Source organism: Nerophis lumbriciformis, linkage group LG02 (genome assembly GCF_033978685.3).
Source record: "Nerophis lumbriciformis linkage group LG02, RoL_Nlum_v2.1, whole genome shotgun sequence".
In the NCBI taxonomy this organism is placed as follows: Eukaryota; Metazoa; Chordata; class Actinopteri; order Syngnathiformes; family Syngnathidae; genus Nerophis; species Nerophis lumbriciformis.
Genome location: NC_084549.2, coordinates 35,626,489 through 35,914,846, shown reverse-complemented (window position 1 = coordinate 35,914,846; position 288,358 = coordinate 35,626,489). Strand labels below are relative to the sequence as shown.

The 288,358-nt window shown below is 40.3% G+C and overlaps 5 protein-coding genes across 16 annotated transcripts in view; 2 read left to right on the top strand and 3 right to left on the bottom strand.

The window, feature by feature from the left end:
- Positions 1-27,073, bottom strand: part of tm9sf3 (transmembrane 9 superfamily member 3) — a 36,413-nt gene extending 9,340 nt beyond the window's left edge. Inside the window, exons 1-10 of the mRNA XM_061961815.2 lie at positions 26,866-27,073; positions 23,255-23,450; positions 20,040-20,162; positions 13,889-14,049; positions 13,712-13,789; positions 7,230-7,361; positions 6,961-7,127; positions 5,467-5,561; positions 5,243-5,373; positions 1-49 (exon numbers count right to left, since the gene is read on the bottom strand). The exon at positions 1-49 is cut by the window's left edge and continues 91 nt beyond it. Coding sequence (XP_061817799.1) covers positions 1-49; positions 5,243-5,373; positions 5,467-5,561; positions 6,961-7,127; positions 7,230-7,361; positions 13,712-13,789; positions 13,889-14,049; positions 20,040-20,162; positions 23,255-23,450; positions 26,866-26,958 — 1,225 coding nt within the window. The 5' untranslated portion in view covers positions 26,959-27,073. The remainder of the gene's footprint in view (positions 50-5,242; positions 5,374-5,466; positions 5,562-6,960; positions 7,128-7,229; positions 7,362-13,711; positions 13,790-13,888; positions 14,050-20,039; positions 20,163-23,254; positions 23,451-26,865) is intronic.
- A 6,109-nt stretch (positions 27,074-33,182) lies between these two features.
- On the bottom strand, positions 33,183-52,955 carry LOC133607279 (lysophosphatidylserine lipase ABHD12). 6 transcript variants are annotated; one of them, XM_061961778.1, is made up of 13 exons: positions 51,245-51,481; positions 48,929-49,041; positions 48,745-48,850; positions 46,326-46,445; positions 46,171-46,201; positions 46,046-46,091; positions 45,707-45,836; positions 38,997-39,034; positions 38,847-38,926; positions 38,670-38,752; positions 33,570-33,648; positions 33,378-33,499; positions 33,183-33,306 (listed from the first exon to the last, which is right to left on the bottom strand). In XM_061961778.1, exons 1-13 carry the CDS (start codon positions 51,442-51,444, stop codon positions 33,285-33,287), a joined length of 1,170 nt encoding a protein of 389 aa, XP_061817762.1. In that variant the 5' UTR covers positions 51,445-51,481; the 3' UTR covers positions 33,183-33,284. The 6 variants fall into 6 exon arrangements, with proteins under 6 accessions (XP_061817762.1, XP_061817788.1, XP_061817780.1 ...); XM_061961804.1 differs by lacking the exons at positions 33,183-33,306; positions 33,378-33,499; positions 33,570-33,648; ... (2 more) ...; positions 38,997-39,034; positions 51,245-51,481 and adding exons at positions 39,655-40,676; positions 40,772-40,998; positions 49,153-49,254; positions 52,061-52,955; XM_061961796.2 differs by lacking the exons at positions 33,183-33,306; positions 33,378-33,499; positions 33,570-33,648; ... (1 more) ...; positions 38,847-38,926; positions 38,997-39,034 and adding exons at positions 39,655-40,676; positions 40,772-40,998; positions 49,153-49,254 and having other exon boundaries at positions 51,245-51,697.
- Positions 52,956-53,062: 107 nt separating this feature from the next.
- mocos (molybdenum cofactor sulfurase) lies at positions 53,063-66,138 on the bottom strand. Of its 4 annotated transcripts, XM_061961739.2 has the most exons (15): positions 65,735-66,138; positions 64,598-64,687; positions 63,190-63,256; positions 62,436-63,080; positions 62,286-62,362; positions 62,014-62,213; positions 60,872-60,988; positions 60,438-60,806; positions 58,952-59,114; positions 57,418-57,508; positions 56,965-57,089; positions 55,239-55,335; positions 54,986-55,115; positions 54,805-54,909; positions 53,063-54,673 (listed from the first exon to the last, which is right to left on the bottom strand). In XM_061961739.2, the coding sequence occupies exons 1-15, from the start codon at positions 65,898-65,900 to the stop codon at positions 54,530-54,532; spliced, it is 2,586 nt and encodes an 861-aa protein (XP_061817723.2). In that variant the 5' UTR covers positions 65,901-66,138; the 3' UTR covers positions 53,063-54,529. The 4 variants fall into 4 exon arrangements, with proteins under 4 accessions (XP_061817723.2, XP_061817731.2, XP_061817739.2 ...); XM_061961747.2 differs by lacking the exon at positions 53,063-54,673 and having other exon boundaries at positions 54,803-54,920; XM_061961755.2 differs by lacking the exon at positions 53,063-54,673 and having other exon boundaries at positions 54,839-54,937; positions 55,020-55,115.
- Positions 66,139-70,775: 4,637 nt separating this feature from the next.
- Positions 70,776-110,662, top strand: LOC133607230 (poly(rC)-binding protein 3). 4 transcript variants are annotated; one of them, XM_061961726.1, is made up of 14 exons: positions 70,776-71,229; positions 73,899-73,927; positions 81,622-81,732; positions 81,853-81,876; positions 81,978-82,010; positions 82,086-82,202; positions 82,288-82,419; positions 84,586-84,714; positions 91,214-91,303; positions 94,978-95,019; positions 95,453-95,528; positions 102,930-102,982; positions 109,052-109,221; positions 110,324-110,662. In XM_061961726.1, exons 3-14 carry the CDS (start codon positions 81,655-81,657, stop codon positions 110,358-110,360), a joined length of 981 nt encoding a protein of 326 aa, XP_061817710.1. In that variant the 5' UTR covers positions 70,776-71,229; positions 73,899-73,927; positions 81,622-81,654; the 3' UTR covers positions 110,361-110,662. The 4 variants fall into 4 exon arrangements, with proteins under 4 accessions (XP_061817710.1, XP_061817716.1, XP_061817702.1 ...); XM_061961711.1 differs by having other exon boundaries at positions 70,780-71,229; positions 109,504-110,662; XM_061961718.1 differs by lacking the exon at positions 73,899-73,927 and having other exon boundaries at positions 70,779-71,229; positions 109,504-110,662.
- A 26,462-nt stretch (positions 110,663-137,124) lies between these two features.
- On the top strand, positions 137,125-272,039 carry vwc2 (von Willebrand factor C domain containing 2). Its single transcript, XM_061961703.1, has 4 exons — positions 137,125-137,364; positions 175,736-176,429; positions 186,405-186,534; positions 271,160-272,039. Exons 2-4 carry the CDS (start codon positions 175,812-175,814, stop codon positions 271,309-271,311), a joined length of 900 nt encoding a protein of 299 aa, XP_061817687.1. The 5' UTR covers positions 137,125-137,364; positions 175,736-175,811; the 3' UTR covers positions 271,312-272,039.
- The last annotated feature ends 16,319 nt before the right edge of the window (positions 272,040-288,358 follow it).

Below are 288,358 nucleotides of genomic sequence, written 5' to 3'. Positions count from 1 at the left end.
CAAGGTTTAGTGGTAGAATGACAAAGAAGCAGATGCAGCAGACGGCCACCTGTAGACAGACACATATTGATGTCCTTGATCAAGGGACAGGGCTACAAAGAACCTGGGGATACAGAGATCTCCACATCTTTGTCGGTACTCCTAACAGCCAATTTCTTTAAGGCGCAAAAAGTTAGCATTGTATGGTTTGCTACAATTAACACTGATCTGACTTTGAATGTCATCTGTTAATCATCCCGGCATGATGGTAACAGCCGTGACAGTTATACATTAGGTGTTGCATGATATCAATGTGATTAGGGTTCTGACGCTACACTCTGTGCTTATGGATGGGCAATATGGCCTAAAATCTATATTACAATATATGTTGAAGCCTCCTGCCATTATCGATACATTTCGCAATATATTATTTGGTAAAAAAATGATATTAGAACCATTTCAACACGGGATACAAAGGCTCCTAATTTGGCTGCTGACATATACAGTAATATACTGCATCATTGTACCGTAGTCATATTATTTTGTCAAAACTATTATTAATTTAATTCTTAATTTACTATTAATAGCTGGTTACTTTCTATTGTAACATGGTTCTATCTACACTTCTGTTAAAATGTAATAAGCACTATATTCTTCTGTTGTATGAATACTTTACATTAGTTTCGGGGGATCCTACAAATTTGGGTATCCATCCAATACCAAGTAGGTACAGGAGCAGTATTGGCCATACCAATGCTCATACTGATACTCAAAATTTCCATGATCATTGATTAAATTTTCGATCAAAACACAGGATGGCGATGTAACAATATCAATACGATATCTAACTAATTTACTATTATTGACTGTGATTGCAATAATTTAGTTTTTGCCCTTGAAGTCATCCTTTGTTCAGATATTTATTTCTTAAGTTAATAAACAATAACAAAAACGACAAAAGACTTTTAATAAAAAATATTGATATACTGATACTATACTTGGCATCGTTACTGTCGATATTTGTATATATCCGCCCAACATTCAAGAGCTCTAGCTTAGCGGTTAGCATGGCTTCTTGTATCCACCTACGGTGTGTAGTGTAGCATGTTTAGCTATTCCTCATTCTCCAGGAATGATACTTGTAAGACAAGTACTGTATTTTTCGGACTATAAGTTGCAGTTTTTTTTCATAGTTTGGCCGGGGGTGCGACTTATACTTAGGAGCGACTTATGTGTGAAATTATTAACACATTACCGTAAAATATCAAATAATATTATTTAGCTCATTCACGTTAGAGACTAGACGTGTAAGATTTCATGGGATTTGGCAATTAGGAGTGACAGATTGTTTGGTAAACGTATAGCATGTTCTATATGTTATAGTTATTTGAATCACTCTTACCATAATATGTTACGTTAACATACCAGGCACGTTCTCAGTTGGTTATTTATGAGTCATATAATGTACACTTATTCAGCCTGTTGTTCACTATTCTTTATTTATTTAAAATTGCCTTTCAAATGCCTATTCTTGGTGTTGGGTTTTATCAAATAAATTTCCCCCAAAAATGCGACTTATATATGTTTTTTTTCCTTCTTTATTATGCATTTTCGGCAGGTGCGACTTATACTTCGGTGCGACTTATACTCCGAAAAATACGGTAGTTAATTTGTCGCCATGGAGGGGAGGATTACTGACTAAAAAGTGGCTTTGCACTCTCAAGGGACATTTTCACCTAGCGAGAATGTTACATTGCGTAGCAGTCAAATTTGCAGGACACCGTGAGAATGTGTCATCAACAATAAAACAAAAGTATTAAAAACACTACCATCAGCCAAATCTATATAATTTATGTCATAGATCGTCTATATCACGCAACTCTACTAGGCACCTCACAGTTCAGTACATACTTACAGTGCAGTAAGGAAACAAAATAAAGCATAATATTGCTTAGCTTTTGACTGTTAATTATTTTTTAAATAAAACAAAAAAATACAAATTGCTGGCAGCTAAATCTCTAATACAATTGTCAAAAAACTAATATATATCGAGCATATAAAAAATTAAGTGGTGCCGTTTTGATACATTTTGTTTATAGAATATTAGTTATAGTGACCTGGATTAAAATATATATTACCTGTTTTATAGGGGACAAATCAAATTATTGCATTCTAATAATATACTTCAATAATAATTATTTTAGGTGTAGATTATGCCTACTGCCAATAAAAACAATCTGCATGCCTAACAGTAGACGTTTGCACCATCGTGAGGAACATTTGTGACCTTTCTGTCCCTCACATTTAAGAGGTAGTACAACTCTGTATCAGACATTTTTGATGCAAATACATACACAGTTACACCTCTAACCTTGATACAATGTCACTTGCCAAGAAAGAAAAATAATGTAAACAAAGGACATCAAAAGAGGAATACATTATCACATTTACTGAACTATAACTCTTGGAACAAACAGACAAAGCAAAGCATTGACAATAGTGAATATGTTCTAACTATCAACCGGTCTGAAGTTCTTTCCTAATATGACAGCATCAATGAATCATAGACATAGCACTTTTAGTAGTTTTTTTTCTGGCCTTGGTGTCACTGGGGATGAATATGTGACGCATCAATTCAGTCGAGACAGAAATACTACCACAGTAAAACTGATCCACTAGTTAAAAATCCTCAATTACTGTATTAATGCAGTGCTAGCTAAATTGATGCTAAGGGTGTGTGTTTGACAAAACCTTGAAATGACAATGTGGAAAATTACCAATAAAATTATCAAGTACTATTTTTTTTTTTTATATATATATATTTTTATTTGGGATGGTAGTTTTGCCATAGCAAAAGTGGATGTAGCTTAACTTCCGACAGCTGACGTGACTTTCTTCTTTTTTACTGCAATCTTAAGTAAACTTTAATCAGCAGCTCATCTGCTGGTTGTGACCAAGTAGTGCACTCACTTGCTTGTCGGGTTAAGAAAGGTTCATTCAGAGCAACAGGTGTGACACAGTTACTCAAAGAAAGGGACATGGCATTTAGATCAGGCGATCCAAATGCCTACCGTTCAGCCAGGACTGCTTTAAAGAAGGGGATCAATGCTGCCAAATCGGACCATTATAATAAACTCCAGGATTGCTTAAATAACTCAAACCCTAGGCAGGTGTGGGAAGGTGTCAAAGCAATTACAAACTTTAAAAAAACAACTTCTTCCTCAGTGAAAGGCAGCGCCATCTTAGCTGAGGAATTGAATAATTTTTATGTCCGCTTTGACAAGGAAAACACAGACCCAGCACTGCTCCCCCCCTCTCCTCCAACGACACGGCCACAGTCCTCAGCTCGCACGAAGTAAGACTCACCTTGCGTAACATCAACCCAAGGAAAGCAGCTGGACCTGATGGCATTCTGGGCCGTGTGCTTAAGCACTGCGCGGACGAACTGATGGATGTATTTGTTTCCATTTTTAATCTATCACTGTCTACATCCTGGGTCCCTGCCTGTTTTAAAACCGCTACAATAATTCCCATCCCCAAACAGACCATCATCTCGTGCCTAAATGACTACAGACCTGTAGCACTCACCTCCATACCTGCCAAATGCATGGAGAGACTGATATTGAAACGGATTAAAAAGGCAATACCATCATCCCTTGACCCATATCAGTTCGCGTACCGGGAGAACTGATCAACCGAAGACACCATCGCTATTGTAATCCATAGACTCTTGGAACATCTTGAGCTTAAGGACACTTATACAAGACTGCTCTTTGTCGATTTCAGCTCAGCCTTTAACACAATAAGGACAAACAGACTCAGATCTAAGCTTCACAACATTGGTCTGAACACCTTCCTCTGCAACTGGATTTTGGACTTTTTAACGAATCGCACACAGTATGTGAAAATAGGCGAGCACATTTCTGCCACGCTCACCATCAACACCGGTGCCCCACAGGGTTGTGTGCTAAGCCCTGCGCTCTTCACCCTCTTCACACATGACTGCATAGCCTCTTCAACATCCAATCTCACTGTCAAATATGCCGACGACACCACGGTGCTTGGGCTCATCAGTAATAATGATGAGACAGCATACAATGCAGAGGTCCAACAGCTGGCTTCATGGTGTGCTAACAATAACTTGGTTCTTAACACTAACAAAACCAAAGAACTAATTGTAGACTTTCGCAGGAAAGGGCAGAACAAACACCCTCCACTTTTAATTAATAACAATCTCGTAGAAAGGGTCAAGCATTTCAAATTCTTAGGGGTGAACATAACAGAAGATCTATGCTGGGACATTAACACTGCTTCTACAGTCGGAAAGGCCAAACAACGTCTTTTTTTTTTGAGGAAACTAAAATGTGCAAACATTCCGCAGAAATCAATGGTCAACTTTTACAACTGTGCCATCAGCAGTGTCCTCACTTACGGATTTTTAGTGTGGTTTGCTAGCTGCACTAAAGCGAACCAACAGGCCCTCCAGCGAGTGGTTAAAGCGGCGGGGAAAATTACAAGGACGATACTCCCAGAGATGAGTGCCATGTACACAACTCGCTGCCTAAAGCGAGTACACAACATCCTGAAGGACAGATACCACCCAGCACATGGCCTCTTCAACCTGCTACCCTCCGGAAGGAGGTATAGATCGATTTGCGCCAGGACCACCAGAATGTCTCACAGTTTGTATCCCCAGGCTGTGAGACTGCTAAATGAACAGCCTACCCCTTTGCTGCCCCGGACCATCTTTTTACCTCACTCTTCACCGCCTCAATAATTGTGCTCTGGACATTGCATTGCTGCAACATCAACGTAACACCTATCAGACATCTGACTGTTCCCACCCCCACACCCCTCTTATCGTGATCTTCCTGACAATGCTAAAATGCTAAAATGTCAACTATTGTCAACCTGCACATCAATGCAGTTTCTATGCCGCTGGACAAAGCTCAAACAAAATCTCGTTGTTCGTGTATGACTTAAGTGTTATTATGACAATGACAATAAAGGAATTGATTGATTGATTGATTGATTGGTCCCAATGCACAGCACTAAATTACAGCCATAACTAATACATATCTGTCTTCTCAACGAACAATCACAATCATGTCATCTGCTGGGCAAGATGATTACAATGATTTACACTGCATTGCATACCAATTTAGCTGCCTCACACAAGGTTTGGTACAGTATCACAAATTGCTGATTGTTGATTTAAGGCCATAGATACTTTAGTGTGTGCATGTGTTTGGAGTAAACCCACCATGGTGCCAAAAGGGATAGCTCTGGAGGCATGATAGTAGATTGCAATGAAGTTGATGAAGAAGGCAGTCCCACACACCATCGCTGGGATCATGAAGGCTCCGATGAACATTTGCTTAATCCATCTCCTTCCTATATCAACATATCAAATACCAAACATGTGACAAACCAACCAACTATGGCAAGCAGATACATTATTTTCAATAATAATGTTATCATTATTACCCCCTTGTTTTGCATACAGGCTTCCCCCAAAGTAGCCATTGACAGGGGAAGTGGCAGCATACACAAAAATCGCTGTACTCAGCATTGATCCTCTCCTGCATAACAAAAATGATACAAATCCTCTTATGAAACTGGTATTCAACTCTAAGCCCGTTTAGCACACTCAAAGTGATCAAAGCTGATGTAGTTTGTGTTGACAATAATGACATTTGAATCAGAACGTTTACAACCAGGGAACAAATGACAACACATTACTAAGGTCTAGGGCAATGTGAGAAGACAATTATTAAAAACGTTATCTCCTAATAAAATGATAATGGATTGTTCCTGATATAAGTCATGGTAACGGCAAATGGTACGGTAATGGCAAACACGAACAGAAATGAATGCTCTCATTAGGGCTTTATTTTTTTTTTTACTAAACCATAAAGTGAATTAGTTTTTTTCAGAAATGTTAAAACACATAATGACTTAATGTTAACTTTAATAATGATTTTGAGTGAAAGTGGTAAGGAAAATGTATGAACTGCTAATTGATTGATTAGGATATGAGCAGTGCAACATTTCATATAGTAGTTTTTTAAATACCAGAAACAAATTGAATAAAAAAAAGACATTAAAAGGTTAAATACATATTTGTATTTAGAAATTATATCCTAACTTCTACCAAACAGCAATTCTTCTGACTCTCCTAGAATGGTTATGTCCCATGAAGAACACAAAGTATTTCTGATTTCTGTTATGTCGGTAAAATACATCTGTCACATGCCCAATCTGTCATTCAAACCTCTCCAAAACAACATGGGAAAAACAGTGATTGAGATTGTAGACATGCCCAAGACTGGAATGGACAATGGAATACAAAACGGTCAAAAAACTTGGTGAGAAAGAAACCAACTGTTGGCACAATAATTTTGAAATGGAAATAACACGAAATAAGCTCCATGCAATATTTGACATATTGGGGTAAGATTCTAAAACATATAAATCTAGCCAGTATCCAGGCCTTAATCCCATAGGAAATCAGTGGAGAGGTGAAATCTAGAGTTGCAAAGCTCCAGCCTCAAAAGTATCTGCAAAGAGGAGAGCACTAAAATCCCTCCTGAGATGTTTGCAACCCTTGTGACCTACAATAACCATCTAATCTATGTGTTCAATCATGCTTGGCATATGCATTAAATAAAGTTTTCCCTCAATTAAATACAATTTAATATACAATCTTTATTTACATTTGATTTCTTCTGGAAAAAATAAATAAATAAATAAACAGCAGGAGATTAAATACTTATTTGTCCAACTGTTATTGCACATATCAGCAGCAACAGAACTAATTTCAAACAATTTTGTTATACCACTAAAAGCAAACTACCGGCAATTATTCGAAACCCTGGCAATTATTTTCTTTTTTGGACAAAGCACACAGCGACAAAAGGAGACTTATTGGTTAATTAAATAATTGCGTTAATTGAAGCTTAACTCATGTCAATGACTTACTCTGTATACAGATCCTCAACCATCGCAACAATTATGACAATAAAAGAGACGGAGAAGATCTGGCAACCAGAACCAATGAGTGAGGAGAAGATCAGCGGATGACTTGAGGGTCGAAAGACATCCCCGTGCACCTGCTTCCAACCATATTCATCTCCCAGGTCTCTGTCCTGTAGGGAAAACCATGGCAAAGGAGCATGGGTTTGACAAAGGAAGTACAGGTGACTGGCATCCTAGAACACCCCAAAATACTGATATGATCATTTGCTTACCATGTCATCCATTTCCTCCTCTTTGCTGTATCTGGCATAATCCTTTCGCAGGGTTCTCATCAAAATCATGGACACCAGACCAACCAAGAAGATCACCATCATGAAGGAGTTGAAGATAGAGAACCAGTGAATCTAGGAGATTCAATTGAAAATCAACCATTACAAATTAGGTGTGAAACTATCTGCATTTATTCAGAATTAGGGTGTTGTAATTTTCCCATCTCCTTAAGTGACATGGTTGACATTGGAAATAATAAAATCCTGTGATATGGTCAAGTGAGGATGTAAACCATTTTACTCAAGGTGGCCAGCATCATGAATTATGTGACATTTTTATAACCTTGAATTTCTGCTAAGACAATATCTTGTACCCTAGGGCTACACTAGTATAGCTAAATGATAATCACAATTACTTTTTATGTAAAACACATTTATCACAATTTCTACTTCAAACAAAAAGTATGTGAACAAGGCTTTCCATTTTAAAAAGAAACTTAAAAAAATACTAATTTATAAGTAATAAAACCATTTACAAAAGACAAAAAGATAAAAAATAAATATGCCATTGCAGAGTACAATTGTAAAGTGCAAACAAGGGAAACAATAAGACATACTACAAGGAACACAGGATTTATAGGACAATGTGTCTTTGGCCAAATAAAACATTATTGCATCCATTATTTTGGCGTGTCTTCTGAGAGTTGAATGGATATGGGGTCACTCTGTGCATGGTGGCTGTTTTTGTGGCTTTTCGTCGGGGCTTGCCGCACGTGGTGGACGGCTCTGTACGCAATCACGACTATTCTAATTATTAGCTTCACATCGTAGGCAGGCGATGGCGGTTAACGGGAAAGGGGGATTTCGGTTTAACCTTTATTTATCCAGGCAAAGTCCCGTTGAGATTAAGAATCTCTTTTGCAAAGAAGTCCTCCCACACCTTTAATACGACACCAATGTAGGTGGCACTGGGAGCAAGGTGGGTGAAGTGTCTTACTCAAGAACACGACGGCAGTGACTAGGATGACAGAAGCTGGATTCGTACTAGGAACCCTCAAGTTTCTGGATGACCACTCTACTATCTTAGTCACCCCGTCCCAAATCTAACGGAAAACTATAAGCATCGGAGAAGTAGACAAAGACGACAATTGAGCTTTAACTATTAACTGTAAGGGATGTAATGATAATCAATATTAGTGATGAACCGTGGTAAAACGTATGATTGTTAGTTTTAAATTAAAAAATTATCGTAAAATCATGTTTCATAAGCGCACTTTGAAAAACTCACGGACCGACTAATGCTAGCTCGCGCGCTCAAATGCTGACATTAACACAAGAGATATTATATTGTCTTTCCTTGTTGAGAAACAACATACCCCAATCAAAAACTTGTAAAAACACATTGCTGTCTGAGCAACTAAGATTTCCGGTTGAGCACATCGCATCTACAACCTGTGCTTTCTTATCACAGAGTTATCGATCTATAATCGGACAAAAAATTACATGGAAATTAACTCATATGGCGTTACATAAACCGTAAGTGAAGCTCACAACACCCACTTTGCCTTTATCATTAAATAAATAGTAAAACCTTTAAAAGGAAGAAGATAGACATCTGGTAAACAGATAAACATATGCATGTAAACACTCAAATAAAAATGATATGGCTTATAAAAAGCCAGAACAAAAATTAAATAGGGCTATCTCGATACCAATACTTGGTACCGGTACCAAAATGTATTTCGATACCACAAACAAATTCATTATTGGCTTAATGTTAACAGAAAATCTTATGATACATTAAACACATGTTTCTTTTTGCAACCAAAGTACAATGATATACAGTCGTAGTCAAAAGTTTGCATACACTTGTGAAGGACATAATGTCATGGCTGTCTTGAGTTTCCAATAATTTATACAACTCTTATTTTTTTGTGATAGAGTGATTGGAGCACATACTTGTTTGTCACAAAAACATTCATGAAGTTTGGTTCTTTTATGAATTTATTATGGGTCACTTTATTTATTTTGTTCTTTCATGTTTTTGTTAGCTGAAATGTTTTTGTTAGCTGAATAACTGACCATAACTAAATGTTTTTAAATAAGATTGGAGATTGTATTTGACTTTTCTTACATTATTTTCTTCTTATTTTAGAACACCTCTTAGAACATCATATTTTACAAAACCTATTTTTCTTACTTGTTGATACCCGTTTTTGTGTATTTGGGAACCCCATCAGTACCAAAAATGTATAATCAAGGCATGGTGGAGATAATTAGTTAGTTTATGGGCCAAACTACATCTATATATATGAATTTTGATCCATATCGCCCTATACTCGTGTTAGCGACAGTGCTAGCACAGTTATGGGATGTTCTCTGTGTTTGAGCTTTGCAGTATGCCTTGTGTCTATATGTATGAGTGCACATGTGTACGTTGTTTGAGTGTTAATTTTGAAATTGTGATATTTGGGACAATTCATATTGCTACAAAATGTTTTTTGTGCTACAATTTTTTTCATTTAGTAACACCGGTGCTACTAGTGAAAAAGCTCAGCATACAGACCTGTTATTGTCGTATATATCGCTATTGGGATATAAAATAAAATTGTGTATATTTATGTTCATATTGCACAGCACTACTCCTATCCTATATTAGGGATGGTACAAGATTCCATGGTTGAAGAAATATTGCATTTAACATAAATGAACATGCTCAGCTCAGCCTTACAATTCTATGTCAGGGTCAGTCATGTAGATTCTAGACAGAGAAAATCAGATTCTAACGGCAAAATAAGTCAAAGTTGACTTGACAATGAGCTGAATGTTTCAGACAAAAGCCATGTTCACACGGCAGGGTCGGATGTCCAATTTTGATTTTTTTGTCAAATTCTATCTTTCTAGTGGCCGTCCACATTACAAAAAAAAAAGTGATTTCTAATTAAACTGCAATCTGGCCCGCATGCGGACATGACGTCACACGTACTGCAGTGTTTACGGAAGTAAACGTATAAGTATCCCTTTTAAATGATGTTCTGGTCGGATGAATGCGATCTTAGCGTAGGGCTGGGCGATTATATGATCATGATCGCGATTAATTTGAGTTCGATCACGGTGATCAGCTGGTAGCATATTTCCTCAATCAAGCATGGCGGATATGTCAGAAGTTACCGTAGTAGTTAACAGTAGGGAAGCAATGATGCTTGGTTTAATCCTGCACGGAACAATCGGCCTTTATTGACCGTGATCCTGTGTGTGTCTTTGAACGTGTAGGTTTGCGTGTGTTAATGTGAAAGTGTGTGCGTGTGCGCGACCTCCCGTTGAACCGTCGCAAGTCAGTCTCCTCACGACGTAATTAATGTTTTATCAGCGTTGTGCCTCTTCCCCTTAAACAGCTAGAAGTGCAGCCCAAAAGAACAAAATAAAGAAATATGACTAACACTAACATAGAAGTTGAAAAACAACATTTAGAAGGAGCAGACACTTTAGTTTTAGCTCACCAGTGATCCTGCCCTGAATGCGGACTTGCAGGCACTCAGAATGTCTACGTGACTGTATTGGTCCCGACTGGGCAAATCAACCCACCCACTAATTTAATCAAAAAAGGCTTTTTATATTTTATTTTTTAATCAGACTTGTTCTTCATGTGACTGCAAAGATTGCGCTCCTTTGATATAACGTTCTAAAAAAAACTTTGCAGAGAGACACTTTGTGATCTTTTTGTTTGTGGATTAAAAAATAAAATTTTGTTCCTGAAATAATCATTAAACTTGTTTTATGTGTTGGGATACATTATTTAACAGTACCTCAAATTCAAACTGCACTTTAATATATTTTCATTCAATATAAGATGCAGAATTTGGGTTTTAAAAACTCCACAATCTGGGTCACCGTTTGTTGTTTACCAAAGCACTGGTGAGAAGCACTGATGTAATTTACCATTTGGAAGTAGAGATGTCCTATAATGGCTTTTTTGCCGATATCCGATATTCCATTATTGTCCAACTCTTAATTACCGATTCCGATATCGATAGACAGTATACAGTCGTGGAATTAACACATTATTATGCCTAATTTTGTTGTGATGCCCCGCTGGATGCATTAAACAATGTAACAAGGTTATCCAAAATAAATCAACTCAAGTTATGGAAAAAAATGCCAACATGGCACTGCCATATTTATTATTGAAGTCACAAAATGCTTTTTTTTTTTTAATATGCCTCAAAACAGCAGCTTGGAATTTGGGACATGCTCTCTCAGAGAGCATGAGGAGGTTGAGGTGTGTGGGGTTAAGTGGGGGCAGGGTTGGGGGGGGTTGTATATTGTAGCGTCTCGGAAGAGTTAGTGCTGCAAGGGGTTCTGAGCATTTGTTCTGTTGTGTTTATGTTGTGTTATGGTGCGGATGTTCTCTCAAAATGTGTTTGTCATTCTTGTTTGGTGTGGGTTCACAGTGTGGCGCATATTTGTAACAGTGTTAAAGTTGTTTATACGGCCAACCTCAGTGTGACCTGTATGGTTGTTGACCAAGTATGCATTGCATTCACTTGTGTGTGTGAAAAGTCGTAGATATTATGTGACTGGGCCGGCACGCAAAGGCAGTGCCTTTAAGGTTTATTGGCGCTCTGTACTTCTCCCTACGTCCGTGTACATAGCGGCGTTTTAAAAAGTCATAAATTTTACTTTTTGAAACCGATAATTTTGAAACCGATACCGATAATTTCCGATATTACATTTTAAAGCATTTATCGGCCGATAATATCGGCAGTCCGATATTATCGGACATCTCTATTTGGAAGAGTTGTTTTGTAAATGTTAACTTGAAATAAAAGTCTTATAGTATTTACTACACCAATGATACTTTGTTTACTGCATGCATAATGTTTGTCTTGACAAGCAAAAAAACTAAATAGCTATGAGAGGCAAAAAAAAAATTCTCGTCACCCCCACAAAATGTTCTGAAAAAGAAGCAAAAACATGGCCCTAAATCAGGTATGGACTGTAGCACGAGTTACCTGTACTAATGCACCTCTAGTAAGCACAATCCTATACAGTACAGGCCAAAAGTTTGGACACACCTTCTTATTCAATGTGTTTTCTTTATTTTAATGACTATTTAATATGTAGATTGTCACTGAAGGCATTAAAACTATGAATGAACACATGTGGAGTTATGTACTTAACAAAAAAAATTCTTCAATCGAGACTGTTGGAAAACCATTTCAGGTGACCACCTCTTGAAGCTCATCGAGAGAATGCCAAGAGTGTGCAGAGCAGTAACCAGAGCAAAGGGTGGCTATTTTGAAGAAACTAGAATATAAAACATGTTTTCAGTTCTTTCACCTTTTTTTGTTAAGTACATAACTCCACATGCATTCATTCATGGTTTTGATTTTTCACCTTTTTTTGTTAAGTACATAACTCCACATGCATTCATTCATGGTTTTGATGGCTTCAGTGACAATCCACAATGTAAATAGTCATGAAAATAAAGAAAACGCATTGAATGAGAAGGTGTGTCCAAACTTTTGACCTGTACTGTATATGGACAAAATGAGAGTTGTCAGCTGTTATCATACATCATGGTGGAAATGTTTGTTACCAGATACTGCAGTAGTTAACACTAAGGATGCAGTCGTAGCTATAATCCTGCACCGGACAAGCCGCTTTAATAAAAAAAGAAAAATTCTGATATTAATCGGAATTCGGATGATATGAAAAAATTAAACGTGATCAATTATTTTGCCATATCATCCAGCCCTACCTGAGCGAGGGAACGTTCATATTGAGGACGCACCCCATATATCCATCCATCCATCCATCCTCTACCGCTTGTACCTTTTGGGGTCGCGGGTGGTGCTGGAGCCTATCTCAGCTGCATTCGAGCGGTAGGTGGGGTACACCCTGGACAAGTCGCCACCTCATCACAGGGCCTACACCCACTAGTGCCAATTTAGTGTTTCCAATATCCGATTTATTTCCACATACAAAAGAGGCTGAGGAATGAATGAAAAATTCAAAATTGCACTTTTCACACTGACTGGCTCAGTTGGTAGAGCAGCCGTGCCAGCAACTTTAGGGTTCCAGGTTCAATCCAGCAACTTGAGGGTTCCAGGTTCATTCCCCGCTTCCTCCATTCTAGTCACTGCCTTTGTGTCCTTGGGCAAGATACTTTACCCACCTGCTCCCAGTGCCACCTCACTGGTGTATGTATAACGTATATAATGGATTTCACAATGTAAAGTGCTTTGAGTCACTAGAGAAAAAGCGCTATATATATATATATACTACACTTCACCACACATGAAAATATCAGATATAGGTTGTATATGGGCAATAAAAAATGGAATTGACCTGCAGTGTGGACAAGACCTAAATCTATTCAGCGACGTAGTTCAACCTGTACCAAGACAGGTTTTCCCCCAACCCTCACATCAATGTAATGTGCTTAAAAGTAAGGTGTGACCTAAACTAAATATTTAACTCACCCTGTGCTGGAAGAATGATGGGTCAAGGTACTTGTCAAATCTGTCCTCGAACTTCACATCTGACTTCTTCCACTTAACCTGTGTTTGCATTTAGGGACATTTAGATGGACTGCTGTATGTGTTTACATGTTTCACATTACAGGCAAATAAATTGTAATAGAATCAATCAGTACTCACAGAGTAAGACATTGCAATCTTTGTGTTGGGCACTAGTCTGACTTTGCCTTCACTGGTAAGATTTACATCAACAATTCTGTTGCCGTTAAAGCCGATCTCTAGTTTTTTATATGTCCAGAGGTAGTGGTCTTCTCCATTTTCATCGGCCTCGCCAACAATACCTGGAAAAAACAATGTGGATGAAATATAAAATCGGAAACAAACAAACAAATATACCATAAAGTACTGAGATACCATGCTGTCAAGATGTGAAACATATTTTAACACTGGCTATTAAACTGACACAAATACGTATAATCCTACATTTATGGCTAATATGTTATCCTTATGTAATTCACAGACTCTCATAAGGACATAGTGGGTTATAATACGAGGCAGCAATTTTGCATATTTCTATACTGATGGTATTTGGACTTAGGTGTGAACATTCTACTTATAAATAGAATGCTGGATCATTCACACCAGTGTCTTCAACAATCATGGTCAGTCCTTAGAAATTAACACCAGTAGTGAGCTTTGTAATATACTTCAGTCTACAACCCAACGTCAACACATTTCAGAAGCTTTTATCTACTTTCAAGTACCGGTAAGTTGATTTCAGAAAGTGTCCAATACAAATAACCCCCTTTTACAGCTGATTTTGGCTATAAAGCATTAGCCTTAACATTTCTGTTTTACAAAAGATAAATACACTTGTCAGCTGAGGTCAAAATCTATATTATTGCAATATCACTTTGCTGCCGGTAAACACTGTACACACACGACACAAAAAACAGTAACTGCACCACACAACACAAAAAACAGTAACTGCACCACACCCGCAATGCAACATGAGAATTCTAATACACCTGTTTGAGCAGCTATGGGTGTGGCACCCTCACATCGAATTGTTAAAGAAAACAATTAAAATGTACTACTGAGGGATTAAATCATTCCAACTGACTGAACAGACTATATATAAAACAATGCATAAATACAGAGTTTAGCCAATGGCTAAATTGGGGCCCTAAGCAGAATTGTATTAGTTGCCCATATATATATATATAATATAATGTACTAACAGAAATGTTCATAACAATGTGTAATATGTTCATTATTTACCGTATTTTGATCATTTGAATAATTTCCGGGATTTATTTCGTCTGCGCATTGATTTCTCTTTCCAGAAATCACGTCTGACTTCTGGCAACAACTTGTGTTCCTACTTCCAGAATCAAACACGCATGTGTGCTCTACTCATGGCAGACTTGGCAACAGACAACGAAGACGACTATTTTTGGACAAATGTGGATTTATAATCTTATATTTTTGACAGCTAAATATATTGAGGATGAACTACTGCTTATAGAAGTGAGCACAAAAGAAGCTGAAACATTGGAGCAGACGGAAGCCGATAGAGTGAGGTGAAAAAGTCACTCGAAGCGGCAAATGTTGATTTTGGAGACAAGCTATTTCGCCATAAATGGCGTGCTTACACAAAATCAATTGGAAACATCCCGGGCAAGCTGGACCAGACGAACAAATGTCCATCCAGTGAGTCTCACTTTAATATCAATCACGATATACGCAGTACACCAAGCGTGTCATTACAACTACAGTACATACGCTCTCTGGCTACCTCAGCTGTGTACAAACAAAACATGAATTGTGGGCTAATACTTTACAGACACTAATATGTTTGTTCATGTTTTTCAGTTAGTACAGATTGGTGTTCTATCGCAGTTAGAATTACAAACTTAAACGCGTTTCGTGCTGATGTAGAAGCCAGTTTATCTCTTGCCATAGTGAGCTTTTACGGATAATACCGAAGCACACCAATGTGTTACTACGATAGAAACAGAGTTCCTCAGTGTTCGCTCTTACAATAACAATGTCGCTACAGTTTATTATACAGGTTACGGAATGTAAATTAAGTATTATCGACGATTTTTGAATGCATTTTTAAAGTGACTTAGAGGTAGAATTGATTGCTCCCATTAGCTGCATTGCTAGCCACCTAGAACAAGACATTTTTTACATGTGAGAATGCAAAAGAAAAAAAACCTTTGGTCTTTTTGTCTCTCATAATGATTGTGAACGATAGGAAAATTCCAAAAAAGTGCAGTTCCCCTTTACCATAATTAACACATACATTTGTTAATCTTCCTGGCAGATCCCATTTCAGGGATCAAACCCACTACGTCTGTCTTTTTAGATCAGTGGATTCATGCAACGCGCCACAGGGCACGGTGACAATTTCACGGAGTGGGAAGGGGCTAAGAATTAATGTTCGGTGAAACTTCATAAGAAGCATCCTGTCATTCAATAAATGACATTTTACATGCGCTTCTTCATGCAAAATGGGGCCCCCCACGTATCGCGTGACCCTATGCACAGCGCGTGATGATCTGTGTATAGCGTATTTGTCAACAGATTTTTCTGCTTTTACAAAAGGTGAATAATGTATTATTAGATACGGAGCGTTTTATTCTGACAAATAAACCAAACATATTTTGCTTATGTGACATCTGTCCCGCTTTACTGCATCTTTCTGAAATTGGTAAATTTTTTCTGCAGCATTCAAATAAAATAGAAGAATAGGAAATGGGACAGAGCTGCTGGAAGTTGACCAATGACTAAGCAACCTGCATATAGTGGCCGACGGTCTATAGGGTCTCTTTTACAGTTTCTTTTGAGTGGTCACTTTAGACAGGTTTGACTGACCACTAATTGTCTACCAGCTGCTGCAGTATTTGTATTGTATAGCTTGACTACAACAAAACTAATGTTTTGTATATGTACACATTTAAATAATATAAGAAAGAAATGTAAAAAAGAAAAAACAAATGTGTGTAGACAGCAGGGTATTACTTTCATGATTTTATTTTGAAGCTCATTGTGCACTCTGTCATTGTGGGCATGTTTTAATGTTGTATAACTAGACTAGACAGTAGTAACATTTCACCACACTGCTTAGTGAGAATGAGAAAGTTAATGATAATACAACCTGTTTGCATATTTACGGAACAATTTTAATGAAAATGATCCCTGTATGTATCAAATTTTATGTAGAGAAAAGCAGTTGACAATATATTTATATACGGTATGTTAAACTTAATCGTTAGTTTTAATTATAATAGTAATAATTAAGGCTGTCAATTAAAATATTTAACCGCAATAATCGTATTGTTCATAGTTAACTCAAAATTAATTACAATTAATCGCAGATAGATATAATTTTTCATCATTAATAAGTGTACCCTAGATGGATAATTTTCAAGTTTTAACACCATGACTGGACAATTAATTTGCTTTAATGAAATGTGTTTTAAACATTATGCTTTTTTTTAACCAGTTCAACACAAAAAGGACATGAACACGCTTTTAATGAAAATAAAAAAAATTACCTGCACTGTATTTTATATTTTGTATAAATACAGAATTTGTATTGATGCTTTAGAAACACTTGCATTCAGAGCAAGAGCTATGCCTTGTTTAGATGCCAGTTTCACGCATTAATAACACAAAATGTGGATTGTAACAATCATGGTTTGATTCCCTTCGGGTACTTCGGCTTCCTACCACCTCCAAAAACATGCACCTGAGGATAGGTTGATTGGCAACACTAAATTGGCCCTAGTGTGTGAATGTTGTCTGTCTATCTGTGTTGGGCCCAGTGATGAGGTGGCGACTTGTCCAGGGTGTACACCACCTTCCGCTCGAATGCAGCTGAGATAGGCTCCAGCACCCCCCGCGACCCCGAAAGGGACAAGCGGCAGAAAATGGATGGATGGACGGTTTGATTGTCAAAGATGTTTGCTAATGTAAAATGTGATATTTCTACCTGAATAAATGCATCAATATTTACAATACATGTTGTACAAGCTAACCTTCTCTATGTATTAATAGAATGTAATATTCAGCCTGTAAATCGTTCTGTAATTCAGGACTCGTCCAGAACATGTTATAAAATAATTTACACCCCACCCCCCATATTCATCAACTGATGTATTAGCATTTCTTATCACAGAATAACATTACAAAACATCTTTGACAAAGCATGATCGTAATGTAAGACATTTTTATTTTTAATGTAGTTAAACCAGATGTATAGTGTAGCGCTTTTTTTTAAGCCGGAAAAGTCGGGGCGGTATAGCTCGGTTGGTAGAGTGGCCGTGCCAGCAATTTGAGGGTTGCAGGTTCGATCCCCGCTTCCGCCATCCTAGTCACTGCCGTTGTGTCCTTGGGCAAGACACTTTACCCACCTGCTCCCAGTTCCACCCACACTGGTTTAAATGTAACTTAGATATTGGGTTTCACTATGTAAAGTGCTTTGAGTCACTAGAGAAAAAGCGCTATATAAATATAATTTACTTCACTTCACTTCAAAAGTGTATAATTGGTTTGACAAAGTGTCTTGACTTGTTGTGATGGCGGATCAACGGTTTGCAATAAAAAAAAGTCCCCTTTCAACTTCCTGCTTACTGTCTTTCATTTCTGTTGAGCTTTTATGACATCTTACTTACTAAAGCAGTCACAGTAACAATCAAAATTTTATGTAATCAATGCACCCTCGCTATAATCTAAACACGCAAGTTATGGTAAATGGTTTATACCGTATTTTTCGGACTATAAGTCGCTTCGGAGTACATGTCGCACCGGCCGAAAATGCACAAGAAGAAAAAAAACATATATACGTCGCACTGGAGTATAAGTCGCATTTTTGGGGGAAATTTATTTGATAAAATCCAACACCAAGAATAGACATTAGAAAGGCAATTTAAAATAAATAAAGTATAGTGAACAACAGGCTGAATAAGTGTACGTTATATGAGGCATAAATAACCAACTGAGAACGTGCCTGGTATGTTAACGCAACACATCATGGCAAGAGTCATTCAAATAACTATAACATATAGAACATGCTAAACGTTTACCAAACAATCTGTCACTCCCGATCGCTAAATCCCATGAAATCTTCCTCCTTGGTGTCGCTCCTGGTATGCGCCGCTAGCGTCCATTCTTTCTGCTGCTCGATTGCCGTTTTCTGGTGCATATTTCACTACGTCCAGCTTGTAATCTGCAGTATAGGATTTCCTTTTCGGTGCCATTTTAGTTCAGTCCTTCTCAGTTTTTATAAGTTACCGCCAATGTTGCTGTGATCTATTTTAATAGCTCCGGCAGTAGCGTATAGCATATAGCAGTTAGCATTCCAAAACCCACAACGCACTTACTTCTGCCATGACCCGCCCCCGCCGAATTCTTATTGGTTGACGTGTGAGTGACGATTGCTGACGTGTGTGTGACGATTGCGGACATTTTCTTCGTCGCTCACGCGAATGAGATAAATAATATTATTTGATATTTTACGGTAATATGTTAATAATTTCACACATAAGTCGCTCCGGAGTATACGTCGCACCCACGGCCAAACTATGAAAAAAACCTCGACTTATAGTCCGAAAAATACGGTACTTGTATAGCGCTTTTCTACCTTCAAGGTACTCAAAGCGCTTTGACACTATTTCCACATTCACCCATTCACACACACATTCACACACTGATGGCGGGAGCTGACATGCAAGGCCCTAACCACGAAACCATCAGGAGCAAGGGTGAAGTGTCTTGCTCAAGGACACAACGGACGTGACGAGGTTGGTAGAAGGTGGGGATCGAACCAGGAACCCTCAGGTTGCTGGCACAGCCACTCTCCTAACCGCGCCACGACGTCCCCAGCTAAGCACCACCTGAACATCTGAACGATGCACAGTAGTAATTTATTGCAGTGATGTTGTCTTGGCGGAAAATTGTCTTTTCTTGTCAGGAGAACAACTTGCCGTGGCTTGGAACCTGATATTTCCATAATGTACCTTTTTCTTTCTCCATTTATGCTCGCTATTACCCCCGCTTGGGTCTTATCACTAAGCAGTGAACTGCAGCCAAGTTTCCCACTTTACAGCACGGTCCGAGGGTCAAAAGGGACGTGTACGTTAATCGCCCGTTAAAAAAATGTGTGTCGTTATTGAAATGTATAGTTAACGCATTATTTGACACCCCTAGAAATATCACATGAGACCGTGGACTGGGAATTGAGTTGTCAAACAAGTTGGTGACCCAAGCGGTCCCACAGTAAACATTTTTCTGAACAGAGATGAGATAGATTGTTACTTACCCCAGATAGGCAGGTCGTCAATGTACATTTGGTACCAGTAGTGATTCTTTATGGCATACACAAAAGCATCCCGTTTGGCTTTGTCCAGGTCGATTTCACAATATGTCATCTGCAAGACTTCATCTGCGGGTGTGAAAAATGCATTATTTTGTGGGGCATTAAAAAATTGCGTAAAGAAATACATCCACTGTTGGAGAAGCAGCAATTTCTAGGATACCCCACTTTATTACTACAATTGTAAACAAGTACTAAGTAGTGGAATTCTCTGTAGTCGTGGTAATATAAATTGCTAAAAAGACTTTCTTTTTGTCCGTCTAGAGTCCTTTATGTCTACTTTACATCTTTCATCTGTCCTGAAAATATTACGGCTAGAAAAAAGATAAACCTGTCCTCTAGTTCTTTTGACTTACCGGTCACACCGGCTGCACAGTTTTTCCAAATTAAAAATCACAAATCCTCACAAGTTATTATCAGCGTTCCTCACTAGCTTTTTTGTACACACACCTTTTCATAGTATTTAGTTTTGGATGAAAATGTTTGCCTAAAGAATCCTTTGGTTTTCGTATACCGTCTTGGTTATCGTACGATCAAACATTGCTACTAACAAACCAGTTAGTTTGCACGAGGGAAATTGTTCATATCATATCGCATATCATATGATATGAACAATTTCCCTTGTTGATCATTAAAGTTTGTCTAAGTCTAAGTCTAAGAATCAAGTGCCCAGACAAAGAATCGCACGCGTTTATTATTCAGTCTTGTTGTGTTATTAATAACACAACCAATCCTATTGTGTCAAAAACAATGTCTTTATTCCAAATATGTAAGCCTGCTCTTAACTCAGCTTTGTCACCTATATGAAATCATCACCGGTTGACTTCAGTGGTTCTTGGCTAACTAATAACAGTTACAACCATGAGTCGCTATGCTTTTTTTTATTCAGTATGGCTGGAAAATACCCCATCGTTGAGCCAAAAATTTATAAGTGCCAGCACTTGATAAAGAAGGTGAGAAACACTACAACAAATTCAAGAGAGAACTGGGCAATAAATCCATTTTATTGATTAACACAAGTTTTTTTCCCCCGGGAGCTTCCGCCCTACCCCTCATTTTTTAAGCGGACATTCACACACATCGCAACAACATGGCCACTGCTCGTGCAAATGAGAGCGAAAAGCTAGTTCCCAATAAGAGAACTGTGTGGTCACAACACATCATCCATTTTCTACCGCTTGTCCCTTTCGGGGTCGCGGGGGTTGCTGGAGCTTATCTCAGCTGCATTCGGGCGGAAGGCGGGGTACACCCTGGACAAGTCGCCACCTCATCGCAAGGCCAACACAGATAGACAAACAACATTCACACACTAGGGCCAATTTAGTGGTTTGGATTTGATGCAACATACATGGAACAAGTAACTGCACAAAGCACAGTTTGTTTCAAAAAGTCTGAAACAGACGCATCAAGGCAAGTGGGAGAATTGCAATTCTTTATTAAACAAACAATAGCGCAGCAATAAATTAATAATAAATTCCTGCTAAAAGCATCTTACTCTTGTGGAATCATTTACACAAAGCACCATGTGTGATAAGGAGCATGATGGCGAAATATCACCAAAGTGCTTGCTCTGCATAGCTAAAGATGTGGTGCCTCTATTTACAGTCAAAAAAGCCTATGTTTATCCACTTACGAAAACAATAGCACCCTCTTAATGTCAGTATTATTCATTTTGTGTGGAGATTTTATTCAGAACAGTAATTATTTACTTAGTTAGCTTATTTGCTTAGCAGCTATTCACTTAGTTTCCCGAAAGTTATTCTATACAAATCTGTTCTAAAAAAAATAACTTCAAAACATTTTTTAATTTTTGCCAAGAATAAAATGCAGTTTATGTTCATGCTATGTATCCTGTAAATTGTGGCATTGTTTGTCTCTTTTCTATCCACTAGATTTTGATCAAATAAAAGCAAAACTTGTATTAAATTATTTCTGTTATTTTTGTTTGGCTTTTTTGAAAAGTTGGAAATGAACATGAAAAAAAAGATGTTGGCCATATTGCCCAGGCTTAAGTATAATTATCCATTTCATTCATCATTCATATGCATTTAACATTATTTTATACACGTAAAACTATACAGGTTCACTGAAAAAAGTGTTTCATATGTTTTTGTGTCTGGACTAAATTCAATGGATTTGCATTATTTCCTATGAAATACATTGGTTCAGGTTTTGTGCATGTCAGTCCTCTGACCTTTTTGGAACTGAAAACCAATGTACCACTGTAGTTTTATTTTAGTCAAAATCATGATTGGTCTTCAAGAAAATATTGACAGATAAAATACTGACGTTAAAACTGGTGAACAAGCCTCAAAAGGTCAGGACCTAAGATACACTGACACATTTCTTGTCTTGTCACTTCAGATCAGCCTAAGACTTTTACTTTTTAATGCACCAATATTATGACTTGAGTCTCCTTACTTCTTCTATGTAGTATCTATCTTGTATTTGCTCTGATCACACTCTTAAAAGTCCTTTGTAAATTTGACTTATTTCAGATTTCAACTATCCTAACCTTTATCAATTCCAATAATGTCTTTTATCAACATCACGATCCAAAGATCCTGTACTTATTACTATGCCCAAAAGCATATCCTTTTGGTTTGGAGTATTTACATTGGCATAGAAGACTAATATTAGCAACGAAATTTTAATTTCATATTTTGGAGAAAATTAAAGGATTTTAAGTGTGCCTTATAGTCTGAAAAATTCAGTAAAAGGAAACATACCAGCTAGAACTAAAGACAGATAATTAAGCCAGTTCTCTACCAGGAATCACAAAAAAACTTCAGCAGCAATTTGCATACTTATTCCCTCAGTCAACAACATAGTTTCTGATTGATTTATTCTTATTTGTCTAACTTGTTCGTGATTCATATTGCCATGTAGAGGCCAACTCACGCTTATCTCACATCTGACTGCTGATTGGTCAGCTGCTGTGTTCTGTCAATCATTGTAACATTGGCAAGAAGGCTGTCCCAGAAAGCCAATCAATGAGCTTGTGGGGTGTCTAAAAGGGACAAGCTTCAGCCTGAGAGGTTGTCTACTTGGCGCTAGCGTTTGACTTGTCTCCATTCAATAGCGCAACATTATTTTGGAACGTTAAAGAGTGTAGGGGACAAAAACTGCTTTCTCTAAAAATGCACAGTGGAGTAGAATACCTTTGAACATGATGTTAAGGCCGCTGAATTCCAGCTCCACTCCTTGCAGGGCTTCTCCGAGAGTTTCATGGTAATGACTGATGGTCTTCTTTGAGCCCACACAGAAGGGCAAAGAGAAATACTTGTACGTCTCCTGTCGGTTGTGGTAAGGCCCCACTGTGTTCATCCATAATACAACCTCCTCCTTATCTGTGTACTGTAAGAAAAGAAGCACTCTTATTATGAACGCAATGGCACCATACACTTTTCATTGATCTGTTCTTGACATTTTATCAAACACCAGTCTAGGGCTGCAACAACTAATCGATTAAATCTATTAAAATGGATTATAAAAATAGTTGCCGATTAATTTAGTCATCGATTCGTTGGAACTATGCTATGCGCATGTGCGGAGGCGTTTTTTAAATTTTTTATTTTTTTTTAATAAACCTTTATTTGTAAACTGCAACATTTACAAACAGCTGAGAAACAACAATCAAAATAAGTACAAAAACAGTACAAAACAGCGCCAGGGCGGCGCTGAGGCTCCGTCTCATGAGGTGGCGTAAGCTAACCAATGATGTGTCATGTGCAGCTCACGTGACGACGCAGTCTCCTTTGCTGGAAACTAGGGATGTCCCGATCCGATATTTGGATCGGATGCCGATATTTGCCAAAAATTGCGTATCGGCAAGGCATGGGAAAATGCCGATCCAGATCCAGTTTAAAAAAAAACTCCGGTCCGTGTTTTCCAACGCACCGATTTAAATAATACATTCCACTTTTCTGCTGCTCCGTAATTTCCGTTCCGCATTTTCCAGAACACCTTCAACACATCCACAGGTCTGTGGATTCTCACAGTTGCTTTTAGCTGCTGGCATTACACGACAGGCTCTTCTCACTCTTTCCTGTGTCTCCCTCCCACAGACAGCAAGCGCACCTTCTTACACACGTCACATACTGTCACGACATACGTCACATACGTATACGTCCTCCCCGAGCAGAGAGGTAGCAGCATGGCTAACGTTAGCTGTGATGCTAGCGCAGCCGTGCGAGCAACGCTCCCTCTAAGGTGCGCGCCTGTGCAATTGCGCACTGTTTAAGCATCCTCTGCGCATAGCAAATCTATGCCACGCACAAAATCAAATAAAAAAATAAGCGCATAACAATTTTCGACATACGGAGACGACAGAGAAAACAGTTTTCGTCATCATTGTTCAAATATTGTGACGTCTGTCGAGACGCTTACCTCCATTCGGTGCCACACGCCCACACCATCAAAATGCCAAGGCAAAAATTTCCACATCAACACCGTATGAAAAAATTAGTGATTTTTTTTGTTGTGATTTCCTTCTCTGCATGAAAGTTTAAAAGTAGCATATATTAATGCAGTATGAAGAAGAATGTTTTAATGTAGACATGCAAGCCTTGAAAGAAAAATTTGAAAATCAAGACTACATTTCCTGCAAATGGGTGCATTTCTACCCTATATTTTAACTTTAGATTTATTCTCATATCAAACTCTTTTGGCTGTCTTTTTGACACTTACCGTACATCCGGCGCCCCCCTCCACACCCCGGATTATAAATAATGTAAATAATTCAATGTGATTATCTTGTGTGATGACTGTATTATGATGATAGTATATATATGATAGTATATATCTGTATCATGAATCAATTTAAGTGGACCCTGACTTAAACAAGTTGAAAAACGTATTCGGGTGTTACCATTTAGTGGTCAATTGTACGGAATATGTACTTCACTGTGCAACCTACTAATAAAAGTCTCAATCAATCAATCAAAACACATAGAATCATCATACTGCTGTGATTATATGCATCAAGTGTTCATTCAAGCCTAAGGCAAAATATCCAGATATATATTGTGTATCGCAATATGGCCTTAAAATATCGCAATATTAAAAAAAAGGCCATATCGCCCAGCCCTAGTTCAATGATGCCATTTCTGTTTTGTCATGTATAATTTTGTCTATTTTGTGTTTATCCTTGAATAAACAGGTCAGTTTCTTGTTACCAACCATTGTGTATTATTCAAACTCCCCTAATTCAGCTGGCTAGTTGTTATCAAGAGTACTAAAACCCTTTTCAACATGATTCTGACAACTAAGTAGGCTAAATAACTTTAAACTTTAATACATGCTCGGATAGGATAGTATCGGTCAGTATCGGTATCGGATCGGAAATGCAAAAATAATATCGGTATCGGATCGGAAGTGCAAAAACCTGGATCGGGACATCCCTACTGGAAACATTCGAAACATGGCACAGGAAAACAGTACTGATAGTTCAGCGGAAAAACATCTTGAGGTTATTGCTTCAATGGAGAAAAGTGTGCGACCTAAGTCGTCAAAAGTGTGGAAACACTTTACTTTAAAGACTTCAAAGAAGACCGTTTCCTGCAAAATGGCACGGAAGTACAACATTGCTTCAGAAGCACCTGAAAAGGAAACATGTTGGAGCCATGGATGAAGGGAAGAACTCACGGTACGTAACTTTTTAAGTCCATAGTGGCAACAGGCATTCATGAGTTCAGCTTTTTTGTGAGTAACGTTAACGTTATGCCTTTGTTGCAACGCGGGGCTGATAATGCGTCTCCGGCACATTTGACTCCGTTTTGAGAGAGAAAACGCACGGTTACCAATTTCGAAATGAACCTAACGGACAGAAATATCTCAGGTTGGTTTCATAATGGATCAATGTAGCCGGGCCCGATAAAGCTATATAAACATATTTAGATTTGAGTGACGCTTTAGTATAACTAAACGTTATGAAGGTGCTGGAATATTCCATGCTATTATTCAGAGGCAGCCTAAAATTAATCCTTTATTATTCACAACAGAAACGTGTACAATATCTGATTCAGTTCTGATCTGATGAGTTACATTTCTGTGTTATTATAGGTGTATGCTGCACTCCCAATGTCCAGAACATGGTGCCAGTATGTTGGGTTTTTTCTATAAAATACTGGAAAGGATAGAAATGTGGTTTGTCTCGTTTATCCGATTATTAATCGATTAGTCGAAGTAATAATCGACAGATTAATCGATTATCAAATTAATCGTTAGATACACCAGTCATTTTTGTAAATGTGTAAAGAAACATTCTTCGATTTAGTTAGTCATTAGAAGTAAGAGTCAAAGACAGTGACGATGGTGAGGCCTGACGTTAAAAAAAACTAAGTGTTTACAGTACGTATAAAAAGCAGTCACTTGTTGGGTTTTTAATGGACTGGGTCATTTATTTGCTACGGTTTCTATTCAGACATTAGTTTACATTGCAAGATCTAATAACGCCTATGTGAGCCAGTCAAACTTGAGAGTTGTTTCCGCCGGCGAGTGCTTGGTTAGAAAAGGCTGGAGGAGCAAGGAAGCTAACATGCTAGCAGGCAATCGTTTGGCCACACGGGCAGTAAGTGCTGATGCTAGCTAGCTAGCAGCAGGTTCGCAATAATATATTCCATGTAACCTGACGTTAAACGCTAAACAACGCAACAACTGCCACTCGTATCGACGCTTCGACTTCGGCTCGCCGTCGCAGCTAATAGAACGTTAGCATGTTTCACAAAACGTCCGTTCTTTTGAAGAATCGGCCTTTCAAACGCAGCCTTACTGTGTGTTCGTGTTCATCAGCCTCGACAGGTAAAAGGGAGCCCACAAAAGTGAGGAACGCCACGGCTGCCACCTTCCACCTGGATGATCCCATTTCTTTTCAAAGAAAGTGTGCAGAAAGATCGGGGATGTTAGCAACGCGCGGCTATCCCACCTTCTTCCTGGTTGTATGACAGAGGCAATTTTTTTGGGACGCTCTCCGACTCGTACGCATATGGCGTAAGTGTTTTCGCCGAATGCTCATCGGACACGACCCGATTGGCCGAGGTGCGTCACGTGGCTTGGTTCGTCTAATTACACTGGAAAGCGGTGACTCAAGCGGTGAATTACGAAACGCTGTCGGCGCATCTTCCGCAACCTTCAGCCACGTCATCCGACTGCCAAAACCGGAGCTTCACGTTTGCACAATCTGGTACGACAACCGTGTCTCAGTTGGAATGAAGTGGCTCTGTTTACGGTCCGTGTCAACCTGAAGAATGACTGACAATTCCATGCGTTGAAGTGCGGCATGTCAAAGGACGCACATGCAGGATTCACTTTTAACGGGAAAAGTAAATAAAGTCAATACATCCGTTGACATGACGTGGAAACAGGATACGAGTGCATACACAATGAAGCTATTGTTAAAAAAAAAAAAAGTATATCATCTTAATTTACAAAATTGACTAAACTGGATTTGGACTACATTGGGATTTTGTTTCTTAATAATATGAATTTCACAATACATTTCAGCCCAAGTGAGCATTAAGAATATGTTTTATGCGTGAAAATAACATGTTTCAATTAAATTATAATACACTATTCAATACTTCTCATAAATGTTTGACACCTGAATTGACCTGTTTAAGATTTGTGATTTGGGCCCCAGTACTCTGGAATGCCCTCCCGGTAACAGTTAGAGATGCTACCTCAGTAGAAGCATTTAAGTCCCATCTTAAAACTCATTTGTATACTCTAGCCTTTAAATAGACCCCCTTTTTTAGACCAGTTGATCTGCCGTTTCTTTTCTGCTCTGCCCCCCTCTCCTTCGTGGGGGGGGGGGGGCACAGGTTCGGTGGCCACGGATGAAGTGCTGGCTGTCCAGAGTCGGGACCCGGGGTGGACCGCTCGCCTGTGCATCGGTTGGGGACATCTCTGTGCTGCTGACCTGTCTCCGCTCAGGATGGTTTCCTGCTGCCCCCACTATGGACTGGACTCTCACTATTATGTTAGATCCACTATGGACTGGACTTTCACAATATTATGCTAGATCCACTCGGCGTCCATTGCACCGGTCGCCCTAGAGGGGGGGTCACCCACATCTGCGGTCCTCTCCAAGGTTTCTCATTGTCATCCCACTGGGTTGAGTTTTTCCTTGCCCTGATGTGGGATCTGAACCGAGGATGTCGTTGTGGCTTGTAAAGCCCTTTGAGACACTTGTGATTTAGGGCTATATAAATAAACATTGATTGATTGATAAACATTGATTGTGAAAGGTGACATGGATGTGAATCATCCATCCATCCATTTTCTTCCGCTTATCCAAGGACGGGTCGCGGGGGCAGCAGCCTAAGCAGAGAAGCCCAGACTTCCCTCTCCCCAGCCACTTCGTCCAGATCCTCCCGGGGGATCCTGAGGCGTTCCCAGGCCAGCCGGGACACATAGTCTTCCCAACGTGTCCTGGGTCTTCCCTGTGGCCTCCTACCGGTTGGACGTGCCCTAAAGACCTCCATTGCGAAGCGTTCGGGCGGCATCCTGACTAGATGCCCAAACCACCTCATCTGGCTCCTCTCGATGTGGTGGGGCAGCGGTTTTACTTTAAGCTCCTCCCGGATGACGGAGCTTCTCACCCTATCTCTAAGGGAGAGCCCCGCCACCCGGCGGAGGAAACTCATTTCGGCCACTTGTACCCGTGATCTTGGATGTGAAACAATTAAATAAAATCAAAAAAGATAAGTAGTGGTGCACGAATCAACACATATCAATGAATTAAAGCAGTGGTTCTAAAAATGTGGCAAGAGGCTCTATCTAGCCAAAGAATCACTTGATTAAAGTACAGAGTTATATTTTCCTATGTTCAAACACAATATTACTGTTCAAACTGTGTGGAATGTAACAGTGGCCAACATACTCAATATACTTGTTAAAGGTGCCATATGTAATAATTTCATGTCAAGTCATCATTAAATTGCCCTGATGCGTCAAAAGGCATTAATAAATCATGTTCTTTTCGAATACCTTTATAACTGATAACGGTAGTTCAGCCGGGATATGCTCCTTTCAAAATTAGATTTACAACCCCGAAATCTTGTTATTGTTTTCATTTTGATGCCCCGCCCTCCACGGTTTGACCAATTAGAAAGTCTGTGAGTTTGTCACATCCAGGTTGCCAGTTATGCACCGCCCTCTTCGTCTGGCTACAGCCACTGGTAAAGTTACTAAACATGTCAGACCTTAGTAAATCTAAAATGCGTTGTTACGATTCTCAACTTATTCATGACAAAGCCAGGAACAAAACAAGGATTTGTATCGGGAATGCCTTTGAAAGATAGAGACGATTGAAGGCGGAGAAGATTTTTTCATCTGACGCCAAACTTGCTAATTTCCACCTTGATAGGTAAGTAAGGCATTTACGTTTTCTTATTACTTGTAATAAAAGGAAATTAACATTTCGTATGTAAACTATATTGTCAAATACAGGCTATGATCTTGTCTAACAAAGCTAGTATGTTAGTACACACGAATGCTTAGGAGTGAAGCACCATCACACTAGTGTAGCTTAGCATGCTAGCCCGGTCAATGACACATCGACATACAGGCTAATTGGGGAAGTATATGCCCGTTAGCTTGTATGTCCATGTGTCATCCAACTGACAGGGCAAAATATTTTTTCAACAAATAAAACCTATGTGGATATGGGTAGTGTCAGTGCATATTTCGTTCTCAATATGCTGTTACGCTGAGGAAATGTGTTCCAACATTAGCACAGCTAATTGCGGGTTCTGGTACTGTATGTGTATCAGGCACATATGGGGGGGTATTTGCTTGGCACAATATAATGCATTACATGCAATGATTTTCTACTTTGTGTATTGACATGGTAGTAGGCTATATGATTTATGTGTAACCTGTTTTTTTTGTAACATGGGTTGGCTCATAGAATTGCACTCTGCACTGAAAGATGGTGATGTGCGTACATGGAAGATAATGCAGTGTGTCAGGTTGGATGCAACATGGAGTTATGCTGAACCAAATGTGGCGGTAATTTTACTGTTGGCCTCGACATGCCATCAAATTACTATATATAATTATTACGATGATTGTCCGTGCGGTCAAACTAGACATTTTAGCAGGGTAATGCCAACAATCTCTCCCGACTAAAATATTGCTGCGTAACTTTACAAATACATTTGGCTAATCGACATTAGTAAAATGTGGCATAATTACTTAGTAAACCATCTTGCAAGAAGCATAAAGAGGAGAAACCTACAGCATAGGACTTGTCGTTTGCCATTTGAAGTTCCTTGAAGTAGGATTCGGATTCGGCTGCGTATCTGGCAACTTCAGTCATGGAGAGTGGGAGGGGAGTACATAATTTTGACCGTGATTGCAGTACCATTTCTGGCCACATTGCTACATATGGCACCTTTAAATAAAACCTCTGCCTTGTTTTTGGTTAATACGTAGGGCTACTACGCTACAGTATTTTAATGTTGGTTTATTATGGTGGTACTTGGAGAGCCAAGTGTATTTTGATGTGGTACTTGGTGAAAGCAGTTTGAAAACCACTGGGATAAAGCAATAATACAGTTGTTAAGTATGTTAAAATGCATTTGATAAAAGCACATTGGGGCAAAATTGTGTTGAATTTACAATACAATGACATTAGGCAGGATTATTTAAACCTGAGACCAGGCACATGCACAGAGATTTTGGAGGGCAGGGTCTCAAGGCAGAAAAAAGGACACCCATAGTGAAAATTATTCATGAACATTTTATTATAAGAATCACAGCATGTTTTCAGATAATATAGTAAGAAATACAAACTCAAATGATCAATTTGAATTTAAAAAAAAAGTATGAGTACACAAATGTATTTCTTCACTGTTTTATGGAGAGTTGAAGCATAAGCTGCATTACATACATATACAACTAAATATCTCATCAGACTGTTGTAGCTCAACTTAAGACCCACGTTTCATCTCAGTAATTAGGATTTTTACTGAAACCAAACCAGTGAACTTGTCCAATGGATAAAACAGCAAAACTGACTGGTTATGAGTTTACCATTGGTAATAAAGGAACGTAGGTTCAAGCCTAGAATGAGCATGTCATAGTGTTTTCTATTGTTACTGATTTAATTGCAATTTGTGATGAACCATTGTGAAAACCATTTATTGTTCCCATTTTACTGGGAAATGTTACATGTATTGAAATGCAAATGTTGACAGGTATGGCTTCTTTCCCTTCATTAAACATTACCAACATTAGTTAACAGTGGACAAGGCATTAAGTTGTTACTCTGTTTTATTGAGGAAACGTCGGATAGAAACTCATTGTTATTACCTGTCTGCCTGATACTGGGACTGTGAATGGTTGTTTATCTACAGCAGGGGTCACCAACCTTTTTGAAACCAAGAGCTACTTCTTGGGTACTGATTAATGCGAAGGGCTACCAGTTTGATACACACTTAAATAAATTGCCAGAAATAGCCAATTTGCTCAATTTACCTTTAACTCTATGTTATTATTAATAATTAATTATATTTATCTTTGTGGAAACACTGATCATCTTAATGATTTCTCACAATAAATATATGTAGAAACAGATAAATATCAATATGCAACACTTTATTTTTATATTTTCTCTTAAGTGCCCATTTTTCAAATTGAACATTTTCAAATGATCACTTCTAAGACAGTCTTGTGAAATCACAATATCCCATTTTAACTAGCTAGCCACTAACATTTTTTAACAAATCATGAATTACTTTGCACCATGGAAAATCTAGATTCTAGATTTTCCAGAACAAAATTTTTAAAAGAAATTCAAAAGACTTTGAAATAAGATTTACATTTGATTCTACAGATTTTCTAGATTTGCCAGAATAATTTTTTTGAATTTTAATCAAAAGTTTGAAGAAATATTTCACAAATATTCTTCGTCGAAAAAACAGAAACTAAAATGAAGAATTAAATTAAAATGTTTTTATTATTCTTTACAATAAAACAAATAAAATTACTTGAACATTGATTTAAATTGTCAGGAATGAAGAGGAAGGAATTTAAAAGGTAAAAAGGTATATGTGTTTAAAAATCCTAAAATAATTTTTAAGGTTGTATTTTTTTCTCTAAAATTGTCTTTCTGAAAGTTATAAGGAGCAAAGTAAAAAAATTAATGCATTAATTTAAACAAGTGAAGACCAAGTCTTTAAAATATTTTCTTGGATTTTCAAATTCTATTTGAGTTTTGTCTCTTTTAGAATTAAAAATGTCGAGCAAAGTGAGACCAGCTTGCTAGTAAATAAATGAAATTTAAAAAATAGAGGCAGCTCAGTGGTAAGTGCTGCTATTTGAGCTATTTTTAGAACAGGCCAGCGGGCTACTCATCTGGTCCTTACGGGCGACCTGGTGCCCGCGGGCACCGCGTTGGTGACCCCTGATCTACAGCAAACTTTACTATCAAAAGAGACATTTGGCCGCCTCTTCCTTTTTAAGAAAAATAGTGTAGAGCTGCAGAACTGAACACAGCTTATAAACTTTTAAAAGTTTTCATCTTTTTTATTCTTTACTTTACAGGAAAAAGCAATCTGTTCATGTAAAATTTAACTCTTTTTCCTTCTCATTTTTCTTTTTTGGCAAGTATTCATGGTTAGCTTACCCAAGTTGTTGCATACTCGAGAAGCTGAACTGAACACACAGGCTGCCAGTCTCTTTTACTCGCCTTCCCTGGGCCTCAGAACTCAGCCTGTGGGCATTGACAGCCTTGCAGATAGCCGGAAATTTTAGAACTATTTTTGAAAATGCAAACTTTTCTCTCTCCCTCTCCGGGGATAAAAAAAAAATCTGAGTGAGCCACAACAAGGAGGAAGAAGAGCCACACGTGGCCCCAAAGCCGCAGGTTGCAGACCCCTGGTCTACGGTATAAGTACCCTGACTAAAGAGCAACAAGGTGTATCTCACCTGTTGCCCAAAGTCAGCTGGGATAGGCTCCAGCACTCCCGTGACTCTAAAGAAGGATAAGCGGTCCAGAAAATGGATGGACAGACCAAAAAAAGTCTGAAGCAACAGTGCCTCTGCTGTGCGGAGGCACGTAATGCACTACATTCTACATACATCTCCGAAATACATGTTTAATCGACAATTGATATTACACATTACACGGAATCATTAATAATCAGATAAGTGTAATGGACATCTGCTGGACTCATAGCCCCCACTTTACAAAGATAACATGAACTTCCTGCGGAAGAGACATAATGCAACGTTAACCCATTTGCACTTAACATGTTTATCAGTTAAATTTCTTCTCACCCTATTATGTCAGGCAGACGAGGGTCTTTGTATAATCCGTTATGCAGGTACCCCAAAGAAGCTTCAAAAGGTACAAACTTGACTTGCTCAGTATTCTGGGCACTCACTGCTACCTTGAATAGCTAGAAGGAACATATTAAAAATATACTTGTTTTATATTAGTTAGTAATTAGCGTTCAGGGTCATCGATACCTGCTGAGCATCGTCAATGGGAACAACGGGATCATCCTCTGCATGAAGGAAGAGAAGTGGGTTTTGCATTCTTCTTAAACTAAAACAAGAACACATCAAGCCATGAATGACTCGTATTAAATTGTATTAATTATTGATGTCAATGAATACGTCAGAAAGCCTTCAAAGTCAAACAATTTGGATTTCAACCAAAGTATTCTGATGTATGAGTCAAACAAAACCATCAAAAGCAACTGTTGTAAGACGTCAGCGATAGTGAGCATATAAAGGATTAACTGTACAAGTGTGTTTTGCTTGTTCCTTGGTTTTTGTGACGCCACCACTAGAGGGCAAATGACATCAAAGAGGAAAATAACTGTAGAACTCAAAATAACTTTTTGCAACATAAGAACGTGCATAGGTCAGTACAATATGAGCAATATACAGTCGTGGTCAAAAGTTTACATACACTTGTTAAGAACATGATGTCATGGCTGTCTTGAGTTTCCAATCATTTCTACAACTCTTATTTTTTTTGTGATAGAGTGATTGGAGCACATACTTGCTGGTTACAAAAACATTCATGAAGTTTGGTTCTTTTATGAATTTATTATGGGTCTACTGAAAATGTGACCAAATCTGCTGGGTCAAAAGTATACATACAACAATGTTAATATTTGGTTACATGTCCCTTGGCAAGTTTCACAGACTGGTTGCATTTTTGACCACTCCTCTTGACAAAAATGGTGCAGTTCAGCTAAATTTTTTGGTTTTGTGACATGGACTTGTTTCTTCAGCATTCTCCTCACGTTTAAGTCAGGACTTTGGAAAAGCCATTCTATAACCTTAATTCTAGCCTGATTTAACCATACCTTTACCACTTTTGATGTGTGTTTAGGGTCATTGTCTTGTTGGAACACCCAACTGCGCCCAAGACCCAACCTCCGGGCTGATGATTTTAGGTTGTCCTGAAGAATTTGGAGGTAATCCTCCTTTTTCATTGTCCCATTTACTCTCTGTAGGGCACCAGTTCCATTGGTAGCAAAACAGGCCCAGAACATAATACTACCATGACAATGCTTGATGGTAGGAATGGTGTTCCTGGGATTAAAGGGTTCACATTTTCTCCTCCAAACATATTGCTGGGTATTGTGGCCAAACAGCTCAATTTTTGTTAAATCTGACATCACATGGACAAAGATAAGACCTTCTGGAGGAAAGTTCTGTGGTCAGATGAAACAAAAATGTTGCTGTTTGGCCACAATACCCAGCAATATGTTTGGAGAAGAAAAGGTGAGGCCTTTAATCCCAGGAGCACCATGCCAACCGTCAAGCATGGTGTTGGTAGTATTATGCTCTGGGCCTAATTTTGCTGCCAATGGAACTGGTGCTTTACAGAGAGTAAATGGGACGATTAAAAAGAAGGATTACCTCCAAATTCTTCAGGACAACCTAAAAGCATCAGCCCAGAGGTTGGGTCTTGGGTGCAGTTGGGTGTTCCAACAGGACAATGACCCCAAACACATGTCAAAAGTGGTAAAGGAATGGCTAAATCAGGCTACAATTAAGGTTATAGAATGTCCTTCCCAAAGTCCTGACTTAAATGTGTGGACAATGCTGAAGAAACAAGTCCATGTCAGAAAAACCAACAAATTTAGCTGAACTGCACCAATTTTGTCAAGAGGAGTGGTCAAAAATTCAACCAGAAGCTTGTGGATGGCTACCAAAAGCGCCTTATTGCAGTGAAATTTGCCAAGGGACATGTAACCAAATATTAACATTGCTGTATGTATACTTTTGACCCAGCAGATTTGGTCACATTTTCAGTAGACCTATAATAAATTCATAAAAGAACCAAACTTCATGAATGTTTTTTGTGACCAACAAGTATGTGCTCCAATCACTCTGTCACAAAGAGTTGTAGAAATTATTGGAAACTCAAGACAGCCATGACATTATGTTCTTTACAAGTGTATGTAAACTTTTGACCATGACTGTAAGTGAATAAATACATACAACTCTCAACTGGTGGGTCGGGACTGATCGCAGGGTCATTGTGTGTTAAAAGTTTGTTAGTTTTCTGTCAGTAGTCTACCATAGTTATTAACATGTTGAAAGTAACAGTCCTGTCTGTTTTTAGTTGTCTATGTGATTGTCATATTTGGAGGTGTTAAAAAAAACCCCGTTTGTGGTCATTTCTAGCGCGTAAATGGGATTTTCATCGAGCTAGCTACGTATTTGTTTAAATACATTTCATGTATGATGAATGTCAGAGAAATTATTTTGTATCTTATGGAGGTTATACTGGAAACAGTTCATTTATGTATGTTCAGTTTTACAGTGCAACCAAGTAGAGTGTGTCTGAATCGGAACTCAACTTTATTGAGAGCTTGTCATTTTTCTACTGAGCTCGTAAGTGGATACCAAACGTTAGCAGGAGAATAGAAAACCTTTCCAGAGACTTTTTGTTCAAACAATTTTGAGTTTGTGGATAAAAACTTTTTGTGCTGGCACACTGTTTTTTGCACTACCCCAATGTCACTATATTCTGACTTTATGCTATAGGAAGGTTTATTACATAATGGATCATTTTCTGTATACTTAGATGACAATTAGGAATGTTCATTTTGTTGATTAAACTATTGCCTGTACAGTAAATAAAGATTTTCTAATTTTAACACTTTGAGCCTGGAACAAGTCAATTGAAATGATCTATTGCTAATGATGGATTCTGATGCGTCATCTATATTGCTGCTTCTTGATCTTAGCGCTGCTTTCGATACCGTCGATAATAATATTTTATTAGAGCGTATCAAAACACGTATTGGTATGTCTAGGCTGACCATATTCTGAAATCCCAAAAAGAGGACACATATATGCGTGCCAAGGCGGGCAGCACGCCAAGGCCGAGACTAGGTGAAAATTTGCCAATGATACTCGAACTTGCTTTATAAATAATATATTTATTTAAATAAAGCATTTTTTCTCCTCTGTTGACAGCAGTGTTGGCGCTAGGAATTTTCAAAATGGGGTCCCAGGGACCCATCAAGTCATAAAAAAGGGGTCCCACAGTAAATATTTGGGGTCCCACTTTTTTGTAAGTGTTTTGAAAACAAATGACAAATGTATGCATTATCCTGTTATATCTCACATTCTATATTGTGTTTTGGAAAAAGGTTGTCATAAACGTTACTTAATTCATTTAAAAAAATAATACAAAAGAAAATAAATGTGTAAGCATATGTAAATGTATTCAGTTACAAACATTCATTCACTTTCTTCTTTCTTTCATGGATCCAAACTTTACCGCTGCCGCTATTTTTTTCTATGATTTTATTTAATACGTTGTAGGTGTATTTATTTCAGTATAAAAGTGTAAAAAGTGTTTTGCTTGGGTCATGAAATGATGATAATGGTGTGCCAGGGCAAACATACATTTTATATTTAACGCTTAAATCTCTGGAGTCTACATCAACTTCACATCCATCCCTCATTTCAAAATGTTTTAGTTTTTTTATGTTGTTTTTTTGTTTGTTTGTTTTCCGCCCTTTTTTGTCAAACAAAACTATGTTTTTTATGGCAAACACACAAAATATGCAAAATCTTCCACCAAAAATAGTTTTCAAAGTGGAATATTTGATGTGAAGTAATCCGAGCCTTTGATAGGTCAATAATTCATAATAACATTGATTTTGATTCAATATTATGTTTTGAGCAATGACCGTTTGAAAGAGAAAAAAAAAACCAGCTTTGTTTTATTAGTCAACATTGCAACTGTTTCTAAATTACATTTCACCTGTAAGCTTTTTTATTTCACTTTTGTTATGTTTTTGTTTATTTTAATAGTATTTTTAGAATGTGCCTTTAAAACATTAGCTGTGGGCCGCAAATGGTAAAAAAAAAAATCAAAATCTGCTTTCTTTCTGATTTCAATGCGTTAAAAAGACACAAAAAGTGCATTAACGCCAACACTGGTTGACAGTATAACAAAATAAGTCACACTTATATTCTGTAACATTCACAGTTTTGGAAAAAAGTGCAGAGGTGGAAATATTCAAAATAACCTCTTGTATATAATCTAAACATAAATAATGCCTCAAAACAAGTTAATTAAATTTAAACAAAAAACAGCAGACGAGCTGCAAAATGCGGCTGCTAGACTTTTGACAAGACCAAGAAAGTTTGATCATATTACGCCTATACTGGCTCACCTGCACTGGCTTCCTGTGCACTTAAGATGTGACTTTAAGGTTTTACTACTTACGTGTAAAATACTACACGGTCTAGCGCCATCCTATCTTGTTGATTGTATTGTACCATATGTCCCGGCAAGAAATCTGCGTTCAAAGAACTCCCGCTTATTAGTGATTCCCAGAGCCCCAAAAAAAGTGCGGGCTATAGAGCGTTTTCTATTCGGGCTCCAGTACTCTGGAATGCCCTCCCAGTAACAGTTAAAGATGCTACCTCAGTAGAAGCATTTAAGTTCCATCTTAAAACTCATTTGTATACTCTAGTCTTTAAATAGACCCCCTTTTTTTAGACCAGTTGATCTGCCGTTTCTTTTCTGCTCTGCCCCCTCTCCTTCGTGGAGGGGGGGGCACAGGTTCGGTGGCCACAGATGAAGCGCTGGCTGTCCAGGGTCGGGACCCAGGGTGGACCACTCGTCTGTGCATCGGTTGGGGACGTCTTTGCGCTGCTGACCTGTCTCCGCTCGAGATGGTCTCCTGTAGGCCCCACTATGGACTGGACTCTCACTATTATGTTAGATCCACTATGGACTGGACTCTCACTATTATGTTAGATCCACTATGGACTAGACTCTCACATCTGCGGTCCCCTCCAAGGTTTCTCATTGTTATCCCATTGGGTTGAGCTTTTCCTTGCCCTGATGTGGGATCTGAGCCGAGGATGTCGTTGTGGCTTGTACAGCCCTTTGAGACACTCGTGATTTAGGGCTATATAAGTAAACATTGATTGATTGATTGATTGATTGCTTGAATTCACTTCGCATTATTTACTAATTACATGACGTACTCAATGGAAAAATCGGTTTTGAAATTTGGAACACATTTGTTCAACTTTGGAGGCTCAGCTGTAAAATGTATGCGTTTAAAAACTTACTTTTGCTCACTGGGAAAGACAACCTTATTTTCAGCCCATGGCTCTGGGAAAAAATATCCCAAGCCAGGAAATGTCCAGTAATACTAGAAAAACAGAAATAAAAAAAATGTTGTGTTATGTTTTACAGTATTCAAAATAAATTAAATAGTGTAAATGACAAATGTTGATTAAGCCTACCCAAGAAAATACATGACTTGTTAGTTTTTTTGCAGCGATATTAAAGGCGCCTTCGAGGATCACGCCGTCCAAAACAATACCTGTTGATACAATCATAGTGAGAGGTGGTTGTATTTGATCATGAACATTTGCCTGTGAGGTTACATCTACCTTGCTCTAGCAGTTTGACAGCAGTGTTTGTGGCCACCCTGCAAAGACACACAACATTATTGTGAAGCACTCCTCTATCGAGTCTGTCCCTCGAGCCTGCACCAACAAAAATGACCATATCACGTGACTACACTCTTTTAAATATATACCACCAGTCATCATTGTTTTGCCTACACCACAAACCCTATTAACACTACATACAGTTTCCTCAAATGCGTTGTCACGTTACGTTACTGTTTAGTTATTTTTCCCACCGTATTTTGCATGTTATCTTGTCACTGGTTTCTCTCTAGTTAATCCCTATAGTTTCCCGAGGTAAAAACCCACATTTGTCGCCACCTGACAATTAGTCAAAATAAAACTTTGCTGGATTTTTGTTCTATGATCTGTTGTGTTGTCACCAGTGTTAGGAAAATTACTTTGAAATGGTAATTATTTATCGTTCATACAGGGATTGAATGTCTTTTGGTGGCTGCATCTCTCCTTGTCCACAGGATATTGTGGGATTACATGATTATCACTTCATTGAATAGTTCATTTCCCCCCCACTCGAGTAACGCCGTTATTATGTAACATTAACACTGGTTGTCACACATCTCCTTTTCTTCCATGTTTCTCCTTTATTAGGTATAGCCATGATTCTGTACTTTTGCTCTATTTTACCTACAACTTGTTTATGCTGCTGTGTTAAGGTGAGCTCTGTCTTCCCCTTCCAAATCATGTGGTGTAGCATGACGTACACCTCAAACAAGTCTAACCGTGCGTAACAGCGACGCGGCAAAGGCTGTAATTGCTTGGCTTTATGTACTTGCCCTGTGTAGATGCGTTCAATCATGTGGCATACTGCCCAGTTTGGCAAATAATTTGCCTTCTTTTTTTGCATTTAAAGTATAGTAGTACAGCACTAGTTCCCATGACACTCAATCCCACTTGTTACCATTGGTTTTTTTTTAGCAACAAAAGGATTTATCCAGGGTAAATCCCACCTAGCCTTATCCACACACAACAATGCCACCGTTTGAGACCCCCTCCGTCCACCGGCGCAACGCAGCCTAATACACATGCGCGAAAAAATGCGCGCGTCATAGTTACCTCTGACCTGGAAGTGTATCTTACCCTGTGTTTCAATGTAGACTATTGCCACATTCCTTTTAACAGTAAACCTTGCTTAATTGCCTCACCATCAGCAGCTGTTAGACTATCGTAGTGAATCACACCTGAGCCATCATACATGAATCATATCTTTAATGGACGTGTGAAAGTAAACAATGTGATAAAGAACATGTTATGTTTGCTGGGGGGAGTTGTGATGGCACAGAACCACAAGGGGGCAATATTGCTCTGTTTTATTATATATAAACAAACAATATAATATATATAATAATTAAACATTACTAATAAATTTACTAGAGAATGGTGTGTGACAAAATCCAAGAGTGTGTATGGTGTAAGACTATGTGTAGGAATTAATTGCTGAGTGTTTACCAGAAGTGTTGATTTGAGAGGAGGAATAAGGCATGAAGGCAGTCCGTGGGGCAGGCAGATGGTCAGGGCGAATGGTGAGGCGTAGGAGGTCCGTGTCCAAGCGGGGGTCGAGGATCGAGGAGGCAGTCCGGCAAGCAGAGAAAGCTATGACTGACGAGACGCATAGCTCGTCGACGCGGGGACAAAGGCAGACTGCTGGGGAGGAGGACAAGGAAGAACAATGAAACACGAAGGGGAAACGCAGAGAGAGAGTGAGAGAGCATAAAGCTGAGTTAGTCGGTTTACGGTACACGACAGAAGATTAAGTTCCGGCCAGGATCCTTGGGTCCACTGGTCTTTATTCAGCTCGCCCTCATCAGTCCCAGGTATGTTGATTGCCGGCGATCGATTGCAGCTGTTCGCTGCCGCCAATCTGGGGCTGGTGGAGCTGCGCTCGGTGCAGCGCACAGATGAATGCGCACTGACACGCGCCCGGACCGTGACAGTACCCCCCTCATATGGACAGCTTCCAGATGTCCTATGACCCGAAAGAGAAGAACAAAAGTCAAGGGAGGGTGGAGAGGTGAACTGGTGGTGAGTCGCCAGCCCACGTGTCCCTGAATCCACTGGGGACAAGTCTGGTGGCGGCGGCGAGAAGAATGTCGCTGCGGCCGGCGAGGCGGGCGACCAAGGAACGGCCACCTTCTTGGCCGTCAGGCAGGCGGATGAGAGTGCCGCAACAAGCGTCCATGCACTGGCCGCAGAGGGCCATGCGTGCGGGCGCCTGATGGCCGTCTGTGCGGCCGGCCAGCCGGAGGTCGCGATGGCGTCGAAGCCGGAGATGAGGAGGACGATGTCGTAGGAGCCGGAGATGAGGAGGACGATGTCGTCGGAGCCGTAGACGAGGAGGACGATGTCGTCGGAGCCAGAGACGTGGAGGACGATGTCGTCAGAGCCGGAGACGTGGCAACAAGCTGAGGAGCTGGCCAAGGTGCTGAAGCATGGGTCGGCCGCAAAGCAGAAGCAGGCGCTGGCCGTGGTGCTGAAGCTGGCGCTGGCAGTGGTGCTGAAGCTGGCGCTGGCCGTGGTGCTGAAGCAGGCGATGGCCGTGGTGCTGAAGCCGGCACTGGCCGTGGTGCTGAAGCCGGCGCTGGACGTGGTGCTGACTCGGGAACCAGCCTGGGTGCAGGTGCTGGTACGGGGGCCAGTCTTGGAGCTGGTACTGGTTCGAGGACCAGTCCGGGTGCTGGTACTGGTTCAAGGACCAGTCCGGGAGCTGGGACTGGTATGGGCACCAGTCTAGGAGCGGGAGCTGGTACTGGCATGGGAACCAGTGTAGGAGCGGGAGCTGGCATGGGAACCACCCTAGGAGCGGGTGATGGTCTTTATTCAGCTCACCCTCATCAGTCCCAGATGTGCTGATTGCCGGCGATTGATTGCAGCTGTTCGCTGTTGATGGTCTGCGGCGCGCTTTGCGCGCTCTCGGAGCTGCGCTCGGTGCAGCGCACTGACGCGCGCCCGGACAGTGACAGTACCCCCCTCCTATGGACAGCTTCCAGATGTCCTATGACCCGAAAGAGAAGAACAAAGGTCATGGGAGGGTGGAGGGGTGAACTGGTGGTGGGTCGCTAGCCCACGTGTCCCCGAATCCACCGGGGACGAGTCTGGTGGCGGCGGCAAGTAAAACGCCACTGCGGCCGGCGAGGAGGGCAACCAAGGAACGGCCACCTTCTTGGCCATCAGGCAGGCGGATGCGAGTGGCACAGCAAGCGTACATGCACTGGCCGCCGAGGGCCCCGCGTGCGGGCGCCTGATGTCCGCCTGTACGGCCGGCCAGCCGGAGGTCACAGGGGCGTCGAAGCCGGAGACGAGGAGGACGATGTCGTCAAAGCCGGAGACGAGGAGGACGATGTCGTCGAAGCCAGAGACGAGGAGGACGATGTCATCAAAGCCGGAGACGAGGAGGACGATGTCGTCAAAGCCGTAGACGAGGAATACGATGTCGTCGGAGCCAGAGACGAGGAGGACGATGTCGTCAGAACATTTTACAACAACCAACAACAGGACACTGTGCTTGTAGGCTGAAATTGGAGGTCGTACTTGACGGCCGCAACCACTTCATGGCTTCACAATAGTTACGGAGTACAAAACTAGATGTTGACTAATCGCTCGACATACATTGTGGAAAATAACTGATAGTCTGCTTTGCCAGTCCAAATGCTTTCGCTATTTTTCGTAGTCTTCCCTTGTCCACGGAAGTCCGCACTGTCGTCTGTCCTTCGACAAATGGACAAAGTTTTTCACTAAGTAGAATCACAGCTGACTTGGACATTCGAAAGTTCTCTTGCCGTTCCTCTGACACAACACACCTAGTGACAAAAATATCCCACCAGGCTGCCGTTCTTCCAGGGCTTATCCAAAACCGTCACTCAACACTGCTATGTTGCCGTCTGAGATGTGTTATATCCGAAATACAAACCCTGTTTCCATATGAGTTGGGAAATTGTGTTAGATGTAAATATAAACGGAATACAATGATTTGCAAATCCTTTTCAACCCATATTCAATTGAATGCACTACAAACACAAGATATTTGATGTTCAAACTCATAAACTTTATTTTTTTTTTGCAAATAATAATTAACTTAGAATTTCATGGCTGCAACACATGCCAAAGTAGTTGGGAAAGGGAATGTTCACCACTGTGTTACATCACCTTTTCTTTTAACAACACTCAATTAATGATTGGGAACTGAGGAAACTAATTGTTGAAGCTTTGAAAGTGGAATTCTTTCCCATTCTTGTTTTATGTAGAGCTTCAGTCGTTCAACAGTCCGGGGTCTCCGCTGTCGTATTTTACGCTTCATAATGCGCCACACATTTTCGATGGGAGACAGGTCTGGACTGCAGGCGGACCAGGAAAGTGCCCGCACTCTTCTTTTACGAAGCCACGCTGTTGTAACACGTGCTGAATGTGGCTTGGCATTGTCTTGCTGAAATAAGCAGGGGCGTCCATGAAAAAGACGGCGCTTAGATGGCAGCATATGTTGTTCCAAAACCTGTATGTGCCTTTCAGCATTAATGGTGCCTTCACAGATGTGTAAGTTACCCATGCCTTGGGCACTAATGCACCCCCATACCATCACAGATGCTGGCTTTTGAACTTTGCGTCGATAAGTCTGGATGGTTCGCTTCCCCTTTGGTCCGGATGACACGATGTCGAATATTTCCAAAAACAATTTGAAATGTGGACTCGTCAGACCACAGAACACTTTTCCACTTTGCATGAGTCCATCTTAGATGATCTCGGGCCCAGAGAAGCCGGCGGCGTTTCTGGATGTTGTTGATAAATGGCTTTCCCATTGCATAGTAGAGCTTTAACTTGCACTTACAGATGTAGCGACCAACTGTGTTTAGTGACAGTGGTTTTCTGAAGTGTTCCTGAGCCCATGTGGTGAAATCCTTTAGAGATTGATGTCGGTTTTTGATACAGTGCCGTCTGAGGGATCGAAGGTCACAGTCATTCAATATTGGTTTCCGGCCATGCCGCTTACATGCAGTGATTTCTCCAGATTCTCTGAACCTTTTGATGATATTATGGACCGTAGATGTTGAAATCCCTAAATTTCTTGCAATTGCACTTTGAGAAACGTTGTTCTTAAACTGTTTGACTATTTGCTCACGCAGTTGTGGACAAAGGGGTGTACCTCACCCCATCCTTTCTTGTGAAAGACTGAGCATTTTTTGGGAAGCTGTTTTTATACCCAATCATGGCACCCACCTGTTCCCAATTAGCCTGCACACCTGTGGGATGTTCCAAATAAGTGTTTGATGAGCATTCCTCAACTTTATCAGTATTTCTTGCCACCTTTCCCAACTTCTTTGTCATGTGTTGCTGGCATCAAATTCTAAAGTTAATGATTATTTGAAAAAAAAAATCAGTTTGAACATCAAATATGTTGTCTTTGTAGCATATTCAACTGAATGTGGGTTGAAAATGATTTGCAAATCAATGTATTCCATTTATATTTACATCCAACACAATTTCCCAACTCATATGGAAACAGGGTTTGTAGCTGCAATCGCCGTTTCCTTCTCTTAAGGTATTCATCTGTGATTTCCAAAAGCACCTGTACATGTAAAATAAGGAGAAACACTGGCATGTCTGGATGATTCACCTTCATCTTTCTAGTGGTTGCCGCCGAGTTACGGGTTGTTATGAAGCTGGCTGTGGCGCGTTCTTTCTGATGTTTTTTTGTTTGTTTTTGTTATATTTGGATGCAATTGTTGGTTTATATGATATCATTAAGTAAGACTACGTATTATGTTGAAGGGGGCAGGAAAATATAAGATTTTTCTTCATCCTGTTCCTTCTCAGGCATTGGTGTGTAAATGTATAATTGAATAATTGTGGTATAATTGTCTATCGATCAAAGTTGCACATCAATGAAGGAGATAAATAAAAATGAATTAATGAATGAATGAATGTCACTTCCTGTGCGGGGCGCGGTCTTTCTGGCGTCACTTCCTCTCCGAACTCAGTTTTTAAACGATCAATGAGTCCATACAAAGCTAAGAGCCGGAGATTCAAGAAATAGACGGCGCACTTACTCGTGTAAAAAATTGTCCGAGGAGGGTTACCTTAAACGGTGATTTAGTGTGGCTGAAACGAGGCTTAGGCTAAATAATTATTAGTTTAGGGGTTATCCGGCTTAGTGTAGACATAGCCTAAATCATCACAATTTAAGTGCCATAGTTTCTCACCAGAAAACACTGCCCCTAAAATTGATTGGCTGATGCGGAACTTTGAAAAACATGACGGTGCCTCAAAGGACAGCACTACACAGAAGCATAAACTCATTTCAGCCACAACAGAGGGATAAAAGATGTGACTCCAGAGCCGCAGGTTGCAGACCCCATTGGCATTGACTATTTGTAGTGAGTAAATAATTATATTCTAACCAACTGGGTAAAATCACTGCCCAAGATGGCTCATGGGTTCAGTTGTTTTTCCTTAATAAATGAGGATGAATTGGTGCTGTATATATACAATTACCCTTGAAATGTGGAGTGTGTTATGCAGTGTAATTAAAATCTGTGTTAACAAAATCATTAGGGGGATAAGCCTTTGCCTTTAAAACTGAACATCTACTCATATTAAATTAGTGTAGTGCTGTGTGGAGTGTGGTATAATACATTCGTACAACAAGTAGACATTAAGTCATTCTGACTTCATAAGCTACTTACCCAGTGCCAAGAGAATGTCCCCAGAGGACGACCGGGCTGCTTCCACTGTGTTTTTTGACCCACTTGTATACGTGGAGGGCATCTGTAGTGAGCCCAACTTCAGTCGGCTCACCGCTTGAGTCTCCAAATCCTGCAGATCAAGAAACTTTCACTGATGCACACTAAAATGTAGCTGATCCTTGCCACCACCAGATGGCAATCACAGAGAGGAAAAGTTTCACAGAAATTGCACTGCTGCTCTGTTACTATCTTATTTCTTTTTAGTGACTTTATAGATCAATGTGAGGACAATGAGTGATGCCATCCTTAAGGATGCAAAAAATATTTGTTGGCACCAACCTCTGTAGTCAGGCTGTGTCACATGGTAACCAAGTGCACTCAATACCTGTTGACAGATAAGGCTTATTTCAGAACAGCTATCCTGACTTTAATATAGTTGCTAAAGTGTGAATATGTTTGCTCACTTTCGCAACGCCCACCCGATGAGAAGCTCCCCTGTATACAGAAATAGTTAGTAAGGAATAATATTACCATTTAATCGGGGAAAATATCCATTTTATGATGATGTTCTATTTTCCTGTGCTTCCTGGTGAGTCAAAAACGTCATCGTGTAACCCACCTTGTGCCTGTGTTCCCATGTAGATAAATGATAACTGGACTCCCATCACTGATGGTGCTTTGGTACCATGCCATGCCTTTTCCCTGTGCCTGCCTCCATTGACTTGCAGGCACCGTATGCCTTTAAAAAGGACAAAACAATACAAAATGAAGAGCTCATTACTGGTGATGGGTAAATGAAGCCTCAGTGAGTGTATGGCACACCCAGTAGCTGTATTGATATTGCAGGGATACTCTGGTGCTGTTTTATAATGGTCATCCACCATCTACTGAATTAGGTCACTAGTTTTGACTTGCAAATAAAATCAATAGTTAGCAAATATATTGTTTTCAGTTTTTTGTTGTTGTTGTTGTTGTTTTAAGCATTACTACAACATTTTTGCTCTGAATTAAACATTTTAGGCCTAATAATGGCTAAATGATCAAAACATCAGTACTACAGTAGTAATATGATCATGTTGTTCAGTATCGTGGTCATTGATTGGCTCAGCCTCAGGAAGCATTGGATACATATTGGATTAAATGAGTGTAAAGGTGACTAAAGGGTGCTTTTTCATGTCTAAAGGGCTCTCATGATGTTGAAATTGGTATTAAGAAGTTAGTAACAATTTCTTAATGCTCCAGCTATGAAAATATTCCCATCTATAATTAATGATTCCTACTTTGCCGGAAATTAATTTAACACATTGGTGTCTAGAACCAATAAACAGCAATAAATTAAAAAAGGATTATGACTTGTGCAACTTTAGTCAATAAGCCAACGAGTATATAGGAAACATGGCGCCAAGAGATCAAAATGTACCCAGAATTCAGAAATGTTCCTTTTTCCATTTAGATCAAGGGTGTCAAACGTACAGCCCACGGGCTGGTACATGTTTTATCCGGCCCGCGGGATGAGTTTGCTAAGTATCAAAATGGGTCGAAATTTTTGAATGAAAGAAACTGCTGTTCTATATGTGTCCACTAGATATCACAATAGCAATTATTTGTATCTTTGTAGATGATGCTACATATGTAAAATAAATAAACCACATGTTGTAGTGCAGTGGTTCTCAAATGGGGGTACGCGTACCCCTGGGGGTACTTGAAGGTATGCCAAGGGGTACGTGAGATTGTTTTTTAAATATTCTAAAAATAGCAACAATTCAAAAATCCTTTATAAATATATTTATTGAATAATACTTCAACAAAATATGAATGTAAGTTCATAAACTGAACATCAAATCAAGTAGGCTATTCCATTCATTACCATAAACCCAGAGTTTCCCCCATGCCATGATGGTTTGACCCTCACTAAAATGTATGTCAAAAAGAACTGTGAAAAGAAATGCAACAATGCAATATTCAGTGTTGACAGCTAGATTTTTTGTGGACATGTTCCATAAATATTGATGTTAAAGATTTCTTCTTTTGTGAAGAAATGTTTAGAATTAAGTTCATGAATCCAGATGGATCTCTATTACAATCCCCAAAGAGGGCACTTTAAGTTGATGATTACTTCTATGTGTAGAAATATTTATTTATAATTGAATCACTTGATTTTTCAACAAGTTTTTAGTTATTTGTATATCATTTTTTCCAAATAGTTCAAGAAAGACCACTACAAATGAGCAATATTTTGCACTGTTATACAATTTAATAATTTAGAAACTGATGACATAGTGCTTTATTTTACTTCTTTATCTCTTTTTTTTCCAACCAAAAATGCTTTGCTCTGATTAGGGGGTACTTGAATTTAAAAAAAAATTCACAGGGGGTACATCACTGAAAAAAGGTTGAGAACCACTGTTGTAGTGCACCAGTCGAGGAAAATTATCAAATTACAGGATGTTATTTATAACATCCTGTAATTTGATTTTGATATTATTTTTTTTATCTTGATAGATTAAAAATTAACACCGATGAGTAGACTAATGAACATTATCACATAATTTATTCAGAGAGTAAAAATAACGACAAATAAAGATAGAATACTATAAACCACAACATGTAAGTGTAAAAAAAACAACACCATTATGATTTGTACATTTTCAGAAAGTACTTGTTCTATTTTCAAACAAAGAAAACAACCTGAAGTTGTCTTTATTTTTAAGTTATTGTGCCGTGATTTTTCTCCATGTGGCCCCCGATCTAAAATGAGTTTGACACCCCTGATTTAGATCGATGATGGAGACGCCATTCCTTCAACTTCTTTCATTTCGAGCTGTCACTTGTGAGTCAAAAGAAGTGCTCCCTGATAAACACAGGTTGGTACTTCAGTCAAATGATGCAGTAGCTGTCTCAGTCATTTTTTCCCTCAAAGTGACACACACATCGATTCTTCGAGGGACACACTATCACTTGTGATGCTTCAGTTTGACCCGTCAGTACTGATTAGACTTAGGTGAAGACCCACTTTGTGAGAACGTAAGAAGACTCACCAAACACCAAGAGAGATTCCTTCTTCTGATGTTAAGTACATGTTGATGGTGTGATTTAGGGAGAAGTCAGAAGGTTGGCCAAGGTCAACAAAGAAGGGAACCCTCACTGCACACAGAAGGTAAGTATGTGTTTTTTAAGTATGTGTAAACGAATCAAAGAACATGATAGTTCTTGTACGCTTACTTCTATGAGTGTAAACAAGATGCTGGAACAATTCCCGGGCCACGATCAGCGTGAAAGGCATTAAAAGGAGGAAGACAAAGAGAGCAAATAAACCCCTTTTTCTCCAGCAGGGCCTAAGCAAAGAGAAAAACAAAAAACACATATTTTGGTGTTTTTAAACACAACAAAGCAAAAATACAGTATGTTCATACAGCCTCTGTAAAGAAGAGTATTTATGTTCTCACTGTGCTGATGAAGGTTGTGTCCAGGGTCCCTGGGTGTCGTAATATTAAGGCGATAAGAGCTGAATGATGCCATCAAGATGTCAGACTCTCACACTGACCTTGCTAGAAGCAACATCACAAAGGAGGTTGCTCTTCAGACTGTTTCCAGTTTAATGGACAATACAGTCCTCCTCTGTTAACACTCCAATAAGACAGAAGAGTATTTTGAGTGGAAAGACTGATTTCTTCACACCTCTTCAGGGGAAAAATATAGGAGGTCCTTATTCCAGCAGTCTCCAAAAAGTCCACTCATTTGTCCGGATTTAGCACGTACTTCAACAGCTTCAACTGTATCATGTAATGTTCATCATAACCTAGTTATGCTGCATACCAGACTGCTAGGAAGTAATAATATCCATAACACAGTGGTACCTTGTTTGATTAGTGAGCCGTGCTAAAAGGTCTGAATCGTACAAAAATCAAAGCAATGTTTGCCATGAGAAATAATGTAAATTTAAGTCACCCAAAAGTTTAACGCAAAACATTTTAAAGAGAATAATTCAATTCACATACAGAAACAATGTGAAATGAAATACGGGAAAAAATAAACTGAATGCGAAATGATGATATAATAAATAAAATTAAATGGATGAATGAACAGGGGTCCCCAAACTTTTTGACTCCGGGGGCCGCATTGGGGTAAAACAATTTGGCTGGGGGCCGCGCTATATATATATATATATATATATATATATATATACATATATATATATATATATATATATATATATATATATATATATATATATATATATGTAAATGTGTGTGTGTGTGTTTATATATGTATACGTATATGTAGATGTATATATATGTGTGTGTATATATGTATATGTCTATGTATATGTCCATGTATATATATATCTATATGTGTATATATGTATATATATATGTATATATGTATATGTGTGTATGTATGTATATATATATATGTATATGTGTCTATATGTGTGTGTATATATATATATATATATATGTATGTATATATATATATAGATATATATATATATATATATATATATATATATATATATATATATATATATATATATATATATATATATATATATATATATATATTCCTCGCTCACTAATTGACTTAAAGAGCGCACTTGCTGCATGTCACGTTATCGATGGTAAAATGCATTTTTAGACAATATGATTTGCCTGAGTGGCTAGGAGATGGTAGAAAATGGACTAGTAAGGACAAATTAAAAAAATAATAATAATACAAAAAAAAAAAAATAATAATAATAATGAAAAAATGTTTAACTTGGGACTTCCCGCGGGCTGGATTTTGGACGCTGGGGGGGCCGTATCCGGCCCAGGGGCCGTAGTTTGGGGACCCCTGATTGAAGATTCTTTCCTCACTTTCTTTATCAAATCACCCTGGACAATTCATTTCTGTTTATTTTCATAAATAGCTGTTTTTTGTTGTGTTGTTCATATGTTAGCTTTTTGACATTTGTTATATTGCATCAGGAGAATATTGCTTTGCACTATTGACTTCATTTTGCGCCAACATTAGTATGTAATAAAGGGGATAAAATGATCCCTATGTAATTATAGTCTTATATTGTTATTCTTTTAAATTCAATTTGCCTATGTAACTACATATTGCATTATTGTTCACAAACAAGTATGTTGATAAACTATTTTTCTTTGTGTTTTATTCTGACTATAATCATGAGCAACAAATTAAAGGCAACATTCTTCAGTGAGCTTAAACATATTTAATAAATATTGGTATGGTAAAATGCTGCCCTGTATTTACTTGGTATCGCATTGATACCAACAACTGCTGTATCGCTCACCCTTACTTGGAACGTCCCAGTTTATAGCTTGACGTGACGTCACAGAGTAATCAGGAAGTAATTTTGTTAATTCTATCGTCCTTTATTTGTTATAAATACAAACAATATTGGTCATCCTGTGATAATTCACCAAGTACACAATTAATATGTCACAAGTACGTTACCCTCTACACCCCCCTCCCACCCCCAGTAAAGTGTGTAAGTTGTAGTTAACGTCAGCACATTAGCAAACGCTAACTCACTTATTCTCGGTCTTCCTCTGATCTTTGGCAGTTGTCTGAGCGAAAGATGACGGACCCGTGTTAACATTCCTTTTCCTCATTTTGAAACGCAGCAGGCTAAAGTTTACACACAAGTATGGGCGTCCAAAGTGCAGTGAAGGAGCAGGGCAGGCGGATCGATCCAAATGTCGAAGGTATGAATACCAGGGTCGTAGACACATCAGCTCAATACCAGCCACGACGTGATCGTTTTATTGTATTAATTTTGTTTTTTTTATAAATATATTTGTCGTATTGATATATTCGTATATTACATTGTTTACAAACTCAGGGAATACATAATTGGACGCGGGAAGGGGTGTCATAGGATTGAAATGAAAGGCACAAAATGTTTTTGTTTACTTATTTTGTACTATTAACTTAAGTTAACTCAAATAATTGTATGGAATATAAGGGATATTTTTCTAACCATGGTTTCATTATCTTTATATGTAGACCTTATATATATTGTATTGTTCAATTTTTCACACTTTTGTTACAAATAAACAAACTAACATATTAGCCATTATCAAAAAATTAAAGGCAATATCACAATCATTCAATGAACTGAGAATTTTCAAATAAAGAGTACCGGCGATACTGGTCCTTTTTGATTGATTGATTGACACTTTTATTAGTAGATTGCACAGTACAGTACATATTCCGTACAATTCACCACTAAATGGTAACACCCGAATAATTTTTTCAACTTGTTTAAGTCGGGGTCCACGTTAATCAATCCATGGTATTCCTGTATGAAACTATTGAATTGAAAATGTACAGTATTAGCCTACTCACCCGGAGATTAATGGGTTTTCTTGGAGGATTTGTAATTCAAGGCAGTACTTCTTGAACACAGCCTTACTTAAAAAGGGTCAGCGTCACATAATCAACAGTTTACGTAAAAGGTGTTTTTGAGGTAAAAGTGTGCTTTTTAAATTGGTAACATTGGCTTTAGCCTCGAGATTCTCTTACTTGTTTGACCAAGTAAAGTTAAGTTAAAGTTAAAGTACCAATGATTGTCACACACACACTAGGTGTGGTGAACTTTGTCCTCTGCATTTGACCCATCCCCTTGTTCACACCCTGGGAGGTGAGGGGAGCAGTGGGCAGCAGCGGTGCCGCGCCCGGCAATCATTTTTGGTGATTTAGTATCCATCCATTCATCCATCCATCTTTTTCCGCTTATCCGAGGTCAGGTCGCGGGGGCAGCAGCCTAAGCAGGGAAGCCCAGACTTTCCTCTCCCCAGCCACTTCGTCCAGCACTTCCCAGGGGATCCCGAGGCTTTCCCAGACCAGCCGGGAGAGATAGTCTTCCCAACGTGTACTGGGTCTTCCCCGTGGCCTCCTACCGGTCGGACGTGCCCTGAACACCTCCCTAGGGAGGCGTTCGGGTGGCATCCTAACCAGAAGCCCGAACCACCTCATCTGGCTCCTCTCGATGTGGAGGAGCAGCGGCTTTACTTTGAGCTCCCCCTGAATGGCAGAGCTTCTGACCCTATCTTTAAGGGAGAGCCCCGCCACCCGGCGAAGGAAACTCATTTCTGCCGCATGTACCCGTGATCTTGTTCTTTCGATCATAACCCAAAGCTCATGACCATAGGTGAGGATTGGAACGTAGATCGACCGGTAAATTGAGAGCTTTGCCTTCCGGCTCATCTCCTTCTTCACCACAACAGATCGATACAGTTTGACCAAGTACCACCTCAGAAAAAACTTTGCTCTCCAAGTACCACTATAATGACCTACATTAGAAAAACAGTGGTGTAGTAGGTCAAAAGGTTAAAAACAAGGCAGAGGTTTCATTTACCAATTACATTTAATACATAGTCAACTGTAACATTACACACAATTTGGACAGTTGGACTGTCTTCGAATATTTATTTAAGTGATTATTTGACATACCACTAGATAGAGTACATGTACCACAGTTTGAGAATTGCTGTTTAGTCTATGCAATGTGACATTGCACACATTGAGCAGCAATACCATACATAGAGGACGAGCCTGGTTTGAAAATAAAATATATCCTTGGGACAAAATTGCATAGTGTATTTGTAGTATTGTAAGACTAAATAAATAAACGATAAATGGGTTATACTTGTATAGCACTTTTCTACCTTCAAGGTTCTCAAAGCGCTTTGACAGTATTTCCACATTCACCTATTCATGGCGGGAGCTGCCATGCAAGGCGCTAACCAGCAGCCATCAGGAGCAAGGGGTGTAGTGTCTTGCCCAAGGACACAACGGACGTAACTAGGACGGTAGAAGGTGGGGATTGAACCCCAGTAACCAGCAACCCTCCGATTGCTGGCACGGCCACTCTACCAACTTCGCCACACCATCCCTAAGACAAATATTTTCATAAATGTATTTTTTACCAGGCCTGATACTGTGCTGCACTTCTTTTAATCCCCATTCACACATGTTTTGGCAATACATGTATGAGTAGGACATAGAGAAGTCTGGTAGTTTTCTTCATGATTAGGAAAACGCTGCCTTGGATTACCGGTACTGAAAGGTGTGGTTGGAATAAAAAGTGTGTTAATCTCCTCGGGAATAAGAGGAAGAATAAATGAAGAAAAATGAGCACCAATGATTGCATCAGGATCGACAGTGTTTGCCATGTGAATAAAATCCTACACCTGCTTTATTTCACAACACTTGAGTGAAAAAACAACTCACGTAAAATACTTTACAATATATTATATAGACTCGTGCTGACACAGAAAGTAATGTAATTTTCGGACTATATAAACCACAACTTTTTTTGTCACGTTTTGAACCCTGACGCTTAATGAATGCTGCACAACAGTAATTTTAGGATTTCTTTGGGACATGATCTTTGTGAATGAACACTTTTCATGTTTTTATATATACACCTGCATCATACAGATGTGTGCAGCCAATATTACATCAGCATCCATTTCACCGGTCACCAGGGAAATTGTTCCCACATTGGGTTGAGTTTTTTCTTGACCAGATGTGGGATCAAAGCCGAGGATGTCATTGTGGTTTGTGAAGCCCTTTGAGGCATTTGGGATTAAGGGCTATATGAATAAACTTTGATTGTTATGTACAACATTTTTTTCCCCAAAAATTAAGTGGGTGTGACTTATATTTAGGTGCGCTCTATAGTTAGGAAATGACAGTACACTCATTTATTTTGGCTGGTTTGCTTTAAGAACTGGCATCTCAAGGATTGTGGATATCGACAAAGTAAAACCTAGCAAATAAAAAAGAAGATTTCTGCACACTTGACAGGTATCATGTCAGAAATCCTCCCAATGTCACAGGCACGTCTTGCGTGTTTGTGGTGCAGTTTATGAAGCACATGGATCCAGTGCACAAGACACCGGCTTTAGTGGACCCTTCTGGCAAATGATGGACGAGGTACACGCCAAATGTCACCTAGAAATGGCGGCAGTAACAAGCAGCATGTTTTATTTGATGACATCTATAACCTTATAAAATGTGTAATCAAATATCAAAAAAGTACAAAAATGCAATGTAGGTTTTTTTTTTTTTTTTAAATGACTAACCTTTCCAGTGCGTTGGCTTGAAAGAGAAATAAGTGGCTCTTTGGTTTTGCTCCCAGTGTTCTGGTCTATTCCAACCATTTGGCAACGAACACATTGACCTCCGACCTTTAAATTCACTACACATGAAGCACATCTAACAACACAACACATGAACAGATTTGATATTAAAGTGTCAGCTCACCGTGAATTGAATGTTGCCAATAATCAAGCCTGACCAATTTTCCTCCTCAAATGCTTCAGCCCCTGCAATGACGAAATTGGCTCGGAACCGACTGATGATGTTTTGTGTGTCGAGCTCGGACTCGTCTTCCCTTAGAAAAGAATGGTAAAGATTGCATGTTATTTTATTGCGCTCTGTAAATTACCCATTGTTATATCAATGTGTCTTTTTGTGCACATTGAGTATTTTCAATAAAACGTCAAAGTGTTCAAACCTGCTGCTCATTACTTTGTGAATGAGCTCCACACTGGCACGATTGATCATGAGATACTGTGCTTCATTCACCAGTGAGAGCGACGATGAGCTGATGGCTGGAAGGGAAATACTTGATATTACCCATCAATTACAGCTGCTGAGTTCCGCTGCAAAATTGTCTGCAGCCTCGGTGTATCTGAAAATTGGAAGCCCTATTTCACGAGATGAAGCAATTACAGCGTACAATTTGTCAATATTGTTCAACCTGCCTACTTCCAATTCATTTGGGAATAATCTAACAAAATGTTCTTTTATGGAACATGTGGTTTACTCAGTAGAATAGAATATAAAGACATTTATAGCTGCCATTAAAAGAAAGTAACCAAAAAAATTTACATTTCTACTGCATGCTCTGGAGCAGGGGTCGGCAACCTTTTGCGTCAAAAGAGCCATTTGGGCCCGTTTCCACCAAATCAAAACCTACTTGCAGCCACCAAACCTATTTGATCCTTATATTAAAATGACTGCTACATACAGTTTCCTTTAACGTGTTGTCACTTTACGTTCCTGTCTTGTTCTTTTTTTCCTCCCTGTATTTTGCATCTTATTTTGTTACTGGTTTTGTTTTCTAGTTTTTCAGTATACTTTCCCTAGGTAACTGCCACGTGACAATTAGTCAAAATCCAATTTTGCTGGATTTTTGTTTTATGATCTGTTGTGTTGTCACCAGTGTTAGGCACATTGCTTTAAATATATATATATATATATATATATATATATATATATATATATATATATATATATATATATATATATATATATATATACACACAGTATATATACATACAGTATATATAAATATATATATATATATATATATATATATATATATATATATATATATATATATATATATAGATATAGTTAATACAGGGATTGAATGTGCTTAAGTGGCTGTATTTCTCCTTGTCAACAAACAGGGTATTGAGGGATAACATGAGTATCAATTCATTGAATGGTTGTAAATTATTCCCTCATCGTAGTTAAAGTTGTGTGTTAGTAACGCCGTTAATATGCAACAACATTATGCCCAGTACTGGTTGTCATACATCTCCTTTTCTTCCATGTTTTTTCCTTTATTAGGTATATCCATGCTAACATACTTTTGCACTATTCTAGCTACAACTTGTTTATGCAGCTGTATTAAGGCAAGCTCTGTCTTCCCCTTCCAAATCATTTTGTGTAGCATGACATACGCCTAAAAAGTCTAACATTGCATAGCAGCAACACGGAAAAGGCTGTAATTGGTTGGCTTTTAGTACTTGTCCTGTGTTGATGCGATTCAATCATGAGGCATACTGCCCACATTTGCAAAAATGTCTTCTTTGTTTGCACTTCAAGTATTGTAACACAGTATCAGTTCCTATGACACTCAATCTCTATTTAGATACCATTGTTTATTAGCAACTACGGAAGCTAACAAGCTAAATCATGACAAGTTAACTGTCACGAGTTCTTACCAGAAACACTGCCCCTAGAATTCAATGGCAGATGGGGTATTTTGAAAGACATGACGGTGCCTCAAGGGACAGCGTGGTGACTACAGTACACAGAAGCATAAACTAGCTGGAGCCACATCACAGGGATAAAAGAGTCGCAGGCGGCTCCATAGCCACAGGTTGCAGATCCCTGCTCCGGAGTCATGTGAAGTACTATGGAAAATAGTAAAATTACAGCACCATTACCTGTATCAAACTTCTTTTTCATGCCTCGAGTGAAATTGGGACTTTGTCTTATCAGACGGCATGGCTGTCCAAGAAAGTCTGAAAGCCACGACGCAGCCCCATCACCACAGTCCACAGTCTCTACTCTAGGGGAAGGTGGAGGATTGTGTTTAGGAGCACCCAGGGGAAATCTACAGAGTTTGATATCATTACTACTTTGTGCAACATCTAATCTAACAGTCCCTGGCAGAATAGTTTCTTTTTATTATTGTGACTCAACAAAAGCATTTAAAATCAGCTTGTATTCTTTGTTTCCTTTCCCATTAAAAAAAGGGTTTCCTTTAAAATGTTGCTGCCTAATATGTCATTTGTATTCAAGGAGTACTGTCTTAGGTGTTGGAAAAGGATGTATCGCTACTAACTAAAAGTGAAAATGTTAACAAATATGAGTTGTGTTTGCCATTCAGAGCTCACCTATCACCACAAACTTTACTCTGACACACCGGAGAGCTTGCGTCCATTCCAGTTCGGATTTCCAGTGGAACTGAAATGGTATCATCCATTCCTGCAGGACCATGAGAAAAAAAATATCACTCAATCTAGAGAACTGATGACTGAATTGCCTAATGCTAGTAATGGGCCATAGGAACTAGATAAATGTTAGCTTACGATAGAGATTTTAACTGTGTATGGGGCAACAATTTCGTCAAAGAGCGGTAATACAACCAGTGACGGAATGGTGTAGTTTGAATAATTGTCCAAAAATATGAAAAACGAAATAAATATTTTTAAAACGTACATAATGTATTTACCGTAAATTATTTCTGTTTTTAAATCTTGCAAAGATGGAGCCACCTGTAAATGCCTTTAGATGTGAGAAGGGGGGCGCAGCAGCACCGACTGCTTGTTGAAAAGAGTAAAACATATTTTCATGTCAGAGGCGCCAAAAGGGACTAGTCGCTTTTTTGAAAAATGGTATCTACATGGTTCTGATTACTTGCAACATTCGCAACAAACTCGCCAAGTTGGCAACAATGATCCCTCCTGCTCCGTCTTATTATCTGGCAGACAAAGTTCTCAAGAATGTGTTTATGAGTACGGCAATTAGGCAGCACCAAAATGTAAAAATTGCGCACACCATTAATGGGCGCATTGTCGATGATCTACTAAGACTGCATGCGCAATTAATAACGCGCAAACGTGGTGCAGAAAGTTCTATTAAAATATGCATTTAGCGTGTATTATACCAGCTGTAACCATGGAGATAGTTCCCTCCACATTTACTTATGCACCAACACGTGGCCTATGTTGTGAAATATGCAGCACACAACTATAATCAGCACCACCTTTTTTTTTTTTATCAATAGTGACATTTTTAATGTAACTAACTTTTTAGCATGCGAAGGTGCGCTCTGAGAGACGCTGGCACTAACTGATGTGCTGGACTGATCCAGACGAAAGAAAACATATCTTTGTAGCAGATACATAGATAATTTTTTGGTTTCTGCTCATTAATTATTCACCAGCTCAAAGATGGAATTGCTGGATAGATATGTCTAATATTTTCTTTTCTGACAAAGCACAGAGGATTCTCTCTTTCCATCACCTGTCATACAACACGGATCACCTCCTGAGCACGGCGCGGCCATTTATGTGTAACTGTGCCATTCTGCATGTACATATGCTAAATATAGAAGCAAAACAGTGGTCACAAAACTGTTTCAGGCTTGATAAATCCCACCGCAAGTGATAAATGATTATATAAGTTTTCTCCTCCCAGTATTGTGGCCGTTTTATTAATTAGCATATATTCTGCATATACATGAAGACAGACACCCTAAATGGATTGCGCTCTCTATTTTGTTAATTGAAGAGATGTAATCCTAGGGGCACAAACTTTGTAGACCATCTTTGAGTGCACTATCAGTTTTGCATGTGTTTTAGTAAACACACCTTCACATCAGGCCATAAATGTAAATGGATTTTAGGCTATGCCGCCAATGCCTACCTGTCGCCTGCAAAAGCAACTCATTTGAAGACAGACTGACTTGTGGGCGAATGAGGCATAGACGTGGTTCTCTTTTCTGACTCAGGCACACCCCATTTCCATTTACCACCATCCAGCCTCTGTCATACAGTAAACCCTGAGGTCCTACTGGCCAGTTGTGGACCTAATGCACAAGACAAAATGTATACTTTATAAAGTTATACATATAGTGGTACCTCAACTTAACAGTGCACCAATTTAAGATTGTTTTGAGATAAGAGCTGTCTCTCGGCTAGTCGTTACGCTTTAAGTTGTAAACAAAAATTTGAGGAACAAGCATCCTCATCATTAGTTGGCGTAGCAAATGTCACAGTGAACCCTGTAAGATTCTCCCAAATTGTTTGGTCTTACTCGCTTGCATTAGTTTATAGCTAGAGATTGACATAACTTTATTTTTAAACTATGTGAAGGACGTAAGTGAGTGTGAAGGACAGTGATGAGGAGAAGAGGATGATAGTCATTGAATTAAATCTATAAATAACCAAAAAACATGACAGAGCGTGTGGCTAACTAACTCATTGAAACAATTACTGCAAAGCGCTGCTAGTCTGCACCATACTGAAGCGCAGCGAGTCTAACATCACCCAAGCCCAAGGCTGCATTAATGCACGGGCTTACATGGGCTGAAGCCCAGGGGCCCTGATTTTGACAGCAGAAGAACACGATTGGTGTTCATAACTGTCAATCACAGACTGCTCCGTCTTGTCTAGTGGTTGTGTACTTTTTCCTGTCACTCGGCTGCCCTGTTTTTACCTACTGCTCCGAGCAGCGTACTATTACCACCACCAGGTGTGAATGAATGATGGGTTCCCACTTCTCTGTAAGCGCTTTGAGTATCTAATAATAGAAAAGCGTGATATAAAATCTAATCCATTATTACTACTATTGCTACTGCGCTAAAACACAGGCAGTCTCCCGGCTCGCCAGCAATTTACTTGAAACTGACAGGCTTCCATTACACTCACACAGACGTGCATGCACCCATCGCTAATGTATTCATGAAGTCGGCCTTGCCCTTAAAATAATATCAAAACGGCAGACATTTATGCATGAACATATGGAAAAGCTGCTGATGGTGTTTGACAAGAGAAGCAGCTAAAAGGACATACCATAGAAGTCCACTCTCCAAAGTAAATGCTGTACATTATTGTTACAATACTTCAGGAAGATACTGTAGTCAGTAGTGCATTATATTGTATTAATTGTATACAATATTTCTTATCTAAAATTAGTTTTTCTTTTTAAAATACATGTTAGGTGTTAAAAGTGTGCTATATTGGGGGTGGGGGGGCAATCACCAAACAGATTGATTTCAATGGGAAATATGTATTTGAGATACAAGTGTTTTGAGTTAAGAACTACGTCACAGAACCAATTAAGCTAATACGTTGAGGTACAACTGTACTGTCGATATAGCCAAAAGGATATGACAACATAATGCTCAAACCTCAAATGCGCCACAGGATTTGATGGGATATACGTAGATGTTGGTCAATGTATAAGCTCCGTGATGGCTGCCTGGACATACAAGTTTAAATCCCCTTCGTGAAGATTCTGTAATTTGCTCCTTTTCTTGGTCTTTCCGTGTTACTTCAGTGATATTGACTGTAGTCTCTTCCTTTGGTGCTTTTGCAGCTTTAAGGCTTTCTAGTCTGGCTTGGTCTACTGTCACTGGTTTCTCCACAAAGCACTCAGCAACAAAGCTCAGGAACTTTTGACAGTCGTCAAAGGTTGACATGTAGCCAAAGGACACGCGGACAGATCCGGTTGGCTGCCCATCCACCAAGTCAAGGCTGTCTCCGCAGACGTGGCCAGCCTGGGAATGAAAATTACAACATTTTATTAAATGAGCATTTGTTGTATTTCTCCTTGATCGCTTACTTGTAAGTTTCTCTTCATTTGCTGATTTGTAATGCCAAGGAAGCTCTGACAAGCTCCGGTGTTGCAGAAGCAACCAGTACGTACATGGATGTTGTACAAACTTGCCATTCTGTCCACCTGTAATAGAATATTATGGTAGTCTTAAGCACTGTCAATGCATATACTATACATTTAGGGCTTATTTGACTAAAGGGTTTTGTGTACTTAAACACATGCAGGCAAAGCTTTTCTACTAAGCGTATTGTATGTCTTAAATGAGCAAAATAGGTAGTGCAATCAATTTAGCATGTCTGTTTCATGTATATGGAGTATATATGCTGATTATAAGAATGCCCACAATACTGGGAGAAGATGTAAGTATAATCGTTAGCGCTCAAAATTGAATTTATCAATACTGAAACTGTTCTGCGGTCACTGTTTTGCATCTATAGTTAGCACGTCTGGAAAGTACGTGCAAACTGGCATAGTTATGCAAAAATGGCTGTGAGAAAGGATGAGGCCGCAAATATTTCAGACAGAATAGTTTGTCTGTCTGTGTGTCAACATATTTGGACCATCAGAAATAAATGCTTTAGATTATTGTCTATTCAGCAATACAAATGTATAATTGTATAGATGCTAGATGACTTAATGGGCTGATTGAAACAAATTTAACTGATTTGTTTTGGTGTATGCTTGTTTTTTATCATCAATGTATCCCCTATATGAAATATCTTATGTGCATATTTTTGCGTCTGGATCACAACACCAGCACCTTCCAAAGCGCACCCTAAAAAATAAGTTCTGTTGTCTCGATTGCACTTCTATATTGCCTAGAAAAGGTGGTCCATACTATATTTGTGTGCTGCATATTCCACAAGATATCAAAACAGCACAGGTTGGACGGTTGGAGCATAGGATGTCGTGCATGCGGAGGTAAATGACTGTGTCCATGGACACAGCTGGTATAGTACATGCAAAATCCTAATCATCAATCCTCTAAACCACTTTTGCACTTGTTATCAACTATACACATAGTCTTAGCAGATCACTTACAACACGCACAACATTGTATTGTTTCCACATGCTGTTTAGCACGTGTTATTGATATTTTAGTAGTATAAGTCATTTATTTGATTAGGCAGAAACAAATTTGCATGCACCTGAGAATATCCAATTATTTTTCCATGACAGTCCATTAGGTTGAAGTTTAAGATTGCGCCTTGTGTGCTTGGACTCTCAAACTGGCCATGAGTGTACATCTGGGCCACTGGTCGCCTGTTGCCATGGCAAAGACTTGACAGAAGCAAGTAAGTGTAGCGTGCCAAGCCAAATGTGTGCTGCTGTATGTTCAGCATGCACCCTGAAAGAAAGAAAAGGAACATTGCACTGTTGTTGAATTGTCACTTCTTTGTTATAAAAGTGGTTAATATACCAGTGATTCTGTAAAGAGTTTCAAAGCTGTGGTTGAGAGCAATGATGTCCAAAAAGGAGACTGTGCCATCTTCAAATCTTGCCCAGAAGAAAAAACACATTAAATTACAGTCATAATGGAATGCCCAACACGTTTTTAAGCGACTCTTACCTGTCAGGAATGTTTGCAGCCTGCACGTAATAATCTTCTCCAGAAAGGTAAGCTGCTGCTGTGCCTCCCCCAAAATAAGTCTTTTTTAGCATGCTTGCTGCGTGGTTGCGGACAAGAAGGGCCCCCAGACCTGTAGGGAAGCCAAATATCTTGTAGAAGGAAATGGGAATGAAATCGGCAGGGCAGTCTTGTAGGTTTAGCGGGGAACAGCTGACAAGCGAGGCAGCATCCAGCAACACAAACCATTGGCCTGGATGGTCACATGCTGGGTAAAGACGCTTGGCCTGGATGCCTTTTACATGGCTAAGGGGATATTTCCTCCCAGAGAAGTTGCTCTGCGCTGGGTAGCAGAAGAGATGTGGCGTCTGACAAACCGTATTTTCACCTTGAGTCTCATCTTTTGACCTATTTAGCACCTCTTGGGGGTAGACCGGGAGAATAACCACTCCCCAGTCAGATGTTAGTCCTCTTATGCCAACAACAGATGTGTGGTTGTCAGTAAGGTAGCAGAAGTGACTTCCTGCCTCGCCCTCTGTCTGCGGCCTCCAGGGGAAGCCCTCTGCCACTAATTTGAGAGCGGCTGTACAGCCCGAAGTAAAAATCACAGAGTACTCCTCCGGGGTGGTGTTGAAATGCTGCAATATCCTGAAAGAAAATGATCATTTAAAAAAAAAACTCATTTCATGCAATGTTGCTTTAAACGAGGGCACATGGGCCCATTCGGAATGTTTCTGAGGGCATGATTAGCGCTCACCTGTACCTGACCCTTTCCACGGTGTCATGTGTTAACCTGCTGCTGAGGTTGTGGCTGTGAGGGTTTCCTATTTAGGATGATAACACAATACTTCAAATTGTAATGCAATACAATAACATTCCCAACCTTTCTCTTAGGTTTTCTCCAGCACTTATTCCAAAAAATATTTGTTTATTTTCAGTACATCCCTAAAAACTATCTTCTTTGTGTCATCTTAGTTTAATGCACAATTCAGTTTACTTTACATGAGGGCATTTAAACAATTACATTTAAAAATCTAATCAAACACAGGACAGCTGTAGGTTGTTAATCATGATTAAATATAATGTATTTTTTAACCAGGTTTTATTCTGCATGAGCTAAGAGACTCAAGAAAGAAATGATTATAAATGCACTTTGGGCCCTATTCTCCTATGTGCTTCAGTGAAAAAAGGTGCACAACTGTGCAGATTTTGGTTGGGCAGCATTATCCTACTCGACTTAAGTCTGTTACTGCTCGCTTGCATCCAAGATGTGCACTTTTTTTACAGCTACCTTTAAATATGGGCGTTGCCAGTCAAATCTGGCCTTTTGCTTATTCTCCCATGAATTTAAGTACTTTTGTTCTTACGCGCTTCTGAGGCTGTAATGAATCTAGGGGGAGGGCACGCCCCACCGGCAGGAGGCCACGGGGAAGACCCAGGAAACGTTGGGAAGACTATGTCTCCCGGCTGGCCTGGGGACACCTCGGGATTCCCAGGGAGGAGCTAGACGAAGTGGCTGGGGAGAGGGAAGTCTGGGGTTCTCTGCTTAGGCTGCTGCCCCCGCGACCCAACCTCAGATAAGCGGAAGAAAATGGATGGATCTCTAATTTTTTTTTTTTTTTTACACTTCTTTTGTTTTTCTCGGCACTCAGCATCAAGGGTTGGAATTGGGAGTTAAATCACCAAAATGATTCCCGAGAGCGGCCACCGCTGCTGCTCACTGCTCCCCTCACCTCCCAGAGGCCGGAACAAGGGGATGGGTCAAATGCAGAGGGTAATTTCACCACACCTAGTATGTGTGTGACGATCAATCCTTTCTTCTCCAATTAGGAAATGCTACATTTTTGTACCAAATTATTAAAGACCATGGTTTATTCCGCATTTAAACGTTAACTTTGACATCCCTGGCACCCGCATTTCTATAACATAAAAAAAACTGCCAAAATACCCAAGCAAAACATAAAATTGTCAGAAATATTGCCCTGGAGATAAAATGACAACATGCATTCTCATGTTTTTAATCCGTGTGTAGTTGCTCACACAGCAGGGGGATGGATACATAATTTCCCAAGATAATTTAACTGATTAAGGTTTTTATAATTCTGTCATATTTTTCATAACTGCTCCGTGTTTTCCAGCACCTGTAAATGTTGTGGTTCACCTACCATAGACGTTCCTTGAAATGTCCAGGCAGTAATCCGTGACCAGAGATTGTGGGTAGAGAGTACTTGCTGCATGATCCAGATATACAGTACCTGTATGTGTACACATGTGTACAGTTCAGTTCAGTTTCAGTTTATTTCGAACATGCATACGGTACAATGTAATGCATCACACAATTCCAGTTGTTTAATTACAGCACATCCGAAAAGGAGTATGAAGAAGCAGAGTTTATTCAAATACCCCTTTTCATACCATAGCAATTTTATCCAATGTCCTTGTTCTCTGTAACAGAACTGTGAACAAATAAATAATAAATATACCATAGTAAGCATACAAATATTTTTCCATTTTCTACCGCTTATTCCTTTTGGGGTCGCGGGGGGCGCTGGAGCCTATCTCAGCTACAATCGGGCGGAAGGCGGGGTACACCCTGGACAAGTCGCCACCTCATCGCAGGGCCAACACAGATAGACAGACAACATTCACACTCACATCCACACACTAGGGCCAATTTAGTGTAGCCAATCACCTTATCCCCAGGTGCATGTCTTTGGAGGTGGGAGGAAGCCGGAGTACCCGGAGGGAACCCACGCAGTCACGGGGAGAACATGCAAACTCCACACAGAAAGATCCCGAGCCCGGGATTGAACCCAAATATATACATACAAATATTAAATACATAAATAATATTTGTCTCAATAAAAAAATAAAATTAAAAAAAAGGGTTCGTGATATTCATCATAATTACTGTTTTGTGTACTTTGTGAACATTTGTAGTTTGAACAGTCTCTTAAAGTGAATCATGTCGGTGCTTTGTTTATTTCTTTGGTAAATCCATTCCATAATTTAATTACACATACGGATATGCTAAAGGTTTTAAGTGTTGTACGAGCATACAAATGTTTTAAATTAGATTTTCCTCTAAGGTTATATATTTTGTTGAGAAGAATTGTTGCAGGTTATAGTTTGCTTTATACATACTTTTAGCTGTTTGCAAATGCACCAAATCGTTGAATTTCAATAATTGTGATTTAATAAATAAAGGGTTTGTACAGGTTCGGTCCAGTAAAGTCCTGCCACGTCGACACTTACTACAAAACGAAACAACAATACACAATGGCACACAAAAAAAGAGTTACCTTTAAGTCGAGCGAACTCCCGTTCAAGCAAGTCCTCCAAGTTTTCTCCATAGCCGTAATGACTCCACACCTCCGTGAAAGTTTCGAAAGAGTTAATTTTGGTGAAGTCCATCGAGCCTTTTTGGAGATATTTGTTCTTCAAATCTTGTCGTTCTTTAGCAAACATTTGACCGTCCGCTAAATGACAATTATTGACGTTTTCCACAGTCAAAGTTCGCTGACCATATCTTCCGCTTCCTCCTTCAGCGACATTTAAAGTTACAGTTTACTACACCAAAGTCGTGTCTTTGAGTTCAAACACGTTAAAGTGTATTTTTACATGGCAGTGACAGCAGGCTACGCCCTAAAGACAGCCAAAGGCAGCACATGCCTAAACATTGATAAGCAAGGCCAAGTAAACTACAGGCAATCGAAATGGGAGGGTTAATCCAAATATCGATAGTGTCGATACCAGGCGTCGTAACGTACTAGTATTGTGTCAATCATCATATGGTATCGCTCCAGTCGGAGTCGGGGAGGATTTTTTTTTTTTACACCATTCAAAGTGATATTTTGAAATTGTAAAGTACAGTGTCAACAGTATACGGTGTCAAAGTTTGTAGTCATGTGACAGAGGTCTTGCTACACAGGCCATGTAATCTGCTGTATGTGCTTAGCTCCCTTTCCATGAACACTTTAAACCAGTGTCCAAACCTTTTGACTGGGGGCCCACATTGGGCTTAAAAAAAGCACACTGCATGCAAGCTCATCACAGGGCCAACACAGATAGACGGACAACATTCACACTCACATTCACACACTAGGGCCAATTTAGTGTTGCCAATCAACCTATCCCCAGATGCATGTCTTTGGAGGTGGGAGGGAACCCACAGAGTCACGGGGAGAACATGCAAACTATATATATATATATATATATATATATATATATATATATATATATATATATATATATATATATCCATTTTCTACCGCTTGTCCCTTTTGGGGTCGCGGGGGGGTGCTGGAGCCTATCTCAGCTGCATTCGGGCGGAAGGCGGGGTACACCCTGGTATGGGTCGAATGTGGGGGGAAGTCTGGAGACAACGTATTCCTTTACCAGCCTCTCGAAGCACTTCATTATGATGGGGGTTACCTACTCAGTGGTTAGAGTGTCCGCCCTGAGATCGGTAGGTTAGTTCAAACCCCGGCCGAGTCATACCAAAGACTATAAAAATGGGACCCATTACCTCCCTGCTTGGCACACAGCATCAAGGGTTGGAATTGGGGGTTAAATCACCAAAAATGATTCCCGGGCGTGGCCACCGCTGCTGCTCACTGCTCCCCTCACCTCCCAAGGGGTGATCAAGGGTGATGGGTCAAATGCAGAGAATAATTTCGACACACCTAGTGTGTGTGTGACAATCATTGGCTATATATATATACAGAGCCGGCCCAAGGCATAAGCGTACTAAGAGCTTGTTTAGGGCCCCACGGCCACCAGGGGGCCCCCAAAAGCAATTAACAAAAAAAATGTCATTTTTATTTTTTGCATGTACGAGTCTGACTGATGATTTCTAAATGATCAAATATATATTATTGTACAAAAACACAATTTTAGGTCAACATTTTTGCACATTGCTGTTTCAGGTTTTTGTTACCAAAAATAATAAAGTGAATCAGAATCAGCTTTATTGTCCAGTTATGTTTAACACACATGGAATTTAACTTCAGTAGACTGCGCTCTCTTTGTACAAAGTAAACATTAAATATGAACAATTAACTAAAAATATAAACTAGTAATTAAAGACTAATATGTACAAGACTGATGAGACAAGATGACACTTTTACTGTAAATACAAAGCTTTATCACTTGGACTGTTCAACCCCAGTCCACTCTTGTAGCTGAATGTTTTCTACATTTTAAGATTAGGAACCATATGTGGCACTCTGGACATCATTCGTTCATTCATTGGTATTATTTATGTTCTTAACTGGGCCACCCCCATATCTTTATAAATGACATGTCATTTGTAAAGACATGCCAGGCTGACAATAGGATAATGTAAACAACACTGCCAGAGCCGCAATGAGTTTATATATTATTGGCAGAAATAGAGGGCCCCAAAATCAAATTTTGCTTAGGGCCCCATGGAGGCTTGGGCCGGCACTGTATATATATATATATATATATATATATATATATATATATATATATATATATATATATATATATATATATATATATATATATATGTATATATACTGTATATATATATATATATATATATATATATATATATATATATATATATATATATATATATATATATATATGTATATATATATATATATATATATACATACACAGTATATATATATATATATACAGTATATATATATATATATATATATATATATATATATATATATATATATACATACAGTATATATACATATATATATATATACACAGTATATATATATATATATATATATATATATATATATATACAGTATATATATATATATATATATACAGTATATATATATATATATATATATATATATATATATATATATATATATATATATATATATATATATATATATATATATATATATAAATGATAAATGGGTTATACTTGTATAGCGCTTTTCTACCTTCAAGGTACTCAAAGCGCTTTGACAGTATTTCCACATTCACCCATTCACACACACATTCACACACTGATGGCGGGAGCTGCCATGCAAGGCGCTAACCACCAGCCATCAGGAGCAAGGGGTGAAGTGTCTTGCCCAAGGACACAACGGACGTGACTAGGATGGTAGAAGGTGAGGATTGAACCCCAGTAACCAGCAACCCTCCGATTACTGGCACGGCCACTCTACCAACTTCGCCACGCCTATATCTATATATATATATATATATATATATATATATATATATATATATATATATATATATATATATATATATATATATATATATATATATATATATATATTAATGTGTGTGTGTGTGTGTGTGTGTGTGTAAGGGGGTCAAATATGTCTTGTAAATAATGTATTTTATAATGTTTTATTATTGTTATAATTACACAAAATGTGTAAGTTACATGTAAATACCTGAAGGTTGTTCGATGTTTTGTCAATGTACAACCATTGTCTCGTTCTCCCTCCTACTTTAATAATTGCTGTGACACCTGTCTCTATACCCCTGTGTTAAATTCACACATTTTGTTTTTGTTTTTGGCGGTGACTTCCTCATCTGGCAAGGAAAAGCATCTGATTCACAGTCCTACATAACTGACCCTCACCCCTTTTTTATTGTACGCCATTAAAGAGCTGCGATTGCTTAATCCGAACTTGTCTCACCCATCGACAAGATGAAATTAAACATGATTGGATTTTGTTTCTGTCAACATTTTCATCTCGTTTTTTATATGTTAACTAACATGTCACTTTATTGTTATTTATTTTATATATATATTATATATATTGTTTATATATATATATATGCACCTTATTGCTTTTTTATCCTGCACTACCGTGAGTTTATGTAACGAAATGTCGTTCTTATCTGTGCTGTAAAGTTCAAATTTGAATGACAATAAAAAGGAAGTCTAAGTCTAAGTCTAAGTCTTGTGTTATCTATTGTCTTAGTCAACGTGTCTGTGTTTTGTTTTGTGCTGGAGCCTATCCCAGCTGCATTCGGGCGGAAAGCAGGGTACACAAGTCACCACCTAAGGGCAGGGCCAACACAGACAGACAAACAGCCATTCACGCTCACATTCACACACAAGGGTCAATTTAGTGTTGCCAATCAGCCTGCAATCAAATGCATGTCTTTGGAAGTGGGAGGAAGCCAGAGTGACCGGAGAGAACCCACGCAGTCACGGGGAGAACATGCAAATTCCACACAGCAAGATCCAGACCCCGGGAATCAAACCCAGGACCTTCTCGCTGTGAGGCACAAACGCTAACCACTGCCCACTGTGCTGCCATGTATAAAAGTCATTTGACATAAATAAAAAATGTTCTAGATATGTCACATCCCCCATCACCTTGAAAGGGACAAGCGGTAGAAAATGGATGGATGGATGGATGGATATGTCAAACCCTTAAAAAGTCAAAAACTAAATTAAAGTTTGTACATGTGTTTTAAAAAGCTGTTTTTAATTGAATTCATGCAATAATTGTTTTTTTATTGCATATATTCAGACCAAGTCTGTGTGAATGGGGCGACAACATTGGTTTTAAGGCTTGGGGCCCTTCAGGTGTCTTGTGTAAAGGGGCCCAGAATTTGGTGCTATGCCTCTCCTGATGAGTGTCGATGTTATATATTTCTTTGAGTCAGCATTTATTTAGGGTGGTACTGTAGTTTCGAACTTGTTACACCAACAAGTTTAAAGTAATCCCTGCAGTAATCTCATTACATGTAATCCCAGCCTTTACAAAACCATCATCACAGGAGGTGGTGATGGGGGTGGGTGGATTAGTCGCATAAAGCGACGTGGAATTGAAATGTCTTCTCACCTCAAAGGATACAATAAAAATATACTTTTTATACAATCATAGGACGAACTTTAATCGACCTTATGTCTTTAACTGTTACTTAACATGGAAAAACACCCATGATAATATTTTTCGTCTCATGACAGACTTGAACTGTTTAATTCACAGAAGCACTGCTGGGACGTCCAACTGAGCAATGACTGCTCAGATGTCTAAAAGACGGCCATGAGGCGCACAGCAGCCATCATTGTTTCCGTGCAACACAGTGAATAGTAATTAAATATGCCACTTATGCTTCACTGATTCACTTCCCTCACAATTTTTCAAGCTCCAGCTGAATACATTTTTCTGTGCAGAAGGGCTGTATTGTATCCACTATGGCCTCATTTCCAGGGTTAGAGGGGCTTGGCATGGGGGAGGGCAAGACACAGTGGAGCAAGGGGTGGCGGGGGGCGGGGGGGCACCCCACAAGGACGTTGTGCTTAACATCACTAAATACCTCCAACGCCACATTGTCTTTGGCATCCCTCAATTAGTACAACAAACCGATTTCATGCAAGGATTTTTTTTGACCCCTGCAAATTTACTCCCACAGTAACACCTTCTGTACATCTCTGTTTTTGTTGTTGTTGTTTTTCTACAAAGGGTTCCACTTCTTTGGTGTGGCGGACATAATATTTTGGACAGTGTCCAGCAGAAGAGACTCTATTTGCCCTGCCCTCAGGCCTCTGCAGCTTGGGGATCTATGTGTGGAGGAACGCCTCTTTGGTGGCAGGGACAGGGAGAATTAGGCAAGGATGCGGGTTCTCTTTCCCTGCGTAGGGGCTTATCTTGGGGTAAGCTGAGGGACTAATAGCAAAGCCAGCCTCCGCTCCAGCCGGTCTAAGAGCACAGAGAGCCATCTGTCCAACTTTGTGGACAACTGACAACAAAGGAAGTAAACATTCTGATAGGAGCTAGCAGAGATCAAGCAGAGTCGAGTGAAGGGGTTTGCATTTAAGGTCAGTATATATTTCATATTCTTCTTTTTGCCTCTGGCCTCTACTGGACACAGTTACACGGGACGGGGTGTCCACTGTGTTCCAAACATGTAATGTAACATCTTTGCAACTGAGCATCTTTAACTCATGGCTTCTATTAGTGAGTTGATCCACATTTGTTTTTGATAAAGAAGAAAATGGACTGAATTCTACTGTAGAATCCTCCTGAAAGCCAGAGTCCTCTTCAGTGGACATTTATGTTTGGCACAACAACGCTATGTGCAACTCAATAGTCCAAAAACACTGTAGAAGATGCATGTTTTTCGTTATATAAATGATCCCTCATATAACTGCATGCATAACTGTTGTGAATGTTGCTTTAAGCAATTGCTTTGTGTGTCACGGAGCAATCAGCGTAATCTTTATGTTGCTGGACAAATCCATTTTGAACAATGCTTATATTTTCATTATGTTTTTTGTAAGAAAAAAAATACAAACACTGAGCTTAGTGTCTGTGTCAACAAGTTTGCTTTCAAAACACTTATATTTCAATAACCTAACTACACATTTTACATACAGTATTTTGTGAATGGAAAATGTAGACCTCCCCTAAAGGATTAATAGTCGGTTTTTAATTGAGTTTATTATGATGTGTGGTGCGTGGCCACCATTGTGCGCCAATGTTTTGTTCGGAAGTCTTGAGTAGGAGCTGACATGCTAGAGGTGACAGAAATAGGTCAAAAGGGTTTTAGCATTAACTAAACAAATCCTGGCCTATAGGATTAGTAAGAGATGTTGCTGTTTATTTGATGTAGTCACTGTAAACTTATAATGATACACAGAGGAGGAAATACAGTAGCTGTGTCAGTAAATTCATTGCGTTAGGTCTAATACATGGTAGGTCAATTAATGCTATGATCTGAACAAAGCATCCAGATCTAGGCCCTGTCTACATTCAACCGGATAACTCCTTAAACATATAACTATTTAGCCTAAACCCTGTGTCAGTCACACTAACCCATCGTTTAAGGTTCCCCTCCTAGGATATGTTTTTTACACGGGTAAGTGCCCCGTATATTTCTTAAATTTCCGGCTCTTAGCTCTGTATGGACTCATTGATCGTTTATAAACGGAGTTCGGAGAGGAAGTGACGTCAGAAAGAACGCGCCACAGCCAGCTTCATAACAATCATAACCACTAGAAATATGGAGGCGTATCATCCAGACATGCCTGTGTTACTCATTCTTCTACATGTACAAGCGCTTGTAGAAATCACACATGAATACCTTAAGAGAAGGAAACCGGCAATTGCAGCTATTTCGGATACAACACATCTCACACGGCAACATATCAATGTTGAGCGACGGTGTTGGATAAGGCCTGGAAGAACGGCAGCCTGGTGGGATATGTTTTTCAACCAGTGTGTTGTGCCAGAGGAATGGCAAGAGAACTTTCGAATGTCCAGGTCAGCTTTGATTCTACTTAGCGAAAAACTTTGTCCGTTTGTCGAAGGGGAGACAACGAGAATGCGGGCTCCTGTGGATGTGAAATAAAAAGGTAGCGTGTGCTTTGTATTACCTGGCCGACGAAGGAAGGTTACGGAAAACAACAAATGCATTTGGACTGGCAAAGCAGACTGTATCGGTTATTGTCCGCCATGTATGTCGAGCGATTGCTAAACGTTTAGTTTTGTACTCCATAACTATTGTGAAGCCATGAAGTGGTTGCGGCAGCAGGATTGCAAGAATGGACAATGAAGGTGAAGGTAAAAGAGTGAGTGTCCTGACCAGATATCTAGATCCCAAAATTGATTATTGTAAAATGTTCTTTATCACATTGTTTACTTTCACACGTCCATTAAAGATTTGATTCATGTATGATGGCTCAGGTGTGATTCACTACAATAGGGCGAGTCTAACAGCTGCTGATGGTTACTGTTAAGATAAATGTGGCAATAGGCTACATTGAAATACTTCACATACCAGACTGCAAGGATACACTTCCAGGTCAGAGGTGACTATGACGTAATATATGCGCGTCTGCCATTTTCCACGCATGCGTACTAGGTCGTGTTGCGCCGGCGGACGGAGGGGGGAGGGGGTTTTAAACGATGGCATTTTGTGTGTGTGGGCGGGGATAAGGTTAGGTGGGTTATATCATGTATAACCTTAGTGTAGAGGCAGCCTGAGCTCTGTATTGTAGATAAAAACATTTTTTGTGTAATATCTAATCCAAGCACTTTGAGCTATTAAAATGTATCTTATTCTTCACAAATATTATTATTCTGGCAACTAAAATCTTTTTGAGGGCTTCAACACACTCAAAAAACTCCCATATCTGACACGTTTGTCATTACAGGACAATAATCAACGACCATAAGACATACAGATCGTTTGGCCATTTTGGGCCAGTTTAGAATTTCTGTAGTTTTTTTGAGTATTGTTCTAATTCAGGTGTTTATTTTGTTTGTAGAATGTGTCGCGGGCCAATAAGAAACAAGCTTTGGGCTGCAAATGTTCCCCGGGCCACGTTTTGGGCATTCTAGGCTTGGTCTAATAAAACCTACTGTACATAAGAACATAATAGAAAAGTAGTAGTAGTGTGCAATGACTACTATGACACAATGACTTGTAATATTTAATTATGCTAATTATACCAAGCTTGAGCTCTCTTTCTTGTTTTTCTTTTAGGTTTGGAATGGCGGAATTGATTGCTTTATGTAAGTATCCAAACAGATCCGCAGGCGGGTCAATGGTCATGTATTACAAATGTAATTGTGCAAACAAAATCCCGTGCTGGGATCAAATTCAACTGGATTAAGAAGGAACAGCTCACAGGCATGCACCATAACACGTTACCTTGTTTCCTACCCTTTTTCTACTGTGCATTTGCTTAAGCCAGCAGGATGTAAAGTAGGTGAGGCTATACAGCAAAATTGTTGCCAATGAGAACGAAATAGTTTCATTAGATTGCTACCAAGGAAGATTTTCATCCTTGTTCCAAGTCATTCAGGTTTTAGATACTATAGCATGAACTCTGGGGATGTCTGCTCTCTCCAAGAACTACCTACAGAAACAGTCTTAGTATAAAAAATAATATAATCTCATCTGGCAAACAAAAGGAAAACTCTCCAGACTTAAATGTCTTCTTTCGACGAGAAACAAGCCTCTCTTCCTACATTGACTGCCTCCGCACATTCTTCATTTGTTCTGCAAAGACAACAAAGATTGGATTCACAGTGTCTACCAAGCTGAGATTGTGTGTCAGTACATTGGAGACCATCACTTGATTCTCTACTCTTCACAGTAGCATCCTTTGTGTCTTATCATATCCAAGGAAGTCACACGTCTTGTGTTAAGCCGGAACCAAACATCCAGTCCTATGTGAAGATTGCACCTCGTGATAGGTTTATCTCCGCCGCACTCGCAACCGCAGGATCAGGAGTAAAAACCACACTGGTCCACAAGTCTCGGTCCCCAGATAGGTCCTCTCTATATCATCTCTGCTGATATAAATCTGCTTTTTTTCGGTTTCACATTGATACAATGATGACGCAGCCTTATATTAAATTTTTAAGCATTATTGTCTGAACACCTTCCCTAGGCAGACACAGTGGCAAACAGGAAATTGTATATTACTGACATCTTACAGGCAGTGGTCCCTGGACTGCAATAAGTGGGCAATTAGAGGAAAATTAAAAATCATTGTAAACAAGGGTATGATGGTGGTTAGCAAGTCGGGTTTGAATCTTGATTAGGCATCCTTGCGTGGAGTTTAAATGTTCTCCCCATATTAAAGTTTTTTCCATTTACTTACACACAATTTTACTAACTGCGTGTCTTTTTTCAAAAGGATTTAGACACTTTTCCAAACACAACATTCAATTTTCTTAATTCCTAGAATGTTTGCAAAATGACACACTTCGGTCCAAACATATGCCCATTCATCAAAATAAAGCAAGCATTTGTAAAAATGCAGTTTTATTGTCATGTCACTCACACAGACTTCAAATGACAAGACACTAATGGAGTGAGATACGCAGAACAGTGATAAATACAAAATACATTTGTAAAAACCCCTATTTCACTATAAGAAATCACATGTTTGGGGCATTTTGCCCGACCTTTTTAGCATATGTGATGAATGATTACTGTAACTTGACAAAATATATTGGCAAATCCATAGCAATCGTCATTGTTTACTTTGAAGTGGGCCAATACGTAAGGACCTAAAGAGAAAGTAAAAATATCCTGTAATCTATTCAAGAACTGCTCAACAATGATGCTGCAAACTGAAAATATTTTTTTTTACCACAGTCAGGTAAAGTAATATATCACAACAATGATATACAGTACAAATTAAAATCTTAGACAAATAAAAAGGTTTTAAAAAAAATCTGGAGATAAAAATTACAAATGAAAAAAACTGTATAGCTTTTGCATCCACCTGAAAGCTGTGTTTTCAATGTATCACCTGTGTGTCTTTACATCCGGTGGATGTGATTATCCAATGTGTTCAATTGTGTGGTCGTTGTCAAGCCAGCCCTTTGGATTGATCAGGAAGTAACTTCACAATCCTTATCTTTATGTAAGGTGTAAAGATGTGTGTATCACAATCGTTATCTGTGTGCAAGATGGGAAGGTGTGTGTAAAGCATTGTGTGTAATATTTCGCAAAAAATGTGAAGCAGAGTCTATGCCTAATATTCGGCAAATCTGCAGTGATTTTGTTTACTGCGTGTAAACTTTTGTTAACTGTGTGAGAATGTAAAATTTAGTGTGTAAGCAATTGGAAATAACTGTAACTTGACTTTTCTCAGGGTGCTCATGCCCACATTCCAAAAGCTTGCGCTGTAAGATATTTGAAGACTCTAAATTGTCCATTCAGTAGGTGTGAATATGAGTGAACGGTTGTTTTTCTATAAGTGCCCTGCGATTGACTATTGACCAGTTCAGGGTGTATATTGTATCTTGCCTCTGGTCCGAAGTCAGCTGGTATAGGCTCCAGCTGACCTGTGACCCTATAATGAGGACAAAGAGTATAGGAAAATGATGCATATCCTGACCTGATGAACAATAGAGAGTTGACCACAAATTAATAAGAGTGCTGTCAAATGATACAGTTTTTTAATCAGATTAATCACACTTTTGCATTTTGATTAATCGCATTAAATCATTTGCGGGAATAATTTAAATTAACTTTAAAAAAGACCGCAATATTTTAACACAAACATTTAAAAAATGTTTTTCTTGAATGCACTACACTAGATTGACATTATATGTGTTCAAAACTTGTTAACGATTGTATCTAAAGTAACATCCGTGTGTATTTGGAATTTAAATTTGCTGGTGAGCACACCAAGCGGTGTCCGCTCACTAGAGATGCGCGGATAGGCAATTATATCATCCGCAACCGCATCAGAAAGTCGTCAACCATCCGCCATCCACCCGATCTAACATTTGATCAGAACCGCACCCGCCCGCACCCGCCCGTTGTTATATATCTAGTATAGACGATGCAAGGCATTAGTGAGGTTATAAAGCTTTTGCCTGTTAAAGAAAGAAGACTGATCCAATGCAGCACAGACATTCGCGTGCCACGCTGTCACGACCCAGACGCACACCAGTGCGCAATCATATGGGAGCCGCGCTGAGCGCACCTCCAAGCGCGTCTCACTGCCGGCGACGGCCGGGTATGGGCCCGACGCTCCAGCGCCATCCATTTTCAGGGCTAGTTGATTCGGCAGGTGGGTTGTTACACACTCCTTAGCGGGTTCCAACTTCCATGGCCACCGTCTTGCTGTCTATATCAACCAGGGTGAGCCCCACCCCTTTCGTGAGCGCACTGCGCGCGGAGTGACCCCTGTTACGCGCCCCCGGCAACAGGGGTGGCGGGCAGGTAAGCTGCGTGGGCGGAGCGCGCGGAGTGACCCCTGTTACGAGCCCCCGGCCACGGGGGTGGCGGGCAGGTAAGCTGCTTACCTGCTGCGCGTGACACCGGCCGCGGCGAAGGCGGACGAGGCGGGGTGTTGGTGCGGTGGGCGCGGTGGTGACCCTGGACGTGCGTCGGGCCCTTCTCGCGGATCGCCTCAGCTACGGCTCCCGGTGGGGCCCTCTCGGGGGAAGGGGCATTGGTCCCGGACCCCGGCGAGGCGTCCCTTCTCCGCTCCGTAAAGTGTCCATCTCTTTTTTTTTTTTTTTTCTGTTGTGGCATATGCAGCAGGTGCCTGCTCGTTTTTCGTATGTGGGTAACAACATTTAACTATGTATATATATTTCCGAATTGGTTTAACTGCCACCCGCCTGAATCTATTTAAAATCTAATTTTTTTTAATTTCAACCGCCCGACCCGACCCGCGGATAAAATCAAATTTTTTTTAATTTCATCCGCCCGATCCGCGGATAATCCGCGGACTCCGCGGTTGTGCCCGCAAACCGCGCATCTCTACCGCTCACTCATCTTTGCACTGCCGTGTATGCATTGACCTGATCACTGACGGTAAAGCAATCTGCTCCACCTTTCAGGCATCATCCGCTGTTAAGGTAAAGGAGCATGTGCACTTAAAACAAATTGTGTGATTAATCTGTGTACGTATATGATAAATGTGATAATGTGTGGAGATGAACATTTATTTATTACGAAAGTTTTTTTAGGATACTGAATTTATGTAACTGCATTTTTTGCATTTTAATTTTGCAAAATTAGTTTTTAGTGGGGGGGTGGAGGGTAGTGTCGCTGGAGCCTATCCCTTGCCTTGAAACTCAAGACTTACTTCTTGTAAATTAAGAGCGAAGCAAACGATATTGTCTAAGAACCCGCCAATGAGGTGTCAAGTTTGCAGTCATGTGATGTGACAGAAGTCCTGCTACACAGGCCATGTAATCTGCTGTATGTGCTTAGCTACCTTTTCATGAACACTTTAAACCAGGGTGTCCAAACCTTTTGACTGGCACACTGCATGCAAAATAACTATATATATATATGTATATATAGGGACAAGCGGTAGAAAATGGATGGATATATATATATATATGATTACATATCATTATAATCATATAATGGATATACCATAATTATAATTATTATAATTGGTTATTAGGAATATGTGAAAATTCGATGCCTGTCTTGTTTACTTCCGTGACGACCTCCTTAAAGTTTTTTAATCAATCAGAAATAACAAACAGATAAACATGCGCAGAACATGGATAAGTGTGGAGAGAGTGTTTTGCATTTTCCCCAACATCCTTTGTAATGGATTTAAATGGGTGAAGTTTTGATTTTGTTCCGTTGATTGGTCGCTTTTTATAATATCCACAAAGTTCAATGAGCAGGATATGTAACCATGTTTGTTGAATTTTTGTGCTGGTTGAATTTTTTTTCTGCACCATGACTAGGGAAGGTTGTTTGGATTGGGTTGTACAAGTAATTGCTGTACACAGTTTTACATGTATCTTTAATTAATGACCACTGACTTGAGTTACTTGGGTTGGCTGCCAGATGCTGACAAATAGGCAGCTGACAGCTGTATATTGTATAAATATGAAGACACTCAAATTGACAAATTGCTAATTGTTATTGGACTCGTGCCGTCTTGCGGGCCAATTTGAAGACACTAAAAGAAGATACTATGAACGTTACAACAGACCATCTCAAAAAATGGATTAAAAATTTAGTTTTTTTTTTTAATGAATAAGACACTTGGAATGTACATGAAAATACAGAATGTGAAACTTTCAATATTAAATATAAACAAAAAAAATACAGAATATTGAGAATATATGAACATTGCCCCTCTACTTCCCAGACCACCTCTTTTATAATTGAGAAAGAACAACAATGATCCAACAAACTCGGTGAAACATAAACGCAAAGGATAAAAAACATCTATATATTTGATAAAATATAAAATTTTTTGCGGAACTTTGTTGTAGAAATCGGCTTTACGCATGAAGCTGCTGCCTAGTAACCTGTATGTCACTCAAAGGTGTATATTTTTTTTTTTTTTTTTTTTTTTTTTTTTTTTTTTATGTCCTGTCCAGCTTCTCAGGCAAATCATATAGTTGATGTAGATGCCCATGTCGGCTGTTCAGATTTACTTTACAAAAGAGAAGTGTAGGATACTTCTCTTGTGACGGCGTGGCGAAGTTGGTAGAGTGGCCAGCAATCGGAGTGTTGCTGGTTACTGGGGTTCAATCCCCACCTTCTACCATCCTAGTCACGTCCGTTGTGTCTTTGGGCAAGACACTTCACCCCTTGCTCCTGATGGCTGCTGGTTAGCGCCTTGCATGGCAGCTCCCGCCATCAGTGTGTGAATGTGTGTGTGAATGGGTAAATGCGGAAATACTGTCAAAGCGCTTTGAGTACCTTGAAGGTAGAAAAGCGCTATACAAGTATAACCCATTTATCATTTATCATTTGTTGCCTTATTTGTATTTGACTTTATTAAATGTATTTATATTATCATTTAGTGCAGCCGGGCCGGAGCAGGAGGGGATAGAAAGAGAAAAAAAAAGAAGACAGAGGGGGAAATTGTGGGGACAAGAGGGGGATTAGACAGAGAGACAAAAACAACAACAGCAAACAACAACAACAACAACAATAGAGCAACATCAGCAAATATGACATGTACAAATATGATGGTAAAAGTAATAGCAAATAAGCAGTTAGCGAAAAATAAAAAATAATACAGAAATGACAATGAGCATTATTACACTACAAATGGATCAATACAAATACCAATAGAAATAGCGCTATTGATAATGAACAATACCAATAATTTACCTTTATTATCAACAATACAGTTGTTTAAATGCAACAATACATATACGTAATGATAACTTGAGATACGAAAGAATGCAGAAAAATGGAGGGGGAGAAAGAGAAGCAACGGTGTAGATTTTAACCATTGCAATCAGTTCTATAGTTTGGAAACAGCCAGTGCACCGTATCAAAATCTTAATTATGTTGTATTATGCCCAAATCTGTTATAGTGTGTAGTGCTGCATAAACTGCTTTTTTGCTGCTTTGCAAGACCTGTATCACATGACTTCAAACTTGACACCTCATTGGCTGGTTCTGAGACAAGATTGATTGCTTCAGTCTTGGTTTACCTGAAGTGAGTCTTGAGTTTTGAAGTAACAAATATTTCTCCACTGATTCTATCACTTAATTTTTTTCACACAAAATTATTTTACACTGGATTTTAGTGTGTGAATGTGAATGTGGAAGCTTGTCTGTCTATCTGTGTTGGCCCTGCAATGAAGTGGCGAATTGTCCAGGGTTTACCCTGCCTTTCACCCGAGTGCAGCTGGATAGGCTCCAGCCCCCCCACGATCCTGAAAGGGACAAGCGGTAAAAAATGGATGGATGGATGCATTTTCACACTCTGACTTTTAAACTCTGTATTTAAACTGGATTTTTAAACACACAGATTTTTCTCACAAATTGCATTTAATGAAATGGTCAGCATAATTTCATGTAAAAAAATTCAGTTACCAAAATTTAAACGCAACAAATTCAGTTACATAAATTCAGTGTCCAAAAAAGCTTTTGTAATAAAGACAAAAAATAACCTCAATTAATTGTTTTGTGATTACTCGCATGTGTAAACACGCTAGCTTTGACAGACCTTATATTAATTTTGGCTGTGAAAGTTAGCGTCAAATGATAATTTTTCTAAATCACATTAATCACACTTTTGAATTTGGATTAATCACGATTAATCACAGGTTATCACTCACTTTAATAATTTTAATTAATTTAAAAATTATTACAATTTTATTATCAGAATGTCCATCCATCCATCCATTTTCTACCGTTTGTCCCTTTTGTTGTCGCGGGGGGTTGCTGGAGCCTATCTCATCTGCATTTGGGCGGTAGGCGGGGTACACCCTGGACAAGTTGCCACCTCATCACAGTTATCAGAATGTCATTATTTTTTATGTTTTTAATGTTTTACTTAAATACACTAAATTTAAAGTATTCGCTCAAAACTTGTCAACAGTTTTATCTAAAGTCCCGTCTGGGTTTATTTTTAAGTCATAGTCTCCTCACTCATCATTGCACTGATGTAAGAACTGATCTGATCAGTGATCGTATTTCAGGTAACCACCCGCTAAAGGAGCATGTGCACTCAAAAGAAAATTGTGCGATTAATCTGCGCTTATACAATGTTTTGTGAATAATCAAATGAGTTAACGTGTTAAATTTGACAGCCCGAATAGTACATCTTTTCCCCCTCATTTTTGTGGTGCCCCCTCGAGAATGCTGCCCATATGGTCCATAGCTAAAACTGCCACTGGATGGTTATCACTGATCAAACGCCACTCACCTCTATTTATCTTTTTTTTAAAAGCTCATTTTGTAGCAAATGTCACTTAAGTGCTTAAAATAGATCTCTTCATTTCATTTGCAGAGTATTTGCATAAAAGTGGCAAAAACACAGACTATGTCAGAGAGGGAAGACATGGCCTTAGATGGGAGCCTGAATGTTACGCTGACGCTAAGGCTGTTGATGCACGGAAAGGTAATTGACCAATGTTGAATAGTTTAAATAATTGACTGTATTATTGCGGTTCATGTTTTCAAAATAGCTATTTTGTCTGTAGCTTGTTATTGCTGTTAATAGGATTTGTTTTCATTACAGGAAGTCGGCAGCATAATTGGAAAGGTAGGTTCATTTTAAAATTAATCATGGTACATTGAGTTGGTGGGTTTTCTCTTGAGATAAAAGCAATCAAAGACTTCATTTGAATTTCTGTTTGCTTCCAGAAAGGGGAAACAGTGAAGAAAATGAGAGAGGAGGTAAGAAAGTCTATACCCATGTAACTTGGTATGATCCTATAAGTGTGGAGGTAATTTCGGATATGTCGTCCTCAGAGTGGAGCTCGTATCAACATATCAGAAGGATCATCTCCCGAGAGGATAGTCACCATCACAGGACCAACAGAGGGCATCTTCAAAGCTTTCTCCATGATCGCACAAAAGTTTGAGGAGGTCAATAATGCTGACATCTTTACATTATCATCCTGCGGTTCGTGGTAATATTAACAATTTTTTCGGTGGGTATTTCTTCCCTCAGGATACCACAGCAGCGATGACAAACAGCAACGTGACAAGCAAGCCACCTGTGACACTCCGCCTAGTTTTCCCTGGGAGCCAGTGTGGATCGCTGATTGGAAAAGGAGGCTCAAAGATCAAAGAGATCCGAGAGGTAGGGGTTCTTGCATTTTTGCAGTTTTCTATCAGGAAGCTGTTTTTTCTGCATGCAAATGAAAACAGACAACCTCCTACCTGATGTTCTGGCATCATGTGTACTCAAATAGCAAACACTTGAGTCAAGCCTCTATGTTTTTTCCCTTTCCATAGATTTTGTAGAATTTCATCGGGAGCTGCACATGAAAATCCGCAATGACTAAGCTTGTACTGAGACTGAATACTTATTCTGACTGGAGATTATTTATATGCATCCATTCCAATATTGGTGGTCTCTTATGCTGGTCTCTCAATGAGGGGAAGCTCAATTTAGTCCGACACCATAAAATGTGTTGGTTTACTCATACGTACATTCTACCCTCCGTTCCTTTTTAAGAAAGTGATCTGTGACCCTGTCGTACCAAGAAGGCATCTTTTCCAGGGATTTGACAAGTGTCCTCTCCATGGCCAGCAGAGCTAGGCTGCTTGAACGGCCTTGGCCCATGGTGTTGCGGGTGTAAGACTTCCATCCATCAATTTTCTACCGTTTGTCCCTTTCGGGTTCGCGGGGGGTGCTGGAGCCTATCTCAGCTGCATTCAGGGTACACCCTGGACAAGTTGCCACCTCATCGCAGGGCCAACACAGATAGACAACATTCACACTCACATTCACACACTAGGGCCAATTTTAGTGTTCCCAAACAACCTGTCCCCAGGTGCATGTTTTTGGATTGAACCGCTATAAACGGGAGAAGCTCCTCTATACACCTGCAGATGTAGCTCCAACCGTTGCCACTAATGACAATAATTTGTACACCTGTGTGTATTATAAATGTATGTCTGTTGTTCAATAAAAAAAAATAAAAAAAAACATTCAAATGATCTGCCATTAAGTGCAGCTTGGCGCGAGGCTAGTGCGACGTGTGTCCGCCTGTGAGTGCTTTAAGACGGTGGAGGGGCTCAGCAGCACCCGCTGCTCGGTAAGGACAGAAACTGCAGAGTGAAAGAAGTCAGTCTCCAAACACAAAAAAACACCAGAAATAAAAGCTTTATTTGTCGCTAGTCGTTTTTAACAAAGAAAATGTCGCAACAACAGAATGAATATTGAATAATGCTCCCATAGAGGTTTACAACACAATATCGGTAATTCGCTCATTTCGCTGTCAACCAAAAAGGGAATCAGTCTTTGACAGATCATCCAATCATCATGCAGAAGTTGAGCGTCCGGGCCAGCCGAGGCCAGCCCACTGCCCCGTAAACCCCCAGAGACGCTCAGCGTCCGATGAGCGGGACAAAGCCCAGCATTTATCCAATGACTCGTTTCGCTTCTTTTGTGGACGGCCAGCGTCTACAGAGTTTAAAGCACCGTGAAACTGCGGGAATGAGAGAGAGGAAAGCCGCGTCGTTACCAGTGATAAGAAGCTGATTTTGAACAAAAGAGCGTGTTGTAGCACACATTTAGTCAATAATAATAAAATAACAATAATAATGTACACACACCACTATATATTTAATCACTTATTGTTTGACATTGTAGGGGAAGCTGAGCTCCCCTTGAAGTCTTAGAGCAGGGGTAGGGAACCTATGGCTCTAGAGTCAGATGTGGCTCTTTTGATGACTGCATCTGGCTCTCAGATAGATCTTAGCTGACATTGCTTAACACGATAAGTAATGAATAATTCAGCTGGTAATCACAGTGTTAAAATAACGTTCAAAATATAAAACATTTTCATGCATTTTAATCCATCCATCCGTTTTCTACCGCACCTGTTCAAGAAGTCGCATTAATGGTAAGAAGTATTTTATTTATTATTGGTTAGCTTCAGAATAACAATGTTATTAAAAAGAATAAGAGACTTATTATATTCAAAAAATGTTGGTCTTACTTAAAAATGCACGCATCTAGTTGTATTCAGTGTTAAACAATATTATATGGCTCTCACGGAAATACATTTTAAAATATTTGGCTTTCATGGCTCTCTCAGCCAAAAAGGTTCCCGACCCCTGTTTTAGAGCAATCGCCACTGGTGCACACATTTTATTTTGTCTGGCAGCTGCTCTTTGTATGTCCAAATCTGATCAGGATAAATCTGTAGGTGCTTGAAAATGCATTTCAATGTTGGATGTTGGAGTGCACTTTCTGGAAATAAATAGCCTTTTTGCTCTGTTGTCTGGTTATGTTAAGACGACAGGCGCGCAGGTTCAGGTGGCAGGAGACATGCTGCCGGACTCTACGGAGAGGGCTGTCACAATCTCTGGCACGCCGCAGGCCATCACTCAGTGTGTACGACACATCTGCTCCATCATGCTGGAGGTAAGCACGGTCAAACAGCTCTTTATGATCAACCATTTTCTTTTCGATTATTCAGTAGTGTAGCTGCACCGAAGGTTGACCTACAGCAACACTGGTGTGTGTTTTCTAAGTACAATCATTTTCTGTTGTTGATATTTCTATGGTACATATTGTTGACATGGCCGTAACCACCAATGAGGACACAGAGGTCATGTCCTCAGTATTTTTTCAAGTAACAAAAAGAAAATGATAACTTACTGCAAATGTAGGACATCATGTGCGCTGTAAATCACCATGTGGTAAATCATCTTCTCTCAATATACGATTTTTGGTCATGCACAGCCTGCTTCTACTCCAGACAACATAACACAATGAAGTACACTTTTACTTTAAACATCATCCGATCGGTAAAGTGCTGTCAACATAACGTTTACATTAAATGAATACTGACGTAACTCATGTTGGTTTCACCTGAATGAAAATGATGTGAAACGCTGTCGGTATAATACCATTACGGACAACCTTAATGTAACTCTGCGCTGACCAAATTATCACTTGTCATATCAGTTTAGGTCAGAGGTCGGCAACCCAAAACGTTGAAAGAGCCATATTGGACCAAAAATACCAACAAAAAAAAAATGTCTGGAGCTGCAAAAAATGAAAAGCCTTCTATCAGTGATTTAATGAAGTCAACACATGATGTAAGTGTCTATATTAGTTATATTAGCCTGCTATCAAAATGACTATGTGTCGCAGGCTGAAACAAATCTTCGTTGACCGAAATGTTGAAATGTAATATTTATTCTACACATTTTTACAACATTGGAAAACATTAGTAAATCACAGGTTACTCAGAAGGTGAGATAACTCCTGGAAATTACTGGCTTTTAATGGCCAAAGGTATAGATGTGCGTGTCCAAGTTAAAGGAAATGGCAGGCTTTCTTCTTTTAATAGATTTATTACAATGTTTGGCAAGCTAGGTAACGTTTGCTGTGGTCTGGAACAACATGGCACACAAACAACTATCTGAAATGCAGCCAATATTACATACAGATAATGTGTCATGAGGCATGTAAATATAGATTTAATACACAGAGGACATAAGTAAAGGATATTAAATGAGCTCAAATATAAATACAAATGAGGCATAATGATGCAATATGTACATACAGGGAGCCTTAATAGCATGTTAGCATTGATTAGCTTGCAGTCATGCACTGACCAAATATGCCTGATTAGCACTCCACACAAGTCAATAACATCAAAAAAGCTCACCTTTGTGCATTCACGCACAGCATAAAACTTTTGGGGGACAAAATGAGACAAAGAAGGAGTGGAAGATTTTCCATGTAAACAAACTGTTGTGTTTGTTTGTATTTTTCTCCCATCTTTTTCTATTTTCAATAATTTTTTAAAAATGCTCCAAGGAGCCACTAGGGCAACACTAAAGCGCCACATGCGGCTCGAGAGCCGCGGGTTGCTGAACCCCGGTTTAGGTAATTATTCTGTTCACAGATATCATTGCCGTCACACCCTAAATCCAAAACATGCGCTGTACAAAGGGCCTCGCAACCCCTTTTTTTGTGACGAATGCATGTCAAATGTAAATTATTATATGACAAGGCGCTTCATATACAATTATACCCCAAATGTAGTCACTCTGTCACTGATAAGAATATAAAAACAGATTTCCCCACTGGGTTAAAATCCCTGTCGTAGTTGAAATTGTAGAAACATTTTGGAATTTATGATTTAATGATGTAAAAATTGTTTAACACGCTAAACTTGAGCATATTAATAAAAAAAGTGGATTGTTACAAAATCATGATGATTGTCGAAGATGTTACATAATACTGTACAACATGTGATAGTTCCACCTCAATGAAAGCTTTTGTTATTCTGGAAATTGTGTTGCTCAAGGAAATCATACAGTATTTATTCAGTGCTGGGATACACATGATTTCAGCCTTTCAAATCTCCTCTTGACTTCCAAATTTTGGCCTTGGTACTTGTCAAATCATGGTTACGGCCGTGATTGGAACAGAGCCCCTGCATATCAATCATACATCAAATTAATTTAATACACAGTTATGTAGCGCCAGGATGAAAAAATCCTCAGGGAGTTAAAAGTGTGTAAAACTTTTTTTGATTCATATTGTTTTATACTTCTTTTTGCAAAAATCTCTCCATCAACTTCAGTCCTAAAAAAAAACTAACAAGTAATAATTTTTAACCCTTTAAAAGCCCATTTGATCTAATTTTCAGATTTTTTATTTTGGAATATTTCCATAAAATGAGTTACCCTAACCCAAAAATAAAACAATGCATTAAAATGTGTTCTGTTACTAATGTTATGTATATTCCGGTCCCCAGCCCTTTAACATTTACTGTATGGATGATTACTCATATTATAAAATGAATAAATAAACTGACAATTTGATCAAATGAGCATTCATAGGGTTAAAATAGAAAAAAAACAATGAATAAAACAAACAATACATGTTAGCTATTTTTATTTAAGACTGAAATTGATTGAGGGTTGACCAAAAAAAGTACAACAAATATGAATCTAAGAATGTTAATACACTTTTCTTAACTATTTTATGACTTTTTTGTCCTGGCATTACCTGGCTGTTTATGAAAGTTAGATTTTTTAAACCCAAAAATATAACAAGAACACCAATGGTTAGCTAATGTCACCATTAGTGGTTTAACAGAACACATTTGTTTCAAAACTGTCTATATTTGTCACAATTACTAAGTTTATGTATTAAAACAATTTTTTCGACCCCTACAAAAATAATTGGTGTTTAAAACTGTCACCTTCTTTGTCTTGTCAACACGTACGCGCATGGAGCGTGTGAACACAAACAAAAGCAGTCTGGGAGAAGCGACAAACAATTTGCAGTCATGTTGTTGTTATGATAGACTATCCATTCAATGACAGCTAACACTTACTATCCAAATCGCTATTATTGGCTAACAACACCCAAAGCTAAAGTGTGTGCATATGTTATGCAGGTATGTAGTTATGTCATTACGTCCTAGTAGTCATAAAAGTGCTATAACGCTTACAATACATTGGAAAGTTAGCACCCTCTAGGCATCTGTGTCCAGCAAATGTTGCAAACTGGGTTACAAATGTTCCGCAGTGAATTGTTGAGATATTACAGAATTTGAAATAAACATATTACAAATAAACATAATAAAACTTTCTTAGGAATAAATCAGTCTATTGAGAGTAACACAACCAAAGTTATGGCCAAAAAGTCGGCAAAAATTTACCTGAAAGACGAAATAGTCCCCTTTACAGTGCATCTGGGAAGTATTCACAGTGCTTCACTTTTTCTACATTTTGTTTTGTTACAACTATATTCCATAATGGAATACATTAATGTTTGTCCTTAAAATTCTACACAGAAGACCCATAATGATAAAAAAAATAAAAAAAATCATATGTAATAGAATTTTAAAACTAAAAAAATCACATGTACATAAGTATTCACAGCTTTTGCTAATACTTGGTTGATGCATCTTTGCAGCAATTACAGCTTCAAGTCTTTTTGAATACAATGGCATAAGCTTGACACACCTATCTTTGGGCAGTTTTGCCAATTCCTCTTTGCAGCACCTCTCAAGCTCCGTCAGGTTGGATGGGAAGCGTTGGTTTTGATGTACATTGCTGAAATCATCTTAGTCTAGTCAGGTAGGTGACCAAGAACCCGATGGTCACTCTGTCAGAGCTACAGCATTCCTGAGTAGGGAGAAGATCATTTTCTAGAAGGGCAACCACCTCTCCAGCAATCCACCAATCAAGCCTGTATGGTAGAGTGGCCGGACGGAAGCTATTTCGTTGTAAAAAGTTTACCAAAATGCACCTGAAAGACTCTCAGACCATGACAAACAAAATGATCTGGTCTGACGGGAGAAGGATTGAACTCTTTGTTGTGAATGCCAGGCATCAAACTTGGGGAAAACCAGGCACCGCTCATCACCAGGTCAATATCATCCCTACAGTGAAGCATGGTGGTGGCAGCATCATGCTGTGGGGATGTTTTTCAGCAGCTGGAACTGGGAGATTAGTCAGGATTGAGGGAAAGATTGATGCAACAATGTACAGAGACATCCTGGATGAAAAAAACAACGCTTCCCATCCAACCGAATGGAGCTTGAGAGATGCTGCATAGAGCAGTAGTTCTTAACCTTGTTGGAGGTACCGAACCCCACCAGTTTCATATGCGCATTCACCGAACCGTTCTTTAGTGAAAAATAAAATGTTATTATTTTTCAAATTCAAGACAAAGTTATATGTTTTTGGTAACACTTTAGTATGGGGAACATACTCTAAGTAATAAAGACTTAATTTAGAGTTTTTTGGACACTAGGGGAACATATTCTAAGTAACAAAGACTTCATTCAGAGTTATTTGGTTAGGGTTAGGGTTAGAGGGTTAGGGCCAGGGTTAGAGGGTAGGGTTATAATAAGGCCATGCCGCATAAGGCATTAATAAGTACTTAATAATGATTAGTTAAGAGCCAATATGTTACTAATTTGCATGTTAATAAGCAACTAATTAATGGTAAATATGTTCCCCATACTAAAGTCTTACCATATTTTTTTTACTGGTGCACAAAATGAACTGTGCATGAACATCACCTTGTTCAAAGAACAAATCCAACACAGTGCATAAACTCACAACAAATGACACACCTGCAAATCAGTCTGACTTCTGCTGTTTCCGTACCCGTAATACGCCTATAGGGAGAAGTTTTTATTTACACGATGAGTCGGGTGTGTTTTGACCTCTGCCGAACCCCTGAGCCCAACTCACCGAACCCCTAGGGTTCGATTGAACCCAGGTTAAGAACCACTGGTATAGAGAAATAGGCAAAGAGAAATGGGCAAAACTGCCCAAAAGTAGGTGTGCCAAGCTTGTGGCATTGTATTAAAAAAGACTTGACGCTGTAATTTCTGCCAAAGGTACTTTGAATACTGTTGTTCTGTAGACTATAAAGATTAAATCTGCTTGATTTAAGATTTCAAAGCATGTTATCCATCAAATTGTACACTGTAAAATTTGGTACCGTTTGTCCAATTACAGTAATTCACCGTAGAACAACAACTGTATATTTCATGGTAAAAAACTGGCAACTCAGTCGGCAGAATTTTATTGTAAAAATTTACCATACCGTATTACAGTACTGTACCACACTGCTATGGTTACCTGTCACTAGTTTATGCAATTTCTCCTGCCTCTGTTTATGACTTGTCACATATCAACTAAAGGTACTAGTTGCATTTTATTTTTTTTAATTTGGAGACTGTTTTTTGAAAATATATTTTTATAATATTCAATGTTTGTTTTTATTCAAAGCCTCAAAGACAAATTGGTTATGTTTGGATTATGACAATAAAGACTCTTGAGCTACCGATTTAATGAGCTAATATTAGCCTTCAAATTCACAGTACTAACGTAAATTTCATTTTTTTAAATCTATTTGATTTTAGGAGTTCAGTTACGACAAACAGGCCAATTAAATGTGTTTGCTCTGCACTTGTGTGTTGTGTTTTGTGAAGTTGCATGTGTCTTGGCGGTTTGAGGGTGTTTTGGACATTACTCTGCGTTGGTCCCTGTTGTACACAGTATCCAGCTGCTAATTCACTACTTCAATCAAACTATTTTTTCTATGGCACTCTTAATGCTCAGGCAAGTTGCAACACAAAGCATTTTACACCAATAAATAAAAAAAAGATTAAAACATATACACACACATGCACGCACACACAGCACTATTGACAACAACGATACATGGCATGGCACTGAGGGTTGAAGAAAAACTCCAACTTTGAGGCATCCACTCTGGAGATTAACTAAAATTAATGCCTTTTAAAAAGTGATATAAAACATAGTTTAAAATTTATGTAAAAATGCAATATAAATGATAAATTAATAAAAACATAAAATAAGAATGAAAATAATAGTAATAATCGCAATAAATAAAATTGAAAATAACAAAAAAAATTAGGAACCTAGAAATATTTTAAATGATCAGTAGAACAAATTTAAATTTTTAATATTTTACCTCTAAATTCACAACTGTAATTACTAAAACCTTAGCTCGATTATTTAAACTTTCTGCTGATGTATTGCTTTTCTGAGGTTTGATAGTCCTGTTTGCTAACTGAATGAAGGTGCCATACATTATCCTAATAACCGTTTCATTGTATGGCACACAATAATTTCTTTATTCTGAGTGAGCAATTTGGGGAAAACTAATATGTCTCTCTTCCATACCCAGCGGCAAAGGTAGTGATGCCCTCATGCAGGAAAAATGAAAAGGCGTGTATATTAACAGTTGATTTAATCTTTGACAGGCCGGGTCTATGTAACCTTCTCAACCGATTACTCCTATTAAAAGATTCAGCGAAGGATCCGAATGATGTAAAATGTATGAGCCTGAGTAAGAATTCTGTGAATATACGTGTCATTGTTTCTGGTTTTTATGACTTTATCTCTAGTCTCCTCCAAAAGGAGCAACTATTCCCTACCGTCCCAAGGCCATACCTGCTGGAGCCCATGCAGTATTAGCACAGCAGCACTCTGCACAAGTAAGTAGACATTTTTATGTCATTTCAGCTTCATTGCCAAAATAGAAGGCAAGGATACATTTCTTTCAAGGGCACCTTGGTCACAGGTGGTCCTTGTGTTGCGAACGAGATTTGTTCCTTGGCTGTGATGTAAGTCGAGTTTTTGTGTAGGAACTTGAACTCCTGAATCACTACCGGTAATACTGTACACAGAACATATGAAGGACATACAATACAATAATATACAAACACTAAATATAAATGGAGAGAGGAGAAAGTCTCATTAATGACATCACTTGGCATTTCATAGTAGTTCCAAAATATAACTTTATCCTTGATTATGGTCACGGCGCTTGAGCAGTGTGGACCAGTTATGCGGCCAATGTGCACTTTCTCCACTGAGCCTTTTACAATGTTTAATTTCACTGCACTTTTCGCTTTCTTTGTAATTTTCACACTGCCGCTAGAGAAGTCTATCTTTTGCTTAAAAGACATAATGATGTTTAAAGTCAAAAAGTTATTTGAAAAGAACAAAAGAGATTGTTGTTCTTCTTCAGTGTTGCAATGTACTATGAAAGAGGTCCCAAAACTACGACCCGCCGGCCGGATCCGGCCCACCAGCGTCCAAAATCTGGCCCGCCGGTAGTCCCAAGTTTAAAAAAAATAAAAACATTTTGTATTATTTATTTTTTTTAAATTATAATTATTTTTTAAATCTGTCCTTTCTAATCCATTGTCTACCGCTTGTTATTCTCGGTGTCTCCTAGCCGCTCAGGCAAATCATATTGTCTAAAAATGCATTTTCCCATCGCTAATGAGACATCATCGTGCTGAAAAAAAATAAAAAAAATAATAAAAAATAAATAAATATATATATATATATATATATATATATATATATATATATATATATATATATATATATATATATATATATATATATACATATATATATATATATATATATATATATATATATCCCTGCTAGGCACTCAGCATCAAGGGTTCGAATTGGGGGGTTAAATCACCAAATGATTCCCGAACGCGGCCCACACTGCTGCTCACTGCTCCGTTCACCTCCCAGGGGGTGAACAAGGGGATGGGTCAAATTTCACCACACCTAGTGTGTGTGTGACAAACATTGGAACTTTACCTCAATATATATATATATATATATATATATATATATATATATATATATATATATATATATATATATATATATATATATATATATATATATATATATATTTTTTGTTATCCAGTAAGCACATAAGTTGGTAGGCTATACTGTAGGCTACTAGGAGCTAGCAGCTATACAACAGCTAAGCACACAATAGCACACACGCTAGACATAAGTTTCCTTCATTGAACAGTATTGCAGTCTAAAACACAACTTTTGTCAATATAAGCACGTATCAACCAATTATTGTTATATAATACTTACAGATACAAAGTCTCCAAGCAATGATCAAGTAACAAAGGTGTACACATTATTTAATTTACGGTGTCATGAGCTTAATTTAATGAATTATTGTAAACCAGGTGTCGCCAAAAAGCAATTACAACTCCACTTCAATTTCAAGACAGCATAAGTCCATTGCAGGTGGTTCATAATACATAAATCAGTATTTATCATACCTACCATTGTTTTCTGGTTGAGTAATTTCACTTGATCAAGCTTTTTTTAACATTCCTCACTACAAAATAATAAATGTCTATTCTCAGGGCTCCAATATTAGTATTGATATTTATAGTGAACAAGTTGTATCGAGACTACTCCAGTTGCGGCTGATAATAACATGTTATGTTTCAACAAAAGATTGTTAAATTGACCACATCCTCATCATCATTACAAAGCACGGATAGACGCGACAGTGTCACTCCGCCTATAAATCATTCCCTGTGCATGGAGCTAGTTGTTTCTATGTGTACAGTATTATAATTTATCAAACTTATTGTATTATGAGTAGTTTAACTATTAGCCTGTGCTTAAGCTGCATCAATACATAGACTTGTGTCATAATCTAAGCATTTAGAAGTCCTTCCAAGAATTTGCAATGTCGCAATTGCGCTAGTTTACTCAAATACAGCCAATCCGCGCAAATTATGCAAGGCCACGCAACTTTGTCCAATGCCTGCAACTTTCCCGCAATCAAATTTGTTTCTGAGCAGCACTCATAAAAAGCACGTCAACTGTCTGATCAAAACTTACAGTGTGTTTTTTTCTTGTGTAGACAGAACAGGAACAACAACAATGAACAATGTATTAACTCTTTATTGCTCAAACAGCATAGCTCAGACCTACTTCCTGTTCCTGTCTACAGAGCTAAACCTGCTGGGTAATGTACTGTATAAACATTCAGCAACATGAAGTGCTCACTTCCTAGTTTACATGTATTTATATATGTATTTAGCTTTTATTTTATCTAGGGTAAAACAATTTAGAACAGATTTTCATTAGTGTTAACATCTCAGAATGTGAATGTGATGATATTATCTCATTTACCAACAAAAAAATAGAGCTACAGATTTCTCTCAACAGTTCACAAAATTACTTTCAAAATAGGGGTGTAAATGTGTTGGTAGATAATTGAATGTTTAAAATGGGCTGGGATAGGCTCCAGCACCCCCCGTAACCTCATAAGGGACAAGCGATAGAAAATGGATGGATGGATTGAAAATGGAATAACACTTTTCAAGCATACAAAAATCCACGGAGAATGTCTGCAACTTGCGGATGGCAGATTAGACAGCAGACAGTACTGTAAGTAAGTCTTTGTTGGTGTATTTCTTTTGCAATTATGAATAATTATTAGTGTTATTAGTTATATTTAATCAAAACTGTACAGTAATTTGTCAATGTGCCTTTGCAATCGAGTGGAAACTCTTATGTCTTTGTGGTATAAAGCGAGTAAAACATCAACCCACTATTTGTTTTCCAATTTTTGTTGCAACCATTTGCTTTTTTTACATTGATAACAAATTCATAAAATCACAAATTGATTACATTTTATTGAAAATAAATAGGCCTCAAAACATTGTAACCTTTTCTGCAAATTACTGGAAATGCTGCCACAAATTTGGGCATTTTAGGCCACGACAATCACAAAAAAAGCCTGCAAAATCCTGGAGGGACAAAGTGAGGAAATGTTGTGATTAAAACACACATATCCAGTATGAGAGCGATGAAGGACATCCACCTTCACGACAAATTATTTGCAGTGTGAAACATGAACAAGATTAGACTTAGACTGAGACAAACTTTAATGATTCACAAGGGAAATTGTTCCACACAGTAGCTCAGTTACAAAGGATGGAAAGTGTAAGGATGGAAAGGATAATGCAGGTATAAAGTAAACTAAAAATGTACCGTAGTAGCAATATAAAATATAACATATATGTAATATTTACATATTATATATACATGGTGACTAAAGCTGATGTTTTTCATGAGCTTGCATATAAAGCTCTAAATTTATCAGACATCTGTTATTGAATTCATGGCATGGTCAAAAAAAAAAGAAAAAAAAAAGAGATGACATTTAGCGCCCATTAGAGCTATTGAGCTATTGAAAAAAAAGCGAGGGAATGGATTTTCAATAAAGCACTCAATGCTGTTTACTCTCTTTGCAAAGAGATTAATTTACATGTTAAGTGACACATATTCACATCTTTTCCCTTATTCCATCCAGGCTTTTGCACTTCCTGGGCCGTATGCTTTTGCGCATCAAGATGTAAGTGTTAATTTGAATGAGAGATTCCCCCCGCCCCCCCAGCCCCTTCCTTTTCCACCAACTCTGCCCACTCCCAACCAAGTCCCAACTTTACACTTTTCTCCACCCCTCTCAGCAACAATGAAACTTGAACAACCCTGATCTGTGGACGTCACTAACACTAACACCAAGTAGCAGCATGCTCTGATTGCAATCAAAGTTTAAGAGTAGTCCCTTCATGACCAAGTTGTAGTTTTGTAGCAGAGATGTGACTGTATTTGCAGATGACTTCCATGAGAATCCAGCATGCTTTCTGAAGGAAATGAATCTCTTCACACTGACACCATCTGTGATGTTTGTGAACTTCAGATTGTCTCTGTATTGTAGCTGTCAACAACTCCTCTGAAATAATCCAGTTTGATTGGTTAGCTCTAACTTCCTTCCTACCCTGCAGTTGACCAAGCTTCACCAGTTGGCTATGCAGCATATCCCCCTCCCTTCCCTTGGGCAGAGCAACCCTACCTTCCCTGGTACGTACCCACGGCTCCCAGGGGAAGACCATCAATCCCTCTGTCATCACTCCTCTTCTAATCACAACATCAAACAGCCCCTCTTACTTAAGAGAGGACCATCCACACTCTCTGGTCAACCATAAGTAATCACATCTTATCACTTGCAAAACAAAATGTGGAAGCTCCAAACACATTTTCCAATCTTAAAACTTTGGAACAACAATAATGGGTGAATTGCATGTACACTTTATTGACAAAAGTGGGATATAGAGTATGTTCATCCCATCAATTGCTGGGTTGCATATGACGTCATGTCCTTTTTTCTTCTTCGCGGCTTAATTCACACGATGGTCAAGCAGCTTGAGCGTAGCATTAACACAAGTTCAGTTTAGTTTCAGTTTATTTCGAGCATGCATACGATACAATAATAATCAACGTGTGGGATTCTTTGTCTGGGCACTTGGGGCAGCAGAGCTCGGTTGGTAGAGTGGCCGTGCCAGCAACTTGAGGGTTCCAGGTTCGATCCCCGCTTCCGCCATCCTAGTCACTGCCGTTGTGTCCTTGGGTAAGGACACTTTACCCACCTGCTCCCAGTGCCACCCACACTGGTTTAAATGTAACTTAGATATTGGGTTTCATTATGTAAAGCACTTTGAGTCACTAGAGAAAAGCGCTATATAGATATAATTCACTTCACTTGATTCTACGGAATGATATGCGAGCAAACTGACAATGTTTGGCCGTACGATAACCGAGACGGTATACGAAAACCAAGGGATTCTTTAGGCAAAAATTTTCATCCAAAACTAAATACTATGAAAAGGTGTGTGTACAATAAAACTAGTGAGGAACGCTGATAATAACTTTTGAGGATTTGTTCAGTTCAGTTCAGTTTCAGTTTATTTCGAACATGCATACAATACAATGTAATGCATCACACATTTCCAGTTGTTTCATTACAGCACGTCCGAAAAGGAGTAGGAAGAAGCTGAGCTTATTTAATCCTACCCCTTTTCATACCATAGCAATTTTATCCAATTTCCTTGTTCTCTGTAACAGAACAGTGAACAAATAAATTATGAATAAATAATATACCATAGTAAGCAAACAAATATTAAATACATAAATAATCTTTGTCTCAATTAAAAAAAAGGGTTCAAGATGTTGATCATAGTTCTTGTTCTGTGTACTTTGTGAACATTTGTAGTTTGAAGAGTCTCTTAAAGTGAATCATATTGGTGCTTTGTTTGATTTCTTTGGTTAATCCATTCCATAATTTAATTCCACATACAGATATGCTAAAGGTTTTAAGTGTTGTACGGGTATACAAATGTTTTAAATTAGATTTTCCTCTAAGGTTATATTTCTCCTCCTTTGTTGAGAAGAATTGTTGTACATTCTTGGGTAGCAGGTTATAGTTTGCTTTATACATACTTTTAGCTGTTTGCAAATGCACCAAATCGTTGAATTTCAATAATTGTGATTTAATAAATAAAGGGTTTATATGTTCTCTATATCCAACATTATGTATTATTCTAATTGATCTTTTTTGTAACAGTTAGTGAATGAAGCGCACATTTGTAGTTGTTTCCCCCTATTTATACACAATAACTCAGATATGGTGACACTAGCGAGCAGTAAAGAATATGAAGTGATTTTTGGTCTAGAACATGTTTTACTTTATTCATTATTGACGCGTTTCTTACTACAAGTGAGAGTGAGTGTAGAGTTTGAGCAGAAAATTACGTATTGGGTGTTCCATTCGTTCAAATAGAGGGATAGGAAAGAGCTTTCATTAAGTCCCGAAAGAAGTGGTTCGCAAAGGTAATAAAGTCAGGAGAAAAACAAAAAGTGCGTCGAAGAAATGGCTCTTAAAAATATCACTTTCATCATCTTGTGGAATACAAACAGACAAGCGATCACTTTGTAAAATGTTTGTTTGAACATTTGATTTGTTTAAGAAACTTTCTGTGATGGAATCAAGTTTATTCTCTACTATATTTGTAGTGTTTGATAGCAGAATTAAACGTAAAGTAAGGGAAAGAGATCACATTAGTTTGTTTGTGTTCTTTTGTGGTTGCTAAGCCTAAATATAACCACCTGGTTGTGTAAATAAACTCACGTCATGTTAAGTCCTAGTAATAAATATTGTAATTGTTGGTCCAATTCAACCATTGTCATAACAGAAACTAAACACTTAGTGGTTGTTGTGCAGGAAAGCAAAGTACTGACCACATTTCAGCATATCTGGTGCGATTCGTTAGCCTCAAAAAAATAAATAGTATTAATAACATTGTATTAATAGTATTAGTAAACTAGATACATACATCTCTTGTAGGCTCAACAGCATATACTGAATCTTGATATTGCTAGCAAACATTGCTGAACAAAAGGGGCCTCTATAATTAAATAATGAGACAAAATAGGAACTTCACACCATAAAAAACAACTGCAGACATGAATTGTAGATGAGACTAATATGTGTAGCAGGAAATCAACTGCAAACAAACGTATCCTTTTTCTCATTAGCGTCACGATCACAGCAGCACGGCACTCGTTAATATCAATCAAATACGGTACTTAGCGATGCACGAATAAATCCAACACCGTCTTCCGCGGATTAATGCTTAATATGTGGACTCCTCAGGAGTAAATACATGATGTGCCTCCAATCTTTTCCTTGTAAGTATGAAGTGAGGTCTAGGTGAGCATTAACGTCTTGTAATTTTTCTTTGGAGTGTATAAATCCACTCCATCCCATTTCAATTATGTTTTGATGATCGCTTATATATTTGCCACTAAACCTTTCAAAATATGCCCAAATCTGCACTAATTCAGGTAACTAAACAGTATCTCAGTAGGACTCTAGACCAGTGGTTCTCAACCTTTTTTCAGTGATGTACCCCCTGTGAAAATGTTTTTAATTCATGTACCCCCTAATCAGAGCAAAGCATTTTTGGTTGAAAAAAAGAGATAAAGAAGTAAAATACAACACTATATCATCAGTTTCTGATTTATTAAATTGTATAACAGTGCAAAATATTGCTCATTTGTAGTGGTCTTTTTTGAACTATTTGGAAAAAAAGATAGTTTTTTATTTATATTTATAAAGGATTTTTGAATTTTTGCTATTTTTAGAATATTTAAAAAAAATCTCACGTACCCCTTGGCATACCTTCAAGTACCCCCAGGGGTACGTGTACCCCCATTTGAGAACCACTGCTCTAGACCATCACCTGAAACCCGAAAGTGCTTCTCGGTCACGTGATTGTAACCCAGCAATAGGATGAATAGAAATGGGTATCGTTTACATTTTAACCAATGCTAGTACTAAATTGGTACTTTAAAAAAACGGTGCCCAACTAAAGGGGCGTTCAAACATTGGCGGTTTAGATTGCTGTTCGGCAATTCGTATTGCTCCGCCAAAGACCATGTGCAAGTGGAACTGCACTTTTTTGGGAATTTTGCCTATATTTCACAATCCGTAAGAGAAACAAAAATAGACGTGTTTTTTTCAAGCATTGTAACTCTTAAATTTTTTTTTTTACTAAAGTCTGCTGACAATGGAGCTAGTGGGAGTCATGACGTTATTTTGTCTAACTCGACCATAAAACCCAATAAACAACCATCCAAAAAGCACCAACAGTACTCTATTTACATTTTGTGACCTGAATATTAACCTAGTATCAGCAATATTGTTATTATAAGCGCTAACGTTAAGGACCTACATTTAGCGGCACATTGATCAGAAAGAGGCAATTTCTTTATGCTGCTGTATTGACATAATCAACAGGTGAGCTGCTTTCTCACCTCAGAGCTCATGAACGTTTATTCTAGATTATAAATCATACTTCTCATCTTGATAGTAAAATGATGTGGTCATAAACTGAGAAGTTAATACACTCTGACAGCCAACTTAAACCCGGAAATGGCGAAAAAGACCCCACACCACGCTTTGATCCACCCCCCCTTTTTTCTTTGCGAGAATTATGAGTCATTTTTCATCTAAAGAGGAATATATGAACATCCCATCAGTCGGCATCCCAGTGAGAGCAGACATTGTTTAGTAAGTGATGTTTATGTTCGTCGACTCTTATGAAGTCTGCAGTGAGTAGTAATCAATCAGTGATGTTGTTGTAGGAAAAAGAAAACGTTGCGATGCGTTTGTGAATCTAATGCGCCACCATATGCCTAAATTGAGCAATATACATAAATATTACATGTTATTTTGAATGTGCCTGTAACTACACTACATGGACTGTAAACTTACAGCGTGTATATCAAATCTTGATGGAGGTGTTTGGATGTTTTTAAGACTTTTAAAAAACATCCAACACCTCCTATTTACCACCTATTTACTACTTTGACTGCATAAGAATTGTGAAGGACAGGCAAAATAAAAACTAAATGCAGTTTCCTTTTAAAGCCGTGCACAAACCCTGGTCATCCGTCACTCATCTGCCATGAATCCTGAGAACCATGGGGAGCCGCCAAAATAATTAAACATGTTAATTTTTTTGTGGCAGTCTTGGCGGTTTGAAATGGACTGTGTGTGTTGTCTGTCTATCTGTGTTGGCCCTGCGATGAGGTGGCGACTTGTCCAGGGTGTACCCCGCCTTCCGCCCGCTTGTAGCTGAGATAGGCTCCAGCGCCCCCCGCGACCCCAAAGGGAATAAGCGGTAGAAATGGATGGATGGATGGGATGTGTTCAAAACACCTTTCACAGTCTAATGAATGGCAGGCTCTTTGTTTGCACCCCAACACCTGTAATAATACCGTGTTATCACAGATGATGGTATCACTGTTTGACATGGTGGCAATGCAGTTGATGTGGAGGAAAAGACGGAGGACTCCGTCGCTTTTAAAGGAGATCCGCGGTAATACCGCGCCAATCTGTGTTGGCGCCGAGTTCAAAACGTGTTGAGAAAGGCTTTCCGCTATCGTTGGCACACATTTCACATTGGTTTGAGAACTGACTTGAACCGCCATCTGAACTGTGAGATGTGTGAACGCCCCATTACTGATAACTTCAAAAATAAAAAATACAATTTACAACAGATTGCCATAATTATTGTAGCAATACAGATCATAGAGAACCCGCAAGAGTTAAAATGTTTGATGCTCATAATTACTGCTATTCCTGAATACAACCTCGCTGGTCAATAATGAAGAAGTGCTGTGTTGTTGTTGCTGCTGCAGCCTGCAATCACTTCTTGACCATTACCGGAAGACATTGCCTCATTCACTGTGGACTTATTTTGTGGCAATTACCGTATACGGCAGTTACCTTCGTGCATGCTTTCACTGTTACCATGGTTTTATTTTTTCCTGCTGTTTATATTAAAACAATGTAATGTTAAGATTTACATACAAAACTAACATTACATATCAAGAATACAGTTTTTGAAAACGGTCACAGTCACTATGGTGACCATCGACCTGATCCGTCTCTACGTCCGCTCGGCAGCCTTTAATTCAACAATTGACAAAGTGATCGATATTTTCACTACTTTACTACTTTGTTTACATCAAATCCATCAATCACAATACTGCCAACTGCAAAGTCAATGTTTTGTGTTAGGCTGCCGATATAGATTTAAGTGAAGTGCCTCGGTTGAAAAATGAACGTTTAATAAAAATCTACTCGTTGAATTTCCGTTGGGATTTTTTTGTTATTTACAACTTTGTTCATCTTCATGTTATTTTTCTCTTTTTCTATTATTAAAATACATTACTTGTACAAGATCACTGCTTTGCACTTGGAGCAGGTGGCTGAGTTTGCATTTATTTAGCACTGAATTAAAGCATCGATAGCTTCTTCTTTTTTTGGTGTGGTTACTACCGCTTAATAGGGAACTGCGTTTTTTTTCACAATCATTATGAAAGACTTGATGGTAGAAGTTTTATTTTTGCATTCTAAATATTAAATAAATGCGATCAAATGTTTGCTTACAATGGAGCCAATGGGAGCCGTGCAATTCCACCAATATCCAAACACCTCCATTGAGGTTTTATATGCATGATGTAAGTATATATGTAATGTTGTAGCAAGCACATTTATAATAACATTTAATATTTACGTATTTTGATCATTTAAAGCATACATGGCACATTAAGGTGGGGAGGGGGGCAAGACCTTCTCAGCCCCAGGGCTACGCCTTAGGATAAGTCGGCCCTGCCTCTGTTGCGTAAAGACTTCTGTCAGTGGGAATTTGTTCAAATTCAGATTTGTGAGGTCAGAGGTCACTAATCCAAAAAAGAGGAACTGTGAACAGCCACACACATTGCGACATAAAATTCTTCCAAGTATATACCTAAATTCATTTCTATAGAATATGTTTGAAGTATTCCCTGTGGCATCTGGTAAAAATGGATGCATTTTTAATCCTCATTAGGGTTTGATAAAGAGGGTCGGAAATATTCCTATAAGCGGTCAAGGTCCCAAATAGTTAGAGGACCCCTGCACTAAGGCACAGTCATGCTGGAACAGTCCTCAAACTTTTCTCACCAAGTTTGAGGCGAAGCATTGTCCAAAATGTCTTGGATCAAGAATAAGCAGTAAAACACGGAGGGTATCCAAAACCTTGCATATGGCCTGTGTAATATTCCATATTTAAAATTAAACACAACCAGCTATATTCAAATAAAGAAAAAAGTTAGAAGAAAAATGTAATAAGACAGTACAAGTAGTATTTTTGCTTTCCAAAAATGTTATTTAATTGCTTACATACACTATGCTGAACTACATTGGATTGACTTGTTTAATAAACAGACACAAAATGTCTTGGCATGCAAACCCTAGGTGGAAAAAGTTTAACACCCCTGCTCCAAGGCAAACTGTGATGTCTAACAGTACAAATATAGATAAGTAAATGAGTAAACTGAACGAAACATATCTTAATACATTTGTTCATGTAGTGTAAACAAGTCCTCTGAGAGGGAAATGTGGAACACACAGTAATATTTACAATTTTGTAGATATTTTTTCAATTTTGCTATATCTCAAATCCATTCGCCTAATTTTGCTCAGGAAAAATAAATCCCAATCTCTTCATCCCCACTCCTCCCATTCCGTGACATCCCCCCACAAATTCTAATACTATCTGGGCCCACAGCATCCATGACATCATCAAACCACACTGTCACACTAACCCAAGAGCTCAACACCACATATAGAGGACTGATGTGAAAGAAGTCATAATTAGAGCCTTAGAACTATAGCCGTGTCAGATACAGTGTGTTCCTAGAATGTGTATGAAATATGTATTGTATAGATAGTACATGTGTGGACTTAGAACGATTGCCATTTTCAAGTTACCAAGAGTGATAAACTAGTAAAAGTAGGTCAACTTGTTATATCATAAAAGTGGAAGCCATTAGTGCCATGTGGTTGTTAGCGTTCTGTGTTCTACTTTACAGGATTGGAAGCTTCTGTCCCGACAAGTTCACAGGAGCTGGCAATACCTAATGATGTAAGTGTCTCATTGTTTGTGTTGTGGCAGTAGTAACCCCACCCCCCAAAAAAACTCATAATCTGGATGCCGCGTACTTCATTAACACTGTCAAGGAGAGTGGTTCTCAAACTCTTTTCTTCAAGTACCACCTCAGAAAACACGTGGCTTACCAAAAACCACCATAATGACCAACATTAAAATACAGTATCATAGTAGGCAGAAGTATTCACTAAAAACAAGGCAGAGGTTTTATTTATTAAGCATATTTAAAAATGTTTGGCCATTGTAACATTACACACAGTTTGAACAGTATAACAATGTGTTTGAATATAGAAAAATAAAACACTGTACTTTAATAAAGTGATTCTTTGGCGCACCACTAGACGGAGCCCGTGTACCGCATGATTCTCAAATGTACTACAATTTGGGAATCACTGGTCTACGAGTTCAGCTTTGATAGGCAGCGTTTAGACACTAGTAATTTGCTGCAAGAAATGTATCATCTGTCTCTTTAATTAATGTTTTTATAGCTCGTTACACAATATTACTGCAGTATGAATGTTGTGGTCCTTTTAAATGGTAAGTAAATGTTACTGACGTCAGGTGCGACTCATGTCCCGCCCATTAATATGCGTGGTGGTCAAGCTATCTCTGTTCTTAATGGGTACTAGGTGCCATTTAGCATTTCTTGAAGAAAAAATGCCCTATACTTGTGTCGTTTTCATCTGTATGAGTCGTTCAAATCGCAAAAAGGATAAACGTTCCTTCAGAGTTCCTCGAGAGGTAATTAAAAAGGGCGGAAGAGTGCAAAATTTTATGAAGCGACGAGAAAAGCATGCAGCTCACACTCCAGTCCAAGGGAGTCGAAGAATACATGAGTTTGCAGTGATCACTTCATTAAAGGTTCGTTTGATAGACTTTTCATGTTTATTATTTCCCATTTAAGTCTTATCTTCATATTATTTGTATTTCTTAAACGCGTTTGCTGCGATTGTTTGGAAAAGCACCAACTCAGCGAGTCTAAATAAGAGAAAGTAGATGTTAGCAAGACCTAAAAGAGTTACGCTTTTGTCAAAGGCAGCAACAACAAACATGGCGATAGACGCGAAGTTAAGTCATGAAATGCAACCTTACCCGAGCAAAAACGATGCATATTCATCCAGGAGAGTCTTGATACCAATGTCATTGACTTAGTCACACACAAAAAAGTTGTAGACCTCCATGCTTTTCTAGGTTTTCATCTGTTTTGTCGTGTAGAATGGCGTCTGGAGAATAATAGTTCGAAATGTTTGAGAACGCGACCAACGTATAATCCTTGATATGACTCGACAAATCTTTTTTTGATATTCGTCTATTCCACTGCATAGTTAGATTTGTTGCTCTTATCTGCTTCTTGCAAGAAGATTTCAACTTATTTTGTACTGAGGTAGTTAGCGCGCTGCTTGCTGGACAACAGTCATCTTAGCTTGGTTGACCCCAACTGGTTTTCACTTTGGGGACGAAGTCACGTTTCGGAATACAAGCAATACAGCAGTAAAAAAGCAAGTAGTATTACAGATACAGTTAGCAGTATTATTCTGAAAATACCCCCCCCAAAAAAAGGAATGTTTCACAAAACTTTATAAACGGGTGCTACATTTGAAGGAAGAACGAATTCTATTTTGGTGAGATGTCTATGGATGTTCTCATTCATCTAGGTCGTTGTCATCTCAGGGCAATCGATCGCAATTGGACTGTTTGGTTTGTCTTAGAAGACGTTCCGCCGCTCATCCGAGTGGGCTTCATCAGTTCGTGCTCATAGACTTAGATTGGTCAGGTTGGACTAGACTCGATTTAACCAATCTTAGTCCTATGAGCACGAACTGATGAAGCCTACTCGTATTTTGGTGAGAATCCGTAGAATCCACCATTCCCCACTTTTGTTAAAGGGTCTGTGATTTGACTCATAGTCTTTGATCGCTGCAGCATGACTAAAATGACCAATCCAGTGGCGGCCATAAAGTTTTGCACAGCACTGTGAAAGTAAACGCAGTTTTTGAGTAGCCCAAGCCTGAGGCACTCCAAGAAGCCTGTGTACCATGAACTGCTATTTGCTGTATAAGAATCACTCAAAGTCAAAACCTGTTCCCCGAACCAAAAACCAAAGCCCTAGGGAACTGTTAGTACCCTCAAACTTGCTTGCCACCTTTCTAGTGTAGAGCCACCTTTCTAGTGTAGAGCATTAGTTGTTTGGTTTTGAGCCCCAAACTAATTGAGGGGAGAGTGAGAATTTATCTTATCAGAGTCTTTGGGCTTCCTGCACAAGTTCAGGCTCGTTTCCTGCCAGAAAGGTGACGCTGCATGTTCCAATCAGCCCAGCTGGGTGCCTGTGCATTTCATTTAGTGTACTCAGTGGCAGTATAAACCAACAGGATGGGTTTTCAGCTGCCATCATCATAGCAGTGGATTTTATATGTTAACAATAAATACATAAGGTCCGATCCATTAAAGGTTAGCATATACTAAAACATGTTCAAACTTGATAGCACACGCAAATCTGATCTACGAAGATCTACTACTAAGACTAGGTCTGTTGAAGCTTGCTCGGATGAGAGGTGAAACGTTTTCTAAATCAAACATAGCAGTCCATTTGCGATCAATTGAATGCCCTGAGAATTCAATGACCTGTATGAATGAGAACATCCATAAATACTGATCTATTAAGCTTGTGCACAGAGGATTGCGTCTCCTAAATGGGCAAACTCGCGAGCACAATCCATTTAGCCTGTCTGTCTTCATGTATATGCAAAATATATGCTGATTATTAGAACGCCCACAAATGGGTTATACTTGTATAGCGCTTTTCTACCTTCAAGGTACTCAAAGCGCTTTGACAGTATTACCACATTCACCCATTCACACACACATTCACACACTGATGGCAACAGTAGGACAAGGTGATGCAAGTTTAATCATTTAGTACTCACCGAGTGATTTATCAAGCCTGACACGGTCATGCGACCACTTTTTTGCATCTTTATTTAGCACTTTTGGAAAGTACATGCAAATTGGCACAGTTAGGCAAAAATGGCTGTAAGAAGGAGACGATTATGCTGCACAGACATGGAGAGAGAATATACGCCTATCCTGTGTGTCTCAACATATATAGACTGTCAGAAATAAGAATATTAGACATATTGTCTATTCAGCAATATCATTTTATAATTTTATAGCTGCTGAATGACTCAAGGGACTGATTACAGCCAGCAGACTGCTCATATTTTTTATAGTGGTGTTAGTTTTTTCTGTGAAAGAACTTCTTGCAACATGCATTTTCTTGGAAAATAGGTCCTTTTGTCTAGATCGCGTATCTATATACTAGGGTTGTACGGTAAGTACCACTGTACTAATGAATCAAAAACTGTACTATACTCTCATTAAAAAATACCGGAACACTTTGTTTAGTTTTTTTAATGGGCATGACGGCGCCATTGTCACGTTTTGACATTGCTGGTTTTACAAGCAGAAGAGCATGTTCGGTAGTGCACAATCACGGAGTACTTACAAGCAGACACGGTGTACCGACAGAAAAAGGAGAATGAACGCATTTTGGCTTAAAAACGAACGATAAAGAGGTGCTTTAAAACATGGCTAGCTAGCGAGCGGCAACTTCCATTCGCAGTTGGCAGAGTTTTAGCTTCTTCTAAATCACTAATCCTCACCTCCATGGCAACAAATACACTACGTTTCTTGCAAGTATCATCCCTGCAGGACGAGGAATAGCTAAACATGCTTCACTACACACCGGCGTCACCGATAATAAAAGCTAGCACTCTTCAATGTAAACAAATGCCATGGTTGGATCTACACCTGACATCCACTGTACCGATACCAAGTACAAGAGCGTATCTACTTGATACTACATGATTATATCGATATTTTTTATCGTTACAAAATCTATATTTATATTATGTTTATAAACTCATGAAATACGTCCCTGGACACATGAGGACTTTGAATATGACCAACGTATGACCCAGTAACTACTTGGTATCAGATCGATACCTAAATTTGTGGTATCATCCAAAACTAATGTGAAGTATCAAACAACAGAAGAATAAGTGATTATTACATTTTAACAGAAGTGTAGATAGAACATGTTAAAACAGAAAGTAAGCAGATATTAACAATAGATGAACAAGTGAATTAATAATCAATTTTCTATTGCTTGTCCCTCATAATTTTGACAAATAATAGCATTGGAAATGACACAATATGTTACTGCATACATCAGCAGCCACATTAGGAGCCTTTGTTTGCTTACTTAATACTAAAGGACAAGTTGTGTAGTGTGTTCACTATTTTACTTACTACTTTACCAAAATAGTTTTTTGATTGCAAAAAGTAACATATGTTTAATGTACCGTAAGATTTTTTGTAAAAAAAAAAGCCAATGATGCCATTTTTTTGTGGTGCCCTTTATTTAGAAAAATATCGAAAAATATCGAAAAGTATGGAAATACATTTTGGTACCAGTACCAACATATTGGTATTGGGACAACCCTACTATACACAGTAAACCCTGGTTTACCACTGTTAATTGGTTCCATATCTGACAGTAGCAAAGGAATTTACACAATGTAGGAATTAATTATAAATATTTTCATAGCTAGACCCCAAAAACCTTTTTTATGACCTTTACGACACTCGTTTAATCCAATATGCTAATGCTGCCTAAATCTGAGCATATTATTGACCACAATACTGAATAGTGCGCTCCGATTTTAAGTTAATTTAGCCATTTTAATGCCTAAACAATGCTTAATTTAGGCCAAACATACGTGATTATGCTTTAAAAAATGGAGATGGAGAGAAGCTGCAAACTTCGAAGCGCAATTTGGCGAGGTATGTAGCCCCGAAAAGGAGGAACAGATTACAGTTGTGTGCTGCATGTTCCACAACATAATAAAATACCACAGGTTGGAACATGCACCAAATCACCCTATGATCTGGTGCAGATCATAGGGTGATCTGCACCACTTTTAAACTATTTATCATTAACTACGCCTGCAGTTTCAGTACACCAGCTGAAACATGCCTAATAGTACACAGAATGTGATAGTTTGCTTACACTTTTTAGCGCATGTTATTTGGGATCTTTGTAGACCAGTCCCGGATTGTTTTATGCCTTGTAACCCCCTGAAAACCAGTGTCCTCTGCAGGGGACATTTGTGTTTTGCATAACAGGGCTAATTTTTTCTCTGAAAATGTGTTACTGGCAATAAATAAGTACCGTATTTTTCGGAGTATAAGTCGCTCCGGAGTATAAGTCGCACCAGCCGAAAATGCATAATAAAGAAAGAAAAAAACATATATAAGTCGCACTGGAGTATAAGTCGCATTTTTGGGGGAAATTTATTTGATAAAACCCAACACCAAGAGTAGACATTTGAAAGGCAATTTTAAATAAATAAAGAATAGTGAACAACAGGCTTGATAAGTGTACGTTATATGACGCATAAATAACCAACTGAGAACGTGCCTGGTATGTTAACGTAACATATTAAGGTAAGAGTCATTCAAATAACTATAACATATAGAACATGCTATACGTTTACCAAACAATCTGTCACTCCTAATCGCTAAATCCCATGAAATCTTATACGTCTAGTCTCTTACGTGAATGAGCTAAATAATATTATTTGATATTTTACGGTAATATGTTAATAATTTCACACATAAGTCGCTCCTGAGTATAAGTCGCAAAATCTGCGACTTATAGTCCGAAAAATACGGTAAGTAAAAATGAGTCACTGACAAGAAATAAGTAAAAACAAATGCAGAGAACACTGCATTGTTCTCAGGCGAGTATGCCAGCGACAACAGTAAAGCTGTGTCAATAACAGTTATATTAACCATGTTGGTTTCACAAGAGATTTTGCAAGATCTCTTAAATGTTTATCCTTTTGAAGTGCATAAAAACGATCTAGCTGTATTGTATTTAAACCTGTGTATTGTGTGAATTTGCTGCTGTGACCTGCTTTCCTGTGATGTTCTTCCTGAAAAGGAGAGACGTTTTGCCATTTACCTGCTGCCACTCTCTTGTAGTTTATTGGCTGCATAATTGGAAGACAAGGCAGCAAGATCAATGAAATCCGCCAGGTCTCTGGAGCCCACATCAAAATTGCCAGTGCCACTGATGGCTCAGCCATGCGCCAAGTCACGATCACAGGCTCACCGGCAAGCATCAGCGTGGCCCAGTACCTCATCAGTGCCAGGTAAGACATGATGCAAAGCCAGCATGTCCGTCAGGCCTGCATAGTGCATTCTGATGTGACAGCCAACCAAGCAAGGCAGGAATAATTGTGGTCAAGGTGAGGTTGGATTTGTTCCATCTCACTGGCTCCTGCCTTTTGACCGCATCAACATCCTGATTGACTCTGCTTTTTAACACATTCCTACTCTGACATATGTTTTCTCCTCTCTCTCTCTCTCCCTCACCCACTTTCTCTCCCTTCACGTTCCACCGTCTTCCCCTAACCTCACGTCCTGGTGTGCAGCTTAGAGATGGCTAAATACACCATGCAGGCTGCGTCTTCTGGGACCCCAATTGACTTCAACATGAGCTACTCACAGTCCGCTCCCACCACATCCAACGCTGCTACCTCTATTGCCGTCCTGGCGGCCACCGCCCAGGCCCCCGCCGGCATTAATGTCCACGCTCCCTCCACTTTACCAACCATTCAAACCCCACACTACTCTGTCCCTGTTTCCAGTCTGCTTGGCATGAAAACATTCCCCGTACTGGCTGTCCACCCAGCAGCTGCTACTAGCCTAACACAGGGTCTAGCCTCTTACACTGCAAAAATACCCACCTCAGGTGTCAAAAAGTCTGAGCGGCAGAAGTTTGCTCCATATTGAATCCACCTTTCATGGCCAAGTCAGTCTACTTGTCTGATATCTGTAATGGATAACAAACCTTGCTTACACATGTACGCAAGCTTTACCAATGTACCAATGTTTCCATAAATCAGGAGTGTAGAGGTATCATTATTGAAGTAGGCAAAAGAGGTGGGTATTAACTCAGTATTTCATTGCATAATATGCAATGTGTTAACTCAGGCTTGCATTTGAACCCTAGAAATAAAACACTTTTCTAATGGTTTCATGTCGAAGAGCTTTATCTGAAGAGTTGTTTTCTTAATATGCAAATGTTTACATAGTTTTCTATCTGTGTACCTAGATCCTTTTTTGATAGAGAATTCCATTTTTGTAGGCTGCAGGCTGGTAAAGGATTTGTCTTGTTTAAAGTAGTGGGGCGTGTTTAGTCAAATTAATAAGGTTTGCTCCATTTTTCTGTCATATTTCCTTCCACTATAGGCTTTCATCAGGGCTAACAGGCTTGGGTGTTCTGTAGTAGCATTGGGCTGTTGGAGTTCTGATGGGATTATCCTAAAGCCACATTGGATTCTACTGGAATTCACTCTGCACAGTAATCCTGTAGAGCAGGACTGGTCCAAACAACTCATTTATTGTTTCTGCTTGGTTATTGTTCACTTCCCACACAAATCATTAACTATTTCTGTCACAAACTGACAGCAGCACAGTCATTGTAATACATGTGTGTACTTGGCGACGCCGACCTTGATACATTGCAAATTTGTAATGTTTGATGTTTATGCAATGGCTTTCAAATAAATGTGTTGTTTGTTAATAAAATGGGTGTTTTATTAGAGAAATAAAAAATAGTTTTGCTTTAAATCATACGAAGGACTAACACTTCTGCACATAATCTGCTTCAACATTTTATATACACACTGTATGTATATATGCAATGTAATAACAGGCAAAGTAAAAATAACATGTAGTATTTACGCATTTTGGGCAGTTTAAGCATACAGTGGCATATTCATTTCACAGACGCATCAAAACATTCACTATTTCCTTCAACAAAATAACAGCTATTACTAATCATGGTAGACTTCATGAGAACCAACAATGATTACTTGTGGACAAATGATGATCCAGAGTATAAGGAGGATGAGCAACAAGTTTTATAAGCTGAGTAATAAGCAGATCCAGCAAGTAGCACAATTGCTAAGTGCTAAAAAATAAATACAAACTACGAACTTAATAAAACAATTACTTATTGTGCAAACCCCGTTTCCATATGAGTTGGGAAATTGTGTTATATGTAAATATAAACGGAATACAATGATTTGTAAATCATTTTCAACCCATATTCAGTTGAATATGCTACAAAGACAACATATTTGATGTTCAAACTGATAAACATTTTTTTTTTTTTTTTTGCAAATAATCATTAACTTTAGAATTTGATGCCAGCAACACGTGACAAAGAAGTTGGAAAAGGTGGCAATAAATACTGATAAAGTTGAGGAATGCTCATCAAACACTTATTTGGAACATCCCACAGGTGAACAGGCAAATGGGGAACAGGTGGGTGCCATGATTGGGTATAAAAGTAGATTCCATGAAATGCTCAGTCATTCACAAACAAGGATGGGGCGAGGATCACCACTTTGTCAACAAATGTGTGAGCAAATTGTTGAACAGTTTAAGAAAAACCTTTCTCAACCAGCTATTGCAAGGAATTTAGAGATTTCACCATCTACGGTCCGTAATATCATCAAAGGGTTCAGAGAATCTGGAGAAATCACTGCACGTAAGCAGCTAAGCTCGTGACCTTCGATCCCTCAGGCTGTACTGCATCAACAAGCGACATCAGTGTGTAAAGGATATCACCACATGGGCTCAGGAACACTTCAGAAACCCACTGTCAGTAACTACAGTTGGTCACTACATCTGTAAGTGCAAGTTAAAACTCTCTTATGCAAGGCAAAAACCGTTTATCAACAACACCCAGAAACAGTGTCGGCTTCGCTGGGCCTGAGCTCATCTAAGATGGACTGATACAAAGTGGAAAAGTGTTCTGTGGTCTGACGAGTCCACATTTCAAATTGTTTTTGGAAACTGTGGACGTCGTGTCCTCCGGACCAAAGAGGAAAAGAACCATCCGGATTGTTATAGGCGCAAAGCTGAAAAGCCAACATCTGTGATGGTATGGGGGTGTATTAGTGCCCAAGACATGGGTAACTTACTGATCTGTGAAGGCGCAATTAATGCTGAAAGGTACATACAGGTTTTGGAGCAACATATGTTGCCATCTAAGCAACGTTACCATGGACGCCCCTGCTTATTTCAGCAAGACAATGCCAAGCCACGTGTTACATCAACGTGGCTTCATAGTAAAAGAGTGCGGGTACTAGACAGGCCTGCCTGTAGTCCAGACCTGTCTCCCATTGAAAATGTGTGGCGCATTATGAAGCCTAAAATACCACAACGGAGACCCCGGACTGTTGAACAACTTAAGCTGTACATCAAGCAAAAATGGGAAAGAATTCCACCTGAGAAGCTTAAAAAATGTGTCTCCTCAGTTCCCAAACGTTTACTGAGAGTTGTTAAAAGGAAAGGCCATGTAACACAGTGGTGAACATGCCCTTTCCCAACTACTCTGGCATGTGTTGCAACCGTGAAATTCTAAGTTAATTATCCATCCATCCATCCATTTTCTACCGCTTATTCCCTTTGGGGTCACGGGGGGCGCTGGAGTCTATCTCAGCTACAATCGGGCGGAAGGCGGGGTACACCCTGGACAAGTCGCCACGTCATCGCAGAAGTTAATTATTATTTGCAAAAAAAAATCAAGTTTATGAGTTTGAACATCAAATATCTTGTCTTTGTAGTGCATTCAATTGAATATGGGTTGAAAAAGATTTGCAAATCATTGTATTACGTTTATATTTACATCTAACACAATTTCCCAACTCATATGGAAACGGGGTTTGTACAATGTCTGCTCTGACTGGGATGTTGATGTGTATATCTTCCTGTTTAGATAACATCATTCATAATCCTCACACAGGTAAAACAAACAAACTAACAAAAAAAGTGGGCACATATGAACATCTTTTTTTGTCTTTCTTGCGATCTAAATTGAATGTCAAAGTTGACTAAGTTCTCGGTTTATAGCCACAACATTCTGCTATACAAGTGAGAGACATGATTTATAATCCAGCGCAAACTTTCCCCAACTCAGAGGCGATTAAGCATCTCACCGGCTCTGTATGTCAATAGCTGCATAAAATGGACTACTGTCGGCGGTTTTTGGATGTTTTTTAGAAGGCGCTATGGGCAAGATGGATTAATTCCATAAAATGCATTGTTAGCTGTGTAGTACAAGCCGAATATTACAATTGTGAATGCATAAAAACAGAAATACCTAAGTGTTCTTCCCTCACATAGGGATTGTGAATGATAGTCAAAAAAAGCAAAAAAAAAAAAATTATTCATACAACTGAAAACCATTGATACTCTAATCTATTTGTACAAGAAACCCATGCGTATATTCTTTTCAGAAGTTAACTTTTAAGTCTTCCTTTTTTTTGTTTTAAAAAGTGTCAGACGCTTTGTGTTATTGTTTTGCACTAAGTTCCTGTCCTCCGTAGATGTACCTCCTTGCAGAAAGATGGCAGCGACCAGTGTTAATTTTGTTGACTACAAATGTTTGTCTTAGTTATCGTCAATGACCTATTTTTCATGACTAAAATAGGACGATAATAAATCAAAACAAATGCGTGTTGATGAAAATAATGACAACATTATTAGACAATACAGTCGACGAATAAAAACGAGACAAAGATGTTGACAGACGAAATTCATTTATAATTTATTTAGTCTTTCAGCGGGTGTGACAAGTTGTCCAATGACAGTTGCATGAGGGAGAGGGGCGAAGGATCAATCACCAAGGGGTCCAATTAGAACTACTGTCTTTGCAAGGCAAAATAAAAAATAAAAAACTGGGAAAACAAGACTGTACTGTAGGGAATACCTACAAGGGATGTAACGATACATGGTATTAATGATGACCTCAGCAAATCTCCCGACAGTTAGTATTACCCTTTTAAATTAAAATGATTGAAAGACCAAAATTGATAACTGCACTTTGATAAATGCACAGACTAACTGGTGCCAGATATTAGCTTAAATGCTTATAGGAAAACATCAATGTATTTCCCCACTAAGAAGCAACATACCCAAATCTAAATGTATACAAACACATTACTCTCTGAGCAACTAAGATATTCAATTATGCACATTGATCCTACAAGCTTTGCTCTCTTAGAACAGAATTATGGTCATCGTTCTTTCCACAGAGGAAAAGGGAATTGTTTTTATTGTTTCGAGGACTGCTGAACAGAGTAGGACACAACACCCCTGCCAGAAATAATAAATAATAATAATAGATGTTCTTCGTTATGCACTTTTCATTTAAATACATCTTATAGTACTACAGTTCAAATCAATATTTAAGACAATAAAAGCTTAGCCATTAATACAGATACAATATTTAAACTAAAACCCTATCGGTGAAGCATAAGAAACACAAGACATGGGTTTTCTGACAGTGTGTCTATTTATTTCAGTTATGTTTAAAAAATATAACTTAGAAAAACATTTCAGTGTGTGTATGAGTACGTTTTGAACACATTCAACGATACAACAATAATTTTGATAACCGTGATCATTTTGGTCACAATAACCGTGATATGAAAATCTCATATTGTCACATCCCTATTATATTGTTAAACACCTCAATTAAATATGTCTTCTACACCGGGAAGAAAAAAGAAGACATATGGACGCACTGTCTGCATGCTGACCATTTGGATATATACGCAATAATAACACTAATATAATATATGATCAGTGTCAGAGCTTGGTTCGCATTGCCGGCAGTAAGTCGGACACGTTTCCGGTGAGGGTTGGACTCCGCCAAGGCTGCCCTTTGTCACCGATTCTGTTCATAACTTTTATGGACAGAATTTCTAGGCGCAGTCAAGGCGTTGAGGGGATCCGGTTTGGTGGCTGCAGGATTAGGTCTCTGCTTTTTGCAGATGATTTGGTCTTGATGGCTTCATCTGGCCAGGATCTTCAGCTCTCACTGGATCGGTTCGCAGCTGAGTGTGAAGCGACTGGGATGAGAATCAGCACCTCCAAGTCCGAGTCCATGGTTCTCGCCCGGAAAAGGGTGGAGTGCCATCTCCGGGTTGGGGAGGAGATCTTGCCCCAAGTGGAGGAGTTCAAGTACCTCGGAGTCTTGTTCACGAGTGAGGGAAGAGTGGATCGTGAGATCGACAGGCGGATCGGTGCGGCGTCTTCAGTAATGCGGACGCTGTATCGATCCGTTGTGGTGAAGAAGGAGCTGAGCCGGAAGGCAAAGCTCTCAATTTACCGGTCGATCTACGTTCCCATCCTCACCTATGGTCATGAGCTTTGGGTTATGACCGAAAGGACAAGATCACGGGTACAAGCGGCCGAAATGAGTTTCCTCCGCCGGGTGGCGGGGCTCTCCCTTAGAGATAGGGTGAGAAGCTCTGTCATCCGGGGGGAGCTTAAAGTAAAGCCGCTGCTCCTCCACATCGAGAGGAGCCAGATGAGGTGGTTCGGGCATCTGGTCAGGATGCCACCCGAGCGCCTCCCTAAGGAGGTGTTTAGGGCATGTCCGACCGGTAGGAGGCCACGGGGAAGACCCAGGACACGTTGGGAAGACTATGTCTCCCGGCTGGCCTGGGAACGCCTCGGGATCCCCCGGGAGGAGCTGGACGAAGTGGCTGGGGAGAGGGAAGTCTGGGCTTCCCTGCTTAGGCTGCTGCCCCCGCGACCCGACCTTGGATAAGCGGAAGAAGATGGATGGATGATGGATATCTAAATTACTCCTACTTTACTGAGTTACTGTTACTATTAAAGACGGTAAAACAGGAGCAAGACCGCTTACTCTACCACGACTTTCATGAGCGATCTTGTCTGCAAATTGAATAAACAAGATACCTGTACAGTGCACTTTAATAAATGTCCTCGGCACAATGTTCAGTACAACTTGAAAACCCAAAAGACCAGATTTGTCCTTTTTCAAGATACCACACAAAGAAAGACGGGTATGTGCCAAGACGCCAATTGTGTAGCCCCGATGTAGTTATACACAATATAGAATAAAACTATGGTAGTTTGTTTCTTTATATGACTATTGTAGTCATATACAGTATTATTGATTATTTGAAAAAAAAAAAAACTGCTTGATTTTAGCTAAAATAATATTGCACAGTAGGTATTATATACTGACTGTTAGTCGGTAACACTTACAGTCATGCTCATTGTTCCCCTTAGCAATGTGATCACGAGAGTTGAGTCGGGAGCTGGTGTATACTTTAGACAGCTTTATTTGCACACACAGAACGGAAGTCCAACCCAATATATATAAACCCACCTGGCACTCCCCCTGGTGGTCACTGGGTGTAACACAGTGCAGACAAAACATGAAGCTCAATACACAACATCCCTCCCCACTTATTCAGATTCACACGCACCAAAAACCACCCCTATTAAACCCGGCCTATAAAAACAGACTAGGCCATAAGCACTTAGAACATGTGTTATGTGCAAAATGATGCTTTGTGCGAATCAGCGGTGTAACAATAAAATACATTGAAATACCCACTTAGGGGGCTATTGTAAATAGGGAAGTCAAACTTAAAACACATACATGCTTACTGAGGCCGGGGGGTAGACTACCCCCGAACCTCGGAGTCATTCCACGGGGATTATTCTGCCCCAAAACGTGACATGACTCTTTAACAACCCACTCCCCCACAGTTCAGAGATTAAGGCGGTCTGGAGCTCTGGTAACGCGGAGTGGATACCTCCGGCCTGGCCCTCCAACATCTGCTGTCCGTCTGGGTGACCCTCCCGGCTCAGGGGCGACTGTCCCGGTTTCCAGAGCATCCCCTCTTGCCGGAGAAGGGGGAGGAGCAACCGACTGGGTCCCAATTGTCAGTTCACTCGGCACAGCTGGTTGCTCTGGACCAGTGGGAACCAACAGCGCATGGTCACCGGCTCTCATCTGCTCTATGTGACGTCTCCAGAGCGCGCCTGCCCCCACATCCACGGAGTAGGATACCGGTCCCTCTTGTGATGCCACCAGTCCAGGCATCCACTTCTCCTCCCCCCGTCGATAATCACGCACCAGCACGGCCTCCCCCACTGCAAACCGTCTATCCTTAGCCACCAGGGCTCTGCGTTCTCGTTGGCCCTCCTGCGCCAGCTCCACCGTAGCCGACACGTTCGGCTTCACAAGGTCCAAGCGTGAGCGGAGCCGACGGCGCAGGAAGAGCATAGCCGGAGACTCACTCGTCGTCATGTGAGGCGCATTCCTGTAGCTGAGTAAAAATGCCTCCACTCGATGTTGCAGCGTAAATGTTCCCCTAGATGCTTTCAATGAACGCTTCAGCGTCTGCACAAAACGCTCTGCTTGACCGTTCGTGGCGGGGTGAAACGGCACTGACCTTTTGTGCTTCACTCCGTTTGCCCGGAGAAATGCCCCGAACTCTGCCGCTGTGAATTGTGGCCCATTGTCACTAACCAGTGTCTCTGGTACTCCGTTGCGGGCAAACATACTCCTCAGGGCCAGTACAGTCTTCTCCGTCGTCGTCGTTTTCATCACCTGTACTTCCGGCCACTTAGAGTACGCATCTACCACCACCAAGAACATGTGTCCTTCGAACGGCCCTGCAAAGTCCACATGGATCCGTTGCCATGGGGATCCCGGCCATGGCCAGGTGTGCAGTGGGGAGAGCGCCGCGTTCTTTTGGTCCCGTTGACACGTAGAGCATGTCCTGGCCTGCTGTTCAATCTGGGCGTCTAACCCCGGCCACCAGACATGGCTCCGTGCAATGGCCTTCATCTTGACCATGCCCGGGTGCCCGGCATGTAGTTCTTTCAGAAGCTGCGGTCTCAACGCTGGAGGAACCACCACTCTACTGCCCCATAGCAAACACCCCTGGATCACCGTCAGTTCGTCTCGTCGCATGTAGAAGGGTGCCAACGCGTCATTCTGCCCAACTGTCCCAACGAACTGGCCTGACACTACCATCTCTACTACCCTAGAGAGCACTGGGTCATATTTAGTTCCCTTCCTAATATCTTCACTGTCCACTGGGAGTGCGTCAAGGTGATGTACTGTCACCCTATCTACTGCGTCTGGCTTTTCCCCATGCGCTACCTGCAGTGGCAACCGTGAGAGACCGTCAGCATTCCCATGATCCGCTGCTTTCCTGTATTGGATTGTGTAGTTGTGTGCTGATAACACTAACGCCCACCGCTGCAGTCGCGCGGCCGCCATAGGTGGCGTCGCCTTACTGGGACTCAATATACTTGTCAGCGGTCTGTGATCTGTGAGTAGTGTAAAATGGCACCCGTACAAATAGGCGAGGAATTTACGTACCCCAAAAATAATTCCCAACGCCTCCCTTTCAATCTGAGCATAATTTTGCTCCGCCTTGCTCAGTGTCCTAGAGGCAAAGGCTATGGGTCTCTCCTCACCACCGGGCATCACGTGCGAAAGTACTGCGCCCACCCCATACGGCGACGCGTCGCACGCTATCCGCAGGGGCAACCTGGGGTCACTGGGTGTAACACAGTGCAGACAAAACATGAAGCTCAATACACAACAGTAGGGTTAGTGTGAAATGTACTTATTGATATATTCATGGAGTGTGGGTCTTGTTGTGAATTTAGGTTTTGACATGCTCTGCAATAAACTTAATAAAAATGGTTTCAAGACAACTTCAAATATGCATTATAGTTTATACTTTATATTTTAGTCGACAAAAAATTTGTTTTTTTTGGGCAGCACGGTGGGAGAGGGGTTAGTGCATCTGCCTCACAATACGAAGGTGCTGAGTAGTCTGGGGTTCAATCCCAGGCTCGGGATCTTTCTGTGTGGAGTTTGCATGCTCTCCCCGTGACTGCGTGGGTTCCCTCCGGGTACTCCGGCTTCCTCCCACCTCCAAAGACATGCACCTGGGGATAAGTTGATTGGCAACACTAAAATTGGCCCTAGTGTGTGAATGTGAGTGTGAATGTTGTCTGTGTATCTGTGTTGGCCCTGCGATGAGGTGTACCCCGCCTTCTGCCCGATTGTAGCTGAGATAGGCTCCAGCGCCCCCCGCGACCCCGAAGGGAATAAGCGGTAGGAAATGGATGGATGGATGGAAAAAAATTTGTTTAAAAATAATGAGGAATTTAGTCGACTAAGGCCCCTTCTACACTAAGGCTAAGGTTATCCAGGGTAAATCCCACCTAACCTTATCCTTGTCCACACACGTACACAATGGTCGTTTAAGACCCCCTGGCCCCCCTCCGTCCGCCAGCGCAACGCGACCTAGTACGCATGCGCGGAAAATGCGCACGTCATAGTCACCTCCAGTGTTGCTTTGTGTGCAAGTTCTTAAATGTAACTTATCTGAACAATATCCAGTGTTGTGGTATTTCAATTAACTGGAAGCCAGTGTGCTGTGGGGCCTATATTGTAGTGAATCATACCTGAGACATCATAAATCAATCAAATCTTTAAAGGGGAACATTATCACAATTTCAGAAGGGTTAAAACCATTAAAAATCAGTTCCCAGTGGCTTATTTTATTTTTCGAAGTTTTTTTCAAAATTTTACCCATCACGCAATATCCCTAAAAAAAGCTTCAAAGTGCCTGATTTTAACCATCGTTATATACACCCGTCCATTTTCCTGTGACGTCACACAGTGATGCCAATACAAACAAACATGGCAGATAGAACAGCAAGATATGGCGACATTAGCTCGGATTCAGACTCGGATTTCAGCGGTTTAAGCGATTCAACAGATTACGCATGTATTGAAACGGATGGTTGTAGTGTGGAGGCAGGTAGCGAAAACGAAATTGAAGAAGAAACTGAAGCTATTGAGCCATATCGGTTTGAACCGTATGCAAGCGAAACGTCGAAAACGACGGGAGAAAGCGAGGACGAATTCGGCGATCGCTTTCTAACCAACGATTGGTATGTGTTTGTTTGGCATTAAAGGAAACTAACAACTATGAACTAGGTTTACAGCATATGAAATACATTTGGTAACAACATGCACTTTTAGAGTGCAGACGGCCCAGTTTTCATCAATTAATATATTCTGTAGACATACCCTCATCCGCTCTCTTTTCCTGAAAGCTGATCTGTCCAGTCCAGTTGGAAATGCATCTGCTTTGAGTGTCGCAGGATAGCCACACATTCTTGCCATCTCTGTCGTAGCATAGCTTTCGTCGGTAAAGTGTGCGGAACAAACGTCTAATTTCTTGCCACTTTCGCATCTTTGGGCCACTGGTGCAACTTGAATCCGTCCCTGTTCGTGTTGTTACACCCTCCGACAACACACCGACGAGGCATGATATCTCCAAGGTACGGAAAACAGTCGAAAAAACGGAAAATAACATAGCTGATTTGACTCGGTGTTTGTAATGTGTTTGAGAAAATGGCGGATTGCTTCCCGGTGTGACGTCACGTTGTGACGTCATCGCTCCGAGAGCGAATAATAGAAAGGCGTTTAATTCGCCAAAATTCACCCATTTAGAGTTCGGAAATCGGTTAAAAAAATATATGGTCTTTTTTCTGCAACATCAAGGTATATATTGACGCTTACATAGGTCTGGTGATAATGTTCCCCTTTAATGGACACGTAATGGACACGTAAAAATGGACAATGTAAAAAAGAACATTTTACATCAATCAATCTAGGGATTTAAATATCTGGTCAGGACACTCCTCACTCTTTTGCCTTCACCTTCATTGTCCATTTGTTTTTGGTGACTTTATATAATCTGGACCTAGACGTTGAGTCTGCGACATACATGGCAGACAATAACTGATACAGTCTGCTTTGCCAGTCCAAATGCATTTACCGTTTTCCGTAGTCTTCCCTCGACCGCCAGGTAATACAAAGCACACGCTCCCTTTTTTATCACATCCACAGGAGCTCGCATTCTCGTTGTCTCTCCTTCGACAAATGGACAACGTTTTTCGGTAAGTAGAATCACAGCTGACCTGGACATTGGAAAGTTCTCTTGCCGTCTGAGAAGTGTTGTATCCGAAATAGCTGCAATCGCTTTCTCTTCAAGTAGTCATGTGTGATTTCCACAAGCGTCTGTACAGACGGAAGGAGAAACACGGGCACGTCTGGATGACTCGCCTCCATATATCCAGTGGTTAGCTCCGAGTTACGAAACCGCTTTATTATGAAGCTGGCTGTGGCGCGTTCTTTCTGACGTCACTTCCTGTGTGGGGCGCGGTCTTTCTGACGTAATTTCCTCTCCGAACTCAGTTTGTAAACGATCAATGAGTCCATACAAAGCTAAGAGCCGGAGATTCAAGAAATACACAGCGCTCTTACCCATGTAAACAATTGTCTGAGGAGGGGGACCTTAAACGATAGTTTAGTGTGGCTGAAACGGGGCTTAGGCTAAATAATTATTCGTTTAAGGGGTTATACGGCTTAGTGTAGACATAACCTAAAACTAGACTAAAACTAAATAAACTTAGGTGACTAAAATATGACTGAAACTAAAATATGTTTTTGTCAATTGACTTTGACTAAAACTAAATAAAAAATTAAGAATTACCACAATGCAAATTTAGCGACTTTTACCGAAGAACATGTTAAAAACCAATCATACAGACAATACATTTTTAACACAGTTCAATGAACAAATTTTTTTTTTTTTTTTCCTCCCCTGGTCCAGACATACTATATAATGGCCGCACACATGCAAAAGTTGATCTACTGTTGTCAAGCAATTGGTGTGTTTCCCTTGTACAGAATAAGACACACACACTGAACATACAAGCCTTAAAGTAGATGCAGGTTGGAATATGCAGAGTTGATAGTTAATCGACTTGCAAATCATAGGTGAACAGGAGAAACAAGCAAAACATATTTGGTGTTATTCAGCACAAATTGCAACACAATTATGAATTAAAGTACAAAAAATAATATTTTGATGCCTGTTTTCTATCTATTTATGCACAGTACAGATTGTAAATAGGCTGCTCATGTCGTCAATTGTTGCATTGTGTCCCCAGTGTCATGGCCCAACCCTGAATTGACTTTTCTGACTGGAGAGCCATCAGAGCTATTATGGTGGCGTTAAAATGCTAAAGTGCAGATGATCAATAGGTAATGCGGGGGAAATATAATGACATTGAATAATACTATTCAACCCCAGGCAAGGTATGACAGCAGAGAGCACTGCCGTGTTTTGTTTTTGGGTCATAGCTAACCTCTGATGCCAAAATAATGATGTTCTTTTTTAACCACACAGACAAGACCAACAGACTAAATAAAAACCTTTAAATATTAACATGCTTGCAAATTTGCAAGATAGGTAAATACATAATAATGCTTGCAATGAAATAGACTTACTTGTGTGCATATTTTGGAATGTATGTCCTCTGTGGGCCAAAGGAGGTAATTAGTAAGGCATCAATTTCGTTTTAGCGAGGATTTTTAACCTGCTGTTACATTATTAATTCTGCACTGGTTTAATACATGAAGCTAACATTAATTGTGTTCAATTATTTCTTGCTGGTGTATGTTTTTTTTAATTAACCGTATAATTTATCTATCCTGCTTTAGCTGTCCTGTGTTTTGTGTTGAACCCACCAATTGTGTGCTGCTATCACATTAGTAACCAATATCAGTCACATAGCATAAATATTATAAACCCTAAAAGTAGGCTACTATTAAACTAAATATTTAATATAACCATATTTCTGGCTGAGTGTGTATTCTTTTTCACTTTTACTATTTGATGTGACTTTAACTGGGTAACTTCTAACATAATTTAGAACAGGGGGCTCTCAACTCTTCTTTCCCTAGCACCCACATTTGGTCATGGTCATTCATTTGTTACTTTTTTTTATTTGTTTTATTATTAAATAAAACATTTTTTTCAGGGAACATCACAATGGAGCAACATTATCTTTTTTCAAGTTTCCTAATTTCTTAAGCGATTTAAACCGTTTCAACGTCTAAATGTTCAGTACATTTATGCCATGCTAACTTGCTATGTGCTAGCATGCTAACTAATGCCATTTTATCATTTCAGCTATTTTACTCATATTAAAATACAAATACTGTATATACCAGACATGATGTAGGAACATTTTAGAACTGCCTTACCACTTTTGATATGAACTCTTATGTGGTCACATGCTAGCATGATATTGCTTTACTAGCATTGTATCTAATTTTGCCATCTTAGAAGTATGGTAAGTTCGCTTCTGTTAGCATGCTTAATTCGCACAAACCTATAAACCATGGCTTTCGATACTTGCCACCATCTCAGAAGTACAATAATGTTTCCTATGTCATCATGCTTGCTAGTATGCTAATGTTTTATGCGAGAATTTTAGCTAATTTTGATCATTTAAAATCAAAATTCAGGAATGTTGAAACTTCTCTCCATCTAACGTTAGCATGCTAACATTAGCATGTTAACATTTTATGCAAGCTTTCTATCATATTTTATTCATTAAAACCGAAAAATCATTGCCTTTGATACTGGGTACCATCTTAGAAGTATGTTAAATTATCCAACGTTCGCATGAATTGTAAATTGTTGGTCTTGTCACCCTCTTCTGGACGCTTTGATTGATTGATTGAGAAGTTTATTGACATCTTAAAGAATTGAATCCATGTAATGCTTTGAATAGGCAAATGGATGTCACAAAAAGTCAAAAGGCTTGTTTCCATTGTGGTCCATTAGAAGATGTATGAATGAAGATGTATCGTTTAATAACAGTGTACTTTATTGATCAGCGAGCACCATAGCAAGTTCTACAGTACTTGGAAGATATCTAGCCGTAAGATGTCTCTTGAGCAGCCTGGCAACCAGTCCTTACAAGCGAAATTTTGTCATCTCAGGTTTTTAAGGAATTTGACTTCGTCAGGGCAATACACGTTTGTGTGTGCGGGAGGGTTTCCTAGCATCCGTTGACAATATCTAAACATTATGACCGTTATTCATGGTGACCTGGTCGGAGAGTCCTACCATCGACAGATTTACTAGGCCTTGTTTTGGTGAAGTGGATGCTATTCACCTGCGCATGTCACGTGTACTGGTCATACTTTATTATCATGGATTTTGATACTTGGCGCCATCTTGGAAGTATACCTTTTTCTCCTATTTAAGCATGCTAACGTTATCATCAACATTTAATGCAAGCATATTTGCTAATTGTATTCCTTTAAACTTAAAAATGAGGGCTTTTGATATTTGGCACCATCTTAGGAGTATGCTGACTGTTCCCATTATAATAACCTATTGTTAGTGTGCTAGCTTTTTACCTTCAATAAACCCCAGACCAAAAGTTCACAGCACAGATACCAGGCCCATCAAAATTTTGGCGGAAATCTTTTTTGTTATAATTATTATGATCGTTATCAGTAGTGCATCTACTGAAGGTTAAGTCTCCCTTGTCTTTAAAAACTAGTGACGGCTCTTTCCAATTTCAATAAAGGGCCGTGAAGTGCACCACAGTTATGTCTATAAAGGTTCTCATTCATCCAGATCGTTGTCATCTCAGGGCATTCAATCGATCGCAACTGGACTGCTTGGTTTGTCTTAGAAGACGTGTCCCCGCTCATCCGAGTAGGCTTCATCAGTTCGTGTTCATAGACTTAGATTGGTCACATATAGTCCAGCGGCTGGTGCCGAAACCCAAATATTTATACTCCAAAAAACGGGAGGGTGTGCCTGGGCAAGCATGGTTTTGCCCTATTGTGGTAAGAAAAACAACTGTCTTAATGCAAAATGAGCAATCCTGACTATCAAAGCCTTCGACAGTCGTTGAAGTCATTCAACTACTACCAGTCTCCTGAGTAAGAATTCCATTCAGTTGTAAACAAATGGCACAAAAGTGTATGTATCCGTCTATGCTGTGCCGTGGGTCGGCTTAGTGGTTGTTTTGTTTCCCCAATATATGAATCAGTGCATTCATGAATGCACAGCATAGACGGGCAAACTCTTCAGGCCAAGACTCAGCTGTGTACCTGCACCTCAGGGAGAAACAGTACTTCTTTGAGAACAAAAATGTGCAGATTCTGGACAGAGAGGATGGATGGTACGAAAGAGGAGTGAGGGAAGCCATCTATGTCAAGGTTGAAAAACCCTCCCTGAACAGAGGAGGTGGTCTGCGACACTACCTGTCTCCCACATACAACACTGTCCTTTCAACCATTCCTAAAAGATTCTGCAATTTAGTCTCCAACAGATAACAGGAGTTAGAAACATTCTGGTCACATTCTGTCCATTTGTTTACAACTGAATGGAATGCTCACGCGGGGGATTCCGACTATTTTGGACTGGTATTAGTCGATCCACAGCAATCGTTCTACCACACAATACCTCAATGCTAACGAGGGGAAATCACACTTCAACAACTGTCATTGGCTTTGACAGTTAGGATTGTTCATTTGCATTACAACAGTTATTTTTCTCACTACGATAAGGCGAAGCCATCCTTGCCCAGGCACACCCAACTGGTTTGAACGACCCTGGCATTGAGTGTTTATGCGATGGGTTAGCCCTATACAAAAAACATACAAACTCCAATACAGATAGTTCCAATGGAGATTCCAACCCAGATCTGCAGAGTGTGGGGCTTCCGTGCAAACTGCATTGAACCCTGTTTTAGTCAAAAACAATGTGAATTTTTTTACAAGTTTGTTTTGTCACTTTGACACCACTTGTGTCTTTTCCAGATAAAATATCCACATTCACTAAAATACAATTAAATTTAACTCTAACTTTAACCAGTAGGACATGGAGTTTTTTGTTTTTAAAGGGATTAAGGCAGAGGTGTCCAAATGTATTTTTTTATTGATGGCTGCATACAGTAAAAAAAGACAAATCAAATCAAATCAAATCAACTTTATTTATAAATGCAGAGACCACTTTGATACATTTTGTGCATTGAATATGTTAAAACCAATAAACTATCTGAACAAAACATTTTAACTTTGTGTTATAGGCGACAAAGAAAATGTGTGTAATATCTAAAAATACATCTAATTAATAATGAATAAATTTTATTTCTCTATTATGCCGAGGGCCAATAAACTTCACTTTTAAAACCCCTGTAATAATGTGTCACAGCAGCAGTATTCACAAAGTAACATTGAAAAAAATTAAATAGCATAAATGAGAAAGAATAAAATATTATCAATCAATCAATCAATCAAAGTTGACTTATATAGCCCTTAATCACAAATGTCTCAAAGGGCTGCACAAGCTACAACAACATCCTTGGCTCAGATCCCATATCAGGGTAAGAAAAACTCAACCCTTGGAAGGGACCGCAGATGTGGGGAACCCCCACCTCTTGAGTGATCCGTGCAATGGATGCCGAGTGGATACAGTTAATATTGTGAGAGTCCAGTCCATAGTGTGGGCCAGCAGGGGATCCTCTTGCATGTAGACACGTCTGGGCACAGAGACGCCAACGACTGATGCATAAGGAGTGGTCACCCCGGGTTCCGATATTCATGTGAAAGTCCAGTCCATTCGGAGACCAGCAGGGGATCATCTTGAATGGAGACAAGTCAGCAGCGCAGAAACGTCACCAACTGATGCAAAGAAGAGTGGTCCATTCTGGATCTCGACTTTGAAAAGCTACATTTTATTATTATCATTCATTATCTTTTCTAACACAATCGACAAATTGCACAGAAAATGAACTGTGTAGTGAAGGGATGTCTAAACTTTTTCCACCAAGGGCTGCAAACTAAAAAACAAAGGACGTAGGGTGCCATTTGGATATTTGTGCATATTTTGTATTATATTTTGTGAAGAGGCTAAACATTTTCACATACATTTCAAGACAAAGTTTTGTATGAATATTGTTTTTAGTATTATTTTATAATAGTACATTTCAGTTATTTTCTTTATATTGTGCCTTGTTGCTCTATTTTGAAAATATCGACTGAAAATATTTTACTAAATAGATAAATTGATGACCTAATTGAATGTCGAATAAAACAATTCCAATATAATTCAAATATAATTAACTTTGTATAAGATGTTTCAGGAAATTGTGGAAATATTGGTTGAAATCTGCATTATATTTCAAACTTTTAACACACAGATTCTGTTTCCTACAACATGCACACCAAACTGTTACCATACCAATTTCAGCACGGTAGAAAAGGAAAAAAGTGAGTCACATAACACGAGGGAGCTGGCATCATCTAACAGTTAGCCAACAGCAAAGAACAAAGGTGTGTATGTCTTCTCTTCTATTTTTCACGTTTTTACAACTTTGTAAGCCTTGCTTGTATATCTCCCTCTACCTGGGGCGGCATGGCGTGGTGGGTAGAGCAGCCGTGCCGGAAACCTGAGGGTTGCAGGTTCGCTCCCTGCCTCTTGCCATCCAAACCACTGCCATTGTGTCCTTGGGCAGGACACTTCACTCTTGCCCCCAGTGCCGCTCACACTGGTGAATGAATGATGGGTGGTGGTCAGAGTGGCCGTAGGCGCGAACTGGCAGCCAAATATCCGTCAGTCTACCCCAGGGCAGCAAATGTAGCTTACCACCACCAGGTGTGAATCAATGATGGGTTCTCACTTCTCTGTGAAGCGCTTTGAGTGTCTATATATAAATCTAATCCATTATTATTACCTCACACAATACTGCTATGCAAATTACTAGAATGAAACAAATGTACTATTTTAGACGTGTTCAGCCCTGCACACACTTCAAAAATGAGTCCATAAATACCCACTGATTGAGAGTTAAGTCAAGCAGCACCAGCCAGTGAGCTAAAAGCTGTGAGCTGTAAACTCATTGAGCCATCACAGCTCTTAAGATGTCGAGGACTGAGGTTTAAACAATGTGGGCTACTTAGTACTTACGGAATGAAAGAAATTAAAAGCATTACCATAACTTAACACCCAATTTTTTCTCGCCTTCTTTATCAAATATTTGGCTATATGCGAGTTATTATTCTTTTTTTAAGTGAATCATACTTATCATACTAAAACTTGGACAATGTACGAACCTTGATATTGGTGGTTGCCGAAACGATTTACGGACAATAACATTTTTTATAGAACAATGCTATCCGAAATGATTTAGTAAGTAGAAATCGATTCAGTAACTTTTTGGCAAACCCTCCCTCCCAAAAAATCAACTAGTGTGACTGTGAAATACATACTGGATATTGGACACTGCAGGTGAATTTTCCTACAAAGCCCGTTTCCATATGAGTTGGGAAATTGTGTTAGATGTAAATATAAACGGAATACAATGATTTGCAAATCATTTTCAACCCATATTCAGTTGAATATGCTACAAAGACAACATATTTGATGTTCAAACTCATAAACATTTTTGTTTTTGCAAATAATCATTAACTTTAGAATTTGATGCCAGCAACACGTGACAAAGAAGTTGGGAAAAGTGGCAATAAATACTGCTAAAGTTGAGGAATGCTCATCAAACACTTATTTGGAACATCCCCCAGGTGAACAGGCAAATTGGGAACAGGTGGGTGCCATGATTGGGTATAAAAGTAGATTCCATGAAATGCTCAGTCATTCACAAACAAGGAGAGTCACCACTTTGTCAACAAATGCATGAGCAAATTGTTGAACAGTTTAAGAAAAACCTTTCTCAACCAGCTATTGCAAGGAATTTAGGGATTTCACCATCTACGGTCCGTAATATCATCAAAGGGTTCAGAGAATCTGGAGAAATCACTGCACGTAAGCAGCTAAACCCGTGACCTTCGATCCCTCAGGCTGTACTGCATCAACAAGCGACATCGGTGTGTAAAGGATTTTACCACATGGGCTCAGGAACACTTCAGAAAACCACTGTCAGTAACTACAGTTGGTCGCTACATCTGTAAGTGCAAGTTAAAACTCTCCTATTCAAGGCAAAAACCGTTTATCAACAACACCCAGAAACACCGTTGGCTTTGCTGGGCCTGAGCTCATCTAAGATGGACTGATACAGAGTGGAAAAGTGTTCTGTGGTCTGACGAGTCCACATTCCAAATTGTTTTTGGAAACTGTGGACGTTGTGTCCTCCGGAACAAAGAGGAAAAGAACCATCCGGATTGTTACAGGCGCAAAGTTGAAAAGCCAGCATGTGTGATGGTATGGGGGTGTATTAGAGCCCAAGACATGTGTAACTTACACATCTGTGAAGGCACCATTAATGCTGAAAGGTACATACAGGTTTTGGAGCAACATATGTTGCCATCCAAGCAACGTTACCATGGACGCCCCTGCTTATTTCAGCAAGACAATGCCAAGCCATGTGTTACATCAACGTGGCTTCATAGTAAAAGAGTGCGGGTACTAGACTGGCCTGCCTGTAGTCCAGACCTGTCTCCCATTGAAAATGTGTGGCGCATTATGAAGCCTAAAATACCACAACAAAGACCCTCGGACTGTTGAACAACTTAAGCTGTACATCAAGCAAGAATGGGAAAGAATTCCACCTGAGAAGCTTAAAAAATGTGTCTCCTCAGTTCCCAAACGTTTACTGAGTGTTGTTAAAAGGAAAGGCCATGTAACACAGTGGTGAACATGCCCTTTCCCAACTACTTTGGCACGTGTTGCAGCCATGAAATTCAAAGTTAATTATTATTTGCAAAAAAAAATTAAGTTTATGAGTTTGAACATCAAATATCTTGTCTTTGTAGCATATTCAACTGAATATGGGTTGAAAAGGATTTGCAAATCATTGTATTCCGTTTATATTTACATCTAACACAATTTCCCAACTCATATGGAAACAGGGTTTGTATATTCCTGTTATTTCTTGATAGGAAATTAGGTATAAATTACGGATACAAACAGACAAGTATCCATCCATCCATCCATCTTATTCCGCTTATCCGAGGTCGGGTCGCGGGGGCAGCAGCCTAAGCAGGGAAGCCCAGACTTCCCTCTCCCCAGCCACTTCGTCTAGCTCTTTCTGTGGGACCCCGAGGCGTTCCCAGGCCAGCCGGGAGACATAGTCTTCCCAACGTGTCCTGGGTCTTCCTCGCGGCCTTCTACCAGTCGGACGTGCCCTAAACACCTCCCTAGGGAGGCGTTCGGGTGGCATCCTGACCAGATGCCCGAACCACCTCATCTGGCTCCTCTCGATGTGGAGGAGCAGCGGCTTTACTTTGAGCTCCACCCGGATGGCAGAGCTTCTCACCCTATCTCTAAGGGAGAGCCCCGCCACCCGGCGGAGGAAACTCATTTCGGCCGCTTGTACCCGTGATCTTGTCCTTTCGGTCATAACCCAAAGCTCATGACCATAGGTGAGGATGGGAACGTAGATCGACCGGTAAATTGAGAGCTTTGCCTTCCGGCTCAGCTCCTTCTTCACCACAACGGACCGATACAGCGTCCGCATTACTGAAGACGCCGCACCGATCCGCCTGTCGATCTCACGATTCACTCTTCCCTCACTCGTGAACAAGACTCCGAGGTACTTGAACTCCTCCACTTGGGGCAAGATCTCCTCCCCAACCCGGAGATGGCACTCCACCCTTTTCCGGGCGAGAACCAAATTCTGTCCATAAAGGTTATGAACAGAATCGGTGACAAAGGGCAGCCTTGGCGGATTCCAACCCTCACTGGAAACGTGTCCGACTTACTACCGGCAATGCGGACCAAGCTCTGGCACTGATCATACAGGGAGCGGACTGCCACAATCAGACAGTCCGATACCCCATACTCTCTGAGCACTCCCCACAGGACTTCCCGAGGGACACGGTCGAATGCTTTCTCCAAGTCCACAAAACACATGTAGACTGGTTGGGCAAACTCCCATGCACCCTCAAGGACCCTGCCGAGAGTATAGAGCTGGTCCACAGTTCCACGACCAGGACGAAAACCACACTGTTCCTCCTGAATCCGAGGTTCGACTATCCGGCGTAGCCTCCTCTCCAGTACACCTGAATAGACCTTACCGGGAAGGCTGAGGAGTGTGATCCCACGATAGTTAGAACACACCCTCCGGTTCACCTTCTTAAAGAGAGGAACCACCACCCCGGTCTGCCAATCCAGTGGTACCGCCCCCGATGTCCACGCGATGCTGCAGAGTCTTGTCAACCAAGACAGCCCCACAGCATCCAGAGCCTTAAGGAACTCCGGGCGGATCTCATCTACCCCCGGGGCCTTGCCACCGAGGAGTTTTTTAACTACCTCAGCAACCTCAGCCCCAGAAATAGGAGAGCCCACCACAGACTCCCCAGGCACTGCTTCCTCATAGGAAGCAGTGGGATTGAGGAGGTCTTCGAAGTATTCCCTCCACCGATCCACAACATCCGCAGTCGAGGTCAGCAGAACACCATCCTCGCCATACACGGTGTTGATAGTGCACTGCTTCCCCTTCCTGAGGCGGCGGATGGTGGTCCAGAATTGCTTCGAAGCCGTCCGGAAGTCGTTTTCCATGGCCTCACCGAACTCCTCCCATGTCCGAGTTTTTGCCTCTGCGACCGCTGAAGCCGCACACCGCTTGGCCTGTCGGTACCTGTCCGCTGCCTCAGGAGTCCTATGAGCCAAAAGAACCCGATAGGACTCCTTCTTCAGCTTGACGGCATCCCTCACCGCCGGTGTCCACCAACGGGTTCTAGGATTACCGCCACGACAAGCACCAACTACCTTGCGGCCACAGCTCCAATCAGCCGCCTCGACAATAGAGGCGCGAAACATGGTCCATTCGGACTCAATGTCCAGCACCTCCCTCGTGACATGTTCAAAGTTCTTCCGGAGGTGGGAATTGAAACTCTCTCTGACAGGAGACTCAGCCAGACGTTCCCAGCAAACCCTCACAATGCGTTTGGGCCTGCCAGGTCTGTCCGGCATCCTCCCCCACCATCGCAGCCAACTCACCACCAGGTGGTGATCGGTAGAAAGCTCCGCCCCTCTCTTCACCCGAGTGTCCAAAACATGAGGCCGCAAATCCGATGACACAACTACAAAGTCGATCATGGAACTGCGGCCTAGGGTGTCCTGGTGCCAAGTGCACATATGGACACCCTTATGTTTGAACATGGTGTTTGTTATGGACAATCTGTGACGGGCACAAAAGTCCAATAACAAAACACCGCTCGGGTTCAGATCCGGGCAGCCATTCTTCCAATCACGCCTCTCCAGGTTTCACTGTCGCTGCCAACATGAGCATTGAAGTCCCCCAGTAGAACGAGGGAATCACCCGGGGGAGCACTCTCAAGTACTCCCTCGAGTGAATCCAAAAAGGGTGGGTACTCTGAGCTGCGGTTTGGCGCGTAAGCGCAAACCACAGTCAGGACCCGTTCCCCAACCCGAAGGCGGACGGAAGCTACCCTCTCGTCCACCGGGTTGAACTCCAACGTACAGGCTCTGAGCCTGGGGGAAACAAGAATTGCCACCCCAGCCCGTCGCCTCTCACTGCCGGCAACGCCAGAGTGGAAGAGAGTCCAGCCCCTCTCGAGAGAACTGGTTCCAGAGCCCTTGCTATGCGTCGAAGTGAGTCCGACTATATCTAGTCGGAACTTCTCCACCTCGCGCACTAGCTCAGGCTCCTTCCCCCCCAGCGAGGTGACGTTCCACGTCCCAAGAGCTAGCTTCTGTAGCCGAGGATCGGACCGCCAAGTGCCCTGCCCTCGGCTGCCGCCCAGCTCACATCGCACCCGACCTCTATGGCCCCTGCTATGGGTGGTGAGCCCATTGGAGGGGGGACCCACGTTGCCTCTTCGGGCTGTGCCCATGGGGACAGGCCCGGCCACCAGGCGCTCGCCATCGTGCCCCACCTCCGGGCCTGGCTCCAGAGGGGGGCCCCGGTGACCTGCGTCCAGGCAAGGGAAATCTGGGTTCCTTAATCGTTTTCATCATAGAGGTCTTCGAGCTGCTCTTTGTCTGATCCCTCACCTAGGACCAGTTTGTCTTGGGAGACCCTACCAGGGGGCATCAAGCCCCCGGACCACATAGCTCCTAGGATCATTGGGACACGCAAACTCCTCTACCACGTTAAGGTGGCAGCTCAGAGAGGAGAAACAGACAAGTAAACAATAATTAATGCCCAATGCAGTCACATCTTATTTGAATTAAGTGCAACCAAAACTTTAGGTTGAATTTACACAAGGAAACCTTTTCTGCTCGCAGGTTGGAATTGGGGGTTAAATCACCAAAATGATTCCAGAGCACGGCCACCGCTGCTGCTCACTGCTCCCCTCACCTCCCAGGGGGTGGAACAAGGCGATGGGTCACACACACCTAGTGTGTGTGTGACTATCAGTGGTACTTTAACTTGAACTTTTTTAACATTTAAGCAAATTTCACTAAAACTACAGTAACCATAATTTTAACAGTAGTTTTACGTGCTAAATAATGTTCCCCAACTGTATCTGTTCTCCGCCCTGGCGTCGCCGATGAAGGACAGCGTCCCAGGTGTGTGGAAGCATCCCTGTTGATGGTTTTGGCCCCTCGCTTCCTAATTTCCATAGCCTCCTTGATCCATCTCTTGTATTTCTTTATTTCTGATTGAAATGACTTGTCCTTGGCTGCTTCATGTTGTGTTCAGGAAGGGGGTGTGTCACCATAACTTGCTCCGCCGTCACTTGTGTTTTGTCAGTCGTGTCTCCTGTGGCTTAAAGTTAGGTTGTGGCTTTATAATATTGTGTTGTGTTGTTTGTCTTTGTTTAGCTTTTGCATTTGTGCTGTAGCTGACAGTTTTTGTGTTGCAATTTATGATTATGTCTTGTGGCGTTTGCATTCGTATGACCTCTCTCGACCACCGTAGCTATCCGCCATTTTTTGTTTCATGACGTCACAGACGGGCAAATAGACTTAACCTTTAACGTCCCTATTTTTAAAAGTGCTAAACTTCATGTTGTTCTTAAATCCAATGTTTTCCAATTTCTCGTATCGATAAAATTCCATCACTTCTATTTTAAAAAGGTTAATGGATCGATACCTATCTTCCGGAAGGCAAACTTGCAGAGAACACAAATCGATATACTTGAAATTTAGGAAAATAAATACATTTATCTGATCTAATATTTGGTGAATGTTTTTACCTAAATTTGAAATATACTAAAAAGAGGAAGTATTTAAACCGAGGTACCACTGTACCTGAATGATGGTAACAGGGTTGCACCAAACATAGCAAATAAAAAAATCATTTGATTAAAATTACGCTTGAGCTGATACAATCATTACCTATTAATAATGAATACATAATAGAGATGGGACGTCCGCAAATGAAACAAGTTTTTAAGTGAACGATGAGAACCGATTGGCAGTTGGTCCAGTAGCTGTTAGTTTGTGTACCATTGTAACACAAATTGCCCTGGCATGCGCACGCCACCCGAGTGGATAGAACATGAGTCGGAGTCAGAGGAAGCAGCATTTGGATTGACTTTTGTCCTGCTGTGTATTTGTAAAATAGTTCAGGTGGAAACATCAGGTAGTGAAATAAAATTTTGCATTCACATTTTCATCTTGTCCTATTTTTTGTTTTTACTTTATTTATATATTTTTATATACACAGATACATGTTCTTTTTATTTATTGTTTGTATATTTTTGTGTTATTTGTGATCCACAAAGTTTTTCAGGGTAGGGACAATTTAAAAACTTTCAATACATACTAGAAGGAATATGGAGTATGGCACAACCTTTTGGAATGTGTACAATGAAAACATGAGCCAAATTAAATTATTCATGTTTTAGAATAATTCCCAACAATAGCGTAGATAATGGTCTGAATTATTATGTTTAAAATCTTATATTATAACGACTAGTGATTGTTTCCTTGATATGTACCATGTAGTTAGAATATGAGTTTGAATAATCATATAACCTTAAATATGATTACAAAGATGTCAAGTTTACCTTTATGTCCGAGTGTAAAGTAGAGATTAGTTAATACACATAGGATTATAATTGGTGGATAATACAAATCTTAATAATACTTGATTTTTTATCATGTTAATATTAGTGCATCTCCTTAGAGTTAGAGCAGGGGTGTCAAACGTACGGCCCGAGGGCCGGATCAGGCCCGCGAGCAGGTTTTAGCCGGCCCACGCGATGAGATTTCTAAGTATAAAAATTAACCTGAAATTTTTGAATGAAAGAAAAAGCTGTTTTTAAATGTGTCCACTGGATGTCGCAATAGCAATTCTTTGTATCTTTGTAGATGATGCTACATATGTACAAAATAAACCACATGATGTTAGTACATCAGTCGAGGAAAATGATCAAACTACATAAATAACATCCTGTAAATTGATGTTGATATTATTATTTTTTTTTATCTTGATAGACACCAAACAGTTGACTGATGAACATTATTATTACATTTTTCTCAATGTGGCCCCCGATCTAAAATGAGTTTGACACCCCTGAGTTAGAGTCTACCTCTGACGTTAAAAAAACTAGTAGCACATCCGTTTCCTAACTTTAATCGAGGGTCTTTGAACACACCACAGCTATGGTGAATGAGATGTAGTAGTGAAACTTGGGAATAATTTATCCTAAGCTGCCACAAATAGATGTATTATATTCTTACCTTTCTTCTATCAACTCGCCTTGTTCCAAAAAGTCGGTGTTGTGTGTGAAAGGTGAGCTCTCATGACGTTATGACGTTTTTTGGGTAAAGTGTTCGATGCCAGCTTTGCCGCTATCCATGTGGAACGAACATAGGGGATATAGTTAGGCTTAGAAATTCTCAATATCATCCATTCAACCTTATTATTGATTTTTTATGGCTGTAATTATTTCGTAACAGTGGCGGGCCGTGCATTTCCCACTCAGGCCTTCAGTGATGTCCGACTTCAATGATTACCTCTCAAAATACCATCATTTATGTCACCACATGACCATTGCTGGAGAAATACTATACAGAAACACATTTACGCCCTACTAGGCATTGAATCGCCTTAACAGTGTACAAAATGGGCTATTTTCTGGCGCATTTAAAAATCAATAAACCCGCATAAGCAATTAAAACATATCTTATGTGGTACAATCAAAATGTAGATTGCAAAAAAGGACAAAAAATATTTGAACTCACAATTTGTAGCACCCATTCAACGCCGTATAAGCCAGTGGTAACGCTTGTAGTCGGTTGATTCGAGTGGAAGTGGCGGGCATTTCAACATTTCATCGCCGGGACAGCTTCCCGGGTTGGCCGAAATCGTCTCACAAGATGTAGTTTCTCTTTAAATATCCTTCTTGAAAATGGCCTTGCAAATATATATCTGCCACCTAATCAATATTTTGTTCTCCTTCTTTGTGGGTTAAAAAAGTGAGTATTGGTGATTTCTCTGCTAGCCCGGTATGGCTACGACGCAACATTTACTGCTCTAGTAAATTGAAATTGCAACTTGTGATTGGATACTCACTTTGGAATGACAAGTGAGTATCCAATCACAGTCTCGTTAACATCAGGCTACCTAGATAGGCTACTGTCAACAACTTGTGATCTGTTTGGCTATCCCAACGGTCTATCAACTGCATGTGTTCTCAAATTCATCCGCTAACGGGCCCGGTCTGCTGATCAGCATAGCACCGCTGTGGCTCAAACCAGTGAGTATCCAATCACAGCCGTACTGACAACAACTCGTGATCTGATTGGTTATCACAATTATCTATTAACTGTATGTGCCCGTTCACTTACAGTGCATAGACGCCTGCATTGTTGATTCTGAAGGCCCTGGGCAGATTTGGTACAGCATGGCAACATAAGCTTGCTGAATTCTGATTGGATAAAAACTATAACCTAAAAACAACAGCACGAGAAGGAGCATAATATGACATGAAGAGAATATGAATACTTTTAGATATTTAGGGAAAGTAAATAAAAACAAATACTTTTATCTTTAATTATGATCATTATTTCTGGTTATGTTAGGCCAGCAGAGAAGGCTGACGGCACACCACTGTTTCATAACATATGTGACGTTTTGATACATTACATGTTTACTTGGCATAAAAAAAAAATCAAATTTGACCAAAAACCCTTCTGAATATACACCCTAAAGCCACGAAGAATTAATAGATGAAGAATGTGGTGTTCATGAAACAGTTAATACATAGTGACGTCCCCGGTAGAAACAACGTGTTTAATTGAGAGAAATGAACCAGAGTTGTTGATCCGAGCAGTAAAACCGCGCCATCTAGTGGTCACGTGACAACAAAACACGACGTCACAAGCCACTCCGCCTCCATTTATTTAATAATTTTTTTGGAGGGAGAAAAATAAAGTGGCTGTGTAGAGGAGGGACGTCACACTTTCCAGAGCACAAGCAGGGGAGCGAAGCGCCTTCTACACTCTTGCCAGCCGAGTTAAGTTACTGACCCGCGGCCATCATTTTGTGAGAAACGTCGTATTTTGTACAAAGTGGACCAGCCGCACTTTGTTACTGTCTGGACTCACAGCGACTTTACTAGTCCAACTCTGTCCGACCCAAGGACCGAACACTGACCATAGGTAGGTTCACATCATTTCAATTCAAATAGAAGAAAATATCCATAAGTATGTGTTTGCACCTACTTTCGATATGTGGTGTAATGTTTGTTGATCACAAACATATCTGCACCTGTAGATGCTGCATGTGTCTTTTATGGTTGTACTCATAAGGAATTAAAATTATATTCAGGTAGGCGACAGCAGAGTGGATGCTGGAGAAGGATATTTTTTAAGAAAATGCAGCTCCATGTGTGCCTTCAGTTTTTTCCCCAGTAAAATGTAAATGTCAGCACATCCCTGGGTGAGACACACATCAACATGACATCCATGTATCATCTGCCCTTTCATATCTTATACTTTTCAAACTGTCCCCCCTATTTCCTAGCTGAATGATGCAAAGATTACGTGACAGTTTTGAGAGGGCAGTTGCATGTTTGGTAAAACTTTTGATTTAGGTCACTTGTAAGGAATACAATTCAATCAGACTGCCCCGCAGCCATTTATTTTCCGGCAGATGGCTTGATACTCTGCTTTGCTTATCCCTTATTGCTCTAATTAGACTGCATAATGCCACGCCACATTTTTTTATTTGTATAACATTTGTAGGATGCCGTCATTAATTCAATGCTTCCTCAGCCTTGTCAAATTGGAGCCCACAAGCCAAAACTGTCATAACCTTTCACGTCTCATCCCCAGTGATGTGCTTTGTCACCGATGTACCTCAAAGTAAATAGTCACATTCCTCATTTGTGCAGATGACATGTCAGGATGTTGGAGCGGGGTAAGATGGAGGAATTTGCTAAGTGCAAACAGTGTCGACTGCATTCCGTTTGCGAGTACGATTTGATTCTAGCCTCTAGACATCCTTTTTCTTAAGAATGACATCCAGTTTGATGTGACATGGAGAACGGGCTTTCCCAGCAGGCATAAGGCATTGAAACAATGTTGAGAAATTGTCAATTTAGGACCTGAAACTTAACGTTGGAACAATATGCTTTTTGACTGGTTGGGTTTTAAGTTGATTTGACCATTGAAATTTGGTAATTTCCCAACCAGTATTCTCCAACACAAATACAATGTGGAAACATGCTTTTTAAAAACGTTTATTCAATGTCAGGTAGGGCTGCAACTAACGATTAATTTGATAATCGATTAATCTGTCGATTATTACTTCGATTAATCGATTAATAATCGGATAAAAGAGACAAACTACATTTCTATCCTTTCCAGTATTTTATTGAAAAAAACCCAGCTTACTGGCACCATGTTCTTTCAACTTGCCAAATAAAACAAGGAAAATGTTACAAAAATGCACACTTTTGACACCCCTGCTATAGATAATAAAAAATGTAATCTGAATATTAATGACATATTAAGTAGCGTACTGCACGTTGTGTAAACAATACTCAAAATGCCGGACATTTGAGGCATTTAAGAAACTCCGCCCTGACAGCTCCGCAAAAGAGGACATGTCCGGTGAAAAGAGGACGTATGGTCAGGACCTCGCCTGGTCGATTTCACGTCCGGTGAAACCGATCGCTGCTAGTCCTCTTTTGCTAGCATGCTAGCAGCTAACGGGCTAGGATAGACTGACCATACGTCCTCTTTTCACCGGACATGTTATCTTTTGCGGAGCTGTCAGGGCGGAGTTTCTTAAATGCCTCAAATGTCCGGCATTTTGAGTATTGTTTACACAACGTGCAGTACGCTACTTAATATGTCCGTGTGGAAACTCGTTCGGTACACTTCCGCACCGAACCGAAACCCCCGTACCGAAACGGTTCGATACAAATACACGTACCGTTACACCCCTATTATTTTGATTATTGTTTCTCAGCTGTTTGTAAATGTTGCAGTTTATAAATAAAGGTTAAAAACAAAACAAAAACAAAAACGTAGCCTCTGCGCATGTGCATAGCATAGATCCAACGAATCGATGACTAAATTAATCGCCAACTATTTTCATAATCGATTTTAATCGATTTAATTGGTTAGTTGTTGCAGCCCTAATGTCAGGTTTTGACGTTGATTTGACCTTTAGGATTTGGCCAGATCCCAACTAACAACCTGTATCTAACGTTTGACATTATTGTCTCAATTTACAAATACAACTATTTTGCAACGTTGTTTCAAAGTCAGTTTTAAAGGACATGCATGTGTAATCAATGTTATAGCAATGTCTTGTGCCTGCTGGGTTAGTTTTATTCACTGAAACATTTTTAATATGATTCTTGCTTCGGAGGCTCATTGCAAGCAAACTTGTGCGAGCTTTGCACTGTTTACAACAGCCCTAAACACAAATCAAAACAAGTGGCTGCTGTGAGCCTTGAATTATTGCTTCCCCTTGCATGTCGCCATCGTTTTTGTAATTCTTTTGAAAACTGTCAAGATGCATTAGGACCTAATTAAAAAAATCAACAACAAGAGAGATATCTTAGCAAATATGTGGAAAATTCCTGAAGATGAGCACGCTGCCTCAGTTTATTTGGGCCTATTTATAGCAGTAATGTGATGGTTTAATTGCTGCAGGCTATCCTAGAAGGAACATCTGTGAGTGACATTATTGAGGAAAGCAAGAGGCAGGTCAACCTTTTCTCCTGCACGTCTTGTTATTGAAGTCTTGTCAGTCCAGTCTATATGAATAGTAGTATCTTATTAGTCAAGCTTGAGCAAAACATGTCTCACTGAGCTCAAAGACTTATGGGCTTTATTTCGCATGCTGGGTAATGAAAACAATATTTATTATGAGTCATAAATCAACTCTACGGTGAGAATCATTGAACCATGAACCAACAGCCAGGTTAGATCTTTCTTAGATTAATCACCGTGACTGCACCTCAGTGTCGGTCTATATGCTGACTTTGTGAACGTCCAGTACGTCTAGAGTGACATCACTGACCTGCTAATGCTGAAAAATAAGGGGTTGTTGTCTAGCGAGTCAGTGTAACATTTAAATGTCAGTGGACAGGAGAATCGTGTTCTCCTAAAGAAAACCATGCAGATCAATACAGGGTTTCCATGGGATATTAAAAAGCTTAAAAAATCATTAAATGGATTTTGTGAAAATTAAAGCCTTAAATAACATTAAAAAGCAGTAAATTTGATGTCATTAAAATAATTTTATACAATTAAAGACCTGGGCTAATCAAACGAACGATAAATAAAAATGACCTGAATAACTTTGTCGTCATTGATAAATCGCTGCGTCTGGGTAGGCTTGCATGATTTTGAGAAAAAACCTCATTGCGAATTTCCTTTCTAAAATTCTGATTGCCATTCGATTTATGATTTCTATATTTTATACCTACATAGAAATACATAAAACTGCGAAAATAATGAGTGAAGGAAGACATGTTACTTTTAACCTGTCTATCATTATATTCTTGTCTTAAGGTACCACACATTAGAACAATATGCAATAATTTAATTAAATATAATATTTGGCTTTATGCAGACAGACTCAGTGCTTTTGTCTGCATCATGCTCTTAAACTGAATAACTAAAATCTATACAGTGTTTATAGTGTAATGTAATTATAATATATAATAATAATTAATTACTGTATTAATTAATAATTTACTATTGTACTGTAATTGGAAGGTAAATAACTTTATCCTAAATAAATAAACAAATGAAACAAGAAAATTGATTCTCATTTCTTTAAGCAACAATTTAACTTCTATAAATATTAAACATGTTAAGTTTTTTCCCAGTTGGAAAAACTGGGTCGGATGTCCGTGTTGATGGACTCATATTGCCCACCCGATTTGAAGCTGAAATATTCCTACAATGGGACGTTTGGCTTTGTAATCATATATTTTTCCTCCTAATTTTTGTAACTTTGTGGAACTGGCAAGTTGCAAGGCTCTGTCTTCGTGCTTCCTGTGTGTGTAAAGCTGGCATTCTTGTTCTCCGCCCGCAGGCACAAAGATTGTGGATGACTAAAAAGGGGGCTAACTGCGTTCTGTTATTTCTACTGTTAAATCAATGTGTTCAGGTGCTGAGAGCGATGCACAGAGTGAGACATCATTCTCACTGTTTGAAGCAAGAGACAAAAAAACGCGAGGCTAAACATTTTTAAAGTTTGTCACTCAAATGCTGGTTACGGCGGAGAAAAAAAACCAACTCAGCCTCTTGCGTTTACGTTCTCGCACAAATTAAAATCTTCCATCCATCCATTTTCTACCGCTTTTGCCTTTCGGGGTCGCGCACGCCTATTTCAGCTGCATTAGGGCGGAAGGCGGGGTACACCCTGGACAAGTAGCCACCTCATCGCAGGGCCAACACAGATAGACAGACAACATTCACACTCACATTCACACACTAGTGCCAATTTAGTGTTGCCAATCACCCTATCCCCAGGTGCATGTCTTTGGAGGTGGGAGGAAGCCGGAGTACCCGGAGGGAACTCACGCAGTCACGGGGAGAACATACACACTCCACACAGAAAGATCCCGAGCCCGGGATTGAACTCAGGACCTTTGTATTGTGAGGCACATGCACTAACCCCTTTGCCAATCTTGATGTCGATTAATCGTGCCGCTCTACGTCTGGTTTTTTTTTTTTTCGGTCTCTCTCTTTGCATCACTGTCAGCGCCTGAGTACGTTCATCAACAGTGGAATTACATTAACAAAGTGAGCCTCTTGTCAGTCATTCACAATCTTTTTTTAGGTACGCATAGGCGGGACCTACTTGCAATTCTCTTCCACACATTTTCCTGTGTGTAGTAGGGGTTTTAGCAAACAATGGCATCCGAAGCGACATTCACTTGAATGTTGGAGCTGTAACTAATCAAATTGAAACAACGGTCACAGCGCTCGATGCTCATGTCTTACATGATGACATAAACACCATGGCATTTGTAGATTGTAGAACAGGGGTCACCAACGCGGTGCCCGCGGGCACCAGGTAGCCCGTAAGGACCAGATGAGTAGCCCGCTGGCCTGTTCTAAAAATAGCTCAAATAGCAGCACTTACCAGTGAGCTGCCTCTATTTTTTAAATTGTATTTATTTACTAGCAAGCTGGTCTCGCTTTGCTCGACATTTTTCATTCTAAGAGAGACATAACTCAAATAGAATTTGAAAATCCAAGAAAATACTTTAAAGACTTGGTCTTCACTAACTGACAAAGAAACAGATAACAGATTTGGCGTCCAGTTCAAAGTGTGACAAGATTTATTTAAAAAAATTGAGAGTTTACTTTTGTATTTTCCATGAGTTATTATTTGTACAAACATGGTGCAAAGTCATTCATGATTTGTTGAAAAATGTTAGTGGCTAGCTAGTTAAAATGGGATATTGTGATTTCACAAGACTGTCTTAGAAGTGATCATTTGAAAATGTTCAATTGGAAAAATGTGCACTTAGAGATAATAAATAAAGTGTTGTATATTGATACTGATCTGTTTCGATATATATTTATTGTGAGAAATCATTAAGATGATCAGTGTTTCCACAAAGATAAATATCATTCATTATTAATAATAACATAGAGTTAAAGGTAAATTGAGCAAATTGGCTATTTCTGGCAATTTATTTAAGTGTGTATCAAACTGGTAGCCCCTGCGATGAGGTGGCGACTTGTCCAGGGTGTACCCCGCCTTATAGGGTTGTACTTGTATAGCGCTTTTCTACCTTCAAGGTACTCAAAGCGCTTTGACACTACTTCCACATTTACCCATTCACACACACATTCACACACTGATGGAGGGAGCTGCCATGCAAGGCGCTAACCAGCACCCATCAGGAGCAAGGGTGAAGTGTCTTGCTCAGGACACAACGGACATGGCGAGGTTGGTGGTAGGTGGGGATTGAACCAGGGACCCTCGGGTCGCACACGGCCATTCTTCCACTGCGCCACGCCTTCCGCCCGATTGTAGCTGAGATAGGCTCCAGCAACCCCAAAGGGAATAAGCGGTAGAAAATGGATGGATGGAAACTGGTAGCCCTTCGCATTAATCAGTACCCAAGAAGTAGCTCTTGGTTTCAAAAAGGTTGGTGACCCCTGTTGTAGAAAGTATCGGGATAGTGAGCGCAAAAAGTCGACTGCTCCCGCAGTGTTTGTTAACCGCTGTGTGGTTGTTGTTATAAATGTAGTCATAGAAACAAAAAATAAATGACATCATATAGAAATATATGTAATGTTCATTGTGCAAATAGTGTGATGCCAATGAAAAATAATGACCCACAAATAACGGTGACACCCTATAATTGGTCCGGGTTACCGGGGACTGTTATTGCCGGCAGACAGGTGTCGCTATGTGACTGAAGAGTAGATTACGCTACATTGAGTTCCTTACTTTTTTTTTAGCCCGCCGCGTACGCATCACTTAAATTTATTTTGTCAGAGAAAGACATATATACAGTTCGTATAATGTCCAGCTAAGCAGCAACTTTCTTTTTTAGAAGTGTTGTGAACGCTGGGACGAATGTCCACATGTGCCCAATAGAAACGAGGCAGTCAGCCAGGTACGTAATAAAACTATCCATGGCAACGCTGCTGTCACTTTCACTCATCGAGAAATGTTTCTCTGCTTGCATCAAGCCCGGTCGATGTCCCGCCCCCGAGAGCCATATACCCCACCGTGATTGGTGGGTTTGTTTTGCTCCGCACACAACACTGTAAAGTGCCATTCATATAAAAGTCGCGGGTCGCACTAAGATCAACACAAACTTGAATATTAAAGTGGGGGCCACTAAATATCATCTCAGACCACTGCTTTAAACACTTCTACATCACAGGCGTATAGCTATTAAAGACATCTTCCGCTTTATAAAATGAAAAACGTATTTGTGTCTTTGACGAATTTAGTTTTCACTTGAAGTGTTACAGCAGTCACAGTATTTTTTCTCTTTCTGATGTTTGGGAGTCGCAAGTCGCACAAATTTCCGTCTGTAAAAACTCAAGTGACGATGTCATCAACTATTATTGTCAAATCAATTTGTTGGCGACAAACTATTGATTTTTGTCGATGGCCATGAATCGTTGCACCCTTGGTACGAAATATAACGCTTTCTATACTATAATATCTATGATACAATAAACTATATCTCAGTGTTTCTTAACCATAGGGCTGGGGCCCATTGATGGTCAGTGAATGCCCCTCAGAGGACCGCCAAAAATATCTCTTTCTCAGCTGTAGTCCGTACGGGTCACACCGGTACTCAGTTGCAATACACTTTTCCACCACCTGTGGCATTATTAACAATCTTAAAACAGAAGAAATCTGGAGTTAAGTTATAGACAAGTTTCTTAAGTGCAAAAATTATGACTAAAATAGTGAAGCTGTATTTTATTTGCACTTCAATGTTATTGATAATTTAGTTAAAGAACATATTCATTATTCATTTAGATTATTTCAGCACAGTATAAGTGTATGTACATTTTTTTCCGTCAGTTATTTATGAGCCCATGCTGATGCAGTATATTAACTTAGTACTTATTTTATAATCTCTGTTATTTTGGTTTTTGGCAGATTTTTATCTAGGCCTTCCACCCGAGTGCAGTTGGGATAGGCTCCAGCACCCCAGCGACCCCGAAAGGGACAAGCGGTAGAAAATGGATGGATGAATGGAGTAGGACCCATGTTTTATGACGTTTGCAGAGCTACCAAGCTATAACACAGAAGTTAAATATTTTATTGCTCACTCCGCTATAAGCATCCCTCACCGCAGAAAACAAATCTGAAATAAAATTGTAGTTCTAGGTGATTAAACGGAAAAACCCCAAAACCTACATTAAACATGCAAAACTGCAGTGTCGGTTATTTAGTTTTTTGTTCCCTTTCAGGGGGACTGCACTTTTTTTTAAATTTTGCCTGTCCTTCACAATCATTATGAAAGACATGACCACGGATGGATTTTTTTAATGCATTGTAAATATGAAATTAATTCGATTAAAAAGTCAGCTTACAATTGAGTCTATGGCAGCGGTTCAATTCTGCCTACAGAGCCCCTAAAAACATCCAAACATGTCCATTAGGGTTTTATATACATAATGTAAGTATATATGTAATGTAGTAATGGGCACATTTATAATAACATTTAATATTTATGTATTTTGATAATTTTAAGCATACACGGTGCATTAATTTCAAATGTTTATTCTTGATCACTGATTTATGCTCAATGCAGAGTTTATTAGAGCCAACAAACATACTAAAACATCACTTACTGTATAAGGTCTGCTGTCATTAGGATGCCAACTGCTAGGATGATCATCTAAATCAGGGGTCCCCAAACTACTAAATGTTTTATTTATTTATTTATTTATTTTTGGATTATTATTATTTTTTTAAATTTGTCCTTACTAGTCCATTTTCTACCGTCTCCTAGCCACTCAGGCAAATCATATTGTCTAAAAATGCATTTTACTATCAATAACGTGACATGCAGCAAGTGCGCTCTTTAAGTCAATTAGTGCGCGAGGAATATATATGTATGAATACATATATATATATATATATATACATGGACATGTACATATACATAGACATATACATATATACACATTTACATATACATATATACACACACACACACTCACACACACACACACACACACACACACACACACACACACACACACACACACACACACACACACACATTTATGTATAATATATATATATATATATATATATATATATATATAGTGTACACACACATATATTTATGTGTATATATATATATATATAGCGCGGCCCACAGCCAAATTGTTTTACCCCAATGCGGCCCCGGAGTCAAAAAGTTTGGGGACCCCTGATCTAAATGACATTCCCTTTTAAATGAAACATTTCTCATAATCCTCGCAAAGAAATGTAGTGGTGGGGCTGGAGGACCCAAGCGCTTTTTGTATAGTTCTCGCCAGTTCCAGGTCCGAAATGGCTATCAAAGTGTCCCAACTTGTCGGATTATATTCTTAGTCATGTACTTTTCAAGTGAGAGGTATGATTTATGATGTACAATAAACTTACAGGGAGCAGGGAAGCAAGGAAACAGCAGACCACTCGATGATGTAAAAATATAGGCACACAACTTGTGATCACGGCGCTGCCATAAATAATTTGTCTGCGTTAACGCTTATAATAACAATATCACTAATACTTAGTTAACATTCAAGTCACGAAATGTAAATTGAGTATTGTTGGCGCTTTTTGAATAATTATTTATCGGATTTTATGGGCATAATAATGGAGCTCCAATTGGCTCCGCTATAAGGGATCTATTATTTATGTTTATTTAATATTTAGAATGCATTAAAAAAATCCATCCATTGTCATGTCTTTCATAATGATTGCGAACGATCAGCACAATTGCAGTTTCCCTTTAAAATAAACTCCTGGTTCTGTAGTTCCACAACAGGAAGCCAGATGTTGCAAAGTGAGAAAGCTGCCAGGAAACAGCAGCAGAAGAATTAATCATAAGTAGTCCGCTACAAAGAAGCGTCATAGAGAAAAAGTCAAACATTGAGCCAACACTACTACACGAACAGCTTGTACCAAAGAGGAATAACTTGTAAGTTGTTATACAATTACAAACACTTAGGGGTTGATACTGAAACTAGTTTCCATAAAGACTTGAGTGCCAACGTAAACTGTAGCAAAACTAGCCATTAAAAAATGAATAAATGAATGCTGAGTTGCACACTCATCCAGGTGCTTGCCAGTGATATTGTACAAGTAACACTTTGTAAGTAACAGAGGCACACAGTCTGACACTCTTTTTAAAATGTAATTTATACATACAGCATAGATATATAGTGTAGAAGACTATATATGTGAGCAGTGGAGCAGCCTGCCAAGTGACGTTCCTATGTGGCAAGTAGGCATTCTTTTTGTTTAAGTTTTTGTGCCTTTAAAATATTTGGACTGGGCTTTTAATATTATCAATATTATAATTAATTTTAGGTATGTTTCAAATTTGAGATGTGTAATGTAATATCAATATGCCTGTGATAAAACATCTACTGTAAATACATTTAATAGCTAAATCAAGGTGGAGTCGTGGTCACCATGACATCATTGTATAATTTGCATAATTTGCTTCGATGAACCCCGCCTTCCGCCCGATTGTAGCTGAGATAGGCTCCAGCGCCCCCCGCGACCCCAAAGGGAATAAGCGGTAGAAAATGGATGGATGGATGGATGCTTCGATGACATGATTTTCTTTAAGATAGCTCAAAAATGTATACATAAAAGTAAGCGTCTGTTGTCAAAGCGTTCTGGGCGACATTTAGCCTTTCTCGAAAAAAAAAATGCCCTCTGCTTGCGGTGTTTTAAACGTTTCTTCAGAGTTACTCGTGAGGTAATCAAGAAGGGCGAAAGATGTCAAGATTTTACGAAACGACAAAAGTGGCACTCACTCCAGTCCAAGGCAGCAGAATTGAAGAACGCACAAGTTTGCAGTGATCACTTCGATAAAGGTTTGTTTGATATACTTTTACATTTAGTATTTCCCATTTATGTATTATTTTGATATAATTTGTATCTGATCTTGTTTTGAAGTTTTTAAAACGCATTTTTGCCACAAGTGTTTTGTAAAGCACCAACCTGGCAATTCGAAATGAAAGAAAGCAAATGTGAGGAAAACCTAAATAAATGAGTTAAGCTTTTACCAAAGGCATCAATCATAAATGAGCTTTCAGCACATACACAGCATTAAGATCTATAGTTATATCTTAATAAAAACTGGGCAAACCACCCGTACTCTTAGCGACGCATGCACCAACAACAAGGCAACTAAGTTAAACCATGAAATGCAAATTTAGCTGAGCAAAAACGATGCATATTTTTCTGGGTGAGTCTTGATATCAATTTCCCTGACTCAGCCACACACAAAGAAGTTGTAGATTTCCATTCTTTTCCATATTTTTCTCTATTTTGTCTTGGAGAAAGAGGTCTGGTGCACCAGATCGTTCGACATGTCTGGGAACGCGACTGGTGGATAATCCTTGAGTGATAATCCTTGAGATCACTCAACAAATCTTTTTTTATAATGTACAAGGATTGATTCCATTGCATAGTTTCATTTTTTATTTGATGTCTACTAATGATAGCGATCCGTAAAAGTTGACCTACAAGTATGAGTTATCTATTGTAACCGTAGCGTATATTGTAACAACAGCATGACTGCAAATTGTTGGGCGCTTTCCTGGTACTGCTTTTGTGTATAGGAGCCTATGGAATCTTTTTTTTTTTTTCAAAAATTTTTTTTTTTCCCTTTTTATTTTCCAGAATTCAGTTTTTTTTACCAATTATAATGGTACAGTGTCCAAACTTTCTTCCACCAAGGGCTGCATACTGAAAAGTGAAATAATACCCTGGGCCACTTTAATACATTTTGTACATTAAAGATGCTAAAACCAATAAAATGTATCAGTTATCTAAAAAAACCTGTTGTCTTAGATTTTGGTATATAGGTGACAAACTAAATGTTGTTAGTGTCATATCTAGTATACCTCTTTAATATTGATTTCATTTAATTTTCAGAAAACATCCAATGCCCAAAAAATTTAGCTGTAGGGCGAAAATTGCCCCCGTCCAGCACTATGGACACCCCTGATCCATATTTTGCCAACATAGAGTGTGTGCTTTTTTTGTGAGTCAATAAAATGTCCGTTAATTAAATGTAAAAATCCTTGCATTAATCAATACAATACATATTTACAGAATTTTCCCCAGTAGTTCAAGTTAAAGCATAATAATGTTGCAACTAGTGTTGTAACGATACCAATATTTTGGTACTGGTACCAGTACTAAAATTATTTTGGTACTTTTTGGTACTTTTCGGTACTTTTCAAAATAAAGGGGACCACAAAAATTGCATTATTGGCTTTATTTTAACAAAAAATTTTAGGGTACATTAAACATATGTTTTTTATTGCAGTTAAGTCTTTAAATAAAATAGTGAACATACTAGACAACTTGTCTTTTAGTAGTAAGTAAACAAACAAAGGCTCCTAATTAGTCTGCTGACATATGCAGTAACATATTGTGTCATTTATCATTCTATTATTTTGTCAACATTATTAAGGACAAGTGGTAGAAACACAATTATTAATCTAATTGTTAATTTACTGTTAATATATGCTTACTTTCTCTTTTATCTACACTTCTGTTAAAATGTAATAATCACTTATTCTTTTGTTGTTTGATACTTTACATTAGTTTTGGATGATACCACACATTTAGGTATCAATCCGATACCAAGTAGTTACAGGATCATACATTGGTCATATTCAAAGTCCTCATGTGTCCAGGGACATATTTCCTGAGTTTATAAACATAATATAAATTAAAAAAAAAGTAAATAAGTTGTTGTGATGCCAAAAAATATTGACGTAATCATAGTAGTATCGACTAGATACGCTACCGGTACTTTTCAGAGACGGTATCGTACCGAAAATTATTCATTAGTATCGCGGTACTATACTAATACCGGTACACCGTACAACCCTAGTTGCAACATATCAATGTACTGCAGTATAGTATTAGAGTATTATCAATTTATCATTAAATTACCAATGAAGGTGTTTAAATGCTACAATCCCTGGCATCTGTGGTCAGGTTAACAAAAATTGGCTAGTTAGCAGCAGCAGCAGAACGGTGTTCTTCTGTGGTCATTAGGGTTGTACGATATACCGGTACTAATAAAGTATCACGATACTAATCAGTGGAAATCGGTACTATACCCCTTTGAAAAGTACCGGTTCCGCTCTTTCATCTGAGTGCCGCTTTGCGGCGGTGACTACAGAGCCGAGCCGCATGATGTTGTGTGTCCAAACGCAAAGTGCATACAAGCAATAACATCTTGGAGAGAAAAATGGCAAAAAACAAAAATTGTACTGTTTAATAAAGAGGGTGCGTGAAGCCCAATATGGAGGTATTTGGGCTTCAAAACTAACAATAAAGGTGACACTGTAAACAGGGAGGCACCGCGTTGCAAGTACTGCTTTACACCTTTCCTGCTTGTCGACTCCCAGACCGTGGTCGAGGAGAGCATGGGAGACCTTTCACTTCACCATGGGTCCGTAAAGCTCTGTTCTTTGGTTGGAATGACGAGGCCATCGATTAGTTACAACTTGGTCACTTTATTTATAATATCCACAGAGCACAACCAGACATCCACCATGCTATTGACACTCCTGCACATGCTAACGCTACCTCTCCTAACTTGCTTACTCACTTATTCAGGTCACTCACCCCACATACTGCCATTCTTAAAGGAGCGCACACACATACGCTACTCTCACAACAGCTGCTTTAAAACACGCCTCGCCAAAAGTGGCGTTTAGTATTACCACCTTTGCTTCAAACTTAGGTAAACATTTAAATAATGAACATTCAGATCTGCACACAGAGTTATAAAGAGTGACAGGTAATAATGTAGTTGTTACACCTGTCCTGCTGTTTGGTCCAGTGCAGACCGAAGTCGAGGAGCACAGGGAAAATGTTCCCTTCAGGGTTGATGCCATTTCAATGCATTTTAATTTATATTTTAACCTTGTAAAATTGTTCTTTGACTGTGAGTGTTTAATCTAGTGTAAGATATTCTGTTAAAATAAAGCCAATATTGACATTTTTCATAGTTCCCTTTATTTGGAAAAGTATCGAGAAGTATTGATATACATTCTGGTACCGGTACTCAATTATTGGTATTATTTTTATTTTGAGTCAGTAGTGAGTGGGTAGCTTAAAAACTTTGTGTGGAATTGATCCCTAACCAATTTAGACAAAATAATTGGCGGCAACCAAAAACAAAGAAGTGTCGCAGGGCTGTACACTTAGGTTTTTCATTAGTAACACCGGTGCTACTAAATGAAAATAATTTGTAGCATGGAACATTTTTTGTAGCACAGAAACAATTTTGTAGCAATATGAAATGTCTTAAATGTCACGATTTCAATGTAAACAATCAAACAACATACACATGTGTACTCATATTAATATAGACACAATGCCATCATAAGGCCTACTGCAACGCTCAAACACAGAGAACATCCCATTACTGTGTTGCACTGTCGCTAACACGATTGTAGGGCTGGGCGATATAGTTCAAAACTCATATGCCAATATAGTTTGGCCCATAAACTAACCTATAAATGGAAATATCCGTTGACGTAAGTAAATATCTCCACCATACCTTGATTACATTTTTTTGGGACTGATGGGGTTGCCAAATACACAAAAACAGGTACCAGGTACAGGTAAGAAAAGTAGGTTTTGTATAATAGGATCCCAATTTAGGAGGTGTTTTAAGATAATAAAAAATAAAAAGCCTTGAAAATAATATAAGAAAAGTCAAATATAATCTCCAATCTTCTTGAGAAACTATGGTCAATTATTTAGCTAACAAAAACATGAAATAACAAAATGTAAAATAAAGTGCCCTGATTTAAGAGGACATGTTTAAACGTCAACAGCAATATGACAACAATTGACCTTTAACAATGGTGTTTTTATCGGTAAACATTAATATAGGACATACACACACACATTTTAGCCAGGAACACCAACCTGCCAACTGCTTCATGATGCTGTGTGAAAGGCTTTGTTCTGAAAATGTATTCAAAGAAGTCATTCATTATGGTTACTTGTTACTTTACCCAAACAATTATTGAAATAATAACATAACACGTCACTTATTTTCTGTTTGTGCTTGCTTGTTTTGTGTTTACTTCTTAGCAGTGCTCTTATTTAAGTTCTGTTTCCTGCTTGTCCCGCTGAGCGCTGTTTTCCCCTCACCTGCTGTTGATTGGCAGCCGGTCCACACCTTGTGCCAATCAGCAGGCTTCTATTCATGCCAGCCTCGCGCGCTCCTCAGTGCTCGAGGATTGACTTATGTTTTGGTAACTGTTTCATGCAAGACTGCTTTCTCCTCTGTTTAATTGAATTAAAATCATCTTACCAGCTCGTCGTTCTCCTGGTTCCTGCATTTTGGGGTCACAAATACTGCAGCCATGTGAGTTCCTGACAATAATTACTCTTTAATAAATGTAATTAACTACAAGGGAAATAAATTATTGCGTTACTTAAACAAAAACTTCACATTTCTGGCATAATGCAGTTAAGATAAGTTTCAGTGTGTGCGTTTGTGTGTGTGCCTATTAGTAATAGACATGTTCATAACAATATGTAATATGTACAATATTTACCTTGTTTGTCTTTTTAAGCATTGCTGGAACTTATTTTCTCAGAGCTTTTATTTTTGTTTCCGTAGCAGCGCCCTTCCCACTTCCGGCAAAAAATGTGTGTTCCTACTTCTAAGATTCAAGATTCAAGATGCTTTATTATTGTCCATTCTTTAACATGTACAAGACACATAAGAACTGAAATTTCTTTTTTGGCACAGTCCCACTAAGAGCAGACATACGTTTACAGGGAGACAAGACGGGACCGCCAGCCACTTACGGCGCTCCTTAAAAAAGGTGGGAAAAAGGTGATATTGGGAAAGGGGGGAAGAGTAAAAAAAGTATCAGTCTAAGGTTGGACTCTCGGTAGGGGGTCCAGACTGAGTCCAAGGGAAAAAACCTCACGTAGCATAGCACACATAAACATGTTACATATAATCACAACAACTCGCAACAGAGGGGGGGGAATTTGGGGCCCTGGAGGCCGGCCTGCTGCTATAAAGCGCTACTAGCCATCCATAACCCCAGGAATTAAGCAGTGGTGAAGGTGTTGGTTGAGGAAGGGGAACAAACGAGAGTGTTTTTTAATCATGGCGGAAGGAAGCTTACTATTTTTGGACAAATGAAGATTCAAAACCTTATCTTTTTGAAGCTGAAAATACGGAGGATGAACTACTGCTTCTAGCAGCGAGCACAAAGAGAGAGTGAAACGTTGTAACAGACCAAAGAGTGAAGCCATGCTATTTCTACATATATAAAGTGCTCACCCAAAATAAACCGTAAAAAACTTCCTCGGCCAGCTGGACCAAACGCACAACTGTCCCTTGAGTGAGTCACTTTAATATTGATCATGATACACGCAGCACGTCATGCATGTTATTACAAGTAAAGTGCATACACTTTCGAGCTAGCTGTGTACAAATAAAACATGAAATGTGGGCTCATACTTTACAGATACTGTAATATGATTGTTCATGTTTTTCAGTCGGTACATATTGGTGTCCTATCACATTGTATTGTGCATTACAAACTCAAAAATTATTTAGGTGCTGAGGAAAAAGCTAGCTTCTTTCTTGCTGTCGCTAGCTTTTAGTGTAGCTTTTAGGCATGCCGATATGTTACTACGCTGAAAAAAGACTTCCTCTGTGTTCGCTCTTACAATTACAATGTAGCTACAGCTTGGTTATTATACAGGTTACGTAACGGAAATGAAGAGTTGTCGGTTTTTTAATACATTTTAGCTGCATTGCTAGCCACCTAGAACAGGACGATGTTTACATGTTAGATTGCAAAAAAACCCAACCTTTTGTCTTATTGTCTCTCATAAGGGTTGTGAACGATAGGCAAAGTTCCAACAAAGTGCAGTTTCGCTTTAAACTTTGTCAGGTGAGCTTGCAAAGTTAACATCGCAGCAGGAGCGCTTGCTCAAATTTGTGAGCGCGGCAAAAACTACAAACAATGCCAACAGAGAGAGACAATTAGATTGCACTGTTGGAGGAGAGGGTTAATAAACACGATTGGTGATAACTGGGCTGGAAATTCGACATCAAACGTATGCCAGTGCTACAGCTAATGCTAATACAACACAGGACAAAGTCGTTAACTTGTTTATTATTATGCATGTTTACCCAGGGAAAACATTTTTTCTGGTTTAATAAACTCCCACAGAGAATTATAGTGCAATGCACATTTTGTTTGCATTTTGTCAGCCACATGCAGAACTGTATTTGTCTTTTTTAATTGACATTTTGGTTGGGTAATTGTATAAATCCCAATACACCGAAGGTGCTCAGACTAGCCCAGCATTTGGAAGCATGCAGAGACATGTCATAAGTCGAATGTGTTGAAAGAGACCCCCCAGTGTGAAAAAGTGGTGTTCAACTGCTGTGTAGTTTTGTGCTTTAAATAGATAGAACACTATCTGACAAATATACTGTATACTCTACTCTTGATTTTTCATCATTTGTAATCGCTTATTCCCCGCGATAATTACCCACTGAATAAGTGAGTACCGGTACTAGTAACTAACATTTGAAAAATTGTTTTCCACCCTCAGACATAGATGCACAAGAGGATGTCAGACATGTATAAATTATATAGGGGTCTAAATGATGTCATCATCTAATGACGCATGTGTATGTAATTAATTACTATTTATTGTAAAATATTTGTGTTATAATTAGTCGTACAGATCATTTAATCTTTGTCTTATTCCATCATGCCTTTCTGCTACTATTTTTCAATTTTTTAATTTCTTTTAATTTAATTTGTACAATGTGTTGCTGGCCAATAAAAAAAATAAAATAAAAACAGGCCACAGGTATCAATCGTGAAGTGCTACCAAACGACATAAGAGGTCTCCAGGCTCTGTTGTCTCAGCATTATCGCTAATCATGACTCACTGCTCCAAGTGCCACCCACACTGGTTTAAATGTAACTTAGATATTGGGTTTCACAATGTAAAGCGCTTTGAGTCACTTGAGAAAAAGCGCTATATAAATGTAATTCACTTCACTTCACCCTAATCAAAGGCAATGCTGCAGGCATGTGGAGGTACTCTGCAAGCTTCCACACTTTAACAGTGTTGGCAATGCACACTCTCCAGACTTGGGAAGGTGACCTGTATGTGTGGAACTCCATTCCTGTGGCAAATACCATACTTCACCTTTTGTGACCGCTTGTATTTGATTTACGAGTACCGTATTTTTCGGAGTATAAGTCGCACCGGAGTATAAGTCGCACCTGCCGAAAATGCATAATAAAGAAGGAAAAAAACATATATAAGTCGCACTGGAGCCCGGCCAAACTATGAAAAAAACTGCGACTTATAGTCCGAAAAATACGGTAAATGTTGACAATCCAAGATGCATGTCCCTTGTCTACTCAGTGTCTCTGTTCTTAGCTGTTTTTAAATATATATTTTTAAAGTTTTTAAAATCATTAAAGGATATTATCTCACTCAATTTACAGTCATTTTGCAACCTATTCCAAACAGGAGGTGCAGAAAACATAAAAGACCCTTTACCCAGTTCTGTATGAGCATAAAGAACAGAAATGTGCTACAGCATGAGGATGTGGGGGGTCTAGATGACATCATCACCTACTTTGCATAATTGGCCATGAGGCATAATGTAATAATTAAAAAAAGACAGTTTGAAGTGAAATCTTTGTGTTATAATTAGGTATTAGGATAATTTAATAGTTTCCCTGTTACATTAAGAGTTACCTTAAGAGTTTATAAAATTACATGCACATGCGCATGTCGTTTCTCTCTTCCTGTCTTTCACTTTTAATGCATACTGTGTGTTCTGTATTAAAACAAAGGTGGTAGGTGGTAGGTAATGTACTGTAGTGATGGCTGCATATATTTCTCATCAAACCAGAACGTATAACAAAACTGGACATTGCAGCAATACATATACAATAATGGAACAATTGTACCCAATGGCTCATACAAAACATGCACAATAACAATCCAAGGGAACTGGTTCATACTAAGGTAGTACAATTGTACTGATGTTTGGAAATGACAGAAAACCTTCGAAAAACTCAGCCAAGGATTTGTGTTTTTATGCATTGCATTCATTCCTTTTCAATTCCCTTACAAAGATAACAGAACAAGGTTATGCTTAAAATTACTTTTACGTGATGTGTTTTTATGATGATTATGTATTATGACAACTTTATAGTTCCACCACAACAGGCATATACTGTAATTACAAAATGTTTAAATTTGTTTTAGATACAGGGTAAATGCACACAAAGTTAGTAACACACAGATAAGAACATTGTGTGATCAGTTGTCATAATTCTTTAATTTTTTCCCCCCAATTTTGATTAACATTAGACAAACATAACCATACTTTATATCTCTTACATACCCCTTGTATGTATACCTTGAACACAATCCATTTGAATTTAGACTAAACATGTTTAATTGTCCCACTGTACAAATGTAAAACAAGTTTGGCACTGTTCATAATAAAGCACTTCAGAAACAAATGCACAAATGCTCTCCAACAGGTCAATGAGTATGTGCATAAACTTTCCCGGTGTTTTAGTAACCATTCTAATCATAGCCATCCTGCTTATTTTCATTACTAATTATCACTAAAATACATAACAGTGGAGAGGAAGGGAGATGTGTACGGTGGCCTAATTGTAATCTTTGTGGTATATTAATTGTGTTTATTGAATTATTTGGCACTAGTTGGAGCATTTAGGTGAAGCAGAATTAGTAAATAACAACTTGGACATGTACACAACGATTGGTTGCCTTCGCAGTGTCAGGCTGTGATTTGGGACCTTCACTTTCCGGTTTCCGTGATTGTGAGTTTTGCTTTTTGTTAATGTGTTGTCTTAAATTATAAATTGTTTTCTTTTGTTATTTTTGTGTGTTTAACTGCAAGTTGTTTAGTCTTTTGTTATTTTTGTGTGTTTAACTGCAAGTTGTTTAGTCTTTTGTTATTTTAGTTTGTGCAACTGTAATTTTTTTTTGCCTTTTGTTATTTTGTTTTCTATCATTGTAATTTGTTCCTGAAATGTGCACTTCCAGGCCACTGTAAATCTGGTACATATTATACAGTGTACAAGTATAATGTTACCTTGGTTTTCTAATGGAACCACTTTTCGTGTGATTCTAAAATGTTCACCAAACTTTTGCCTCAGTTGTGACGATCTGTCACTTCATTTCGGTTTGTTTCCATGTTTTTGTATTTACTTCCTGTCAGTGCTCTTATTTTGTTATATTTCCTGTTGGTTCCGCTGAGCACTGTTTTCGCCTCACCTGCCGGTGATTGGCAGCCGGTCCACACCGGCTGCCAATCAGCAGACGCCTATTTATGTTTTCACTCGAGCACTCCTCAGGGCTCGACGATAGACTATGTTTGGAACTGTTGTATGCAAGACTGCTACATTTCTCTGTTGTTTTATAATTAAAATCATCTTACCTGCTCATCCTCATCCTGGTTCTTGCATCTTGGGGACACACAAACGGCAGCCATGCGAGTTCCTCACATCAGTTGTCTTTTTCAGACAAACATTGCGCGTAACTATTCTGTTTGCCCTCATATCATATTGTGTAATCAAGTGCCCAACAGAAAATTCCACACTTTGGTGACTCAGTCTCATTGCTTTTTTATATTACTGTAAGTGTGAATGAAAAAATAAGCCACCTAGGGCCCAGAAAAATGTGCGACTGCCAGCATAGTGAATTTGTGGTGTAGATGCCACCGTCATACTTTGCTGTAGTACAGTGGGTCCTACTCAGTTTTTGCTTCATCCGTCATTAAAGCAGGAGTGAAGACTGCATAAAGAACACACAAAACTGACCTGATAAGACCTGATCAGTCAGAAAGAGAAAAAGTTGATACAGTATCATCAACTCACATATGCTCCCTATTGGTGGTTGTTTGAGCACACTGAAGCTAGTCCTGTGTCGGTGTGGACCGGCTGCCAATCAGCAGACGCCTATTTATGTTTTCACTCGAGCACTCCTCAGGGCTCGACGATAGACTATGTTTGGAACTGTTGTATGCAAGACTGCTACATTTCTCTGTTGTTTTATAATTAAAATCATCTTACCTGCTCATCCTCATCCTGGTTCTTGCATCTTGGGGACACACAAACGGCAGCCATGCGAGTTCCTCACAGTATCGTCGAGCCAGAAGATTGTGTCCTCGCGAGAACCCCTGTCGGCGATGCACAGCCGACCTTCTGGACCGCACAATTTTTGGAGGACTTAAAAGCCAGGTTTGTGCGGTCCCAGCCCACAGCAGGCTCGGACCGTCCCTCTCCGCCTCGACCGCCGGTTCCGGCTCTCCGACCGGCGAGGCCACCGCCCCCTTCGCTCCTCCCGGCTCGGCCGCCGGTTCCGGCTCTCCGACCGGCTAGGCCACCGCCGCCTTCGCTCTTCCCGGCTCGGCCTCCGGTTCCGGATCTCCGACCGGCGCGGCCACTGCCGCCATCTTCCCCGTCGCCTGCTGTGCATCCTGTCCCGGCTCCACGGCAATCGCCTGTGCCAGCGCGTCGACCACCGGTTCCCACACCGCGTCGCACGCCAGTCGCAGCCCCGCGTCTTACGCCGGTCGCGGCGCCACAACGACCAACACCGGCTGAGTGCCCAGCACCTGCTCCAAGGCAGCTTCCAGCAGCTTCACCACGGCTTCTATCCCTTCCAGCACCCGCTCATCCTGCCAGTCCGGCGAAGGCTCCAGTGGAGCCCACCGTGATGTCCTTCCTGGCCTCCTGCTGGGACTCGGCGAGGGACGTGTCGTTTTCCCTCCTCCTGGCCCCCTTCCGCCCGTCCCTGGTTTTCGCACCGGGGGACATAAAAAACCTACAACTCCTTCTCCCAGTGGTGGACGGCGTCTGGCATCCGCCTAGTGGAGGGGGGGGCTACTACCAGCAGCAGTGCAGCCAAGCACACGCCGCTGTCATCCCCGCCATCGTCTCCTCCCACGGAGACATCATCGTCTCTTTCCACGGCGCCGCCACCTTCATCTTCTCTGGCGCGCCTTCGCACTGCGCGGACATCTTCCGCGTCACCGGTGGGACTCTGCATGACACCGCCATCTTCCTGGTCGGCAGCAGATCCACCCACAACCACATCGTCTCTGGCGGGCTTTCGCAGGGCGCCGCCATCTTCATGGTCATCATCATCGTCACCGGCTGCGCGACCTCCTCATCCGCCAAATATGTGGCGGTGTTATGGACTTCATCCGCGCTGTCGGCAGCGATCTGCAGAACCTGCGTGTGGACTTTCGCAGCTGTTGGTGCTCAGGTACCACGCGCTTCCGCCTCCTTGTCGGCCACTAATGTGGCCGTTCCGTGGTCGCCCGCCTCGCCAGTTCCAGCGGCGGTCAACGCGTCGCCGCCACCTGACTTTCCCTCGCTGGCTGCGGGGACACTTGGCCTGGCGACCCTCCGCCATGTCCTCCCTCCTCCCTCCCGTAATTTTTGGACTTATTTCCGTTCTTGTTTCCAGGGAACATCTGGAATCTGTTCCTTGAGGGGGGGGTCCTGTGACGATCTGTCACTTCATTTTGGTTTGTTTCCATGTTTTTGTATTTACTTCCTGTCAGTGCTCTTATTTTGTTATATTTCCTGTTGGTTCCGCTGAGCACTGTTTTCGCCTCACCTGCCGGTGATTGGCAGCCGGTCCACACCGGCTGCCAATCAGCAGACGCCTATTTATGTTTTCACTCGAGCACTCCTCAGGGCTCGACGATAGACTATGTTTGGAACTGTTGTATGCAAGACTGCTACATTTCTCTGTTGTTTTATAATTAAAATCATCTTACCTGCTCATCCTCATCCTGGTTCTTGCATCTTGGGGACACACAAACGGCAGCCATGCGAGTTCCTCACATCAGTTGTCTTTTTCAGACAAACATTGCGCGTAACTATTCTGTTTGCCCTCATATCATATTGTGTAATCAAGTGCCCAACAGAAAATTCCACACTTTGGTGACTCAGTCTCATTGCTTTTTTATATTACTGTAAGTGTGAATGAAAAAATAAGCCACCTAGGGCCCAGAAAAATGTGCGACTGCCAGCATAGTGAATTTGTGGTGTAGATGCCACCGTCATACTTTGCTGTAGTACAGTGGGTCCTACTCAGTTTTTGCTTCATCCGTCATTAAAGCAGGAGTGAAGACTGCATAAAGAACACACAAAACTGACCTGATAAGACCTGATCAGTCAGAAAGAGAAAAAGTTGATACAGTATCATCAACTCACATATGCTCCCTATTGGTGGTTGTTTGAGCACACTGAAGCTAGTCCTGTGTAGCCCCACTCCTTGCTTCAGTCAAATGCAGGATTCTCACAGGAATGAGGCAGAAATACAATCTTACCTACTGTACGAATGTACATCTCTCTGTCACTCCTTGCTTTTATTGCCAACAAGAGTCTGTTTTCATTGAGTACAACTTATGGTTGGGCGAAATGCCTGAAAACTTTATCCTGATATACGTTTTTAGCGGTAGAAAATGGATGGATGGATGGATATTGGTCGATATCGATAATTATTGATGTTTTTTTATAACTTATGGAGAATATGGACCAGGACTGGAGAAAAATATATTAAATGTTAACATTGTAGCTGAGATAGGCTCCAGCGCCCCCGCGACCCCGAAGGGAATAAGCGGTAGAAAATGGATGGATGGATGGATTTTTATTTCAAATGTAACCTTCCACTGATCATAATCCCCTGTGTGAAAATGTAGACATAGAGAAACCTGGGAAAACAATGTTTTTGCAGTTTCTTTTTTGTTTTTTTTGCAGGTTTACTGCCAGGAAGTCACGTGATCTGTGTAACATTTAATTTGGTCTGTTATTCTTATTTGAGTATGGAAATTAATGTATCTTATGCAGTAATTATTATTTAATTATTATTGGACCAAGTTATTATTTTAAAGTAGCACATTTGTCTGTAGTTACTATCTGTTGTTTCTGCCATACTGTTTTATCGACAATTTCTTCGCTCTCTGCATCACTCATAACTTTCTCTTCTCACTCTGTGCAGAGTAATTGAAATGTAAATATTTAAATTAAATTAAAAAAAAAAAAAAAATCTGTCTCACGGTTATCATTGATATTATTGTTGTATGTGCTTAAAAAATACTTATACACACACTCAACTATTTTAATCGAGTTGTATTGCTTTCTAAATACCTAAAATAAGTAGACACACACTATACATTCTTGGCAGGGGAAACATCAACTATTGTTCTGTATAAGAGCCATATTATTTTTGTGTGTTCAAATATGTTTATCCATCCATTTTCTACCGCTTGTTTATCTTTCTCCATTTTAATTTGTCATTGTTCTAGAATGTTTTTTTAATAAATGCAAATGAGGTGATCATATCCCTTCACTTACGGTGTGACGCAGGTTCACTTCCAGTCTGTTTCAACTCGACACTGTGGAGTTTATATTGATGACTTTGTGAAAAGACAGCACAGGCTTTATGTTCAATGTAAAAACTGTAGCTCAGTAGTTCAGACTAATGTATGCATACTAGGGCTGTCAAACGATTAAAATATTTAATCGCGATTAATCACAATTTGTCCTTAGTTAACTCAAAATTAAACCTGATTAATCACAGAAAGATATGATTTCTCGTCCTTAAAAAATTAATTAGCTTTAATGAAATGTTTATTAATCATTATGCTTTTTGAAACAGCTCAACACCACAAGGATATGAACACGTTTTTAAAGAGAATTAAAAAAATACTTGCAGTAATTTGGTGTCTTGTTAGGTTTTCAATTTTGTCGGAATACAGCATTTGTAAAAGGAGCACTTGCACTCAGAGGAAAGGAGCTATACTTCCATGTTTAGATATTAGTTTCACGCATTACTAACATAAAATGTGGATTGTTACGATCATGCTGTGATTGTCAAAGGCGTGCGGTGATATTTTTTTCTACATGATAAAATGTTTTTATTTAACATTTTTTTTACTTTTATTTAACTTTTTTATTAATCAATCCAACAAAATAATACACAATAATACCATAATAATACAATTCCAATTCCAAAACAGCAACATTCAGAATAGCAATCAACAGAGCAATTGAGAGGAAAGACAAATATGACACAAAACAATCCAAAAGTAGTCAAACAAAAATGACTAATATCAACAACAGTATCAATATTAATAAGAATTCCAACATAAAATGTTTCTGATATTCTGTACTAGTGTTGTAACGATACCAATATTTTGGTACCGGTACTAAAATTATTTCCGTACTTTTCAGTACTTTTCTAAATATGATATGAAATTGTGTGATGTATTATGATGCAAGTGTGTTCATGTTCGTAATAAACTAAAGAAAAGAAATACATAAAGGGGACCACAAAAAAAATTGCATTATTGGCTTTATTTTAACAAAAAATCTTAGGGAACATTAATCATATGTTTCTTACTGCAGTTAAGTCCTTAAATAAAATAGTGAACATACTAGACAACTTGTCTTTTAGTAGTAAGTAAACAAACAAAGGCTCCTAATTAGTCTGCTGACATATGCAGTAACATATTGTATCATTTATCATTCCATTATTTTGTCAACATTATTAAGGACAAGTGGCATAAAGTTAATTATTAATCTACTTGTACTTGTTGTTGAGTCTTTCTCCTTCGTTATTGCCGCTGCCATTGCAATACACTTAATTTCAATCTGCCAAAAAACATTTATTCAGGTGGAAATATCATAGAATAACACAGAGTAACAGAATAGCATGATCTTGATTTTTCGTTGTTTTGTTGGTTAAACCGGACGTGAAGCGTAACGCTATTATTGTGAAGCCGCCAACCGGTCATGTGCGATTGGTTTGACTTGACATGTTTTGACGAAAATCTCAGATAAAAGTGACTTAAGATTTCCTCTCTACCATTTTTGTTTCTGCTGAGCCAGTATTCCATCTTATTAAAGCAGTTTGAGTAACAATCTACCGTATTTTCCGCACTATAAGGCGCACCTAAAAACCACAAATGTTCTCAAAAGCTGACAGTGCGCCTTATAACCCGGTGCGCTTTATATATGGATAAATATTAAGATTCATTTTCATAAAGTATCGGTCTCGCAACTTCGGTAAACAGCCGCCATCTTTTTTCCCCGTAGAAGAAGCGCGCGGTGCATGCTGGGATATGTGACGTTTCATTTCCATTTGTGTGTTTATGTAAAGACCCCAAAATGGCTCCTATTAAGTGTGTTGTCTGTCTAATTATAAATAATGCAGACGAGGCGTGTTAACTGAGTTCTCAACGTTTACTCACAGCGTGCTCATAACCACATTCTAACTGCCAGCATACAACAACGCTTCTCAGGGCTACCGCGCATGCTCGTCACTATCGTTGCATGCTGGGTAGTGTAGTTGTTATATTTGCTAGCTCATAACATCACATTAAGAGACACGCTTACGCGCTTAATTCAATACTCGCCGTCATTCCGGGTGGATTGACAAAAGACCTCCAGCCGCTACATATTGGTGTCAACAGGGCATTCGAAGCTAGACTGCTAACTGCGTGGGAACAGTGGATGACGAAGAAGCGCGCGGTGCATGCTGGGATATGTGACGTTTCATTTCTATTTGTGTGTTTATGTAAAGACCCCAAAATGGCTCCTATTAAGTGTGTTGTCTGTCTAATTATAAATAATGCAGACGAGGCGTGTTAACTGAGTTCTCAATGTTTACTCACAGCGTGCTCATAACCACATTCTAACTCCCAGCATACAACAACGCTTCTCAGGGCTACTGCATGCTCGTCACTATCGTTGCATGCTGGGTAGTGTAGTTGTTATATTTGCTAGCTCATAACATCACATTAAGAGACACGCTTACGCGCTTAATTCAATACTCGCCGTCATTCCGGGTGGATTGACAAAAGACCTCCAGCCGCTAGATATTGGTGTCAACAGGGCATTCGAAGCTAGACTGCTAACTGCGTGGGAACAGTGGATGACAGAAGGCGAACACACGTGACGTTCACCAAGACAGGGAGACGGAGACAGCGCCAGACGACATTTTGGATCCCACATTTGCCCAACTTTTCAATTCGGACAACGAAGGAGAATAATTCGAGGGATTTATGAATGAAGAATAACTTCAGAAAGTGAGCGCTATGTTTATTTTGTGTGTTGTGACATTAACGTTCGAGCAACATTATGTTGCTATTGCTCTGCACTATTTTGAATTTTACTATGTTTGTGATTGCACATTTGCGTACATTTTGGGAGTGAACAGAGTTGTTAGAACGCTGTTTTTTTTTTATTTTATTTATTTTATTTATTTTTAAAATTTTTTTATTTTATTTTTTTTTGTGTCCTGTCCAGCTTCTCAGGCAAATCATATAGTTGATGTAGATGCCCATGTCGGCTGTTCAGATTTACTTTACAAAAGAGAAGTGTAGGGTACTTCTCTTGTTGCCTTATTTGTATTTGACTTTATTAAATGTATTTATATTATCATTTAGTGCAGCCGGGCCGGAGCAGGAGGGGATAGAAAGAGAAAAAAAAAGAAGACAGAGGGGGAAATTGTGGGGACAAGAGGGGGATTGGACAGAGAGACAAAAACAACAACAGCAAACAACAACAACAACAACAATAGAGCAACATCAGCAAATATGACATGTACAAATATGATGGTAAAAGTAATAGCAAATAAGCAGTTAGCGAAAAATAAAAAATAATACAGAAATGACAATGAGCATTATTACACTACAAATGGATCAATACAAATACCAATAGAAATAGCGCTATTGATAATGAACAATACCAATAATTTACCTTTATTATCAACAATACAGTTGTTTAAATGCAACAATACATATACGTAATGATAACTTGAGATACGAAAGAATGCAGAAAAATGGAGGGGGAGAAAGAGAAGCAACCTACATTAACCTTGTAGATTGTTATAGTCACAATAGGTTAAGCTTTGTCAGTGTGCCATGTGTTACACCCAGTTTACCCTAGGGCAACAACGTTAATATATGTTTGATGAAACGTGATTATGTGCATGAGTGTAAGTATGCATATGTACTTGCATATGTACAGAATGTGTATATGTGTTTGTACAATGAATGTATATGTACAGAATGTGTATATGTGTTTGTACAGTGAATGTATATGTACAGTATGTGTATGTGTATGTTTGTATATTGAATGTGCGTGTGGATGTACGAACATTAGGTAGGTAAATATGTACTGTATTTGTGTATGTATGTGGGAGCGTAGGTACCTATGTACGTATGTGAGCATATGTGAATTTGCATGTACAATACATTCGACTCCCAGAGTGCGTGGGAGCCAGAGCACGGCCCCATCACCCCCGAGAGCCCAACCCACAAACAGGAGGCGTGGTGCCCAGGGAACCAGGGACCACCGCCCCCACGCAGCCAAGCCGGCCAGCGACAGGAACCCCGAACGCTGGTTTTTAATATATTATTAAAGTTTGACTGACCTATCTGACTTTTTTTTTGACATTCCTTTAGCGCAGTTAGATGCGGCTTACAACACCGGGCGGCTTATAGGTGGACAAAGTTTTGAAATATGCCGTTCATTGAAGGCGCGGCTTTTAACCCAGGGCGCCTTATGGTGCGGAAAATACGGTACATTTTATGTTACAAATGCACTTAACTGTAATTCAAACATGGACGTGAAGCTTCTCCTCACTCCCTCGCTAAGCGTTCGCACCAATGATGTCGTCTCACGGCGATTGAAGGTAAACTTGTCTTGTTCAGTCCAGAGAACGACTTGTCATGGCTTTGGATCTGTGTATCTCAGCTCTGTGTTGTACATGAAATGCAGAGAATAATTTCGCCACACCTAGTGTGTGTGTGACAATCATTGGTACTTTAACTTTAACTTTAACTTAAAAGTCCCCATCTGCTCAACAGTAACTATACGCTATTACACATGTCCCCAAACTACGGAACGGCTGAGGTTCAAAAACGTTAATCGCGTGTTAAAAAAATGATCGCCGTTAAAGGAACTTATAGTAACGCGTTATCGCGTCAACTTTGACAGCTGTATATGTTTAGATTGGGGTTTGTCAGGGGTGCTTTGTGTGAGACGACGAGGGTTGTAGTGATTTTAGGTGCAGACGAATGAGGAGTCACCGTGCCGTAAAAAAGAGTATTTAATGATTAACCAAACAAACAAAAACCGAGAACAACAGAGAAGTGCTCTGACTGTACAGACTATAGAAACAACAAAACGGAATGAAAAGAATAATCCACAGTGACCAGTGAATAATGTCCCGACAACCAAATGGTGTCTCAAGCTCAACTTAAATAGTGCTCATTCCCAACAGAAAACAGGTGTGGGGAAAAGTCCTCAAAGGCATGATCTGCTACAACAGATCATGACAGAATGCCCCTTGCCCCCAACATAACAGTTTCCAGACGTTCTAGAGAAAACATTAAAGAGTCCAAAGTCATAGGAGGGAAGACAAAGCGGTGGGTCGCCTAGCCTTGTGTCCTCGCAGCCAGCGGGGAAAAGTCAGATGGCGGCAAATAGACCACCGGTGCAGCTTGCGACGTGGGCGACCACGGAACGGCCACATTTGTGGTCGTCAAGGAGGTAGACGTGAGCGGCAACAAGACCTCAGCAGTCACCAAGGTCTACCGCGAAGCCTCTGCATCCATCTTAGCCCAAAACATCTTTTAAAATTAATCGTCGGTGTAATTGTCTGCAAAATCACGTGGTCGGGACATTCTGTCAAGGGTGCGTCGTGTGAGACAACGAAGATTGTAGTGATTTTAAGTGCAGACGAATGAAGAGGCAGCATGTAGTTAAAAAGGGTATTTAATGATTAACCCAACAAACAAAAAGCGAGAGCAACAGGGAAGTGCTCTGACCGGACAGACTCTAAAGAAAACAAAACAAAATGCTGTGGAACCGGTGGTCTTTTCCTCTGCGTTGTGTGGTTTTTATGGAACACGACCGACACCATGGGTTGCTCAGCTGCACTTTACTGATAATAGACCGAATACAATTGTTGTCAATAACTTTTTGCCATCGTCGAGCCCCTCTCCCGTTTTCGTAGACAAAAGGGCGAGTTACGTACAACAGTGAAATAAAAACATACCTAATAATACACAGAATACAATTGTTGTCAATAACTTTTTTCCCTCATCGGGCCCCTACACAAATATAATAATGAACAAGAAAGTGAACTTAAGTTCTTAACGAGACAATACATTTTCTGTCGTCGCATGGACGCCTACCTCTCCCGTTATCGTAGACAAAAGGGAAATTGGAAGGCGTGTCCATTGCATATAGAAAGACAGGTGTCACAGTAATTATTGCAGTAGGAGGGACAACGAGATAATGGTTCCACATTGACAAAACATCGAACAATATTCAGGTATTTACAGGTAACTTACACATTTTGTGTAATTATAACAATAATAAAACATTATAAAATACATATACAAGACATAATTGACCCTGTTACAGCTGTAACACAGCAAAAATATTTACAAAGAATGTGGAGCAGACGGCGTCCACAAAGTATGTGTGTATTTGATCTCACCATGAAAATAATAATCCACATTGACTAGTGAATAATGTTCCGACAACCAAATGGTGTCTCAAGCTCAACTAAAATAGTGCTAATTACCAACAGAAAACAGGTGAAGGGAACAGTGCTCAAAGGCAGGCGTAAAGCTGCTGCCGGAAAGGAGTAAACAGGACGTGAAAACCACAAAATAAGAGCGCAAGACAGGAACTGAAACTACACACAGAAACATATCAAGAAACTCAGGATAAGGCATAATCTGATTGACAGGGATCAACAGATCCTGACAGGGGTATGATGTTGTTTAATGGGGACAGACGTTAATGTCTCTTTTTCATGTTAACATTTAAGATAGCTAGCAAGCACTTGCGATAACCTTTGGCGTTTTACAGCGGTTATCATTATTACAGTTCATGTGCATGTAGTACATAAACAGCTGAAACCGATGCAAAGAGTGACCGCTCTTGCAGCCTGTAATCACATATGCACATGGCAATTTATCAAGGCTGGCAAAATTAACAAGTTCATTTTCATTTTTCGTTCGATTAATTGACTTAACATAACATCGACCCAGGTCTACACCCAGGGTCCATGTGACAGATAGTAAAATCTGTTAATGTGGTTAGGTGAACTCGACACGTTAAAAAGACATTCCTTTACAAATAAGTATCGGGCTCATCTCTTTCTCCTCTTCTCAGCTGCAGTGTTAAAAGTATGCACTCCCAATCTGCTTCCTCTCCGTCTCAATGCAGCGCCACTACTTCGACCTCAAATGTAGAAATTTAGCTAAACACATTACTCATATAGTGTTGGCATGCCTGCAGTCAATTTCAGCACTTTACCCTGTGAATGGAACATAATTTATGAATTTTCAAAAGTCAAGAGAAAACATTTGGCATCATAGTTGGGCCGGCTTTCTGCTCTATTACAGTTTACTGTAGCAATGCAAGAAAAGGCAATGGAAGTACACATATATTTGTGCTGTCAAATAGAAATATTTTTTAAATCAGATCAATCAAACTTTTGTGACTAATCGTGATTAATCACAGTAAATGACTTGCTTGCAAATTGTAAATTAATTTGAAAACATACCCCCAATTCAAGTTGTCATTGTGTTGTTGAAAACAGAGGCATTTCTTATTAATATTAATTATAAATAGTGTTATTTCTATTGATATTTCTATTCTTCAGTTTGTAGTGCAATGATGTTCATTGTAATTTCTGTGTTATTACTTTGTACTTCACTAACTGGTTCTTTGCTATCATTTTTCGTATCATATTTGTACATATCGTATTAGCTGATGTTGTTCTGTAGTTGTTGTTTTTGTGTCTGTTGTTGTTGTCTCTCTGTATTATCCCCCTCTTGTCCCTGCAATTTTCCCCCTTGTCATCCTTTTTTCTTCTTTCTATCCCCTCTTGTTCTGGTCCGGCAGCGCCAAACATGAAATAAATCCATTTAATAAAGTCAAATACATAAAAGGCAACAAGAGAAGTATCCCACACTTCTCTTTTCTAAAGTAAATAGGTGCAGCAGATATGGACATCTACATCAACAATATGATTTGCCTTTGTGGCTGGACAGGACAAGTAAAAAAAGAAAAAGAAAAAGAAAACATACATTTTTATGTCAGAATGTCATGCACAAACAAAATAAAAAGTGTTTTACGAAATATATGTAACTTATTTGCTCAAAATTTGGTTTCTATCAGGGTGTATTTAAAAACAGAATTTGCCATAAAGCACACCTCACTCATCATTACACCACCATCCGTGGTTTGTGGGGTCAACATAAATTGGGTGATTAAACAGCGTTGATACATAATTAAAGGTGAACCAAATTTTGGGGGGACTTTTGCCTATCATTCACAATCTTTATGTGTGACAAACATTTTTTTTATGCATTCTAACTTGTAAATAAAGTGAAGTGAATTATATTTATATAGCGCTTTTCTCTAGTGACTCAAAGCGCTTTACATAATGAAACCCAATATCTATGTTACATTTAAACCAGTGTGGGTGGCACTGGGAGCAGGTGGGTAAAGTGTCTTGCCCAAAGACACAACGGTAGTGACTAGGATGGCGGAAGCGGGGATCGAACCTGCAACCCTCAAGTTGCTGGCACGGCCACTCTACCAACCGAGCTATACCGCCCTAAATAAACGCTAGCAATAGTCAGCTAACAATGGAAATAATGGAGGTAATAAGAGTTATTACATCATTGCGCCTATTGCGCTCATAAAGCGCTCTAGAAACATCCAAAAACCGCCATCAACGTTTATATACCGTATTTTTCGGAGTATAAGTCGCTCCGGAGTATAAGTCGCACCGGCCGAAAATGCATAATATAGAAGGAAAAAAACATATATAAGTCGCACTGGAGTATAAGTCGCATTTTTTGGGGAAATTTATTTGATAAAATCCAACACCAAGAATAGACATTTGAAAGGCAATTTTAAATAAATAAAGAATAGTGAACAACAGGCTGAATAAGTGTACGTTATATGAGGCATAAATAACCAACTGAGAATGTGCCTGGTATGTTAACGTAAAATATTATGGTAAGAGTCATTCAAATAACTATAACATACAGAACATGCTATACGTTTACCAAACAATCTGTCACTCCTAATCGCTAAATCCCATGAAATCTTTTACGTCTAGTCTCTTACGTGAATGAGCTAAATAATATTATTTGATATTTTACGGTAATGTGTTAATAATTTCACACATAAGTCGCTCCTGAGTATAAGTAGCACCCCCGGCCAAACTATGAAAAAAACTGCGACTTATAGTCCGTAAAATACGGTACATGCTGTAAGTACATACTGTATGCAATGGTCATTTTAGGCAAACGGCAGCGCATTATTTCACAGATGCATCACAACGTTGGCTATATTCTTTAGCAACAACAACTACTACTAATCATGGCAGACTACATGAGAGCCAACAACGACTACAAATGATGATCCAGAACCTTATATTTTTGAGTCTGAATAAACTTAGGATGAGCTACAAGTTTTAGAAGCTGAGGGAGAAGTAAATCCAACAAGTAGCACTATTGTTTAGTGCTAAACAAGAATTACACACTACAAACAATAACAAACAACCACTTACTGTACAATATCTGCTCTCACTGGGATGTCGACTCATTGGATGGTTGCATATTCCCGTTTAGATGAAGAATTAATCATAATCGTAGCGCAGGTTAAAAACAAACAAAACAAACCCCGAAACAAGCATCTTTTTGTGTCTTTCTCACCATCTCAAGTCTTTTGAATTTTGAATGTCAAAGTTGACCAACTTCTCGGTTAATGGTCATATTCTCCTTATAAAAAGGCAAGAGTCATGATTTATAGTGTAGAATTAACTTTTTCTAATTCAGGCGTTGCAGCAGCTCACCAGCTCAGTATGTCAATAGCTGCATAAGCTAAAAGTAGTTTCTCTGCGTTAGCGCTTATAATAACAATATCGGTAAAATTTTGTCAAATATTCAGATCTTGATCTGTTAATAGAGTATTGTTGGTGGTTTTTGGATGTTTTTTAGAGGGCTTTTTGGGCTCAGTAAATAATTCAAATTAGCTGCATTGTTACATGTATTAACACATTACTGTCTATCTAACTAAGATATTAAATTGTCCACATTAAAACCTTTGTCTAACTTTTTTTTTTTTTACCTAGGAAAGTCCCATTTAGATTAAGAATCTATTTTTCAAGGGAGTCTTGCACATTCATACACCAGTGGAGGTGCAACTGGGAGCAAGGTGGGTGAAGTGTCTTGCCTAAGACACAACGGCTGTGATTAGGATGGCAGAAGCTGGGATCGATCCTGCAACCCTCTAGTTGCTTGCACGGCCGCTCTACCATCCGAGCCACACCAATCCCTATAAGCTGTGCTCTCATAGAACAGAGTGATCAATAAATATCTCGAATGAATATGACAGAGGTGTTTTTACTCTGCTATCAAGGACCGCTGAACAGAGGAGGAGACCACAAAACCCGCTTGAACACTTTTATTAGTAAAGCATAAGAAACACAAACCATGCAAAATAGTGGGTTTTCTAACAGTGGATCTGTTTATTTTAGTTATTTAAACAAATACAAAACATTCAGTGTGTGTACTTTTCAACAATGCTGTGATAATAATAACAGTGATCATTTTGGTCATAATAACTGTGACATGTCATGTTTATTGTAACATACATCTGTAATATAAACTATGCTGGCATAAGTGCCATCATATGTTGTTTTTTTGGTCCTGTCCAGCTACTTAGGTAAATCATATTGTTGATGTAGATGCCCTGTACATATTTACTTTACAAAAGAGAAGTGTGGGATACTTCTCTTGTTGCCTTATTTGTATTTTACTTTATTAAATTGATTTATATTATTATTTGGTGCAGCCGGGCCAGAGCAGGAAGGGGATGGAAAAAGGAAAAAAAGTAAGACAGAGGGGGAAATTGCGGGGACAAGAGGGGGATAAGACAGATAGACAAACACAATAACAACAAAAACAGAACAGCATCAGCGAATAGGATATGTACAAATATGATGGTAAAAGTAATAGCAAAGAAGCAGTTAGTGAAATAAATATTAATAATACAGAAATGAATATTATTACACTACAAATGGAGCAATACCAATAGAAATGGCACTATTGATAATCATCATATCATCATCATATGCTTTTTAAAAGTAAGAATGAAGAAAATCGTTCTTGAAATTGTTCCCCTGTATATAACAACGGTATTAAAGCGGCCTCAGCAAAGGCAGCAAATGCTCTCTACATAGCAAATACATAGAAGTAGGCCACCGAGCGCAGCAAAGCGTCGTAGTTGGCATTTGAATTTCAAAGTGCCAGAGTAAATCAAGTTTAGCAAGAGGCAAAAATAAAAATATCGAGCACAGCTTTTTAATCAAATGTGCTGTGTTTGCAGTTGATTCTGGAATTCCACTCCTCCTGAGGTGTTGTGTATTAACTTACTGTGCAGAAAGGTCAAGTTAAAGAGCAATTACATGTGTTTACAACTAAATAAAAGGACACATGAAGGTGTTTTTCTGGAACATCTGTGCAGCTTACAGGCTGCTTTTCTTTGAATGCATATTGACTGCAATTATTTTAAGAAGTAAATTGATTCAGATTCGTTGTTCTGTTACGAGAAGCAGCAGCTTTAGAATGTTTGGTTCGAACCCTTCCTCATTGTGAGCGACCAGACTGATTGATACAGGCAATTGTTTCAGTAGCAGGCAGTATTGATTTCCTTACACAGGTCTTTGAAGGTTTCCTAGCCCAATCCCCAATCTATGGGGGCGTGTTGTGATGTCAGGGGACCCTGGGGAACAAGCTTTATCAGTATCATGCTTCAAAACCGCTTCGAAAAACTTTGCACTGCAAAACGCGCCTATTGTAGCCAATGATTCTGACTTCCTCATTATAGATTTAAAAAAAAAAATCAGCACAAATTGTTTTCTTCATTTTTTTTTTTTTTGGTTAAAGTGCTTCTGGGTTAATGTTACTGATCAATATGAATGTATTATTATTTATTTAGGGTTTATTTAATTACATTTTTCTAGAATCAAATGGTACAAGTCAGTCACAAAGTGTTTGTAGTCTAAATAAGGATTAGAGATCGACAATATGTTTTTCTCAGGGCCTATACCGATACTGATTATTAGTAGTCAAGGAGGCCTATAAACGATATTTGAAGCCGATATTCATTTGCAGTAAAATGTATATAAACATGAATAGTGTATGTCAGGTAACAGCTGGACAAGGTTTTAAGTCGGGGGTTTTTTACATTATTTTTGAAGAAACGGCTATATAATGATTAATGGGCCATGTTAATTTAGCACCAAACACAATCAGCGGATTTCACACCTTTATTACGTACGTGTGTCTAATGCTGCTGGTCAGTAGAGAATCAACACTTGCATTTCAAAATATGGGAAATCTCTTGGGGAAAAATTGGTAAAATTATAGAATTTCTCTACATCACAATGACTTGCCATCTACTCAGTTTTATACAATTTTATAGCAGTTTTACTCGTGAGGAACTCTGAAATATTGCAAACATTTAAATAAAAACAATTCTGGGTTATTTTGCGTAGTTAATAGGTAAGACATTTTTTAAGCTGTCTGACATAATTTATTTTGTTAAGGAAAGTATGAGAATGCTGCCTCTACTTCTTAACTTATAAAATAAGTCTCCTATTTGTCAATTGTTCTACACAAAGTTTGGATTTTTGACAGAGATATCTTCTATGTCATCTTCCTGTCCATCCATCTCTGTCCATCTTTCTTTAATAAAATCACGGAACAAGGAACTCGCCACACTCCTTTAATGAGCCTACGCTCCGAGTGTTGCAGACGGATGCTTGATCGTTGCAGTAGCGAAAAAAACAAAACAGAATCGGTAAGACGTCTGAAAAGGACCATGTGAGCGCTGTAGTGGAAAAACAAAAAAGGCACCTTTCTCATGCGGGCAAATGTTATGGTGCTTGAGCAGTGGTTATTATCTATTTCACAAATATTTTTTTTGGAATACTAAATACTGGTATCAAATGTGTATAAAGTATTTCGGACTATAAGGCACACTTAAAATACTTTAATTTTCTCAAAAATTGTGCCTAATGTACGTATCAACCCTGGTTGTGCTTAGTGACCTTGAAGCAATTTTATTTGGTACATGGTGTAGTGATAAGTGTGACCAGTAGATGGCAGTCACACATAAGTAATATGTGTGGACTGCAGCTTGACGCCTGTTCAATAAATTACGCCAGCAAGTATAGGCAAGCAATCAAGCCCATTGAGAATATAGAACACTACATACGGTGCTTAAAAATCTGTCAAAGTGTTTTAGTACAACTTTGGTAAGCTATGAAGCCGCACCGCTTGATGGAACGCGCAGCATTACGGCTACCGTAGTCAGGCGTACTCTGCTTCAACATACAGGTATTGAGGTGTGTGTATAAGGACCCCCAAATGGCACCTATTAGGATACATATTATCTGGCGATTTGTTTCGCAATATTATGCAAAACCAACTTTTCTTAACTATTGGTTCCTGCTGATGGGTAGGACAAAGCTCAAACAAAATCTCGTTGACATGTATGACTTAAGTGTTATTATGACAATGACAATAAAGGAATTGATTGATTGATTAATTGATTTGCGATCTGCATAAGTCCCAAAAATGCGCACGTGCCCACCATCGTAGTCTGTGCCATAGTCAATAAGTTCCTTATTTTTCTATATTCTCTTGTTGTGGGGCATTCGTCCTCCGCTGATGCCATTTCTAATATAAAGTAGCGTACAGTTCTAACTTATATCAGTCAGTAGACTCGCTATGGAAGTGCTAAAAACTACCGGTAAAACAAAGATGACAAGAAAAAGACACAGTTGAAGTGGAGGCACATAATTAAGGCTGCCCACAAAACGACACATCGTTAAGAGAAGGTCAGAAATCAGCTTGAATAAGGTCTGTAAAACATAATCTATGCAACATTTTGACCAAATAACCACTATTACAACTTATGTAGACTACAAGGAAGTGTTTTAAGTGTAGAAAAAAAAATCAAAATGTGACTCCTTTGATGCGCCTCATAATTAAAATAAATAAATGTTATGCTTAGGCGTATTTATAACAATTTTATAGACGAACGATACTATTTAAGCCATGTCCACACGAACACGGATACTTAATAAACACATACTTATCTCTCCGTTTGGGCCTCTTGTCCACACGCAGACGCATACGTTTGTCTTTAAAAACGCAGTCTTATGCAAACGCTGCCCAAAGTGTAGAGTTTGAACACTCGCCGCTTAGCGTATGCGTGTACACGGCACAAACTGAGATGTGTGATGACGTCACTGTTGTGCGCTGTCATTTCCAAAGCTCAACAACACTGCTTTGCTGGCTTTAAACACACTATAAGATGACTTACTGAATGTTTGAACGTAAACATGCTGCTATTTTCAAAAAAGACGCATCAAAATGGGCTTTGCGAAATGTTTTCTTCTTTCTACGCGAAGGTGTAACAAAAAATAATAGCAAAGCACTGTCCTCGCCTGAAGATTTAATTCACTGATCTGACCGACTGGCCTTATTGTCCTGAAGTGTTTGCTTGACATGATGGAACAAAGTCATGCGGATGTTCTGGCACAAGACCCCACATTTGGGATAAAAAAGTGACAAAATACTGAGCACATAACCCCAGTTGTATTTCCTCTTTCCAGATGGACTGGCTCACACCTGAGATGTGAAGTGTGTTATGTGAGCCAAGGTGTTTTCCCACCTCACTGGTGGGGAGAGATGCTGCACTCCGTTGCCATGACAGCAGAGGTTCTCTTTGTTCTCTGGTTCCTGATGAGCAGTGCCCAGAGTAATCCTATAACAACCTTACCAGTTAGCCGAGAACGTCTGGAAAGGGTGCTGATCCAGGCCAGGGAGGACAAAGCGGCCCCCAAGCAGCTGCAGCCTGAGGACAACAATACTTTAGGTCTGAATAGGACTGCTGTGAGCCGTGCCCGGCAGAACCTCAGCTCCCAGACCCGAGGGCCTAAGGGCGGGAAGTCCCAGGAGCTGTTGATCGAGCAAGACACCCTGAACCAAATAGACGTGGGCCCCACGAGTGATGTCACCCTCTCCTTGGATGCCATTGACGAGTACGCCTACCCAGACTACAGGGGTAAAGGCTGCATGGATGAGAGCGGCTTTGTGTTCGCCATCGGTGATCAGTTCACCCCAGGCCCTTCTACTTGCCCTTGCCTCTGCACAGACGAAGGTCCTCTGTGCAGCAAGCCTGATTGTCCCAGGGTGCACCCTCGCTGTGTTAGAGTGGACACGAGCCAATGCTGCCCGCAATGCAAGGAGAAAAAGAACTACTGTGAATTCCGGGAAAAGATCTATGCTTCACTAGAGGAGTTTAAGGTGAGTTTATGAACTGCATTCACTCTTTTTTTGACATACTCCAAGTGGAACAGAGCGCTGACAAAACCCTCTTTGACGTTCAAATTAGTCTGGCAAGCACGGCATAAAAAGTAGTTCCCCCGCAGAAAGGAAGAAGGCAGATTTATAATGGCAAAGGTCAGCACTTGTCTTTGTTCTCACTGGAATATTCCTGTAGGCTGAATTTAGAGCTGCAGCTTCAGCAAAGTCTTTCCATACTGATACACTTGTAGCAGTCTTACAAGTGCAAGCTGCTGCATACCTGCAGTATATGAGACATAAAAATGTGTCTCCTAACCATTATGAAACACAGTTACATAAAAATGAGCTGAGGTGAAATACCCACCTGTTGAAGACCCATAATGGAAAGGGGAAGGGCAAGTGTTTGCAGAATTATACTCTTGGCGTCTTTTAGGTGCCGTTGGAATAATATCCTCTTCAGAACCTGAGAAGTCTTTTGCAATGGGTATTTGTTTTTGTTCCATTCATTTTTTCAAATTTACACATTTTGGAAAAATATAGCCCCGTTATGTAAAACAAAAATGTCTACTGCAGAGGATCCTGGTTCCTCGCTTCGTCATAATCAACCCTTTCGAGCTGAATTCTCACAAAGTAGGTTGACGTCATCAAAAACACATGATTAAGGATGCAACTATCTAATATTTTAGTCATTTAGCAATCTATCAATGAATTTGTCCGATTAATTGAGTAATTGAAGGAAACATACTTTGTAGCCTCAATGTGTGTTTTAGGAGAAATAGTTGACATACACAAGGCTTTTCTGATGACTCCTATTTTTTTTTGTTATAAATCCACTTAAAACTGAAATTGCACTTTCACCATGGGAGCATCACTATATATTACGTATATTTAAGAAAGAAAAAACCAAGAACAAAAACTTTGTTGCCTGAACCAGGGAACATATTATAGATAAAGAACCACACCAAACAAAAAGGCTTGCTGCAGGACTGTAGGATTATAAATGAAAACATTTAGTAGCACAGACACATTTTAATGGTACCGAAAAAAATTAGTAGCAATATGAAATGTCCTAAATAACACAATTTATGATTAACACTCTATCAACGTACACAGTAACAAACACGTGCACTCAGACATTTGCACACAGTGCAAATGAAACCTCAATTAAACATCCCTGCCCACAGCTGTTTGTAGTCGTAGTCAAGTCATACTACGTCATGCCGCACACACACAAACTAAGCTTCAGATACAGTAACATAACATGACTGACATCACATCACATGCAATTATATTACTGATCACAAAGCTATTCATACAGACTTGTCCAGGGTGTACCCCGCCTTCCACCCGAATACAGCTGGAATAGGCTCCAGCAACCCCCGCCACCCCAAGAGGGACAAGCGGTAGACGATGGATGGATGGAAGCTACTCATACACATGACCAGTCATATTGAAAGGTTTTCCATGTAGTGATACCCCAGAACCCACAAATGGTGATTTGAGTCAGCCCTTGGAAAAGTCAGAGGCTGTTTGCAACCTTTACGCGGATGCCTAGGGGGCACTAACTTTCCAAAGTATTTTAAGCATTACATCCCGACCACTTACGGTTTTTAGCAAATAATGATGTAACTATGTACGTACGTAACGTGCACGTGCATTTGCTTTGTTGGTTGCTCGCTAATGATAGCAATCTGGATAGCTAACGTGAGCTTTCATTGAATATATATTCTATCAGAACAACAACGTGACTGCAAATTGTTAGTTGCTTCTTTTGGACTTATTTTGTATGTGTGCACACTGTCCCTATGTGTATGAGTGTACGAGACAGTGGTGAGTGAAAGCTAAACAAATCCCACAGATCTATGAACAATTTTTATTCAATATAATTAGTAATTGTGAAGAATATAGATAGACACTTAAAATATTATGTTCTGTTAAACCACTAATGGTAACATAAGCTAGCTGGTGGTGTTCTTGTTATATTTTTGTTTGAAAAATGTTTTTCTTTGAGCCATCTCTCTGCATCGACACTCCGCTGTTCCCACCACACACATGCATACACACGCGCACAAACCACAGCACCCGCAGCAAAACCTGCATCACCCAACGGCAGCTCTGCTCTCATGTGCACTCTATTGGAGTAGTCTTGCGGAAACGATGTCCATGTATTTTGAGTTCTGGCACCAGATTTGATATTTTTTTCTACAAAACCCAACACTAGTGAAGTTGGCACATTGTGTAAATCGTAAATAAAAACAGAATACAATGATTTGCAAATCCTTTTCAACTTATATTCAATTGAATAGACTGCAAAGACAAGATACTTAACGTTTGAACTGGTAAACTTTGTTATTTTTTGCAAATATTAGCTCATTTGGAATTTGATGCCTGCAACATGTTTCTAAAAAGCTAGCACATGTGGCAAAAAGACTGATAAAGTTGAGAAATGCTCATCAAACACTTATTTGGAACATCCCACAGGTGAACAGGCTAATTGGGAACAGGTGGGTGACATGATTGGGTATAAAAGGAGCTTCCATAAAATGCTCAGTCATTCTCAAACAAGGATGGGGCAAGGGTCACGACTTTGTAAACAAATGCGTGAGCAAATTGTTGAACAGTTTAAGAACAACATTTCTCAACGAGCTAGTGCAAGGAATTTAGGGATTTCACCATCATCATATTCACCGTCCGTAATATCATCAAAAGATTCAGAGAATCTGGAGTAAACAATGCACGTAAGCGACAAGGCCGAAAACCAACATTGAATGCACCTAACCTTCGATCCCTCAGGTGGTTCTGCATCAAAAAACATCAGTGTGTAAAGGATATCACTACATGGGCTCAAGAACACTTCAGAAAACCACTGTCAGTAACTACAGTTCGTCGCTACATCTGTAAGTGCAAGTTAAAACTCTGCTATGCAAAGCGAAAGCCATTTATCAACAACACCCAGAAACGCCGCCAGCTTCGCTGGGCCCAAGCTCATCTAAGATGGACTGATGCAAAGTGGAAAAGTGTTCTGTGGTCAAGTCCACATTTCAAATTGTTTTTGGAAACTGTGGACGTTGTGTCCTCCGGACCATAGAAAAAAATAACCATCCGGACTGTTAGGCGCAAAATTCAGAAGACAGCATCTGTGATGGTATGGGGGTGTATTAGTTCTCAAGGCATGGGTAACTTGCACATCTGTGAAGGCACCATTAATGCTGAAAGGTACATACAGGTTTTGGAGCAACATATGTTGTCATCCAAGCAACGTCTTTTTTATGGACGCCCCTGCTTATTTCAGCAAGACAATGCCAAGTCACATTCTGCAAGTGTTACAATAGCGTAGCTTCGTTGTAATAGAGTGCGGGTACTAGACTGGCCTCCCTTTAGTCCAGACCTGTCTCCCATTGAAAATGTGTGGCGCATTATGAAGCGTAACATACGACAACGGAGACCCCGGACCGTTGAACTACTTAAGCTGTACATCAAGCAAGAATGGGAAAAAGTTCCACCTGGAAAGCTTCAAAAATTGGTCACCTCAGTTCCCAAACGTTTACTGAGCATTGTTAAAAGGAAAGGCTATGTAACACAGTGGTAAAAATGCCCCTGTGCCAACTTTATTGCAATCTGTTGCTGCCATTAAATTCTAAGTTAATGATTATTTGCAAAAAAAAAAAAAGTCTCAGTTCGAACATTAAATATCTTGTCTTTGCAGTCTATTTAATTGAACATAAGTTGAAAAGGATTTGCAAATCATTGTATTCTGTTTTTATTTACCATTTACACAAGGTGCCAACTTCACTGGTTTTGGGTTTTGTACTTAATAAACTCAATAAATTAATGATTGAAGCAACCAAATAAAAATCTAAGTTTTTTTCTAATTGATGTAATTGATGAATCATTGCAGCCCTACACATGATGGTGTTGTTTTGTTTGACTTTTAGGGCATGTTTTTTTCAAAATTTGTAGGTAGAACGTTCCTCTGTGTTTGTCTTACAGAAATATGTATTGATGTATTGTCTTTGTATATGTCGGTGTTCTCCTAAACTGGATTGGACCTAGATGTATTCTTTTTTACCAGCAAACGCAGAGATGCTACGAGTACTCTGCTGATGTAAAAAGATTTCCTCACACAAGCATCATACATTAGCTTTTGTGCTGTGCAGCGGGACTTGCAACAGGCAGGTTGTTATGCATGATTGCCAAGTTCTGGGGCATTGTACTAAGTGCTGCCTCTCTCCATTTTTCACAGTGTGAAGTGCCATGCGGAGGCGCCAGCCTCTGCAATCAGCAGCAATGCCGTTAGCATTAACCTTAGCGCTCTTGATAGGACGAAAGGTATGCTACTATGCACAAGCGACTGCCAAATGAAGCCTTCCCAGGTTATGCAGTGGCTGCATGTCATTTAATCTGTACATGATCATTCCCAGTCTTTTAAATTACATGAAGGCTATTAAGAGGCACACTTGAACAATTGAACAGTAAAGTCAACACTTGTCTTGTTCAATCTGTGTTCAGAGACACAAAAAGGAAAGTAGCGTAATCATTTTTTTTTACAATTTACATTGGCCTGCAATACGTTTGAGTGGGCTATTTATTGTATACAATCAATGTTCGGCATTACTTGATTTGTATCATGGTAGTTAGGGTTAGGGTAAAATACAGACAGTATTTGCTGTATTGTCACCTTTACATGTAAGTTAAAACTATCCTATCTGAATGATAGTCAGCTCTGTGTGTTCACAGAATAAAGCAGACTGTATCTCTGAGAACAGAAACATAGACTAAGAACTGATCCGGATTATCCTGTTATCCTATGAAACTATATCAAACAAAAAGGTACTGATAAGCACCTGGAATTCCTGAGAATTTTGCAGAATTTGCACATTTTGTAGAAAGGGTAAGTTTTTAAAACATTCTTTTTTATTGTATCTCCATTTTAAAACATGTATCACCATATTGCTGTAATGTATGTTGACACCCCAATTCAAATCATATATGTTTTGTTTGCCCAAACCTATAACAGAAAGGACTCCCTGTTTAAATTGTTCTTATTAATGATAATAATAAACTATGGCTTAACAATGACATTGATTTTCAAATATTTATTTTTAAAAAGTGAACACACCCAATAGAGGAGGTGCTTGTGGAGGTGGGCTGCATTCTTCCCCACCTTGCCCTTTATGGCAGTGGTAATGCACACTCGCCAACCTTGTGAAGGCAAACCGAAGACTCCAGGCCAAAAAAATCAGAATATAAATATACTGTACACTCTAATACGAATACAAAAAACATTACACTCACAGCATCTAACGAGGTTTGGATACTTGCTAAATATGATGACTAAGTCCCCTAAGTTGTGAAAACTGGTCACACCTATTACATCTTCTTAAGCTATGTCCACACGAATATGAATATTTTTAAAAACGCCTATTTTTCTATGCTAGTGTTTTGGCCTCTCATCCACATGCAAACATAGGATTTTGTCCTAAAAGAGGAACTGCACTTTTTTTTTTATTGTGCCTATCATTCACAATCATATTGAAAGACATGGCTACAGATGTAAACATTTTTTAATGCATTCTAAATATTAAAAAAATGGGATCAAAAGTCAGTTTACAATGGAGCCTATGGGAGCTGCTCTATTCTGCCTATATAGCCCTTAAAGGGGAACTGCATTTTTTGGGGGACATTTTGCCTATTGTTCACAATCACTATGAGAGACAAGAACAAATGTATTTTTTTATTTTTAAGAATTTTAAAGATGATAAAAAATGCTTGGAAGATGCGGCTAATGGGTGTTACCGTTGTAGTCTTCAGAGCCCTCTGAAACAATTTCAAAACCCTCCATCAACGTTTTGTATACACACTGCAAGTCGATATATAATGTGGTAACAGACACATTCAGAACAATATGAAATATATTCAATATTTACTGTATTTTGGTCATTTTAAGCATTGCCAGAATTTCTTTCTTTAGCGCATTAATTTCCGTTTCCATGGTAGCGCACTGCTGACTTCTGGCAACAAATGTGTGTTCTACGTCCAAAAACAAATGCGAGTGTGTTCTAATCATGGCAGACTTGGTAACAGACAACTAAAACGACAATTTTTGGACAAATGAGAATTCACAACCTTATCTTTTTTTGAATCTGAATATACAGAGGATGAATTGCTGCGCACAGAAGCATGCACCAAGGAAGGATGAAACGTTGCAGCAGATGGAAGCCGAGAGAGTGAGGTTGACATGACTTTGACGTTGTAAACTTGGAACTTGTAGCCATTCTATTTCGACATAGATAAAGTACTTACCTCCCCTTTACAGAGAGGAATGCACCTGCTGATAAGAAGAGGGGTTGCGTCCTTCGATACCAGTTCAAACCACCCTTCGGAGGTGTGATTACTCATGTTTGTGCAGACACTGGGCTCTCAAAGACGAAATATGGAATTTAACAACAGATAATAAGGCAATGGAAATATACCGGCCGCACGAACATCTCCAGAATGGAAAAGTACCAATAGCATGATCACACATTACAATGTAATACTAAAGCATCAAAGTATATCAAAAATATATGCATTCTCCACAATCCCCTTCAGATCTTCCCCAGAAGATCTCTCCTAGCAGAGCAACACTTCTAAAGCCCGCCCTACATTAAAGTAGGTGCTGTCTCGGTTTTCGAGCAAGCTAGCAATAAACAATCAAACCATAGTTACATGGAAGGGGTAGAGGGATGGATGGAGTCAACATCAATTTCGTCATTGTCAGGGAAGGAAACTAACACTCCTCGAATGTCACTAATGCCCTTGACCCCTTCAGCGACATAGCAAGCCCAGAAATAGGGTGGGGTTGGCCTTTGACAGCCCTAACAATGATGTGGGTGCATAGGGCCTTAGCACAAGGGGTGATAAAGCATCAGGGTTGTTCATCAAATCAAAGGAGCCCGTTACACTCCTCCGGCATACAATATGGCGGTGTCAGCGGGATGTCAAAGAGGCCATGGATACGGGAGTTCCATCCATCCATCCATTTCCTACCGCTTATTCCCTTTTGGGGTCGCGGGGGGTGCTGGAGCCTATCTCAGCTACAATCGGGCGGAAGGCAGGGTACACCCTGGACAAGTCCCATGGGTGTCAATTTGGTGCCCACTAGGGTCAGTGGGGTCGCTACTGTATCCATAGCACAAAGCCCAACGGCTGACGTCGGGATTCTAGTGTACAATCTGTGTTCTCCATAATACCAAAATAAGTCAGCCTGTGCCCAAGGGCCTATTCTTGAGCCATTTAACAGATTGGTGCACCAGGAAAAGTCAATGTCACCCAATTTGTTGGGGGATAATTAAATTTTTGGCTACGAAGGGAAGAAGTCGGGTGGAATTGTCAACAGGAGGGTATAAGTCAAAAAGCAACAGGGTCAGTGTTAACATCAGTCCCTTAAGAGGAGTCGTCAGGATCGTCGTCTTGGTCAAAACAGGTAAAAATCACCAGGGCAGTCAGTTGGGGATCAATATCAAATTGTTCACTTATTTCAATGAAACAACTAGTTATGCTGAAAACAAGCAACACGGAGCATATGGGCTTGTCTCAAGCAAGGATATATGATACAGCAGTTGAGCAGGACTGCAGGTGCCGCAGGCACAAAAGGCACTGTTTGGGGGTCGAGTGGAGCAGATGGTGTGGCGATGTCAGCAATGACCTTCATCAAGGATCTGCCAGGTTGTGGTACCAGGTGTCGCCTTTGCCAGCAAGTTGAAGGGTGTGGGACGTCTGCTCCACGACCATGAAGGGACTAGTCCACCTGGGCTCAGTCCACTTGCGCTTGATGACCTTGACCATGACCCACTCAACGGGCGGGAGAGATACAGAGGTGGTGGGTTGCTCCCCACGGATCTGGATAGAGAAACTAGCACACAAGTTATGAATCTGGTCAAAATACCACTTTGGTTTCACACTAATTCCTCCTTCCAAGGGAGGTGCTGGTCCTGGGAAGGGCTGACCTCTATGCAAGTCTTAGGGTGAAAAAACAGTTTTTTTCAGACATTCGGATGATCATTAAAGCCAATGGCAACGCGTCAACCCAATTTATTTTGGTTTGTGCACAGATTTTTTAAAATTTCGTTTTCATGTTTTGGTTCACCCTTTCAACTTTACCTTGGGACTGTGGATTGTACCCCGAGCCGAACATGTGTTCGAGTCTGAGAGCCTTTTCGACCAAAGCTAAGTGGCTATTTTTAAAATGGCTATCATTGTCAGGTCTAATCTTTTTGGGGAAACCATGTCATGGTATGAGATCATTCACAAGCCATTCAATAACTAATTTTGCGTCCTCCTTAGAGGTTGGGGTTGCTTCCGGCCAGCCACTGTAATTGTCAACACAAGTCAGTAAGTACTTTTTCTCCTGTACTGGATTGATCATATCAGTGAAATAAAAAACTTGACGCGCTCAAACTCTACGCACTCCCCAACACCTCCTCCCCCTTCTGTTTCTGAAAAAAAGGACTGCGTTTTCAGAAACATCCAAAAAAAAGGGCAGCTGATAGTCAGGCACAGCAAGGACAGGTCAATGAAAGCCTTTTCAGCCTCTGTGGACCACTGGAGGGCGGAATTTAGGGTTGGGGACGCCATATAGGACAAGAGCCATTCTTGCCCCGCAATGGAGTCAAAGGCCTCCTGGTGTGAATTGTCTGACTGGTGATGGTAACATGTGGCGGGTCGGGTGGTGGTACATACGGACGCAGCTCAGTCAGCCAGGGCTTCCACTAAAAGAACAGTTGGAGCAGTCCTTGTCCTTCACTCGTTTTTGGGAGGAGGTGTACCCAGTAGATGTCAGCCATTGCTGGTACTTCAGGCTGTGGTACGAGCACGAACATGGAGGAGCCCTTGTAATGGTTTCGCAGCTTGGTCGCCGTGCCGTCAGGTAACACCAGGAAGGTTCCTTCTGTCAGGGTACAGTTTGTGAAGCAGATCATTACCAAGCAGGCAAGATGTTTACAGATCGACCACGAAGGGATGTTTCAATGTGTGTCCAGCAATCTGTATGCGTTGCAGCGGTACTTAAAGTGTATGCGACAATGCGCGTTTGTCACAATTACGACTGTCAGCTGGATAAAAAAACAAAAACAACCTAATGCTCATAAAGGACCGACCCAATTAGGAACTGGTACTAAAAAAATAACAGGACTCGGTAGTCATCCCTGCACAGAAGTCATATATTGACACATATATAATGTGAACGACTGCATAAAAAGATTGGATTTAACAAAAATTTTGACTTGGGCATCATATGTTACAGTCCAAAATAGTTCTTAGCAGGCCGCGATAAAAAACAAATGTAGGAGAAAAAATGATTAGTGAGCGAGCTAAGACCATGTCCACACAAACATATATATTCTTTCAACACACAGAAACATTTACATTTTTAAAATATCAGTGTTCATGTGGTCATGTCCTTCTAAACTTATCCTTCTCTTCTCCAGTGCTGAGAATTTAACATTAGTGATTAATTTCTTCCTTACTGTTGTCACACCACATTGCTGTCTGATTGCGTATACTAATATGTATACTGTATGTAAGAGAATGCTAAAAATGGTTTAGTTTAGAATTTATTTGATTGGTTATGGATCTAAAGAGTGCTTGGCTCTTGTCATCATGAGAGATTTTCTTTCATTTCATGTTCCAGCAATACTTATGAGGTTGTCAACAGATTTTGTGTTGAATGATACTCATGTGTCATATAAAACACCCCCATTTTATTGGCCCCTAAAGTATGGCACAAACAAAACTTCACGAGTAGAACAAAAGGAACACAAGTAAAGTTTTTGCTTTGAACTTAGGGGCAGATTTTTTCTCCAAAAATAATGTATGTATTTATTACTTTAAGCGCATCGAGAGTGTGAGACAAGGGTCTCAAAAATTTAATTGAAACAGGAGAGGTCGCCTGTTTGTGAACTTCAGCGCTATAAGGGTGTTAATTGTGTTTTTCAGGTGTCTCCGTGTGAGAAATGCCGATGTGAGCCAAGTGGGGAGGTATTGTGTTCTGTGTCGGCCTGCCCTCAGACAGAGTGTGTGGACCCGGAATATGAGCCGGACCAGTGCTGTCCAATCTGCAAGAGCGGTAAGTGGATGAAACTTTCAGAGGCAATAATACAACTTTGGAAAAAAAAGACTATTTAGAAAAAAAACCATTGTGTAAATAAAAGGCATATCACTTTTGGAAATAAGGTTGTGTAACAATGCATTATGTAATAATGTAATACATGTTCACCTCATTATGTAATAATTTCCTTAAATATATTTTGTAATAAATGTAGCCACATTTTGTAATAAACTGTTACATGTAGACTGTTTTAAATCACGTGACGTCATCCAGGCACTCGTCACAATGGCAGCCATACTGGATGGGTGTAGTTTTCGCATTGCAAAAACAAATATAACATGATGAGTTTTGATAATTTTATACATTTCTCATTTTTAAAAGCTATTTTTAAGTGTGTAAATGGATTAGCCCCTGATGTGATGTGTCAAGAAATACAAAAATACAGTAGTGAAGGTGTGCAGACTCGAGCTGCAGTCGGTGGGAGCTGTAGAGTGAAAAGGTGCCAGACGACTCTTGGTCAGTCTGCGTTCTCAGTGAAGGCCTCACATCTGTGAAACTCTTTGCCACTGGAGTTAAAGTCACAGTCGGACATTAAACTTTTCTCCACAAAACTGAAAATGTGGCTTGAGGAAAATCAGAAGTGTGAGCACTAGAACTGGATGTAGTAAGGACAAACGGGACCAATTATTTTCCATTTTTATTTTTGTACTTGTCTTAATCCCTTTGTATGTGTTTTACACTTCTCTCATTTTTTTTAAAAGCCTAACTAGGGACAAGGGTAGCAAATTAGCCTGTGGCTATAAGTCGTATGTACTTTGACATCAGTTACCTATGGGTAGCAATGTTTCATTGTACTGTCCCTTTCAAATAAATACATGAATGAATGAAATACGACAAATTATGGCTAATAAGTCTTTGTTAAGGTATCGGAGAGGATTAGATGCTATTTCGGGAAAGCGTCATGATAAAAAGTGTGAGATGATTGACAATATAGACCCCTATGCCGCGGAAAAAAAGAAATGGAGCAACAAAATCAAACTCTGGGCGTCAGTCACCTACTCAGATATCCTCAACTGTATTATTTTCTTCATCTTCCTGGCATTAAAAATTAACTACATTAGTGGCCCTGTGTACTTGTAGCATGTTTAAAATAAATTCTGGTTCGTAATATATTATATATAATCATTACTATATCACATGTCACTTGGCAACAGGCACCGTCTTTTAAAGGCACACACTCACACGCACACTGCTCTAATATGAATGTGTCTCACACCTGCATTGGCCAGATATGTTAATTATTTTTTTTTAAGGAGCGCATTAATTACTTTCCCCGAGTATTTATTAAGAGTAATTTAATTACTTATTGGGTACAGTACAGTAACGAGTAACTATAATTAATTACTTTTTAAAAGTCATTTTTCGAACACTGATGATGATACCATGTATGATTAGAAGCACAGTGGAGGACGATGACTAAAGCAGTTGCCCACTCCAAGATGTGTGAATGAAAAAGCCTGCGTTTATCCATTTAACTTACTGAAGCTACAGTCTTCTCAATGTTTTACTTGATTATCATTTTTTTGCATGCAATGTGCAATGCTACATTTTTGTTTACAGAAGTATTTATTCAAGACATAAGTGGTAGGAAATGGATGGATGGATGGATAAGTATTGTTTCCCAGAGGAAGCTCTTAATTTATTTCTTTGAAAATGATTCCATAAAAAACACAATTTTTATCTGGTCTAAAAAGAACAACATTATTCAAATTAGAATTTTGCTCAGAGTAAGATGCAGTGTATGCAGTGTCATTTCAAACTACTAGTATTTGATCAACAAATAAAAACGTTTTTTATGAAAGTATTAGAGAATTTATTTCTAGGCAATATTGCCCAGGCTGACCAACATCAATAAATGACTATGTGTGTGTTTGTTTTTTCGTCTCTCGGTTGGAGAAAGGAGGTCTCACTCTCTGCAACGATTCTCAGTACCTAAGCGTGTGTATATTACATTAGAACTAACTGAACGCAGTGTGCCCTCTTTTCAGTCATCCACAATTCGACCTAATTTTTCCAACTGGGGAAAAAGATGCACTTTAAGATGTTCATTATTTATACATTTTTTGCTGACAGAAATAAAAATCCTTTCTATATTTTTCTTTATTTGGGGATTTAAAGATAACTAAAAGTTGGTTACCGTTCAATTACAGTACAGAGGTAAACAATTCTACAGTAATGAGAACTAAAAGTTTATATCATTTTAAATGGTTACTTCCATTATTTTATATTATAATTGCATTACATTGTAAACACTATACATTTTTTATTGATTATTTCTTCAGTTTAGCAGTAGAATGTAGACAAAAGCGCTGAGTCTGTCTGCATGAAGCCACATCATTTTGAAAGTACAGTAGATTGTTGCATATTGTTCTAATGTGTGGCACCTTGAGATAAGAATGTGTTTATCGACAGTCTAAAAGTAACATGTATTCCTTCACATGTTATTTTAGCAATTTTATGCATTCACATTTATAAAATATAAAAATCGCAAATCGAATCACAATCGCAATTTGGGAGTGAACAATCACAATTAGATTTTTTACTTTACACCACTAACAAATGTTGTGCTACAAAGGCATACGTTTAGACCAGGGGTGTCAAACTCAAATACAGGATCAGCCAAGTTTCAGCCAAGGCCTTATCATGGAAACCGAGAAATGTTTGAGTGTCTCTCAACTGGTCTAGGAACATCTCAGGATCCCCACAGAGGAGCTGGATGAGGTAGCAGACAAACTGTATATATAATGTATGTCGCTGTGGGGATAATTATTCTTCATAGGAATAATAATTGTTTGTTTACCAACAAGCAGGACATTTCTTGTTTGTTATGTAGAGCTGCAACAATTAATTGATTAATTCAATCGAAAAAAACTTTGATTTCTATTTTGTTGCTTTGATTAATCATTGAATGAGATTTGATAGTGCGCCCGGAATTGAAAGGGATCATGCTATAATTTTTCTTTCTACATTTAAAACCCTTCCTTGTGGTCGACATAACATATAATTATGTTTTTTTGGTCAACACTCTGCATAGATTGTTTTACAGAACGTCTTTAAGCCGATTTCTGACCGCCAGCCTTGTTGTAATTTTTAGCGCTTCCATATGGATTTTACTGACAGATTAGAACTATACGCCTCTTTGTATTTGAAATGGCAACAGCGGAGGATGCACGTGCATGTACAAGCCAGTCTCTCCCACAACAAGAGGATAGAGAAAAAGAAGGAGCTTATTGACCACAGTGTTGGACTACAATGACGGACTTTTTTGCTCTACCATACATGGAGATCTCTGCTGATGTCACGTTTGGGAGAAACGTCATGAATTGGGCAAATTCCAAATGACTTGTTTAAAGGAAGTATAAATAAAGGCGAAATTGTTTTCTAAATATCTCTGCCATGGTTAGATTTCAAATTTCCGGGACTAGTGCAGATCCCAAACGCACAAAAACCGGTACCATAGGTAAGAATGTTGGTTTTACGTAATTAGTAGGGATGTCCCGATCCCATATTTGGATCGGATCGGCCGCCGATATTTGCCAAAAAATGCGTATCGGCAAGGCATGGGAAAATGCCGATCCAGATCCAGTTAAAAAAAAAAACTCCGGTCCGTGTTTTCCAACGCATCGATTTAAATAAAACATTCCACTTTTCTGCTGCTCCCTAATTTCCGTTCCGCATTTTCCAGCACACCTTCAACACATCCACAGGTCTGGGTATTCTCACGCAGTTGCTTTTAGCTGCTGGCATTACACAACAGGCTCTTCTCACTCTTTCCTGTGTCTCCCTCTCACAGACAGACAAGCGCACCTTCTTACACACGTCACATACTGTCACGTCATACGTCACATACTGTCACGCAGTGTTGGGTTAATTACTGAAAAACAGTAACTAGTTATAGTTACTAGTTACTTCATTTCAAAAGTAACTCAGTTACTAACTCAGTTACTTACACCAAAAAGTAATGCGTTACTGTGAAAAGTAACTATTTAGTTACTTCTTTTTTTCTTCTTTTTTTTTTAAAGCTCCAATTAATGCCCTTGTAGCCTTTATTTCAGTACTGTTATTGCACTGGAGAATAATACAATCTGTTGATCAACTTGACATACATTTGTATCACTGAACTCTGCTAAGCAATGTGGTCGACATACAACACACAAAGACAAAGATATGTTACAAAGGCCAATTTGTTTCTGGCCAGAACAAATTGACAAAACTATTTTAAATAGCTGCAACATAACATACATAAGTAACAAACAGCATAATAACAGCATAGCTGTAAAGCAAGAAAGGCACACACTACATACACAAAGCCTAACCAGGCATTTTTTCCTCAAGAAATTCTGACACAAAATCATGTCTGAAGCCCAGAACACTCTACACATTTCCCCAGTTTTAGTTTAGAGATAAGGAAAGATTGGCCTGGCCCCCTAGCATCCCTCTTTATGATTGACAGAGTGTGTGTACCTTCAGTTCTGAAAGATGAGCAGAGGCAGAGTTAATTCTTGCGTGGTGAAGTGTCATTGGAGTCTCTGTCTCTCTTTACTAGCTTCGTCGAAGCATGTTGCTATGTACCGGTAGCTTGTTTCAGCAGATTTGAATTGCTGTTTTGGGCAGTAGATGGGATCTTTGATCCAAAGCACAATTTACATTTAACTAAATTGTTATTTTCTTTGTGCTCGACAAAAGAAAAGTAGTGAAAATATCTCCATGTTAGCAAACTCGACTTCTGGCTCCGCCATGATCAGACACGCCCCCCTCCCCCCTCTCCTCCCTCCACACACTCACACTCACACTCACACACAGAGCGCGTGTCTCTCTCTCTTCTCCGGCTTGTGACACAAGAAGAATCAGAACGATGACAGCCCTCCGATAAAACACACTTTATACTACAAAAAAAGTAACGTAAAATAACGCAGTAACGCATCATGTAGTAACGGTAACTGAATTACTGAATATAAAAAAATAACGCGTTAGATTACTAGTTACCGCCGAATCTAACGTTACAAAGTAACGCGTTAGTCCCAACACTGCTGTCACGTCATACGTCACATACGTATAAGCCCTCTCCCAGCAGAGAGGTAGCAGCATGGCTAACGTTAGCTGTGATGCTAGCGCAGCCGTGCGAGCAACCTTCCCTCTAAGGTGCGCGCCTGTGCAATTGCGCACTGCTCAAGCGTCCTCTGCGCATAGCAATTATATGCCACGCACAAAATCAAATAAAAAAATAAGCGCATAACAATTTTCGTCACACGGACACGACAGAGAAAACAGTTTTCGTCATCATTGTTCAAATATTGTAACGTCTGTCGAGACGCGTATCTACATTCGGTGCCACACGCCCACACCATCAAAATGCTGAGGCAAAAATGTCCAGATCAACACCGTATGAAAAAATTTATAATTTTTTTAGTTGTGATTTCTTTCTCTGCATGAAAGTTTAAAAGTATATATTAATGCAGTATGAAGAAGAATGTTTTAATGTAGACATGCAAGCCTTGAAAGAACATTTTGAAAATCAAGACTACATTTCCTGCAAATGGGTGCATTTCTACCCTATATTTTAACTTTAGATTTATTCTCATATCCAACTCTTTTGGCTGTCTTTTTGACACTTACATCCGGCGCCCCCCTCCACACCCTGGATTATAAATAATGTAAATAATTCAATGTGATTATCTTGTGTGATGACTGTATTATGATGATAGTATATATCTGATAGTATATATCTGTATCATGAATCAATTTAAGTGGACCCCGACTTAAACAAGTTGAAAAACTTATTCGGGTGTTACCATTTAGTGGTCAATTGTACGGAATATGTACTTCACTGTGCAACCTACTAATAAAAGTCTCAATCAATCAATCAAAACACATAGAATCATCATACTGCTGTGATTATATGCATCAAGTGTTCATTCAAGGCTAAGGCAAAATATCGAGATATATATCGTGTATCGCAATATGGCCTTAAAATATCGCAATATTAAAAAAAGGCCATATCGCCCAGCCCTAGTTTCAATGATGCCATTTCTGTTTGTCATGTATAATTTTGTCTATTTTGGGTTTATCCTTGAATAAACAGGTCAGTTTCTTGTTACCAACCATTGTGTATTATTCAAACTCCCCTAATTCAGCTGGCTAGTTGTTATCAAGAGTACAAAAACCCTTTTCAACATGATTCTGATTGAAGTTATGGTAAGCAGAAAACATTTTGTCCGTAAAATAAGCATTGAAGCTACAAAGTTGTTTTATCCAATTAATTAATTGATCGAACAAAATAATGGACAGATTACTCAATTACTAAAATAATTGATAGCTATTGTTATGACAGCTTGTCTGGTAACCAAAATCACATTTTGAAGTGTCTTTTAAAGGAGAACTGCATTTTTTTTGTTGGGGGATGTTCCCTTTTGTTCACAATCACTATAAGAGACAAGAACACACATGTATTTTAGTTTTTAAATAACTTTAAACTTTAATACATGCTCGAATAGGCCAGTATCGGTCAGTATCGGTATCGGTCAATATCGGTATCGGATCGGAAGTGCAAAAACAATATCGGTATCGGATCGGAAGTGCAAAAACCTGGATCGGGACATCCCTAGTAATTAGTTCAATTTAAAGGGGAACTGCACTTTTTGAGGGAATTTTGCCTATCATTCACATTCCCTATGTAAGAAAAGAAGACATATATTTCCTTTATTTAGGCATTCTAATTTGTAATATACTGTATGGCAAATAGGAGGTGGCTAACAGTGAAGCCAATGGGAATCATCTATTGCTCCCATAAAGACCTCTAAAAAAACAACCATCCATCCATCCATTTTCTACCGCTTGTCCCTTTTGGAGTTGCGGGGGTGCTGGACAAACCCCATTTACATGTTGTAATATGTACAATATTTACAGTATTTTGGTCATTGTATGCATTACTGGAAACTGGCCCTTTTATATATATATATGTGTGGGAAAAAAATCACAAGACTATTTCATCTCTACAGGCCTGTTTCATGAGGGGGGGTACCCTCAATCGTCAGGAGATTTTAATGGGAGCATTCGCATACCATGGTTTATATAGGGCACAGAGTGGGTGGGTACAGGCTGGCCTAGGGGCGTGGTGATTGGCTCATGTGTTACCTAGGAGGTGTAATAGGAGGTGTTTCCGTCTATGGCGGCATGTTGTTACAATTTCGCTGCGCTTGTTGAGGGATGACAGGTCTGGACGGTAAATAATAAACAGTTTCTCTTTCAAGCATAGGTTGCATCTTTTATTACCACTATTGTAAGGTGTGCTGGATGCAAGAATTTGCCATGTTATTGAATATTCAACATTATTGTCATATTTTGGGCACTTTTTTTTTTTAATAAACTCAAATATGACTTGCATGCCTTGCAAATAAAAGTAAAGACAAACGTGCATCGATACACATATACTCCTAACACAATTAAATTATCTTTTAATCCAAGATAGTGATGGTAAAGGTCTTTGTTGTAAAAAAAAGCAAAACCACTTACTCTCAGGTCACACAATTATCTTCAGCATAATAAGCATTTTGTGCGAAATTACATTGCAGAGTGTGTGAGAAGTGGCCAAGATCGCATACAAAAGGAAGCCCTTTTATGAGTGGAGTGCCTGTGAAGATGAAATAGTGTTCACCTTGCCCTGCCTCAGGGGTCTGTGGGTAGAATGAAGCACATACATACAGTATGTTAAATACAACTATAATTGTTATTGGAATTGACAGTAAGGTTGTACAATACAGGGCATGCAAGTGTGACGTGGAAACACATTGCATTGTGGGTCTTGCTGGACTCTGAATGGCTTATTTACTTGTTTATTATTTATTGTCTGTGTGAGGTCTATTGCTTTTTTTATTTGTACAATCCATTTGAATCCAGTTTGTTGCTCGCTTTCACACTGTATATAAAACCTTTATCCAACAAGTATGTCTACCTAGCCCCAGTGACGTGCGGTGAGGTTGATGGCTGGTGAGGCACTGACTTCATCACAGTCAGATTTACAAACATATGAACCCTAAAGAGTATTTTATTCACCATTTGATTGGCAGCAGTTAACGGGTTGTGTTTAAAAGCTCATACCAGCATTCTTCCCTGCTTGGCACTCAGCATCAAGGGTTGGAATTGGGGGTTAAATCACCAAAAATTATTCCCGGGCGCAGCGTCGCTGCTGCCCATTGCTCCCCTCACCTCCCAGGGGGTGATCAAGTGATGGGTCAAATGCAGAGGACAAATTTCACCACACCTAGTGTGTGTGTGACAATCATTGGTACTTTAACTTAACTTTAACATACAAACTGTAGCACACAAAAAAGCACATTTAATTAAAAAAACTTCATTATGGTCTTACCTTTACTTATAAGGTGCGGGAACAGTGGTGTTCGTGTTGGAGGAGTGAATGAATGAAATCTGAAATCCGTGCTGCAGTCTGCAGGTGTACCTAATGTGTCCCTGCAGTCGCTCACGGCTCCTCCGGCGCGAGCATTGTTGTTTTTGCACTTTTTGGCTTCTTGTGAAGTGACTTGGGTGGATTCGGTCTTGCACGTGGAGGGTTTGGGTGTGGGCTTTGGTTGGTGTGGCGCTCCCGTCAGGGGGTGCATTCTGCGGCGGGGGTGCATTAACCGGCACCAGGAGGCGGGATTACTGCGAGCCTCACACAGTGCGTATTTGCAGCAGTTTTATGATTGCTCAGCACAAGAAATACGTTACACACATACAGTTGTTGACAAAATACACTGTACATTATATACCTCAGCTAACTAAACTATGGAAATGTATAATATAGTTCATATAGCAATACGGTCTCACTGCACAGCAGGCCAGCAGTTAGCCGAGTCCGCAATCCTTGGTGAGGCACAACTGAGTGACGTGCCTCAACTGGCTGCTGATCACCGCACCGTCTCTTCTCAGTATTTGAACGGCAAATGTGAAAATTCAGCGATTTTGAATAAAAATAATTGAAAACTGGTGAAGTTAAATGGAAAATAACTTTATAGTATAATCACTGAATACATATAACAATTTAATTAATTTGTTTTCTTTTTACATTTTTTTTCTTTCCATGATGGCAGGTGAGGCCCCACCTCACCTGCCTCTAGTGACCACACGTCACTGCCTAGCCCCCAAAATGCATTGCAAAATCATGTGCAGTGTAGGCGCTAGGAATTTTCAAAATGGGGTCCCAGGGACCGCATCAAGTCATAAAAATGGGGTCCCACAGTAAATATTTGGGGTCCCACTTTTTTGTAACCGTTTTGAAAACAAATGATAAATGTATGCATTATCCTGTTATATCTCACATTCTATATTGTGTTTTGGAAAAAGGTTGTCATAAACGTTACTTAATTAATTAAAAAAAAAATATACAAAAGAAAACACATTTTTATGCATATGTAAATGTATTCAGTTATAAACATTCATTCCCTTTCTTTTTTCCTTCATGGATCTAAACTTTACCGCTGCCGGTATTTTTTTATATATTTGTATTTAATAAGTTGTAGGTGTATTTATGTCAGTATAAAAGTGTAAAAAGTGTTTTGCTTCGGTCATGAAATGATGCTAATCGTGTGCCAGGGCATACATACATATGACACATTTAATTGATTATTCTCACCTTTATATAGATCATCAGTCGTTTAAAAACCGCCACATCTAGACTTTCATTGCAAATAATGCCAACAAACTTAGAATTTTGCAAGTTAGTTTCATTGTCATTTAATACAGTGGCACTCAATGCCTCTAGCATTTCATCTCTGGCTTTGTGATGGCCATAAGCTGTGTTCCCCTTTTAGAATGGAAATATGTGGGGTGAGTGACAACAATACATCGGCCTTGGAGGGACCGTCCCCCCTGCGCTCCTCGACCACGGTCTGGGAGCTGACAAGCAGGAAAGGTATTAACATGATGTTTCTTGGTGTCTGGTGAGGCTGGATCTTTGAAAATCGGTGCACCCGGTCGTAAAGGTGTTCTTTTTCTTAGCCCGCTTACATGGTGTGCAAAACATCTTTCCATCTTTATAAGTGAGCCATTTGCTGAAAAGTGGCTCCTGAAGCCACTTTTCATTGAAGCCTCGCTTCCTGGGTTTATTGCTCGCCATGAAGAAAACAATAACACGCGGGGGTCCTAATATCAGAAATGCAGTATTTGTGATTGACAAAACTTTCTGCGAATCAAAATGTAAGAATTATTACCGGAAAGTTCATTACTTTGAAGTCGACCAATAAAAACGCAATAAACGGGGAGGGAAATTTGACTCAGTAATATAAACAAAACAAAACACCGGCAGAAAGGGATAATCGATAACAAAACAAGTAAACTGGAGTTTACGTCCCGGGACGCGCAGACTTCCGTAAATGCACGTCCTTTCTGATTTTAATGCGTAAAAACACACAAAAAGTGCATTAACACCAACAGTGATGTGGTTTTTCGGGCCCTATAGTCAGTGTTTGAGTTGTAACGTGAGCTTTGTAGAGGTTCGGCAATAATACTCAAATACACAGACGCAAATAGGACCATTACCTTAAAGGAGAATGTGTGTACCACATAATATGTTGTGTGTATATAGATATTTAGCAAATAGAATAGAATAGAAAGTACTTTATTGATCCCTGGGGGAAATTCAGCACCACAGTTCGCTCACGATAGACAATAAATACTATACAGCATTCACATGTGAATAATATAAATATATTATACATATCCGGGTTTAAAAAAAATGTTTAAACCATGTGTTGGTTTTTTCCCAGGTACAGTGGTACCTTATTTTTCATAATTATCCGTTTCCAAAGATCTGACCAAGACCGAAGAACTATGTAGTTTGCCAGTTCTTTATTGAATTCAATAGTGTTTCTCACCTTCTTTATCAAAGTGCTTGCACTTGCAATGTTCTTTGGCCCTAATGGTTTACAGTGTTTGGTAGGTTATTAAAAATAGCAGATACCGTCTGAAATCCTATTTACCTAACACGCCTGATTAGACTTTGCGCTGGAACGCCTCACCACGTTAAGCAGCGCATGAACAGCACAGGGAGAACTTTGTTTGCTAGATCCTACTCTGACTCAAAGATAGGAAACAGGCACGTAATTGTTCATCGTTCTGTGTGTGCTCTACATTATTAACAAATAAACCACACACATAATGAAAATAATTAAAATAATACCCTGGCCAGAGTCTGTCTATACAATATGTGTCCAAAGTGAGGTCTATTTTTATTGGCCCTCGACATGTTCTGAGAATTTCATGAATTTATTATAATGAGGTATATTAGATATGACACTAACAACTATTTGCTTTGTTACCTATAACATAAAACCTAAGATAACAATGTTTTTTTTTACATATAACTTAGCATATCATATACTGATTTAAATTGAATTAGTTTTACCATATTTAATGTACAAAATGTATGAAAGTGGCTCACGTTTTTTTGTTTTTTTTTCCTGTATCTGGCCTTCGGTGGAAAAAAATTGGACACCCCTGGTCTATAGTGTCCCAACTCTAAAAGAGCCACTATCCATCCATCCATCCATCCATTTTCTACCGCTTATTCCCTATCCATTCTTCCAAAACACTGAGTCATCAACGCTTAGGATTTTTTGTTTTTGCACTTGATTCCGCAAAATGATAAACACGCAAATGGAGTAGTCTGTTGAACACAGTGTACAGTAAATTATTAGTCACTTGCCAATATTTTAAATGTGATTTCTCAAAATGTCCCTAGTTTTAAGAGCTATTCAATTAGTTTTTAGTCATTGACTAATCTCAATTTTAGCATGAATAAATAATTTGTATCTATTCTAGTTTAACAGTGTTAAAATGTAAAAATAACGGTTCAAATAAGATATTTTGGTTTTACCGACTTAGAAAATGTTGTTTAAAGATTCTGCAACATCTCAAGGATGCTTAATTTTCTTAATTGCAAGTTGAATAATGCTTGTTTTCAGAATTAAATACTTATTTTTATCTCAAACTTCCTGCTAATTTCTAGATATACAAACCTTAATTTAGGATGTCTTATCATGTAAAATTATCTGTCTATTCAGCTAGTTAATTGAATTAGTTTTTAGTATTTTTTCCACCTTAAATCTAGTCTTTTTATCTGAGGTTTTTTTTTCACAGTGTGTTTGGCCATACGATAACCAAAATGGCAAATGAGAATTTAGGCTAACCTTTGACAGAAACCGAATTACAATAGTACCTCAATTAAAAAAAAAAAGGTATTTCAAATCATCCCTGCCAAAAAAATAATTGTAATCAGTTTTAATGCTTGCCACTCCCACAAAAGCACAATGTTAACATTTCACATGCCTTTTAAAAATAATAAACAATTTTAGATAAGAAATATTGTATGAAAAACAACTACATTAGATTTATGAAGTAATGTAGTAATGAAGTAAACATTTTGTTATGATCCGCTGCCCGGATCATAGTTTGTTTATGTTTTCGAGTCACGTGTGTTTTCAGCACCTTGAGTTTTGTTTGTTTCAGTTGCCATGACGGCAGATTCCTTACACCTGCCTCTGGTTAGTGTTCGGGACGCACACCTGTTGCCCGGGCGCTAATCAGAGGGCTATTTAGTCTTTGCCCTGGCCTCACTCGGCCTGGCTTCCTAGTTTGCTTTATGCTACAGTTGACAACATTTGTTTCCTGCTCTTTACCTGCTAGTTTTCACGCTAGGCTATTTTGCTTGCTAGCTCCCACGCTAGCCGCTTTGTTTTTTGTCTTAAGTGCTATGAGCACGTTTTTCTTTGTTCTGTCTGATTTATTTACTTAATAAATCATTTAAGCCGTCTGCATTCCTGGGAGAACAACACCCGCATCATCATGCGCCCCAATCGTCACACATTTACCTCTTCCAGCAGACTAAAGATGATTTTGAATTCCTTTTTATTTTGCGCCGATTGGCGTCTTTCCGTCTCATTAGATCCGACCTTTATAATGAGCCAATTTACAGAAGAGGGAAGGCAAAGAGTAATGATGTTGAAAATGTAGATATTCCTAGTTATGTTATCTCTCACAATCAGAGTAGTGAGGGAGAAGAGTGGACACTTTTCAAGCGTTGTGCTGGGAGGGTTACTATTATATGAGTCTGGGCAGCAGCGGGACTGAAGACGAACCGGCAAAGCATCAGACTGCCATGCACACCTGGCGCCTGTGCAGGAAGCAGAGCCGTGGGTCGAGGAGCAAGTCTCAGCAGGAGAAGGATGTTGCCAACTTTGGCTGGAAGGCTGTAGAAGCTGGACTGCTTGCTAATGGTTTCCAATGGTTGGAAAAACATAGTTATGTCAATCTCTAATGACAGCAAGCAAGTTCGGGTGTTTTTGGGCGGCTCTCACGGCGTTCATTGTTGCATTTAAAGGACTCAAATTTTTACTTTTTAAGTTCAAGGCAAGTGTTGCCTTAAAGGCCTACTGAAATGCAATTTTCTTATTTAAACGGGGATAGCAGGTCCATTCTATGTGTCATACTTGATCATTTCGCGATATTGCCATATTTTTGCTGAAAGGATTTAGTAGAGAACATCGACGATAAAGTTCGCAACTTTTGGTCGCTGATAAAAAAGCCTTGTCTGTACCGGAAGTAGCAGACGAGTAGCGTGACGTCACAGGTTGTGGAGCTCCTCACATCTGCACATTGTTTACAATCATGGCCACCAGCAGCAAGAGCGATTCGGACCGAGAAAGCGACGATTTCCCCATTAATTTGAGCGAGGATGAAAGATTTGTGGATGAGGAAAGTGAGAGTGAAGGACTAGAGGGCAGTGGGAGCGATTCAGATAGGGAAGATGCTGTGAGAGGCGGGTGGGACCTGATATTCAGCTGGGAATGACTAAAACAGTAAATAAACACAAGACATACAGGTAAAAGCCAGTAAATTAGAATATTTTGAAAAACTTAATTTATTTCAGTAATTGCATTCAAAAGGTGTAACTTGTACATTATATTTATTCATTGCACACAGACTGATGCATTCAAATGTTTATTTCATTTAATTTTGATGATTTGAAGTGGCAACAAATGAAAATCCAAAATTCCGTGTGTCACAAAATTAGAATATTACTTAAGGCTAATACAAAAAAGGGATTTTTAGAAATGTTGGCCAACTGAAAAGTATGAAAAATATGAGCATGAACAATACTCAATACTTGGTTGGAGCTCCTTTTGCCTCATTTACTGCGTTAATGCGGCGTGGCATGGAGTCGATGAGTTTCTGGCACTGCTCAGGTGTTATGAGAGCCCAGGTTGCTCTGATAGTGGCCTTCAACTCTTCTGTGTTTTTGGGTCTGGCATTCTGCATCTTCCTTTTCACAATACCCCACAGATTTTCTATGGGGCTAAGGTCAGGGGAGTTGGCGGGCCAATTTAGAACAGAAATACCATGGTCCGTAAACCAGGCACGGGTAGATTTTGCGCTGTGTGCAGGCGCCAAGTCCTGTTGGAACTTGAAATCTTCATCTCCATAGAGCAGGTCAGCAGCAGGAAGCATGAAGTGCTCTAAAACTAGCTGGTAGACGGCTGCGTTGACCCTGGATCTCAGGAAACAGAGTGGACCGACACCAGCAGATGACATGGCACCCCAAACCATCACCCAACCATGCAAATTTTGCATTTCCTTTGGAAATCGAGGTCCCAGAGTCTGGAGGAAGACAGGAGAGGCACAGGATCCACGTTGCCTGAAGTCTAGTGTAAAGTTTCCACCATCAGTGATGGTTTGGGGTGCCATGTCATCTGCTGGTGTCGGTCCACTCTGTTTCCTGAGATCCAGGGTCAACGCTGCCGTCTACCAGCAAGTTTTAGAGCACTTCATGCTTCCTGCTGCTGACCTGCTCTATGGAGATGGAGATTTCAAGTTCCAACAGGACTTGGCGCCTGCACACAGCGCAAAATCTACCCGTGCCTGGTTTACGGACCATGGTATTTCTGTTCTAAATTGGCCCGCCAACTCCCCTGACCTTAGCCCCATAGAAAATCTGTGGGGTATTGTGAAAAGGAAGATGCAGAATGCCAGACCCAAAAACGCAGAAGAGTTGAAGGCCACTATCAGAGCAACCTGGGCTCTCATAACACCTGAGCAGTGCCAGAAACTCAGCGACTCCATGCCACGCCGCATTAACGCAGTAATTGAGGCAAAAGGAGCTCCAACCAAGTATTGAGTATTGTACATTCTCATATTTTTCATTTTCATACTTTTCAGTTGGCCAACATTTCTAAAAATCCCTTTTTTGTATTAGCCTTAAGTAATATTCTAATTTTGTGACACACGGAATTTTGGATTTTCATTTGTTGCCACTTCAAATCATCAAAATTAAATGAAATAAACATTTGAATGCATCAGTCTGTGTGCAATGAATAAATATAATGTACAAGTCACACCTTTTGAATGCAATTACTGAAATAAATCAAGTTTTTCAAAATATTCTAATTTACTGGCTTTTACCTGTATATATACTCTATTAGCCACAACACAACCAGGCTTATATTTAATATGCCACAAATTAATACCGCATAACAAACACCTCCCCCCTCCCGTCCATATAACCCGCCAATACAACTCAAACACCTGCACAACACACTCAATCCCACAGCCCAAAGTACCGTTCACCTCCCCAAAGTTCATACCGCACATATATTTCCCCAAAGTCCCCAAAGTTACGTACGTGACATGCACATAGCGGCACGCACGTACGGGCAGGCGATCAAATGTTTGGAAGCCGCAGCTGCATGCGTACTCACGGTATCGTGTCTGCGCATCCGACTCAAAGTCCTCCTGGTAAGAGTCTCTGTTGTCCCAGTTCTCCACAGGCCAATGGTAAAGCTTGACTGTCATTTTCCGGGAATGTAAACAATGAAACACCGGCTGTGTTTGTGTTGCTGCAGTCGGCAGCAATACACCGCTTCCCACCTACAGCTTTCTTCTTTGCTGTCTCCATTGTTCATTGAACAAATTGCAAAAGATTCACCAACACAGATGTCCAGAATACTGTAGAATTTTGCGATGAGAACAGACAACTTAATAGCTGGCCACCATGCTGTCCGAAAATGTCCTCCACAATCCGTGACGTCACGCGCTGACGTCATCATACCGAGACAATTTCAGCAGGATATTTCGCGCAAAATTTAAAATTGCACTTTAGTAAGCTAAACGTATTGGCATGTGTTGCAATGTTAAGATTTCATCATTGATATATAAACTATCAGACTGCGTGGTCGGTAGTAGTGGGTTTCAGTAGGCCTTTAAAGGAGGGCTTATATTTTAGGGCACCAAGGCAAGTTTGAAGGGCACCAAGGCAAACATTATTTATATATATATATATATATATATATATATATATATATATATATATATATATATATATATATATATATATATGTATACAACTGTTTTTTTTATTCATTATTAATATACACTTGTCAGCTTTTTATCATTTCAGAAGAATCAGAATCAGAATCAGAATCAGCTTTATTGTCATTACGCAAGGTAACGAGATTGAGGCCATTCCTACAGTGCGATGTGTGCATGCTAGAAAAACAATGTGCAAATATATAAAAATATAAAAAATGTAGAAGTGCAATGAATATGGTGTGAAATGAATATATACATGAAAAAAAACAAAACAAAAACAGGGTGGTTGGTGGAATGGGTTATTGCACCGAAGAGAAGGCAGTTATGAGGGACAATGGGGCAGTCCGTTCAGGATGGTTATGGCCCTGGGGAAGAAGCTGTTCTTTAGCCTATTTGTTTTGGTTTTAATGCACCTGTAGCGCTTCCCAGAGGGCAGCAGGTGGAACAGGTCAGAGCCAGGGTGGGTGCTGTCCTTGATGATGGCACTGGCTCTGTTGAGGCAGCGGGAGGTGTAGATGTCCGTCAGAGAGGGGAGAGGGCGGCCGATGATCTTCTGAGCCGTCTTGACCACTCTTTGCAGCCTCTCCCTGTCTGCTGCAGTGCAGCTGCCGTACCATACCGTAATACAGTAGGTCAGCAGGCTCTCGATGGACGAGCGGTAGAAGGTCAGCAGCAGGTCAGGCTTCAGGTTGTACTTCCCGAGGACTCTAAGGAAGTGTAGCCGCTGCTGAGCCTTCTTGATGATTGATGTGGTGTTGACTGTCCAGGAGAAGTCATTAGAGATGTGGACTCCAAGGTACCTGAAGGTGTGGACCCTCTCTACACGCTCGCCGTTGATGTAGAGGGGGGCAGGGTCGGTGCTGCTCCTCCTGAAGTCGACGATGATCTCTCTGGTCTTGCTGGTGTTGAGAGCGAGGTTGTTCTCCGAAGACCAGGCCGTCAGCTTCAGGACCTCCTCTCTGTAGGCAGCCTCGTCACCCCTGGAGATGAGCCCGACCACTGTGGTATCGTCGGCGAACTTGACGGTAAGGTTGTCACTGTGGGCCGGACTGCAGTCATGGGTGTAAAGGCAGTAGAGGAGGGGGCTCAGCCCACAGCCCTGTGGGGAGCCGATGCTCAGCGTGCGGGAGGATGAGAGGTGCGGGCCAAGTCTCACATTCTGGGGTCGGTCCGTTAGGAAGTCCCTTATCCAGGCGTTTGTGAGAGGGGGGAGGCCAAGAGTGTCCAGTTTATTGCAGAGTCTGTCCGGGATTATTGTATTGAAGGCAGAGCTATAGTCCACAGAGAGCATCCGGACGTAGCTCTGCTGCTGCTCCAGGTGGTTCAGAGCAGAGTGGAGAGCAACAGCGATGGCGTCCTCTGTGGACCTGTTCGCCCGGTATGCGAACTGGTGGGGGTCGAAGTCTGGAGGGATATGGTCCTTGATGTGCTGGAGAACAAGTCGCTCGAAGCACTTCATGATTACCGGAGTGAGGGCCACTGGTCGGTAATCATTCAGGCTGGTGATGGGAGACTTCTTCGGCACCGGGATTATTGTAGATGACTTCAGGCAGGATGGGATGACTGCCTGAGCCAGGGAGAGGTTGAAGATCCTGGTGAGGGGGGGAGCGAGCTGGTGGGCGCACGTCCTGAGCACCTTTCCAGGTACTCCGTCTGGTCCGGTAGCCTTCCTGGGGTTCAATGCCAGGAGCACTCGTCTGACACTGTGCTCCTGTACAGTGAGTGGAGTGGCGCCGGAGCCCGGTGGGGACGGGGGCAGGGCTGGAGCAGATGAGTGTCGCTGGGGGGTTTCGAAACGGGCAAAGAAACAGTTAAGCTCCTCTGCCAGTGTCGCACTCTGATCCGCAGTTGTCATATTGCAGCCTCTGAAGTTCGTGATGTCATGAATGCCCCGCCACACCTCCCGTGAGTTTTTGCTGGACAGATGGGACTCTATGCACCTCCTGTGGTCCGCCTTTGCTTTTTTAATCCCTCTCTTCAGGTCGGCTCTAGCAACACTGTACAGTGCCCTGTCCCCTGACCTGAAGGCTGCGTCGCGGGCCCTGAGGAGTGTGCGGACCTGGCTGGTCATCCAGGGTTTCTTGTTGGGGTAAACCCGGATGGTTTTTTCCACAGTCACATTCCCGATGCAGAACTTTATGTAGTCCAGCACCGTTCCTGTGGCTGTCTCCAGCTCCTGTTGTTGGAAGAGGTCCCAGTCTGTGTGTTGGAAGCAGTCTTGAAGTTTGGGGAGTGCATCGTCAGGCCAGGTCATAACAGTCTTTGTGATAGGCCTGGCCTGGCGTCTGATGGGGGTGTAGGTAGGAGAGAGCAGGAGGGAAAGATGGTCTGACTGTCCAAGCTGGGGGAGGGGTGTAGCTCTGTACGCGTGCTTTATGTTGGTATACACGTGGTCCAGGGTGTTCTTGCCCCTTGTAGAACACTTCACGTGCTGGTAGAACTTAGGGAGTACAGTCTTCAGATTGGCCTTATTAAAATCCCCTGCTATGATATGAACACCGTCGGGGTGGGCCCGCTGCTGTTCGTTGACGGTGTTCAGCAGAAGAGAGAGCGCTGTGTTTACTTTGGCGTCCGGTGGAATATACACAGCCGTGATGATAACAACAGACAGCTCTCTCGGGAGAAAAAAAGGCCGACATCTAACAGACATGTACTCCACGTCCGGGCAACAGTGCTGTTCAGTGATTGTCCCGTTGTTGCACCAGTTCTCATGCACGTAGATACAGAGCCCCCCTCCTCTGCTCTTACCGGAGTCCTTAGTTCTGTCCCGGCGGAGCAGAGTGCGTCCGGCTAGCTGCATGCTAGCATCGGGTATTTCCGGGTGAAGCCAGGTTTCGGTGATAATCATAGCACAACAGTCCCGAACATAGCGGTTTCCAGCAAGTTGTAACTCCAGGTCGTCCATCTTCTGTACAAGGGATCTGGCATTAGAGAGGAACAGGCTCGGTAGAGGTGGCTTGTGGGGTTGTTTCCTAAGCCTGAGCAAGACGCCGGACCTGCGGCCACGCTTCTGCTTCCTCTCCCTCCTCCGTCTGCGCCGTCTCCCAGACCCGACAACAAACCACGGAGAGCCCTGTGCTCTCGCTATGTCATCTGGGATGTTGTGCTCGTGGTGAAAGTCGCTCGAAACAGATATCTGGTGCGAGTTACCGATATCCAAGAGTGACTGGCGGGTGTACCGGGTGTTTGCAGTACAGGTGGTGCACAAAAGGAAAAAAACCATGAAGAAAAGAAGGAAGAAAGAGCACTGAAATGGAGAGCCGTAAGCCGCTGCGTCTGTGCGCGCCGCCATCTTGGATTTTTTTATTTTTTTATTTTATTTTTATTTTTTATTTTTTTTGATGCCTTTATCTCTATTTTTACATTTTGATAGAGGGAGGTATTGTTTTAAATTATTGATTTATTTTTTTAAGTTATGTACAGTCATATGTACATGTAGATGCTGTATCGGTACAGATCCATTAAGAGTTTGAGCAGAAATTTGTCATATAGGAATTAACTATAGACAATAACACATTAACAAAATGCTCTGTCACATGAATGTTTTTTGAAGTAATACCTTTGTGACATGAAAAAGGACAAGTAATGTATGAAAACCTTGTGTGTACTTTTTGATATTAAAATAAAACACAAAGTAGTTTGGCTAATGAAGATGAAGTCTAATAAACAAGTTTTGTTCTTCTCTTGGTTCAGTACAACAGTTTGGCCAACAAAAGTAAAGAGGAGTGACACCTCTCACATCGAATATACAATCTTCACAGCCTGCGTTCATTTCGAGGAAATGACAAAACATTTTAGCTACCGTAGCATTGATGTTATTTGGGGATGGTGTGGCGCAGTTGGGAGAGTGGCCGTGCCAGCAACCTGAGGGTTCCTGGTTCAATCCCCACTTTCTACCAACCTTAAATTCGAGTCCTGCATTTCCTATTCCATCTATCAATCAATCAATCAATGTTTATTTATATAGCCCTAAATCACAAGTGTCTCAAAGGGCTGCACAAGCCACAACGACATCCTCGGTACAGAGCCCACATAAGGGCAAGGAAAAACTCACCCCAGTGGGACGTCGATGTGAATGACTATGAGAAACCTTGGAGAGGACCGCATATGTGGGTAACCCCCCCCTCTAGAGGCGGGGAGGCTCATAACTCAAATTAAGCTCGCAACTCAAAGCAAACCGCAGAGAGACAACTCATACCTCAAAGAAATACCAGTGTATACAAAACTTGGGCCGTCTGAAAACAACACTTTCTCACAAGTTCCAAAAGCATGGCTGTTATGTTAATTGAATACTTTAAATTGTCTGTAGGCATTAATGTGAGTGGATGTTTTTTTCTATGTGTGCCCTGTGATTTACCTAACCCCCACCTCTCACCCAAAGTCAGCTAGGATAAGCTCCAGCTAACTCGTGCGCCTAATGAGGACAAGCAGTAAAGAAAATGGCTGTATAAAATGCATTTACAGTCATTAGGGAGGACCATATGCTCCGTGTGGGAGTTGTCTGCCAATCGCTCCCTCATCTTTTTACTGTATGTAGTGTTTGTTTATGTCCTTCCTTATCTGATAATACACAAGTCTCCGTTTACAAACCTGTCCAATAAATGTTCTATCTCATGTTGCCAGGAGGGGCACCGAAACCCAGTTCCATAATGTTGATTTACATGGTGTTAACTGGACTGAAAAAAATTGGTGCCTTATTCCGGTGTTAAATGAACACAGAGTTAGCACCTCTGACAAGTGCTCTGCGGTACAAATGTGCAAGTAACATTCTTGTAAGTAATGTAGCGTTCAGAGTTTGACGCTATTGCCGACTTTACCACGCCAACAGCAACCCTCATAACACTGTTAGCGCCACAGCGCTAGGCTAGCCAGTTGCAACAACAACACAGCCCTTCCTCATTAAGCACCAATGACGGTACATTTTTTACAATTTTACATTCCCTATATTCTGTTTTGTTGCAATAATGTTTGTTTTGGATTGCATTTATTATTTTTGAATGTATTTAGTTATCATTTGATATATATCACTGAAGTATTTAAATTAAAAGTCTGTTCAAATCAAATGTGACAGTTCCATACAAAAAAATGCATGTTTTCAATTATTATTTCATATACAAGTTTAAGCACTGTTCTAGTATCTTGATCAATATTATCATTCCTGTAAGCATGTTGTACTCTGTTTTTATGTACTATATTATAATTGTTTTCTTGTTGACAAGCAGTTATTATTCATTAGTCATCCAGCACCCACTTAAGCTATTAATTATGATGAAATTAGCTCCTTTTCAAATGCCATGCCCAACATGTAGCTTATGAGTCAGAAGTCTTTTGACATTTGCTCTATTTTTACTGGATTTGGTGATGGTGGCTGCAGCACATGTTTTAATTGAATGCCTCATATTGTGATGTTTCCTCATTAAAGGGGAACTGCCCTTTTTTGGGGGGAATTTTGTCTATCATTTACAATCTTTATGTAAGACAAGCAGACATGTTTTTCTTTTTTTATGCATTCTAACTTTAAATAAACGTTAGCAAAAGTCAGCTAACAATGGAGGTAATGGTGTTCGCTCTATTCTGCATATAAAGCGCTCTAAAACACATTCAAAAACCTCCATTCATGTTTTATATACAAGCTGTAAGTATATTTGTAATGTAGTAACAGGCAAACAATAACATGCAATATTTTCATATTTTGGTAATTTTAAGCATACGGCGGCGTATTAATTTAACAGACGCATCACAATGTTTGCTATTTCTTTTCCTTCCTACAACAACTAACACTAATCATGGCAGATTTCATGAGTGCCAACAACAACTACTTTGGGACAAATGATGATCCAGAACCTTATATTGTTGGACACATTATGATCAAAACCTTATATTTTTGAGCCTGAAAATACAGAGGATGAGCTACACATTTTAGTAGCTTAGTGATAAACAGGTCCAGCAAGTAGCACTATTGCTAAGTGCTTAACAAGAAATACAAACTACGAACACAATAAAACAATTACTTACTGTACAATGTCTGCGCTCACTGGGATGCCGATTGATGGAATGTTTTTATTGTCCCGTTCAGATGAAGAATTATTCATAATCCTCACGCAGGTAAAAAAAAAAAAGAAAAAAAAAAGGTGGGTGCAAACTAGTGTCTTTTTGTCTTTCTCGCGATTTCCGAGTCTAAGTTGAATGTCAAAGTTGATTAACTTCTCGGTTTATGGCCACAACCTTCTACTATACAAATGAGAGACATTAATTAATAATTTAGTAATAACTTTTACCGACTCAGAGGCAATGCAGCAGCTCACCAGCAGAGTATATCAACAGCTGCAAAAGCTAGTTACCGCTCTGTGATCACGGCACCACTCAAATTAGTTCTTCTCCGTTAGCGCTTATAATAACAATATTGCTCATACTTGGTCAATATGTAGGTTACGACATGCAAATGGAGTGTTGTTGGTGGTTTTTGGAAGTTGTTTTAGGGTTCTTTATGTGTTCAATAGATTACTACCATTAGTTTCATTATAAGCCACCTCGTACTGTACTTGCCGTATGTTATAAATGATGAAGCATTAAAAAAAAGACATGTTTTTTTGTCTTTTAAGGATTGTGTAAAAAAAATGACACTTCCCGTTTAAGCTAAGAGCTACAATACACTCATGTTTGTGTGACTGAGGGATGTGTTAGTGAGAGCCTTCTTGGTCCATCTGAGAAGAAATCATGCAGCTCTAAGCCAATTCATTTTGAATTTGTTTCCAGTGATTTAAGAGAGCATGTCCTATCTAATGTGTCCTTTTGCAGTGATGATGCAATATGTATGCCAGAAGTGGTATTTTAAAGTAGTGCAGACTGCAAGCAAACCTGCGAGATGAAGATGACTTGTTGCACAGTTGTTATGCAACTACACTGCTTGGAAAAGAGATGATTGTGTTTCGTGTTGCCATATAGAGGTTAGGGGAAAAAAATGCTTAATCGAATGAGTTATAATCAAACATTTAGCGTATATACTAACCAACAGCATTGAATAATACTTGATTTTAATCAAGTTATCTTTAGACTCATAAAACCTAATTGATTTAAAACGTCCATCTATTCATCCATCCATCCATTTTTACCGCTTGTGCCTCTCGGGGGTCGAGGAGTTATGATTAGAAATTAAAAGTCAAACTCCTATGTCTTCCCCCTGAGTGTAAAACAGTAGTACACCGTGATATTTAGCTGCTGTATTTTGGCAGACGACCAGATGACTGTTGGTTCTCGTAGTTTTTAAACTTGCACATGCTGAAAGTGCTTTGTGTTCTATCTTTTCCCCCGTGCACTGAGCAGTGGATTTGCTTAGCCTAAGCTGCAGCTGCACACACATCTGTGTTGATACAGATGTGGCAGGGGCGTGAAACCATATTCAAAAGTGCCACTAAGCCCTCTTGCTCATTCAGCCGAGAAGGATTTGCAGTGTTGAGGTGGATTCCTCCCATGTTACCATTACGTTCAGTACAGCTACATTACTGTCAGATTCTGAGAGTAAAGTTTACTTAACATTCTTTTAGGGGCTCTTGTAAAGACACACGCTTGTGATTTTGATGATCTGCAATATTTTTACACCCCATGAGACAACAGACATATCAAAAGCATTGGACCATGTCGGATGTGGATAGCTGAGTGTTTGATTTATTCCTAATCTGTTCAGAATTTGTTGACGGAGTCACAGTCATGCACATAAACTTAAAAATTACGCACACACAGACACACACACACACACACACACACACACACACACACACACACACACACACACACACACACACACACACACACACACACACACACACACACACACACACACACACATACCCTTCAAAAGGCAAACCTGTTGTCATTCAAAGCATGTTGCAGATCTGGGACCGTGACAAGAAATAACAATGTATTAAGTGATATGAACTGTTCATATACCCTATAACAGACCTGGGCAAATTAAGGCCCGGGGGCCACATGCAGCCCGTTGAGCTTTTCAATCTGGCCCGCCGGACATTCCCAAATAATTGTTTTAGATGTTTAAGATGGAAAGTGTAGCTGCCATTATGATGTGCAGTGATGTTTTCTAACGGCCGGAAGTCTTCAACTATACTAAGTCTTTCAATGCTTGGAATCTGCATCATATACTAGTTACTATGGTCATCTAATTAGTTACTATGGTCATCTAATTAGTCACTATGGTCACTATGAGATATCTAGGATTGTAGGTGGGGTTTTTTTCACTATGTTTGTTGCATTTTGGTTGTGTTTCGGTTGATTGTAAAATATGTTGTCAATATTCAGTGTTTTATCATTCGTAGTTTATATTGTAAATCCCGCATTCTTTATTTTCATGTACATTCTGGGTGTGTCATTCAGTAAAAGAAATGTCAAATTCCATTCCGTTTTTTAAGGCGGTCTGTCATAACGTTTTTAGCTTTCAATCATTATTGTGAGGTTTTGTATTAGTGTTCCAAAAAATAGATATAACGGCCCCCAGACACACTTTTTTTTATCTAAATCTGGCCCCCCGGGTAAAGTAATTGCCCAGGCCTGCCCTATAACCAATGAGATGGGAAAATCATAGCAGATAGACAGCAAGCTCTGTAATTAACCGTCCAAAAACACCCAATGCATTTAAAATGCACGAGCCATCCATGACCCCGTAACACCAAAAGGGACAAGCGGTAGAAAATGGATGGATGAATGGATTAAAAACAACAACACTCCCAACGCCAGTGTACAGTGCATTAAACTATGTGTGCATGTTTATGTTCATATGACGAAATAAACTAGTTTTATTCTATATTGTGTATAACTACACTGAGTGTGCATAATAATTGGCATTTTCTTGGCCAATGTCTCGTGTAAATAAAGGAACCAGTGTTATAAACTAATGTATGTACCGTATTTTTCGGAGTATAAGTCGCTCCGGAGTATAAGTCGCACCGGCCGAAAATGCATAATAAAGAAGGAAAAAAACATATATACGTCGCACTGGAGTATAAGTCGCATTTTTGGGGGAAATTTATTTGATAAAACCCAACACCAAGAATAGACATTTGAAAGGCAATTTAAAATAAATAAAGAATAGTGAACAACAGGCTGAATAAGTGTACGCCATATGAGGCATAAATAACCAACTGAGAATGTGCCTGGTATGTTAACCAACACATCATGGTAAGAGTTATTCAAATAACTACAGTATAACATATAGAACATGCTATACGTTTACCAAACAATCTGTCACTTCCGATCGCTAAATCCCATGAAATCTTCCTCGGTGTCGCTCCTGGTATGCGCCCCGCTAGCGTCCATTCTCTCTGCTGCTCGATCGCCATTTTCTGGTGCATATATCACTACGTCTAGCTTGTAATCTGCATTATATGATTTCCTTTTCGGTGCCATTTTAGTTCAGTCCTTCTCAGTTCTTATAAGTTACCGCGATTGTTGATGTGATCCATTTTAATAGCTCCGGCAGTAGCGTAAAGCATGTAGCAGTTAGCATTCCAAAACCCACAATGCACTTCTGCCATGACCCGCCCCCGCCGAATTCTTATTGGTTGGCGTGTGTGTGACGATGGCTGCCATTTGCTTCGTCTCTTACGCGAATGAGATAAATAATATTATTTGATATTTTACGGTAATGTGTTAAAAATTTCACAGATAAGTCGCTCCTGAGTATAAGTCGTACCCCCGGCCAAACTATGAAAAAAACTGCATCTTTTAGTCCGAAAAATACGGTATGTGTCACATGGCTGTCTTTCTTTGTGTGTTAGCTTAAAAAATGACAAATATGCTCTTTTGGGTTGTTGAGTTGTGCAATTAATATCTGAACAGTGTGGTGAGGACATCATAAAGTGCACTGTTCAGGTATCTTGCTTATTATATTGGCGGGTGAAATCGCAGCATCATGGTGTACTTCAAAAGTGGATTGTTTTTAAGTAAGTATTTTTCGAACATGTGGACATGATATAAGCGACCTTGCTCCAGCTCTATCATCTTTAATAGTAACAGTAATTCAGTACAGTGTAAGTAATTTTGAAAAATTAGCTTCGGCCTACTTATTGTTGCCTAGACGTCCAGATGGTTAGTCTCCAAGTGCTTCAAGTTGGGTTGTATTTTTACAGGAGAAAATGGAGCCACAGGGTTTTCAAATTGTTTGTCCTTTTCCTTCCCAGTGTAAAGACATATTGTATTGACGTCTTATATTGCGTCTTGTTTTCCAGGTGAAACATTCAAACAGTGTCCATTTTAAAGACCCTAGTTCTGATTGGATACCCTTTGTGCTTTTCCACCTGCTCCGCTGCCACATGCAACTGTGATAGGCTATTTTGTCTTACCAGCTACAGATGAAATGAAATATGATTAGATTTTGTCTTTGTCAATCTTTTCGTCTAATTTTTATTCTTTGACTAAATTGTCAATTTGTCGTTGTTTTAGTCAGCGTGCTTTTGTTTTCATTCATTATCTTCCTAATTTAGTCAAGGGAAAATAGGTCGTTGACTATAACGAAGACGACAATTTTTTGTCAACAAAATTAACACTGTATTGAATAAAACTAGTTTGTTTCATATTATCACCACAAACACGCTTGCATATTTTCATGTGTTGTACACTGGCTTTAAGTGTTCTTTTTTGACTAACTATAGATATATGATATTATTTATTTCGCCATTTTAATGATGTAACAGAAAATAGTTGCAATGTTTTTTAACTTAATGGTTAAAATATGATAGCTCAGAGCAAGTGAATACATGCCCCGCCATGCACCGAGCTCTACCGAGCTTGTTTGCTTATTAAAAAGGTGGACAATCCCCCGTTACAGACAACACTCTATTTAATGCACGTTCGGAAATCAACGTAAGAAATTCTGAGTTTTTTAATTAGTCTCTGAGTCTGAATTATTTCTGAAATAATGTGATGCACTATATTCAGATTTATTTAAAACCATCTGTATATGCTAAGTTATGCAGAGCTGATTTATTCAATTTACAGTACCGGTAATTGTAATAACCTTTATAAAAGTAGTATCAAGACAACTTCAAAGATGTGTTATCCTTTATACTTTATATTTTAGTCGACTAAAATGTTGAGGATTTTAGTTGACTAAAACTAGAAAAAAACTAAATAAATTTAGATGAGTAAAATACAACAAATTAAAATACATTCCCGTCATAAGACTATGACTAAAACTAAATTAAAAACTGCTGTTAAAATTAACATTTCCTTCAAAGATGAGTGAGGAGACTTTGACTGGCGTGCTCGCCGACAAATTTCGATGAAAATACACCCTGACTGGACTTTAGATAAAACGAAGGTAAGTTGTGGTTAGTACACGATCTATCTACATCAGCACTTTATTTGCTACATTATTGCAAATTTGATCATGTGTACATCATACTATACGGCTATATATACTATATATATATATATATATATATATATATATGTGTATATATGTATATATGTATATATGTATATGTATATATGTATATATGTATATATATATATATATATGTATGTATGTATGTATGTATATATATATATATATATGTATGTATATATATATATATATATGTATGTATATATATATATATATATATATATATATATGTATGTATGTATGTATGTATGTATGTATGTATGTATGTATATATATATATATACAGTATATATATATATATGTATGTATATATATATATATGTATATATATATATGTGTGTGTGTATATATACATATATGTATACCGTATTTTCCGCACTATAAGGCGCACCTAAAAACCACAAATTTTCTCAAAAGCTGACAGTGCGCCTTATAATCCGGTGCGCCTTATATATGGGTTAATATTAATATTAATTTTCATAAAGTTTCGGTCTCGCAACTACGGTAAACAGCCGCCATCTTTTTTCCCCGTAGAAGAAGAAGAAGCGCGCGGTGCATGCTGGGATATGTGACGTTTCATTTCCATTTGTGTGTTTATGTAAAGACCCCAAAATGGCTCCTATTAAGTGTGTTGTCTGTCTAATTATAAATAATGCAGACGAGGCGTGTTAACTGAGTTCTCAACGTTTACTCACAGCGTGCTCATAACCACATTCTAACTGCCAACATACAACAACGCTTCTCAGGGCTACCGCGCATGCTCGTCACTATCGTTGCATGCTGGGTAGTGTAGTTGTTATATTTGCTAGCTCATAACATCACATTAAGAGACACGCTTACGCGCTTAATTCAATACTCGCCGTCATTCCGGGTGGATTGACAAAAGACCTCCAGCCGCTAGATATTGGTGTCAACAGGGCATTCGAAGCTAGACTGCTAACTGCGTGGGAACAGTGGATGACAGAAGGCGAACACACGTGACGTTCACCAAGACAGGGAGACAGCGCCAGACGACATATGCCACTATCTTCCAGTGGATCGTAAATGCCTGGGCAGATATTTCGGTCACAACTGTGGTCCGAGCTTTCCGGAAGGCAGGATTCACAGAACTGCTGGACAACAGCGACACTGACTCCGATTACTTCGACGAGACGGAGCCGGCCATTTTGGATCCCACATTCGCCCAACTTTTCAATTCGGACACCGAAGGAGAAGAATTCGAGGGATTTATGAATGAAGAATAACTTCAGAAAGTGAGCGTTATGTTTATTTTGTGTGTTGTGACATTAACGTTCGAGCAACATTATGTTGCTATTGCTCTGCACTATTTTGAATTTTACTATGTTTGTGATTGCACATTTGCGTACATTTTGGGAGTGAACAGAGTTGTTAGAACGCTGGTTTTTAATATATTATTAAAGTTTGACCGACCTATCTGACTGTTTTTTTGACATTCCTTTAGCGCAGTTAGATGCGGCTTACAACACGGGGGCGGCTTATAGGTGGACAAAGTTTTGAAATATGCCGTTCATTGAAGGCGCGGCTTATAACCCAGGGCGCCTTATGGTGCGGAAAATACGGTATGTATATATATATATATATATATATATATATATATATATGTGTGTATATATGTATATACATGTGTGTATATATATGTATATATATGTATATATGTTTATATATATATATATATATATATATATATATATGCATATGTTTATATATACTGTATATGTATATATGTTTATATATATGTGTGTATATATATATATATATATATGTATATATATATATATATATATATATACACACATGTGTGTATATATATACAGGTAAAAGCCAGTAAATTAGAATATTTTGAAAAACTTGATTTATTTCAGTAATTGCATTCAAAAGGTGTAACTTGTACATTATATTTATTCATTGCACACAGACTGATGCATTCAAATGTTTATTTCATTTAATTTTGATGATTTGAAGTGGCAACAAATGAAAATCCAAAATTCCGTGTGTCACAAAATTTGAATATTACTTAAGGCTAATACAAAAAAGGGATTTTTAGAAATGTTGGCCAACTGAAAAGTATGAAAATGAAAAATATGAGCATGTACAATACTCAATACTTGGTTGGAGCTCCTTTTGCCTCAATTACTGCGTTAATGCGGCGTGGCATGGAGTCGATGAGTTTCTGGCACTGCTCAGGTGTTATGAGAGCCCAGGTTGCTCTGATAGTGGCCTTCAACTCTTCTGCGTTTTTGGGTCTGGCATTCTGCATCTTCCTTTTCACAATACCCCACAGATTTTCTATGGGGCTAAGGTCAGGGGAGTTGGCGGGCCAATTTAGAACAGAAATACCATGGTCCGTAAACCAGGCACGGGTAGATTTTGCGCTGTGTGCAGGCGCCAAGTCCTGTTGGAACTTGAAATCTCCATCTCCATAGAGCAGGTCAGCAGCAGGAAGCATGAAGTGCTCTAAAACTTGCTGGTAGACGGCTGCGTTGACCCTGGATCTCAGGAAACAGAGTGGACCGACACCAGCAGATGACATGGCACCCCAAACCATCACTGATGGTGGAAACTTTACACTAGACTTCAGGCAACGTAGATCCTGTGCCTCTCCTGTCTTCCTCCAGACTCTGGGACCTCGATTTCCAAAGGAAATGCAAAATTTGCATGGTTGGGTGATGGTTTGGGGTGCCATGTCATCTGCTGGTGTCGGTCCACTCTGTTTCCTGAGATCCAGGGTCAACGCAGCCGTCTACCAGCAAGTTTTAGAGCACTTCATGCTTCCTGCTGCTGACCTGATCTATATATATATATATATATATATATATATATATATATATATATATATATATGTATGTGTATGTGTATGTGTATGTACATATATACACACACATACTATATATCTGTTAGGGCTGTCAAGTTAGTATTTTTGTAATCAGATTATTCACACTTTTGGACTGTGATTAATCATGATTTATCACAGGTTATTATTTGCTTCCATGAATAACATTTGCTTAGTTTAACCAGTCGTTTAAACAAATGTAAGCCATGTTTCATTTTGTTGGCACAGTTGGACCGGATGTGGCGTATCACACTATTATTGTGTAGCAGGAAGTGCGTCTGTGTGATACAAGGCACCTTGACGAGAAGCCAGTCTGATGAGAGACGTGACGGTTGTCAATAAAGAACGTGCCTTTCCATTTTTCGTTACTGTCTGTCGTTTCTGCTGGACTTCATCTAATTACAAAACCCTGGTTTTGTACAAACTACCTCTAATTTGCACAACGTTAAGTGGCGACAAGAACGACATCTTGCAGCACTTTGTCTTCACAGATGTTTGTCCTTCGTGCGTGGCTATCATTTTCGAAAAGGCATTGTTTAATTTATCTGTGGTAAACGCAGGTAAACTCAGCCAGCTTAGTTTGTTGTCCTCTGTTTGCTGTCCATGTGGCCTTCATGCTAGTGACGCCATCCTCACGTAATGTTTCGCTTTAATGCTATTTTAAACTTGATGTGCACCAATGATAAGAAAGTTTGTCGCTGCAATACTAACTAACTACCTCAGTTTTATCTAAAGTGCTGTCGGAGTTTGTTTTGAAGGGAGCAGAGCACACCACTCTAACTATCGTCACACTGACCTGTGACGTGATCACTGACTATGTGCAATGCGCGCTGCCTTCCGGCGATCAAAACAAACACTCTGATTAATCTGTATCGATTTACGGTAACACAATATATATATATTTTTAATATTAATTAGTGCATTAACGTTGACAACCCAAATATATGTATATGGTTGATGGAATCGTGGTATTGTGGCAAACGCAGGAAACACAACGTTGTTTCTCTCAGGTCTTTGTTGTAAGACTGCCAACATGAGAATGTTCGTATCACAACAACTACACTTTAACAGTGTGCCCAAGTAGACATAAAAAACACACCCATTCTGCTGAGTGTGAGTATGGTCCTAGTGCCTGCCAAACAGCCACCCCATTCCCGAACACCCAGACAGCAAGTTGGGTAAAAGAAAAACCTCCCAGGGGGCCTTACTCGCCTGCTGTAACGGCTACAATGTCCTTCACGCGGAGGAGCGGGTGCGACCTGTGGGGCAGAACAAAAATCAGTGGCCGGTGGAGGTGAAGGACATTCAAACCTAACAGACTTTGGAGGGCGACCTTTGTGAGGGACTTGGCCGGCAGTAGTTCCTCACCTGCAACACAATGCGCCGGTTTAAGCCTGTCCAGAGAAACGCATTCCCTGCGCCCGCCCATATCAAGCACAAAGCTTTTAGGACCGCGTTCCAGCACACTAAGTGGGCCATCGTAATGAGATTGAAGGGGTGAACAGTGGGCGTTGTGACGTACAAAGACAAAAAGGGTAGACTTAAGCTCTGACGGCACAAACGACTGAGGGAAACAGTGGTGGACCTGGCCAGGAGCCAAGGGCCCCCTCGACCAAAAGGGAAAAGGTTGCGGGGTGAAACCCTCAGGTAAAAACTCCCCCAAAATGGCTGACCGAACATCAATTCAACTGGGGCTGCGGCGAGATCCTCTTAAGGGGCTGAGCGCAACCCTAGTATGACCCAAGGTAAACGGTCAATCCAATTGCTATCAGAGAGTGCTGCACGCAAAGCTGCCTTAAGCGACCGGTGAAAACGTTCACATAAGCCGTTAGCTTGGGGGTGGTAGGCCGTATTGCGGTGCACCTGCACACCCAAAAACTGCGCAAACGCTGACCAAAGCTCAGACAACGCTGACCAAAGCTCAGACACAACCTGGGATTCCCTGTCCGAGGTTATATCTGACGGCGTGCCAAAACGCGCAATCCAGGCTGACAGAAACGTACGGGCAACGTCTACAGAGGCAGTGGAGAAAGAGCAACCGCTTCCGGCCATCTGGTGGTGCGATCTACCATGGTGAGCAAGTGCATATAACCCTACAAAGGAGGGAGGGGGCCAACTAAGTCCACGTGTTCATGGTCAAACCTCCTGACTTGAATCGGAAATGGTTCGGGGGCAGCCTTAGTGTGCTGGTGGACCTTGGCGTGCTGACATGCCATGCATGTGGCTGCCCACTGCCTAACATCCTTCCTCAGGCCAGGCCAAACAAACTTGGCACCAACCAACTTGACGGAAGCCCGAACGCCAGGGTGCGAGAGGGAGTGTATTGTGTCAAAAACCCAGCAGTGCCAGTCTACTGGGACTACTGGCCAGGGATGGCCAGTGGAAACATCGCAGAGGAGAGTGGGACTGCCATCCTGAACCACCACCTCCTCGAGCATGAGCGCCATACCATCAGGCTTGAGTGCGCAGATGTCGGGGTCATTCCCGAAAAATCCAAACCGAGCTGCACAGTACACACGAGAGACAGCCAGGGTTGGCTTTACCGGCCACATGCTGAATGTGCGTAGTGAACTCAGAGAAGGCTGACAAGTGATGCTGCTGACGGGCTCTGTGACATTTGACATGGGAAACGTCAGCAGTTTGTGGTCAACAAAAGCCGTGAAGGACCGACCCTCCAACAGAAAACAAAAATGGCGTGTTGCAAGATACAGTGCCAACAACTCTCAGTCATATGCACTGTACTTCCGCTTGTTATTTCGCAGTTTACGACTGAAGAACGCAAGGGGCTGCCACACATTCGCCACCCGCTGTTCGACCACAGCGTCCACGGCGACATTGGACCGCATCCGTTGTCAAAGCCACGGGCGCCGCAGAAACAGGGTGGGCAAGGAGAGCAGCCTCTGCGAGGGCGGACTTACCCCTTTGAAAAGCTTGGACTCGCTGAGGAGTCCATTCCAGGGAATCGTTAGCCTTTTTGTTCCGCAGGGCAAAAAAAAGATGGTGCAGGAGGTGGGCAGCGCGAGGAAGGGACCGATTATAAAAATGAATTATGCCTAAAAACTCCGGCAGTGCCTTGACAGTGGAGGGACGAAGAAAATCTGCCACCGCTTGCAGTTTTGAAGGAAAAGGAATCGCGCCGAGCGACGAAATGCGGTGACCTAAGAAATCGATTTCGACAGCTCAAACTGACATTTAGAAGGATTGACGATCAGGCCGTGCTCGTCAAGACGTGTGAACACCTGTGTTAGGTGTGACCGGTGCTCCTCAGCTGAAGGACTTGCCACCAAAATGTCATCAAGATAAACGAACACAAAATTGAGACTGCGCAACACAGAGTCCATTAATCTTATAAAAGTTTGTGCTTCCCCCTTCAGGCCAAAACACATTAACTCAAAAAGCCCTAACGGGGTTATTACTGAGGTCTTGGGCACGTCCTCAGCACGCACCGGGACCTGGTGATAACCACGAAACAAGTCCACCTTCCAAAAAATGGCGGCGCCTGCCAGGCGTGCCGAAAAGTCCTGGATATGCGGAATAGGGTAGTGGTCGTGCGTTGTGATGTTAAGGCGGAGAAAATCTCCACAAAGCTGCCAGGAACCGTCCGCCTTGGGCACCATGTGCAAGGGCGAGGCCCACGGGCTATTAGAACCCCTCACGATGCCTATACGCTCCATGATAGCAAACTCCTCTTTAACAATGGCCGATTTAGCCGCGTCAAGACGGCGCGAGCGGGCAAAAACTGGCGGGCCCACCGTGGGAATGAAGTGTTCAACACCGTGTTTAGTGTCCGCGGTGGAAAATCCGCCAGCAAACGCTGAAAAACGTCACCAGATGTTAAATAATTAGCGTGTGTTAAAGGTCCAAGTCCTCCCGCCTTACATGTAAAAGTTGAAAAAGATACAGCATCAATCAAACGGCGGTTAGCAACATCAACAAGCAGTCCATTAGCACACAGAAAATCTGTGCCAATAATGGACACCGTGATGGCGGCGATGACAAAGTCCCACTGGAATTTGCGTCCGTGGAAGCACACAGTCACCAACCTGGAGCCGAAAGTGCCGTTTGACAAGCCGTTAGCGGCACTCAGCAGTGGCCTGATGCCACCTGCCGCCTTTTCCGTGTCCGTGGCTGGTAACAGGCTGACTTGTGATCCAGAGTCCAACAGGAAACGCGACTACAGCCGCTACTGAACGCCGGCGTTAGAATTTCCCAGAGCCGTGAAGAAGCATGGAAACACACACCGTCGAGCTTTGGCGCCAAACCGTTGATGGAAGAAGCACAGGCTCGCCTCGCGCCGCTTCCGGGTAGCTACTCCCGCCACTACCGCTGGGTCTGTGTTCTCCATCGTCTGTGGGGGGCCCACTTCTACACTCTGCACGGCAAACTGTCTGAAAGCCAGAAGCACCTGGTCAGCTTCTTCAGTAGTCGCCGGAGGCCAGAGAAGCGCAGTTAACCATCACCGCACGGACTGCCGGTGGAAGCTGCCGCAAGAAAATCTTATGAACCCGTCCTCATTGGAGCCCAGCAGCGACAGCATATTGTCCATTAAATCCATGACAGTTCTATCGCCCAAACCAGGCAGGGAAAGAAGTCTATCTGCCCTCTACGCAACACTTAGAGTAAATCTTCAAAGCAGAAGATCTTTGAGGGCAGCGTATTTGCCCCTCTGTAAAGGTGTTCACAACAGCTGTATAGCACGGCGAGTGGTTGCCTGATCAAGGGCTGTTACAACCATGTAATACCAGGAGTCGTCGCCGGTGATTCCTTGCAGGTGGAAAAGTGCCTCGATGTGCTGGAACCATGTTACCGGGTCGCTTTGCCAGAACTCTGGAAGCTTTGTCGCTGCGGCGACAAATGCAGGTTGCTGGAGTTGGGGCGACATGGCCGATGAAGAAACAACTTCCTCTTCTGCGTGAAACATTGTCTTGGTCACCACTGTGGCAAATGCAGGAAACACAAAGTTGTTTCTCTCAGGTCTTTATTGTAAAAGCCACACCCATTCTGCTGAGTGTGAGCATGGTCCTAGCCCGCCACAATATATATATATATATATATATATATATATATATATATATATATATGTGTGTGTATGTGTATTTTTTATTTTTTTCCCCTTGGTGTGCAATACGGATGTTTAGTGTTTTTATTTTTTATTTATACATATTAGTGTGCAATGTGTAGTATTTATTACTATTTTTTTCGTTTTTCATTACATTTTACTTCTGCTCCTCTATGTAAAAACCTGCACTGCAGCAACGTGATTTCCCTATTGTGGGATAATAAAAGTCTAACCTATCCTACCACTAGAGCAGTGTTTCGTAACCTTGTTGGAGGTACCGAACCCCACCAGTTTCATATGCGCATTCACCGAACCCTTCTTTAGTGAAAAATAAAATGTTTTTTTTTTTCAAATTCAAGAAAAAGTTGTGTTTTGGGTAACACTTTAGTATGGGGAATATATTCTAAGTAACACAGACTTAATTTAGAGTTATGTGGACACTAGGGGAACATATTCTAAGTAGTAAAGACTTAATTTAGAGATATTTGGTTAGGGTTAGGGTCAGGGTTAGAGGGTTAGATTTATAATAAGGCCATGCCGAATAAGGTATTAATAAGTACTTAATAATGACTAGTTAAGAGCCAATATGTTACTAATTTGCATGTTAATAAGCAACTAATTAATGGTGAATATGTTCTCCATACTAAAGTGTTACCATGTTTTTTTTACTGGTGCATAAAATGAACCGTGCATGAACATCACCTTGTTCAAACAACAAAACTAACACAGTGCATAAACTCACAACAAATTACACACCTGCAAATCAGTCAGCTGTTGCCGTATCCGTAATATGTCGATAGGGAGAAATTTGTATTTACACGATGAGTCGGGTGTGTTTTGACCTCCGCCAAACCCCTGAGGCCGACTCACCGAACCCCTAGGGTTCGATCAAACCCAGGTTAAAAACCACTGCACTAGAGTACTATATACCATCAACCTGCTGGGGATTGCAGATAAAAATTAGCATTTGGTTACGATCTGAAATGGTGGTTCCTTATAAATGATTTAAGTTTCTGTGCGTCCCGGTAGCAAATGTGTCACAGACCGTGACCAGTCCCCGAACTGGTGTTTGGGAACACTGGTGTATATTTAAACCACAGTACACACATTGACAGATGCTTACATTAACGTTTTAACCTCCTAGAGGCCAGCGTCCACTACAATGGACATTTGCATTGTCCAATCCAATCCAACTTTATTTGTAGAGCGCTTTAAAAATATATGTATATTATGTTTTATTGTATTTCACCTTTATTTAACCAGGAAAGTCCTAATGAGATTAAAAAAACTATTTTTCAAGGGAGTCTTGGCTAAGAGGCAGCAAAAGATACAGTTACATAAAAATACACGTTAAAATTTAAAAACGGCATCTCAATTGCTATCAATCTAGACTTAAGTGTTCAATGAAATAAGTTCAGTTAATTTCCAGTCTTCTTGCAAAATGTTCCATGTAAAAGGAGCAGAGTAAACAAAACCCCTTTTTCCCAGTTTCGTGCGGGCAAATGGAACTGTGAGCAACAAATGATCATTTGAACGCAAACAATAAAAGTCAACACTATTCCGTGTGATTAAATTACAAATGTAGGAGGGCAGTAGACCCAGCATTGTCTTATAAATAAAAGTATACAAAGGACACATCCTCCTGGAGGACAAAGAATGGCATCCCACTTGAGAACACAGCTACAGTTAGTTATATACCTCAGAGAAGCATGATATACATGTTCAATCCTATGTAGACATTGGGCAGAGGCATTCATGTACAACAAGTCTCCATAGTCTAAAACAGATAAAAATGGTGCAGTGACAAGGCACTTTTTTGCCAAAATAACCAGTTGACCAAAGTGCGGTACAGAATAATGAAGATAAGACATATTGAAAGGTACAGAAACTAACAAAGACAACGAGATACAGCTAAAAACAAAGCTCCTAAAATAAAACACACATTAAAATATGGATACAAAGAACAACCAAATTAAACCACAATAAAAACAAATACAATTGAATCAATACAAAATAAGATAAACCAAAATTAAATACAATATGATGACATTAACAACCTTAAAAGTGCCAAAGGCCCAAGAAATTAGATGTGTTTTAAGAAGAAATTTAAAAACAGACATTTAAATTTAAAGGCAAATTATTTCACTGTTTTGTGGCCACAAAAGCAAATGCACGGTCACATCTGAGTTCATATCTTGTCTTTTTCAGACACCAAACTAGTTTATTTTCATTTGTATTTAAATATTACTATTGTTTTTTTTTTTTGCAGATAAACCATACTTGCCAACCTTGAGACCTCCGATTTCGGGAGGTGGGGGGGCGTGGTCGGGGGGAGAGGGCGTGGTTGGGGGCGTGGTTAAGAGGGGAGGAGTATATTTACAGCTAGAATTCACCAAGTCAAGTATTTCATATGTATATATATATATATATATATATATATATATATATATATATATATATATATATAAGAAATACTTGACTTTCAGTGAATTCTAGCTATATATATATATATATATATATATATATATATATATATATATATATATATATATATATATATATATATATATATATATAAATAAGAGAAATACTTGAATTTCAGTGTTCATTTATTTACATATATACACACATATAACACTCATCTACTCATTGTTGAGTTAAGGGTTGAATTGTCCATCCTTGTTCTATTCTCTGTCACTATTTTTCTAACCATGCTGAACACCCTCTCTGATGATGCATTCTGCTTCGTCTCCTTGTTGTGCACTGCACTCTCTAAAAGCCGTATATGTTATTGTCACATATGCATGTACAGTAGATGGCAGTATTGTCCTGTTTAAGAGTGTCACAACATTGCTGTTTACGGCAGACGAACTGCTTTACGGTAGACGAAAACTTGACTGCTGTTGTGTGTTGTTACCGCGCTGGGAGGACGTTAATGAAACTGCCTAACAATAAACCCACATAAGAAACCAAGAACTCGCCCTCCATCATTCTACAGTTATAACGTGATTGGGCAGGCACGCTGTTTATATTGTGGGAAAGCGGACGTGAAAACAGGCTGTCGACACGTCACTCAGGTCCGCATGAATTTCGGGAGATTTTCGGGAGAGGCGCTGAATTTCGGGAGTCTCCTGGAAAATCCGGGAGGGTTGGCAAGTATGAGATAAACATATTGTATTGGAGATGCCTAATTGTTTGAATAGTGTAGATGGTTTGTTGTGTTTGAAATATATTGGTGAAATTGAAAAAATTGCCGCAATGGAGGAGCAGCTGTCGTGAGTGCAGGAAGATGTATAAAAGTATAGCAGCTTAAAGAGGTAGGGCGGGGCCAAGCCAATTAGAGGCTTGGCGAGATATATCCATTAGGGGTTTAAAAACAAATATAAGTATTTTAAGATGAATCCTAAAATGTACAGGCAGCCAGTGGAGAGAAGTTAAAATGGGGGAAATGTGCTGAGCGTTTTGCACCAGCTGAAGACGTCCTGTGGACGTTCCGCTAACCCCAACGTAAAGAGCGTTACAGTACGGTAATACAGCCGAGAGGTAACAAAGGCGTAGATTACTGTTTCAGAGTGCTTGTGCAAGAGAATTGGCTTCGTTTTGACCATCTGCCGCTGTTAAAAAAGATGTGATACGACAGCCGTGAATTTGACTCTGTACAATAGCTTCAAATCTGACAGTATTTTATACCCCCGGTCCTTAGCTTTTTGCACATGTGTCCATCGAACAATTTAATTGAACAGGGCTGTAATACTGTTAGCAAGTTTTGAACAAATAAATGTAATGCATTCAAGTAAAACATTAAAACTATTGGTCATGAATGACATTCTGACCATAAATTTGAGTTATGTCAAAAAAGTTTTTTTTTTTTTTCCGGATTGAATTTAAATTATGCAAGCAAGTACTTAACTGCAATTAATCACAACTAATCACAATTCAAAAGACTGACTGATCTGATTTTAAAAAATGTATCCTTCGGCAAATTGTCAAGGGTGTAATTATCCTGCAGTCACACAAGACTATTTAAAACACATATGGCCTATATTGTTTGCGAAATGTAAACAGTAGTGGTTGAGTCATCATGGTAAATGTCAAAAGTTATTATGTCAGCTTGTTGGATTTCATTGTCATGTGTTCATGACGTTTCCTTACTGGCTTCTCATTTGTATTAGTTGCTTGTGTTAATTCCAAAGAAGTCTACAGCACATTCGACACAGCAGTAATATGTCCACCACCTACTGTAGCACAGTAATAAGTGTAAACTCAGGTTATTGGAGATCATTAAAGTTGTTGCCCAGCAGCGTGCAGATGTTGTTCCAGTGTAGACAGGTGTTATGAGCTTGAACGAAATGTGTCATATTAAAGCTCACCTTGCTAATAAGGAAATACATAACTACTCATCCAGATGTGTTGTTATCCTAATTGAATGGAAAATGTCCATGTTAACAAGTACACTTAAAGGTGAAAAAGATAAACAGTTAGGTACATAATGAGATTCCTCATTCAATATCTCTACTGTCTTTATAATTTAGCTAGGCAGCATTGCTCCTATGTATCACTTTCCCCACTAAACACAATAAGGTATTTTAGTGTTTGATGACTTCATCAATTATGCACTGGCATTATCATGGCCTTTTCAGGCATGCAAAATCGATGCCTATGGCAGTGTCGCCTGTCTCAGATGTGTTATTCAGTCGCTATGCATGGAGACATTTGGGGGAGAGCCAGGGGACCAAGATGAAAGTGCGAGGTATCGCTGACATCTCGCCCAGACAGTTGTTCATGAATATCAAAGGACAGCTGTGAATGGAGCCGGGTTGTCCACGTTCTTACTCATTATCCGAAAGAAGGAGAACAGGTTGCAATTAAATTATTTCATACACTAAAAGTTTGTGATTGCCATTTGCTGGTTTCAATGAACAATAGTCACTCTTACTAAGAATATCCATCAACAGTCAAGTATTTTTGTTGAGACTCCTTCAAAGTGTTTATAGTTGGGATGGGCACTTGATTACATTTAATCAACAATATATTAATTCAATAATTAATTAATCATTTATTTTATATCTATTTTTGTTATATATTTATATATTTCATTTAATATCTTGCATATATGGGCAGCACGGTGGCACAGGGGTTAGTAGTGCTGGTGCCTCACAATCAGAAGGTCCTAGATTCCACCCTGAGCTTGGAGTCTTTCTGTGTGGAGTTTGCATGTTCTCCCCGTGACTGTCTGGGTTCCCTATGTGTACTCCTGCTTCCTCCCACCTCCAAAGACATGCACCTGGGGATAGGTTGATTGGTAACACTAAATTGGCTCTAGTGTGTGACTGTGAGTGTGAATGTTGTCTGTCTATTTGTGTTGGCCTTGCAATGAGGTGGCGACTTGTCCAGGGTGTACCCCGCCTTCCGCTCAGGTGCATACGGGATAGGCTCCAGCACCCCCGCGACCCCGAGAGGGACAAGCGGTAGAAAATGGATGGATTTGTATACAATTTGTAGATTGTGTTTTTCTTTACACTACATACATCTCAATTTTAAGAATAACATTTATGTTCACAACAATTAACACACAAGACTTCATCGTAAAAAAATAACTGCAAAACAATACCAGACATTAACATTAGAGCTGGGTATCATTCAATCATCTGATAGCGCTGCCAAATACATACTTTTGAAACAGTGTGCTTAAATGGTGCCTGAACCTTTCTTCTCTACCGTTTTTGTTTCTGCTCAGCTTGTATTCCATCCTACTAAAGCAGTTTGAGTAACAACCTACATTTTATGTTTTCAATTCACTTAACTGTAATTCAAACATGGACGTAAAGCTTCTCCTCACTACAAGCAGCAATGCACGCTCAGCGTTCGCTCCAATTATGTCGTCTCACGGTGATTGAAGGTAAAATTGTTTTGTCTTCTCCGGAGAACGACTTGCCATGGTTTTGGATCTGAGATTTCCATAAGGTCCCCCTTTCGTTGTGCAGTTCTGTGAGCTATTTTCGAGCCTGTGGCTCAACAGTAACTGGACGCCATTACAGTTTTCCTCAAACTACGGGAGGGGCCAAGGACCAAAAACTTTAATCGAGCATTAAAAAAATGACTGCCGTTAAATGAACGCGTCAACTATAAGTTCATTTAACGGCACTTTGACAGCCCTAGTAAACTACATCTCCCAGAATCCTCTGCACAGGGCGGGACTGGCAAGGTGGGGGCGTTGAACGGCGTAGGCAGGAAGTGAAGTGTGTTCATACTCGTTGTAGACACAATCGAATGTTTTTTTGGACATTATATCTGTCCATTAACATGTTGAGTTACATTGTTAACAAACAGACAAACAAGCCCATACGAAAACATAACCTCTTAGGCGGAGTTAAGAAAGTCTGCCTTCTGCAAAGCGAAGCGCGACACAGAGCCAGCCGGTCTCTGGAGCCTATTCCAGCTGCACTCGGGCGGAAAGCAGGGCTGGCCAAGTCGCCACTTCATAAACCGTCACCCAAAAAATGTATTTGTAGCCAGCGAAGACAAACATCAGTTTGTGAGGTATTTACCTTATTAAAAGTTATATTTTTAGTTTACTTTTCTGAGAAACAACATTTTCCAGGCTGATATAAAAAAATTACCACAGTAGAGGACACTGCTTCACATGATGTAAAAGTTGAAATACACTAAACCGTATATTGTTTTACATTTGTTCCACTGGATGTTTACATTGTTACTTTAAAGACATCCCCCATAAGTTATTCTTTTAAATATTGGCTTGAAACAGTAAATGTTCCTACATGATTATTTACGCTTAGACATACTTGTTTGTCGTAATAAATATGACTAAAACATGTTAACATTATGTTTATGTTCAATTACAGTAAGTGTGTTTTTCTTAAACATTTCCGACACTTCATTTGCACACTATGGCATTTTTACCAAGCTTTTTTTTTGGGGGGGGGGGGGGGGGGCATATACCACAATAATATCGTACTGTGGCTTTAATACCGTGATAATATTGTATCGTAAGATTTGATACCATTACATCCCTAGTGTGTATGAAATATATTCTATTACTGCACTATAGTTCTTCACATCTGTTCACTACTACATATACTGTATGTCTGTCACATCTTTAGTCCGATTGATGTCCACTTATACCTTGTGTTTGAACTTGAACTTGTCGCTCATTTACTACTTTATATGCCTCTTAATTGCGTCTGGGGACCAATAAAGTTTTTTGAATTAAATTGAATTGAATGGAATCACAAAAAAAACTTGCACCAGCAGCTGGGTGCATGATCTTGGCGTGAGAGTTTTAAAGAATAATCTAAGACTCATATTTGCCCGTGTTAGTTAAGTGTTTGTCGTTTACAAATGCTACTACTATCTTCGCTACGACTTGTTATGGTAAACAATCATAAATCAATTATATTGTTTTATTTATTTATTACTAGAACTCAACATGACGTTAGTTTAATTCAATAATCAAAGGTCTTCGTACTAGGTTAAACAACCATAACTTAACAGAACACAAGCGAACTAATGCAATTTCTTGTCCTTAGTTTATGCTTTGTTCTGTTCTCAAACACTTCCTAAATTGTAAAGATAAACCTGATTGCATCACAGAAAGATTCTCAACCAAATCAAATGTTAAATCAAAAACGTTTTACCAATGATTACTGCAGAAACAAATGGTAAATGGGTTGTACTTGTATAGCGCTTTTCTACCTTTCTAAGGAACTCAAAGCGCTTTGACACTATTTCCACATTCACCTATTCACACACACACACACACACATTCACACACTGATGGCGGGAGCTTCCGTGCACGGCGCTAACCAGGACCCATCAGGAGCAAGGGTGAAGTGTCTTGCTCAAGGACACAACGGACGTGACTAGGATGGTAGAAGGTGGGGATTGAACCAGTAACCCTCAGATTGCTGGCACGGCCACTCTCCCAACTTCGCCACGCCGTCCTCCTCCAAAACAAGCATTGTCAGACTGTACTTAATAAGATGAAAGCGACATGTTTGAGAGCCCACTCCCTCGACACGCTTTTGTTATTTCCCTGACTTTATTCCCTTTATGAACCACTTCTTTCGGCAGACTATGAACACTTTTTCCTATCTCTCAATTTGAACGCTTGGAACACCCAAAAACAGCACAGCAAAGAGGCGTTTTCAGCTCAAACTCTTCACTAACACGTCGTCCACTTGATTTATTGCTAGTCTCAAGCTTGTTTGCCCTTCATGTGCATCACGCCACAAAGAAGCAAAGCGGATGTGACGTCATATGCAACCTGGCAATAGCTTATGGCTGTTGTTGAGAAATACAAAGCAAATATAGCTAGCATTGGTAAACTCTGTTCATGATCCATCAGTGTGTAGTGTTGTAATTGATGAATGGGATATTCTCTCTAAATGTTCTAAACTGCTTCAGTAAGTTGTATTGAGCAGATTATTGTCGCTGGGAGTCTATGAGGGTCGATGTGTATGTAAGCCTTTGTTGACATATTGTCAATCATCTTTAGGCCACAAACTAGTTAATAATAACTGCAAAACAATTGCTCCTTGAAATGATTAACCAGCAATCAACTATACAAAATCAAAATTATTCTCAACAATCAATTGATTATGCATACTTTATAGTATATTCAAAGCCAAGGCTCTGCAAGGCACTTTAGTGTGTTGCAAAGATAGATCAATTAAAACCATAGAGGCCTTAATTATCATCTGGGCTCCATCCCTCTTTGTCCTTTAGTCTTGCAGGTTATCGCCGTGGCAACGCACAAGGAAACAAATAAGGCTCGTCAAGACCCAGACATTAGGGTCAGCACTAATCTGGGCAGCTGTGATAAACAGTCTGAATCCAAGCCAATATCACTTCAAATAAAGCAACATGATACATGTGGCCTCGTTGCCAAGAGCGATAGAGGCTCATTTGAATTAAAATAAATATGATTAATCAGGGGCCTTTTAAGATGTAGCAGTTTTTTTGTCTTTGAAAGAACACATCAAAAACACATAAAGTTTCTGTAATTTAATTTGAGGCTGACCCTCCCGACAGTAAATATAAGAAATAGCAAAAATATATACGCTTCATGCTTTTGCCTTTGACATTTGCTGTTAACTATGTTGGTAAATGGGTCGTACTTGTATAGCGCTTTTCTACCTTTTTTTAAGGAACTCAAAGCGCTTTGACACTATTTTCCACATTCACATACACACACATTCACACACTAATGGCGGGAGCTGCCATGCATGGCGCAAACCAGGCCCATCAGGAGCAAGGGTGAAGTGTCTTGCTCAAGGACACAATGGACGTGACTAGGATGGTAGAAGGTGGGGATTGAACCAGTAACCCTCAGATTGCTGGCACGGCCACTCTCCCAAATTCGTCACGCCGTCCCCATGTTAATAAAATACGTTTTTTCTACAACGCTTAACTAAACTTCACAGGTTTTCATTTAAAATGGTCACTCCCAGGGAGACTTCCGGTTGTGCATGGACGGTGTAGGGCAGGGTTCGGCAACCTTTACCACTCAAAGAGCCATTTTGACCCGTTTCACAAAATAAAGAAAACAATGGGAGCCACAAAGTATACAAAGTTTTTTTTTGCTTTGTGCTATGTATAAACCAGGGGTCTCAGACACGTGGCCCACACCTTAATATGAAAATGTAATGTTAGTGCGGCCTGCAAGTTTTATATGAATGCCGCATCACACTTGCCAACCCTCCCAATTTTTCCGGGAGACTCCTGAATTTCAGAGCAACTATTCTCTCACATGCTGATTTTCACCCAAACAACAATAATAAGGGCGTGCTATGATGGCACTGCCTTTAACGCCCTCTACAACCTGTACAAACAGCTTGCCAGCCCAGTCACATGTTGTATGCGGCTTCTGCAGACACACTTAAGTGACTGCAAGGCATACTTGTTCAACAGCCATACAGGTCACACTGAGGGTGCCCGTTTAAACAACTTTAACACTCTTACTAATATGTGCCACACTGTGAACCCACACCAAACAATAATGACAAACACATTTCGGGAGAACATCCGCACCGTAACACAACATAAACACAACAGAACAAATACCCAGAATCCCCCCCCCCCCCCCCCCCCTCCTTGCGTCAGTTGAGGTGGGCGGCGTTGGGGCTGGAGGGGGCGGGGTTTGGTGGTAGCGGGGGTGTATAATGTAGCCCGGAAGAGTTAGGGATGCATGGGATTCTGGGTATTTGTTCTGTTGTGTTTATGTTGTGTTACAGTGCGGATGTTCTCCCGAAATGTGTTTGTCATTCTTGTTTGGTGTGGGTTCAGAGTGTGGCGCATATTAGTAAGAGTGTTAAAGTTGTTTATATCACAACCAGTGTAACCTGTATGGCTGTTGACCAAGTATGGCTTGCAGTCACTTACGTGTGTGAGCAGAGGCCGCATACTACATGTGACTGGGCCGGCACGCAGATAGCATGGTGTAAAAGCGGACGCGACGACATGTTGTAGAGGACGTCCTCCCGGAAAAATCGGGGGGATCGGCAAGTATGCAGCTGAGCCGCATCAGAGTGATCAAAGAGCCTCATGCGGCTCCGGAGCCGCGGGTTGCCGACCCCTGGTGTAGGGCGTACTTAGCAGGAGCTCCTTGGAAATGTGACCTCTTATATGATTTATTGTCACTTTTGTTAACTCCAGCCGTCCATTTTCAACATAATTGACCAACCTGTCGTGCACAGCTTCTTTTTTTTATCATCCCATCCATCCATTTTCTACCGCTTATTCCCTTTGGGGTCACGGGGGGCGCTGGAGCCTATCTCAGCTACAATCGGGCGGAAGGCGGGGTACACCCTGGACAAGTCGCCACCTCATCGCAGGGCCAACACAGATAGACAGACAACATTCACACTCACATCCACACACTAAGGCCAATTTAGTGTTGCCAATCAACTTATCCCCAGGTGCATGTCTTTGGAGGTGGGAGGAAGCCGGAGTACCCGGAGGGAACCCACGCAGTCACGGGGAGAACATGCAAACTCCACACAGAAAGATCCCGAGCCCGGGATTGAACCCAAGACTACTCAGGACCTTCGTATTGTGAGGCAGATGCACTAACCCCTCTGCCACCGTGAAGCCTTTTTTTTTATCATTGCGCTTGTAAATTCCACAATGTCCGGCCGAAAAAAATCCGAGAAGACCTTTTGTGTCTCCGGATCCGCATGCCATAAAGGGGTCGGTCGTCAACTCGGCCCTTTTACGGAGCAAAAATCGGTTGATAGACGACATGCGAGCCGACATTCTTGACAATCTTAAATCCGTTGTCAGAGGAGAGACTGAGTTTACCGCTCGGTTCTTGCAGAATTTTCTGAAGCTCGACGACAAGCCCATGTTGGATCGTGCCCACTAGACCCTTTACGCTAGGGCTAAAGATAGTGAACCTTCTTGACCGCTCGTTGTACGAGTTAATTTCTTTCAAGTCCGGAACCAGATTCTACGGCTGGCGGGGGAGGCTTCTCCGCTATCCTATACAAGAGGATTTAGATTTTTACGGACTTCACTCCGGCCGTTTGCGTCAGTGAAAAAAAGCTACATTCATGTCTGACCTTGACACAGAATAGAGGACACAGTACAGGCAGCAGATTTTGTGGAGAAAAATATCAAAACGGGAATTGCAATGGACTCCGTCTGCGCGTCATGCTAACATGTTAGCTGATCGCTGCTGTCCAGGCCTTGAGGACGTGTTAGATATCTTACCTGGATACTTGTCGGACTTGTTCTTACTCACTCAAATAGTGTTGCTATTGGGTTTGCTCTTGGCTCTTTTTGTCAACATGACTACTATTTGAGTTGTAGAAGTCTTGCCTTGCTTGTCAATTTTGTTCTGCCTCACACAGACGGGGTTGTTGCTATGGTTACTATTTGTTCGTTTTGTCGAAATGACTACTATTTGAGTGTGTATATAAGTGCTCTTCGTTGATAGTAAGCAGTAACTATACAGCCTTTTTTGTTTCTTTTTGTTTGTTTTTTGTTTGAACATTTACCTTAGTGCACCTCACTTGTTAACCACATGTCACATTTCCAACGCCTACTGTGCAGTTTATCTTTTCACAGCTGCTTAGTGTAGAAGAGGCGTAAAGGTTTTACTTGTTGGGGGAGAGGATGGGCGCACCCTGTTCGGAGGGATGTCTTGGGGTCGGAGTGGGGGTTGTTTGTTTTCCTTTTGTTTACATCAGTCAAGTATATTTTTATTTATTTATTTATTTATTTATTCATTATTATTTTATTTTATTTTTCCTTTCGAGCTCTACCACAGATTTGCATTCTTGTGTTCTGTATAGTTGAGGCTAGCATTTTGGTAGGGCATTACCTAATCTAACGACGACGTCCGGTGGGTGTGGCATTAGGTTTACTAGTTTTAATTGTAAGGGACATAATAATCCTACAAAGCGAAGTAAGGCGCTACACCATTTTCGCCATTTGGCCGCTCATGTCATGTTTCTGTAGGAGACTCATCTTAAACCCGCTGACCACTTGAAATTGAGACGAGGATGGGTAGGACAGATCTTTCATTCTTCATGTTTGGGTAAATCGAGGTGTGCTGCTATTCTGCTGCATAAATATTTTCCTTTTGTACTCTCAAACAGCATTTCGGACCCCAGTGGGAGGTTATTGTCACTCATCAGATTTCAAACACTCCAGTAGCCCTCGTAAATGTTTATGTCCCCCACTATGATGATGACACTTTTTTTAATTGTCTTTTTCTGAATCTCCCTAATTTTTCAATGTACTATTTAATATTAGGAGGACAATTTAACTGTTGGCTTGATCCTCAGCTTGATCGCTCATCACCTAAACCTTGTCCACCCACAAAATCTGCAAAGGTAATCCAGTCTTTTATGGAGAATTTTCAGTTTCAGATGTCTGGCGCTTTATGAATCCTATTAACAGGCAGTATTCATTCTTTCCTCAAGTCATCAGACTTTAACTTGTATTGATTACTTTTAAGCTGATGACAAGTTACTTTCATTTATGCCTATGTGCACATATGATGCAATTGTTATCTCAGATCATGCTCCAATTGCAATAGATTTACACTTTACAAACCTAATAATCGCACATGTGCTGTGGCGTCTTAATACACGATTACTTTAAATGAGGACTTTGTGGATTTTGTTTCGTGTCAAATTGACTTTTTTGTACTCTTGAACAAGACACTCAGAGTATTGGCCTCTGTGCTCTGGGAGACACTGAAGGTGTCCATTGGAGGGAGATCATCTCTTTTACAAGTTTTGAAAAAAGCCTCAGTAAAGAATAACATAACGCATATCCTTGATAGACAACTCTAACGCTGTCTCTCAGAACCCAGATGCTTACAAGGAAAGGCTCCCTCTCCAGGCAGTACTGTATGTACTAACGTCAGATCGCACCACTGAACAAATGATCTCCTCAAGATCCCAGTTCTTTGAACATGGCAAAATCTAGCAAATTATTAGCGCATCAATTATGCCAGATATCAGCATCCCATCAAATTACGCAAATTCAAACTGATTCAGGCAAAACCACCGATGACCTTGAGATAAATCATGTATTTAAGAATTGTTATACATCTCTCTACTCATCCGCTCAATGTTCTACCCGAGCTGAATAACTTTTTTAACCATTTATTTTCTTCTTCTTTTTTTGTTCTGTCCAGCTACACAAGCAAATCATATTGTTGATGTAGATGCCCAGATTTGCTTTACAAAAGAGAAGTGTGGGATACTTCTCTTGTTGCCTTATTTGTATTTGACTTTATTAAGTGGATTTATATTAATGTTTGGCGCAGCCGAACCGGAGCAAGAGGAGATATAAAGAGAAAAAAAAGGAAGGCTAAGGGGGAAATTGCGGGGACAAGAAGGGGATAAGATAGAGAGACAACAACAACAACAATAACAACCACAATTACAAGAACAACAAAACAGCATCAGCAAATGCGATATGTACAAATATACGCAAAGTGATAGCAAAGAAGCAGTTAGTGAAATAAATATTAAAAACACAAAAATTACAATGAACATTATTGCACTACAAATGAAGCTATAAAATACCAATAGGTATAACACTATTGATAATGAATAATAATAATTACCTCTCTTATCAACAATACAATTGTTTCAAATGCAATTACATATAAGTAATGATAACTTTAATTACAAAACAGAGCAGATAAATGGAGGGGAAGAAAGAGAAGCAAACTGTATTATCATTGTAGATTGTTATAGTAACAATAGGTTCAGCTTTGTCACTGTGCCGTATTTTTACCCAGTTTCCCCTATGGGGAACAACGTTATTATATTTTTGATGAAACGTGATTATACGCACGAGTATATGTACGCATATGTGCTTGTATATGTACAGTATCTGTGTATGTATATATATATATATATATATATATATATATATATATATATATATATATATATATATATATATATATATATGTTTGTACAGTGAATGTGCGTGTGGATGTATGTACCGTGAGTGTGTATGTATGTACTGTATTTATGTATGTATGTGGGAGCGTATGTACCTATGTATGTGGTTAAGTACCTATGTGTGAGCGTATGTATGTATGAATTAATGAATACACGTATGTGTGTATATATGTATGAATAATTGTGTGTATGTGAGTATGTATGTATGTGTGTTTGTATGTACAATATATTTGTCTCCCAGTGTGCGCGGGAGCCAAGGTACGGCCCCAGCCACCCAGAGAGCCCAACCCAAAACAGCAGGTGTGGTGCCCAGGGAATAAGGCACCACCGACCCCACGCAGTAGCGACAAGAACCCCAGTGCTGGACGCACCTTGCCACCCAGCAGGGCAAGCGGTAGGCCATAGACAGATGCCCCCAGCAGAGGACAAAGCACGGGAAAAGCAGGGGATAGCCAGCGAGAGACCACATCCCAAGCGGGCAGAAAGACGGGACGCCCTTCCCCGAGGGGCCCAGAGACTCCACGCAGCCGAACGGGAAAACCGGGCTCCCACGGGATCTTACTTGCTTGCTTATGGTAGTCCATCGTATCCGATGATGACTTCCACTTCTTCTATTGGTGAGTTTTGAGGTGACTAAAAAGTCCAATACGAGAGCCACATGGTCTATTGCAATGGGGGCATATTAAGTTAGTGTTTGTTGTGGTCTTGGCTGCAGGGCCCATCTTCCTCCTCTGGCGTTTCCCTTCCCTCGCTGCGCTTCTCTCCTCTTCAAAATGTTGAAGGCCTGCATGGCAGAGTTGCCTCCAGAGAGGGCGATCTGAGGCAGAGCTTTCCAGCTGTGTGTGCTGTATTCCACACCTCTTGAGAGTTATTTTCAGTTGGTCCTTATACCTCCGCTTTTGGCCTCCTGCAGATCTCTGGCCATGATGAAGTTGACCATATAGCAGTTGTCGGGGAAGTCTATCAACTGGCATTCTGATGGTGTGGCCGGCCCATCGCAGTCTGTACTGGAGAAAAGTGGCCTCCATGCTTTTGGTACCAGTTTTACTCAGGACTTCCGTGTGTGGCACACGATCACGCCATGTCAGCCCAAGGATCCGCTGGAGACACTTGATGTGAAAGTTCTCCAGCTGTTGGATGTGGCGGCGATACAAGGTCCAAGCTTCACAGCCATATAATAGTGTGCAGACACAGATGGCTTGGTAGACTGCCACCTTGGTACGTATGCTGAGGTCTTTGTTCACATACACCCTCTTACGCAGTCTACCAAAGGAGGCTGAGGCAGATCTAATTCGATTTTGAACATCATTGTCCATGCTGCAGTTTTCGGAGAGGATGCTCCCAAGATATTTGAAGTCTGGGACTATTGCTAGGGTCTTGTCATCGATGTTAAAGACAGGTGATGGTGGTCGAGTTGGCGGAGGGGAGTTCCACTGGCACAGTACCTCCGTCTTTACAGTGTTCACAGTGAGACCCAGTCTGCTATAGGCCTTCACAGCAGCTGTTAGCGTCGCCTGCAGAGCCTCTGATGTATGTGCCACAAAGGCACAATCATCAGCATACTGTAGTTCCACAATGTTCACAGTTTTGACCTTGGTAGCTGCCTGCAGCCTTCTGATGTTAAATAAGCTTCCATCCAACCTGTAAACCACCAGCACACCACTGCTTCCCTCAACTTCTTTGTGCAGTAGCCAGGTGACACTCATGAGGAAGATGTTGAATAGTACAGGTGCAAGTACACAACCCTGTCTGACACCTGTGGATACCTTGAAAGGCCTAGACTCATGTCCTCCTGTTGTCACCTGAGCCATCATCCCCTCATGGAAACTTTGCAAGATGTTTACAAACTTCTGCGGGCAACCAACCCTGAGAAGGACCGTCCAGAGCAAGTCTCTGTTGACCGTATCAAAGGCCTTTGATAGGTCCACAAACGCCATGTATAGATCTTGATGTTGTTCCCGACACTTCTCTTGTAGCTGGCGTGTTGTGAAAATCATGTCCACAGTGCTGCGATTTTTCCTGAAGCCACATTGAGACTCAGGCAACAGGTGTTCTGTTATGCTCTGTATGAGTCTTGACAGCATCACTTTGGCAAGAACCTTGCCAGCAGCAGACAGGAGGGATATTCCTCTACTATTGCCACAGACAGACTTCTCACCCTTCCCTTTATATATGGTTACAACATTTGCATCCCGCCATTGTTGGGGGACTGCTCTGCGCTTCCATATATCAGCAATATAGTGGAAAATTGCTCTGGTACAGAGATAGCCTCCCTGTTTAAGGATCTCTGCAGGGATGCCATCCGGGCCAGGTGTCTTGTTGTTCTTAAGTGACCTAATTGCAGCCAGGACTTCAGAGAAGGTTGGTGGAAGATCCAGTTCTTCAATAGTTGGGTAGCTAGGCAGCTCATCCAGCACTGCCAGATCAGGGGTGGCAGGTTGGTTTAAAAGTGTCTGGAAGTGTTCCGCCCATCTATCCACAACTTGTTTCTGGTCCTTTATGAGGGTTGAGCCATCAGCCGACTTCACAGGTGAAAGAGAGGAGTTCCTGGGGCCATGGATGGTTTTCACAGCATTATAGAAGTTGTGCATGTCGTTCTTCACTGCAAAATGTTCGATTTCTTGAGCCTTGTCAGTCCACCAGTCATTTTTCAGTTTTCGTAGGACAGACTGTACCTCCTTCCTTGATGTTCTCCAGTGCTGCTTTAGCCTGACAGATGTAGGGTTGTTGAGGGCTGCGTTATGGGCCTTGTGCATGGTGTCCAGTATGGTTCTGATGGATTCTGAGTTTTCGTCGAACCAGTCCTGATGCTTCCTACGGCGGTAGCCAATAGACTCGGCTGCAGCCTCATAGAGCTTTGAGCTAAGGCAGGTCCAGTAGTCATCAACACTGCCTTCAGGGCTCAGGAAGGGGTCGATTTCCTGCAGCTTCCCTGCAATGGAGGATCGAAGGCTGTTCCGGGCCTCGTCTGCTTCAAGCCGGGCACAGTCCAACCGCTTCTTTCCAGTTTTTCGGAGACGAACAGGGGGACGTACTGACGCTCGCAACTTGGAGATAATCATGCGGTGGTCAGTCCAGCAGTCAGCACCTCGCATTGCACGGGTGATGTGCACGTCCTTGGTGTCCTTGCGTCTCACGATGACGTAATCCAGCAGATGCCATTGCTTGGATCGTGGGTGCATCCAGGAAGCCTTGTGTTTATTTTTCTGTTGGAAGATTGTGTTGGTGATTGTCAGGTCATGCTCAGCACAGAGACTGAGTAGCCTCATGCCATTGCTGTTGACCTTCCCGATACCATGCTTCCCAATCACTCCTTTCCATATGAGGTGGTTTTTCCCCACCCTGGCATTAAAATTACCAAGCAGGAGGATTTTGTCACTGCTAGGGATGCGCTGTAGGGCCTCATCTAGTTCCTGGTAGAAACGGTCCTTTGCCTCATTCTCGGATGGTAAAGTTGGCGCATAGGCACTGAGAAGAGTTGCGTAGCGGTGTTATGCAAGGGGAATACGGACAGACATGAGTCTTTCACTTATGCCGGTAGGTGTTTCAGTGAAACTGGGTAGCAGGCTGTTTTTTATTGCCAAACCAACACCATGGTGATGCAGACCTTCTGTAGGGTAACCCTTCCAGAAAAAGGTATAACCCTGGCCTTCTTCCTTTAGGGATCCCTCATCCAGAAGTCTGGTCTCACTCAAGGCGGCGATGTCAATTCCATAACGTCTGAGCTCAGCAGCAACAAGCGCAGTTCTTCTTTGCGGCCTGTCAGGGTTGTTGTCCAGGAGGGTTCTAATATTCCATGTAGCCAATTTCAGGGGAATTTGTTTATTTTTTGTTTTTCGACCGCGGTAGTGGAATGTCCCGGTAGGTGCGGTATCCTACCCGGGGTGTGAAGAGTGGGCAATATTTAGGCCACCTTTTCTAGGCCTTCCCCCAACTTTGGGGTGAGCAGTGTGGCTCCTAAATAGGGCTGCTCAGTCATACAGGGGTCTGCCGAAATCAGCTGCCACTCAATTCCCAGCTGATAGCGACCATTATAGCCCTGTATCGCTGACGTGCAGGGATCTAACTAGAAGCTCCCAGTTCATTCTAACCTGCCCCCGTTATCAGACATCCTGACGCCGTCAGACTTTGTGCTTCAGAATCCAATTGCTGTTCTGGATCCACCAAGGTCAGAAGCAGAGACCTGTGCGGTGATACGTTTTAAGTGCCTCTGGGGGTGCACAGTTCCCAGCCGCACTATCTTCGCCACAAAGAGATGGAGCCTAGTGGCAAGGGGGAAACCCAGGACAACCAGCACCTCTTCATAGCTGCAGGAGGCCTCCGGAACCCTCAGTCTGTCGTGGCCCGCCTACGTGTGCCTCCATCACGGTGCTTTTCTCTCAGGGTGTGCTCCCCTAGCCTTTGTCTTCCTGGACTTACCCGCAAGGCAGCGGGTCGATCCCCTACCTTTTAGCCTGAAGTCGCGAGACTCCAGTTACCGTGTGCTGCCACGTGGAGGCAAGGTGAGGGGTCTTGGTGAAGGAGAGGCTATGTACTGACCTCGGAAGGCTTACGCACTCGGCTTCCTTTACCCAGCTGGGTCGGTCAGCGGCAGGAGCTATGCGTCACATGCATCCCTACATGCAACGTCTCTCTAGCATGCTGCACTAGACGCATCACTACACCCTGCGAGCAAGGCCCGCTAACACGGGATCACTGACACGCTGACACACGCTGGTCACTACCACATCAGCTGGCCGCCTTGCAGCACTGCAGAATACCCTGCTGCGCACTCAGCTGCCACGATAGACGAGGGGACCGAGCAGGCCTCAACCATGACGGGCATCCAGAAGGGGTAGACAGCGGTACTTTTTTAACAATTTGGACACCCCCCCGGTTCATCAATCCACTGTGATGGAAATGGAGAGACCAGTCACTGCTGCAAAACTGAATGTTGCAGCGTTATCACTACAAGGCAGTAAATCTCCGGAACCAGATGGTTACCCTTCTGAATAAAAAAAAAAAAAATTGGGGCATAATCTTGCCCCTTCATTATTGGATATGTACAATGATTTGTTTTAAATCTGGCTGCTTCCCACAAATGGTTAACCAAGCGTCAATTTCTCTCCTCTTGAAAAAGGACAAAGATCCCTCTTTGGCACTTCACATCGCCCTATTTGCCTGTTCAATGTGGATTTTAAATAATTATCTAAACTGCTGGTTTTACGTTTGGACACTATTCTCCCTCCTATTACTAATGCAGATCAAACCGGGTTCTATCGAAATAGGTACTCCTTTTCTAATCTTCGCCATCTTTTCAATATATTGTACAGTGTGCCCGCTTCCAACACCCAAAAGGCAGTGATATCACTGGGTGCAGAAAAGACTTCTGACAGAGTGTAGTGGAATTATCTATTTTACGTCTTGGAGAGATTTGGCTTTGGTAACAGTTTTATTTCATGGGTTAACTTTTCCTATTCATCCCCGTAGGCCTCGGTCAGGACAAATAATATTCAATCCCAATACTTTTGCCTCTATCGTTCTATGCGACAAGGTTGTCCTCTAAGCCCATTGCTTTTTGCTCTTGCCATTGAGCCTTGTCAATAGCACTCCACGCTAATCCATTTACGGGCATATGTAGGTGCAATGTGTAGGTGAAAGTCTGTCTCTACGCAGATTACCTTTTGTATGTCTCGGACATCTCCGTATCAGTCGCCGCTTCATTGACTACCCTTCAAGCATTTGGACATGTGTCTAATCACTAATTTAACTTGACTAAAAGTGAAATATTTCCTATAAATTCTGCTGCAAAGTTTCACATACTTATGTGTCCAGGTTACTCGAACGCTTGCAAAGCTTGCAAACTTTGCTCCACTGTTTTCCAAAATCCAGGGAGACTTTGAGTGCTGGTCTTTACTCAATTTATTTACAGTGACCCATGTCAACGTTATTAAAATGAACGTACTTCCACGATTTTCCTATCTGTTCCAATTAGGGCTGGGCGATATGGCCTTTTATTAATATCTCGATATTTTTAGGCCATGTCACGATACACGATATATATCTTGCTATTTTGCCTTAGCTTTGAATTATCACTTGATGCATATAATCACACCAGTATGATGATTCTATGTATCTACATTAAAACATTCCTGTTCATATTGCGTTAATATATGCTAATTTTAAACTTTCATGCAGAAAGGGAAATCACAACTAAGTCAATTTACCAAAACTGTATTTATTAATCCGTTATTAAGCAGTGGCACAAACATTCATGTAATTTCCAAAACAGAAAGTGCAAGATTGTCAGACATTTTAAAACAAGCTATTAGTGCACTTTTGTGCATGATGTCACGAAGATGACATATCAAAACAACACTAAATTAAAGTGCACTTTTTGTACAGAACGCCACTACAATAGTTTAAAACAAATAAAGTGCACTTTTGTGCATGATGTCACACAAGATATTTCAATAACTGTCAAATAAAAATTAGCTGCATAATAGGAAATCAAATAGTGTATGTCCTTCCCTATGTGGTAGGTTCCTGCGGACGTTATCTCCTTCTGTTTTTGACTATTTTTTTCATACGGTGTTGATTTGGAAATGGTGTTGATGTGCAGGTTGCTTCGGCATTTTGTTGGGTGTGGCACCGGCCGGGGATGTTGACATGCAGAGTTTCAAGCACTCCTCATTCTCTAGCGGGTGACTTTTCAAATGATGCTACGAATTAGCAGTAATGCTACTTTTTGTAGCAACACTTTTACTTGACATATTATGGTTGTCTGTTCAACATATTCCCGCTTGAAGCCAAACCACCGCCAGACAATGGACCCCGTGCTGTTTTTCCTGGGAATTAATTCTTCCTCCATTTGTTACCAGATTCGCACCTTTTTTCTCGTATTACCACTCGCACCGCTCCACTAGCATCACAGCTAATGTTACCCATTCCGCTACCTCTCTGCTCCGTAAGGGCGTATGACAAGTATGTGACGTATGTAAGAAGATGCGCTTGTTTTATGTCTCTGTGCGAAGGAGAGACACGAAAGAGTGAAGATTCTGTAGTGTAATGCCCGCAGCTAAAAGCAACTGTGTGAGAACGTATACTCGAATATCACAATATAGTCATTTTCTATATCGCACAGAGACAAACCCGCGATATATCGAGTATATTCGATATATCGCCCAGCCTGAGTTCCAATGCATACCACTTTTTCTGCCTCAGTCCTTCTTTTGTAAATTTGATAGTCAGATTGTATACTTCATTTGGAATAAAAAGACTCACAGGTTACGTAAACAATATTTGCAAAGGCCCAAGTTGTCGGGAGGATTAGCACTGCCAAATTTAACTTGTATTACTAGGCCACTAGCATTAGAATTCTTAAATACTGGCTGCAATATGAAGTATTTTGTCACGGCTCAGTCACTGGTAGAACCCCGGATGCAGACATGAGGCAAGGATGAACAACAAGTGCAGTTCTTTAATAATTATCATAATCCAAACAAAAGGAGATGGGGCAAAAGTGCACATCATAACAAAATAGTGCACACTGGAGCTTCCATCGGTCGGCGAGGGAACGGCCAGGACACACTGGGAATGATTTTAGTCCACAGAAGGAAAACTCTCAACCTCTGGAGAGGAGAATAAAAAATAGAGGTTAAGAGGAAAAAAATCACAACTGACCTGCAGCAGAAACACGGGAGCTCGGTATAAGGCATGAAGGCACAGGAAGCAATACACTAGCAAGGAAAAGCTCCCTGTGCCCAACAACAACAACACATACAAAGTTTTGAAAAAAGATCCAACAGAGGACAATAAGAAGGCTCTGAAGTCACTACTCAACCCACTTCTCAAAGAAGAGAAAATAAATAAAGAGACATTTAATCATCTCATCCCCACAGCTAGTATCACCTCAAGGATATACGGAACCCCCAAGATACATAAACCAGGCACACCGCTGAGACCCATTGTGGACATCATTGGAAATGTGACATACAACTTGTCCTAAGCACTGGTTGAGCTTATAAAACCTCTCCTTAGGCTCACAGACCAACACTGCAAAAACACCAAACAATTGGCCGAGGAACTCGAATATATAACAATGTAAAAAGATGAAATATTTTTTGCACATGATGTGATTTCTTTATTTACAAAAACACCCATATCCGTCAAAAACAGGACAAAGCGCTACATAATCGGACCACGCTCACCACTGAAGACATTAAAAGACTGTTGGAATTTGTGTCCACTTCAACCTACTTCCAGTACTAGGGTACCATTTACAGGCAGAAGGAGGGGTTCACCATGGGGGACCCGTTGTCGGCCATATTGAGTGGCTTCTTCATGGAAGATCTTGACGCCCAGGCCCTCCAAACAGTACGAGCACACTGCGGCCTCTCCTTATGGAAAAAGTATGTGAATGACGTCTTGGAAATAATAAAAAGAGGACGCACACAAGAACTCACAGACCACCTCAACACACTGGATGGAACAAACAATATAAAATTCACCCACAAAGAAGAAGAAAAATGAACAGCACAATAAACTTACTGGACATGGACATAAAACATTTGGAGGATGGCAGTATAAAAATTCTAATATATAGGAAACCCACACACACAGATCAATACCTCCTTTGGACATCGGAACACCCCATAAATCACACACTCTCAGTCGTAAGAACACTTTTTGGACGCACCAATCTCATCACCAAGGAACAAGACAGAAAGGAGGCGGAATAGCACATTACAAAAGCACTAAGAAGTTGCAACTACCCAAAGTGTGCCATAGACACAGGGCGGCATCAAGCTAAACAAAACATCATCAAGAGGAAACAAAAGACAACTAAAAGTAAGGAGAAACAAAACAGGTCCATGGTCATACTTCCATACGTCAGGGGGGTCACAGAGAGGGTACAGCGGGCCATTAACAAACACAACATCAATACTCCGGTCAAACCTCACATTAAACTCCAACAGTTGTTAATTCACCTAAGGACAAAATAGACCAAGAACACAAATGCAATGTAATTAATATATGAGATACCTTGTATGTCGTGCAACAAATCATACGTTGGAGAAACTGACAGAGCCTTTAACATCAGGAAGAAAGAGAATAGAAAAGAATGTGAAAAGGAAACATCAAAAGCATGCACATAGCCACCAGACAACAAGCAGAACAAGAACAACTAAAGTCTGCCATATCAGACCACTGCAAGAGGGAGAACCACCTCACGGATTGGGAGAACGCACAGGTCATCGGCACTGAGAGCAACAAATACCATCGTTAAATCAGAGAAGCCATCGAGGTCCGGAAGCGCGCCGCCCAGACTGTGAACCGGGACGAGGGGGCATACCAACTTTCCCACACCTGGGACACAGTCCTGAAGAGTCACAATACATGACACAGTTTTAGATGTTTTTGACACCGCTTCCGACTTTAAAGGCTCAATTACATGTATCTATAACCAAATTTTCTTTCACGCCCTGAGTCTTTGACGTCAAGTAAGTCACTTTTGGCAGGGTGGGTGAGGGGGCGCGGAATTGGGTGCAAGTCTGTCTGAGGATAGCTGGACAGAGATCTTAAGTCGAGTTCAGAAGTCTTCCATTTGTGCCAGACACAGCCTTATTCACTGCAAGCTAATACATCACACTTATTATACCAAGGTCCGATTAGCAAAGATATATGATGGATTTACCTGTGTTATGTGATTGGTGTCAACAGGTTCAAGCTAATTTATTATATATGTTTTGGCTCTGCCCATCACTGTGTATTGTAACAATGTTTGTTACAATACATTAACAAACATTGTTTTATGCTGATATCTGTCTGTGCTTTCTCTTTGTTTTATTTATTTATTTTTAATTATTATCATTATTATTATTATTATATATATACATATTTCTTTTTTTTTTTACTTGTTGGCGGGGAATAGCATTTGACATATTTTTGAATGTTTCTGTCAATTGTGTGTGTCTAAAACCCAAAAAACAAAAGCTGACTGGTACTATTTACCTAATTTGATTACATGTGCCTCCACTTTATTGTGTTTTACAGTACACTGACGCTAAGTTGGAAATTCTGCAACAGTCACTACGTTTCCATGCACTAATGAGTCTGATTTCTCAGTTAATCATTTGCGTTCATCATTCATCATTAACGTCCCAGCTCCCGATCTGACCAATCAAATACAACTTTCCATTGCTGTTTTATACGGTCACTCAAGAACATTTGATAAAAATGGTCTTCAAACTATAAGGGTTGTACGGTACTCATTTTTGTTAGATACTGTAATATTATGTGTATATATGTAAAGAAGACCCATGGATGCATTTTTTATGTCTATTTTAGATATTAAATATTGGATGGCAGAACATTTTCTTCCGCTTAACCAAAGCAAGACTGAGGTTTTATTTGTTCATCCCGGAGCCCAGAGAGAGAAACTTTTGCCAAAACAGCAGTCATTGACTTTTAATCCATCTTCACAAGTGAAGAACTTGGGTGTTATTTTAGACTCTGAGCTTGGTTTTATACAACACATTAAAAACAGCACTAAAATAGTGTTTTATCATCTTAACAACATAGCCTGAATCCCCCACATTCTCTCTCGGGCCAACATGGAGACGCTAATGCATGCTTTTATGACCAGCCGTATTGACAACTGTAATGCCCTGCTTTCTTGTCTTCCTTAGAGTATACAACTACTGCAACAGATACAAAACCCAGCAGCTTGTTTGCTGACGTGGACTAGAAGGCGGGCCATACTTGCCAACCTTGAGACCTCCGATTTCGGGAGGTGGGGGGGCGTGGTCGGTGGTGTGGCTAAGAGGGGAGGAGTATATTTACAGCTAGAATTCACCAAGTCAAGTATTTCATATATATATATATATATATATATATATAAGAAATACTTGACTTTCAGTGAATTCTAGCTATATATATATTTATTTTATTATATATATATATATATATATATATATATATATATATATATATATATATATATATATATATATATATATGTATATATATATATTGTATATATATATTATATATATATATAAATAAAAGAAATACTTGAATTTCAGTGTTCATTTATTTACACATATACACACACATAACCCTCATCTACTCATTGTTGAGTTAAGGGTTGAATTGTCCATCCTTGTTCTATTCTCTTTCACTATTTTTCTAACCATGCTGAACACCCTTTCGCAGGTACCCAGAAAGGTTTCGAGTACCACCAAAAAAACTGAATCTCTGAAGACAGTATAAAAATCTGTGTTAAAGGTGTACAAATACTGTTTGTATAATAAGCATGTTATTGTTTACAAATCAGGGTTAAGAGTTCAGTACTAAAAAAAAGAAAAAAAGAATGTGGCTTAAGTACAGTTTTTTAATTAAGCTGCTGCATTTTTTTGGTTGGGTTGTTTATTTATTTTGAGTAACTTCTACATTTGTAAAAGGAGAGGAATGTAATAGAGTGAGCTATGTTTGTCTGTTTCCATCTCCTGGTGAATGTTGGCTATAGCGCACTGGGGTTACCTTTTGGTTGGCCAACGATTTACGTGGTGTTGCGCACCTGGCGTCAAGTGTGTGAGTCTGTTCTGAAGTCTACAGTAAAGAGACGTACTTCATCACCTCGCCTGGTTATTGCCTCCAACTCAATATATTACAACAACATTGCTGTTTACGGCAGACGAACTGCTTTACGGTAGAATAAAACGTGACTGCTGTTGTTGTGTGTTGTTACCGCGCTGGGAGGACGTTAATGAAACTGCCTAACAATAAACCCACATAAGAAACCAAGAACTCGCCCTCGATCATTCTACAGTTATGTGTTTGGGCAGGCACGCTGTTTATATTGTGGGAAAGCAGACGTGAAAACAGGCTGTTGACACGTCACTTAGGTCCGCATGGAGCTGGAGGGGGCGTGGCTTCCAGCTCCGCCTGAATTTCGGGAGATTTTCGGGAGAAATTTTGTCCCGGGAGGTTTTCGGGAGAGGCGCTGAATTTCGGGAGTCTCCCGGAAAATCCGGAGGGGTTGGCAAGTATGAGGCGGGAACACATTTCACCGGTTTTAAAATCACTATATTGGCTTTTAATGTGTTCCAGAATCAAAGTTAAAGTTATTTTATTTGTAAATTGTCTGAGGTCCTACGGTACTGGCCTCCTAACCATTCCCAAAGTCCAAACACATATAAAACATTTTGCTGGAGTGCATGTTCCAAATTTTTAAAGCAAGCTTGTTGGAAGCTGGAACGTTACTTTAGTAGCGTGACCCAAAGATGCAGCAGACAATGAGTAAAATAATAATATTTAATATAAACAGAAAGGCGCGCTCACAAGGAGAAGAGAAAAACAAAAGAAGGCAAGTGCAAAAGTAAAGACTCAAGACATTGAACTTATTTTGTAAAGAGAACAACACGTGTACGTGATGCATTAAGCAAGGGGTGTCAAACTCATTTTAGCTCAGTAGCCGGATGGAGGAAAATCAATTCCCACGTGGGTCGAACTGCTAAAATTATTTCATAATTATTTAAAAAGAAAGACGTCAAAATGTTTTTTTTGTTTTACTTTGGCCAAGAATAGAACAAGCACATTCTTAAAATGTACATATTAAAACTAATCCTCTTGGCAAAACACTTCAAGTGAGATGAAAAATCTGAGGAAAAAAATTGGTGCAGTTTCAAAAACACCATGAAGAACACCATGAACTTAGACTTTGTCTCAGTGTTTTTCAAAGCCATTAAACTTTAAGCACTTACTGTTCAGCATTCTCATGTTGGTAGTTCACCATTAAAGACGTGTTTGGAAAAGCAATTGAGTGTTTCCTCAAACCGCCACTTTTGTGACATGCACAACTGCCACAACACATTCATTTATCATCATTCAAATACTACAATTACAATATAATCAAAGCATTTGTTAAAAAATGACACCATATTACCCGAATTAAAGGTAACATAGCTACAAACTTAACCAATGTGAACATGCTTGATTTAAATATAACATAAAATAGAAAAAACAATAAATGAAGAGACACACATTTTACAATGGAGTTCAGGGTGCACATTGTGTCATTAACCAATTGCGAGCGCTGCATGGAACTCTAATTACAAAGATGATGGTCAAGTTGACTTAAGTCTTTGCATCTTACCATTTCGTTATTTTATCCATTGAGTGGATAATTTACAATTAAAGAAAGTATTGTGTGTCGCTACAGCATTAGTCTGCTGCCAGCCACAACTGATTGTTTGCACCTGTGCTGATTGGAGTAGTGGCAGCCAATCCAGAGGGCGCTTAAAGTCAGCTGACAGTCATCTTAAACAGTGTGAGTGTGTTGTGGGAGCCAGCACTCAGTGGCCAGACAGGGGAAGTCCATCCATCCATCTATCCATTTTCTACCCCTTGTCCCTATTGGGTTTGCGGGGGGTGCTGAAGCCTTTCTCAGCTGCATTCAGTGACATTAAAAATTAAAAGTACTGGATAAGTACTTAAACACCACAGGAACAGGGAAACAACAACCAAAGTCCAAAACAGTCACAAGAGTGTGACAAAGCTTAAAGGGGATCTGCACTTTTTTGAAATTTTGCCTCTTGTTCACAATTATTATGAAAGACATGATGATGTCTGATTATTACTCACTGCAGACTTTGAGAGCCAACAAACATAATAAAACATACCTGTGATGTGAAAACCATTTCAGGTGACTACCTCTTGAAATTCATCGAGAGAATGCCATAAGTGTGCAAAGCATTAATCAGAGCAAAGGGTGGCTATTTTGAAGAAACTAGAATATAAAACATGTTTTCAGTTATTTCACTTTTTTTGTTAAGTACGTACAGTAACTCTACGTGTTCATTCATAGTTTTGATGCCTTCAGTGACAATCTACAGTGTAAATAGTCATGGAAATAAAGAAAACGCATTGAATGAGAAGTTGTGTCCAAACTTTTAGTGTTTTCAAAGTGTGCATTCTTTTACTAAAATAGGGACTTTTGTTAAAGCGAGAATTGATTATTCATGTTTACATTGTTTCTTATGGGGAACTATGCTTCACGATACAAACTTTTCAATTCATGAACCATGTTCAGGAACATATTCAGTTTGTAAATCAAGGTCCCACTGCATTAATATGAGCCAGTTTAAGAAAAAACAAGCAGATGGTGTTTACCAAGTACACAAAAGAACTGTTGAAGTAAAGTGTCTGACATTACTATCGATACTCTTTATGGGTAGAATCAAATCTCTGATTTGTCCTACTCACAATTTTAACATTGCTATTTCTTATCTCTTGGTAGCCTCTGTCCCTCTACTCCAGGGGTGCCCATTACGTCGATCGCAAGCTACTGGTTGATTGCGGGGGATGTGTCAGTCGATCGCCAGCCAGGCATTAAACAAATAGTCCTAAAAATTACCAATCATCAATCATAACTATGACGTCACTTTCGTCACTTGATTGACATTCATGGCACCTGGTGGTCTTGTGAGATGACACTGGCTTCTGCAAGCTCAGTATTAAGAAAAAAACGACTGACAGGAAGGCAAGAAACACTTTTTATTTTAACAGATTTTTGCGCCGTACATGCCGTCTAAAGTCTAAAGACCGACCGCACAGTTCCTGTCTTGACAATAAAAGTGCTGCGCCATCCTGCCTGCGCTAACAAAATAAGAGTTTCAGAAAGCTAGCGTAAACAAGCTAGCAAGCTACGGAGTTTGCCACTAATGTATTTCTTGTAAAGTGTCTAAAAATGAGTATGAAAGCTGGACAAATAGGATGCCAAAAAAACCACTTACATGTGGTATTAGACAGAAAGGAATACTTTTTTTCACCTCCACAATGTTAATTCGAAGTTGTGGAGCTTATCAGCACTACTATGAATCCTGTCTGATTCAAATTAGTGCAAGTCATCAGAATCAGGTAATGCACCAACTTATATTCTTGTCTTCATGAAAGACGAGAATCTATATTTTATGGTTATGGTTTCAGTTTATTTCGAACATGCATACAATTACAACATGATACATGTGTTAAACATGCTTGTATTTTTATTAAACACCTTTCACATGTTGACAAAAACGTCTGTTTCATAAAAAAAAAAATTATATATATAAATATATATACATTTAAATATAATATATATATATATATATATATACTTATTACATATATATATATATATATATATATATATATATATATATATATATATATATATATATATATATATATATATATATATATATATATAGGAAGATGAGGTAAATCACCTTGACTTGGTCATTTGAAAAGTAGCTCGCCTGCTGAAAAAGTGTTGGCACCCCTGCTCTACTCAGTATCTCTCCCTACGCAACCGACGACCAGACAAGCTCTGCTTCTTCCCACTCCTTTTGGACCGTTGATCACGCTTGTGAAGTTTAAACATGTTTGAAATGAAATAGATAGGTTGATTAATTGACTGGCAATATCATCTTTGCAAAAATTTTTATTTTTTTGCCCTGGATAATTTCACAGTTTGATTCACCATTATAGTTTAAGGACAAGTGATGGTGGTAGGTTTAACCAACAAGCACTAATGTTAGTCTATTTTCTCTCAAAAATAATGATAATCATAATAATGATCATCGGTTTCTCTTAAAGGGAACTGCACTTTTTTGGGAGTTTTGCCTATTGTTATCAATCGTTTTGAAAGACATGGTGACAGATGTAGGTTTTTTAATGCGTTCTAAGCCATAAATAAACTTAAATAAAAGTCTGCTTACAATGGACCTAATGGGAGGTATTCTATTCCGCCCAGAAAACCCAATAAATAGCCATCTAAAAAACGCCAACAATACTCCATTTACATTTGGTGACACTGAATATTAACCGAGTATTAATGATATTGTTATTATAAATGATAACACAGACAAACTATTTATAGCGGCGACGTGATCACGAGGTTGTGTGCCAATGTTGACAAAATCGACTGATGAGCTGCTTCCTCGTTAACTTGCTCTTCAAACTTTATTCTAGATCATAAATCATGCATCTCACCTGGATAATAGAAGGACAAGGACATATTAAGACGAGTTGATCAACTTTCGCATCCAATTTTGACACGGAAATGGCGAGAACAACACAAAAAAGACGCTTGGTTGCAACCCATTTTCTTCGCGGGGATTATGAGTCATATTTCGTCCAAACGGTACTATAACAAGATTCTATCAATCTACATCTTATTGACAGAAGACATTGTACAGTAAGTGATGTTTTATTATGTTTGTTGGCTCTCATAAAGTCTGCAGTGAGTTGTAATCAGTGATGTTTTTGAAAAAAAAAGCTAACGTTGTGGTGTGTTTTTTTTTTTTTAAATCAATGTGCCGTGTATGCTTAAAATTTGCAAAACATGTTAATATTAAATGTTTATTTTAAATGTGCCCATTACTACATTACATATTTACAGCATGTATATAAAACCTTAAAATAGGTGTTTGGAGGGCTTTTTTAAGGACGTTATAGACATAATGGAGCAACAACCATAGGCTCCATTGTAAGCAGACTTCTGATCGCATTTATTTACTATTTAGAATGCATTAAAAATAGATATGTTCTTGTCTTACATAATGATTGTGAATGATAGGCACAATTCCATAAAACAATGCAGTCCCCCTTTAATCAGGATGTGTATTAAATAGTCACATTTTACAGCATAACATGATAGTTTGTAGGAAATATAATGCCCACTGATTAGTTAATTATGCGGTCAGCAATTATAATAAAAGCGGTCTACCGGATGTAGCCCAAATGGTAATGATGGCGACATTGTAGGATAATTCATAATAACAAAGCCAGACAGACTACGGCTAAGGACATTTCCTTGAAATGTATATAGGAATAATATAATACATATGTCACAACTTGTATCAGCGCTTTCATCATATTTCAGTATTTAATTTGACAATTTCCATCACTGGACTAGATTTATGATGGTACAATAGGTGACTTGAGTGAATGGCGTAGGTCACAGAGTGGATTTGTTTAGTATAATGTTGTGAAATGTCTTTAAATATAATATATCATGCCACTTTACATTCCAAAGAGACTGAGCTTCCATAGTTCAATGTCGAAGCATTCACAATGCAGTATTATGGGCTTTAAATGAAGTGTTACCTGGACACCACCCTGATGACTGAAGACGGTCGTGCTTCTGTCCCAATTAAAGACATTGGATACAAAAGGCGGGCTGCCTGTGTGCAGCTGGACCGTTCATCCATAAAGATGATATGTGTTCTGGTTGACAAAAGAAAGAAAAGATGATACTTAAATGATGCTTAAAATTTAAACAGCCAAAATCTTTTTAGTTGTTAAATATATTCCATTATTTTGTTATTAAATCATTCCCTCGGCCGTTTTATCTCTTTACACACCCGAGCCATTTTTATTTCTGCATTTATAATGCAAATGCACTCACGCAGTCCATTAAGATGAGTGATTTCAGCTATTTTTCATTTTTACATTACAGGGTAATGGAGATCTGCTGGTCTTTATATTTTGCAATGAAGGGATGCGATGGTGAGAACGTGTCTTGTCCTCCGTTACACGATCCCAGCTAAGAGCTACAGGTGCTGATGGCTTTCCTTTTTCCACATGCTGCCTTTGTCAACTCTGAACAAGCTGTATAGTGGAAGTCTGCTCCACATGCACAGTCCATTTGTCTCGGCAAGTGTTGTTGAAAAGCTCTTGTGGTGTCTAATGTGCTCCAAAAAAACTGAAAAGACGGAACGACGGAGAAAAGATTCTATCATAGATTAATGAAGCAGTGGCAAAAAAGAATAATAGGTTGATGTGCCATGCATGCACTGATGCAATGGTGAATGAGTGCCTTGCAGACTGCAAGATAGGTTTTGAAGGTTGATTTATGATATTTTTGTTTAAGCAAATCTTTGACAAGCTTTACTGTGTTGTAAAGAGCCCTAATGATGATGAATCAGGAGCGACAGCAGTCCGCAGGCACAGGATGAGCTGTACTCCAGCAAGGGTGTGTGCGTGCATCCAAAGACGTATGAATGTGTTGCATTTTGACAGGCTGTTCCCAGTGATTGATGTGCCAGCAGCATGCTTTCTCCGGGTGTTGACACCAATGAGATGCAAGGGCCGCAGCGGAAAGAATCCCCATTTTTTGGGTGTCCTAATTACGTAATAATGTATTACACAGCAGCTTGAGACCTTGTTAGTGCAGAAAGTATATCCATTCTTACGCTGTACCTGGGGCTGCGAGAAACAATTCCTGTCGAGTTTATTTTTTGCGGTGCAGCTTATTTATGAGGTATTTTTCTTCTTCCTGGTGGTTGACAACAAAGTCATATTCAGGAGACTAACGCTTTCGAATCACATCAACTACAAAGAAAAAATCCAGAGAAATTATGTTTAGCAAGGGAATTTCCATATACAGTAGGCTTATATTAGAAGAGTGATACACTGCACACATTTCAGCAAACTTTTTTATACTACAGAAACTTGGACAAAGTTTGAAGTAGTCAATGCACATCTTGTACAGTATAGATCCAGGGTGCCCAAACCACTGCCCGCCTGCGAAATGCAATGCCCGCTGGCATCTTCAATTTGGCCCACGAAACGACGGCACAAGTTTAATTTCAATAAGAAACCCGGCTGTGTTTTCATCCATCCATCCATATATTTTCTAAACTCAAATACTCAGGGGTCTGACAGGTGTTGATTTGTCACCATCTTGTGGATAATATAAGAAACTCAGGTCATTGACCATGACATGTACTTTATTTGTATTGCAAGCACAGCATTTACCTGTATGACTCAATCAAAACAATCTTCCCAAGTCATGGTGCAGAAAAAAAAAATCAACCAGCACAAAAAAAACACACATGGTAACACATAACACAACCTGCTCACTGTATTTATCATAGTATGTGTTGTCATATTATAAAATAAAAAATGTCCCATCACCAGAAACAATTTGAAATTACACCCATTGAAATTCATTGTGAGGCATGATGAATAAGGCTTTAACAAAACAAAATGTGGAAAAAGAGAAGCGCTCTAAATACTTTCTGGATGCTCTGTATGTGTGCGTCCATAGGGCAGCATAATGCTGTATACCTTGGAAAATTAGGCTTTTCCGCAAGTTTTGCTGTATTTTGTACATGTTTGGCCAAGTTCCATCTTCAATTTGAAATTCATATGAAGACTAAAATCATTTCGATTGCTGATTACATACCTGCCAACTACTCCGGTTTTCCCATAATTAGTACGGTTTTCATCAACCTATTCCGGGTTACGGTTGCAGTGATAAAAAATACGGTTTTTCATTAATTAAAAAAAAAAAGAAGTTTTTAAGTTTTATTCACGGAATCGCGTAACAACAATGACAATCGACACTGCTTCTCGTAACTTCCTATCGAGCCATTCCGAATGCCATGCGCGAGGCTATTTATAGCACCGCTGCCAAGCACGAGGCACCAGTTGCCATTGTTTCCAAACGAGCGAGCGATCATGGAATCAGCTGGAGAAAAATTGCAAACAAGTCTTAAACCGAAAAGAAAACTGCAGTTATTCCGTGAAGAATATTCAAAAGCCTATCCGAGAATAATTATCCGTTCCAAAAAGGGTGAAAACTACGCGAATTGCACCTTGTGCAGACAAGATTTTTCGATCGGACACGGAGGAATTAGCGATGTAAAAGACCACGTTGGGACAAAAAAACACAAGTCTAATGCCGTTGCTAGCGATACAAGTGGAAAACTTTCAACGTTTTTCGTCGCCCAAACAGATTCTTTGGATGTGATAAATGCCGAAGTTTTATTTACGGAGGCAATAATTGAGCATGGACTTCCAATCGCACTGGTCAAAGTCACTGTGACTGATAGAAAAGTGATGGTTTTAGCAACATTTTAACCTGTCTGAATGCTAATAATCATTTTGCGTCGGCCTGAACCCCCCACCAGGACTTTGTCCTGGACCTACCGGGGCCTGTGGCCCCTGGACCCTGGCTACTAGGTTTTTCTGATTTCAAAAGTTGGCAGGTATGTGATTACATGTAGAAATACTGTAACTGTGTAAACTTGATGTTTGTACAATCAAGGGTTTGTAAATCATGGTTACACTGTCTTGTTTGAAATAAAATAAACAGTCTTTCCGTCTGTTGGTGACGTCAGCACAGGCTAAATGTGGGCAGTCCAAAATGTAGCTGAAACTCAGTCTGCCATCAGAAAAAGAGCTTAAATATATCTCTATTTTAGGGTACGTTTTATCTGGAGACATTGTTTTTAGGTCCAGAACTGTGAAATAAGTGCCCAAGTTTACAGTATTAGAAAGACCCTTTAAGTTTAATTCCTATAGTATTGTCCCTTGAGAAGATATAATAAAAAGGTTGCTGAAATGTGAGCGTTGTACTCAATTTTGTAAGCATGAAAACAGTACTGCACTGCTATTTATTTTTCTGTGTGTTTTTTTCATCAACGTTATTACTGCAGTTCTGTAAAGTAATATACACATGACACAATGACAGGACAGGCTACAATATTTGGGAACTGTAGCAGACAACTTTATGAGCTTATGATTAGTGTGGTAGCCGTTTTTTGTGTTATTCATATTTCTGTAGTCCTGCATATATTAAGTTAAATTAATTATTTGTTGTTTGATGAATGCTTGGGCCTACTGCGCTGCTGCACTTTGGTGGTGGCCATTGTGGTGATGATTGATGAATATGTGGGCCTACTGTGCTACTGCACTTTTGTGTTGGTCATTATGGTTTTGGTAGCCATTTTTGTGTTATTTATATTTCTCTAGTACTACATATATTATTAAGTTGAATTATTTGTTTCGTGAATTGTCATGAAAATATGTTTGATGTATTGCAAGTTAATTTATTGAATTAGAAAGTGTCATTTACATTGTTTGTCATTTACAGCACCTGTAAGGAGAGCATATAGGGGCGCACAGTTGAAATTAATTGGACAAAAAATGTCGGGTTGAGAGACTGGTGGTAAAAACTGATTTTGACCACTTCTTACGCAGCACTTGAGCCTTAGTTTTGTTTATAGTTTGTATGCAGTTAAAGTTGTTTGTGTTCACCTTGGATGGACTGTTGGAAATAAGACCTTTCTGCAAGTAAAGCAATTTTTTGAGAAACTTAAGTTGGAGTCGGAAGTGCGTATGAAAGTGCACCACCTGTCCTGGCTCAGCCCACGGCCTTTCTGTTTAGAACCTGGTAAATCTTGGAAAGGCCGATACAATCAGATCAGCAGAGTGTGACAAAAGTACTTGTTCACAGCACAATGCTTCACATGGAACAGAACAGTTGGCTGACAAATTTGACTTATGGCCAACTATTAATGCTACTTGTGTAAAGAATAAGACAATCTATGTAGGTCTTGACCGTTCATGTCAAGGTACTCGTATGACCTGGAGAGGTGTGACTTTAACATGTGATCTGCCACTACAAATTAATGGAATTAAAACCTTTGTTTGTTGAAATCACTGTGATTGACTACACGCTGTAGTTCCCTCATGAACATGAGACAGGTAAGCTATACTGATATTATACATTTTTCCATAAAGGCTGATCTGCTTTGAAGCAAAGCTGCTCGTCATTGTTCCAAATGTTACCCACAACTTGCTCATTCTATGTGACATTTTAGTTCTAGACGTACTGGTAACACAAAGCACATTTTCAGTACTTCACTGAGCAATAAGGAATCAACTTCAAAGTCTGGGAAGGTGATTTAACAAAAAACAACATCAAACAACGTTGGAGCAACACATTTATTTTTGTGAAAAATTGGCTTTTCTTTTCTGCAAACTTGATCTAACAGTGCCTGCATTGGGAGTAAAGGAACTTCACTTCTTTCATCGTCTCAGATATGAGAATTTTGTTAGCGGGAATCCATTGTTTGATAATTACAATGTATTTTCATGTTTACAAGCAAAATGACACACCTTCAACCCACACTGCTGTGCATCTTTGGGAGATGATAAGTACATTATTTCTCAAGATTTAGCTAATGTTTTTTTAATTTTTGCTGTTAAGTAGATATCCAAGGTTTAAGTGTGTAAGTGTAAACACAATTATGGATCCCTCGTGTAAGGCTAGATGGATAAAGCTTCTTTATATACAACAGAAGGGGCTAATTTGTGGTGTCAAGAGCTTGCTAATGGCTGTCCAATGCTACAGCATGAGCAAACCTTAATCATTTGGATGATTCATGGCAGTTTGAATGTGAAAATGTCACAGTGGAAATTCCACCTTTTAAGCGAGCCTCGTGAAAACTAATGCATTCCATAAATGCCGCAAGACCCCCATTGAATCTGCCTTAGTGTGTGAGCAATTCAGGGACAAAAGACCTCGGTAGCACGGCAAACAATGGCGGCAGTTTGTTCCTGCAGACGAGCGAGCTAAACCCCCTGGATGTCTTGGCTCACACCGTCCCTTATGCCACCGAAGATGATCAAGAGAAGAATATCGACCCTAGCTTCCCTGGCCTGCTGACATCAACTCCAAAACTGGACAGATCAGCTTTCAGGAAAAGAGAGCAGATGAGGGTATGTCTACAGAATATATTAATTGATGAAAATTGGGCTGTCTGCACTCTCAAAGTGCATGTTGTTGCCAAATGTATTTCATATGCTGTAAACCTAGTTCATAGTTGTTAGTTTCCTTTAATGCCAAACAAACACATACCAATCGTTGGTTAGAAGGCGATCGCCGAATTCGTCCTCGCTTTCTCCCGTGTCGCTGGCTGTCGTGTCATTTTCGTCGGTTTCGCTTGCATACGGTTCAAACCGATATGGCTCAATAGCTTCAGTTTCTTCTTCAATTTCGTTTTCGCTACCTGCCTCCACACTACAACCATCCGTTTCAATACATGCGTAATCTGTTGAATCGCTTAAGCCGCTGAAATCCGAGTCTGAATCCGAGCTAATGTCGCTATAGCTTGCTGTTCTATCCGCCATGTTTGTTTGTGTTGGCATCACTATGTGACGTCACAGGAAAATGGACGGGTGTATATAATGGTGGTTGAAATCAGGCACTTTGAAGCTTTTTTTAGGGATATTGCGTGATGGGTAAAATTTTGAAAAAAACTTCGAAAAATAAAATAAGCCACTGGGAACTGATTTTTAACGGTTTTAACCCTTCTGAAATTGTGATAATGTTCCCCTTTAAACATATTTTTACTGCCCTTTTTAATTTAAACAAACAATGTGAAGAAGGCTTTTATTTCAAAATGAAACAAAACAAAAAAAAATACATCAGTAATAATAATGACCCAAAACAAAGGGCTAACAAAAATTGCATATTCCTTTGTAGAATGCAGCTGGGATAGGCTCCAGCCACCCCTGTATTACTGAGAGGGACGAGCGGTAGAAAATGGACGGATGGATGAAGGGCAATCATAAATGTATGTAAGAGGTGGATGGACCTGTGGTCGCTGTTAAGACTTGCTTTTAGGTTTGTATGTACTTTGGTACTTGTACTTCATCTTGTGACTTTTTGTCGGTGCTTGGCTTGTGTGGCGGTCGGGCTCTGTGAGCAACTATAACTCTATTTGGATAGTTAGCTTCCCGTCGCGGGCGAGCGATTGTTGTTGTTAAAGGTGAGTGAGAGTGTTGTTAGAGCTGAAGCTGGTCGAAGAGTTGCTACAGTCAGCCTCAACGTGACACTGCGGATCAATGATTTGTTTGGCTGTGCACAGTGTTAGATGTGTGAGGAGTTTTCGTGAGATTAAAACGTATGTTTTGACAAAATAATAGAATGATAAGTGACACAATATGTTACTGCATACGTCAGCAGCTAAATTAGGAGCCCTTGTTTGCTTACTTACTACTAAAAGACAAGTTGTCTCGTATGTTCACTATTTTATTTAAGGACTAAATTGCAATAAGAAACATATGGTTAATGTACCGTAAGATTTTTTGTTAAAATAAAGCCAATAATGCAATTTTTTTGTGGTCCTCTTTATTTAGCAATGTACTGAAAAGTATCAAAATAATTTTGGTACAAGTACCAAAATTTTGGTATCGGGACAACACTAGTTCAAAGTAAGATGTACACTCCTGAAGATGATCTTAAAATCGGATTGACAATATTCCTACTGTCTTGTATACCGCATACAGTGTTGCTGCTACTGGAACCTGAGGGCACGCACCCAGGTGATCAATAAAGTTATATCTAATCTAATGATTGTTCACACTTTTAACTTAACAGTGTGCCAGCTGCCCCTGTTAAGCATAGTTAACGTCAACTGTTCCCTAGTAAGCAAATGAATAAAGTAAAGTAATAACATTGAGATAATTATTATGTTTAAGCGTAAGGCTAAAATAAAATAGAGCGCCTCAGTCGAAGTGGGGGAAAAACGTAGGTGAGGTGAGGGGTTTCCAAAAATTCCATTGTTGTGTGCAAACAACACTTGTGCAGGGCTTGGCAACCTTTACTATCAGGTGGGTCGGTATAGCTCGGTTGGTAGAGTGGCCGTGCCAGCAGCTTGAGGGTTCCAGGTTCGATCCCCACTTCTGCCACCCAGTCACTGCTGTTGTGTCCTTGGGCAAGACACTTAACCACCTGCTCCGAGTGCCACCCACACTGGTTTAAATGTAACTTAGATATTGGGTTTCACTATGTAAAAGTGCTTTGAGTCCCTAGAGAAAAGCCATCCAGCCATCCATCCATTTTCTTCCGCTTATCCGAGGTCGGGTCGCGGGGGCAGCAGCCTAAGCAGAGAAGCCCAGACTTCCCTCTCCCCAGCCACTTTGTCTAGCTCCTCACGGGAGATCCCGAGGCGTTCCCAGGCCAGCCGGGAGACATAGTCTTCCCAACGTGTCCTGAGTCTTCCCCTTGGCCTCCTGCCGGTCGGACGTGCCACAAACACCTTCCTAGGGAGGCGTTCGGGTGGTATCCTGAACAGATGCCCGAACCACCTCATCTGGCTCCTCTCGATGTGGAGGAGCAGCGGCTTTACTCTGAGTTCCTCCCGGATGACAGAGCTTCTCACCCTATCTCTAAGGGAGAGACCCGCCACCCGGCGGAGGAAACTAATTTTGGCCGCTTGTACCTGTGATCTTGTCCTTTCGGTCATAACCCAAAGCTCATGGCCATAGGTGAGGATGGGAACGTAGATTGACCGTTAAATTGAGAGCTTTGCCTTCCGGCTCAGCTGCTTCTTCACTACAACGGATCGATACAGCGTCCGCATTACTGAAGACACCACACTGATCCGCCTGTCGATCTCACGATCCACTCTTCTCCCACTCGTGAGCAAGACTCCAAGGTACTTGAACTCCTCCACTTGGGGCAAGATCTCCTCCCCAACATGGAGATGGCACTCCACCCTTTCCCGGGCGAGAACAATGGACTCGGACTTAGAGGTGCTGATTCTCATCCCAGTCGCTTCACACTCGGCTGAGAACCGATCCAGTGAGAGCTGAAGATCCTGGCCAGTTGAAGCCATCAGGACTACATAATCTGCAAAAAGCAGAGACCTGATCCACCAAACCGGATCCCCTCAACGCCCTGACTGCGCCTAGACATTCTGTCCATAAAAGTTATGAACAGAATCGGTGACAAAGGGCAGCCTTGGCGGAGTCCAACCCTCACTGGAAACGTGTCCGACTTACTGCCGGCAATGCAGACCAAGCTCTGACACTGATCATACAGGGAGCGGACCGCCACAATCAGACAGTTTGATACGCCATACTCTCTGAGCACTCCCCACAGGACTTCCCGGGGGACACGGTCGAATGCCTTCTCCAAGTCCACAAAGCACATGTAGACTGGTTGGGCAAACTCCCATGCACCCTCAAGGACCCTGCTGAGAGTATCGAGCTGGTCTACCGTTCCATGACCAGGACGAAAACTACACTGTTCCCCCTGGATCCGAGGTTGGACTATCCGGCGTAGCCTCCTCTCCAGTACACCTGAATAGACCTTACCGGGAAGGCTGAGGAGTGTGATCCCACGATAGTTGGAACACACCCTCCGGTTCCCCTTCTTAAAGGTCTACCAATCCAGAGGTACCGCCCTCGATGTCCACGCGATGTTGCAGAGTCTTGTCAACCAAGACAGCCCCACAGCATCCAGAGCCTGAAGGAACTCCGGGTGGCCTTGCCACCGAGGAGCTTTTTAGCTACCTCGGCAACCTCAGCCCCAGAAATAGGAGAGCCCACCACAGATTCTCCAGGAACTGCTTCCTCATAGGAAGATGTGTTGGTGGGATTGAGGAAGTCTTCGAAGTATTCCCTCCACCGATCCACAACAGCCGCAGTAGAGGTCAGCAGCACACCATCCGCACCTTACACGGTGTTGACAGTGCACTGCTTCCCCCCCTGAGGCGGCGGATGGTGGACCAGAATCGCTTCGAAGCCGTCCGGAAGTCGTTTTCCATGGCTTCCCCAAACTCCTCCCATGTCCAAGTTTTTGCCTCCGCGACCGCTGAAGCCGCACTTCGCTTGGCCTGTCGGTACCTGTCCGCTGCCTCTGGAGTCCCATGAGTCAAAAGGACCCGATAGGACTCTTTCTTCAGCTTGACGGCATCCCTCACTGCTGGTGTCCACCAGCGGGTTCTCGGATTACCGCCACGAAAGGGACCAACCACCTTGCAGCTACAGCTCCAATCAGCCGCCTCGACAAAAGAGGCACAGAACATGGTCCATTCGGACTCAATATCCAGTGCATCCCTTGTGACATGTTCAAAGTTCTTTCGGAGGTGGGAATTGAAACTCTCTCTGACAGGAGACTCTGCTGGATGTTCCCAGCAGACCCTCACAATGCGTTTGGGTCTACCAGGTCTGTCCGGCATCCTCCCCCACCATCGGAGCCAGCTCACCACCAGGTGGTGATCAGTAGAAAGCTCTGCCCCTCTCTTCAACCGAGTGTCCAATGACACAACTACCAAGTCATTCATGGAACTGCGGCCGAGAGTGTCCTGGTGTCAAGTGCACATATGGACACCCTTATGTTTGAACATTGTGTTTGTTATGGACAATCCGTGACGAGCACAAAAGTCCAATAACAAAGCACCACTTGGGTTCAGATCCGGGCGGCCATTGTTCCCAATCACGCCTCTCCAGGTTTCCCTGTCGTTGCCAACATGAGCGTTGAAGTCCCCCAGCAGAACAAGGGAATCACCCGATGGAGCACTCTCCAGTACTCCCTCAAGGGAATCCAAAAAGAGTGGATACTCTGAGCTGCTGTTTGGTGTGTAAGCACAAACAACAGTCAGGACCTGTCCCCCCACCTGAAAGCGGAGGGAAGCTACACTCTCGTCTACTGGGTTAGGGTCCAATGTGCAGGCTTTGAGCTGGGGAGCAACAAGAATTGCCACCCCAACCCATCGCCTCTCATTGCCTGCAACACCAAAGTGGAAAAGAGTCCAGCAAATGGGGCGTTTCCAGTTTTTTTTAAAGGTAACCCATGTACTGCATGTAATGCATTCAAATTGGTGTTACAAAATCATAAGTGTGTCCGACCCTGCTCTTCTTAAGATAAGTATAATAAGTCTCTCCTTTGCCATATTTATACAAATATTGTCTTTTTCATGTGTTCATGTCCAATCATCTCTTGCTCTGTCGATTTGATTGAATCATGTGACTCGCCAGGCTGCCTGTTACGAGCCTCGCCCGGCGTTGGCATTGTTACGCTGATGTTTATTGAGTCTGCCGAAGCGAGCAGTCCGGCAGCTGTGTCGCTATGGCTGAGAGGAGAGGAGTTTTTTTTTTAATGAAATATATAAATATGGGAACAGGAAAACGCCGGGAAATGAGGGAAAAACACAGGAGTTCAACAAGAAAAACACAAGATTTGATAAGAATGGTGGAATGACGTATGTGACATGTGTAGGTCTCCTTTAAAATAAATTAGTAATTTTCAGAAAATGCTGGCGCTTTTTTGGAAAATGTCTTCCAATGTTAAATTTTTGTTGTTTGCGCATACCGTATTTCCTTGAATTTCCGCCGGGTATATAGTGTGCGCATGGCTCGATTTACCGCAGCGTCAAACGCGTTTCGCAAAATAATTAGCGCATGCCTAGAATTACCGCCGGGTAAGTCACGTACCTACTACGTTTTTAGCGTTACCCGGCAGTTCGCGGTATTGCAAATATTCGTTCAGCGTATTTTTTGCACTAGTATTCAGTACAAAACGAGTGACACGTCACGAGTGACCCGTCACGAATGACCCGTCACGAGTGACCCGTCACCTTTCAAGGCATGATTTTCAAAATGGAGGAGGCTAATTTCAATAATTAAAAATCGCATAAAGGTAAAGTACCATCATTTATATAGTAAATTTTGCGTACGGGGGTTGGGGTCAAAATCCTGGGGAAAAATGCGTACGTAATTGTTGAATGACCCCTTGTAAAAATAAAGAGTGTCACGTTATAATTGCCTTTTCAGACCCAAACAAAAAGAACTCCCGGGATGATTCATTGTGCTTTAAATTTTATTGCGGCATTAAGCGATGTCATGATTATCCTTACATCACACTCAAATTCATAAGCGCATGCCTAAATTTACCGCATGCCTTTGGTAAGCGCCGGGGTGAGAAGAGCTTTTAAATTAATTACCGCCGGTGCGCTAATTCAAGGAAATACGGTAATCCAGCGTCGTTGAGAGTAAAGGCAAAGCAATCTGTCAATGTAAGTGATGTCAGCTAGTGTGGCTTTGCTGTACGTCGTGTAGAGAGGGGCACCGTTCACATTTAAACTGATACAGTACCAGTTCCCGGTCACAAGGAATCGATACCGCTGCTCAACAGTACCTATTTTCAGTACTTTTGTGTTTATAAAAACTAATTGATAATTTTGATAATAAAATATAATTTTTTATTGCACCATTTAAAAATGAGCGGATTATGATTATTGGGACGGGCATGGCTTGGTTGATAGATAACCTGAGGGTTCCTGATTCAATCCCCAGCTTCCGCCATCCTTGAGCAAGACCCTACACCCTTGCTCCTGATGGGTCGTGGTTAGGGCCTTACATGGCAGCTCCTGCCATCAGTGTGTGAATGTGGAAATAGTGTCAAAGCTCTTCGAGTACCTTGAAGGTAGAAAAGCGCTATACAAGTGTAACCCATTTAGTTTTCCAGTTGTTATATCTTCATTTATTGTGACATTTGTCTCATCTTCAGGTATGACATTAAGTTGCAATTACAGTTGGCTAGTCAGTTCAGTCTTTGCTGAATTTAATCTTTCGTTGTGCCCTAAAAAGTGTCAATGATGTAAGTACCATTACGCATCAGCTGTTTGAATGTAACGTGTATCTTAGCTGTAGTTTTAACACATTTGGAGTTGTTGAAATCGCCATGTACAATTGCTAATGCATGTCAGTAGCAAAGCCAGTGTATATAAGCATCAAGCGAGCACATTTTTGTAAAAGTTGAGCCTTACTTTACTTATGTTGGAAAGTTGTTTGAGTAAATTTCTTTGTTATCATTGAACAATCCAACATCATCTAGAGGTAGTTTGTCTGAGTCCGCTCTCAGTGCTGCTGGAGGGGCCCAAGGGCCATGGTCGAGTCGGCAACCGGGCGTGACATCACACACAACCCAGGTACCGTAGCATGGCACCGTTGGATTTTACATGAATGGGTGCCCAGTAAGACCGGCGGGATGTGGTCAATGCCAAAAAAAAAGTACCGAATTCAGTACCCATCCCTAACATTGTGTAAACTTCACTTCCCGACATCTTAAGAGTTGAACTGGACTGTTACATGTAAAATCAAACTCTATTTTCTTCTGAGATTTTTCTTTTGTTGGGTGTATTCATGGTTAGCTTACCGCTAATTTCCAAGAAGCCAATGTATCTCTCGTATGTCAGTCACCGCACACAGTCAAACATGGGCTTCACCTTCCTTTCTTTTACTTTCCTTAGAAGTTATTCAACTCTTTTCAAACATACACATTAACCCCCACTAGAGTGTTGAAAAAACCATGCAAAGGGAGCCACAACAAAGAGCCGCAGGTTGCAGACCACTCCTTTCCTGATAAAGGCATTATAGGTAGGCCTCGGTCGATAACAAATTTTGCTCGACGCGGTAGAAAATGGATGGATGGATGGATGAATGTCTCACTAAATATAGCAAATGAATGATATCATTGTCAGCCTTATTTTGAGACCAAATGAAGTATTAATGTAATTATAGTATATATTACTAATAATGTAGCTATAAAGTAACCTTTTAAAACACAATGAACGTTTAATCCTCATTAGTATTTTTTACAATTGTAATTGGAAGGTCAATAACCTATTTCAGGGGTAGGGAACCTATGGCTCTAGGGCCAGATGTGGCTCTTTTGATGACCGCATCTGGCTCTCAGATCAATCTTAGCTGACACTGCTTAACACGATAAGTAACGAATAATTCCGCTGGTAATCACAGGGTTAAAAATAACCACGTATCAACCAGACTACAAAGCCATCAGCAAAACCATGCAGCACCAGAAGTCGCATTAATGGTAAGATAAGAGACTTAATATACTCTAAAAATGTTGGTCTTACTTAAAAATGCACGCATTTAGTTGTATTCATTGTTAAAAAATATTATACGGCTCTCACTTTTTAAAATATTTGGCTTTCATGGCTCTCTCAGCCAAAAAGGTTCCCGACCCCTGACCTATTTCATAAAATTTTAAATTTGATAAGCTTTTTTTAAAAAAACTAACAATACAAATAGAATGGACTCTCAATCTATGTTAGTAAAAAATGCACTTCAATAAATATTGTACAACTTGAAGGCCAGTTTTTTCCCCAGTTGGAAACATTTGTTAGTTTTGTGGTCTTTTTTTTGTTACCATCACTTTTAAACAAATTTGGCATGCTTGATTGTTGATGAGCTCATCTCTCTTATTCGATTTGAAACTGAAATATACCCACACAGGCACGTTTGGCTTTGCAATCATCTTTTTCCCCCCTATTTTTTGTTACTTTGCCGTGCTTCTCACTAGATCACTAGCGCGCCGCGACTAGCGAGGCTCTGTCCGTGCACGCTGCGTTGGTAACTTTGCGATCCCGCCTCCGCCCACAGAGGTAAAGATTGTGGTGGACTGACAAAAGTGTTCACTCCGTTAATTTGATTCTGCTATTGAAAATGCACACAGGTGCTGAGAGCGATGTACTGAGTGAACCTTCTTGCACCCCGTTTGAAGAAAACAAACGCACATGAACTCAATGACTTTGCCGTCATCGAGTTTATTTTTATTTATCGCAGTTGGTCGTTCAGCATGTCAGGAACATTATATTAAAACCACTTACGTAGGAACACTTAAGTACAGTACAAACCAGGAACGCACAAAGAATTAGGTTAGCTGTCGGGCAGAAACAGGTCAAAAGAGAAAGGACACGGTGGAACACTGACAGTTTGTTGACAAAGGAGAAGGGTAGGGCTTATCAAATACACAGGAGAGAGAAATGACAAGGCTCAAGGTAAGAAGATTAAAAGGAAATATAAAAAAAGAGATTGCACAAAGGTGTGAACATTAGTTGAATCAATGAGTGAAAAGATCAGAACAAAAAGTAATGGAAATGTAGATCAACTGTGTAGAGTCTATTTTGTTGAAATAATTGTTTATCCATCCATCCATCCATTTTCTACCGCTTGTCCCTTTTGAGGTCGCGGGGGGTGCTGGTGCCTATCTCAGCTGCATTCGGGCGGAAGGCGAGGTACACCCTGGACAAATTTAGGATCCCCACTAGCTGACGCATCAGCGGGAGGCTCGTCTTCCTGGGGTCCTCATTAGAATATCAAGATACAATAACAATACATACATTATCATAATGCAATACCTGTATAGATACACAACAATAAAATATACAGTTAGAACCAAGCAAAGGCAAAAACAATGAATGAAAACAGCATCTCAACGCAGATAAATCTTTAGAAGTCTTTTAAACCCTACCTTACTAGGGGTATTTCTTATACGCAAAGGAAGAGTATTCCACAAAGTAATACTATACAGTACAGTGACTTTCATGGCATAGGTTCTTGGGCGTGGCAATGCGAGTAGTCCTTGAGATGAGGTTCTGGTGCCGTACCTATGAATGTCAGAACTATAACCAATGTGACTAGCAATATCTAAAGGACAATGGGTAAAAATACAATTTCTTATGAATAACAATAAACCTGTTGATAACTTTCGCCCATTTAAGGCTCTCATGCATATGGTCAACACTAACTCTGTAACTACAACCAAGAGCAAGTCGAGCTGCTCTGTTCCGGATAATTTGTAATTTTTGTAACTCACACTTAGGTGCAGAGGACCAAATTACGCTGCAATAGTCAAGATGACACAACACTACAGATGTCCGATAATGGCTTTTTTGCCGATATTTGATATTCCGATATTGTCCAACTCTTAATTACCGATTGCGATATCAACCGATACCGATATATACAGTCGTGGAATTAACACATTATTATGCCTAATTTTGTTGTGATGCCACGCTGGATGTATTAAACAATGTAACAAGGTTTTCCAAAATAAATCAACTCAAGTTATGGAAAAAAAAATGCCAACATGGCACTGCCATATTTATTATTGAAGTCACAAAGTTTTAACATGCCTCAAAACAGCAGCTTGGAATTTGGGACATGCTCTCCCTGAGAGAGCATGAGGAAGTTGAGGTGGGCGGCGTTGGGGGTGCGGGGTGGGGTGGGGGGCTCGGGGGTAGGGGGGAGCGGGGATTGTATATTGTAGTGTCCCGGAAGAGTTAGTGCTGCAAGGGGTTCTGGGTATTTGTTCTGTTGTGTTTATGTTGTGTTACGGTGAGGATGTTCTCCCGAAATGTGTTTGTCATTCTTGTTTGGTGTGGGTTCACAGTGTGGCGCATATTTGTAACCGTGTTAAAGTTGTTTATACGACCACCCTCAGTGTGACCTGTATGGCTGTTGATCAAGTATGCCTTGCATTCACATGTGTGTGTGAAAAGCCGTAGGTATTATGTGATTGGGGCGGCACGCAAAGGCAGTGCCTTTAAGGTTTATTGGCGTTTTGCACTTCTCCCTACGTCCGTGTACCACTTCGTACAGCGGCGTTTTAAAAAGTCATACATTTTACTTTTTTAAACCGATACCGATAATTTCCGATATTACATTTTAAAGCATTTATCGGCTGATGATATCGGCAGCCCGATAATATCGGCAGCCCGATATTATCCGACATTTCTACACAACACCAAAGTTTGTACTACCTGTCTGCATAGGCCAGGTGGTAGATAAGTAGTACACTTTCTGACAGTAGCAATACTTCTGCTCATTTTTGTAACAACTTGATTAATGTGATCAGACCAGGAGAGAGTGTTACCAAGACTTAAGCCCTAAAGTTTCACCTTGCTAACCTGATTGATTGTTTGCCCAGCAATCTGTAAGTTTAATAAAGGGTTTGTAGCTATACTGCGTTTCGAACCAAAGACTATACTGGTGGTTTTAGTCGTATTTAAAACCAGTCTATTGCTATTCACCCATTCAAACACTGCATTGAAGTCCTTGGAAAGGACAGAGTTAAGTTCACTTATGGTAGAAGCAGAATGATATAATGTAGAATCATCAGCATACAATACCATTTTGGATTTTTCAGTCACTAGAGCAGTGGTTCTTAACCTGGGTTCGATCGAACCCTAGGGGTTCGGTGAGTCGGCCTCAGGGGTTCGGCGGAGCCTCCGCCACGGAGGTAAAGACACATCCGACTTATCGTGTAAATAAAAACTTCTCCCTATCGGCGTATTATGGATACCCCCAAACAATGTTCCCTCTAATTTTCCATCTGATTTGCAGGTTTTTTGATTGATTGATTGAAACTTTTACTAGCAGATTGCAAAGGAAGAGAATACATTATATGAAACAGTACAGTTTACACAGTACAGTACATATTCCGTACAATTGACCACTAAATGGTAACAAACTCTTTCAACTTGTTTAAGTCGGGGTCCACGTTAATCAATTCATGTGAATGTGTGTAAGGTGTGTAATTTGTTATGAGTTCATGCACTGTGTTGGTTTTGTTCTTTGAACAATGTGATGTTCATGCACGGTTCATTTTGTGCACCAGTAAAAAAACAACTTTGTCTTGAATTTGAAAAAAAAAAAACATTTTATTTTTAACTAAAGAAGGGTTCGGTGAATGCACATATGAAACTGGTGGGGTTCGGTACCTCCAACAAGGTTAAGAACCACTGCACTAGAGGGCAATCGTTTGTAAAAATGGAAAATAAAAGTGGTCCAAGCAGCTGCCTTGCGGGACCCCACATATTAGACTATTTCTATTGGACACCGTATCATTTAAATAAACACGTTGAGTTCTGTCAGCTAAATAGCTCTTTAACCAAGAAATAGCCAATTGAATATATACACAAAAAAAACCTTCAATACCAGACCTGGCTTTGGATGATCTGGTATAGTTTTTTTGTCCTGCCTCTTATTTGTCCCATGCGGATATATTCTCTGGCTCCCTGGCTGGTCTCATTTTCCACTCTTCTTGCTGCCAACAGGACCCAACTGCTTTGCTGACACAACTGTGATACCTGCCGGACGAGAGGTGAAGATCGACGAGTGCACAATCTGCTACTGCACATACGAGGAGGGCACCTGGCAGATCGAGCATCAGGCCACCTGCAGTAAGAACGAGTGTCAGCGTGGTTAGAGATTGGCACGGCGGGCAGAATGTTGGCATGCGACACCAGCACCGATCCACGTAAACACTTGGCCTTTCACCCAGACTTCCGGACATCAGGGTTCAGCCTGCAAGCTGCGACCGGCTCCAGCGTTTGGATTCTGTACTAAGCAAAGGCTTTTATGACGATTTATAATCCACACACAGAATCTCTATTTATCTATGTAGTGAATTGTTTAATAATACAGTATATACACTGTAGGGGCAGGCGTCATTATGCTGATCTAGCTGTAGTATTTTTATAGGCTCTGCATTTTAATGAACCACGACATGGACTGCAAAGAAACACAACAGAATGTACAGAAAACACCGGCTGTCTTTGGAGGCGGCCACCTTCACGTCTCCATAAGCCTGACAAATGCTCACACCGATTCCTTAACGATCGCAGTGCAGTGCCCCATGCAGCTGTAGAGCTTTGCTGTTCCGAGGCGATGGACTACGGAGCTGAAAGTGATATAAAAGATGGATTGACTGTTTATGACTTGTGCTGCGTTCTTTTGTCTGTTTCCAATGTGCTTTGATTTTAAAAGTGCTTTTTTTGTAACATGGTGCTGTGTGATCCTGTTTCAAATAAACGCCAGTCTGTGGCTCTGCGGGTGCCCGCGTCATACTTCCGATAGGTCTGCATGCAACCGGGTGCTTGTTTACCGACTCCCGCATGAATGCAATTGTTTGACGTAACATGGACATCAGAATAAAGGACAACAAATAAAGAAGAAAACCATATGGGGGAGCCCTGAATGTGACAAACATGAACCACTCATAAAAGTAAAAATGTTTTGTTTCAGCCTAAACATATATTTTTGGAAAATACTGAATGTAGTATGAAAATAATTTATTTTATTACTAGGTGACTACTAGGTGATGTTCTTGTTAAACGTGGTAATTAAAGAATGCATATCTAAAAGTGGCCCAAAAATATTGCAGCATACAGTATATTATATCTGTTGTCTATATTTTGTGAAAATGTCAATAAACCATTGGGCTCTAATTAAATACTTCAAAAATAATTTTAAATTGTAATCCTTGGGAATGACGTAGACCAGGGGTGTCAAATGTAAGGCCCGCGGGCCGGATCAGGCCCGCGAACAGGTTTTTTCGGCCCGCGGGATGAGTTTGCTAAGTATAAAAATGAGCCGAAATTTTTGAATGAAAGAAATTTCTGTTCTTAATGTTTGCACTAGATGTCGCAATAGCAATTATTTTGTATCTATGTAGATGATGCTACATATGTGAAAAAAGAAAAAAAAACACATGTTAGTGCACCAGTAGAGGAAAATGATCAAACTACATAAATAACATCCTGTAATTTGATTTGTATATTAATTTTTTTTATCTTGATAGATTGAAAATTAACACCAATGAGTTCACAAATGAACATTATCACATAATTTATTCAGAAAGTATAAATAACGACAAATAAAGGTAGAATATTATTAACCGCAACATGTAAGTGTAAAAAAAAAAACAACAACATTATGATTTGTACATTTTCAGAATGTGCTTGTTCTATTTTTAAACAAAGAAAACAATCTGAAGTTGTCTTTATTTTTAAGTTATCGTGCCGTGATTTTACCAGTCTGGCCCACTTGGGAGTAGATTTTTCTCCATGTGGCTCCTGATCTAAAATGAGTTTGACACCCCTGACGTACACCCTTGTGACCTTTTCAAAATGTGCAATTGTATTGTTTATTTTTCGATGCATTACATTATTATGTACCGTATACTGATAGGTCATTGTTATCACTATTATTCTTGGCTAAGTGCAAAAATGTGGGTTTTACTCTCCAAGCCAAATGTTATTTTTTTCATTTCCAGCTTGAGTCTATGAAGTCTGAACAGCTCATTGATCCAGACGTTTGTTTACCTTCTTTAGCTACATGACTCTTGACAAGGTCAAATTATGTGTAACTGTTGTCAGTAGGATACAGTGCCATTGCACTACAAGCACAATAACCATTTTGGACAGTCCTTCAAACCTCAGCATTATTATCTGAGTTAAAAACAATATTTTCTACACCTCCCAACAACAGTCTGGTATTGTTCAGTTCCCTTGACCTCAAATGTCAATACTACGCAGCCCAAAGACACAGACCAGTGGTACAATCTTAGCAATAAACATACAATTCCATTACACACAGTATTAAGTAACATATTTAGCCTTTTTGTTGGAAATATTTGCAGACAAAAATTCTAGTGTGAGTGCAAAATAAACTGCATCAAATGTTGGCATCATGTATTGTGTTTTTAAAAGTACCGGATAAAAAATTGTAAAAACAACGGAAAGCATTTACCATAAAAATTAACATCTCCAGTCAGTAGGGTAAATTTAGCCATTGAGCACAAACTTGAAACACTTAGGGCCTGATCTACTAAAGGATTGCGTGTATAAAAACATGTGCAAACTTGATAGCACGCGCAAAGCTGATCTACAAAGCGTGTACGCTCAGAAGTGCGTCCTTCGAATAATCAAAATAGAGAGCCCAATACATTTAGTGTATATGTGGATTATATGTTGATTATCAGAACACCTACAAAACTGGGAGGAATAGAAGCAAATATAATAATTTAACACTCACAATGTGATTTATCAAGACGGAAACGGTTGTGCGCGCTACGATGGAGGAATAATCCTCCATCATGTCAACATATTTGGATTGTCAGAAATGAATATATTTGACATATCGTTTATTCAGCACTATCATTCAATAATCTTATAGCTGCTAAATGACTTAAGGGGCTGGTTAAAATAGGTTCAATTGATTTGTTTTGTTGTCTGCTTCCTTCATTTTGATCTGTTTGGTTTTTAGAGGATATATTAGTAATATGTCTCCTATATATAATACAAATACATAAAATATAACGAATGTTGTCTGTCTATTTGTGTTGGCCCTGCGATGAGGTGGCGACTGGTCCAGGGTGTACCCCGCCTTCCACCCGAGTGCAGCTGGGATAGGCTCCAGCAACCCCCGCGACCCTGAAAGGGACAAGCGGTAGAAAATGGATGTATAGATGATAAAAAGTGTCTCGCATTGTACATTCCAGACGCAGCATCACAACACAGCCTCCCAGAGCGCACCTTTGGCATACTAGACATAAGTTTTGTTGTCTAGACCAGTGGTCCCCAACCACCGATTGGTACCGGGCCGCACAAGAAATTAAAAAAATCCCCTCCTGCTCCGGCCCGGCTGCACCAAATGATAATATAAATACATTTAATAAAGTCAAATACATATAAGGCAACAAGAGAAGTATCCTACACTTCTATTTTGTAAAGTAAATCTGAACAGCCGATATGGGCATCTACATCAACTATATGATTTGCCTGAGAAGCTGGACAGGACAAAAAAATAAATAAAATAAAAATAAAATAAAAAAGGACATTTAAAAAAACAACAACAATTTTTTTAAATATTTTTTTAATTAAATCAACATAAAAAACACAATATATACATTATATATCAATATAGATCAATACAGTCTGCAGGGATACAGTCCTTAAGCACACATGATTGTATTTCTTTATGACAAAAAAATAAATAAATAAATAAAAAAATGGGACAAATTATCAAGTGTTGACCGGTCCGCAGCTACAAAAAGGTTGGGGACCACTGGTCCAGACAACATTTAGAAATCGCCTAGAAAAGGTGGTTCATTATATTATATTTGTCTGCTGCATATTCCACAACATAACAAAACAGCACAGGCTTGACCGTTGGAGCATATGATGTCGTGTACTGTATGTGGAGGAAAATGAGTGTCTTCTTGTATAGTACATGCAAAAACCTCATTTAAATAGGGCGGTTCACTTGTGTTTGTTATCATTTGTACACACAGTTTTATTAGATCACCTGAGAAAAAAAGTAATACAATCATCAAAGATGAAAATGAAAAACCTACACCAGTTCAGCACATATTTAGATGTAAAGTATTGTTACTGATATTTATAGCTTGGCACTATTTGCAGGGGTGACGTTCCAAGTCCTGAATGGTGAATAAATGTGAATAATGAACACATCCATAAAAAGCCTTAAAATGCCATTTTAACACTTTAAAGCAAGGATATTCAACAGGCGGCCCAAGGGCATAATCCAGCCTGGGAACGACACCAGACCGAGTTCAGTTAAAAAATGTAAAAGATACATTTTTTTGCGCTCCTGTTGTTTAGATGAACTTGGACCAGTGTAAAGGCAGTGGCAGATCCCTGCACTGACATTTTAACCTCCTTAATGCCTTTTATTTTGCAGAGCAGAGCTAGTATTCTTTAAAATTAGTAACTCTGGCAAAAATAAAGTAAATCTCAAAATAACGCAAGGCAAGTTTATTTATAGAGCACAATTTATATACTCAAACTGCTTTACAGAAAATTACCATTAGGCAAATATAAAAATATTAAATACTCATAATTTCAAATTAAAACCAGAAAAAATCATCATAAAAGCAATCATAATTCAAATTCAAATTCATGAAATTGTTTAGATAAAACAATTTCAGTTGTTAAACGCACAATTAGATACAAATGTTTTCAGTCTGGATTTGAACATTGCCCAGGTTAAGGCCGGTCTCACATCTTCTGAAAGAATAATAGTGAAATAATAATGCTATCTGTCTATCTGCTATCCCCCCTGGTTCTAGAACAGGTAATATATATCCATCCTGGGGTGCTGGTGTCTATCACACAAACACACACACACACACACACACACACACACACACACACACACACACACACACACACACACACACGCACACACACACATATATATATATATATATATATATAGATATGCATACGGTACACACTACCCTAATACCGGAACTGGCCGTTACACAAAATCACACAGATCAAATCAAAGCATCTTCCGATGCGAGGGGGACCGAAAAGTCAGTGGACTACTCGACATACTTTGAACGTGAGCCAAATGTAATACGTTTAATATAAATTAAATTTTTCAACCTTTTTTGAGCCAAGGCACATTTTTTGCGTTGACAAAAATGTGGAGGCACACCACCAGCAGAAATCATTAAAAAACGAAACTCAGTTGACAGTAAAAAGTCGTTGTGGCAATTGTTGGATATGACTTTAAAGCATAACCAAGCATGCATCAATATAGCTCTTCTTTCAAAGTAGGTGTACTGTCACCATCTGTCACATCACACCCTGACTTATTTTGACTTTTTTGTTGTATTCCTGTGTGTAGTGTTTTAGTTCATGTCTTGGGCTCTTATTTTGGTGGCTTTTTCTCTTTTTTTGGTATTTACCTGTGGCAGTTTCATGTTTTCCTTTGAGCCATATTCCCCGCATCTACTTTGTTTTAGCAATCAAGAATATTTCACTTGTTTTTATCCTTCTTTGTGGGGACATTGTTGATTGTCATGTCATGTTCGGGTGTACTTTGTGGACGCCGTCTTTGCTCCACACGCTGTAAGTTTTTGCTGTCGTCCAGGATTCTGTTTTTGTTTACTTTGTAACCAGTTCAGTTGTAGTTGCGTTCTGCACAGCCTTCCCTAAGCTTCAATGCTTTTTCTTAGGGGCACTCACCTTTTGTTTATTTTTGGTTTAAGCATTAGACACCTTTTTACCTGCACGCTGCTTCCCGCTGTTTCCGACATCTACAAAGCAATTAGCTACCGGGTGCCACCTACTGATGTGGAAGAGTATTACACGGTTACTCTGCACTGACACTCAACAACAACACATCATTTGCAGACTATAATTAATGGTTTGCAAAAAATATTTATAACCCAAATAAGTGAAAGTACATAATCTCCCACGGCACACCAGACTGTATCTCATGGCACACTAGTGTGCCGCGGCACAGTGGTTGAAAAACACTGTTCTATGCAGACAAAAGCAGACAGACGACTCTAACAGTCTAACTCCATCGTAGACTCGGTTTGATACGAATACAAAAAGTATGTGTAAATTGTCTAAATTCATAGATATTAAGTGGTTTCAAAGATTTCAAAATGAAATCTGACACATTCAACATGCAGTCTATATTTGCTTCCTCCGGTAAAAATTATAAAATGAAAAACTAATGAGTGCAGGTGTCCGGCCGAGCCTAGTGCTTCCTCAGCCGGCAGATCAAAACGATGGCTGCTAATAAGTCTAGGTAATGAGCACTGAAGGGATGGCTGCGATCAATGAATGCAGATGCTGTGTGTCCGTGTTTACCTGCCATCTTTTACATGAGCAGCACAGTGCTCTCCCACTTTACAATGCCCTGGGCATGCAGCACAAGTCTGTGATCCAGCGGGTTGCCAGACAACCGCGTTGCATCTCCAGCAGCGAAACGTGCCTTGGAGCCTGCCAGCGGGATCGAGGCAAATCAGTCTAAATGCATGTACATGCAAGCAGGCTTTTCTGTGAGAAGGCAGGGGGGGCGGTGGCACAGCTCTACTGAGAGTTCTTGTCAATCCCGATTTTATGACTGTCCTCTCAAACCAAATGCATTGATTCAAGAAATGATAGAGATGTGCTCATGCATTCAAGTGGTAAATGTTATTGCCGTGGTTTTTCCCACTTCAAATGTTGACCTCAAGCGGACCACTTGAGGTCAACATTTCTTACTTCAAGAAGAATTAGTGTAAATTAGTGTTCATCGTCAAACTAATTTGTATAACATAATCCTGGTTCCGTTGTGTTCAGAGAACTACTGTACACAATCATCTTCCAACATTATCCAACAAAAAAAATCTTATATTCTATCTCAGCTGGTTTAGCTGCTCTGTTTTGGTCAGCATACCCTAAAAACAGTGGCTACAAGCTTGTCCAGGCCCCATTGGACAGAAAACGTTTATTGTGTGTTTCAATTGTTTTCAAGGGAGGCGCTGTCTTTAAAAAAAAAGGCTTCTAAATCTTTTAAATTGTACACTGACCAGTAATAAGAAGAACGAGAAACATTGCTGTAGGTAAACAAAAAGAGTAAAGCTACAAGCAGCGTTAAACGGGCCGTCGAATCCCCATGCGACACAAGGTTTTACGAGACGCACTCACAGCAAGTACTGTAAGTGGCACATTAATTAATCAAGAAAATGGCATATGGATTTTTTCAGGGTTTCATCTGCAACATACACACGTATTGTTTTAAAAAGTCTGAACTTGTGGAGCCGAGTTATTCGAACTTTGTGTTGATTAGTAAGTCACCAAAGGCCACTCCCAAATCTTATGAGACAAAAACCATCCGTTATTCATTATTGCCCGTCTGTCTAGTACAGTCGTTCTCAAACTTTTTTTTAACAAACACCATCTCAAAAACCACTTGGCTCTCCAAGTACCACCAACATTAAAATACAGTATAGTAGTAGGTCTAAGTATTTATTAAAAACAAGGCAGAGGTTTTATTAAACAAGTACAAAACCCAAAACCAGTGAAGTTATCACGTTGTGTAAATGGTAAATAAAAACAGAATACAATGATTTGCAAATCATTTTCAACCTATATTCAGTTGAATAGACTGCAAAGACAATATACTTAACGTTGGAACTAGAAAACGTTGTTATGTTTTGCAAATATTAGCTCATTTGGAATTTGATGCCTGCAACATGCTTCAAAAAAGCTGGCACAAGTGGCAAAAAAGACTGATAAAGTTGAGGAATGCTCATCAAACACTTATTTGGAACATTTCACAGGTGTACAGGCTAATTGGGAACAGGTGGGTGCCATGATTGGGTATAAAAGCAGCTTCACAAACAAGGATGGGGCGAGGGTCACCACTTTGTGAACAAATGCGTGAGCAAATTGTCGAACAATTTAAGAACAACATTTTTCAACAAGCTATTGCAAGGAATTTAGGGATTTCACCATCTACGGTCCGTAATATCATCAAAAGGTTCAGAGAATCTGGAGAAATCACTGCACGTAAGCGATAATATTACGGACTTTCGATCCCTCAGGCGGTGCTGCATCAAAAAGCGACATCAGTGTGTAAAGGATATCACCACATGGGCTCAGGAACACTTCAGAAAACCACTGTCAGTAACTACAGTTGGTCGCTACATCTGTAAGTGCAAATTAAAACTCTACTATGCAAAGCGAAAGCCATTTATCAACAACACCCAGGAACGCCGCCGGCATTGCCTGGGACCAAGCTCATCTAAGATGGACTGATGCAAAGTGGAAAAGTGTTCTGTGGTCTGACGAGTCCACATTCAGGAGCAAATTGTTGCTAAATTGATATAGGGTTTATCGCATGTTACAGACTTGTAAAAATGCCAGGAAATGCAGCGAATACTATTACACATTGCAGGTTTACTATCGCTTAATGCTCTTCAATGGCAACATTGGTTCATCTATTTTTATATTGTAGATTTTTTTAAAGAATAACTACATATTTTTGGACAAAATTAAGTGTTAAATTCATTCGTATTTATGTATTGCAGCGGGGCAGCATGGTGGAACAGGGGTTAGTGCATGTGCCTCACAATACGTAGGTCCTGAGTTCGATCCCAGGCTCGGGGTCTTTCTGTGCGGAGTTTGCATGTTCTCCCCGTGACTGCGTGGGTTCCCTCCGGGTACTCCGGCTTCCTCCCACCTCCAAAGACATGCACCTGGGGATAGGTTGATTGGCAACAATAAATTGGCCCTAGTGTGTGAATGTGAGTGTGACTGTTGTCCGTCTATCTGTGTTGGCCCTGCGATGAGGTGACGACTTGTCCAGGGTGTACACCGCCTTCCGCCCAAATGCAGCTGAGATAGGCTCCAGCACCTCCGTGACCCCGAAAGGGACAAGCGGTAGAAAATGGATGGATGGATGGATGGATGTACGGGGCATCACCGATGCAACACTATCATTTACTGCCACATTCATGTTATCATGCTTCAACCTGTGGCGTTGTGTTATGTTTTCAAACATGTATCATATATGTGGCACTTTTAATGGGCATTTTACATTGAAAATATTTTTGTTTTTTGGTTTTTTACCGGCCCTGCGATGAGGTGACGACTTGTACCCCGCCTTCCGCTCGAATGCAGATAAGATAGGCTCCAGCACCCCCCGCGACCCCGAACGGGACAAGCGGTAGGAAATGGATGGATGGCGTGGCGCTGTTGGGAGAGTGGCTGTGCCAGCAACCTGAGGGTTCCTGGTTCAATCCCCACCTTTTACCATCATAGTCACGTCCGTTGTGTCCTTGAGTAAGACACTTCACCCTTGCTCCTGATGGTTTCGTGGTTAGGGCCCTGCATGTCAGCTCCCGCCATCAGTGTGTGAATGTGTGTGTGAATGGGTGAATGTGGAAATAGTGTCAAAGCGCTTTGAGTTCCTTAAAAAGGTAGAAAAGCGCTATACAAGTACGACCCATTTACCATGGATGTTTTTTACCGCAAAAAGTGCGCTCATTGGAAAGAAGCTGCATATTACTCTGCTCAAGACGCATAAAATATCCGTACATAAACATATTTTAGTAATATATACATAGTATATGTGGAAAATGTGGATGGCGTGGCGAAGTTGGGAGAGTGGCCGTGCCAGCAATCTGAGGGTAACTGGTTCAATCCCCACCTTCTACCATCCTAGTCACGTCCATTGTGTCCTTGAGCAAGACACTTCACCCTTGCTCCTGATGGGACTGGTTAGCGCCATGCATGGCAGCTCCCGCCATCAGTGTGTGAATGTGTGAATGTGTGTGTGTGAATGGGTGAATGTGGAAAATAGTCTCAAAGTGCTTTGGGTTCCTTAAAAAAGGTAGAAAAGCGCTATACAAGTATAACCCATTTACCATTTACTCTGCTCAAAACGCAAAAAAAAATCCGTACATAAACATATTTTAATAATATATACAGAGTATATGTGGAAAAAAACAAATGTCATTAAAAAAGTACAAAGGACAACAAAATGCATCAGTTGAATTTGGTGTAATTAGCCCCTTAAGTCCTCTTGCAAATATACATTTATAAAATTATGTTTTTGATAAAAGATATGTTTAATATGGGGCGGTATAGCTCGGTTGGTAGAGTGGCCGTGCCAGCAACTTGAGGGTTGCAGGTTCGATCCCCGCTTCTGCTATCCTAGTCACTGCCGTTGTGTCCTTGGGCAAGACACTTTACCCACCTGCTCCCAGTGCCACCCACACTGGTTTAAAAATGTAACTTAGATATTGGGTTTCACTATGTAAAGCGCTTTGAGTCACTAGAGAAAAGCGCTATATAAATATAATTCACTTCATTTTATATTTTTTATTTCTGACTGTCCAAATATTAAAATACACACTTAGTATGGACCATTCGTCTGTATTTGCAGCGCCAGCACTGATCCTGAAGCCGTGTGTGAAACTGTCTTTCTGAAACGTGCTAAATAAAATGCAAAATAGTGCTCTCAAAATGGTAATGAGTGTTGATAAATAGTTAAATTTGCATTTTCTCCTCCTTGTACTGTGGGCGTTTTGATGATCAGCATATATTTTTCATAACAATGAAGCCACAGACGCAAAATGGATCGCATGTCTGATACTTCTGGCAAGTGACCAGCTCAGTGGCCTTGTGGTTAGAGTGTCAGACCTGAGACTGGAGTCATACCAAAGACTATAAAAATGGGACCAGGTGCCTCCCTACTTGGCACTCAGCATCAAGGGTTGGTATTGGGGGTTAAATCACCAAATGATTCCCGAGCGCGGTGCATGCTGCTGCTCACTGCTCCCCTCACCTCCCAGGGGGTGAACATGGGGATGGGTCAAATGCAGAGGATACATTTCACCACACATAGTGTGTGTGTGACGATCGTTGGGACTTTAACTTTATGTCTTATTCTGCTCACTTAACAAACGCAATCCACTTTGCACATGTTTAGTAGATCAACTTTGCGTGTGGTATCAAGTTTGCACGTGTTTTAGTACACCATCCATCCATCCATCCATCTTCTTCCGCTTATCCGAGGTCGGGTCGCGGGGGCAGCAGCTTAAGCAGGGAAGCCCAGACTTCCCTCTCCCCAGCCACTTCGTCCAGCTCTTCCTGTGGGACCCCGAGGCGTTCCCAGGCCAGCCGGGAGACATAGTCTTCCCAACGTGTCCTGGGTCTTCCCCGCGGCCTCCTACCGGTGGGACGTGCCCTAAACACCTCCCTAGGGAGGCGTTCGGGTGGCATCCTGACCAGATGCCCGAACCACCTCATCTGGCTCCTCTCGATTTTAGTACACGCAATTCTTTATTAATCAGGCCAATAGTCTCCCTAACGTGTCCTGGGTCTTCCTCTTGGCCTCCTACCGGTCGGACGTGCCCTAAACACTTGCCTAGGGAGGCGTCTTGGTGGCACCCTGAGCAGATGCCCAAACCACCTCATTCGGTTACTCTCGATGTGGGAATTATTTGATTTATTTATAATAATCCTGCTTCGGGAAATGTTGTTTACTACGGTAAGGCCTGGGACCAATTAGCCGCGATAAACGAGGATGACTGTGTTAAGGTTTGAAAATTGTCTGCACAATAAAACACATTTGCCACTGTCAAGTGCTACCTCGACAATTGCAAGCACTGATTGTAGTTAGTGACTGAAATGTGAGTGCTACCTCGACAATTGCAAGCACTGATTTTAGTTAGTGACTGAAATGTGAATGACACTGCACAATTGAAGGAGGAGGCCAGGAGTACAAAACACACCACTCACAACTTCTGTGGCATTTACAATTCACTTTCAAGTCTGGCATATTTAACTGTGGTCTCAGCATATGACCATAAAAAAGTACAGTCTGAATAAATCTGACTATAAATTCTCTTCAAAAATGAGTCTTGGTCTTTTACGTTGAAATGAAATTCCCCAGGTGGTCTGCATCTAAACTGGTCTTCCACCAGACATGCCATTAATTGGCCGCATCTGTCAGAGACGCTCATAAAAGATTAGCCTCTGCTCTTCCCAAAACTGAAACGTCGTAATTAGACTCGTGTCGTGTTCTAGCTAGCGCACGCTGCTCTGCTTACACCGCTTGTGATCATATTACTGCTGCTGATGAAAGTCATTATACATTTATTGCAATCCGCCAACTCTGTCGTTTGCAATCAAAGCGTCATAAGTTACTACACACTGCTCAAAAATAGAAGCCCTCCAGTTATGTGCCTTTAATGAAAGACAACAAACTCCCGTTGCAAAATTAAAGCTCTGGGGTAAAGTATCTGTATTATCATCATACAGAGATCATTGTACCACAGGTGTTATTGTGACTGTGAATGGTTGTTAGTCTATGCCAGGGGTCGGGAACTTTCCCCATACAAAGAGACATTTGAGCCCATTCCCCACCAAATAAAACCCACCGAGAGCTGCAAACTCTGTTTGATCCCTAAAATGACGATATAGTTTCACTACACTCATGAAATAGCTTTTATGAAATCAAACACTAGACAGAAAACAACTCAACTGTTTTTGCTCTGATAGCTTTCTGCAAGCAGTTCCAAAACTGCTCTTTTTCGGTCATCTCCAACTGGGTATTTTTTGCAAATGCAGTGTGTTTGATCTGGAAATTGTCATGATCCGTTACCCGGATCATGGCATGATTTACATACTTGCCAACCCTCCGGGATTTCCCGGGAGACTCCCAAAATTCAGTGCCTCTCCCGAAAACCTCCCGGGACAAATTTTCTCCCGGAAATCCCCCAAAATTCAGGCGGAGCTGGAGGCCACGCCCCCTCCAGCTTCATGGGGACCTGAGTGATGTGTCAGCCTGTTTTCACGTCCGCTTTCCCACAATATAAACAGCGTGCCTGCCCAATCACGTTATAACTGTAGAATGATCGAGGGCGAGTTCTTGGTTTCTTATGTGGGTTTATTGTTAGGCAGTTTCATGAACGTCCTCCAAGCGCGGTAACAACACACAACAACAGCAGTCACGTTTTCGTCTACCGTAAAGCAGTTCGTCTGCAGTAAACAGCAATGTTGTGACACTCTTAAACAGGACAATACTGCCATGTACAGTACATGCATGTGTGACAATAACATCTAGAGCTTTTAGAGAGTACAGTGCACAACTGCGCACACAACAAGAAGACGAAGCAGAAGAACGAGGAAGATAAAGCCATGGCGAAGCCGACGACGAGTAAGATGAAGAAATACGCTTGTAAGTTCCAAGCCGCAGCTGCGATTGGACCTGGATAGCCTCCGGGAAGAAGTAGTGGACTACCAAGTGCTTGGCAGTGAAGATCTTCCTCAGGAAGCAAAGATTGACCGGTTTTGGGCCATGCTAGGGAGAGATGGAAGATTCCAGACTCTAGTGCATTTGATGAAAGCACTTTTGTGCGTGCCACACAGCAATGCATCATCAGAGAGGGTGTTCAGCATGGTTAGAAAAATAGTGACAGAGAATAAAACAAGGATGGACAATTCAACCCTTAACTCAACAATGAGTAGATGAGTGTTATGTGTGTGTGTATGTGTAAATAAATGAACACTGAAATTCAAATATTTCTCTTATTTATATATATATATATATATATATATATATATATATATATATATATATATATATATATATATATATATATATATATATATATCCATCCATCCATCCATCTTCTTCCGCTTATCCGAGGTCGGGTCGCGGGGGCAGCAGCTTAAGCAGGGAAGCCCAGACTTCCCTCTCCCCAGCCACTTCGTCCAGCTCCTCCCGGGGGATCCCGAGGCGTTCCCAGGCCAGCCGGGAGAGATAGTCTTCCCAGCGTGTCCTGGGTCTTCCCCGTGGCCTCCTACCGGTCGGACGTGCCCGAAACACCTTCCTAGGGAGGCGTTCGGGTGGCATCCTGACCAGATGCCCGAACCACCTCATCTGGCTCCTCTCGATGTGGAGGAGCAGCGGCTTTACTTTGAGCTCCCCCCGAATGACAGAGCTTCTCACCCTATCTCTAAGGGAGAGCCCCGCCACTCGGCGGAGGAAACTCATTTCGGCCGCTTGTACCCGTGATCTTGTCCTTTCGGTCATGACCCAAAGCTCATGACCATAGGTGAGGATGGGAACGTAGATCGACCGGTAAATCGAGAGCTTTGCCTTCCGGCTCAGCTCCTTCTTCACCACAACGGATCGATACAGCGTCCGCATTACTGAAGACGCCGCACCGATCCGCCTGTCGATCTCACGATCCACTCTTCCCCCACTCGTGAACAAGACTCCGAGGTACTTGAACTCCTCCACTTGGGGCAAGATCTCCTCCCCAACCCGGAGATAACACTCCACCCTTTTCCGGGAGAGAACCATGGACTCGGACTTGGAGGTGCTGATTCCCATCCCAGTCGCTTCACACTCGGCTGCGAACTGATCCAGTGAGAGCTGAAGATCTTGGCCGGAGGAAGCCATCAGGACCACATCATCTGCAAATAGCAGTGACCTAATCCTGCAGCCACCAAACTAGATCCCCTCAACGCCCTGACTGCGCCTAGAAATTCTGTCCATAAAGGTTATGAACAGAATCGGTGACAAAGGGCAGCCTTGGCGGAGTCCAAACCTCACTGGAAACGTGTCCGACTTACTGCCGGCAATGTGGACCAAGCTCTGACACTGATTATACATGGAGCCAACTGCCACAATAAGACAGTCCGTTACCCCATACTCTCTGAGCACTCCCCACAGGACTTCCCGGGGTACACGGTCGAATGCCTTCTCCAAGTCCACAAAGCACATGTAGACTGGTTGGGCAAACTCCCATGCACCCTCAAGGACCCTGCCGAGAGTATAGAGCTGGTCCACAGTTCCACGACCAGGACGAAAACCACACTGTTCCTCCTGAATCCGAGGTTCGACTATCCGGCGTAGCCTCCTCTTCAGTACACCTGAATAGACCTTACCGGGAAGGCTGAGGAGTGTGATCCCACGATAGTTGGAACACACCCTCCGGTTCCCCTTTTTAAAGAGAGGAACCACCACCCCGGTCTGCCAATCCAGAGGTACCGCCCCCGATGTCCACGCGATGTTGCAGAGTCTTGTCAACCAAGACAGCCCCACAACATCCAGAGCCTTAAGGAACTCCGGGCGGATCTCATCCACCCCCGGGGCCTTGCCACCAAGGAGTTTTTTAACTACCTCGGCAACCTCAGCCCCAGAAATAGGAGAGCCCACCACAGACTCCCCAGGCCCTGCTTCCTTATAGGAAGACGTGCTGGTAAGATTGAGGAGGTCTTCGAAGTATTCCCTCCACCGATCCACAACATCCGCAGTCGAGGTCAGCAGAGCACCATCCCCACCATACACGGTGTTGACACTGCACTGCTTCCCCTTCCTGAGGCGGTGGATGGTGGTCCAGAATTGCTTCGAAGCCGTCCGGAAGTCTTTTTCCATGGCCTCCCCGAACTCCTCCCATGTCCGAGTTTTTGCCTCCGCGACCGCTGAAGCCGCACACCGCTTGGCCTGTCGGTACCTGTCTGCTGCCTCAGGAGTCCCATGAGCCAAAAGAACCCGATAGGACTCCTTCTTCAGCCTGACGGCATCCCTCACCGCCGGCGTCCACCAACGGGTTCTAGGATTACCGCCACGACAGGCACCAACTACCTTGCGGCCACAGCTCCAATCGGCCGCCTCGACAATAGAGGTACGGACCATTGTCCACTCAGACTCAATGTCCAGCACCTCCCTCGTGACATGTTCAAAGTTCTTCCGGAGGTGGGAATTGAAACTCTCTCTGACAGGAGACTCTGCCAGGCGTTCCCAGCAAACCCTCACAATGCGTTTGGGCCTGCCAGGTCTGTCCGGCATCCTCCCCCACCATCGCAGCCAACTCACCACCAGGTGGTGATCGGTAGAAAGCTCCGCCCCTCTCTTCACCCGAGTGTCCAAAACATGAGGCCGCAAATACGATGACACAACTACAAAGTCGATCATGGAACTGCGGCCTAGGGTGTCCTGGTGCCAAGTGCACATATGGACACCCTTATGTTTGAACATGGTGTTTGTTATCGACAATCTGTGACGAGCACAAAAGTCCAATAACAGAACACCACTCGGGTTCAGATCCGGGCGGCCATTCTTCCCAATCACACCTCTCCAGGTTTCACTGTCGCTGCCAACATGAGCGTTGAAGTCCCCCAGTAGAACGAGGGAATCACCCGGGGGAGCACTCTCCTGTACTCCCTCGAGTGAATCCAAAAAGGGTGGGTACTCTGAGCTGCTGTTTGGCGCGTAAACGCAAACAACAGTCAGGACCCGTCCCCCCACCCGAAGACGGAGGGAAGCTACCCTCTCGTCCACCGGGTTGAACTCCAACGTGCAGGCTTTGAGCCGAGGGGCAACAAGAATTGCCACCCCAGCCCGTCGCCTCTCACTGCCGGCAACGCCAGAGTGGAAGAGAGTCCAGCCCCTCTCAAGAGAAGTGGTTCCAGAGCCCTTGCTGTGCGTCGAAGTGAGTCCGACTATATCTAGCCGGAACTTCTCCACCTCATGCACTAGCTCAGGCTCCTTCCCCCCCAGCGAAGTGACGTTCCACGTCCCAAGAGCCAGCTTATGTAGCCGAGGATCGGACCGCCAAGTGCCCTGCCCTCGGCTTCCGCCCAGCTCACACTGCACCCGACCTCTATGGCCCCTGCTATGGGTGGTGAGCCCATTGGAGGGGGGACCCACGTTGCCTCTTCGGGCTGTGCCCGGCCGGGCCCCATGGGGACAGGCCCGGCCACCAGGCGCTCGCCATCGTGCCCCACCTCCGGGCCTGGCTCCAGAGGGGGGCCCCGGTGACCCGCGTCCGGGCGAGGGAAATCTGGGTCCTTGGTTTGTGTTCTTCATCGAGGTCTTCGAGCTACTCTTTGTCTGATCCCTCACCTAGGACCAGTTTGCCTTGAGAGACCCTACCAGGGGGTATAGAAACCCCCGGACAACATAGCTCCTAGGATCATTGGGACACGCAAACTCCTCTACCACGATAAGGTGGCAGCTCAGAGAGGAGATATATATATATATATATATATATATATATATATATATATATATATATATGAAATACTTGACTTGGTGAATTCTAGGTGTAAATATACTCCTCCCCTCTTAACCACGCCCCCAACCATTCCCCCGCCCCAACCACGCCCCGCCCCCCGACCACGCCCCTCCACCCCCCACCA

Bases quoted from the DNA above. Each gene is read 5' to 3' on its own strand.
- LOC133607279 (XM_061961765.1), bottom strand. From the start codon at position 51,444: ATGTGTCTACGACCCTGGTATTCATACCTTCGACATTTGGATCGATCC. The intron at 46,202-46,325 runs GTGGGTTACACG...TTCTGTATACAG, and splicing joins CATGGGAACACAGGCACAAG to GGGAGCTTCTCATCGGGTGG. The intron at 46,092-46,170 runs GTGAGCAAACAT...ATCTGTCAACAG, and splicing joins ATCGGGTGGGCGTTGCGAAA to GTATTGAGTGCACTTGGTTA.
- mocos (XM_061961739.2), bottom strand. From the start codon at position 65,900: ATGTTTGCTAAAGAACGACAAGATTTGAAGAACAAATATCTCCAAAAA. The intron at 60,807-60,871 runs GTAAGCGATCAA...TTTCATTCCCAG, and splicing joins AAATGAAGAGAAACTTACAA to GCTGGCCACGTCTGCGGAGA. The intron at 55,116-55,238 runs GTTTGAACACTT...TTCTTTTCTAAG, and splicing joins CACAAAGTAATGAGCAGCAG to GGAAGACGAGTCCGAGCTCG.
- LOC133607230 (XM_061961718.1), top strand. From the start codon at position 81,655: ATGTCAGAGAGGGAAGACATGGCCTTAGATGGGAGCCTGAATGTTACG. The intron at 82,203-82,287 runs GTCAATAATGCT...TTCTTCCCTCAG, and splicing joins TCGCACAAAAGTTTGAGGAG to GATACCACAGCAGCGATGAC. The intron at 102,983-109,051 runs GTAAGTGTCTCA...ACTCTCTTGTAG, and splicing joins AGCTGGCAATACCTAATGAT to TTTATTGGCTGCATAATTGG.
- vwc2 (XM_061961703.1), top strand. From the start codon at position 175,812: ATGCTGCACTCCGTTGCCATGACAGCAGAGGTTCTCTTTGTTCTCTGG. The intron at 176,430-186,404 runs GTGAGTTTATGA...TGTGTTTTTCAG, and splicing joins CTTCACTAGAGGAGTTTAAG to GTGTCTCCGTGTGAGAAATG. The intron at 186,535-271,159 runs GTAAGTGGATGA...TGCTGCCAACAG, and splicing joins CTGTCCAATCTGCAAGAGCG to GACCCAACTGCTTTGCTGAC.